Below are 288,358 nucleotides of genomic sequence, written 5' to 3' on the forward strand. Positions count from 1 at the left end.
TCTCCCTTTAGTAAAGGCAGTGTGAGTGATTATTGAGTTAGTAATTCTTCATCTGTCTTTGTGACTGCTTTGGGCTAAGCTGCAAAAACCAAAATGTAGTTTAAATGCTCATAAGCTTGAAACAGTCCAGGATTCTAAATATCTCTGCCCAGCTTTCCAGAGATCTCCCCCTCATCCTGCCCACAGCGCAGAACTCCACGCCAGTCCCTCGGTGCCACCAGCCCCTGCCCCAGGATGCCACAGCAGAGTTGGTCTCCAGCTTCCCACAGCCCAGCCCTGCCCAGCCATGGGCTGTGGGCCTTGCTAAGATGGGCTCAGCCTCTGCCCAGCCTCATCCCCAGGGAAGTGTCCAATATCTGGGGCTGGTGCTGCCTGGTGTCCCTGGCTGCTCTGCTCCCAGCTGGGATGGTGAAACGGGCCTGGCTGCCCATCCCTGCCTCTGCTGATGAGATCTTCAATGACTCCCAAGGGAACTCATGCCATTTCCACACCTGTATGCAGAGACCTGCATTGCAGACAAATAAATGCAGATGTTTTAAACTGAAGCTAACTCTCATTCCTGGAGGTCATTTCAAGAAAATGTCTGGTATGAGGCTTCCTGGACAAAAAATCAGTTTGACTTTGACTAATGTGAAGTTTTTATTGGTGATAAGGAATTTGATATAGCTCAGTACTACTTCATAAAACCCTGCAGTTTTCCTCTGGGTAAAATACCTGGACTTCTGAATCATTCAGCAAGATGAGTAACATGACCCTGTCAATCAGCTCAGTATCTCCTAAAAATCCATAAAATTTTATTAAACTTTTCAAAGACAATAGTTGCTCTCTAATTCTATCAGAGGCTTTGTTTCTCTGAAGTGACCAGCAAGAATACTGGAGCAGAAGGATGTCAGAGGTGCAGCTGAAGTAATAAATGGATAATGATGATTTTTGTAAGATGACCCATGTTTTCTGAAAAGTTGTTCTTTAAGAGCCCAGTATTTCAGGTCTCAATTGTATATTGCTACTGTCTGTATTTCATTGCATGGAATTATTTTCTAAAATAAAAATCTTATCTGGAAACCACAGTCTGCTCTTAAATGCATTGACTCTTGGGCAGAAACGTACCTAACATATATTTTAAAATCTGAATGACAAGAGCTTTACTAGTATTTTATCAAGAATAGGTAAGAAACAGCATTGATCATTTTCAGTCTGACATGTCACATTTTCCTTGTGTAGAAAAATAGCAATTGTACCACTATAATCAACTAGTGAGGAATCATATTCCCAAACAGATACAAACCACAGTTTTATGTCCATGAATAAATGCTGCAGCACCATAATTAAGAGGAGCAAGAGGCAATGCCTTTATGGTCTGGTGAGCAGTGACTTGAACTGATGTATATCTTTCTGATTTCTTCTGAAGATGGTGCTGCTGCTAGCACTTGAATTGTCTCTGCCTGTGTTTCTTTTTTTTTTCCTCAATTACCCTCTGCAGAAGGTCAATAATAGGTTTAGAATGCTAAAGTTTTGTAGCCAGTGAATCACCATTTCAGATTTGTCAGTTAGTGATGTGAAACCAGCTGCTATTTTAAGTGGAACACTCACGCTTCCCCCCCACCTCACTCCACAGATGCTCTTCAGTTGTATGAAGAAATTGATCATTTTGTTTCTTCTGCAAGCCTTCAGAATGTCACTAATTTCTTATTTACCACAAATTTTTCATCTTGTGTAAGTAACACTGTAGAAGCATTACAGTTACCCTATATGCTCTGCACTGTTCTCACAGCTGGATAATGAAAGAATGAATGATATCCAGCGCAGAATTAAAATTCATAAGTATGGAACTTGGTGTAGACATAAAACTGCTTTCTGTCTATAAATATCCCGTAATGATGCTGTGAATTACTATACTTAAGTTATTTCCAGGTTAAAAATTCATTACTCCTGCTATGAAGAACAATTACAAACAGATTAGTGAAACCAAGCTGATTTTACAATTATTATTTTCTTCTGACAGTCATGCTATTTGCATTTTGTATTTCCCTCGACCTAGACAACTTTTATTAGGAAATGTCAGCCTGAAGCAGCTGCAGAGAGTCAACAGCTGAGATTTGCATTGGTTTCTTTATATCTTCTGGAGATTTTCTGCTCCCTGTTGCACATTATAAATATTCACATAAAGGAGCAAGGTGAAGAAGTTTTAGACATTTTGATCAACCTCAGGAGGAGTCACTGTCAACAGGATTTGACCAAAACCCTCTATTTCCAGACCAAAGAGGGAAATGGCTGTAACTACAGAATAGTGACATTTTTAAGCCTGCTTACTCGTCTTTTTTTTCTACCCTGTCATTACAACACTACGTCATATCTGCTCCTCTGATCTCCAGTTTCTCTCTGCTCACAGATCATTCTGATTTCAGCTTTTGATAGGTCATTGCAACAGTGAAGAATATGCACATAGTTCAACAGCTACAGTGTCATTTTTATTGGTAATGGAAACACCACTACTTTAAAATAGCATCGAACTCCACAAAAACATTTTATAATTTAATTGATTAGTTAAGGAAAATATGAAAATATCTTCCTCAAATTATAATTTAAAAATTATGGCTTTTAGTTAGCTTCTTCGTTTTTCAGGAAGAACATTATAACAATTACTCAGCTTGAAATAACTCTCTACATTATATGTGAGAAAAAAAATCTCATAAATTGAGAGATTCATGTACTGTGTTGTCAGTGTTGCCTTATCTTGTAACTCTTATCTTATCTTTCAAACTGTATATCAGTTGCAAGTAATTGAAGCCCATCAACTGAGAGGTTTTAATGTATCCTTCAAAATTCAATCCAGATTTCAAGAACCCATTGTTGATATCCTTCATTCAACAGAAGAGCTAGATAATATACATTATTGTCTTACATCCATGATCATGGTACCTAAAACCATGGATAAAATTTGTCATTCAACCTGAAGACATCCTTGCTAATTCTAAATGCTTAACAATGCCATATGACAGGAAAATGAACTTCTATCCATTCCACATAAAACTGACTATGATAAAGACTAGTTAAAAAATAATCAGAGTAGCATTAACCACTTTCCACTGCATAATTATATGTATTTTTAAATTGTGACTGACACATCTTTGTGATCAGAAAAAAATGTTATTTATACATAATAGCACAAGAATATACATTACCCCAGCAAAAGATCGGTATAGAAATAAATAATAAAGATTGGTATAAAAAGAGTTAAGCTAGTCATTTCATGAAGGTTGAGAATTTCCAAAAAAAATTCTAAATACTTTTTAAGAGTATTTTTGTGACTTTCACATATTTAGAATCACCAGACACATCCAAGTGTTATTTGAACAAAACAAACAAGTATCTGAATTCTCTTTAAACCTGGCATAGATTAATTCAGTACTTGAATCTTTGTCAGTGGTATTGATGAAGAATAGATACCCAAAAGCCATTGGATTGATTCTCCATTTTAGAATTAGCATTTATACTGTTTTTTATCATTTCTTATGCTTTCCAAATTGAATCATTAAGGACGTATTATTAAAAATATACCTTTGGAGAAATTCTTTACCTGTATGAACTTTTTTTCTTTTGCTTTCCATCCTTAAAGTACTGAGGCAGATTAAATAGCCAAGAATAAACTTTTCTGAACCTTAAGAATGTTTTGTCTGGATTTGATTCAAAGTTAGGATTGATTCTTATTTCATAAAAATGAGTTAATTCCTCTCAATATACCATGTCTGGCAATGTAATACACATCCTAATGGAGATACATATCTTAAAAATATTGAAGTTCAAATTAGTAATTGCTTTACGCAAATAGTTGCTGTGGGGAAGAGGAGGGAATATTACCTGTCAGCTTCCAGAAGCAGCTGAGATACAGTTTGAAGAATGTGTGGCTGATCTGCAATGATTTATTAATAGTCTATATTGCCTTGTTGTGGCTGTATTAGCTTGCCAATATGCTTACTATATGCATATGTTGATTTTCTTTTATAAGAGAGTAGTTAGAAAACTGCCAAGAAGGGAAAATAAAGATTCTTAATAAGCATCCTGCTGGTAAACATTTCAAAGGCACTATGAAACAATATCTGAATTATTAAGCTATTCCAGGGAGCAGCCAGGTCATTTCTTTTGCTAACACTAAGAGCAGTAAGATCAGAGGAACAGTAACATAGTAAAGCAGTCATTTTAGAAAAATGATGCTTTATTACGCAAGATTAAACTTTGAGCTTCTGACAGTGATAAAAAGAGGCAAAATCTATACACAAAAAATTTCAACTAAGCATTTTAACTCCAGTGAGGATGCAACTGACCATAATTAGCTTTTCATGGTTAAATTAACAATGTGAAAGGTGCACAATCCTGACCTTATTTGGTAAGACTCTGAAGGAAAAACATCAATTCTAAACTCCCCTTTACAAATCAAAATCTTTAAATGAAGGTCAAACCATCAGTACATGTAGACAGTGGTTTTTGCAAAGCATTTTTTCCCTAACTTAAGTGATTACTAAGATTGATGACCAGTAAAACCAAATTGCACCTCAATATGAAAGGACACATATTTTTACTGGGTTTGCATTGTTGGTTTTTTTCCCTTCCTGCTGTTTTTTTATACTCTCCAAAGCTTATAATGGAAGACTGTTTTTTAAATGTTTTTCTATATTTAAACTTCTCCCTTCATGAAGCAGATTGCCAAACAAAACTACTGCCCTTAAACTTTGAATACGATTGGAATGCATTTCCATTTCCATTTATGAAAGTTAGCTTTCATAAATTTTCTCTCAAAAGACAGAAGTTCTAAAAAGTTTGTGCCACAGTTAAACTACAGGGATAGGAACCTCTCAAAATCATGTAATTAGCAGCCACAGAATCTTTGTAAACAGGTAATGTCAAAGGAATCAGAGGCAAGCTAGCATGAAATAGTAAAAACAAGTGGCTTCAACAGCAAGTAATCAGCATCACAATAGGGAATATTCAAGAAACAAAGAGAATTAATTTTTAAAGCTTTAGTCCTTCAGACTAAAAAAAACAATCCACACACTTATGCATATCCTTCAATTTACATGTGTGAGTAGGAGCAAGTTGAGTAGGAAGTGCAGAAAGTTAAAGAAAACTTGCAAACAATTCCAGTTGCTGCACTTGTTCCAGTGGCAACAAGATCAAATTCTAGGAATAAAACCACGCACAGTTAGGCATAGATACAATTCAAATCAGAAAGAGACTCTACTAAGTGCATGGGGACAGAAAACCAGGATCAGAACACAGTACAGTCAAAACAAAGCAAATTAAAAGGCCTAATACTCTACAGTGACTTTCTGAAGTGCTGCATGGCAGTCTCAGGAGGTAGGCACAGCCCTTTATAAAAGAAGAACAGAAAGACAAAAAAGTTCTAAACCCAAAGTATTGCTCAGTAAAGAAGCTGTACTGGCCAGAGAACAGAAATCAATGCTCTGTGAAGCCAACCAACAAGAAAGTAGCAGATAGGTCATGAGGTGTCAAAATATGTACATTAAATAAACACTTCATAAGCTTGAGAAAAAACTCGGTACAGAAAATATATATCAAAAATCCTTTGGGATTGCAGAGGAGACTGAAGTATTTTGATCTCTGTCAAAATTAGGGATGCTGATTCCAGAAGCAAACAAATAGTAGGAAACTCACCCTGATGGTACCTTCATGAGAGTAGAGTCTCAGCCCTGAGAATGAGAAGGACTTTGCAAAAGCAGAACTATCTGAAAGCATATGAGTAAGGTAATTTAAAACTCAAAGGTATATATGTGATTGAGCAAAGCATACCTAAAAGGTTTAGCTGAGTCTGTCATGCAGTATTTCAGCAGCTTTCTATACTGCATATTGCACTGGCCTGCATTAGCTTTGCTTTTCACTTTTGTCCTGAGTGAATTTTCCCAAGGAAACAAGATACACATACAGAACAAGCAGTTGTTTCTGTAGGAAAAAATGAGCAAGGTCACCCCATACTGTGTAGAAAGAGGCATTAATGGCATCTCAGTATCTTCCAAGAACAAATCCATTTATGTATTCCATCACAGTAAATTCTCAGCAATCAGAGTACTACAGCAAAATTTATCAATATGCAATGTATTTCACTTCAAGCAAAATTTTAGTACTGTTTTTGACAGCACCTTGAGGTATGCTTTGGTAAATGGTAGCTTACTAAAGGTAGCCTAAAACCATAAATACTGGATAAGCACACTTGTTTAATTTTCTTTTCAAAAGACTAAAGTATGAAATGGAAAAACATATATCATGTTTTACCTAAGCAACAATATCCTTTTGTGGTTGACAAAATATATGGAAGAGGTTTCTTAAAATCAAGTTGCCTGCAGTCAAATACACGTAGAAAATGAATTGGCTGCAACTTTCTCACAAAGGGAATAACTTCCATTAGGTCAGACTAATGTGATGCCCCTGTTGACTTACAGGTTATAATTTAAACATAGCTCCTGTTTCCTTAACTGATTTCAGGCTCCTACACATAGTGAAGGCAAGTGTGAGGACACTGAGTAGAGCACGCAGCCCGTTCTTCCAGGGATAACTCATTTTAGTAATACTGAATAGAATCCAAATAGAATATGTGTTCAGGGTAGATTGAGTATCTGATCCCAATTTTACGGTGCATATAAAAATATATCTAGTATATGTAAAAATATACATGATATTAACTTTAAACAAGACACTAATACTTTTGAAACCAATGGAGTTATCAGTGTATCTAATGACTTTACTGTTTGGGACACAGAGTAGGCCTTTTTTCCCCCAAAAGTTGATGTTCTCTTGCTATTTCCTGAAGTCCAAAGGCAGCATGTATAGAGGTACATAAACTGCTTCTACCAGAGGACTTGCTTCATATTTGGCTTTAGCCTACCTCTGGTATGGGTTGCCCATGCTACAAATTTCTTGAAGGAGGCGCAAGAAGTGTTGCACAGTGCAACTTCCTTATGTCCCATCCTCTTTTATCCTAATGCCCAGAGGAATCCTACTGGTTTTCAATAGGTATAGACAAGGATGTCTCAGGATATTCTGTTTCTGCCAGGCATGTCTGTGAAGATTTTCCACGAGCACTGATTATCAAGAAAAGGAGACTAGATCTTTGCTTCAGTTCAAGTCATACAAGTACAATTTACTCATCTATTCACTGACAATTACTGCTTCATGCACTAATAATTACTCTCATGAGTTGTCTGCAGCAATATGCTGTATTCCCATCTTCCTCTTCCCTATTCCTACTCCCAGAAGTTTACCTTGGTTTTCTCATTGTCTATATGATATCTAGAATTCTTCTCCCAGAGCCCCAAGACACCTGTCTAGTTCTGAGGCACAGGAAATGCAGATGGACAAGTATCTCTCCCAGTGTCAGGCTGGAGAGTCAGTTCAGAAGACATCACCCACACAAAATGCAGTTTCAAGGATCTTCCCTAGGACTAGGTAAAGAGGCTCTTCTGTTTAGGACTCTGGCTTCAGTAATTACTACAAATAATACATAAGGTGACACCACTATCAATTAAAAACAAAAAAAAAACAAACAAATAGCATCTGACCCCCTGCAAATCTCTTTGAAAGACTAATGTCAGAGATCTATTGACAAGGTACTGTAGCTGGGGAAAACAACATGTTATTTTCTTGAATGCTGAGAAAGAACGCCAGTGGGAGCCGTGCTTTAGGGAGACACCAACGTGTTGGGGTAGGATTTCAGGGGGCTGCCACCAATGGCTCAGTACTCCCTGCGCACGCACTTGGAGACAGACAGCCTCTGGTGTGCAGGTTCCTTCCAGCAAGCCACAATAGTCTTTGGTTGCTGATGCACTTAGGTCTTTTACTTGATCGATTCTCTAACCCATAGACACTATCATGAAAAATACCCAAAATAGAAAAGCAAATAACTTTTATTTTTTGCACATTAATGTGAAAAAGAGATTTTTTTATCTTCCTTAATTGTAAATCTGAAACAGTAGTTTTTATCCAGACACTTTTTAAGTCATGGACACAGGACACAACACATTTAAATACCTTCAGGGGTCTCTTTGCTGATAAGAAGCATTGCCAAGGCAATCATGATACTCCTCACAATTTAAATTCATTTAAATGTGGAAAATAAAGGTAGGCAAAGAACATGAATGGGAGCAATTACAACAGCAGGCAAACACCAGACGCTGCATGTGGGGATCTGTCAGGCTGCTTCCTCTCCCTTTCTGCACTTTTCTTCCTCCAAGCACTACTGAATTATTATTTAGTCAGCTTCTCTTATTTTGTCAACAAGCTCACTTAGCTCATCAGTGCTTTCTATTCCCTCTTCAGCAAAATAATAAAAGATTGTTACTTAATAAGTTTTCAAGGACTAATAACTTCAGCACAGGTTTTCTTGTTTAAGCAACATAAACTGCTTAATCTGGTAGGGCAGAAACTAGGTCCCCAGCTAAATTTCAAAATCTGACTAATAAAGAGATAAAGGAATTCATCTCTTTCCAGCAAAAGGTTTATTTGACCATGAGGGAATAGGGGGAAAAGTTAACAATCTAAGCTAAAGGTACATGAAAGGAAGAGAGAAGATGGAATAAAAGAGGAGGGAGGTGAGAGAAACAAAACCCTTGCAAAAGTCCCAGGTTCTTTCTGGATCAAACACAGTATAAAGCACTGCATGCATTTAGGCCCCATCAATTTGAATAACCCAGCTGTGATCAAAGCAATTGTTCATCAGAATTAAATCAAAACCACACAGAAGTGTTTGGAGAGTAAGAACTGTTACTGCAACAAGAAGACAGAAAATACAGAGTCAAGAAAAGCAGGGCTTCAGAAGCTGTTTGAATTTTTTAAAGAAAAATTGTACTCCAATAACTAGTGGAGAATCAATATTTTCCTAATTGACTCTTCCCTTTGCAATTTTGAGCCTGTTTTGCCACAAGAATTTCCTTGTAACACAATAAATGAGGCAAGGCTTCAACTGTAATTTTAATATCAGAGGGTCAAATATTAGTTCACACAAGTAATAATAAACTTGCAGCCAAAATCAACAAGACAAACATTGAGGACTGACAAATTCCATGAGGAAAAATTTGATATCCTTGTCTCCTTTAGAGAAAAACTGCACTGGCAAGGTCACTAAAAGGGTCTCCGATTAATTTGAGAATAAGTCAACAATAACTTTTAAATTTCAAATTAAATTTAAAAAGAAAACACTGAATAATCTAGAGAAAAGCAATATTTTTAGGCAATTTGGAATAACTCAATAAATTGTGAAGAAGCATTTGGACTAAGTATGCCCCTAACATCAGCACAAGTACATTCTTTGAGTAATACAGGATTAACATTGTCAATGACTAAAACATCATCACTCCGGCAATAGAATATAAATGCTTTCTCTCCAGCAGGATTCTTTAAGTGATAAACATATCTCTTGTCAGAATATATACATTACTTGGTCTTTATTTTAAAAACATTGATCCAAAAACAATATTGAAATCTTAAGTGCAGAAAGAACACTGGACTATTAAATTACATGGTTGCAGAGGGGCTGTTGCAATCTTTTGCCATGAGATAATTAGTTTTACTTCCATCTTGTTCAAATTCACTTTAAAATTAAGGTGTTCAGTTCTGAATTTCTGCCAAACACTGCGACAAAACATAGGCTGCAGCTGAAGTATCAGGAAACAGAGAGAGGGAGCTGGGAGCCATCAGCAAAGCAAAAGAACATTATATTGTGATTGTGAAAAATTGAAGTAGGAGTCAGCATATAAAGAGAAGAAAATATAATCATTGTTCTGTAGAGCCCTGGGATGGAGCCATGCCACAACAAGCCAAATACAAAGGAAGAGGTGGGAAGTATTTGGTCAACAATTTAATGATGATCTCAAAGACTTTAACATAGTCTTGATAAGGTACAAACAGTTGCCAAAGTGGCAGCAAAATATGGCTAAGCAGCACAGAATAGTAATTATGGAACTGAACAGAAGGTCTGGTTTAAAGGAGAGATGCATATGCCATGACAGATAAGTAAATACAATGAGAAAGAAGAGAAGACATGCAGGAAAGTATAAACAATGTCTCAGCAATTACCCAAAAATGAGAAGAACAGTGGTTTTCTTCTTTTATTGGCATGGAAATGATCCCTTCAATTAACAGATACAGAATGGAACACGAAACAAAGAAGACAGACAGCATATAACATTGCAGAAGCTGGCCTAAAGTGGCAGTAGGTAAGGCTTGTTACTGCTCAGAACCCATTGGAATAGCAGCTATGTTGACACAAAAAAATTCCTAATTGTCACAAGAAAATAGCCCAAAGTCAACAGTGAATAGACTGGGTCAGAAAATAATAAAGACTAAATAGACAGATAAAATGAAGAGCTGGAAAGGGACTTTTTACAAGGACATATATTGCTAGGACAAAGAGAAATGGTTTTAAACTGAAAGAGGTTTTAAACTGATTATATAATAAGAATAGTTAGATAATAGGAAAATATTTTTGCTGTGAGGGTTGTAAGGCACTGGCACAGGTTTCCCAGAGAAGCTGTGAATGCCCCATCCCTGGAAGAGTTGAAGGCCAGGTTGGACAGCTTGATGTAGTGGAATGTGTCCTTGACAGTGGTAGGAGAGTTGGAACAAGGTGATCTTTAAGGTCCCTTCCAACTGAAAACACTAAATGATTCTGTGAACCTCTAACATGGAAAATTGAGCACCTTTTCACTCTTGCAGGCACTATGTGTCAATGGAGAATGCAGCACTTGGACAAAAGCAGTAGGAGGAATTTGTATTCCTGTGACTGCAGAATTTTCACTTGTGCATAATGCAGGATGGATGGTTGAACAAGCATCCTTCCAAATACTGCATTTTGCTTTATTTTGCAAATAAATTTCAAAACTCTTGCAAAGCACTTGATAGTAAAATACTAGCAAATACCTGCTACCAAGACAAGAAATCATCTCATCAGCAAGCAGCTGAAGGATAAGTGCCTCCTCTTGACTAGGAGATGGAGAGCTATGAAGTCCTTGAAAGATATTATATTCAGATGCAACAAAGGACTTGTAGGAAGGCCAGTTAAATATCACACACATCTGTGCTGAGAACAGAACCCAGAGCTAGGAAATGACACACTGACTCAGCCATGCAGCCCACACTGAGCAGGATGCACTTAGCAAAAGAATACTTGGTGGCTCCACATTTCACATAATATAACTGCCCCAAGGTTGGAGTGTTCCTCTGGGGAAGGGAACCCTAAATTCAGTGTCTTCCTTATCTGGCTGTCCTACTCTCTTTCAAAATGATTTATTGCATGTACGTGCTTCTCCAATCTGCGAGAGGAGTCCCATCAAAGGAAAGCCAAAGCAAAACAAGTGTGCACAGTATCACTGTCAGGAATGGTAGGAGGGAGAGAGAGATTCTGTTTCCCAGGGAATGAACTAGAAGATGCAGACTTTTTCCTTTAACTTAGCAGGTTTTTTTCTGGGTTTTAGTTTGGGCTTTTTGGAGTTGGAGTATTCTGTCGGTGGTGGTTGAGTTCGTTTGTTTTTTTCCCAATAACAATTTTTTTCCCAATAACAATTAGAAAAAATCCTGTCATAAGCATCGATGATGAAAATGCAATAAGAAAAAGTTCTACCAGGATGTAGGACATGGATTTAGTGTTATCTTAAAAGCAAGAGAAAATTAATTTTCAAGTTAGTAGGATGGCACACTAACCATGAAATCACTGCTACCCATGCACTGAGAGTGCATGGTACAAAGGCTTTGCAAATGCCAATCAAACCAGCCCGTTGAGCCTGGTTCTGCAATCTGTTCAACCTGACTCTGGATCCTAATCACTCTCAGTCCTGAGGTAGGTGCTGATCTGCTCAGCACAGTGCATGCTGTGCTACACCTGCTCAGATGAGCAGTCCACGCCTAAAGAATTACAGGTACAAGGAACAAACCATTAGGACAGAACACATGGCAAACTTAGCAGGCACTATATCTTACAACAAGAACAAACAAATTAAAAATGCTTAATAACACTCCTTGACTTAATCCAGCAAGAAACAAGTCATCAGCCATTCTTTGTTTTCCTATAAATCACCACAAAAATTTTAATATTAGCCCTTCACAAAAACTACGCATATACAGAAAATTTTGAGTATGGAGTGAAATTAAATAAAATGATCAAGCAAATTATTGTCTTCTGTTAAAAAAACCCTAGAAATAAATATAAATGATATAAATATCTATAAACAAAGCTGATTGCTGTACAAAGGACTGATACCAAGGAGCGAGACACCTGCTTTCATAAGTCATACATTGCAGGGCTCACAAACTAAGACAGAATTTAGAGGGAATGTGTTCTCCAGTTCAGGTGAAGAAACATAATGAAAGCGATTTTCCCTGGGTCAAAAAATGTTTGCACTTTAACATCCAGAGCAACAAGCATCAGAACTCATATGGTGTCAGTTGTCTCTTGAAATAAATTACTTCCATGTTCCTACAGATACAGTTACTATTAGCAAATGGAAGTGTAGGATTTTATAGGCTGCCAAAAGTATATACATACATCTTGTCATCTTGAAGGTCATCTAACCAAACTTTATTCTGCTCTTTTCAGCATATAAAAGTGAGAACAGATTCCAGAATCAGATCTTTTTCTATGGAATAAAATAAAACATTGAAGATTTAGCCTAGTCAATGTTTATTTTAAACACAAATGTTCAAATCTCATTAGTATTAATAATAATAAATCAATATTTTTATATTTTTATTATTATTATCATTTTCAGAAAAGGCACTGGAAAATCCTTTCTCAGAATATTTATATAATTCTGTCCTAAATAATTGCTTGGAGAAACAGGACTAATACATGCATATATTGATACCATATGAAGCATGAGTAATGCACATTCTGCAAGTAGACTGCTTAATCTGACTCAAAACAGTAACCTTAAAAAAAGGATGCTTCAGAGTTACTGAAGGATTTTTTCAAATGTGAAAATTTCTGTTTATTATATGTAGGGGCATAAATAAAAATGAAATAAAATTTTAATTGTATTTAAAAATGCCTTTTGTATAAAAATGCTAACCATAAACTTTGCAGCTGATCTTTGGTTAGAATTTATTTTTCCTAAGTTCAAATAGCTACAGTATGGACATTTACCTCTGAGCTTCTCCCTCTGTCCTTCCCACATAATTGATGTAGAGCAACAGGCATATCCGGGGAGTAATTCAATTGATCTGTGTCCACCGTGTAGGGTAGGATAATACACATCACACCCTGGGGATGTCTATTTCTTTTCAATGACTATAAAGGGAGCTTCAGGTGACTAATTCACAAAGGTACTATAGGTATCTAGATTTGTTCAGATAAAACCCACCCTAAACATGTTCTTGAAGAGAAATGTGATGTATCTTAAGGCAAAGAGAATTACGTAGGATAAAAAGAGCATATTGAAGAAGTAGGTCAGAAAAATAATTTAAATTTCCAGGATCAGTTGCTAAGAAATTACCATAATGAAATCTCCTGTAAGTTCTGAACTAAGTCTCATTATATTACCAAAAATCAACTTTAAACCAGAGTTTATTAGCTTACACAGCCCGCTAAAATGTATGGAGAAAATGTGGAATGGAAAGATACAATCTATGAGGAACAGTTGGAATAAGCATTGCACAACCAAGTATGAGAAATAAAGATCATGTACCAGAGAGGGAAGGGACACTTGCCTCTTGATTTCTATTTGAAAACTGAAGAGAAATGTTTTTACATTGTTAAAGCTATCAAATTCACTCTTTGAATTTCCCTCACTCTGCTAGGCCAGCATAACCAAACCCCGAAACAGTCAATAATGTATGAATTTCACTGAGGTACTCCATGACAATGTAAATAAATGTTTGTCTTGGTTCAAATGGTGCACCTGGTAAAAGGCAGGCAGTGCCTGAATTCCTGCTGGCCAGGACCTCTCCCTCTGCTGGGGGTGGGACTCTCCATCAGCTGGGAAGGCAGGAGGAGCTTTGAGGACAGCCAAGCTGTCAGAGAAATCAACCACAGGAGATGTGCTATCCCTGCTCTTGGAGGTTTTCAAGACCTGATGGGACTAAATGAATTTCCCCAGTCGCTTCCAACCTACATGGTTCCGTGTGCATGTGAGCCTTTCAAATATGCACATATATTAAAAATCAATTATCATTAATTATTGATTGCTATTAAATATTCATTCATATTAATTAGCATAAAAATCTGATTTTCTAGGAACAATGCATAGTACAAATCCTCTAAATGAAATATGGGCAAATATGTAACACCTATGGAAAATTGAATATTAGAACTCTGACATCTTTATTTTTCCTTCTGCCTAGCTCTGAAGGTGATATTGCCTAAACAAAACTAGAAGAAAATGAATGAACATGCTTTTATTACACATCCACACACAAAGTCAAAATATAAGACTTGTTTCAACTGCTTACAAGCTGTGAGTAATCAATTTCTGTTCTTTTTGCAGACAGCGAGATGGTCCTCATGAAACCATTTCATTTACAGCTACTTCTATCAGAACTACCAAAATTTTGTAAAAATTTTCCTGATTAGTTTATTTCTCTTCTTTTGTTTTCTTTTCTTTTTTAATTACTTCTTTTAAGTTATATTTGTTTTCATTTTTTTGAGAGGACAGTTCAGAAATATGCAAAGAAAAATCTATATCTGGTTTATATTCTTCTATATAAATGCTACTTACATTAAAAGTAAAATCTTGAGTTTAGACTATTTAGTCATGTGAAGTCTTTAAAAAAAGATATAAACCACAAATCTTGAACTTAATTGATTAATTAATCAGTAGTTACACTAAAAATCTGAAGTAACTTCATTCTGGTAGAGCAGTATCTTTCATAATGGCTATAGATTTTATGCAGAGACATTCTGTAACACTTGTCCATATTTAATTTAGCAGTTTATGCTTAATAAAACAAAAAATGCTTTTCTTAGTTTGAAAACTTGATGCTGTAGTGTAAATAATGATATGGACTGACAGCAGTGAAATCAAAGTTCTTCTTTAAATACACTTGATGAATTAAGGGGTTTTAAGAGAGCAGTAGTAACAGTATTGAGTTTTGGGGTTTTTTTAAATGTACACAGTTTCATAGGCCATTGCTCTGTACTCACAAATAGTAAGTCATAAACTTCTGTAACCTCAAAGAAAGGAATTTGCATTTTATCATTGCAAGAATTTGCATTTTATCATTGAAGTTGGGAATATTCTCTGTGGGATCTGATTTTGCCTTAATTCTAGCCTCTTTCACTGTAGTTGATCTTCAGTGGTATTGCACTTGATATTTTTCAGTGTGATAACAAATTCAGCCCCCAAACAGTTGCATTCATTATGTAATGGTAGCCCATTCATTAAATCTGAGAGACAGAATCCACTGATCTTTTATTTCAAAGCTGAAAATCTTTCTGATGCAACCAGTTTAACCTCTAAAGATAATTTTGATATTGTGGGTATAATTCATCCCACATTCATTTTCATCTGAAAAGTAATCCAGGTATCTAAACATGGGTATCTGTACCTATTTGAGATTTTCCAGGATGTCTAAGCCACCTACATGGAGTCAGAAGGAATGGCACAGAGCCCATTTAGAAACATGTATTTTTCTTTACAAGAAAGATGGGGATAGGGATTTCTTGAACTCAAGAGGACATTTAACACCTAAGTTAGGTAACAGAAGTCTATCTTGGAACATATTTATTAGTACAAATATTAGCATTAGCTAAGTATTATTTAAGTCTGAACTGTTTTATTAATGTCTTTTTATAGGCAACAGGAAGAAGTAAACAAGAAAACACTTCAGAATATATTGCTTATTAATTATTTTGCATCTCTATATCTAGGTCAAATGACATACCAGAAGCAGTCATTTCTTTGCACCGAATATAAAGGAAACCCAGTAATTGCCTGTCCCTCTGTGCTTTCAATCACTTTTATATCTACTGAGTATATAAATGGACATTATGATATCATATGATTCAAGTAACTTCCTTTCTACTATCTAATCTAAATGGCCTTTCCATTAGTAACTACAGCACTGCATGATGAACACAGAGGAAAAGAGCAGAGAGAGAGCTAAGAGATGTCTGGTTTAGACTGATAGCACACTTGAAGAGAGGGAAGATTCATAACAAGGATGAAGGATGCATTTATTCTGCTTTGCCATGTGTTATGTTATACAGAAGCATAATCACAATGATATTACCAAAAAAAATACATCAACAGTTGCACAGTATCTCCAGGTGTAAAGTAAATGTAAGAGTGTGATACATGAGGCAACTGATTGTCTCAAGTGTACCTCTCAAAAGGGGTTATTTCAGATATTCTGCTCAGAGGTGAGCAGTTAGTGATCACATGCTGGTTTGTAAATGGTTTACATTGAAAGATTTGTGTAGATGACCATTCTAAGACAAGACAATTTTTCCACCAAAGACTTTCATTCAAACCTTTGTTTAAATAAATTGTGTTTGATAGGTCACCCTAACCTTCTGAGGCTACTGATTACAATACATATGCTAAAAAATTGCCACAACTAGCAATCTAACAAGGGAAGTCAAGCTCTGCTGATGAGTCAGGGATGAAGTTCAGTGAGATAAAATGAGCAGTACAGGCTCAGCTCAGGACACTGATTTCATTCTGCCATCAGACGTACAATTATTGATCTCAGCAGTTTAAAAGCATGTATTTGAGGTAGCTGGCAGCAGCTTCCCAGTTAAATTGCTTGTCAGCTGGCAGACTATTCTGTGAGCTTTGTTACAGAGCAGTTCAGTAAATGGACACTGGTTTTGTATTTCTCACTGTACCTAAGAGAGTGAGTAATCTGAACAACTCTTTAAATATTGTCAGTCATAGCCCTAAAGGGGTGTAAATGCAGCCCATTTCCCTAAACAAGTATAAATGCAGCCTGTATGCATGGAACCTGCTGCTTGCCAGCTGCTCAGGAAGAATTCACCGCACCAATGTAGTCTGCTGTTCAGTTCAAAAGATGTGTAAGAGAACAAATAGAGAAAATCAGTGAGTCCATCACAGGTTTGGGCCTACAATGCTTGGGAAGAAAGTCTTTGGGAATAACATACTGTTAACATGTGATAAACTTTGGCTTAGGTGATTCATAAATAGATATACACTGTCAAAGGTGCAGTCTTCCTCCTTTCTTTTTCTCATGTCTCAAAAAAATTCAGGCTAAGAAAAGGGAAAAGACAGGGACAGAAAAGCTTTTCCTAAAAATGTAGAAAAGTAAAATATTGCCAGAAAGGGATAATGAAAGAGGTAGATCTAAACCTTAAAGCTACATCTGTGCAGGTTTGTACCTGATCTTTACAAAAACACTCCCGTATCACATGTTGTTAATATAGTATCTGTAAAGGAATTAAAGCATGGGCTTGTATGAAATTATCTCATTCCCTAAAAGAATTCCCAGCTGAGGTCTGAAGAATGAGAGCACAAACAGCTAGTATCTAAGGGATAGCTGAGAGACGAAAAATACCAGGGCTATGTAGAAAAGGTGTTGTCCAAAGAGAGATGGAGAGGGTGAGAAGAGTCAGAAGAAAAGTTGCAATTTATGAGTAACATCAGAGAAGGAAAAGCCCAAAAGACAAAAGTAGGTCTTAGAGTGGCAGCCCAGCCAAGTGGAGGGATAACACTTGTACAAACTCTCTAATGGGGTATATATCTGGTGTCAATAAGAGATTTTCTTGCAGGAAGAGCTTAATGAATAGAGAAGGAATACACTGGTGGAGAAAAATACAGGTGGTGTCAAGCAAATCAGTCTCCAGGGCATACCACTACCACCCTTCCAGGAACTCCCCTTGAAGTTGTAGGTATATTTATTAACACGGTCCACAGCACAGTGACCATGTTTTATTTTGTGCATATATAACATCTCACACAGAGGCCTTCATTTCTTGAGAGCCCCTTGATATTAACATGATACAAGTGTGTCACAGACATCTTTTGTGAAAATCCTTTTCTTTAGGATTTTTCCTTTTGAGAAGCTGAGGCCTCAGAAACAAAATGTAAGCAATAGTTATTGCTGCTGTGGAATGCAACAGGTGGATCCATCATTGGTCTCGTGTGGATGTTTTGGCTCAGTGACCAGTCACGGCAGAGCTGGCTCTCGCTCTCTGTCCAAGCCAGCTGCTTTTTTTATCATTCTTTTCTATTCTATTCTTAGCTAGCCTTCTGAGGAAACCTTTCCTTCTATTCTTTAGTATAGTTATAATGTAATATATACATATTTCATAAAATAATAAATCAAGCCTTCTGAACAGGGAGTCAACATTCTTGTCTCTTCCCTCACCCAAGAACCCTTGTGACCACTGTCACACTAGTGCTTCCTACAGGTATCAAATGCAGTAAACAACAGAATGGAAGGAGAGAAGGAGGAACTAGATTACCATGCATACTCTTCACCCAAGTACACTCTAACTTAAAAGGACTAAATGTGAGCTGTTTTACTGTCTCCCCTTCCAGCTCCTTCCTGATCCAGGAAAATCACACCTAGATAACAATGAATGTTATTGCAATAGCAGAAGGTTTTTCCCACCTGTTCCACCTGTTAGGTAGGAATTAGCACAGTGACATATATACTGCATGTTTGTAAACGCTCATAAGGTGACTATAAATATAAGTAACTAGCATGATCATGTCATAAATCACTGTACTTTGTAGAAAAGGAAGCTGAACTTAGATATAATTTACATGTATGCTTATCACTACAGTACATTGTGACATGTCTTTCAATTGCTTCTTTGCAGAAGACTGAAATCCTTACAAGCAAAGTCTAAAGTTTGGGTTATTCTGAATATATAATGCCTAAATGTGTCCTGCAGCCACTGCTGTTAAGTGGCTGACAAGATGCACGACCCCACCAGGAAATAATAGCTCAGCATGTTGCAAGAAGCCCACTTGAACTCTTCTGGCAAGAACAAGTGAGTCATTCATTATCCCACCGCTGAATCTATTGAAGACTTATTAACACTAATTCACAAGAAAGGGGCTTGTTTCATTCCCAGTAGGGATGGAAAAGCTGGACTAGACTGTTATTAAAAAGCACCTGATATTAAGGTAGTACCTCACAAAGTAATACAATTTTAAAGTTATATTAGTAAGATTGTCTGAAATATATTTGACCTCTCTATAAATATTACAATTGTACTACTATGTAATTACTGTTCATTGCCAAAACAAACTTGCCTTAACTATAATATTTAGAATAACCTCTAGAGCTCCAAAAATTATCTGAACTTACTCCAGTTATTCATGACCAAAAGCTAAGTCTGCCTGTTAAAATTTCTTCAGTGTTTATTTTAGGAATTCAGACTGATTACCATATAAAAATCTATCATGAACTAATCCAGAAGGAATTAAAGAACATTGCAGTTTTTCAAGGTATAATCAAAAACATTAAAAACTACTAACACTTCCAATTTAAACATGGCTGTCATAGGAAACCAGGAAGTAGAACAAGAATTAGTTATATTGATGAAAATTTTTCTGTCTATGGAAGTCAACAATAAACAAAAGCTCTAGACTGAAACTGGAAACAGAAGCTGGAAATACATTATGTATTCCTTAAGAACTTTAAAAATCCAATAAAACACTTAAGAGTTAGATTTACTTCTGTATTTGCATTAAAAAAGCAGTTTCCATTCTAGTTGCACTGGTTTCCTCTGTTTAAATCCCCATGAAGGCAATATTTTGGGATAAAGCCACTTTGAAATATTTTCTCAATCAATAAAGGTGAACTGACAAGAATGATAGAGCAATTTGGAAATCTATAATGGGCTACATGTTCAATTTTTTAAAAATGTCTTCAGACCATTGGTTAAAAATATATTTTAAAATATTTAGTAATAAAACCATCTTAATTTTACTTTTTAAACTATTCATTGTCTAATCAAACTTTAACCTTCTCTGCCATGATTGTTTAATACAGTCTGATGCCTGCTAGCATGTTTTGAAAAAAGCTGAAATGTCTAAAATAGAGAGAAATTAAAGGTGCACAATGTGGACAATGCACAATCATGAAATTGCAAATGTCTAAAAAAATTGTCAATGCACCTTGCATTTTAATTAACAGTTTCCCAAATTACTTTTCTGAACATCATCTTTGGATTGCATTCAGTCTTAGGAGCAGCCTGGTGCAACACTCAAGACTGACAAGGAACCATTTATTTGCTCATATTCATTAACAAAGTATTCTCAGTGTGTCTTTAAAAGTAGTTTAGGCTCAGAGTATCTGTCTATATGATGTACAGGTTGGTTTTTTCTTTCTCAGAATCTGAAGAAATAACTGGTCCCCAGAAGAGGATGGGATTCAGACAGCTAAACCCTTTTAGTTTCTCATACTTCTTGTGCTCCTTCAGAGCTAGGAGCACTAATCTTCTTGGCACACCACCCTCTGGAATCCTGTTCTGCCATGCCCAGCCCCTGCCCTGCTCAGCTCAGGGAGCCTGACCCACAGCTCTGGCACCCGCTTCAGGGAGCAGCCTGAAAGGCTCTTCAGAGCTCACTGACTGAGTTCTTTTCGTTTTCAAATGAGATCATTTGCCTGACAAAAGAGAAAATATTCCTCGTAGGATGAAAAAAATTTTTAATTTGAGTCACTGGTGTTTTGTATGTGCAGATACAAAAGACTTCATAAGGATCTTTATCACAGCAAAACGTGGCAAACACTGCGGCTGGCGCCAGGTTGACATAGTGCTGTATTATGGTATGTGGAGTCAATACCCTGTAACACTCAAAGCACTATTTATGTTGTAGAAGGCTTTCGTTCTTTAAAAGAGACTTTAAAAGAATGATCACTTTTTAAATGTGAATAAATGGTTAGAGAACAACAAAGCTTTTTCTGAGCTGTTAGGAGAGCCTCATAATAAAGCGATTACTTCTGGTTGTCTATTATAATATCTTCCTGTTAGTAAACCACTTTTAATATCTCATACTGAAATTGCACACTCAGGACCTGCAAGCATTTCCAAAAGTGGCCATGAATTTTCAAACTGATTATAGCAACCTGGCAGAAACATTTTTAAAAGCTTAACCTAGAAAAGTGCTGAGCAGTTTTCTAAAGTTGGACAGCCACAAACCCAATTGTTTTTAGGGAAAGCTGTGGCTACTCACTGAATTTTAGGAATACTCAGCATTTTGCAGGATTTAACTCTGAAGATCCTTATTGAAAGTCAATGAAAGTTAGTTTCCTAAAACTCAGTGTCTCTAAAATATTTTAGTACTTGAAATCAATGTAGTCAGCTCCCTAAATGCATCTGAAACTCAGAGTTTTCTCTCTACAAAGTGCAGTGCCATGATGCCTGACTCCAGTGTAAATGTTCAGAATAACTGAAGGATATACTGATGGATTTGCATGTCTGCCATCTTCTGCAACATATTTATAACTGCCAAGGAAACAATAAGGAGGGGAAAATGCCTTTAGTAATAAGTCCAGACAATTAATTTTTTAATGTGTGCCATTTGTATCAGAGATATCTCAATTTTGCAGTGTTAAAGGAAAGTAGAATGGAGAAAAGGAAATAAAGTTAACACTAGAAGGTAACAATGTAAACTTTATTTATTCATCTAGGTGTGTTTGTGCTCCTTATAAAAGCAATACAGATGCATTCCAGTTATTTCACATGTAAATAGTATGCTACTTTTAAAATTTCAGCATTACTTTGGAAAAATGCATCACTACAGCATTTCTTCACAGGGAATACCAGAACTGGGTATTCAGCAGATCAGAGCATTGCCCCAAAGAGAATAAGCATATGAAACTTGCATGCCATTTGGCAGAATACAAAATTAACCAAAAATATCCTTCTGCTATTGAAGAGCCAGACAACGCCTTCACTGATGGTCTCAGATCTAAGGCCTCATCTTCCATGACTTCCCTCTTCAGCACTTTGCAAAGTCATCAGTGGAGAAAAGAAAGAGGCCACACCAGCACAGTAGCCAAGACATGGAGAAGTTCAAAGTCTCTCCAAAATACTGTCTCTAAGTGTCTGTTTGGCAGGTGGACCAAGCTTTATTCAGAAGTGTCCTCCTCCACCTGCCTCCTCCACACCCCCAGCAGTGTAGGCTATTCCCCACATCTCTGAAGGAAGGAAAAGGAAAGATCACCATCCAAGTATTGGTAACTCCAGCAGAACTGCCCTACAGCAAGGTCATAATTACTCAGAATATGTTACCAAATTTTTGTTAGGATATTATAATAATCCATGGCATACCTGTGCCAAGCCTTAGAGGAACAATTTGGGTGTTGGTCTGATTGTCTCTAATTAACTGATGTGCCCCACCCTGCAGCACCAGGAACACTGGCCTTGCCCTGGCAGAGCCCTCCTCAGCCACCTCCTTGTGCAGACCCTGTGCAAGAACAGGGAGCACAAAGAAAAGACAGCTGATGTTATGAGTTTGCATTGTTTTCTCTATATAAAAACTGAGTTTATCATTATAGATTTTGATTAATTTGGGATAGGCATTTTGTCATGCAATTAAAATGCAATTAGACTACTGTCCTGCAATATTGACTTGATTTATAATCTGCTGCTTAAGTAAATTGTTTTAATATCTCTCTTGAGTCTTTCTCCAGATACTGCTTTTTATTAATACATGCATTTTAGGAGACATTTAATCTCATTTTAAATAAAAGGAAAAAAGAAATTGAGTGCAATACATATAAAAGCAGATGTTAACCATTTATGCAGTAAACCTAATCAAGTTACAATTGGGATGACCTCAGCAATCAAGGGCTTTCTACATGGTTATGTGTGGTTCGTTTCTGTCCCCCGGATCCTAGCAGCTGGGCAAAAATGAACATAGTCTATGCTCTCAGCAAATAAAACCCAGAGCACTCAAAACCAGCAGAAATGCTTGGACACCCCGAGCAAGGAGTGCAGCTCTGGTTCCACCTGCCCTACCTCATCAGCTCGTGGAGCATGCTGCTGGCTGTGAAGGGTTGTGGCAGCTGTCACTGCTCTGCTCTTTCCTTCAGGGACATTGCATTTGATTTTGGATAATTCTTCCATCAGCTGCCACAAGAGCTTCTCTTCACACAATGTGTAGCAATCTGGAAAAGTTGTGAAGTTACGATTTATTGCTAAGTGTGCTATTTGTATTTGTTAGCTTAGGCTTATTCTGAAGATGATGAGTCAAATAATGGGTCAATATTATCCTTAGTAATTTCAACCTATCACCAGTGATATTTAGGTCTGTTGTATATGCTTGGGATTCACCACACAAATCTCACCTGCTAAAGCTACACCTCATCTTGTAGCCTCCTGTGGTTAGAACTGGGCAGGAAAAAATTCAAACCTTCAATCTAATTGTCTGAAATGTAACCTCAGCTAGGTCCGCTTCCCTTTCACTTTTAAAAGCAGGACTAAATATTTTCTAATTTAGAAATACTATTGAGGATTTCCATTCTTTAGTATAAACAATTCATGGTGGAGCACAAAATTCTGTACTGTAGTAATATTTTTAGTATGTCATGTCCACTTCTATTTATTCTTTTCTTGTATGTATGGCTGAACATATTTATATACTTCAAAGACAATTTTAAACCTCCAACTGCATTAATTTCCAGTTTAACACAGTATCATCTAACTGTTAAATAAGTGTATATGCTTGTGTATATACATTGAAGCAAAGCTAAATCTCAAAAGCTTACTGGTTCAGGAAAAAAACCCAGCATAATTCTTATTGCTTTTTTTTTTAATTATTTGAAGAAAACGGTTTTCTTGTTTGTATGTATTTACCAACAGTGCACAAAAGTGTGCTTCAGTTGCCTTTCAATACTTTTATGTATTTTAAAACCAATCTTCTCACCATCACATCCACTGCAGATGACAAATTCTGTACATGTAATAGTGTAATTTCAGAGTAGCTTATCTATATTTTAGAAAAAACCCAGCCATGCTGTATTGTTGCAACCACTTATGTGTTGTCATGTACATAAAGTATTTTAAGGGTGATTTGAATCACATGGGACCAGCAGGCAGTTCATTGAAATGCCTGTGAAAAGACAGTTAACACACATTGATTTTAACTTCTGTAGTAATAAACACAGTGAGAAACTGGCTTGTTAAAAGCCAAGATACTACAGAAAAAAGAATGAAATAAAGTTTAAAAACTAGTTATAGATTTTTTTAGGCTAGAGTTCCTTGCTTCTGGCATCAACTGTATTTCACCATCCAAAGAAGTTTCAATCTTCCTTTACCTGTTAGCAAAAATCACATCTAATGGAGTCTACAGTCCTGGGTAACAAATGAAAGCCTATGAATTTCTAAACAAGCACAGCACTTACATGAAGCAGTAGAGAGTTTTGATATAGCAGTGACTGAGGCAGATGTAGCTGCAGAGAAACAGAAAGGTGAAAAAAAGCAGAAATTCAGAAACAGGAGGGAAAACTCAAGGAAATACCAGGTTCATTCACCCGAGAGCGGAAGTTGATGTCAGATTGGAAGGAAAATATCTTCAGAAATGCCCTTGATAGATGGATTCCCATGCTCTAAATAAAGCCATAATACATATTATGCTGGGAAATGTGTTGAGGGGGCAGCTGAAATAGCAATATATTCCCAGGGTTGCTCTTGAGAAATATATTTTCAGAATTGAACACAGAAGGCTCAAAATATTATATGTACCCTTTTGTATTGGCAAGTGATATCCAGAATTAGATTTACCGTAAAACTGTATGAAATAATTTCACAAGTTTTAGAAAGATTACCTGTTTGATAACAAATTTTGCAAGGACCTAAAAGCACAACACTCCAAAACCAGATCCAATAGAATATATTTATCTCCAGAATAATATGAGGTGTGGAAGCCAATAATCAGGCCATCAAATTAGATGCCAGGTTTAGAGCTGCCGATTCCTTACTGTCAAAGTTTGCAAATATTGGCCTTTGTCTGCAGTACCACCTAGTGTCAAAAACTCTTATCTCTGAGCTGAAAAGAACTGGATTCAATTCCATCTATGCTCCTTTATTTCCTCCATTCAAAACAACCAAACCATACAGGAAAGGTGCCCAGAGGGCATTTTTCATTATATTGAGCCCAAGGAAGAGTGTTTCATACTTTTGTTTGCTTTATAGAAACAGTATTTTGAGCCAAAATAGAGCTTGGGTTTTTGTGACAGCAGAAAAAAAATCCCCAAATATTATGCACAATTTTAATTATGGGTAATTTTTTCCACAGTGTGAAGTAGAAGAAATTCTATAGGGCTTCTCTGCACTGGAAGTGAGAAAAAAGCTATGGTGAGCAAGGCTATGCTGGTGCACTCTGGGCACTGCTTTGCTTTTGTGGGCAAGCCCCAGAGTGGAATCAGAGAATTCACTAAGAGAGGCACTGCCTGTGCACCAGAGAGCCAGCAGCTCCAGCAACAGCCTGAAAATTCATCTTCCCACTCTACACATGTTAATTTGCCCATGTACACTTTTTTTTTTTAAACCAAAATATTCTCCCCAAGATCCCAGGTTCCCAGATTGCCTAGGGAGGTGTCCACGGATGGAGCCTGCCTTCTGTCCGTCCATCTGGCAGGGAAGCCTGCAGGGCAGAGGAGCAGAAGAGCTGGGAGCCCTGGAGCCAGCGCACCTGCCTGCCCGCGGGGCAGGAGAGCTGCCAAGGCAGGCACCTGGCAGCTCCTCGGGAGCAGGGGCTCCAGGCAGCTGGCAAGCTGGGGGAGTGGGACAGCCCTGTGCTCCTGGAGCCCTAGACCTAAGGAGCAGGAAGCAGGAAGCGGGAGAGACTTGATGGCCACCCACTCTGGGGGTTGCCATGGAGCTGGGCAGCTCCCGAGCCTGGCAGCTGGGAAGCAGCCAGGCTGGCACGGTGACAGCTTGCACCTCAGTCAGCCTAAGCAGACCTGGTGGGATCTCTCCCCTCCAGACCTTTCTAGTGCAAAGTGGCGTTGCCCCAGAATTTCTTACCCACTCTGTGACTTTCCAAAAACTCAGTGTGTAGTAGAAGAAAAGTTCCTGAAGTGTCTATAAGTGCAGAAAACTCACACACAACATGAATTCAAATTAAGTTCGAACAGATCCAGCAAATGTGAAAGGATACACAGCAGGTACATTTACTAAACCAGAACAGAATGTTTTGACTGTGAATTCCCCCTTGTACAAAGATGCAGCCAGCCTTTGTACAAGGGCCTCATGTTACTAATGAGTAGATGCCATGGCAGCCCAATGTATAGCTTGTAGGTTTAATGATAAATTTAATACAGGAGCAGGCCAGAGAAACAACATAAAGATTAAATATACAACAAAAATTTGCAGCAACGTCAGTTAATTGCAAAGCTGAGGCAGGAGGTGTTAATTACAATTATAGATGAGCCATTTAGTAATTCACATTAGTGAGCATAGAGCAATTATCAACCTGCTGGTTTTCTTGCTACTTATAATATCCATGTTTTCCTACTTTTTATGAAACATAATAGCTGTATTGAACAATGTAAAATAACAGTAATGGATATAATGCCTACTTAGGTAACCTACAGCTGTGATGCTCAATATTATCACAAAGAATTTCATTTGGAGTAAGACACTATCCAGAAAGCTCAGTGTTGCTAGAGTTAGGTAGAAAATACATAATGGGCATTTCACAGATGGACAGATACACTTTGTTTGTTGAATTAAAATTTACAAATACAAATTAACCTTGACTGGACCTGAGGCAAAAGTACAGTTTAAATTATACACCAGTAAAAAAATGAAGTCCAAGAGTATCAACATCAGTGCATCTGCGCTGGGGAAAAAAAATCACCATCAATTGATTTAAGAAAAGTAGTCTCCAAGCCTGGCAAATATATGATTCCTACAAGATTCCAAGTGACTTGGTTTAACATGGTTTACCAAGGAGAGACCATGCCATCATTGTGTTAGCATCTTTATCATATAACATATCATCGTGTGGGGTGCTAGAACAAAGGGGTTGAAGACAAGTGACCTTCTCAGGAAAGGTCACTTAGTGCTTACAAGTCACAGCCATGTTCTTCACCATGGATTTATTTCAGTGTCAAGGCTCTTGTCACACTGATAGTGCGCAGGCTCCCACAGGAGGATGGAATGCTGGTATAGCCCAAAGGTCCTGGAGACAGAAGACTGGCAAAACTAACCTTTCTCAGTGTACTGAATCACAAAGCTCTGTTTCATGCTACTAAGACCTTGTGCTTTGTCCTGTGTATGCACTGCAATGAAAATCCTTTCCAGTCAAAGCTATGCATCTGTAACCAGGCTTCCTTGGAATGAACTCTGCACATTCAGACTTAGAGGATGCTCCACTGGTATATTCCTGACAGTGCCTTACCCTAGATCAATCAAGCCTTAAGAAATTTTATAAAACCACTATTTGCTTCATACTGAAGCAGAACATGAGCCACATTTTGAAGATGTAACACTGTTGTTTCACATGCTTTTCATATATTTATGCCATTAGTTCAGTCACACTGGAATTCAATACAAGGATATCAAGAAACTACGCAATTTGTCTGAAAAACAGTACCTTTTTTGGCAGATGTTTATCAATTAACAGATATAACTAGGATATTATAACTAATCTACACATTTTCTGCTTGTTTAACAGTAATTGAAGCTGAATTCATTGAACACAAATGACATTCCTCCTTGGTTAATGTACAAAGCAAAACTTCACCCCATTAGCAATATTATTATCTTCTTATTCATGTTTTGAAGTATTTGTAAGTTTCAATGGAAAGAATAATGGTTAGAACTAACTAAACATTTTTAACTAATTCCATTACTGTTTACTCATATTTTAAAATAAATACGAGTTGCATCTGCACCATTTCTGTGTTTCGTTTCTGGATTACATTTAACAAAATCTGCCCAGCAGATTTGTGTATTATATAAGTCAAAGTGGCTGCTATTTTGAGAGCTTAGCAGAAATAGAAAGGAGCATACCCTTCATACCTTCTATGCATCAGTATATATACCTATATCTATGTGTTCTTCTTCCTCCATTACCAAATAGGCTGTCACCCTGTCTTAATCTGGGGTTCTTTGATCAGCTTTTGATCAGATCAAATTTCCAGATGAGACATGACCATTTTCAAGCCTTTGAGTCTGAATGTGTTTCAAAGAATGTTTCCATCCTCCCTAGCCAGAAATTCCCAGTATTTCTGTGATGGCATTTGGACTCATGTGATGCCAGAGCAGAGACCTACAAACAAATTATGATTTTCATCTTTATTTGTTCCTTCTCTAAAACTCAGTCATCAGAGAGAGACATGTAAAAGGCAAGAGAGTCATGTGTGACTTCTCAAAGAATTTCTGAATCATAGCACATCTTTCCCTTGTGAACATCACACAAAAACTCAGAACATTTTTGCAAGGTTCTTGGTGATTAAGAATACATACTTTGTTAAGGATAGGTCAGTGTAATTCTCATGCTGTGATCTAATAGATATCACCAATTTGTGGGACACAGTCATAATTTGTATTTTGTTTGTATAGGCACAGTTGCATTTGGCTTGGCATGATTAAATGCTATAAAAAGAAGTAGTCCAATTACAAGAGGACTGATGTGAGGTAGCTGAAACACTGTGCACAGTCCACTTCCAAACAGGAATTGACTGTGTTGGGGGCTAGATGATCTTTAAGGTTCCTTCCTTTTATGATTCTGCGTCCTAGTTACAAAAACCAGCAAAGAGTTAGCAACCAGACTTTTGGAGCCCTTGGTGTTTGAGGCTGCAAGTGCATCCCTGAGGTGATCTTGCCCTGAACAGCATTGCAACTCATAGAATTATTGATCCAAACAACATTTAACCTGAGTGGGGGCAGGTGTGTGCTCTGCTATTGTGCCTGTAGAGCCTGTCCTTCAGACTGTTGTGCTGCACACATCCTGTGACTGCAGGGTAACCTCATTGTCACAGCAGAGCCCATGTGCGGCTCCCACGGAGCACCAGCATTTACATCACCTCTGTGACCCTCGCTTTAAAAAGTGCAGCAAGATGGTCTCATGTGAACACCCTTTTTTTCCTGACAGTAGAAATTCATACAATTGTTTTCTTTTGAGAACTGTGTGTAAGATCTCAAATGTTCAAAAGGAATGTACTTCCCATGAATAGGATCCACACAGTATGTGCCCTGGTTGGAGAACTGTTTGATGCAGTGCATCTAGGGTTTCCCAGCATTTGAAGGTGCATAAGATTATCTACACCATCCTCTTTTCCTTTATAGTGTTAATACAAAAAAAAAAAAAAGGGATTTTAAATAACGGTTGACAGTCTGTGAGTGCCTTTCATTCTGGGATCATAAGATATCAGCACCTTCTGCTGCAAAACAATACCATGTTTTCTTTCTAAAGCCTGCAATAGGAAAGTAGAATTGTTTTTCATTTCTCTACGTTTATGGGGCTTTATTTTGCTTCATTTTCAAATATCTTAAAATGTATCAGAAGTTAGTTAACAAAATAAATCAGGTATTAAGGAAGACTGATCATGCGTTTTATGAACATCCAAACTTCAGTTTTAGCAGCACTAGGCAATAGAAATGTCATTTTGTTGTAGCTCCTTGGCACTTATGATCACAGCATGTCCAATTGCTGGCAGAAAGACAGGCAGCTGAGAAGCCCTGACACACCATAGTGCAGGCATCCATCATTTTGTCACCTTTCGCTATCGCCTTTTATTAAAAACTAAATTAGAAGAGTGACTTAAATGTTATCAAACTCGGTCAAAAGCTAACCCCTGGCCACCAACCTTGCATGCAAATTTTGAAGCAGAAAGAGCAATTTCTAAAGGTTTCTTAGGATAAAACATGGAAGGTAGGCTTATAATGACAAAGTACTAGACCTTTTCAGTGACAGTGGTGTGAAGCATTATTAGCAGCTCTATTTATACTATGGAGAAAAAATAGACCTGAAAAAAGAAGATGCAGAGAGTTTCAAATAGAAGATAATATGAGTTTTGTACCTAGGATAACTCTCTATTTCACTCCATAATTTTTAAAGTTGAAGTTAAAAGTGGCTGCTAAAATAGGCATTCTTTTGATATAAGACAGGGTGAGAGAAAAGATCTAAAGTACAATTTTTTTCAGCTTTTCTGGAGCTTACCATGGTATCATTTTTTGCTATTAATACCTATTCAAAGATGCACAGCTCAGACACTGAAACCCTAAACACTTGACTGAATGTGCAGAAGAACATAAACACTCTGTCTCCAATTGCTCTCTTTCCTTCTCCCTTAGCTCACGGGGAAAAGAAAATTAGATCTGCTCTGGTAGCTCTTAACTCTTGATATACTTGCTCGCCTCTTCCAGGCAGGACTCTGTGCGCAGAGATAACACTTTGACTTGTAAGACAGAGCCCCTGCCTCTACCACTGATTATAATAGTGACATAAAACTCCAGGACCATTACTGTAAGTCCAATAGTTTGGCCCAGGTATTTTCATAAAACAAGTCTGAAAGAAATACTATTTTATTTGTTTTATTTTATGTATTTCTTTATAGAAAACTGATTGTGACATAAGATACTCAGGTCCAGAAACAGTTTCCATCAATCACTGGTGTCTGATGAGGGTGTTTTTCTATTGCTATTTTTAAAAATAAATAGAAATTTTACTATTTAAAAATAATTAAGAGCATTGGAAACCAAAACACTTGTGCTCCCAAATCTTTTCTGATGCTCTGTAAAACCAGTGAGAGAGACAGTGACAGAATGAATAGCATCACATCTTCCTTGGCTCTGCAACATCTAACAAAGGGAAGAACAAAGGTTCTGCAGACTGGTTATTTTCCTTATTCAAGGTGTATTCATATGGTTACATGTGTGGTTAGCTATTACATTTCACTAACATACTGGTTAGCTAACCACACTTTTACATGCAAAGTTAGCTGTACTTCAAAGTGGACAACTGGACCACAGCCTAAGGTTCTGTGCCTTAAATTAAAGCAGAGTAGGAATCATATGTGCTCTGGAGATGACAGGTCCCAAGTCCCAAGAATTCACTTTAATGTGCTAGCAATAAAAGTTAATAATAAAGAACGAAAAAAAAAAATATTTTCAATGATCTTCTCCTTCTGATAATCAATCCACTTTTTTGGGGGAGGGGGGAGGGAGGGGCAATGGGAGGGGAAACAGACAAAATTCTATCTACAAAAAATAATCAGAATTTAAAGGCATTTAATAGTTTTTCTGAGTCACTGGAAGCACACAAAGTTTAATGATCAGTGAAACATTAGTCAAGATAAAAAGTTGAAAGACAAAACCCATATTGGACTTTGTTACTCTCATCTCTTCAAATGTAATGCACACACTTTACATAATATAATTAATAGTGATTTCTTTTCCAAAGGTCCTAATGACAGCAAGAGAAATGGCATGCCATTGTCAGATCTTATGTTGCTTTGAATAAATGCTTAATCTATAAGCAACTCTAAAAATGGTCTGCTTAAAGGAACTGGTCCCAGAATACTATTTAGTAGCATGTCCTATGTGCAGTGCTATCTGAAGTGCTACAAATCTGATATGAGGCTATAAAATGTAATTTTTCCTTTCTAAATAGAGCACACAAAGCAACCAAAGTCACAGAGAGCAATCTATATTGTCCTAGTGTTATCACAAAGAGCACTTTCAAAATGACCCACTCAGAAAGCTAATGTTCTCTATGATACAGGTAAAATATAATTAACTGGAACCCTATAAAACATTCTGATAAATATCTTATTTGTTAGACTACTTCAGCAGGATTGTTCTAATCAGAAATCAAGTTACTTTCAGAATTGGCTAAAACCGCCTCTACCTGGCCACAAAGCAGTGAGAAACAGAATATGTTCATTTAAGCATGAAGAGTCCACTGGCTCCCTGCATTCACTAGAAACATGACCTGAGCTTCTGGAATGGTCTTCAAACATTGTTTCCCTAAAACAAGAGCAAACTGAAGGGCAGTTCTCATATGGCTGCTGATACCAATGGAGGACCCGTTACATGGCTCACTGCTTGACCTGTAATGTGTTATAAGAAGTTTCTTTTTACAGCTGGAGGGCCTCCAGATCACATTTAAGGATTATTGTATTTTTTTCTTAACGAAGGTTGCTCCATTTCACAGATTCTGTGCCAGTAGTTATTCTGGCGCAACAGGACTGGAAACTAATCCCCTTCCAAAGGAGAAAAAAAAATCTGTCCAAATTAGCAAGACTTTAAGACAAATAGAGGGTCAGTAGAATGAAACAGTCAGTGTTAGAGAGCAAATATCCACGGCTTTTTTATATATTTAATTTGCTTTAATCCCATTGCTCAAATGTTCATTTGCAGGTGGACTTCAGATGCCAGATTTTATTTAATCTAAAATCTAATTTAGGTGTACTAAGGCCAATCTACAGTATGAACTGAAGGAAGCAAGTGGGGGATGTCAGGAAATTTATTTCAAACATTCACTCCTGAACATTATGTCCATATTGTCCATAAATAAAGGAGGAGTTTTCCTGTTGGTCTAAATTTACTTCCTCTTTAAATGGCATAAAGTCCATTGCATTATTCTCTGCTCATTCAAGAGCTGACATTTTTCATGCTCATATTCAAAGCCAACTTGCTTGTACTGGAAAAAGTCTATTTCATAAACTTGGTATACAAGTAACATCAAAGGCAAATCAGAACAAAGTATTTCTTCTTAACATGAGACTGCATGTCCCAAAAAAGATTCCTGCATTTTCATCACTCTTGTAAAGTGATAGACATATTCATCATGCCATAGACAAGAGCTGCTGACACTTAATGCTATTTCTTCATGTTCTGAATTTATTAACATTGTGAAAAATGCAGCATCAACCACTCTATGCATAAAATTTGTACTTGCCGGACATTATCAATAAAGAACACAAAGCCTCTATAGGTATATGTATGTACATGATCCTTTAAACTATGGTTCACACAGCAGTTGTCATTAATTTTAGAAGTCATCCAGTCATATTCTTGGACAAAGCTTTGAGAGTCCAAGAGCAAGCTCACATGTACACAAGAATGATAAATGTATTTCTCACAATTTATATTCACCAGCACCGTGCTCATCATTTTAATGTAATTCATTGTAATGGCTTCTAAGTAAATAAATACTTTAAAATAAAATAAAGCAGGGATCTTCAGACTTGTTAGAATTTTTCAGTGAAACTTCTTTTGTTTGGGAGAGACTATTTATGAAAGGTTTTTGTGGGATTAGCATGAATAACACTTACTAGGAAATGTTTCTAATCTCTAATATGGACATGCTAGACATACAAAAGCAATGCAGGCAACAGAAGCACTCACAATCACGGGAGATCTTTCAAGGTATCAGATGTTTAGGAATGTTTCCTTCTCATGATATTTTTCTTATATCTGCAACTATTTATTAATCCAGAGAGACACTAAAACTGTCACACATGCACTAGAGGGGTGGTCTCCAGACTGGTTTGGTTGTTCACTCCATCAGCTAAGAATTTCTGAACACAGACCCAGTATTTATTTATTTATTTATAAAATTTATACATTTACCCCAGTACTAATATATTACATATATTATAAAACATATATGAAAATAGAAAAAAAGTTTGAGATAAACAAATATTTTAAAATTTATTTTATTAACAGTAAAAAAATCATAGAATCATACAATCATACAAAGATTTGGGTTGGAAGGAACATTAAAGACCACCTAGCCCCAACCCCTCTGCCTTGGGCAGGGATGCCACCCACTGGATTATGTTGCTCAGGGCCCTATCCAAACTGGCCTTGAATACTTTGAGAGATAGGGCACCCACAAAGTCTCTGGGCAACATCAGAAGTGCTTCTCCACCCTTAGAATAAAGAACTTCTTCCTGAAATCTAACTTAGCCATGCCCTCTTTCAGTTTAAAATCTTTGCCTTTTGTTCTGTCACCATCTGCCTATTATAACTCCTTCTTTTTAATCAGCCCTCTTAAGGTACTGGAAGGCCACAATGAGGTGTCTCTGCTGTCTTCTCTCCTCCAGCCTGACCAAGCCCAGCTCTCTCAGCCTGTCTTTGTAGAAGAGGTGCTCCAGCCCTGTAATAATCTTTGTGGCCTCCTACTGACCTGCTCTAACAGCTCCATGTCTTTCCTTTGCTGAGACCCCCGAGCTGGATGCAGCACTGCCGGTGGGGTCTCACCAGAGCAGAGCAGAGCAGAGCAGAGCAGAGGGGAAAACCCCTCTCTCACCCTGCTGGCCAGGCTGGTTTTGACGCATCCCAGTCAGCTGGATTTCTGGGTTGCAAGCACACATTGTTAGCTCATGTCCGGATTTTCATTTTTCCCCCAGGGCCTTTTCAGCAGAGTTGCTCTCAATTAATTCATCTCCCAGTCTGTGATCATATATGAGACTGCCCCAACCCAGGTGTAGCATCTTGCAGTTGAACTTGTTGAACTGCGTGAAGTTCTCAGGGACCCACTTCTCAAGTTTTTCTTTTTTTCCTACACTCCAATGGATTGCTTTGAGCATCCTGATACGTGCACACATCCTACTTTGGAGGCACAGAACAAGAGCACTCAACCCAAAGACATGAGCCTGAATCCTTTATCTGAATCTAAAAGTGCAAGGACTTGGTTTCTCGCAAAAAATTCTCCCAAGTAGTCTTGACATTGCTCTGATAGTTAAGATGGTATATTCCCTTTGTTTGAATTCTTCTCTCTCACCACTAGCAGGAACATGCATTGCCATTTCAGTTATCATAAGCCTTGATCGTGTGAAAGACAGCTCACTAGAATTTCAGTACATTGTAATGACTTCTATATTCAGCAAAACACCTGTTATCCAATAGAATGCTCAAAAAGTTGTCTGCTAGTACTTCTATAAGAGCACTCAAGTTACTCTCAAATTATTCTTATTACCCAGCCACCTTTCATACATACTCAACTCTCAGACACAAATAAACAGTCTTAAAGTTGCACACAAGAATGCTTATTCAGTCTTGTTTAAGCTCTTAACATAATTGCTTAATACTCATTTCTAAGACCCAAATACAAAGCCCCCAAAAGCATACTAGTCTTTCTTTACTGAATACCTGTCTCTGCTTCCCTGATTTCCCAGATGCTCCATTCAAGTCACTAATACATGTGCAGAGTGCCTTTTCCAGAAATATATGAACCTCTCTCTTCCCTAATGGACCGCTGCTAACCAGGTTTAGCATGTGGGAACCAAATCTCTGCCCATGCTGTGGTAAGCCTGAAAAATCTGTTGCAGTCAACAACACAACTAATTTAGTCTGCTGTGATGGTAGGTTGTACACCATTTGTATAATGGCAAGCTCTTAGAGAACTCACATAATGGCTGGAAAATAGAGCTTATCCCAGGAGATGTGGGATTAACCATATGGCTTTCAGTTATTGTGAGGGGCAAGGTATGCCGCCTGCCTTCAAAACTGATCTGCCGAAAGCAGCAAATAGTCTGAAGGTGGGCCAGGCTAGGTCTGGACCCCTAATGACTAGACAAATCAGGGAACAGACACATTTAAAGCTCTGCTTATGGTCTTGAGCCATGACTAAAAGGTTTCTTTTTTAATAAAAAGTATTCTCACTGACACAAACAGACTTATCCCTGCTGGGTCTTCATCTGGTCCTGCGATACTTTTCACTATGTAAGAGTTCAAGATGCAAGAGAAGGCACAAAAAGTTCATTTATTCATATGGAAAAAGAAAATAACATTCTTTTTAGACAGTAAATTTAAAGTCACCTAATACATGAATATGAAAATCTACTGGTAAGACCATAATTACGGCTACCTTTTCAATACATTGTTGTGAAGTCCCAGACATGATGCACAGTCATAATTTAATGATGGCAATAATAACATTACCTTTAATAATCAATGAACACGATGCATTTTACATTGCTGATATGAGATCATTAATATGCCTTGTCATTCCAGTGTATCAGCAAGTAGTTCATTTTGCAACAGAGTCATCCAACTGTACCAGTTAAAAGGAAGCTCACTCCAGGGCTGTATTATTCATACAGAGATCTTTCTCCCAGTGGAGAGACAGGTTCCAGTCAGATCCTGAGTGTTCTGCCTCCCTCTTACGTAGGCAAAATTGTAGAATTTTAATTCAAAATGCAGAAAAATTATGCTATTTAAAAATGAAATTCTGCTTCACAAGGTTCACATTGTGTTTACAACTCCTTTTTCTGGACATTTGAGTAAGAAAAGTTTCATCCATACAAATGCGCACAAAAAGCCATTTCTGAACCTATAAAATGTATGTGTTTTAGTTTGGTTCCAAAACAATAATTGTCTTAAGTGGTAGTGGAGACTGCTTATATGCTTGAGTGAATTGAAAACAGTATGATAGGTTTATAGGTTTTGCCTGACCAGCCACAGCCTGCATATGAGATTGTGTTTATGAATTCCTGAAGGAAGAAGACACTATCCTAGATCTACACAAACTGATCTTAATGCTCTTTGACCATAGCAAAATATTAAGAATCATGTTTCAAACCATTGGCATGTACAATAGATAAGTCATGATTAGGCAAAGTGTGCCCTTCCAATAATAAATAATAAAGAAATCATTCTCTGCCAGAGAATCTTGTTTAAAATATTATCATGCAGAAAAGACTTTTTCAAAATACATTTACCTACGTTCCCTTCTCAGGGCAGGAACTACATTCACTTCACAGTCTGTGAAGCTCAAAGAAATCCTTATTGCTGAGAAAACAAAAGTAACTATTGATGCAGTCATGTCTGGTTGATTTCATGGAATTAGGATGATACTAGGTCTCACTGACTGCAGTTGCAGCCTCTATTGAAGAACTGTTAAGAAATGTAGATGTAACACAAAAGCCTGGTTTGCCAAAAAATGAACATGGAGGGAATAGGGAAAAACAAAGAGAGCTGGACAGAAGAGTCAGATCACCACTTTAGCATTCTTCTGAGCACTGAGAGGCAGCTTCCCAGTACACCTGAAACCTAGACTTGAAACCATCCATGGGGTCTGTGTAGTGTCAGTGCATATAATGCTGACTTTTTTTGAACCTGGTCAGGGATATGTGTCACAATATGGTCTCCTCAAATTTTCATGGTTAAAAGTCAGAATTTGTTACATGTTCTTTCCATTTGCAATGTCACAGACACATAGTAAACTAAAATGGCATTTTTCTGATTAAAATATTTCTCCAGCACCAGCTGCAGACCTGCAACAGTACCTAGCAGTGAGATTTTTTTTTTATATATCCATTTGCAGAAAATTAAATATGTGGTTTATGTCCACTTTTATGGTTAACATTACAGCAGCTATATCAAAAAGTTGGTATAGATCTGGTCCAGGCTTTCATATATTATTCTGCAGATGACAGAATGAACTCCCATAAAAATGTTTTCAAATAAACATAAACATTTATTTAAAGTAGTTGCTCCCAGGACAGGTACTTTTTCGCAGAAATACTACCTGCAGTCTGTTTCTGGAAACATCTTTGCTTTAAGTGGTTTCTGTAGTGTTTGCAAAGCCTCCAGACATACAAGCCACTTAGAATACAGCTAAAACTGAGTTGTCACACCCTACAGCAGTTTGTAGTGCCTGCAAACAAAAGTAAAAGTCAGACCAATTATGCCTTGAACACTGAACACTACCTGTGTGACACTGATAACCAACTAACCTTTTCCATTCCTGTATTTTTGTAATACCTCAAGCATAGGACATGCTTCCCTTTCCAGCTCCACCCACTCCTGACCTAAGTGCCCTCATTCAGGTTAGGGTGACTTTCACCTCCATTTGTTCCATAAGGTCAGACTCACTGTCTATTTACTTCATTTTCTAACAAAATTTTCACCTTGCCCAATGCAAACTCATAGAATACTCGGTAAGCGTTGCAGATTTTCTTTCTCTGCCTTCAAGTCTTTACTGGAACTTTGATTCATAGCTGAGGCCACTGGCAGCCATGCTAACCATTATCTCAGCGTGTCCTCACGCTCATTCATTTTAGGAAACAGTTCTCCTGTCCTGTGCATAGACTGTAAACTGCTTAGGAAAACACAGGCTAGGACCAGTACTCCTATGTGCAAATAGAAAGATAATATAGGATAAAAAATAGCAAGTTTTGTAAGGAACATCAAGATGAGAAGCACTGGTGAAAGAAGAACAGTGCTTCACAATGCGCCACTGAGGCTTTTGATCAGTATCAACCCAAAAAAGTAGAATTACATGCACTAAGCTGGTAATAGAGATGAATTACTAAAAGCATCCTAGACTTGTTTTATAGTAATCATTCAATTTAAGTCAGGTAAACCTACAAGATACAAGGGGAAGGAAAGTTCAAGACATGACAGAAGAAACAGAGGGGTGGGAGGATTTTTAAGAAAGAATTCTTTTGTTTATCTAACATACAATTTCCCCATGAGAAGTTCAATTTTTCCACAATGGTTACTCCACCTTTATACCAAATTACTTGTAACATAAAGAGCTCATTTAATACAGGCATTTTTGTTTACAGTGTTTAAAAATTCCTAAAATTACTGCATAAGCCCACTTGCTGAGATTTATGCTATTCTTCCCTGAAAACGGTGTTATACATGCATAAAAGAAAGTTGGTCATAAAATGGGGGAAAAAAGTTGAAAAAATTATGTGCAGAGCTACTTCAAATATTTAACTGCCTCAATTTACACTGAAGAAAATATGGTAATTAAATAATTATGGAGCTTATCAAAGCAATATATTTTTTAACATTAATTTCCATTAGACATATAGTGGTCCCTAACAAGAAGCAATGATGTGCCACAATGCCTACTTGCCATGAAACCCAGTTTGCATATATCTTATATAGATTTTTCTACGGAAATAAAAAATAGATTGCTTGTTTGGTTGTGGGTTTTTTCCTAAATGGAACATTCAGAAAATCAAGCATTCTTTACAGAAAACAAAAGGAAACTAATATTTGAGGGCAGCATAAGAGAGGAATAATCATGAAAAAAAAAAAGATGTTTTTTCTTTTCTTTATTATGGCAGCATTTGAGGACTTTACATTTGGATCAGAAAACCAGTGTATTTGGAACTGTGCAAGAATATTAAAAAAAAAAGACAGAGAAGAAAACATTCCTGTTCCTACAACCTGAACTTCATCATAACTTGATTCTGATTTTATAAAACTTAGGTACACTGAGCTTTGTACTCCACTTAGAATGCAAAGCAAACATGCACTTTGCAGTCAAGTGCAAATTTTTTGCTTTATTCAAGTTATAATAGGAAAGGTCTGTTTAGGTGTACAAGCACTTACAAAAGCTTTAGATAAAAGCATCTCTCTTAGGTAATTCAGAATATTTTTACATAACAAGATAAAGATGAAAGAAATTTGCTTCCCAAAATTGGGACAGAATATCAAGAAAGCACATAGATATGGTTCTATAAGCTATCTGAACAATTTTCCATCATTAAAAGTCATAAAAATCTTGAAAATTTCTGATACATTGAGAAAAATCAGGCTACATAACCACTTTTTTGGAACATGATATTAGAAGAGTTCCAGATGTGGTCCACCCTTGACTTTGTGATGATATAGAAAAAACTATTGAAAAAATAGTGGTGTGGCATCAGCCTCAATGTGTTATTATCCATGGACATCAAACTTGGTAAGCACAACTTACCAAGCCTGGGGTGTGCATGATGGCAGAAATTTTTAGGAAAAGAATGTAAGCACAAGAAGTTAGTCATTGTGTTAGAATGAAAACATCCTCCAAAAGTGTCATCAGGAATTCTGTTTGCTAAGACATCTGCTAAAAGGAGATCTTCTTGGAGCTTCAAACTTTGCCCATTCTATGCCTGAGTGATTCCAGGAAAACAAGATTCTCTGTTTAATGATCTCAGAAAGCATGAAAAAATATTTTAATTACTACTCAATAAATAAATATTCCATTTTGCTGAGCTTTGCTTCATGCTTGCAATACCCTGATGGCAAATACTGCTCTATCTTGAGTACCAACTGCCTTCTTTTCCTTGTCTGTATGAATATAATTTTCAGTCTGGCCACCAAGAGGAACTGACATTAACTTCTGTAAGTAACTTAGCATCAATAAAATAGATTCTTTTTGGAATTTGGCGCAGCTAAGCATTGAAACCATAATCCTCTGTAGTGGCCATAACCTGAATCAGAAAATCAAGATATAGATATAAACATCCACCATAAACGTATGTATGACAGGTTTATAATTTTATTCCTACACTCAGCATACTAACCCATGCACAGTTATGAAGTTCATCTCTTGTTTGTGATTAAATAAAATTCAAAAAAACTGGATTTGTGATATTACACATTATTTTAATGATGATGCTCAAAGCATTATGAGTAGGACAATATTTAACTCAACAAAATCTGTCCACTTGCCTACTCACTATTTAAGGGAAGACACAAGTAATTGTGGTGAAGAGTATTAACGATGAAAGGAGAATGCAAGGCTGCCTCAAAATCATAGGAGTTGCAACAGTCAGATGTCGTTGCTTCTCAGAGAGTTTTCCAAAAGCAGCTTTTGCAATGCATGATGCTGCAATACCTTCTCTTTATGAGTTAGGAGATTGATAGTTATTTTTCTGGTCAATTCAAAGTTTGCAAAAGGTAAGTCTTCCTTTCTTACTGTTCGTCTCCCTTGTCACCTTATCTTGGCTCATTTCCCTTTCCCTTCCTAGCAAACAACTATTTGCATAACATTCTATTGCAAATGTCAATGAGGGTTATTCTAAAATTTTTCAGAGGTATTTTTTATTTTTCTTTTGCTGGTCAGACAAATTGATTTGCATTTTAAGCAGGATGAGAGAATGAGTGAAAAAAGAAATCCAGTGTCAAAAGTGTTATTATCTCTGATTTCAAGATAAGCCAATTTCTTGCTTCCCACTCTGTGGGACTGATTGGCCATACAAAAGATTTAAAAACTAATATAGTTGTTTTGATCAAGACTCTTCCTTTGGAGTTGGTAATGACACTCACTGATACATTCCCAATTCCACATGGGATGGATCTAAAGGAATCAGCAAACAGATTGTGGCACATTCTCTACTGGCTGCATTCTACTAAAAATGGGGAATATCTGTCACGCAGCTTTCTCCCTAATATGAAACCCAAGTGAAGCTGGGGTAGCAGTGCTTCATAGCAGGGTACTTCTCTGGGATCCCAGAAAAGGCAATTTTCGCCTTACAGATCTGCTGTGGCACAGCCTGAGTTCCTGCTGAGCTCTTCAGGTTTAGTTGAGAATGTTTAGTCTCCACTGTTTAGTTTAGTCTCTACTGTGTATCCACCAGTTCTCCCATAGGTGCCCTAGTCCAAGACAGGAGGAGGAGGAAGATGATGGCACAGCAGATGCCTGTTCACATCTAAAAAGCCATCTCCAATGGCTTTCATGGATAAAGACAGGCAAAATGGCACATGGATAAAGAGAGGCAAATGGCTGGATCACTCATAGTTACACGCTTTGACAAAATTACTCAGTCAATGAAGTTGGAAGAAAGCCTTTAAGAGCTATGTAGACAACAGTGCCAAAGTAAATCTTTTGGGTGAACCAAAGCTGTGTTTCTTCATATGCTTCTCAGTGAATTCAAGCTGAATACAACCTGAATACTCTGTGAATACATCAGTTAGTGAACTGATGTTTCACTGCAAATGTATATTCCTCAACTGATCTATCGATATCAAAAAATATTGTGAAAGTACTGCTTCCTCTTTTGGATTACTTCTCATGCCTGATTTACATCTTTTGTAGCTTCTCCAAATTTTGTCCTGGTTTAGGGCAAATTTGGGAGAAAACCTCCAAAGCGGGCCCCTCCAGAAAGCAAACCCACACAGCCCCTCCCCACCAGCCAGTTTGGGAAGGATTCCTTAGAGAGAAGTGGAGAGAACCTGATTCTCCTTAACTGTCCTTTTGTTGCCTTCAATAGCCCTCTATACTCTTCTAGGGATATGGTTATTCATCATGATTGTGCAAGAATAAAGATTTTACAGGCTAGAACGAATCTATATATAAATAATATACTGAATTCCGTGGAGCAAAATTACACATAAAAGTGCACATAGGCCCCAAAGTGAGAAAAACTCATCATTCAACAAGGTATCACCTCATGTTGGTTCCAGGCAAGTTAATTCTTACACTGGGAACAACAGGTTGCTTAGCAACAGAAAAACACAAGATAGACAAACTGATATATTATATCCCATGCTTCAGAAAGGCTAACTTTACAAAGCCAGGAAAATTTGAACACTGATAGAGTTATTTAAAAGGATTCCAAAGGAAGGTCTCACTGTGTAGTGCACAGTGGCTCGAATACTTTGCTTTCTCTACTGAAAACAGTTACCAGATACATCCTTGTGCTGTCTCCTTTCCACAGACCTGTCCTATTGCCATACCCCGGCTGACCCAGATCATTGTCCTTTGCTGTCATTTCTAAATTATTAGTCCCTAGCTTCTGGAAGGAATTCTTATTATTAGTCCCTAAATGCATTAGCTGGCACTTTCCATTATTAAATGTAACACTATTCTATTACTGTAGTCTTTTAGGTTATCCAATTTCTTCTTCGTATTGATAATACTTCCCAAAATTTTTCATATGTGAATTTCATTACCACATTCCTACTACTTCTGCCAAGATTCTTAATTAAACAATTAATGAGATCAATGAGATCAACCTCCAGAACCAATCCTTGAGGAAATCTACAGACAACCTATTTGTCACCACAATTATTCTTTCAACCAATCTGTTGTCATATTGTCTTTAGCCAGTTCTCCTGTATTTTTTTCTATTTTACTGTTCTTCATTTTAACTAGTATCTTCCCAAATGGGGATGTATTGAATGCTCAGATGAAGATCAGATAGAATGAATGAATTTCCATTACTTTTCATATCATCTGAGACTGATAAAGAGACTTACAATGACATGTGTTATAGTTAGGAGTCTTAAAATGATTAGTTGACAAAGCTTGTGTGATTTACATACATATTAAAAACACTAGGAAGTAGGGAAATTTCAGAATAGATATGTGATCAGCTAAGGAAACATTTTTAAAGAAATAAAAGTTTTCACAACATGAATAACTAGGTTGTGATCATAACCAAGAAAAATTGTGGAGAAACACAAAAACTTAAGACAGGAATACAATTAATGTCAAGAATTTTGCTTTTATAGGAAACAGGCCTTTTCAAACAAAAGTGGTTTCATTCTTTCATAAGACTGATGAATGGAATTGCATACCCTTAATATATAGCCTTGAAAACTATTTGACGTGCACTGCATTGCACTGTGATTAATAAATGAGCATCATATGCTATCAATGAAGCATGTGGTGTACAGTTTAAAAGTTACCAAGGACATTATATACTTGGAATCCTAGATTGACTCCTGGAGTCATCTAAAGGCTGTGCACTATTCTCTCTCATCTCTATTATATACTGTGCCACCCAGCAAAGCCACCCAGGTTATGGGCTAGCAATTATTGCTTTGGTTTTGTTTTTGTATTTCATGAAGTGGAATCAGAGAGAAGAAGTCTTGTGAGAAAATTCCAGGAATCGTTCTTATTTGGAACTTTTTAATACACAAAGCTTGCCTATGCAAGTGAGCTTGAAATACCTTTTGAAAATGTATTAACTTATTAAGCAAGCAAAGTCAGATTCATCCTGAAAATTCAAGGCAGTCTCTGAAAAAGGGACAGGCCATTCCTGTGATCATACTAAAAGACTGACAGACAAGGAAGGCTAAGAACTTGGATGCAATTTGGTTAAGAGTTAGTATTGGATTCTACCTTACTGGAATATACCTTCAAGAACTCTTCTCACTGAAGAGTTTTCTATTGACTGGGCATGTTTTTCAGGCAGTCCCAAAGTCACTGGTTCAAGGCTTGGTTCTATACAAAATTTTCATTAGTGAGCCAGTCAAAAATTATTACATGACTATGCAGTAAGCAGAGTGATAAATAATGATGAGGAAAAGGAATCATGCAGAACAGTTTCTCTCACTTGATAAGTTTGGCTTCTATTTAAACAGCATAGAATTTAGTAATGCAAAATGCAAAGTTCTATTTGCAGAAACCAAGAGAAGAGGTAAAATCCACAAGCATGACGGATTGTATCCTGAAAACTAGTGACTAAAAAGCCTGTAAGAATCCTAGTAGAGTACCAAATAAGCATAAACAGCTGGTGCATGCGACCACTATCCAAGGAGATTGCATCTAGGCCTAGTCTATTCAACAAATTCAGTCACTGGGGAAAATGTGTCGCTTCATTTGGCTTCTCATGTGCTAATCAATTCCTAATTATCTTCAAACATATTGACCTGTTCTCACTGTTTGTGCCATATAGATTAATGAATGACATTCTAAAGAACACAATATTACACTTGGAGAGCAAGGGATTCATGTATTATTCACTCTGTGTAAATATATACTGTTACCTCTTTTTTGATCTAAGCCAGACTTTGGGACTTGCAGATTGTTTGTATGAGGAGATGCTGATAATGCAATCTTGTTTATTTACATCAACATTTAAAATTAGGAAACAGAGAACTAAATAAGTCTCTTGGTTTACAACTCTGCCCTGGAATTCTCAAATAAACACTGAATTTGAAGCACATTGATATATTAAGAATGTAGCCAAGTATTTTGCACAATTTAGAAGGTTAATCCTGAACTATACATATTTTCAGAATTTAATACTTTAAAAAGGAAAACATCCCTTATCAACTGTCGTCTTACTCCAAACCTTGGACTTTGCCAAGGATGGATACCAGACTTTATTTGCAGATACAAGAACAGTGATAGCACAGTTTACAAATCCCTCTCCTAAGAAGAGATTGTATTTCTTACTGTGGATTTTCCAGTATTTTATGTATTCTTAGGTGGTCTGCATAATACAGTTAAACCCTTTAGAAGAATATGTGTATAAAATATTCTTTACAGGAAAATATATAACTGTTGCTGCATCAGGGCCCATATGCTTGCTTTCTTCATAGGAGCACGAATGTGCTATTTTAATTCTCTCTTTACTGCTTTCATCTGAAGAACATTTTCCCCTTCTGGTCCATGACTAAACACATAACTAGAGTTATTACAATATGAAGAGAAGTAAAAGCTGGGCAAGAAGAGAATGTGGCCAGAAGAAAACATGAAGGGGAAGATCCTTGTACTCTACTGCTGTGGGTATCATGAATGGAGGCCTGTAATAAGTGCTTCTATACAATGGATACAAGCGTGAGAAACATAAAGAGAAATTATCAGCTCTAGTTTATCAGTAGAGAAATTATATCAGATAGAGAAATGTGGTGGAACAGCTCCCATGATTAAGTGTTGCAATAGCTTTTCATGCAAGTTTTTTACATCAGAGGACAGATCAACACAGGTGACATCGTGGTATGTATCTGCTACATATCACCTGATCAGAAACACCAAGACAAAAGCTTCTTTAGACACAGCACTTTCGTGTGCCCTGGTAGCATGGGGACTTCAGCCACTCTGCTATTTGCTGGGAAAACACACATCTTGGTGCAAACAATCTGTGAGATTTCTGGGGTGTGTTGTCAAAAAGTTGAGTTGCTCCTAATGAAGGGGACCAGCTAACTAGGGATATGCTCTGCTGGACCTAGTACCCTCTCACAGAGCTAAGAGCCAGCCAAGGATGTGAAGGTCAAGGCCAGCCTTGGCTGCAGTGACTTTAAGATTGTGCAGTTTAAAATTCAGAGAAAAAGTGAGCAAGGCAAATAGTAGACTCATAACCCTAGACCTAAGGAAAGAAAATTCCAGCTTGTCATGAATCTGCTTGGCAAGGTCCCATGAGAAACATTTTCAAATAAAAACTGAAAACTTGAGGAAGTGCATACTTGCTTTTTGAAATACTTATAAGTTCATTACACTTCTACTGTTTAATGTTCATACTTTCACTAAAGTAATAATAGTAGAGAGAAGAGTGAAGATCATTAATCACTATATACTCAGTTCTTCAAAAATGTGACCTAAAATTAGAAGACTGGGCTAGAGTCTAAATATGAAGACTGAGCAATGATTCACATTTGTGTAAGATATGCAAAATGGGCATATTATGCATATACTTCTTATAATTAATATCTAATATTTGTATGATGAGTTTTAAAAAACTGATGTGTCATAATTGGGCCCCAACTGCATATACAAGCATGTATACCAAGGTGGGAAGTCTATCAAGAAAATATCGCACCTGCAAATATTCATCAAAATGAATTTGGGGCTTTCAAAATTTTTGGAAGTCTATCCATTGTAAAGTACAGATTTGGAAACATAATCTCAAATTAACAAGTACAGACAGAGGGTAGGATAGGATATACAGGAGTCAGAAAACTTTAAACAAGAGAGAACATTTTCTCTAGAAGGCAAATGAAACTAGGCTCCTACTCTGAAGCATTTCATAAATGGATCTCTACTAAATACTGAGGAAGTCTAGTGAAATTAACCTCCTGTGCCTGAAGCTAGTCATTGTAAATACCCCTTAATGTCCTCCTTGATACTATGTCTTTATATAAAAGTAGATCAAATAATTGGATGATCATAAAAATATGGCAAAGGTACTTAGGCAGAAAAGAAGGTTTCTTTGATGTAAATTTGAATTTTGAACTTCAAGAGATGCCTGATGACATTATAATAAATCAGATGGAATCCTTATGGCTGAGAAGACAAAGATAAAAGTAGAATATAAATTTATTCTACCTCCATTTCTTTGTCTTTGACCATTAGCTGGAATCCTAAACTAATGAATAAAGGAAAAAGCACTAATGCTAATATTTAAATATTAACATATTTTTTACTTTAAAAGAAGTAGAGTCTTTTTTTCTGACCTTTATTTGCCATTTAATTATTCCATTCTGCAAGAAACATCTAGGATGAACTCATTCTAAGATACTTATGAAGGCAAGAAATGCACATTTAAAATTTGCTCAGGTACAAACCACAGGACCAGATTCTAAGTCAGAATTTAAAGCAGAAAAAAAAAATCTGCTGGATACAAGATAAGTTAGCCAAATGTCTAATGAAGCTTGTTTACACAGGACTATAATAAAAATACAGATGTTATGTGTGAGCATCCTAAGCACATCACACCACCAGTCTAAAACATTTTATATCACCTTGAAGGTCCTTTAGATAACAGTTTGAAGACAATTTTTTGCTTACTCTCTTGGTTTTTTCCTATTTACATTCCTTGAATATGTACAAGGTTAACTTTCAAAGAGCTGATGCATTCCCTCTGTGCTTTCCATATTGGGAAAAGTATTTTGGATATGTATCTGTTTTATCTTTATTTGAAAGGGTTTCACAAATAGATTGTTTTATATTTCTCGTCATGATCAAAAGAGAAAAAGACCTGGATAAGGCATGATCAAAAGAAAGTTAAAAACAATCCCATAATACTTTATTTGAGCATAAATAAATAAATAAATGCAAGTCAGATAAGACTGAAGAAACAGATGGCAAATAAAAATAACATACAAATAACAATTAACTTATGACTCTGCATAAGACCTTTCATGCAGTACAAAGAAGCTACAAAGTCAAAATCAGTAGCAAGTAGTAGGTTTACTCTTACTACATAAAAAAAAATCTGGTTAGAACTGAAAAGATATTTTAGTAAAGATATCTTGTTTCTTCAATTTTGCACGGACTTTTGCATATCTATTACAGTTTGATATGCAGAATGATTTTTACAAAGGTAAAGCCACAGAATAATTAGCATCCATGTGACCGGAATATCTTTGTATTCAAAATAGAAAGGAAAAGAAAAATTTTGAAATGCCAGCCTCATTAGTGCAGTATTTGGTATATTGAAATTAAAATATTAACAATATTCAAGGCTAGAAATTGATTCAATAATGAATACTCCTTCAAAAGCTGTACCTTTGTCTTTAGAAAACTTGGAAAGATTTGGGGATACATTTTTAGTGAGCAATGGTGCAGAATTCCACGCAATTTACAGGACAGAAAAGTATATTCTGCTTATTATGGATGCTTTAAGGCAATTACAGTGCTGTAAACATTCAGTAATTTATCACTGGGGTAAGACAGCAATTAATTAAATCTACAGGGCAAAAAATTCATTGACCAGTATTTGCTTATTCTTTGAAATAATTCTGAATATTCTGTATTATGATAATCTCCATATGATGGCACGGAATTCAGTCAGCATCAAATAGGGGATGTCTTATTCATATAAGAGGTGAGTTTAAAAGCTTTGTGAGAAAAAACTCTATGGATTCTTTCTAAAATCAATGGAGAAAATAAAGTTCTTCAGTGAAAAAATCAGAACAGTTTAATTAGGGTACAACTCTGAACCATCCATAAAAGAAGCCTTTCAATTAGCTATAACAAAAGCTGAGGGAAACCTGGGAAACATAAGCACTGTCAGTATAAAATTGGAACTGTGGCTGCTGAATGGTTATTACACCTTAGGGTTCAAAACTTTAAATTAATTATCATTAAGTCTAAAGGAGAGAGGAGAAAAAAAAATCCCTAAGGTTATATCCAAATGGATTAAAGTAGAATGGAAAATAAATGGTTGCTCACACACCTTCTAGTCCTGAACTTCAAAATAAGGACTATGGAATGTATTTCCCATGATGTCCCTAGTTATTTACAGATTTATCATTAATTTCCTATGTTCATATTACCACTGAACCCTGTGGCCACTGCCAGACTGTCCAAGATAGTATTTAGCAACCTCAAAATTTAAAAAGACAGGTAACATTAGGGTGGGGGGTTGAACACTAAAGGATGCATGCTAAATTACTCATCTACATCAGGCAATTTCTTGCTTTTATATAGATAAGAATAGTGAGTCTACTAATTATTCACTTTGGTTGACATTTTCCTAGCACTCTGCACTTAGCTGCATATAATCTTACAAAATATTACCAGTCCCAACTGAAACTTTTTAATTCAGAGAATAAATTCTTTGGGAAAGCCTTTGTCTAGTTTAATCAGCTTCTCCAGGGGATAAGTTATATTATAAACTCAAGGGAAAAGTATTTTGAGAGGCAGTTGTCCTATGAAGATCTGGTACTCAAAAGCTTTGACTTAAGACATATTTATAAAAGATATCTTATCCAACTTCACACAAATATAGCTTCAGCCAACACAAAGAAACGCTTTCTGATAGTTTGGATGGCTGTGGACCATGAGGAGTCCAGGAGCAAATCCTGCTCATCTGTACACAGAGCATGAGCACTCTCTGCAATCACTGAGAACTGAGGAACTGTAGACATTCAAAATGGGAGAATGGGAGAAGAAACAAGATGAACATAAATGGGCATGAGAGAGTGAACTAGGACTAAAAAACATAGCCCACCTGAGGGAGAGCAGTTCAAAATTGGAACTAGAAGTGCTGTAGGTAATAACAATCACACAATGGTAGAAACTAGAAAGGGAAATCACAACTGGGTTAGAAAACATGGCAAGACAAGGGAAAAAACAAGAGTCAGGGAACAGGATGCAAGTAGAAAGAAAGAAAGTGGTTAGTGTGCAAAATTAGCTGTGAATGCGTTGGAATATTGAGATTGGGAAGGGATCTGGAAAGGGCAAGTGGTGAGGAAGTGGTACAGATCGCAGGAGGAGCTGTGCCACTAGAGGGAACAGGGACAAGGCACAAACTGTGCCACAGCTGCAGGAATGCACACACAGGAAGAACAGGAAGGCTAATGGAGAAGCAAAAACTGTGACTAAGCAAAAAATTGGTGGAAAAGATAGGGTCTGACTGCACAAGAAGATTACATGTGGCAGAATTCTGGAGTGAGGGAAGTAGCTGGATAATGCCCTGGTGCATCCTGTCACTATGGAAAAGGCATAAGAAGTGTTTTGCATAAAGCCTACCTCATCAGCTGGAAAGTCCCCTGATAATTCAATAAATTACTTAATAAAGAAGGAATCAGTAGGTAATACAGTCAAGTGTCCAGAGAAGAATGCCCATTGTTTATGTGCTATTTGCAAAGCTCTAACCTTCTCAATTTGTAAAAAATTTCTGGATCCAAGTACCAAGAGAGGTGTCTACAAAATTGAAGTTCACCTTATTCTCTACATCTGGCAGTGACAAATGACCAGTATGGCTAGAAAAACTTAATGTACTATTTAATCACATACTACTATAAGCCATTATTCTGGGGTCACTAAGGAAAAGATGATATTAATTTGAGTTTGATTGGTTTATGGACATGATTACTTGACATGGTCATCAGTAAAAACATGAAACTGCCTCAGTAGCAGCTTGAAAAATTCACCATCTTCTGCTTTTAGTAAAATTATACAGAGCTAACCTTTTCTGTTGGAAAATAACACACTTCTCAAGTACATGCAGTGATACAGTAGCATTTTGTCATTTTCCTTTTTTATATGGGGGATGTATTTATCTTTCAGCATGATAAATAACAAATTCAACAGAACTGTGCGCATTAAACGATGTCAAAGCATAAAAGTGGCAATGATGCTTCGTATTGCAAGAATATAAGTAGATAAAATGTACAATAGTTAAAAGTATTTTCGGGACCTTTACATTTTATTATTGGTATGTAAATAAGTGCTAAAATATGAAGAAGATAAGGCAATTTTCAGTGCTATAAAATTTATACAACTAAGTTATTTTTTTAGATATGAGGGAGAGGAGATGAGGCAATGCCTCACACACCAAGCACATTACCATGACTTTTACATGCCCTAAGATACCTACACTGACATAGTAAATTTCATTCACTTGTTCAAAATATTTCAGCTTTCTGAAAAAAAAACTGAAAATAACTTTGCAAATTTCTCTTTAAGATTTCCTTCCAAAATACACTATCATCTTCTATTATGCAAAAAAGAAATGGGCAGTTGTTCATTACTAAATAATAACATGAATCTCTGTCCCTTTCTACTGCCTTTCATCAGTCTGTTTTAATATCCTGGCCCATCTGGTTTTCATCTTGACTGTTAATCTTGCCACCAAATATCAGCAAAATCTCCAAAGTCATAATGTGGACTAGACATAATACAAAATCAGGAGCACATAAGAAATGATCAGAAAACAGAAAAAAAACTGTTCTTTCATCTTAGGCTGTCCTAGCACTGTAGGAGATACATAATTTTAAATTGCAGTTGTAATTGTGAAGTTAATGGCATCCCTTTGGATATCATATTTCACTTAAAGATAGTTTAACTTTTGGGCTTCAGATATTCAGATACTGTCATTGTTCTGGGATTTTTTCTCTCTTTGTGGCTGTCATTGCAGCTAGGATTGCTTTTAAAAGGTAATATAACTAATTTGCTAAAAAACCTTAAGAATAAATAATTTAAATTTTCTATTTTATTTTTAAAATGAATGCTATTGTATTGTATTTAAAATAAATGCTATTGTATATATTCTATGTATTATACTTCTGTTACAAAACATATATGTGGATAACTACACTTCAAAGCACTTGATTTATTATAAGAAAAGACTGTAATGTTTTACAAAGCAATTTTTCCATCTTAGCTTAATCATAACCTTAATTGTAAGTCAGCAAATATTTCTAGGCATCTGTAACAAACATTGTGAACAGCATGATTCAGATTACAGTTTTTCCTAGAGACCGTATCTTCCTGCTCTAAATCACCTGTGTTGCAGCCCTACAAATTCAAAAGCTGATGAGCACCATCTAGTTGTTTCTATATCAAAACTGCTGTCCTTTTCTTCAAAAGTATGTACTAGTTCTGATAGTATTCTTTTCATAAACAGAAAGATGTTAAATGATCATAATTGGTTTAGGTGTATTTAAGCATGAACTTCCTTTGTACTGTTTAATATTTATTGCTAAATGAATGCAAGAAGATATTCTAATAAACCAGGAACTTAGCAGATTTCTCTTGCTTGGCTCTATCGTGTGTGTTTGCAGTAGGATTTGTGGCTAGACAGAGGATATTTCAGCATCATGCATCAGCAGGAATGATCCCAGGAATTCCTTTGCACTGTTCTCAGAGGTGGGATTGAGACCTGCTAGTACAGCCAGGCTCTGTCACAGTCCTTAGGAAAGGGGAAAGTAGCAGAGCTATGAGATACAGCTTCCTAATGTGGGATTCACAACCATGGCTCTTCAGTCTTTCCTAAAGAAAATACCTATCAGTCAGGTGGATTTCACTTTCTCTTTTTCAACTGTAGAATGTTTTAAAGTGTTTGGGGAACACAATCAGGATTTTTAGTCCCAATTTCAGCAGCATTCTCCTTGTTGAATACAGCAGAAATATCTCATGCAGACTGCAAGTGCAGAATCGGGATCTTTGTTGTAATCAGCTCACTTGCAGACTAATATGGCAGACTATCTGCTAAAATTTAAAATGGGTTATTTTATGTATGAATTCTTTAGTTTGTCAGCATGCTTTCCTGCAGTATATATACTAGCACCAGAAGAAAAAAGGTATTTGGCAAAAAACTTAATACCTAATGAGACCTATATAAGCCTGCCTATAAAAAAGTCTGGCAGGAGATCTAAGAAGGTCATTGTTTTGTTTTTACGGTTTCCCAAATAAAAATTATCTTCATGCTTTAAAACCTCCTAAGGCTGCATATTCAAAGGCATCTGGAGACCTACACTATATTCCAGACATTAACTAAATAAATCTAGAAAGATAGTCACACACACAGAAGACCCATCCTAAAATATGCCTATTTCTTTCATTTCGGTTGTTAAAAAAATCTCCAAGCTACAAACTAAACAAGTTCAGTCATTGGACTGGGATAAATAAAATTACCTATTCCTAGAGACAACAGAATACAAGTAAACCAAAGCTGAATTGTGTATAGGTCTATAGACTTAATGAGGGATTTCCTATGGGACAGCAAGAAAAAACAAAGCACATTTATATATGTCTTCAGTATCATGGTAGAGTTTGTAAAGAATTATTAATTGGCTGAACAAAAAAGGGACTAACAAGCTGGACAAACAATGATTTAACTCCTTAAAGGTAGAAGTTGGTTTTAACCAGTTATATAATTCACTTTTATTAGTTGGTAGGCTAGGAAACATATAGCTGCTAGAAATTCAATTCTTCAACTGAAAGAAATGTTAGAAGTAGCTTTCCATTACTTTCCATGAGGTCAGATTTAACATGAAATGAGCTAAAGCATGCTAATATTGTAAAACAACATTCAAAGTTAAAATCATCAAAATTTACTTTAATGAACTAGTGCTAATGGCAGCACTTCTTTGGCTTTGTTTCTTCAGGAACCAGTAAGCTAGAGAAATTTCAGAGACAAAAAAATACTTTAAAATTGGGGATGGTATCTCATTTTCTATTTGGATCCTGGAATATTGAACTTTCATAATCTGGAAGAGCTGGTAATTTCACATTTTAAAAAGTTAAAATACCTAACACATTCTATAGACCAATATTAGGACCATTTTGCCAACCAACACCTACTATGTTTCTTAAATCAAAGTGTGGTAATCCTGAATTAGTTTAAGACAGAAAAATAAAGAGAAGAAACAGTTCAATATCTCTATCAATCTGCTACCCCCACTGGAATTTGAATAGTGTGTCAGAATACTAAAACAAAGTCACTGGCAAATTTCCAAGGTAACAGCTGTAACATACCCAGCAAAGTCATAAATCATAACAAACAATGTCTGCAGGAATAGAGACCATCTAAATAAAACCAAAAATGGTTATGATTCTCTGTTTTTCAGGAAGATCTATAATCTTAGCCAATACTTAGCTAGGTTGTCAATTATCAACGAGTCATGGTGCTCCAGATCACTATGTGCTTTCTGCATCCATGAAGCATATCCTTTGAACATCCAATCTAAACCTACAGAGTTGGGTGTGCTTGTAGAAGCAATCTCTTTCACAGATATCTGTAAGATGCCAAAGGCCTTCCTATTGCTTTTTCAACTCCTTTTTTCTATACCTCACAAATTAGTTGATTCACTTTACTGTCAAGATGCTCTTGCCTTTCATCAACCACATTGATGACATTGTGTCGGTATGTGAAAAAAAAGACATAATTTGTGAGTAATTTGTGAGACTGGGGAAAGTCGAGAAATAGTCTGAGCCACAGGAGAGCTCTATCTAGAGAGAAGCAAAATCCAGCCTGGTAACGTCCCATTTTATTCCACTCCCAGTCTTTATTCACAGTGAAAATTTTGAATTGTCCCATGCATCTCCAATGGCAGGTTCAGTCCACATCTACTGCCAAGCTAAGGAATTAATATCAACCTTCTTGCAGACAAGAAAAAACTACAGTATAGACATTTCAAGCCCTCAGAAATGTCACAGATAATTAAAAACACTCAAGTCCACTCTGTGAGCAGCAGTTTCACACCATGGCATCAGGGTTGTATTTGTTTTGAGGAGGAGAGCTGTCACTCCAGATGAACTATGAGAGAACAGAAGGACTCTAGAGCTATGTCTAGAACTACATTTTTCTACCTGAGCTATAGGTACGCTTATCTCAAGCGTCCCACTTTTGGTTCACATGATGTGGACTCCTGCGAGCTGCAGTCTTCTTCCGGATCCAGAGAAGCAGCCCAGGAAAGAAGAATGAATACTGCAGAACTGACGTCCTCACTCACACATCTTCCTCTTTGAATGCCCCAGTCAGCTGCTGGCCAAGAACCAAGGGCCAAGTATCTGCAGACTCTGGCATTTCTGCAGCTGTTGTTCCTGGTCCCAAATTAGGCTGGTTTGGTTTTGTTGGGTTTGGGGTTTTTTTCCATTTGTTTTCAAAAGATAAAAGGCAGGACAATGGCAAGGTCAAAAGAGCAGCAAGGCAGGTGTTATGATAGTGTGTCAAAGGAAACTACACTCAGCATTCTGGCAACAGAGAGTAGTCTTCTCTGTTAGGAACTAACACTAAAATTTTTGGTTGATTTCTGAGCTCGGATGGGGGATTTTTATAGTCCGTACAAATCCCTGTTTACTTATTTACATATGGCTTACTGCTACAATATTCGTCTAAGGACAGATGCCATTTAGACCTCAAGTATACATTGCAGTGAGCAGAGACTGACCTGTTTTCAGGCGGGAGCAAGAGGTGGCATTGCTGGCAGGCAGGAAGCATCAAGGATAACACTGTTGGTGCCAGGCAAAATTAGCACATACAATTTAACACTTTTCATTTCCAGTACTAATGAAAGTCCCATTTTCTCTTTGTGTTATAGAAATTTAAGCCAGGCTGCATTGAGCTCTGAACAACCTGGTCAAGTGAAAGATGTCCCTGCCTACAGCAGGGGGTTTGGAACTGCATGATCTGTAAGTTCCCTTCCAAGCCAAAACATCTTCTGATTCTATAACAACTCACAGTCACTAAGCAGTAGTTTTCCTTTGTAAAACAGTTAACCAATTCAGTAAGCAAACTACATGGCTGATAATTCTCATAACATTTTTTTCTCTGAAGATTTCTTTATGTTTATGAAGAAGTATAGTAGCCAACAGTCATTGCCAAAGATCTGCTTCCTTCCTGACAATCTTACCTGGACCTCAGCCATGTTCCTCCCCTGTTACTCTCTCATTTCCCTGAAACTGTTTTGTTCACTGTACTTCCCTTTGTTTTCAAATGGTGTTAATGAGAGAGTAAAACCCTTTCTTAAAGAACATGTAAAAATCTATTATGTTTACTCCATGCTCTGGTCAAAAGAGCAAAGCTGCACCATTTTATCACAATTGATTACAGCCTTTTGAAAAAATGAAATTTGAGTTGAAATGTTTCTGTTGAGTTTAACAGGACATAAGGGCACCCAGGAAAAAAGCAATGAACAATTGGTAACTAATTAATTCTAATAGCATTCCTTTGCTTCAGGGTAGTAGGAAGGATTAGATCAGACTAAGAAAACAGATGCCCCTCCTGACATGTTGAAAATATATCATTGCTGGTTTCTCACATTAAAAAGTAAAAACATTTACATGAACTCCCCTATGCTGCTTTGTTGGTACCTGCTCATATTCAGAAACTAAACCCTCTGGTCCTTATCTATGAATGACTTTGGTTAGCCTTGAATTTAATAAATAATGTCTGTATCTCTGTTGATCAGAGAGCCTACTTTCAGATGAGGAGAACAAGAACAATGTTCCTATGATGTAAAATAAAACTATTTCAAAAATTGCTAGCTATTTTCCTTTTAGTTCCTAGGTGACTTCTGAAACTGAGGTAATATTGAAAAGTGATACAAGAATTGTTTTAAAAAAATAAGGAACTGCTTTCCCCACAGCATTTTAAGTTTAATCATGGTCCTGATTTTTCCTTTGTAACCAGAAGCATTGATCAGCTTTGATTCAAGTAAAGATCATATTCCAGCATGCTTCTGTCTCGTTGTGTGATGGATACAGCCTACTTTCTTAAATCCAATGTGCTTGTTTATTAGCAAAAGATTCTTTCCTCATTCTTGCTACACCCCAGCCCCTACCCCCCAAATATGTTCATGTCCTGTGTTCAGCAATCAAACATAACTTTTGCAGCAGTACGTGCCAGAGCAATACGTGCCTTCATAGTCAGGGTGTAGTGATCCTGATGTTATGATCACAGACAGGTCTGGGACTTTGACATGATTTTCCTCTTTCTCACTGAGGCCAGATATGAATAAAGTCCTGAATTCATTTCTCATACAGGATAGGGTCACAGTCTGGAAAAAACAAGGATCACCACTGAATAATGCAAAGTAGAGAGGCCATGCATAACAGCACTGTCAAAATTGAGGCCGTAGTTGACAATATGCTGTCTTTAATAATGAAGCACACTTAAGTTCCTCATCCTGAAGAGTTCCTTCTGCCCTCCCCCCCTTTCTCCCTTCCCCCTCCAATTTTTTCTCAAACAGCTTAGTGCCACTAAGAGGGGACAGCAAATAACAATGCTATTACCATTGTGTGTATGAAACGGATAATTTCTTAAGCCTGTTTCACCTTCAAAGATATTTCATCATGGATATACTGTATGAAAATTGTGTGTCCAACTACTTAAGGTCTCTGCATTTACAACAAGAGGAGAGAAATGTTATCCTTGATGTAGTTGTAAAATTCAAAATGCCCTTGACATTTATTACACTAGAATTATGATGAGTCTAATTTGTAGTAGACTTGTCAAACTGTTGGAAAGCATACATCATTCCAGTAATATTTTCTCTAGGCTTCTAATAAGACATCCACATTCTAGATCCAAAGTGCCTCCCTTATAGGAAATAGAAAGGACATAGACCTCTCTCAAAAAGACACAGACCTCACTCATTCTATTGTTTCTCCCAAGATTTGCTGCTCCTGAAGTTTCTTTCTGTAAGAACACCTTGTCTCTTCCTCAGCCCTAAGACACATTAAAATACTTTTTATAACTCAATATACTGCCAGCAAGAACTCCTTGTTCCAACTGGAAGGCAAAGCAGATGAATTCCACATCACTGAGTACATTCCTAGAGCATGAATACTTTTACAATCCCATTTGAGACTCTATATAGTACTTTTTATTTGAGCAAGTCTAGTGATGCAACTTTTTTCTCAGTAATATATTCACTCCCTTATTGCCTGACACATTTTTGCTGCTATCTGCAAGTCCTACATGAGAGTGCCACGAGCTATTTCTTTGCCCTGATGTTCTGCCATTTTTGAGAATTTGGGGTTTAGGCCTCATTTTTACAAATCCTTTAACAGTTTGAGGAGTTTAACATAAACATGTCTTGTTTCAGAGGAAGGCAGATGATATTTTCTAAGACTATAAGCAACTTATCAAGACAACAGTTAACATAGGCCACGAACAGGCAATGAATTTATCATTCAACTGTAACAATTCCTGTATATACATTGCCTCTTGTAAATACTTTTTTTCAAGAGTCAGTGAGAAAGGGTCATTAATCATTCACTTGTTTCTAGGTAAGAGCAGAGTTTTTGGCAGCTATTGAACAATATGCTATGCTACAAATTAACAGATGAATTCCATAGTGACTTCTCTATAAATCCATACCTTGGTAACAAAAATGATCTGTATTTGCCACCCTGAAAGACAGGCAAAATTATCACAAAAAGTCTAGTCATGGGTCTAGTCAAGCCTACTGCTCATGCCCAGTGTTTTTATGGCTATCCATATCTTCATGAGTCTCAGGCCTTAACTTCCAGCCAACAAAAACCAATGTGAACATTTCAACTAGATGAACAGAAATTATGTTTGGAAATGTTATGCAGTGCTGCTGGGCTTTATGAAAGGACAGATTTTTAAGTTTTTCAATAGGCACATGGAAATGTAACATACATGTGGCAAATTAACATAATAAAAAAATGCAGCATGGTAATCTCTTAGTTCACATGATGTCTAGCTTTGTGTTACACTGTATCAGAACTACATGAGGTGAAAGAATGCAGAAATTTAAGTAGTTAGATAACCACTTCAAAACGATCTCAGACTTTGTAAAGCAATTTTTGATCTAAAATTTTGGGATGCCTTATAAAATAACAGTCCTGTTATCTGTCTCTGAGTTTCAGTATCTTTCAGTCTGAGGATCTCTTCAGCTTTTCCAGTAGATCTTTGAGTCACTTTAAATTTTCATATCCACTGGGTTATTGCATAACAAATACTGTTCATATTCCAAATCCCTGCTAAGTGATCTACATATCTGTAGCTCATTCTTAACTGCAGAGCACCCTTTCATCTTGTTTTGCTATGTTTTGAACAGTCTGACAAAGTTGCTGACTCTTCTCATAGGGTTCATTGTATTATGATGATACAAATATTTTATCTCTGCCTTGATGAAAGAGAAATTAGAATCCAACTTCAAACAACTGAAAAGCAAATGGGTTAATCTTTAGCACTCCCAAGTTTCCCACCTGCCATTTAACTTCTTATAATCCATTCCAGAATTTTTTTTCATTTAATATTAGTTGGCCCATAACCATTACTATCTTAACTAGAATTGCATAAAAGATTCATTTGATTCCTCATGACCCAAAATATATGATGAGCAATAGAAACAATCAGAATGGGTTGGCTCTACTTGAACATAAATGGACATTTATCTAACATTTGTCATTTGTTCCTTCGCTTCTTGCCTACAATCTACTTTCACATGTACTGAGAGTTACACTTTGCTCTGCTGCACTTCATCCACCCATTTACTGTGATAATAGGTTAGCTAAGCAGAGCTGGAAGCACGCAAAACCTTTTTGCAGTTCTTAATCTAGATGGTGTTTAAACATATTTGAAAAAGAGGAGAGAGATGGACGAACAGAGTTAAAGCAAAGCAATTTTTAGGATCAATCATTTTATTAGAATGTACAACACCAAAAGGCATTAAATTATGAGAATTTCAGTTGACTCTATCAGTACCTTTTATAAATGCTGCATTAAAAACTAAGTGCTTTGTAGCATTCTGGAGGATAGCATTCCTAGTAGTAAACTATTCACAGAATTCTAGAATACATCAAGTTGGAAGGGACCCATAAAGATCATTATGTTCAACTCCCTGTCCCTCACAGAATTATATAAAATTAACCATATGACTTAGAGCATCAACCAGACACTCCTTGAATTGTGTCAGGCTTAGTGCTGAGACCACTTCCCTCAGGAACCGGTTCCAATAACCAACCACCCACTCAGTGAAGACCCTCTTCCTAATTTGAGTCTGAACTTCCTTTGACACAGCTTCATTCCATTTCCTTGTGACATATTGCTGGTCGCCAGAGAGACATAAACATTTCCCTCTCTGCTGCCTGCCTTGAGAAAGGTTTAGATTGCCAGGAGGTCACCATTCAGCTTTCTCTTTTCAAGGCTGAACAAGTCAAATGATCTCAGCTGCTTCTCCTAAGTCTTGCCCTTGAGAACTTTCAGCATTGTGGTCCCCCTCACCTGGAGACTCTCTAGTACTTGGACGTCCTTCTTATATTGTGATACACAAAACTGTGTACAATCATGTGGAGGCTACAGCAGTGAAGTGCTGAGGACAATCACCTCCCTTGACTGGCTGGCAGTGCAGTTCCTGATGCACTCCAGGACATGGTTCACTCTTTTGGCTGCCAGCACACTGCTGACTCATATTCAATTTGCCATATGTAGCCACAGTCCTCTTCATAGAGAGCAGGCAGGCACAACTTCCCAAGGATACTTCCTGGAAATCACAGCAAGGAATCTCAGAGAAAGAGAAAACAATTCTTATCTCTACTTGTGGTTCCTATTGTTTTGCACATGTGGAATATGTTAGGAAGATTGTTTACCGGAACAGATTTGGTAATGGGATTCTGTTGAATATTGTTTTGATTCCTTGGCCAATCACTCAAAGCTGTGTCCTGGTTGTCTCGAGACAGTCATGAGTTTTCTTTAGTATGTAATTTACTATAGTATAATATAGTGTCTTTTTAATATAGTATAATATAATGTAATATAATATAGTTTAATAAAGCAATTGCTCAGCATTCTGAATCAATGAAGTCAGATGCCAATCATTTCCTGCAGTGGGGGCACCCTAAATTAAAATAGCCATCATCAGTGTTGAAAACAAGCAAAAAAGGCTTTAAACTTCTCTGCTTTGTCTATGTCCTTGCTTAGGAGGTGACTGACCCCAACAGCAACAGACCAATATTACTTCTGATTCTCCTTTTGATATTAACATATTTTTAAAAGCCCTTATTGTTGTCCTTCCCAACTCAAATCATGCTTTGGAAACAGGAATTTTATCCCTACAGTAATGACCAGCATCTCTGTACTTCTCCCATGTTGCCTGTCCTTGTCTCTTATGTCCATATATTTTCCTCCTCTTCCTAAGATCTAGAAGATCCCTGCTCAGCCAGTCTTCAGTCCCTCTTGACTTCTGACATTTTGGAATTGCTTGCCTGTCTGTCCTGAAAAATCTATAACTGTCCATTATAGAGTCCCATCATAGGACTCATCCCATCATTTTTGTCTTATGCCAATGATGTCATCGATATGGGACAGAGCCAAAGCTTCTAGTTCTTATTTTTTATTCCTCATGCTGTGCACATTTTTTATAAGGACATTTCAAATGTACTTCATGTAATGAGCACATTGTGGACCTCACTAGCACATGATCCTTCAAAACTTGGCATACCACCCCCACGCTTATCTCTAGGGAACCTGGTTTTATCCCCTTCCCATTTTAAATGTTTAAAGCTCATTCCATGAGCTCTGCTAGCTGCTATGCAAAGATCCTTTTCCCCTTTGAGACAGGTGTATCCCATCTGCTGCCAGCAGGCTCAGTATCACATAGACAAACCCATGATCAAAAAACCCTATGTTTAACCCAGGTCCCAGGAAGGCAGAAATTCTGTTGTTCTCTACAAGATCGGGTTGCAGGTGGTTTTGTTTCATATTCAGAACACCACAGTCCTGGTCTACAGCACAGGGTGAAAGATGGCATGGACCAGTTCCACAACACCTTACACTGGTCCAAGTCAGATGAGCTTCTGCTCCTCCTTCGATAATGTGTTCCCATCCCTGCTTCTCACTGGCACTGTTGTGTTGCGGCACATGCTGTTGGGTTCGCATTCTGGTTCACTGTTGGGTTTCCTATGTGTTTTAATATCAATCTGGGTTTGTTCCTATTCAGTTCAATGTACTTAAAATGGCGCTGGCCCCAAGATCCCCCTCCCCCATTTCTTCTCCAGTCTGCCCTTGTCTGTCATTTGGTTGCTTAGTTACTCCCGCCTTTTTGTTGCCAATTTTGTGTCACTCCCCAGTCCCCTCCTTAATTTCCATGACTACCTCCCGACCCCTCCTTTGTTGCTATGCCAACCCTCCTGCCAGTCACCCCCCTTCCCCCTCCCAGAGTGCCGGAATCTTCCACCCTGGGCAGAGGGTGATTGGGCAGGAATCGGTAATCCCTCCCATGCTTTGCCCTGGTTTGTTACCTTGTTCTGCTTGTCATGCCGGGCTGTTATGTTACTGGCTAGGGGGCGGGATGTACCACCCCCTAGTCACCTTTTGTAAGTTGCCACAGTCCCCGCCCTCAGGGCCGATTCCTGCAGCTTCCCTCTGGCCGTGTGCACCTTCACCCTTAATAAAACCCCTGCTGCTGAGACCTGCCTTGCATCCTTGCCATCCTTCCTGCGACTCGCTTCATCAGAGCCAGGCATTGCAAAGATCTTCGGGCACGGGCTGAGGCAGCCTTCCCCATTCGCCGGGAAGGGCTCAGTCCAGGCAGCTGTAAGTGCGGCTTGCGCCGGACAGCTACGCAGCTGTCAGAAGAAGCTGCTGGCATGCTGTGGCACTAGCTGGGCAATTTGTTGGCATGCCGACACTGTTGCTCAGAAGTCATGCACTGACTTAATTCAGGGAGGTGATCTAGCTGTAAATTCCTAGTATTAAAGGATAAATCTGGTTGGAAGGGATTTGGGGAATTTGTCTAGTCAGGTACAAAACTAAACTCAGACAATATTTGCTTGGGTCTTTGTGCACTGTGTTCTTGAACACTTCGAGGACCAGATATTCCACAACCCCTCTGGGAAACCTGCTCCATTTCTTGGCCCAGTTACCTCAATCTCTTCTCAAAGACCAAATGTTCCAGTCATCCTGATGGCCCTTCACTGAACTTATTGCAGTTTCTCCATGTCCTCCTCCTATGGAAAGAACCCAAACCCCCTTCATTATTGCCATAAGTCCTTCCTGTCCAGGCGCAGGATTTTGGACATTTGTTGAATTTAACGATATTCCAATCAGCCCATTCAGGTCCCTCTGAATGGCAGTCTTAAACTCAGCAGTACAGATATTACCCATCAGTTGGAGTCACAAACATTCTTACAGCATCAAGGCTCTCAAAACTTGACGCTTTAGAAACAAAAATATGTATTTCAGTCAGAGTTTATCTAACCCAGTAACCTGTCTCAGAGTTTCAACCTATTTATGGTTTCAGAATTTCCTGAACTAGGCATAACTGTGAAATTCTTAGTAACCTGTGGCATTCACATTTTCTGGAAAAATCCCTTCTCCCAGATTTTTCTCCTAGGAAGCTGAGAAGCCTGAGAGAAGAAGGAAAGCAATAATTATCTGAATTGCTTCTCCTGTGTTTTGCTCCTTTGGAATGTGTTTGGAGATTGTTTACCACTTTGGGATTGTTTACCACCTTGTTTACCAAGGTGGTTGTTTCATCGGTTTCTGCTGTGAGTTGTTTTGACTCAATGGCCAATTGGGGCCAAGCTGTGTTGAGACTCTGGAGCCAGGAGTTTTCATTATTATCTTTTTAGCAGTCCGTAAGTATCCTTTCGGTATTCTTTAGTATAGTTTAGTATAGCATTCCTTAATATAATACAGTATCATAAAATAACAAATTTGCCTTCTGAGAACATGGAGTCAGATTCATCGTTCCTTCTGTTGTCTGGGGACAACGCAAATACAATAGTAAGCCACCTGAATTCTGTGACGACTTCTGCCAGCTGCAACACTGAGCTGCTAGGAGTTCTACAGTTTAAGTTCCTCTTGTGTTGAAAAAAACCACATTTTTTTTGTTATGAATATGACTTCTACTGACTTTCTTTGAATGCTTGTACTTTATTGGGAAGAGAGAGCAAGCAGACTCTCCCCAGTATCCTTCTGCAGGTCACTCATCAGTCTGTACATCCCTTTTTACACATCATCTCGTACTTAGCTGTTTTCCAGACAATACTGAGGCCCACTAAACCATTTGGAACCTATCACATACTTCTGCTCACACCAGTCACCCTTCTCTGAGCCTGAACCCTACCATATCCTACTTAACGTGGGAGACAAGCTCTACTGACAGGATGTAGGCAAACTACAGTTAAAAGTAGAGTAATATTCCTTGTTCGCTGCCTATTCCCAAAGAGACAGTAACAGAAAGCTCCTTTCCTGTGTACACCATGCCATCCTTTATACAAGTTGGAAATTTTAGTTGGCAAGTAAAGCACTTCAGATGCTTTCAAATGAGCTTTGATCATTCATGTCAGGGAGATATAAGTTCACACCATTGGTCTCTTTGCTGCGCCCATTGCTTCCAGATGAGTCAGCTACAGCAAATGTGAGTCCTGCTTCAGTTCACAGCCTTAACCCCAAATTTACCCTACCTTCACTTTTTCTGAGACTCGGGTAAGCTGTGGAGCTCACAGTAGGGGATGGAAACCTTAAATTGCTCTCACATGTTCAAGCAAGACCTGCCTGAACCCACACAAGGGGACTGTGTTTTTAAACAGAATCTTTTGGGTAGATTTGCCAAGTGAGAGTAGAATCATGAAGCACTGGAGATATCCATTGTTAATGCTGTCTTCCATAGTCCAGAGCTGCATCTCCACAGAGGTGAAGTACAAAAAGCAAGAAGGCTGTGTTCAGCAGTACAGTTCTACATTGCTTGGGAAATCACAAACCTTCACAACAGAATTTTAGTAGAAGTCAGATAAACTGGCTTTTCAACCCCTTCAGTCTCAGCTTGAACTGCAGGCAGTGAAAACTGCTCAGAGGGGAAAGGCATAAGCCTTCCATGCCATCATGAATGACACAGACACCTGCTTATTAGCATGTTGTTGAGTCATACTCTCAATTACATGATGGGCTGTTATTTTTCAGCATGTTGCTGACTTTTTCTTCCACAATAGGCCTCTGGGGTCACAGTGCATAAAAGACATTGTCTTACTGGGTGAATTAAAATAAGGATAGATCTCTATCCTATTATCACTGTTTCACAAAAGCAAAATAAAGCTGTGCTGTGTCAGCACAGTAGCTGTGTATGTAAAAACAGTGATTTCTTAATCACAGGGTAGAAAAAGAAAATAAAACTGGTCACTGTCTCACTGAAAGTAAAAAGTATTAAATGCTTTTTCATTTCCTGAAAAAGGTCTCATACTTACTTAATGTCATTTTCTTAATCATAAACTTCACATTAGAAATGAACAAAATCGTCTCATTGATGAGAAGATCCAACAATTCTGTAAGACTACACAATCCATAATGTTACGCTTTCTTTATGGCAGGAAATAAATATCCCTCATAATCTTTCCATTTTCCATGAAATACAAATAAGGACTGAGAGTAGCAGTAACATTTTTTGACAATGATGAATACACATACATCTCACAAGCACATGCAACTTTTTTCTCCAGCATTGCTCACAATGGCTATTAAAAAGCTGCTTTTTCTGTTTAGTTTTTTTTTTAACTAATATCTACTAATATTCTACATTATATATACTAAAATAAACAGGAAAAATATGAGATAAGAATTTCCTCTTGTCTGTTTAGAATTAACTATTCTACAAAACAGAAGTGGAAAGTTAAAACATGCCTTTTTAAGCATCAGCCAAAGGAGGAAAACAGGAAAACAAACAAGCCACTGTTTGCAATCTCAGGAGGCATTCTCTTTGTGGAGAAGCAAAGAGACTAGAATGCCTCTGAGGCAACTAAGGTGTGACTCCTCTGTCTTATGATCCTGGTTTAAGAGACAGATGTCTGCCAAGGCAGGCAGGAGCCTTACTGGAACGGAAAACGTGACGCCTTTCCCTCCAAATTCTTACAACTTTGAAATTACAGGGCTCTCAGGCAAAGATATTGGCAAAGGAATAACAGTTCTTTACTAGAATATATATATAACAAGACAAACAAACAACGATAAAGCGGCAACATCAAACAGAACCAGAGACCCAGTCCCAGCCTTCTCTCGGCCACAGCCTTTCCCCTCTGGTGCAGTTCCAGTCACAGCCGGCAGGGGCGCTGCTGGCTCCGGTGGGCAGGGCAGGTGCGGTGATTCCCCCGCGGCTGCAGGGGGCGCTGTGGCTCGAGTTCGGCGTGGATAAAGGCGGGCACAGCGAAAGGGTTTCCTTTATTAATTGCAAACTAATAAACAAACAGTTACAATCCCAACGCTCATGAGGTGGAAATATTAGTTCATCACAGAATAGTTATGTAGTCCTGAGAAAGGATCCCAGGGTGGAGTATGTAAAGTATGTCTGTTAGTCCAGTATTAATGGCAGAGAACACTGCCACCAAAACACTGCATAGTTTTGTATGCTGCTTTAAAAATCAACATTCAAACTGAAACAGACACAGACAAGAACTGTTAGACTTACCTAACAGAGAAAACCAAGAAATTTACCTTCTCAGAGTAGAGAATGACAGTTGATGTGGACAATCAGAGCTGATTTCTGGAGCTTCCTCCATGAAGGCAGAATGCAAGTTTGTACTTGCTCCAGCCACTTCTTCCCACCTCTGCATCTCTAATGGTCAAGTAGCATTGTAGGGATGACAACTCCAATTTTGATACAAGTGTTCAGGTCTTAAATACACAGACTGATTGACTGGGATTTAGAGGAACTAAATTTAGAGGAAACAGCTGTTTATCTGGGACATAACTCACAGTTGGAAGTTTAAGATTAAAAAAACAAATACAAAAAGTTAAAGCTGTTGTTTCCACAAATTGGAAATAAGTTCGTAAATCCACCCAACCAAATAAACAAACAAACACTACCCAATAATCAATACACAAAATCAGACTTTACTTAATAATAGCAAACCTCCTTATTTGTTCTAGGAATCTTTCATATGCTTAATGTCAAGTGCCAGGGAGGAAGACATAGCACACCATCTGAACTCTGTGTCTGAGAACTTATCTCTGTGATAAAGCCCTACAATTACCATCCCAAAGTTCACATCCTATTTACATCAATAAATTAAAGTCTGGCTGAGAAGGAATCTTTTGAATTACCAAAGCAACACTTGAGAATACAGCTCTTTTTTGTTTTTTACCTAAATCTAGAAAATTATAGCATTGATTTTTATTTTTTTTCTTAGTTTTTCAATACTTTTTGGATGGCTGGGAAACATTTAGGTGTTTATAGGGTTTTTACTTTTTTTGAACTATTACCTCTGTTTGATTAGGAGGTCAGCTGAAATGTAACTTTCACAATTCCTTCCTTTCTCAATATAATTAACCTGTAAAACTCTTTCTTCCTAGTACAGCATTCTATAACCTGTATGTCCTATAAGTACTGACTGTAGAGAAATCATGTCAATATAACAGTTAATGCTATATTCCTAGCTTTATAGACACCATGACATTACATATCATCAAGCCAAATTACAAGCTTATTTAGAGGGCATCTATGTTTACTTAATGTTAATACACCCCACTCATTGTCATTTTCAGAAGTTCATTGGGGCATGAGAGTTAAAACACACTGATATACTCAAACTGGCAAAATAGCAGCTGTAAAAATATAGTGTTGCATCCTGTAAGTACTAGAGGATGATGAATTCTGAGGAGTAACTGACAGCAAGACAATATTGGCACAAGAACAGACAACTATTAACTACCAGAAGAATTCTGAATTTTGTCACCATCTGAGAATTAAGTCCTTAAATGAAATCCTAAGGTCAAAACTACAATAGTTTAAGAAAAACCTGTAAATTTGTAGGACAGTTTCAGTATTCTGTGTATTCATTTCTGTGATAAAAAAGGTGGGTGTGTCGGCTGTCACAAGGGTTTTTGGGATGAAGGAAGAGATGTAGATCTGACTCCATGATCAGAAGGCTTGATTTATTATTTTATGATATATACATCTATTTAAGCTATACTAAAAAGAAAAGGAAAGGAGAGTTTCCAGAACCTGCTACCTAACCTAAGAATAGAAAAGTAAAGAATGATAACAAAGGAGCTCTCTCCGACTCTGTTGGAGAGAATTCAGTCCTGGATTGGCCACTAACCATAAACATCCAAGCTGGGCCAATCCAGACAGACCTGTTGCATTCCACAGCAGCAGATAACCTATTGTTTATGAGAGAGGATTTTTCATGAAAGAAATGTCTGTGACAGGTGGGCATCCCAAACCCAGTGTTCTCATGAGTAGTCCTCGTCTGCTGTGATATTGAATTACATCTTGCAATTACTACTTTTCATTGTCTCTACCAGTGTAGAATCAAAACATGCAGGTGTAATTGCACATTTCAGCACATTTGCCTTTAGCATCTATAAAACCTGCTACTACCTTTCAGCTAAAGGCTCAAACATAGTCTGTGGGTTTTTTTACTGAGGATTTTCAATACATGTTTAAATCTCCCCTACCTCTCCTTCTGGACTTGCCTCCAGATCAATGTTTATAGATGCTGCATTAGACAAAACTCCCTTTTTCTTGAGGCACACTTGAGAACCTTGGTAAAAATATTTTATTATTGCCTAACAAAGAACTGTGTAACATACTGACAGAAGTACAAAGGATAGGTAAATAAAAACAAGCATATATACATAGATTGACTGGTTACTTTATGCACATAGTGAATACATAAGTGAAAGGAACACATTCAGCAGAGGAAGCACCCAAGAACTTATGCTCAACACATGCCACAAATCTAGTGCATCACCAATGCCCTGGAAATGAAACAAACTTTATCAATGCCAAAACATTACATACTAGATTAACAGATCTTAAAAAGCATTAATATAGCCATCTGCTCAGTAGACTCCTAGGAGTCAAGATCTGAGTCTGTCCACGAAAGTATGAATGTGCATAATGGACCACATCAAAACCTTTTTAGGTCAGCACTGTCTCTCCAGTGCAAAATGACTGAAAAAAAGGAACAAAAGAAAAACATTAAGTGTTCCCTGTACTTTCTCAGAGTTCAGCAATATACAATTCAAGGCTCTACTAAGGGAAAGGTAGTTTTGTACATTTTTGATAGTCTTAAACTGGTTTTCATTAATTTGCTGGATTTGCTTCAGAAACCATGTGGTTAGCCAGCACTCTGAACACTTCCACAGCCTCATGAAGCACCATATGGAAATATGTCTTCTGAGAAGACCCCATCTGGTAGTCTCTTTTGGTACTAACTAGCTGTTGTTGGGAACATACGTCTCCATGTTCACCTTCTGCACACACTCGTGGTTTTAAGGACCTCTAGCACACTGTTTCTTTTCCAAGCAGACAAGTCCTTGTCTGAATAGCTATTTCTCATATGGAAACCACTTAGTATCCTTGTGTTGCATCTCTTGTCATTTTTCCATGTCAGCTATATTATTTTTCAGATGATGAAATAACCATTAGATATTGAAGATTTCAGAACAGCATCAATTTGTACAACTATACAGTAACTCCCAAGCTCTGTGAGTTGCAAAATAAAGCTATGCAGCATCATTTTCCTCTATGTGCTCCTTCTTTCTCACAGCAGATCTCCTTAAACTCACTAATTCCCTTATTTTATTATACATTTTATCATTTTTCCCTGGGAAAAGTATGACGTTTTCTCTAACTTCCCTCTGGTATCACATTTGCTGCACCCCAGCCTTCGAGCACTACAGCCAGCTCCTGTTAGGGTTCCCTAACTATAGCTGATGGCACAGTTGCTCTCAAGCAGTTTTACATGCTTTGGTAAATACTGTCTCACAGTGCTCTTTACTAACCCCTATTTTGCAGCCTTTTTCTGTTATTTGTTTTTCACTTCAGACACTGCAGTTTGGGATACCAGAGAGTTGAGAGACCAGCAGTTCTCTGATGCTGTACTTTCCTACAAACTAAAATTCTTCAGGAATGCCTCTTTAGGACTCCTTATGGCAAACAGTCACACAGAAAATTCACTCAGAGTTTGTCTTTGTCAAAACTTCATGGCATCCTGGCCTCTGTCAGCAGTAGCATGGCCAGCAGGACCAGGACCAGTGATTGTCCCCCTGTACTGAATACAGTGAGGTCACCAAGCACTGTGTCCAGTTCTGGGCCCCTCAATTCAGAAAGAACTTTGAGGAGCTGGAGCAAGTCCATAGAAGGGCAGCAGAGCTGGCGAAGGGTCTGGAGCACAAGTGCCATGAGGAGCAGCTGAGGGAGCTGGGGGTGTTTAGCCTGGAGGAGGCTCAGGGGGGACCTCATTGCTCTCTTCAACTCCCTCAAACTGTAGTCACAGCCACCTAAGGGTCAGTCTCTTGTCCCAGGAACTAGTGACAGGATGAGAGGACATAGTTTTAAGCTGAAGCAGGGGCGGTTTAGGCTGCATATTAGGAAAAAAAAATTAACGGGAAAGGTGATAGATATTGGAATGGGCTGCCCAGAGAAGTGGTAGAGTCACTGGCCCTGGAGATGTTTACAGAAAGACTGGATGTGGCACTCCGTTTACAGAGTGGTGTTGGGTCATAGGCCGGGCTCGATGATCTCAGAAGTATCTTCCAACCTAGTTAATTCTGTAACACTGTTTCCAGCAGCATGCGGCTGTGCCAAGGCTTCCCCGGCGCCAGAAAGGGCCGGAGCTGGGCCGAGCACACCCCATTTCCGACCAGGCCCGCGGGACCCGCAGCCGCCCCACAGCGACACGGCCGCGGCAGGGCCCTGGTGCGCAGGCGCGGCGGGGCCATGCGCGGGGGCGGGTTTGAACCGTGGCGGGCGCTGCGAGCTGCCGGGCTGTGTTGCCAATGGAGCCCGCACTGAAAGGTACCGGCTCGGCCTCCCTGCGGTGGCTTCTCCCGGCGCGGCTGAGAGGAGCCGGCGGACTGGCGCGGGCTCCGCGCTGCCCCTGTCCCGTTTCTCCTTGCGGCCCTTGGCGCGGCGCTTCCCGGCAGGGCGGGTGGCGGGACGCTGTGGAGGCCCCGTGGGCTGCTCTGACCCGCCGCGATCTTGCCCGATCCCGGCGGCGGGGCCTGAGGGCCGGCCCCGGCGGGAGCGGGCTGTGCCCGGGCGCAGGCCTGGCCGCCTCCCTCCGCTCGTGTGGCACTGCAGGGTGCTCCCCGGTGGGGCACTGCTCGCCGAACCTTCTTTCTGCTCCGGTCAGTCGTGGCTTTCTTCTGCGTATCAAAATTTCTGCCTCGCTAACGTTGCCCTCTCATGGCCGGTTTCCTCTGCGATCACCGCCTTCTCTGAGAACTTCTAAGGCTGGCGTTTACAAGAACCGATCTCTACTCAGAGATCTTCGAGTTTAAAAAGGCGCAAAGCACTTCCTCATTTTCCTTTTCATCCACTGTACAAAAACTGCAAAAAGCTTTGCCGTTTGCTGGAATATATTTGATTAGCTAAAACTGACTAATTATTATGTATGTAAAATACACCTTTGATCCTACTGCAAGCGCATGGAGTTTTAAGTAGCATCCCTTTAAGTTCCTAGTTAGTTCCAGACCTATACTGAAATGTTCCGATGTGTTTTTCCACGAGAATTTTAGCTATGAAAGTTATAAAATATTTGATATAAGAGGAATCTTTTCAAATTCAAGTGCATTTTTTTTCACAACTGAACTATCAAGGAAGAAAGCAACTCTGGCAATATCTGCCCCAGTCTGGTAGCAAAATGAACACAGTTAAAAGCACATTGGAGTAGACTTGTCTTAAATTCCCATTTATATCTGAATTCATAGTACTGATAATAAGATTTTTCCCAGTGCTTTGCATGAGGAAGTGCTTTGTTTCACATTTCTCTTGTATTTCAAAAATATTTCTAGTAATTGTAAAAATACTTTAATCTTTATAAGAGTACTTCTGTTGTTATGAATAACTGGAGCATTATTCTGGTTTTCATTTAGAAAGAAGACAGATGAGACTACATAATAATTAATCAGAAGGACATGCTTAATTATCTTAGTAGCTAAGATAATTAAGCAATATTTGCTAAGGATGACCCTTTCAAAATTAAATTCTTGGTTTTATTCCTGAGTTCTTAGACTTGTCTGGCCTTTGCCTGAAGTTGTTTTTGGTGAACTGCCATTTCTCAAGTTTTTGGAATTTTCCTGATTTGCCATTCGATATGGGAAAGTGGCATGGCCAGCGGAACTGTAGGTGACTTTGGTGCCTGTACTATGTAAAATTAATGAAGGGATTGTTATGAGTTTTATTTGTTTATCCCTACTTTTCAGTAGTTCTGTCTTTGGCTGGTTGCTTGAAGATATTCTCAAGCAAGGCTGACTTGATTCCTTGAAGAGTTTATTAATCTGCTTAATGAAGCAAGTTAATTAAATCTCAATATCTCAAGTTGCATATGGCACCTGATATGAGACTTTATTAGCCTCTGTTATATGTATGTGATTTTGGGTCTTTCAATATAAATAAAATGAAAATTGAAGTAAATTGGAAACTGTTAAGTAATATTTCTGCAAAATTTGCTGGGAGTTTGGGCAAGGAGTAATTCTATTGTGGTGATGACATTTTGTTCTGGAAGTTGTGTTGTATCAACTGGTTTTCAAATTTTTAACTAATCTGAAGATTAAAAGTGATTAAATAATGGTAAGGGTGAGCAGTCATGTAAAGATAATGTATTGCTTGTTAAGCTGGTAGTGTGTTTTAAATAGATGAAGTAGAAAGTTAGCTAATGTCAGACTTCTAAGTTATTTCTATTACAATTAATTTAGGGGACATAAATACACTAAAAAAAATTTGCTGCTAAAGTCTGACACTCAGTTTACTAAAAGCTGTATTTGCAACTGAATGCAATTTGTATAAAATAAATTTCTATTGGAAAGGCAGTTTAACCAGTTTTACCATGGTATATACTTCATTAGTTGTTGTTTTCTGTCTTCTGATCCAGGTGTTTCTGCCTTTGTAGAAGTTTGGTCATCTAACAGAACAGAAAATTACTCAAAAACCTTCGAACAGCAGCTTCTTGATATGGGAGCAAAAGTAAGAGGACTATTTCAAAATAAATGGAATAGGAAAGATCTTAATTATAAATTAGCTTGCTTGTTCTACTTGTCACATATATTTCTTTTTAGTATGAGTTTTTAAAGGGCAAGAAAGCAGGAAATCAGAGACCTGAGAATAGACCAGTGTGCTGTAATGTTCTTGCTACTGACAGATGGGAAATGCATTTAAAGCCTTTCTACATCTACAGACCTCTTTACATATTAATGTGATATCATGCTTCTCGTGAGAAGTATTGGGCTTGCCACAGACTGTGGGCAAAGCAAATCTAAGTCTTGAAAACCTGTGGTTTACAAGTATTTATCTTACTTTGTTTTGTTTTCATCAACTTGTAAACAGCTGCTCTGTTCTTAGTACAATGTTTCCTAACCCAAGTACCATGACATTTTATTCTTCCATTCACTCTCCCCAAATTTGTATCAGTTCCAAAAAGTGCTAGTAAAAATACATCTTAAGAGTTTCGGTATATGTCTCAATGATTTTTTTTCCCGTACCAGATATAGTTGACTTGTAGGTGCAAAAGGTGTTTTATTGCCAGCTGTAACATTTCAACCAGAGACCAAAGTCAAACTGGCATCTTCCCTTGTAGCACATTGTCATTGGTTAATGGAGATTTTTATAGCCCAGATTTTTTTTTATTCTAAAAAAATACTTGTGTGGACTCCCAGTGCTATTTAAAATGGGCATGTGTAGATGTCTACTGTAATTTAGGAAATCTTATTGCTCTCCCCAAATCCTCTCTTTCTGTATGAAGTAAGCTGAGTGAGTGTGACAAAACAGTAAGGGTAACTGGTTTTGTTATTAAAGCAAACACAACTCTCAATAAATAACATGAGTAAAATAAATATTTCTATGATGTACTGTCAGACCTGTGTAATTCTAGTTTTATGATGTGAGACTTTTTTCTCACAGAAAATATGGCAGAAACATAAGGCTTCAAAATTCTTCAATTGGGTCAAAATAACCAAATATGGTGCGCGCAGATGATACAGATGAGTCTATTTAGTATATCCCTATGACTAAATAGGGATGGTCATGCCCCTTCCCTATTCCAGGCACTTCCCTGTTATTGACTGAGCACGTGGTACTAAGCTGGCTTGGTTCACTGTGTCAGGAAATTAAATTCTAAATTAGTTTTTTGCTAGATTGTTGGTTCTGACATCTCAAAGTTCAGCTGAGCAGCAGAAGACACACAGGGCTAGGGGAGGAGGTGGGAAAGGTGAGAGGGAGGTGTAAGGTGGTGCTCCTCCATAATTTGGAGGCAGAGCTACATCAATCACCCTTAGGACATGGGCTGTGAGCCAGATACTGGCAGAAGTGAGTAAGCAATTGCATTTGGAGTAATAATTTATTCTATAAGAGACTAATGGATTGTTTTATACCTAGATACTGAAATATAATGGGGTTTTTTCTTCTTAGAAGTCATAATCAGCTTGCCACCAGCAATGTTTGGAAAAGCTAAATAGTTTTCTTAAAGCTAAATACAGACCCAGCATGTTGTAGGCAAAGTATAATGATGCAACTGAGGGCACAACAGAAAGTTATAGAGCTATTTCTGTTTGGCTGGGGAGATGCTGCAGTAAAATAAGAGTTCTATTGATGTAACCACCTCAGCAATCACAACTGAGCAAGCAGTTCTGTGTGGGGTTTTTGGTCTCCCAAGGAAACCTTGTTTGTGAAAAATGGAGTATCTAGAACTGGAAACATCGCTTGCCAATGGAGGCTGATAATTGAAAATTTGATCACCTGTGCTGACTTAATTTTCTGTATTTCTCATTTTTAAAGCATTCCCATATAAGTTTTGTTTGTAAACAGCCTTTCCCTCAAAACTAAAAGTGATTTTTATTGATAAAAAATTAGTTTAAAAAGTGAGGTTCGCTTTAAGCTTGTGTTCTTTTGCCTGAGATGTTTTGTTATTTCTTTGGATAGTGGCATCTGCTTTCTACCCTGGCTATTGCATAAGAAATTATGTTGCGCTATATAAATTAAAATGTTGCAAAATTAGTGATACATCTAGAGTAGGGAGCTGAAAATGGTAACCTAGAGGAGGCTGAAAAGAAAGGGCTATTCCATCCCTGTAGCCTGCATTAGCTTGCCTAATGAGACTGGAGTTTTGATTGCTTGAGGCTTCTTGTGAAGTTGGGAAAGATCAAAAAGGTCCTTAACCTAATGTTTAGAATAAATTTTTACGCTAGTTGTGTATACACTAGAAATGGGCTACACTAGCTGGTGTCATTAGCATTTTCCAGTTATCAGACTTTAATATGAGCTCTCTGTGTATTTCTGCAGGTTTCAAAAACTTTGAACAAGCATGTCACCCATGTAGTCTTCAAAGATGGACGTTTGACTACATGGAAGAAAGCGCAGAACATGGGTGTAAAAATAGTTTCTGTACTTTGGGTGGAAAAGTGAGTACTTGTGGTTATAATGAATGTGGCCTATTTCAGAGATAATATTTTATTAATAATAATTTTCTAGCATTTTTAAATTGAAAAACTTGAATATAGAAACCATTTTATTAATGTACTTGAAATAGTGATCAATCTGTGAGTAAAAGAAAACTTTTCTGTGACATTATTCCTGTTATAAAGCATGTGATTTACACAAAAAGGTAAAATGTAAACTCTTAAAAAACAAATGTGGTGAAGTAGTTTCCTAGTACATTTGTTAACAGTTCTACTCCTGTGCTCTCAGGTGGCATGTATAGACAGTGAAGGCCATACTTACACTGAATACAATTCTCCCATTTTCATATGTAAAAGCACATTTCATCAAGGGCATTGTACTGTTTCTGTAGTTAAATCCTGTAAACAGAATAAATCCTAGCAAGAAAGAAAAAGATCCATATGTATTCTGGTTTTTAAGATATTTGGCAAGTTCAGAACAAAACTTCATGAAGAGTCTCTTCTACCATATGGAAAAAATTAAATTTATTTTTTAAAAAATTGAAGAAAAATTTCGTCTGTGCAACCAGTCGTTTAGCATTTGCTAGTCCATAGCCGCTTCTCTGAATTTGCAAAGTGCTTATGAGGCCTAAGATTTCAGATGAAGGGTAAAAACACAGTTTATGAATATGCATGTGTCAAAGACTCCAATTGATAAATCAGTGTGATGATGGAAATTAGAATATAAATCAAGTAAAGAGGACCTTACCTGTACCAGTTTTCATATGCATGGAGAGGTAATAGTCCAAGTGCAAATATTTTGGGCTTGTTTTTTTGAAAAAAGGTGGGCACAAGGAGGGAGGGCAAATCTATGCCCTACAGACACCTAAATGTAGGCCAGTACAGCCTGGAAACTTGTGATGCAAGTCCACTAGCCAAAGAAGAAAGTCATGTAGATCTGCAGACACAGGGGTTTTCTTTCTTTTTTTTTTTTAAAGCATGTCAGATAAAGTTACAGTCACACAACCCAGCTGGCTTTAACACCAAAGAAATACCTCAAGTTCCTGAGAATGAGGGTGATGCAAAATTTTATTTATTGAAAATGTCTTTCAAGGACCTGGTGCTATTTGAATATGTGACAGTGGTGATGATTTCAATACTGTTGTAAAATTGAATATGCTGTTCAGGTGATTAAGTGTATAAATACAGATTTTGAAATCTTAGTCACATGAACTATAAATGACTGATGATTTGGATGTGCTGTAGTAAAAAGGATCTCATAAAAGTCCAGATCAGTACCAACAGCAATGGAAGAATGAGAGTGCCTTACAGAGGAGAGTCTAGGACATGTCATACAGAAATATTCTTTCTGTGATAGCAGTTCCATCACAAGAGTCTCCTCTGCACTACTGGAAGGCATTGTGTGGATGAACACTGTGGAAAGCTGAGGCATAGAAATAACTGGATATGTGATACCGTAGGGGACATCATGGGGTTTTGAAATCCAGGTGTAAAAGCCTCGAGAAACATTAACTTTTGTTGGATAACAGCAGCAACGGACGAGGACAAGAGAAAGCATCTAGAGGGAAAACAGGTTGTTTGGTAGAAAAGAGAAGACTAGCATCTTCCTGGTGTCCTTTAAGCTTTCCTGTTATAATTTTCTGACCAAAGCAAGGTCGTGGTACACGACTTAGAAGATGAAGTTTGTTGGAACTTGGGGAGTCATCTAAAATAGATGTATTTTATTGCAGAGGAGGACCCAAGCTGTGAATTATGATTGAACTTCTCTTTAATCTTTTTCTTCTGCTCTTTAGTTTAAAGTAAATGCCAAAGGGTACAGAAGAACATACAGCTTAGATTGGTGTATACTGTAAGCAGAATTCATGAGAATATCATATCCTTGGGCAAAATATAGGTCAAGAGCACTGAAACTTGTATAAGAGATAGTAATGAATATTCCTACTGTTCATGGGGTTATTCAAATGAGGCACAGGCAGTACAAAATTAAAATGAGCCTGTACTAGTATACATACAAAATTTTTGTTTTTGTAATAAGAGAACCAGAGTGCCTGACTACATTACCACATCTAGTACATCTGTGTCTCAGACGCTGGTAGGCAGAAGATAGAAAATAGTTTATTGAACCCTGCAACAATGTAAATAAGAAGGACTGAATAATATGTACCCGTAAAATTATGGTCCTGTGTGAATGGAAACTTAGTTTAAACCTGATAATTTGTGTAAGCAAATCATGCAGAGTTCCGATGAGTTGAAGTTTTAGCATTGCTACAAAAGCTGGTTCAATTAACTAGCTGCTTCATTCAGTAACAAGTGGAATATTCTCAAAATGGTCAGAGAGCTGTGAAATGTTAGCTCAGCAAGGTACTAGTACGTATCAACTTTCTGGCGTAGACTGGGGGTTGGTGACTCTTGTAGGAGTGCAGTGCAAAACCAAGTATGTTTGTTATTGTTTGCTCTTAATTGGTTTATGGATTGCCGTTCAAACTATGTCAGAGAACCTTTTCATAAGTATGTCTATAGTATAAGTGTTCATACTGGAACACCAAACCCAAGAAATTCTATGACAATGGTTAAATTTAAAAAGGAGTCTACTTAAAATGGAAAAAATTCTGTTAAGAAGCTAAGACAGAAGGGAATAAAATTCTTTCTGGTGTCAAGAAGGCTGTTTAAAGCAGTCCTCTTAAGCATATCAGAAAGATGATCATTGCATTTTGGTACTTGCAGTAGACATTTTCATAGTATTGTTACCTCAGCAGTAGTCAAAAATCAAATTGAATAGAACATAAAACTTCATAAAGTGGAATTGACAGCATTTTATCATGGTTATATTTGGAATGTTGCCAGAGGATGGCAATGAGCTTGACTGAAGTTATAAAATCATTTTCTTGCAAGATGTGATTGAAGAGACAGGAATGCTTCAGTCTGGGAAAGGAGTGAGGATGGGAGACTACTGTGAACGCAAAGGTTTGTGTAGAGAGGCTGAATAGGAAATGAATCTATATTTTCCTTTTCAGTAGAAAAGCTGGAAAGCATTACATTAATACACGTGGAGACAGATTCAGAAAAACCAGTAAATTATGGGTTTTAATAACACCAGGTTGGGCTATAGAATTCCTTGTTGCAAAATCATAGTGAGCAAAGATTTACATGGGATAAAAAAATTGCTGAAGCAATTAAACATTTCATTTTATCAAAACCCAAGTATAGTGTTGCCTCTAACCATCTGACAACCAGAAATCTGTGGAACTCAGTAAACTGGGAATGTTTGTCTTTGTTTCTATGTTCTTACATGCTCTTGGGAATCTTTATATTGGAGGGTACTGCAGGGTGCTGCAGTATATGATATTCAATCTGGATGCTACTTTTTTGATATTGGAGCTCTGAAAATACCAGACAAGTAAGCAAGTAATGAACAATTAGTCCAGCATTTCCTGATTCTTCCTCTTTGTGGAAAATACCCTCACATTTAACAGCTGGCAAACCCATACTTCCAGCCTATTAGACTTGTACCCCAGTGTTGCCTTCCCCTGAGCAGTGCTTGAGCCTCTCAGAGGAATATGTCCAATGAGCTGAAAAGTGCTGTAATACTTAGTTTTCTCCATAAAAACCTGAAACATTTGAAGGGTTTGTGCAGTATTTAGTGATCATTGCCTTGTTGAATTCTTACTTGATTTCTATTGCTCTTTCCGATGATTTGCCTCAAACTTTTATTGGAAACTTCTGCTCTATAACATGAGCATCTATTTGAGTTTAGGAAGTAATTTGAGAAGACAACTCTTAAGGATGAAAATTTAAAATCAGGAAGATTTATATTTATAACTGCAGAGTAAAGTTATTTTAAATTTTAAAACTTTTGTTTGCTTTTACTTTTTTTTTCCTTCTAAGAATGATAGATGTGTCTAACTTCAAAAATAGCAAACAAAAGTCATGGACTTGCTGTCATGTAAAAAAATTTAGTGTAATGCAAAATGAGTGACAGCTTTGGGATCACTGAGAAAGTGTTTTTTACTGCTTCTTCAACACAAATACTTAAGTGAGCAGTCTAAAAAAACATCAAAATCCAGGAACAAAACCCCATATAAAATGGAATAGCTACAATCTGCCCAAATTAGGCGCACTTAATTCCTCATCAAATGCGTAATTGTGAAGCTCTTCCTGTGTTTTCTTAGCAGGATAACTCATCCCACAAATAAGTTGTATAAATCATCTACATTAAGATTTGTCTGCAAAGTAAAAGATTCCTAGATTTAATACTAAAATTTTCTTCTGTTTTGCTTCTCTGAATCATTGAAATCTCTGAATTAATGTAACATTTCATGTAGTCTACATCTGTGCTGATTATTATCCAGAATTTAATAACAGTCACTGAAGTCCAGCTGGTGAATCTCTCTCTTTGATGCTCCTGAGAACTGTAAATTCGGTGAGTTTGACAAATACTTGCAGTGGTTTGTCTCTGTCGTCCATTCCAAGCCGAGTAAGGATGAGGCTGTAACTGTGCAGGCTCACACCGTGTAGCGCTTCCATCGCTAGGTGTCACCAGAGCCATACAAGCAGCTGCTGCAAGCACAGTCCTGCAGTTTGGAAAGGTGTGGAAAATAACATCAGTGGGAATCTTGCCCTTCCTGAACAACAATTTGGAAGGCATCATTGGCACAAAAATTTGGATCATATATTTGGCATGTAATAGATGGCAGGGGGGAAGGGGTAATGTTACAGTACTTACCTTAAAGTTACTTACTTAGAAAGGGTTGGTGTTTCATTATTGCAGGGCTTAGACAGCTCTTTTTGCAATAAAGGTTCTCGTTCTTCAAACAAAAACAAGAGAATAAAAACCCACCAAACCTTCTCTAATTTACTGTACAGGTGCCGAGAAACTGGAGCCCATGTTGATGAATCCCTATTTCCTGCAGTAGACACTAATGAAGGATTTCTACTACCAATCAAAAAAGTATGTGTTTTTTTTTAAATGGGCCTAGAATAAAAAACTTTAAAATTTGAACTTGACTTTTTGACCTCAAGCATTTGAACTATTTTCAGAACATTCTGTAAACTCTATCTGTCCATCTGAGTAAGAGTTTAAAGACAGTCTATTGCTGTGATCATGTGAAGAAAGTATACTACAAATCAAGTTTTTGTATTGGTAATTAAAAATATTAAGATCTAAATTCAAATTATATAATGATGACTAATCAAAAAAACACTACTATGTGGCTTATGTTTTACAGATTTGCAACAAATATTTTTTAAAACTACCTTTAAATCTTTAGTGCAAGCAAAAAAAAGGTCTGTTACGTTCTTTCTTACTTAATATTAAAGTTTACTTTGCAAAATGCTAATTTCTGTGATTATTTGTCACTCTAAAGGAGGTGATAAGCAGCATAAGTCCCAATAATGAATACTGTGACAAAGTGGTAGGCAAAATAGGAGATGTCATTATTTTGGCAGTTTTGTACATATACTTAAGAGTTTTGTCTGTCTTGTAGCACAAATGTATGCAGCCAAAAGACTATGTTGAAAAAACTCCACAAAATAATAAAAAGCTTCAAAGAAGACTGAACCAAATGGCTAAAGAGTTAGCTCTACAAAAGACAGCAGTTAATGCTGGTAAGAATATTTTTTGCTAAGATGCAAAGTTTTTTTAAAGCACTTGTTGGGGTTTTGGTGTTTGTTGGTTGGGTTTTTGTGAGCTTTTTGCATCTTACCATGAGAAATTAAGTTGATGTCATTTTTACTGGGTTCTTTGCAGTTCTGTTGTGTTAAGGCATCTGTAATGATCTTGATCTAAGAAAACTTTTTCTTGCCAAGTTTTTTTTTTTTTTTAAGAAAGAAACTAGAAGCTTCATCTCAGACTGTTACAGCATTCAAATACTAATATATAAATACAATTTCTTTGTGCAGATACAGATGTACCAGTTTTATTATTTGAAGACAATGGTTCACTTATATACAGCCCTGTTAATAAGATAAAAGATCAATGCAATGAAATGGAAAGAAGAATAAAGGATATGGAGGAAAAAAGAGAGAATCTTTCTCCTACTGGTAAGAAGCTGAATTTTATTTAGTTATGAGTATGCACAAATGGCTGCTGGTTTTATTGCTGACTTTTTCATGCACCAATGCTCTCACCTTTAGAATTTTTTTCTTGATTGCATGTTTGGAACACAGTGGTTGCCAAATAATTTTTTATCACTAGGCTACTCAAGAGGACTAATGTTTAAGCTAGACTTTCTAGCCATGTAAATTGATATTATCACCTCTTGCTTAAACTTGACAGTGAAACTCTAAATCTTATTTCCTTATCTCCCATATCAACACTTTAAAAAGGACCCCAGAACTGATATCTTCAGGTACTGAAGAACAGAACTTAAAAAATAAACAAATGTGAATAACCTAATCAAATAAATCTAGTCAATTTTGAAATGGATATTCTAATGAATTATATCTAGATTGTAGTTTTCAGATTTTTTTAGTGTTTGCATTGCCTTACTGAGAAAATAGTAAGGTCTAAGTCAGTAGGTTTTGCCAATTACTATAAAAAATGTTGAATGTGGAACATCTTTTGGTGGGGCAGCATCTGTAGTATTTGAAGTTTTAAGATGTGCATGTCACCTATACTGTCAATTTCTAATTTCAAAAACAATTGTGAAAGTAAAGAAACAGTAATACAAATGGATGAAAAATTAAATCTCAGTTTATTTTAGTGAGGCTTGTATTTATTTTCTCTCCAAATTTTAAGGTAAACCTTCAAATATTAAAAGCATTTCTGCTGTATTAAGACATGATTGCCAATTGCAAGACTTCACAGATTCTTTAGTAAAATGCCTCAACAGGCTTTAAAAATATCAGTAATAATTTCTAAATAGTTTTACAATATTCTATACATTCAGAAAAATGTGCTGCTGACTTACCTAGAAAAAATGCTTACAAATATATAATAGTTTTTTTTGTACTCCTAGGTTCACAGATGACTCAAACACTTCCAAGTACCTCACCAGGAGACTGCCCACTTTCTACTTGTATCTTAACTAATTCAGAAGATGAGCTGCTACCTGGTAACTATCACTACTTAATATATTTACAGAAATTAAAAATAAAACATGGCCTTTATATCTTACTTTGGAAAGTATGGTGTACTGAAATGAGAACTGCATCTATTTTCTCAATCTTGTATATTTAAAGTTGAATTATCTTCGTTTTTCCTTACTAAATAAAGTATGTTGTACTAAGAAGTCAAGAAAAATGGAGCATGAGGAATACCACTAGGTGAATGCTCTGTCTTACAGCTATATTGCTTGGCTCACTTCCTCCTCTCTACTCATACCATTCCCTATTAATAACTTTTTGTCCTACACGGTATCAATCTTCTCTGCTCTTAACAGTGATCATATATAGAACACAGAGTGCACACCAAAGAGTGTGATGTGGGAAGCTTAAAAGAGATCTGAATGAGGATAAGACCTCAAAGAACTGAAATGTCTTCCAAATTTTCAGTTGAAAAACATGAATTTGAAAGTTAGTCTAATGTGTTTTTCAGATTAAGTGGTCAAGTTTGAAGAAATAACACAAGTAAAAATAAATCAGCTTTTTTAATGTTTTATGGTTTAAGATGGATTAAAATAATTTGTCAGCAAGGTAAGAACTTCATAAAATTATTCACATAAATTAGGAGTTTGTTCCTGTGTTTTGGTGTATTAGGAGGGCCTAAGAGAGGAGATTGTGAGTCTGTTGAGTTACATCAGTGAACATTTAATAGTATTGATTATGTATGCAACAAGTTTATGCTTCAGACCTCATCTGTCAGCCGCAGGGGCAAAGAGCTCAAGTCAGATGCTGGCCTTGATCTCAGGAGAAAAGTGAGAAGGAAGTCTTGAGAATTTGTAATAAGGGCCACTAGAGCAGTTTGCCTGCTCTCCATTCTCCCTCAATAGTAAGCTATACCACATGCTATTTTGAGGTGTTATATTTTATTGACATGATACAGGAGGTCTGTCACGTTGGTTTACCTAAGAACACAGTGAATATCTTGCAGCCTACGACAGCTTGTTATGTTTTCATGCAATATTAGTGAGAAGTGATAGTTGAATACTGGAAGTAGCATGGCTCTGCCAGCAAACTCTTTTACTTTGGTAGATTAGTTATGTGCTGATGAGGTAGAACATTGTAATTTGAGAGCTTTCCTTGCATATGTCTGTTCAGCTTTGCAACTGCACAATGTAATTTTACATTAAGAGCAGACCACTAATTCCCATTACAGCATTCAGTATAGCTTCCATCTCCAGTGCTCTGTGGCAGTATCCTCTATGTTTGTGTCTAAGAGATATATGAGATTGGTTAATAAAGGTTTAGAAAGTTCAAGAAGCCAGGTTAATTTGAGGATTGAAGCTGACTTTGTCAGTTATCAGTATGAGAGACTGATCATACCATGTGAAATTTATCTATTTTTAGAGATTTATTTTTCTTAATATAGTTAGTTACACTATATGTTTAAAAATATTATCTATATCTAGTAAGCAAATAACATCAAGAACTTAAAGAATGAGTATTCTGTGATGTTGCACTAAACAGATATTTTAGCAAAAACTTCTATTGCAATCATCTTGCAGAACAACAGGATTTTTAAAAATGTATGTTGAGATTAATCATACATTAGCTTGTTTTGTAGGAATTTATTGTGAAGAGTTATGAATAGATTCTGTGCAACACCTAACACAAATTAATTTCATAAGAATAGCTACAACAAATAAGTCTATCCACATTCTTATTATGTTTAATACATGGCTTTAATGCATGCAGCATGATAGTATGGTGTTGTATTTAAATCCATCTTAACTGCAAAATCTTCAAGGTGGTACTAATGATGTGGTAGAAAAATTATTGAGTTGCCACTGTTATTAAAGCTAACTTTATCAGCATATAATCTTGCTTTCTCTACAAATGCAAGAGAAATAACAAGTTGCTCTGTTGCCTTATTTCAAGAAAGCAGAATGGGACTTGTGGGTGCTTATGACCAGGTTAGGGGATACAATAACTAGAACTGTAGGTTTTTGTCAGCCTAGAATGTACTTTGTTTCTAATCCATTTTCTGTTCAGTTTTTGTTGACTTGCCATATAATATCTGGAGAAGTGGCTAATTATTTTTTTTCCAGTTCAGGAATTCCATATATATATCACTAAGAAATTGATACTCTTTCTGGTTTGTTCAATACATTTATATTGCCACTTTTTTTGTTTTGCAGAAGAACAAATGGAAGACTGCTTGAACTCCAGTTGTGGTTATCTTTGGAGAACTGAGCCATTAAAGAGACAGAGAACAGAGATAGCAGAACATGCCTGTGATGCTTGGACTGATATTCATGTGTCCATGAGCACATCAGTGAACTCTCCATCACATGGCAATGAGGAGAAGAGATTAACACCAAAACGACGTACGAGAAGTTTAACAAAGAAACAGATTATACAGCCCACTTTGGATGACAGATTGTCTTTAGGAAAAAAACATTTAAATTTTCCAAAGAAAAATCAAAAGAACAAGAGCAAGACTACTTCAATTGCAAATGAAAGTTCTCTTCTTGAGGGCTTTGGTCATATTACTCCTTCCAAAAAAATAGTCCAGTTAAGTACTGTTCCTGCTTTGACTGACAGTCTCTCTAATTTGCCTATGAATAGTGGAGACTTAAATGAATATTCACTGGATAAAAGCTTCCCTGTTGACAGAAATGATTCTGTTCTTGAAGACAAGAAGAGGAAGAAACTACAAACATTACCAAGTTTGAAGCTGGCTACCTCAGAACTGAGTGCATCAGACTCTATGGGGTTCTTGCAAGCAATTACTACTTACAGCAAGTCTTATTGCACTGAAGACGCTTCTTATGAAGACTTCTTTTCATCATGTAATTCAAATAAAAATGAAGTACAGATACAAGTACCAAAGGAATCACAAAATCCTCCTGAAGTTTGTTGCAAAGACTCTTCTACAAGCATGGACCTACATGATGTGAGTTTCTGTGAGCCGCATAGCCCTACTAAGATAAGTAGGAAGAGGTCTATTTCAGTAAATGATTTTCCAGTAAAGCAAAAAATCAAACCAGCTAAACATCCAGGAAGCATACCATTAAATATATCAGGTGGTGGAAAAGATGACACTGCAGAAGCTCTAGATGCTGATGATGTGAACAGCCTGCCACAGCATGCTCATGAAAAATCCTACAGCAGTGTAAATGACTGTGCTCACACTGCTGGTAAGTTAGTACATGGAGCTGGAAAATCAAAAGATATCATACTGCATTAGACATACTAATGCAACTAAATTGCAAAATGAACTGCCATTCCAAAAGGAAAAATACTTCAGAAACACACCAAAAGAAGAAAATACTGTGATACTGACTTAATTACTGAGTCAAATATATGAGTGCATAGAATCCAAAAGAACACCTGTTTGTTTTCCCATACTTTACAAACACAAAGTCATAGAAGATAAGAAAACTGCTCACTGTACACAAAAAAAGTAATGTTGAGCCTTGTTTCTCTTAGTCTCCCAACTTTCTGTTGCTATTCAAAATCTGTTTAAGAAATCATGGTCTCATCATAGGTTTCCTTGTTCAAACTATTTTTATTTCACAAGTGAAAATTGTTACCAAAATTGCAGTTAGGGTCATAAAATCTCTGGTGGAAAAAAATATTTGAGTTAGCAACGTGTAACTTGTGTGATGAAATAAGACCTGCAAGAGTTTGAATGTAAGCATCTTTTTCAACCACTGCTTTTTTATATGGAACTGATCTTAATTTTTAATTATAATTTTAAGAGTATTTTTTATATTTAAGCATTTTCAAGTTGGTTTAGCATAAAGTATTTTTATGTAAATGATTCTAAAATATTGAATCTGATGAATTTCTCTGAAAGATGCTCCTAACTTGCATTGGAATAATTTTCAGATTTTGAGATTTTGAGCTTTGTCACGCTTTACATGGAGTTGAATATTTGTAACTATAATTGTGTATTTTAGTAATTTATCTTCCCTAGAAAATTCTGTAGTAGTGCATCAATTAATTATATAAAACTAATTATTAACTTAAAGTACTCAACAAAATTGCTATCAGACTTATGAAATCTAGTGGGAATGTTGAACCATGACTGTGCCTATACATGTGAGTAATAAGCTGCTGAACTGTGAGCTGCCATTTTGAGTTCATTACACCTGTATTTTAATATCTGGAGTGCATCATTTCTGACACAGTTTAAAAAAGAGTGGATACCGATGTATGTCATACAGGTATAAATGTACACCCATAAAGGACAACTTTCTGCTCCAAGTGATAGATGAGCCATGAAGTAGAGGTTCTATGTTGGATCTTGTTCTCCCCAAGAAGGAGGTGCTGGTGAGGAAGCTCAAGGACAGCCTAGGCTGCAGTGACCATGAAATGTTGGAGTTCAAGATCTTGGGGCAGCAAGGAGGGCATACAGCAAGTTTACTACTGACATGCTGGATCCGATGAAATGGATTTCCCTAATTTCACCAAAGTATATTATTTCCATAGATTTACACAAAGTGTAGGCAAGTAGGACCTCAAGTTTGACAGCTTGAATGAGCTCACTTAAAAATGGAAGGAATCACTAATGTAAGAGAAGTTGTGTTTTCCCTAATAATGCAAGTTGCGTGGTAGAAAATGAAAATCTTGTATTACACTTACTCCTGTGATTCTCTATGATTGAATGATTGATTTTTATTAATTATGGGTTAAGTATTTCCTCTTTTAATTAAATGTAAGTTGTTTCTTATCCCTATTAGTAAATAAATTGCAAATTGGGGGGTTTTTTCTGTATACTGTACGTTATTTGAAAGCTGGTAAATCCAGTATATTTTAAAAAACTAATGAATTGTCTTCATTCATCATATATATATGGTTACGAGTAATCAAATAGCCATATAAAATGTTATTTCTGTTTTAAATATCAAAAACTTTTCTTGCCCATTTTTTTGTTGTGATTTTATGTCAGTGGCACTTTTACCCAGTACTTTTAATGAAAAGATGATTTGATAAGCTTTCTTTCCATAGACTACTTAGAACATTTCATTTTTAAGTAGAATATGCAGGCTAATCTGAAACCAAATTTTCAAGGCTTAATGCTTATGTGGTAGCAAGCTTCAGTTTCCTTTGTAGGGCACATTCAAGGCTGCCCAGCTGTTCTGCTGAAATAAATTCTGCTACTTATGTTCATCTTACTCATCTACAGGTCATGTGACCCTTCATCTGAAGGCTACAACGATAACTAACAATGCACAAGGAATGCAAGAGTGTACTCCCTAAAGCTTTTATCCTCTAAAATAATTTAGAAATTTGAACTCGGACCTAGCATTACTTCCAGTCTTAAAAATAAACTTCAGGCTTATCTGAGTGAATTTTATATATTTATGCTAATGTGGAAGGCAAATATTATCTTAATTGGCAAAAAGACTTAAACTAAGGCCCATTGTACTGTAGTTAATGTAGTTCAGTGTTAAGTTGGAAAATCTAGGAATGTCATTCTGTTATTTGGTGCAAGAAATCATTGTGTTTAATTTAGATTATTGAGTTTTACCTGAGGTTCTAAGTGTTATGGGTCTTAATGCTGCTAAAGTACTGTTTATGTCTTTAAAAGCACACATGTAAAAACTTCCTTAGGTTTGATGTGCCTTTTGGTTTTTTTCAGCTTTGGAAGAAGATAGGCTCACTAAAAATATTTTATAATGTCCTCTATTCAGATTCTGTTATGTCCTATTAAAAAACGAGGCACGAAGAAAACTATTTCTTCTTTGACTCCTTGCTTTATTTATCATCACAAAAAGTTGACTTTTAACTAATTATTAAAACAAAAGAGGACAAGTATTTCTGAGTAGAGGAACAGGTTGAGAATTATTTTGATGTAGTCAAATTTGCCAAAGACTGATGGCACTTGTCCTAGAGCACATAACAAACTACATACAATTTTTATAAACCATTAACAGGCTCTCTCTGAGGACCTGGGAGGGCACATACTTTTTCAGAAAACTTGAAATTATGTTCTGTATAATAAAAATTTGTTTGCCCATGCTTCAGTAATATCTATAATATAATAACAACATAAGGTATTAAATATTCTGTGTATGTGTACCTGAAGGATTACTAATGATGGCAAATTTGGACTTAATTCCTTCATGTTGGGGTAAATGCTTTTGTGGATAAGATACTACATACCTTGAATGACACTTCGGAAAAATATTTTTAAAGTAGAGAACTGTACTACAGAAAAAAGGTTTTATTAGATAGACATGGTTTATTTGATTGAGCAGAACTAGCTCATTTTGCCTAATCACTGCTTTTCAATTCAATGGAAGTATCAAATGGAATTTTGAAGATAATATTCTGGTTCAAAAGTTCTCATAGGTGTTAAAATTATCATGAATGAGTAGAAGCTTAAACTGCAAAGCAAAATGGCTCTAATTTCTGATAATGCTTCAGAGGGCCCAGTTGTTCATTTTGGTGCCAATCATTGAGCAGTGTTTTGGAACAGAATTTCGGGGATCTAATGGACCACAGTGGCGGGAGTTGCTTGCTTATTTGAACTTAGTTTAGGGAGAACTAACACTGGATGCAATTGCTTCAAAAACTTCTGTCAACTTTAAAGTCCTCTATGAAAAGGTACTAAAGATGAAAGCTCATTATTTATGCCTGACTGCTTTAAAAAGTAATCAGGAAAAAACAGAAAATAGTGAAGCTTGAGACCTATAGGATGGAAAAGCTGGAAAGCGCTTGAGAAGTGCTGCTGGACAGGAATGGAATAGCGAAGAATAGGCCTTATTAATGTAATGCCTAAGATCCATGAGCTGATAATCAGAGATAAGGGACATTATCCTCTCTTCCTGCTTTCCTGTAAATATGAAGAACCCACAGGAGTCAACCCGAACTGGAAAGAAGTCCAAGTGTACAGGTTTTAAGACTTTAAGCACAAGTGCTGTGGAGCATGAGCATTCAGGCCAAGAGTAGTAAAAAGAATATTACACCACTTTTCACTATTAGCCCTCAACCCAAGCTACCCCTCAAAAAAACCCCAAAAAACCTGAAATAACCTAATCGAAATTAACAGAGACTACTTTGGGCATAGCAGTGGAGTACATGATCTCTTTACATCCTATGCAGTCATGTAATTAGTTTGGGTTTCTTTAGGATTTGAAATACATGTTTAAAAGTTCTGGTTTTTATGGAAAAAGAGGTAATTTTTTTCTTTATTGCGTGGCGACACGTTTTCTCCTCTTCTACTTGCCATCAGTCTTCTTCAGATTGAAAAGAGTTGGTTGCAGTGCAATACTAAATAAAATTAACATAGCTATTAGTTATCTCTTTATTACATGATACTATATGCCTAAATATTAAATTTAAACTAACAGTTGTACCTGAAAACCAGGTTTACATTTATTACACAAAAATTGCCGCAATAAATTTTGACTAGTTTAAAGATTATAATTTTAAAGAGAGTAATCATAATGAATTGTAATCTGATGTTTTGTCACCTCAAGGATTAAGAGTGTAAGTAGCTGTCAGAGAAAAACAAACGATTCTTAGTTATATATGCATACTAAATAGGGATAGTACCCTTCAGTATTTTCCAAAACTAATCAAAAAACTTAGTTGGCAGGAGCTAAATTTAGGCCACTTTAATCACTAATTAAACTTTCTTTAACTGATCTCATCAATTTTTTTGAAATTAAAAATGAACAAATGTTCTAAATTAGACTTTATTGAATGACATTTGGGAAAAATACTCTCCCTAAATTTAGAGGAATTAAAGCTTAATTGTTTAAAAGATAGATGAAAATTTTTCATCTTAGGCAGGCAAGCTAATTTTTCAAATGATTCAGAACTTTATTATTTAGTTCTTAGGAAAGTCATCCTGACAGACTTGAAGAATTCATAAAATACGTAATGAAAAATACTGGTTTTTGACAGAGTGCATTCTTATGGATGGTTCCTTTTCATATATAATAGGTCTGATATGCCTTTATGTGCACAGAATCCTTGCCTGCCTATAGTTTGCTAGATTTGCATGCAAAGTGTTTGAAAACAAGTTTCAGACCTTGATGTCATTTTAGATAAGCAAAGTGTGTACCAAAAGCATTGTGTCAATAAGAAAAAGAAAATCTAGCTACTGAAGCTTCGTACCCAAATATCTCTATGCAGAGAAATTGCACATTTTATAATAAATAGCAATTTAGCAGATTCCCTAGTTGTAGTTAATATATAGTTTTCAAAATATGGGAAATTGGAAGCTTTACAACTGGTTTATTTGTAAGAACAGATACTCAAATATTAAATCAGATGGTTGAGTGTCATTCCTTTTCCCTCACTGAAATCCAGTGAAAAAAAAATTGTACTAATTATTAAGAAGTATCTTAAGGGTGTGTAGTGCTGTGCTATGATAAAATAATAGGTTACAGTCTCATTTCATAAGTTTGCATTTTTCATTTTAAGTTTCTAAATCTGGTTTCTAGGTGGTGAAGATGAAGTTTCAGAGTGTCACGTTACTGATGCCGCTTGCAAAATTTTTAATGAGCAGAAGAATAAGCACACTGGAGGCTTCAGAAAAGCTGGAAGACGCCAAAAGGTCAGTTTAACTGACATTTGCTTTGTTAGGCTCTTTCATGGAGGATCGTTGAGTGTCTTTGTATGTACAAAAATTAAATAAATTCTCTTTGCAGTATCAATTTTAAAATTTTCCTGAATCTCACTTTTCTTGGAATATTATGCTAATGTTCTTGGTCTATAATCATAAAACTGAACTATCTAATAACTTCTAGTGGCTGTGTTCATGCCAAGCTGACATCATAAATGAGATTGGTAATCCAGTTCAAACTGAAAAAACCTGAAAAGCCACTAAAGTTACCTGAAAAGATGCCTGTCCCTTTTGGAGGAGATACTAAATGCAGCAGGTTTTTAAAATTTGTTTTATACTGGATCATTGGCAATGGATGTTTCTGCAGAATGAAGATTTATTCAAGATTTTCTTTCAGGTTCTGGTAAAAGCAAATTTCTTAATTTAGTATTTGAGCTTAGTTTGGCTATAAAAAAGGGAAAAAGGATTGAGTCAGTACTGAATCTTTTTTTTAGTGTTTTTCCTTTGTAAAATCTTTAAGTAAATATTAAACTAATAAGGAAAATAAGTATTAGTTCTTTTAATCAAGTAAAGTAGCAAGTCACATTTGAAATGAGTGCTGAGTTCTTTTGAGAATGCAAAGTCCTAAAGCACTTAGAATGTCTGCTGTTGTTAACTATACAAAAGAAGTTAGTTGTTTCATTGGTAGATACTGGTGGAATTTCAAAGAGACTGATACAGATTTTGAAACTTTTTTATGCAAAGGTTTTGTGCAGGTGCAATTACTAAGTTGGTCAACATTTTTAACATCCTGAAGATTGGATATTTATTATATTAATTTCCATGGACCAATGATCTCTGGATTTAAAAGATTATTTGACTTTTCTGCACCTTACTCCTTTTTACTTTTTTAATATTTATTCCCTTTATTTTCCTAAATATATTATGTGTAAAATTAATAACTAGAAGGTATAAATCATCTAGATGCATGTCCTGTAGAAGCATTTAAGATAGTGTACTCTTTAGGCTAAAGTATCTCTCTGGTGTAGTTAAATTTCCTGTCACAGAAAACTGACTAAAGCTGCTCTATGTAAATCCACAAACCATACTCAATGACTCTTTCTAAGGCTATTTGCAGAAAGTGTGCCTGGACATTTGTCAGGTTTGTTGGTACTGATTCCTTCTCTAGTGAAATTTCTCAACAAGAGCATTATACATCAGTGCTAATTCTGACTCATTTGTCTTAAGATCCCAACATAACGACTATGTATTTATGAGAAACAAAAAGCGATATGAAATTCTCTTTTATTGGTCCCCTTTTTCAGATCTGACCTTTCAGTCAGAGGTATCTTTAAATTATTCTACATGATGTCTGCTTGCAAAGCATGCTCTGTGAGGTATTTAACAGTAGCAAAGCTAAGTAAATAAATGCTAGAGAAAATTCCTACTCAGTATTTTGAGATGGCTTCTTTTATCCACCCATTGCAGCTTAGTGATAATACCCTTTCACTCAAATATCAATAAACTAGCAGTACATAGTTTCATTCATGTCATGAATGCTTTTTAAAATTTATTTTAAAGGTTTTCATTGTCATCTTGACTGTGCCGGGTTCATATGGAGACAATTTTGGGGAAGGGCAGGAATTTGACTGAAAAGGAAAAAAAAAAAGAACGTCACAAAAAGGTGCTATGTGATTAACCAGGTGCTATGTCTGGCAATGAGACTGTTGCACTGAAAAGTTTAAATTTTAAGATAATATTTTTCTAAGCAAAATCAGACTATGTAAATTTTTGTAACTAATTATATTGCAAAGACTCTCTCGTACCAATCAAAATATGTTCTTGAAGCTTCACAAAAGCAACCAAACATTATACACCGTTTTTATTTAATACTTTTTTCCAGTGGCTATGGCTTAAACATTGCAACTTTTTGCTGGCTTTTGTCAATGTAAATGTTAAGTTAGAAAATGTAAGGTAGTTTCCTTTGCCTAAAGAAAAAAGTGGGAGAGAAATGGTGCAAATATTTTTTAAAGTAATATTTTCTTGAATCGCAGTATTATAAAGAATTTCCTAACACTTATTTAAATCTTAAAAGAAGTTCTATGCTAAAAATACAACTGTAAAAGAAATGCCATTTCCTAGATAGTTAGAGGTACAAACATTCCCACCAATGTGGCTATGTGACTCTTCAGACAGACCATATTGCTGGGAATCTGTTATAAGCGTGATCTGTTAAATTCATTACTTCGCTTCCCAAAATAAGAGACAGCTATGTAAATTGCAGCTATCTTTTTTTATAGAAAAAGGGTTCGAAATCTAATGCCTCTTTAAAAATATTTTAGATGCTTGCTGAATGTAGTTCCCAGATAATTAGTGTGCTTTAGCTACAACTCATTCCCTGTGGTGTATGCTACAATGAACGCTACTATTCTAATTCATTCAGTACAGTGAATGCGTGTCAGTAGGTCTTTGGAGTTCACTATGTAATGGTAAATATTAAAAAACCCAAGGAAAAATATCTTTTAGGAAACAAAAATATTTAGGTCTAAGTGTTAACATTATTTGCTTCTACAGTTCTTTCAGTTTTTCATTTGTAGTTTCTTTAATAGAAATCAAGCTATAGGTTTTGTGTTCTCTGCTGTGCTATTGTGGTATGGTTTTGTTTTCTTCAAAACCTCATGCAGACTGAGTTTCTTGTATTTTATTTTAACTGAAGTCAAAACTAAGAATCACTTTGTTCAGATACCTGCATATCATAATTTTAGATTAAAGTACTAATAGTTCCTTTATCTATACTCTTTATATAGGCATGCTTATTGTACTGTTAATGTGGGAGATGTCGAATCAAATACATGTAAAATTGTACTGTCAACAAACAAAAGCCATGAAGACAGAACAGTTTATAATGGCAGCTGCATGCACATTTGGGGAAGATAAGATTTTCAGGAACCTTTAATATCTTCAAGAAAAAAGATTTTTGAGTTTAAAAACACATCACCACCACCCCAAGACCAGGACTTTTGGTGTGTTCAAAGGCAGTGCATACAGACAAATTTATAAAATTCACTCTTAGTTTTGAGACAGAGTTGGTAAGGATAAACATTGTCAATGCTTGTGAATGTCGGCAGGTGGCTTCCCTGGTCTAGAAATTTTAAGTTGATGATAGTGGATTGCAGGGATAAAATAAACCCTTTATGCATTGTGATGTGTTTCTCAATTATTCCATGAAATTGGATACATAGTTCTTTGTTGCTTTGCATAGAGAGGACAAAGTGAAATAAATAAAATTCATGTTAAAGCCAAAGATGTATTCAAACAAGTTATTTGCAGTAGTAGTGAAATGTTGAGTGCTCATTTCATTACTTATTGTCTCAAAAAAGTTTACGTTTATCACAACGCCTGTTGCACATCACAAATTAAATATTTTGTACTTTAAAAAGATCAGAGACTAATATTAACCAGTTAACTACCATTTTATTCAAATAAAAATTTGTTTTATCTTTTTAGAGGGATATGAGAGGTGCTGGATATCTTTTAAGGCATCTAAGTGTCTCACATCAAAAGTCTAAAATCACTAGAAATGCAATTGGAATAAATTGTAAAGTAAAAAAAACTTTTAAAATACTGTTTTCTGAGGGAAAACAAGAAACTCTTTAACCATGTGAAAAAACCAGTTAAACTTCATGAGGGATGATTAAAAACATTTTTACAAAGAAGACAGTATGAACTTAACAGAAATTCCTTCAGTTTTGTTTTTAAAGAGATTCGTCTTGGCTCGTATTTCTGTAGTTCTTGGATTTGGGTGAAGGTACATCAACACTGAACTTTAGGAGATTTTTTGAGAGAAGATTTTTACAAGCAATCTAAGCTCATGCTGTGGAACAAATAGCATGAAGCAGGCCGTTGTTAGATCCTGTTATCACAATCCTTTTTTAAATTACTTTATTCCTGGCGAAGCAAATGTTAATTTCCGGAAAAATATGTAACTATAAAACATGAAGCATCTTGCCAGACATTCAGGAAAGTGACTTTATGGTCATATTTTATATGTGCATTCATAGACTTGTCTTAGATTGTATTGGTTTCAGGGACAACATTGTTTTATGTTTTCCTTCCAGTTTTGACTTGTAATTGCTTTGAATAGGTACATATTTTAAATACTGATACTTGAAATGTTACTGACTTGAGACACAATTGAATAGAGAGTGAATTAGACCAGGTGGAAGCATGCAAGCTCCATTACAATTAACAAAGAAAAAACTGGAACTACCTTCCTTTATGGTTTAGGGAAAATGCTTGATGTAATGGAGGTGGTCAGAGAATAGCACCATGAAGGATGCCTATAAATCCCATGGTTTGGGACAATCTTAAAAATCCTTCTATATGATTAATCCCATTTTCACTCAAACTTCACAATGCAATTCTGGTTCTGGACTTTCTCTAGCTAGCGAATTTGTCTCCCACACTTCTCCCACATCAAGTGAAGGGCTTCCAGGACAGAAGCCATACCCTTGGCATCTGCTGCTGTACCTTACATTGCATGCTTTGGGCCATATGCTAATGTCAACAGCTTTGTTATCACCCCTCAGGGGTGGTACCTTTCCTGACAGGATTATCTCCTGTAGATGAACCTAATGGGTTGATTTATGACCTTGGGTCCCTAGAAATCATTCCCTTTGTGACAGGTTTCATACTAGCTATTTGGGACCACCTACTGAAGTCCTGTGGTCAATTGCTTAATTTTAAAACTGTGTATTTTAAAATCAGTGCCTTTCTAGGGCAAAAGGCACATGCTCCTTTCAGCTCAAGCTGTTTCCTGTTGTTCCAGGGACACTTGCAGCTGGTGTTCACACTCTTGTACATGTTGTTGTTTGGAACACTGGAAATGTGCTGTGACAGTGAAACCTGAGGTGGTTGACTGTAGCTTGTCATCTTACAGGATAGGAAAGATCCAGGAACTGAATTTCCCCAATTTTTTATATAAAATTGTCACTAAATTTTTGTTTGCTCAACAAATTAACATATTGATTATTTTTAGAACCTTCTTCTAAAAGACATAGAGGCTTAAGTAGGTGGAGAGTTTTGAAATTTTTTTGTCTCCATAGATTAAGGAAAAAAAAACCCATTTCATTGTTTCTTTTTTTTCCAGCAAGCTGGTAGGTTTGATGAGTTTTGATTAAGAGACTGTTTATGCGGCTTCACATTAATTCAGAGCATCTTTTTGTTACTAATTTTAGGCAAGTAGGAAATTGATCAAGATCTATCTATAGTGAATGGTAGATAAGGATAAGCACCAAGAGTAACATCCTGGAATCTCAAGTTTGAAGTACATTTGTGTCATCTCCCTCCTTTTAAATAAAAGTCTGGGGTGCTCTTGGATTTAATGGTGGAAGGAAGGCTTAGGTGCAAAAAACAAATGCAGCTTTCTGGCTCAGAGCATGAGGGGGAACAGTACAGAGATGTTGTGCAAGAAGTCAGATCATAGAGTCCATGCTTGAAGCATACCTCATTGCTGAAGATATGTATCTATGCTGTTCTTTTCTGATTTTGATATGCACTATGTTCACAACCATCATGCCAGAAAACCACATAATCCACTGGACTGCAGCTGGTTTGGCAGAGAATAACTGTAAAACTGAAACTGGTTTCCCTCTTGGAATCAGCAACTATCAGGAGGAAAAGCAACTGCTGCTTAGATCCTCTTTTTTTTTTTTTTTTTTTTAACTTTCGGAAAAATGAGCAGCCTACATAAACCTATTGGTATCTGGCATAACTCTACTGGAAATCCTTTTGGTAATGGGTCTCCTTTCTAAATTAGTCTTGCAGATCTTGAAAATTGTTGAAAATCAATCTGAACAAAAGATTTCCTAAACTCCTTTTTGTCAGCATTTGATGTTTCCTCATCAAGATTTTTTTTAATAATTTGACAAATTTCCATCCTTTCTCTGGAAATTTCCATTTCCATTCTCCATCTTTTCCTTCATTAAAATTAAACATTTAATAGATTATTGGTGTGATCTTTGTAGAATTGAATTATGACAAACAAGTGTGGAACAGAAATATAAATATGCAATCAGTCAAACAGGAAAAAATCTTGCAACACATTACATATGCACTACAAAAATCTTTTGTGTTTCACATATTTGTCTGCAAGTATAATTAATTCATAATCCTTCAAGATACTAAAAAAATTCTATGTGGGTTTTTTAAAAATTATTATTATACCCTTCCTAATATTGCTGTTGCATTTAAAAGCGTGAAGTAAATTTTGTCCACTTGTTTACCATATGGTCTAGAAGACTGTAAAGCTTTAAGTCAGGTTGTTGATTACCATCAAGTGGGTTACAATCTTGTCAGCAAAGTATGTACCGAAGTTTAAAATCTTTTATTTTAACAGAAAATTAACATAAACCTGGATTGAGTCTTTTGGCCTGCAAATATCTTCACCTCAAATCCCACTCTGCATAGTTGGCAGTCTCCAGAGGACTTCAACTATCCAAATTCACCTTACACTGCTAACAATTGTGCAAACCCACCATGTAACAGTTGGGGTGAAGCAAAATAGTTCTTTCCCTCTTAAAATGGTTCCATGCTTACAGCCTACACAGGAAATGTATCTTTATGCCTAAGTTCTTCTGCCCGATGACTCACAATGGTGAGTCAAAATATCAGTATCAAAGGACTGATAAGAGAAAGGCCAGCCAGAAACTAAATTACAGCTTTGAATAATTGCTGTTTAAAAATACTGAATAGTTATCATTCATTACAATTACCAGTTATTTTCAGCTATGAGCCACAATTACTTGAATAAATTAATGTAGTACTACTTATAAATTGTTTCTATAAACAGCTTTAAAGGTTTGGGTCCTCATTGCAATCTTCTTGAATACAAGCAGAGTGAAATTACCCTGATTTTTTAATATTCCTATGCTACCTACAGCTCTGTCTTTTGGTTCATATACTAATAAGACTGAAAATTATTACTTCTGAAATGCAGTTGGAGAGAACAAAATTGAGTGTAAGGTAGTAAAGCAATTTCAAAACCATCTGATAGACCTACAATAGCCAGAGAAAAAGGGATTTGAAGATTATAAAATAGATAGTATAATATACTCTTCCTTAAACTGTCTTTGCTCACAAGTGTACTGTTTTCTTCCCACCTGCCTCCAAAAGTTCTTTATCCTTTGTATATGGGCCAAACCACTTAGGGTATCTTGTTGAGTCCTGAAGTTGAAGATCTTTTTTCACTCCACTAAAACATGTATCTGAGTTTGAGACTACTCTGAGGCTTATTTCAGAACTTCAGTCAACCCTAAGGCACAAGAGGAGAACTTGGACTAAATAATAGACAATTTAAAAGTCCTTTAGTTGAAATAATTTCTTGAAAAATATTTGAGACCTGGATTCTTGATACAAAGATAAAATAAGATATAATGTACATAGGCTGGAATTTAACCAGTGACAAATCTAAACCTATTCCTGTCAAATTAATTCTTTGCATGAATACACTTCATTCTTCAGAGCTAGTCTGGGAGAACATTTTATGGTCTCATTTTTATTCATTTGTCACTTATGAAAAAGAACTCTTGACATGCTTTACAAAGCAAAGTTTGAGTTCGCCTTCTTGAAAAGCAGGTTGTACAAAACAGGACTTTTTTCATCTTGTCCTTCAGTTCCAAGAAGCACCAGCTCAAATTTAGAAGAGAGAAAGAATACAATTTGAGGTTGGATACCTCTTCTGTGGTGTAGATCAGTTAACAAATAGGAATTATCACTTTTAAGTACTGGGGAGATTTACAAATACTATTTCCTTCTAGCTACTGAAATGAATGTTCTATATTTCAGATGACTTAGAAAAATCTTGTTGTTGGCAGACACTAAAGAAGTACTTAATGCAACAGTGCTTCTAAAGAAATATATAAAGGAAAGCTGAAGCTGTCATTTATAATGAAGTCTGAATTCCAGACCTCAAAAATAATTCAGAAAGAAGCGTGTGCTCTGATTCAGAGTATGGATATGCAACTCTTCAGGATTCAGAGATTAATGGTAAATAAAAGGACCAGTTAACTTAATACCACCTTTTCCAGTGTTTTATTAATAATAATCCTGCTACAAACAAGCATTAGAACTCATAATGATGCTCACCAGATGTCTTTTTGCTGGTCAGAAAAGTAAATGCTAACTCTTTTTTTTTCAATAAAAGCAACATGTAAAATAAAACAGACCCAAAAAGTACAGAAGAAAAATTGCATAGTAGGGGGTGGTGGAGAAAGCAATTAACTTGAAGAATGTAGAACTGAAAATTAGAACATAGTTTGGCTAAGTTTTCTACTTGGTAACTGTAATTAAAGAGTACTGCTTGTCTTATTGAAGCAATAAAACAAAATATTGTCTGCTTAGCAAATGACCTTTAACTTGCAAAAATATGCAGTTCTGAATGCAAATGAAATAGTAGCTTGGAAGAAATTAAATTTATTTCCAATTTCTACATTTTATGTGCACCCTTCTGCATTCTTGAGTCTGTGAACCACTTCGAAGTGCGCCAACAAGACATTTGTTCAGAATTCTCACTACATCATCTTGTACACAATGTGTTGTAACACAAAAGCTACAGGGTAAGGTCAGGACAGGCTGTAGATTTTCTGATTTGTGTGGGTCCACTATTTTTACTTACCTATAGACATGGTATTAAGGAGCTCCTAACAAACATGTCTGCTCTGAAGCTGAAGAAGCAGCTGTAGGATCTCAAGCTGCGCTGGCCTTAGTTTATAGTATTGCTTCTCTTTAAGCCAAGTTTGGCAAAAATAGTGGTATGATTAGTAGTACTTTCATAACATTTATAAAAAATTGCGAGGAAGGATACTTTTCTGTGCATTCTGAACTGACACATCAAGATCTACTTTAGAGCTAATACTAGAGAAACACTCTCAAGAACCTAGTGCAACTTCTGTGTGTGGATTTATCTCCAGACTTTTAGGCAAGAACCTTGATTGTGATAGCAATGAGGCCTGGCTTCGGGTAATAGAGGAGAGTGTCGTGACCATGCTGAAACATACACATTTGATGTAGATGAGTTTTTCCACCCAGAAAGACTGGACAGAGCCAAGCAAAACCTTGTTTTTAAGCCCTGTTTTTTGCCTTACCAAGCTGTTACATCCCAGAGTCCTTTAATGCTCATGAGTTTATGGAGATCCTACAATGTATATTAAGACAGTATGAGGCATATACTCATAATAATGTGGCCTCACATCTGATTTTAATCACCTGACCTAACCTGTGCAGTAATGTGGGGTTCTTTTGCCACAAGAGCCCTTACTCAATGTATTACTAGATGTCTTTTTTAAGTGTTTATTGTCAAATTTTGAGAGCATGTAACTTAATACTAATATATTCATGTTATGATAGATATATTTTACATATATTGTTGCATTGTCATTACTTTTGCTCAGATTCTTTGCATATAAAACTCCAGTGTAGAATTGAGTTGAAACTTTCAAGAGCAATTAAATATGACTGCTTGTTTGGAGTTGGAAGTAATGCAGTAGAAATTCTTTTGGCTAAGAATAGAACCAAATTTGATCAAGATAAGTGCATATTCTTTTTAGCTATCAGACTAGCAGTAGAGTGAGACATCATCAGTAAGTATTGCTGGCAACAAGTTAGAACACTTGTATTTCCAAAAATACTGCATAGAATTTCTTTCAAATATTTCAATGCAAAAGCTTCATCCTTTTTTTTTTTAATTTCTATTTTGTTTTATTGTTATTTGGGTTTATATTTTCACATTGTATTCATGGTCGGTTTGAAGTATTGTAGAGCTTACATAGTGTGGTCTAAGTGCGTGTTAATTATTAATCTTAAAAATTATTGAATATGCTGCATTATGTTACTTCTGAAGACTTAAATAGTATCTGGATTTTGTGGTTTTTAAATGTGCACAACCACAATGAAATTGCCATGTGTATATTGAAATGATTACTACTTGTGTTATCTTTAATCTGCATTGTCAAGGGTATCTAAATTGTGTTCTATTTATGCAAAGAGTGTAAATATAATGAATAGTCATGGTGCACATTATTAGTCTGCATTCTAATAGTTAGTCTAATAATCTACATGGGTATTTCCAGCTCTTTTCTTAAATGTGAGAGATTATTTGGTTTTTCAATAGAGAACTCTTCTGTACTGATAACAGAGGTCAGATGGAATTCCAGCAGATTTCTCTCTTCTGTTCTTTGATTCATTACTGGGTAAAATGAGTTGCCCTGAATTTTTTTTTTTTTTTTTTGCCTGTGCTTCCAATTATTTTTGTACTCTTACCTCAATGCATTACTCAAAATAAACTGTATTTTAGTGGAGACTTTGGGAGCCTACCACTTGTGGTCATGGTAATATACTGGGGGACAGAAGTGGGAGTTAGTATTTCATATGGAGCAGTAGCTATGTGGAGAAGTAATTTAAATTCATATGCTGATTTTGAAAATTAGAAGAAGTTTTTTGAAACCATTGTATAAAATTCAGTCTCCTTTTCCTACAAAATCAAAATGTTTGTGTATAAATATATATTTGTGCATGTTTAGGTAGCTATGAGTAATTCTTAGCTAAGATGATCAAAACCTCTTCTTAAATATGTTTTTAATGACCATGTTCTATGTAGTTATGTATTTCTCTGATGCTGCTAAAATTGATGTTCTGTCCTGCCTTTATGCATACTGGAGGCTTTCATGGTCAGTGGTGATGAACTTCCTCCTCTTCTGACCTCTGTAATAATAATTCTTCCCAAGCTTATTTTAAGTCCGTATGGGGCAAGTATTCCCACTTCTCACATAAGCTATGGGGAGTATTGCAGGAGAAGGGAGGACTGCTGTTTAAGGTGTCTCAGAATTGCTGATATGAAGATTGCTGTATTCTTTGAGTATGTCCTGTTTGTGATATTATTTGGACAACTTTTACTCGCTAGAAAATACTGAAGAGTTGAAAGAATGCTTATTTAACCTTGACATAAAATACTGAAGTTGTTCCAAAACCCCCCAAAAATACAGTATCAAAATAAAACCAAAAACATTAAAATTAGATTTCTTGTTTCTGAAGTGTCCCAGCCAGTTTTTGCCTTTCTTTTGGAAGAAACTGGAATTTTAAATCGCATGTTTTCTTTGTTGTGGGTAAGAGTCCCTTTCCTTTTCCTTTCCATCTGATGAAAACTAAGTAGACCAATACTGTCCTTATTTCTGCGACATCTCAAGCTGGAAATCCTTTGCATTTTGCTTTTACTAAAAAAAGCTTATATTCCTGTCTTCTGCTACATCGTTTGCTTTGTCATAAAACATGATTGAAGGGTGTTTCTTCCTTCCATATCCTCAAAGTTTAGTATTTCTAGTATGTTAATTAATTTCTAGTGTGTTAATTAATACAGACTTTTCCCCAGGTGATAGTATACTTATACAGTAGTTTGCACCTTTTAACATAACATTTTCTAATTTAAGGAGTTTTTTTCAAAGATTTTTTTTTCAGATTTTTTATGTTTTCTCGTTTCTTTCATGTCTCTAGCCAACAAGGACGCTAGTTATGACAAGTATGTCTTCTGAGTAAGTATTAACCATTTTGATTCTTTATTCAGCCTACCATTTAAATTTGAATATTGATAAATTTTTTATGCTTATAGAAAATTAAATTTATTTTTAGGCTCTGCTCTTTATTTTGTTCTGTATCCTTGCTAGAAACTTGTTTGTACATACATATTCTGTTGTTATTTGCACTGTATGTATATGTTTTTGTTGCTCTGGTGGAGACTGAAGTAGTTCCACAGGTGAGATCAACAGTGCTTCCAAGCAATAAAACTAAAATCTTAAGTTTTGAACTTATCTGAAGGAAATGTACATAGTATTTGTATGTAGTAAATGGTTCAGCCCAACACAGCCTTTTCAGCATACATTTTAATTATTTCTAATTAAAAAGTCATAATATGAAACATCAGTTTAAAATGTTTTATTTCATACAAATAGTTGCAGAATAAATATCAGTTGTAGGCTTTCTAGTGACTTCGTTTCAAAACATTAGAAGGAGCTGCCACTGCATATTTTGGGGGAGAGTTAATAATTTTCTGGCATGCTCTTATCATTCTCTTAAAAGTCTTAAAGCATAAGGAACATCCAACAAAAACACAATTCCATATTTTATACTACACTTGCTTACAGTTTTTGAATTCTTTTTCAAAACTCAAGATATTTATACTACCCAAAAATCTGTTTCAGGTTTGCTGTAACTAAATGTTGACAGTTACATAGAAATAAATACTCAGAAACAGCACTTAGTGGCTATGCTTTCAGAAGTTTTTGTAAAAGGTTATCAATAGCTATTAAGAAGTATACTTATATATGTCAGAAACATAAAATAGAATTAATATTTTTCTTCTATTTAATGTGACTGGATCCTAGTAACACCAGGACTATAAAATGAATCTCACAAGTCATGCAATGCAGAATCACTGTGGATCATTACTACAGAGCAGATAATAGGGGAAAACAGAGGCTGTGGTCTGCTTGAAAGAAGAGAACAAATCCTGGCTGAGCTGGGGATTTATTTTTTTAAAACAGGTCATTAACATATTATTTCTTTCATGTTCTTATATGTTGACTTTTCCCACCAGCCAGTTACTATTTCATTAAAATAAATGGGGATAAAAATTGCTTTTCTTCACAACCTTTTCATCGAGACTTCTTTTGGCTGACTACAGTTGTAGGCATTCATCATCTTGTAAATGGTTGAAGGGAAAAGAACTGCGTCTGAAACAACTAAAGAACAGAAAACAGTCCTCCAAAACACAACCCAGTGGTCAAAAGCCAATTCTACTACCCAGTAGCTACAGCCTCAGAAGTGATTCATTAGAATTTGCATTTTAAGATGCATGAGTTCAATGGTTTCATGGCATTGGGTTTTGAGATAATGATAAATGCTGCTCACTGATTCACAACCATACAGCTATCTAATTTTCTGATTTAAAAATTCAGTGAAATTTAGCTGTAAATTTTCATCCACCAGTTTTTGCATGTCTCAAGTATAAACTGGTGAGTTTTCTCTGCAGTTTGTAAGACGTCTTCGATTCAAGACTTGTACAACAAAAATTTTTCATATCCTTGTGAGGAATTTTGTGTAGACACAGGAAGAATTTAGAAAAGGTTCAGGTAAAGCATGGAGCATGCAGTCTGAGCAGGGCCAGCCCCTATGAGTTGCAATGTTGCAGAAACATTCACTTGTAGGCTATATCAAGCTAAAGCTCACAAAATGAAAAGGGAATACTAAAAATTCTAGTAACAATCAAAGCTATATAGCCAAGGCCAGAGAGAGGGTTAGCCATAGGATTTTTTTAAAGTATCTCAACATACAATATCACCTTTTGATTTCATTGTAACATTAATTTGCTGCACTGTTTTCACTATACATTTTTTTTTGTTTTAAACTTCTTGAAAAATGATTGCTCTAGTTTTTGTGAAGAATTTTTTTGCAGTTTTGTTGGGATTCTGTTAAGTAGTGTTTGTTTTAGCTGGGATATTTCGGGAGTTCTACCAGGCTTCCTTTCTGTGCAGTTAAATGTAGTGAGAATGAAGCAACCCCGAAGGCTTCTGGAGGTGCTCTGAGTGCACTTGCATTGTGTCTGTGATCACCTCAGAAGTTTTGCCTTAAAGGATCACCACTGTAATAGTGTGGCTGTGTTCAAGTTTGTGACTAATTGCTTTCTCTTTTGTTGCATGGATATTTGCAAGTTAGTTTGGGGAGTAGAGAGACCACCAGAATTTTGCTTTATTTTACAGATCTTTAAGGATCATTTACAATTGTAAAAATAATCATTAGTAAAAGCAGTAAATTGTTATCATGCAACAGCTTTTCTCTTGTGATACCAAGGTCTTCCTGTTTTCATAATTATATATTTATGTGCTCCTGCATAGCTATGTAGAAAGCTCAAATTAGAATTCCATTTATAGATGGCCATTCTGGAATGTAGATCTAATTTTATGTATTTCATTATAATTGTATTTAAGGATAAGTGAATTTTTAATTGAAACATTAGCATAGATGTGTAGGTTGCAAGCCAGATAGAACTTTAGGACTTTTCTAAATTTAGACACAGCATTATTCAGATGCTGAAAATCTAGGGCTTCTTAATGAAAACCTGTTAAATGTGCTGTGTCTACATGTTTACATTCCTTGGTAATATTTTTTATAGTGCTATAAAAGAAACAAAGAATTAGGCTCTCTTGTGTTGGTCATTGTACACAAACAACATAATGGATAATTCTGGACTCAAAAGCTTTTATTTAAACAGACAAGATAGATGTGGGGGCAAAAGGGCTTTGATGTGCAAGTAGATGTGATTGTGTGATAATGGGAAAGGGTCTGTTAGGACTCTGGAGAGGCTAATGAATTTAGGGCTAGTAAATAGGTAGAGGCTTAGTGAGAAAAGGATAAAAAATGTTTAGTGGGGAAAGATATGAGGTGAATTTGAATTAATTTGCGGTGTATGTATATGCTTTTATAATTCTGCCTTCCTCCATTCAGTGTTGCATGGGCTTTTTTAGCTTTTCTTCTTTTTTAGGAAGCAAAATACAGTAATTCAGGTTGTGAAGAAACTTGGAGACTTTTTGTTCTCAAATGAAGTGTGTGAAACAACAAGTCATGTAGTTACTGGGAGCCCTCGTCGTACCTTGAATGTTATGCTGGGAATTGCTCGTGGGTGTTGGATTGTTTCTTATGAATGGGTAAGAAATATTTCTAACTTTACTACACAATAAATTAAATTTAGTTTGTGTAGCTGAAATATCAACTATGTTTGTGTCCATGCAACTTGCAGTGATGCCAATGTTCAGTTATTCAGGCTTACTTAGAGTTAGTTCAATTAGATGAAATTTGTCTGTGTGAAAATCTGTTAGTTAGTTACAGTTTTTCAGTGCTTAATTTAACCAAAATATTCCTGTGTTGTACCTCATTATCTAGCTTAGAAAGAGGACTTATCTCATAGATGACAAACTCATATCCCATGCATTATTTTTGGACAGATTAATTTCTGCTCAACGTTAGCCAACTCACATTATTCAGATTGAACTTTTTATGTCTTGATATATTTCTGTTATGTTCTGAAACATGTATTGTGTTCAGCATTGGAAAAAATAAAGGGAAATTCTTAGATGTTTCACTGCAAATGGGAAAAAATGTATAATAGGAATAATGGTGACTGGGTGGGGAACTTATCTGTCAGCCCAGCTTAATCCATCTCAATTGCTCACTGTAATAATAGAGATTAACCATTCTGTCTGATGTTGCAGATGACAGCTTCTCAGCTTTCCTCATGTTTCCAGAGCTATAAAACATAGCTGGTGAAATTTATATAGAAATAGCTCTTCATCTTAAACAGAAAAGGGTTTTTGAATAACTAAATTTCATGGTTTCCTCTTTCTTATAAATGCTTTAAAATTTACTTGTTGGGTGGAAAATAAACTGCTGCCTTTTTGTTTTCAAGATGTCTGGCTTTCCAGTATGAAGCTTGTCCTAGATGATATATATGCAGTTACCTGAAGTTGTTGTGGTATACTTCAGGGTTTTCAGAAGTTCTTAGTGATTAATTTCCTTGGAATAGAAGGTTTGCATCTTTGGCCACCTTAAGGATCCAGTAATGTGCCTTTGTGGCAAAAGAAAACTAATAGCATCCTTGGCTGCATTGAGGAGCATATTTCAGCAGGGGTTTTGGAGAACATCTCCACAGACTCATTCCAGCCCACTATATGATTCTTTGCTTCTATTAATTAAATACATTGAATTATCTGTCCCACACTTAGCTTTGTACTGAGCATTAAACAAGTTACAAAGTAATTGTCACAAGTTACTTTTTCATAACAGGGTGCTCAAACATGAAAGTTGTCTTCTTCCTTGAGAAAAAGCTTCAAATAGCTACAAAGATAGCTAGAGATAAGTACTACAAAATAGTTTCCTGTCTTAGTACATAAAGCAGTATGGATAATCAGTATTCCAACAAGTGCTGTCCTGGAATTTCATTGCCCATTTTATGCCCTGGACTTCTGTGGACAAAGACATGGTGAAAATATCTACCTATGCTCTTCACAGAGCAGTATTGATTGGAAATGTTGTCCTCCTGTCTTATGGTCTACCTTGTAGACTTATCATGGGATCATCTATATCCCTCTTATAATACCAATAAGTTGAATGAAATTATTTCAAGGATTAGTTTGTCCCTGTAGATGTTTTTGGATCAAATGCTGATGCTGTTTTCACTCATTTTATTGAGCTGCTATTTAGACAAAGTTCTGAAGTGACTAGGAGAGATGCATGAGAAAGAACTAGAGATGAACTTCAGATCTCCAGATCAGGTTTGATCTTATAGTATCTGCTTATCTGGAAGATTGCTTTTTTAATATTTTTAGAACTGTGCTTATCTCTTTCACAGAGGCCAGGTCCAACTTTGCCCATAAATGCATATTCCCTCAATTTATTTATTTATTTGTTTATTTATTTATTTAAGTGAATTAAAACAGTGCTTTGAACCTTTTTTTAAAAAATGTATCTTCACCTGTTTAAACTATGTAGGTGCTTCATATTCTTATTTCATATTGTGTCAATGGCCATTTGGCCATAAGATGACCAAGTACTTTTGCCATCTTTTTACCCAAATTGGTTAATTAGAGATGAGAAAACTGAAGCCTTACCTAGCCAGAATTGAGGAATTCAGTAGAAAATTAGTCAGTAAATATATTTAACTCTGCCTTTTGACTTGTGGACATAATTTAGGGGAAAGTGGTTTTTTTCTTCTGAGAAATACTTAAAATGTTATTTTTAGAGATGGATGTTAGAGAAATACCAAATTTACCATCAGACATTTAACCTTCATAGCACTCCATTTACATTTTCCAGATGAATTATTCAAGTATAAATACCATATGATCATGCATTGTGCTAGCTGGATAGGTGCGAGACCTTAAATAATAACTAACCAAATAGTGTGTTTTCAGACCCTTTGAGCTAACTCTTTTACAACTGCACATTTGAAAACTTCTAGATAGCTCTTTATTCTCAATAGAAATGTGCATTCTGAAGTATTCAGCTAAGAATAACATAGCAAATCATAGCTTCTTTTTGAATTACATGAATCTGAAGCATTTTTTGGTGTTGCTATGAAAATATAACTGGTTGAAAATTTGCCAAAGTCAGAAACAAACTTTCAGTGACTTGGAATGGAAAGCTCTTGTCTTTGTTTTCATGAAAACTGAATGTTTTAGTGAGTGGTGACCTAATTATTTACTGCAGGACCTGTTCATGAACTCAGTATCCAATTTTCTTTTTATCTAGGAGAGTAGATACGATGCCTTTGTACTCAATTCCAGAACCATGATAGACAAGCATTAATCCATCTTTTGTTAAGACAAACAAATTTAATTTCTAAACAAAATTCTGTAAATACTACAAGGGTTGATAAAGGTCATTGCTGTAGAATTGGCCTGGAAAATGAAATAGGATTACTTAATCATAACTAATCTTTTGGCTTTATATTTTAATCTATTTAGGTTGTTTTCCAGCTACTTTTGATGCAAACATAATTTTGGTACTATAAGGACGTGCTGTATATGTAATACAGCACAGTACATCTGTTCCTGCTCAAGTTTATTTATGAAGAATTTTTTTAATGTAATATGTCTATTTATATCGTGATTAAAAGAGAAATTACATTAACAAGTTTCTTTTATGTTCAATAAATATATACAGCTATAAGTATAAAGCCAAGAGGCTTTGATATTCTTATTGTAAATTGTTAAAAGTAATTATAAAAAATATACACAGGTACCACCCTAAAATTCATAATTTAAAATCCTAAGTTGCAGTCTTAAATGTATTCTTTAAGAAGTTACAATACTTTTCTTAGCTGAACATTGCAATGCATTAGGTTTTGAATATTTTTAAAGGTCATTGATTTATTAATGCGCTTAACTCTTATTTTTATGTTTGGTGTGATATAATGGCTGTAGAAATTATTTTCTCTTTTTGCACAGCTGTTGCATTTACAAATATTTGATTGTGCTTTTTCTAAAAGTAAACGTATTCTTTGAATGTTTTGTAATCAAGTTTAGCAGTAAGTCTAAGGATATGCTGCTTTCTATTGTCAGAAAAAAAAAATCTTTTCCAATAGCCTGCAAAATGGGACACCTCTCCTCACAAGTCAGACATCACTTGTCACATCAAACAAGGAAACAGCTTTTAAAGAAGTTCACATTCGAGGTTGTTGGTTTCCCTGGAAGTCATCAGGCATAAGATACTTTGGACTGAAAACTGTAGAACTTATTTAGAAAATAATTTTGTTATGAAAACTGAATTTGCAATTTACTGCTTTGTAGCAATAGATTTGGGGCAAAAGAGCCCTTTACAGAAACTTACTTTCTTACAAGCAATTGGGCCATTTTATAAGGTTTATATTGCTAGTTTATGATCAATTTGTTCAGCTTAGAATTTCCCATTAGTGAGATGTAACATTGTAAAGGATAACTTTACCATGCTCAGTATATATAATGCCAGTTTTTATCTACAGGGAATATTTCATAGACGCGTTCACAAATTTTAATTGGGAACAATTTATAATTTAAATTTAAACTAATAATATATGCATTTGTATGGCAGAGTATTTCAGTCATTGTGAATCAAGCATGGGAATAATTTCAGACACTGATTAAATTGAGCTTGTTCTAAGATGAATAATGACAACTGTTTAATAGTGCATGGCTGTGCTAATGACTTAATCTATTTGAAATGGCTAGAGAGCTATTTAGGGAAGATATGAGAGAAGCTCAATTATCCTAAAACAGGGATTTGCTTTCTGATAAATTCCATATATCCTCTTTAGGGGGGATATGTCTGCTTCTTATTCAGTTAGCTTCACTTTCTCTAGGAGCAACAGAATGTCTCACTGTTGGTAACAGCACTTTTTTGAACTTAAGGGGTGCCAGGTCAGAGCTCACAAATGATGCACACAAATGATTATGTGTTTTCTGGAGTGTCAGTGTTCTGCAGACTTCTTTTGTGCTCTAGAGTGTGACGCTGACAAAGGAGGTTACTACAGAGCAAGAAACTGAGTTATTCTTCTTTGCAGGATGATTTATATATGTGATGTGGATTCTTTGCAATAGTTGCATAATCCTTGTAGTAGTAGGGGTCCAGTATTGTTTGACATCTTCATTTATGATCTGGATGATGGGGAAAAATGCACCCTCAGCAAGTTTGCAGATGTCAGAAGACTGTGGGGAGTGTTTGATACAGCAGATGGATGTTCCTGTTCAGAAGGACTTTGACAAGCTGGAGAAATGAGCCAACAGGAACCTCATGAAATTCAATGATTATTGAATGAGAGAACAGAACTGGTATATTATGACTCGCTTTTTCAAATTTTTTGCTCTATGTATTGTGATTAAAAAATAGTTGACTTTTTAATATCCTCACAATGTTTTAGAATGTAATATAGCTGTGCCTAGAAGTATGACTGATATTTCAATGGTTTGTTTTAGTTGTAAAAATTGTTTCTTTCTTATTTATTGATTTTTCACCAAATTATTTGGTTTGGGTAAATGAAATAGAAAGCCAGGTGTTGTAACAGCACTGTCACTTCTAATTACACATTCAAAAAGTGATTTTAGAAATTTTAAGATTCTACTTAGCATTTATTTTCTTTTAGGTTCTGTGGTCTTTGGAATTAGGCCATTGGATCTCCGAGGAACCATATGAGCTTTCATCCAGCTTCCCTGCAGCTCCTGTAAGTTTAATGGTCCTTTAAGCTTGTGCACCTTCTTTTGCTTATTTGGAAAATGATTTGCCCTCTAAATAGGTTTTGTGAATAAGGAAGCCTACTGGAAAAATATTTTTTTAAAGCAGATACTGTAAGGAGTTATTTTCTTCTTCATCCAATACTTTTTGAAGTGTGTGCAAAAACTTTGGTACATGTGGAAAATGCAAAATGTTGATTCACCAATTAACACCTGAATAAACCAGCATCTTACTGAAATATGAATGTACTTTAATTTTATTTCTATTTGTACCTGTGTACAAACTGGAGAGGCATGTTTTGCCAAATGGAAAGATTTGCAGGTCAGGGACTCAGTTTTTTTGGCCCAGAAATTACTTGGGCAATGGAAAATTACTGTGGTCTTCTAGAACTGCTAAGTAGGAAAAAATGAAGCATTTTTCCTGCCTCTAATAATCATTCTCAAGTACTGAATTGGGAACTAGTGCACAAGTGGGTATGTGGGGGCATGATGTATCTGTGTAGACCTCAGTGCACTTCATATGTTGTAATTGATGAAACAGGAATTTTATTTTGGTTTTAAAACAAGTAGAAGTCTAGCTGGTTACTAATCAATCATTCCAATAATTTTCCCTCCGCTAAATTAGTGTCTGCAATTTGTTTCTCAAAGTTTCATATCAGCTTTGAAGAAAGTACAGTTAATGGGGTATGAAAATTATTTTTACTGTATTTTTATTATCTGTTAAGAACTTCTATTTAGCATTCTTTCTAAATCTATAACTTATGTAAATTTACATATCCAACATTAATATGTATTATTTATTATATGTATTATTTATTTCATGATTGTAAGGTGTATGTTCTCAAAGTTTAGGGAAACTGTAGCAGTTCATCTCAAATAACCCTTAAAGAAATTAATTATCCATTATAAGTTCACACTTTTTATAAAATAGAAAGTAGATTGTTTTATATAGCAAATACAGTAAGAATGGCAAATCTTAATGTGAAAAATAAATAAGAAGCATGTTCTCTTTTTTCCACCTTTCCTGTATTTCTATGAAAAAATCTACACTGAATTTGTATTAGGTTGCTTTGAGTTTTCTGTTTCTTTTCAGACTACCTTGATTAATAACAAAGTACACTATCAGTAACAATGTACATATCGTTCTTTAGAGGTGATTCCTCCTGGGGTTTTTTTTTGAGATTCCATTTAGAGGTTTTATTCCTGAAGCTGAAGTAAGGAGAATTGGAGAGATGGTGAGAATGTAAAATTAAGGGAGGTTAGGGTTGTGCTAAGAACCTGAATCACTTCTTTTTGCAATGTGCTGTTCTTGCAAAGGAACAAAGTTGAAGTCCAAGGCAATATTTCCACTACCATTCCTTGTTCAGTCACCTCTGATTTCTTACTGTAACAGATACCTTAATTTTTTTTTTGCGGCTGCGATTATTATTTGAGCATAAATTTATTCATGTGGTTTTATTTGTCTTTTTTTTTTTTCTTGTTTCTTTCCTGCTTCCTACAAAGTACTTAGAGAAAATGGAAGTACATTCTAGTTTCACATACTGTTTATTTGATTACAGGCAGGAATTAAAAGTAGGGGTTAACTTGCTGTTATGTTTTTACTTGTTTGTACCAAGTCAGAAATAGTTTTTGCAGCCTTCTGCTTCCTATTATTGCCTTCCTTCTGACATGTCCTCCTGTTGCTTCACTTTGGTCTTTGGTGCTTAAGCCATGCAGTCTTCTTTAGATGAAATGTCATTTAAAGACACATTTCCCCTAACATTTTAGAACAGTCATCAGCCTCAAATTCTATAAGCTTTTTTTCAACAATCAAAACTAGCCATGCAATATTAAATTATTTTAGTCATACAGGGTTTTCCTTACTAAAATAAAGAAAGTTATTGTCAACCAGAAGTTAGCGCTGCTTTTCTTTGCCAGACTGAGCATTCAGATGCCATCATGGTTTTTAAGAACATTTTGGAGGATTTTTGTTTGTTTGTTTGTTTTGTTGGCTTTTTTTCTCTTTCCTTTTATTATTGGTGTGGATATGCTTACTGTCTCAAATATTGGGAGTGTTTTATTTAGTTGTCTGATTAAATGTACCAACACAGGAAATGCAGTAAGTAGACTCAGCATTTCTATTAAATTTCATAGAATCATAAAGTATTTTAGGTTAGCAGGGACTTCTGAAGGTTGTCTAGTTCAACACTGTGCTGCAAGGGACTTGTCCAATCTACCTTTCTGCTAATTAATGAATAAATGAAAAGGAAAATTCACTTTCCCCAATTCCAAATTGTATTTACTGCTTGTTGTCTCTGTCTCTTGTCTCATAGCAGAGAACCTCCAAGAAGGGTCTGGCTTTGTCCTCCCTATACCCTCAATCAGGCACCATTAAGGTCTCCCCTTCCCCTTCTCTGCTCCACGCTGAAAAACAGCTCTTGAGGCTTCTCTTGGTATGCTATGTGCTTGTTGGTGTGTGTGGCCCCTCTACTAGTGTAATGATTCTTCTAGACTTCTCTCTAAGACATTTCTTGAAAATTTGTGAAAGCAATTTTGGGAAGTATTTTTTTTAGTTTGGGATGTGTATACCCTTACAAGTTTTTATTATGAAAAATAATAAAATACTAAACAGCAATTTCAAATACATAGAGATTATTTTATGGAACTCTTCAGACAGTGACTATTAATTCACATTCTTTAGGTTTATATAAAATCACATCATGAAGTAATATTAGAAATGTTTTTTTTTCTCTACGACACTTAGTAATGATGACACATTTTCAGTGAAGAAGAATGGTGGTAGTGTGAGTGGTGGGGTACTCTGATAGCAGCTTTAATGATTGTCAGTTTGAAATGGAGAGATTTCTTCAATCTTTCTCAAAACCACTTACTATTTTCAAGATAGAAACATAGAATCATCAGGTTGGCAGAGACCTACAGGATCATCCAGTCCAACTGTCCACTCAGCACTTCCCCTGTAACCTGTAAACAGCATCACCCACCAGATCCAGATGCCTCTTGAACACCTCTAGGGATAGTGACTCCACGACCTCTCTGGGCAACCTGTTCCAATGCCTGACCACTGTAACACTGAAATTTTTTTTCTAATATCTAATCTGAATCTGCCCTGACTAATCTTAAGGCTGTTTCTTCTGGGCCTGTCACTGCCAGCAGTGTACAAGAGAGATCAGACCCCACCTCAGTGCAACCTCCTTTCAGGTGATTGTAGGGAGTGATGAGGTCCCTGCTGAGCCTCCTCCATCTAAACAACCCCAGATCCCTCACCCCTCCTTGTACAATATTTTTTCTAGGCCTTTCACAAGCCTTGTTGCCCTTAAAACACCTTTTGTTAAGTTATCTTCTGGAAATATGTCTGGGGTTTTTGTTTTGTTTTGGGTTAAGTTCTTGCATTGTAACTAATTCAGTCATCTGCTGAAATCAAAGTTTTATAAAAATATTAGGCAAAGAATAAGCATGAGAACTAAAAACTAAACTTAATTTGGAAAAAACCTCTACTAAATTATTGTGATGTATGAAGAAATATCTTCTCAATCTGATTTGCAATTTTAAAGCATATAGTAATAAAATGAAGGGAAAGAAAAAAAAAGGAAAGATCACCCAGTTGAGTAATTTATTCACATTGTGGTGTACATTGAGGGCCTACTTACAGAGAATTTTTAAGGAGAAGTCTTAACCTTACTGAAAAAAAACCATAGCGTGACCTTAGATAATTTTCAGATTATTTTTCTTCCTGTTCTTAAAATGTAGTAATTTATATCTTAAGTCATAAGCATAAATTTAATTGTATCAAAGAACATGCATATGTTTTTCAGTCAGGTTATTTTTACAAAACATATAGTTATATTACATCACCAGGTGATACATGATTGTCACAGACAACCGGACATCTGGTGTTAATGCCGTTGTCTCAGTTTACAAAATACTGGTCAGTTATTTTACAGGTAAATGACAAGGGAAGGAAAAAAAAGTGCAATCTTCATAAAAATGTATAGGAATACATGCTGTTTTGTAATCCATAGGGATTTTCTATAATTTAAAGACAGTGACTGAAACAGACTGAAAAAATTATGACTTTTGTAAATGGTATTTCCCAAGAATAAATGCACACTATTTAAATGCTATTTGTCCTCTGTTAAACATAGTCATATAGGCTACTGGAAAAAATCCTCAAATAAGAGTAAAAAGTTGTTTAGGAGACTATGGGGGAAAAGAATGTGTTCCCTAACTATAGTATTGAGCTAATTACAGAAAAGATTTTTATTTTTTTTATGTACATATAGGGCACACATGACACAGAACGATAAATAGTTCTAGATCTAGCCAGAACTAAGCTAGAACTAGCTAAGTGTTTTATATTAATGTTTAAAGTTCAGTGGTGAGGCGAAATGCATATTCCTAAAACTATTTTAGGGTTTTTTTCACAGTTCCAGTTATTTACTAACACATACATAACATAAATGATCAGTAAAACAGAGTCCTTGAAGTTGTCTGACGGTTTCTTGGATGTTCTTTTTATTGAGCCAATTGGCCAAATCACTGTTATATCAGGTCGATGCTTTAGACATTGTGTCTGGTTGAATAATATGAGCTTTAGCTGATCAAGACAATTGCAATTCAGGAACTGTACTGTACTGACCCCTTCAGAACACTAGTGCATATTTCTGGGCTTGAAAAAATGAGACAAGTTGCTTGGTAAAATAAGTCTTTGAAGACTATACAATACATAATTCACATAATGACAAAGCATTTAGAAATCTGCTGGTCGAATCATCATCATCGTAGCTTTGAGAGAGTATCCTGAGCCCTTCCAGTAGTACCACTTGATCCCATTAAACTTGTTGTTGTTCTGTCGTAATGGATAATACATTCCATTGAGGTTAGAAGGACCACATGCGTCAAACCACCATCCTGCAAGACAGAAGACAAACATCAGTAGAAGTAATTCTCAAAATAATATTTAAGGTCACTTTTTTGTCTGGAAATGAGAAAGGAATCGAAACCCAGTTTTTTGTTCTTATGATTTGGAAGTGTCGATGTAAAATACTTGACTTGAAGAAAGAAATGTATTTGTGTATCAATTCCGTATTCTTGAATCAATTTATTATCCACATAAACATTTCTGACAGTCTGAGGGCAGAACACACTTGAATTATAATGATACTGAGTTGCCTTTGGTTTTATCTACTCTTTGATAAACTCCTGTTTTTCACAGATTTAATGAGTGAAATTCTTAATTCTTTCTAAAGGAATTATTCCGTTCTCTGGGCTGTTTAGTTCAAAACCTCCTGAAACATCATAAGAAGGAAAAGGAGAAAAAAACAGCCCAAATGTACTTTGTATCCGTATAGTCCTGACTTCTTAGTGGGTCATAAGAAAAAATTATTTTTATTAATAAAATAATATTTTTATATTTCTGTTATGGTGGCGATAGTGTGTGTGTTCTGTTTTGCAGGGCAGTATTCCAACTATCCTTTTGGATAAACTGAAGCTGTCTTTTTTTCTTGGAGCTTGTGCTATAGGAAAATGAACAATTGCTTAAGAGATAACATGAAGAGAAGCCAAATTTACAAAGCACTTGTTTACATTTCAGAATGTGGAATTCTAGATGAACATATTATATGGAATTACTTGTGTAGTTGAAGATAGAACCACCTAGAACTCAAATATAACTAGTGAACAATCATTAGAAAAATGTAGATATATCTGTGGTGTATCTTTACCACTTCATAACTATATTGAAATAAGGAATTAAATTCTTGTACCCTTCTGTGGCACTTGCTGCACGCAGCAGCTCTTGGGGGTTTTACATCTTGGGTAGTTAGGGAAAGGGCTTATGCCTGAAAAACCAGGAGCCATTTCACTGACAGCTGAATCTCTGAAAGAGGTTTTTGGCAGGGAGTTGTATTTTGATCTCTGAATGTACCTCATTCCTTGGAAGAGGAATCTGCTGTGTCTCTGATTAGTTCCACAATTAAAGACTTTCTTGTACCCCAACTTCAGGGACTTATTTTCCCTGCAGTTTTCACTACTCTTGTTTTATTCTAACTAACTTTCATCAAATGGTAAAATACTTCATCTAGAGTCACCATACTAGTATTTCTATCTGTGTTTTGAACTTTTTTAATTATCAAAATTTACTAAGTAAAAATTATTTATCCCATAGAAAATTTCAGTGCCAATAAAAATAGGAAGACTGAGAAACATAAAAACATTCATACCTCCTGTTAGCATTTGTGAACATTTGCAAATACATTTGTCATTGTCTGCATCCTTTGTGCTAAAATCATTTCCTGGTTGGCTTATACTACTTATTTTGCCCGCTGTCCCAGTAAGTCCTTTAAGGTAAATCCTGTAGAAGTGAAAAATGGAAAAACAATTATTACGTGGAAGTTGATGGAAGATGTCTGCAAAATAATGATGGCATAATTTGCAATAAATATCCTGTTCAAATTGTTTAATTCTCTTCTGGCCAATGTGCTGCTGTAAGCTGTTTTTCAGTACAATGTTTTCAAATGAACAGAAACAGTCAGCACAATATTCTAATGAACATGTGTTTGTTCATGTCATATTAGAAGAAAAAGAGAGCAAGTAGGTAGTAACTTCTAGGATTTTTCATGCAGATCATGTATTAATTAATACTGAAAGTGCTTCTGTTTTTCAATGCAACAGTACATGCAATAATTTTTATTACATTCAGAAGTTTAAACCAAAACTTTTTTTATGCCCATTTTGCAGTTAGTACAACACAGCAATTTAGCGCTACAACCCCAGATATATGAGATGACAGCTTTACTAGGAGTATTAATTCTGAGCTAGTAAATGATATTTTAGAAGTTTCTCAATATTTCCCTTTCCATTGTCCTAGTTACTTATCCTTTTCACATCATTCATAAATTTTAGCGTTAGCTCTTCACAATTATTTCAGTTTGCTTCAATTAACTGGCAAGGTAAGCTTTCAGTGAGGCTGCTGCTGTTGGGATCTGCTTGCATGGGTGCCAATGCCCTCTCAGTGAGGAAAGACACAGGGCACTGAACTGGGCAGGACAATTACACAGCTATTCCTGTGTTGCCTTGAATTGGAAGTACTTGAACCCTCTGCTCCCACAATATCTTTTGGGTGATTGTATTTCTGTATCAAATAGCTCATGCTTCTCAGAGGCAGTCTATTTGGTTAAAGAGGAGATCTTATTGTCCGAGGAGAATTAACTTGTCCCCCAATCAGTCTTCATCTTGCATATAATTCTCTGCTTATGACAGAAATTGTCTTTGGTAATTGAACAGATTATTTTAACCCATTTTATATTCCCCATTTTAAAATATAATTAATTAATTTTTATTCATTTGGGTTTCAAAAGATCAGTTCATTACAGATTTTCTTTAAAATATCTTTTAAAAATTTCTGTTTTTTCTTAAATGAGTTCAAAATTATGTAAGCCAATTTCTAACATAAATTATATTAAAGGTTACAAGTATAAGGTATGAGCCTAGGCTGGGTCTTCAAATATCATCCGAAGGCTATTATAAGCATAGTATTATTTATTTGTGATTAACCAGAAATTGTTAAAGGTACAGTTTAGTATAACAGAATATGAGGATGGAAATTGGAATGAGATGTTCTGACTGCATATCAGAAAAGCTTTCTACCATGAGGAAAGACAAGTAGATTGTAACCTTGGGAGGTTATCAAGACCCAAATGAAAAACTCTGAGCAACCTGGTTTGACTTCATAGCTTTGAGATCAGGAAGTCTGATTCAAAAAAAGTCCATTCTGATCTCAGTTTAATATGAAGAAATTTCAGTTTTATGGCCCAAGTCATAATCTTTCCAGCATTCAGAATGTATTAATCTTTTTATGTAATGGATCTATTAATCTTTTAATGTAATGGATCACAGAATCAAAAAATCGTTTGAGTTGGAAAGAACCTTAAAGATTATCTAGATCCAATGCCTTTGCCATGGGCAGGGACACCTTCCACTAGATCAGGTTGCTCAAAGCCCCATTCGGCCTGGCCTTGAACATTGCCAGGAACGGGACAGGGAAGATGTTCTTAACTGAATACTTTCTTTGGATTTTTTTCCTTTTCATAATGTTAAATATATTCTTTAAAACACTCAATTTTATGATGAATTCCTTGATTGGTTGCATATTGTAATAAAATTGCTTTTACCATCTTAGTTTTCAGTAATTATCTTTTAATACTGTAAATGGACAAGGGTAATCACCCCTTTTGGCAAAAGTTGCCTGTCTAAGTATTTTAATGCATTACTTTAAAAAAATCTCTGCTGTAGATTCTGACTGTTTCCAGATGAAAAAATATTTACTTTGGATTTGAGACAACTAAATACTACCAAGGCATTAAGATCTAACATTTTGTGGGGGGCAGATGCTGATAGTTTTGAATTGCTTTGTTTGCATATAAGACCTGAATTGAAATAACAGCATCAGGTCTCTCAGGTATCAGGTTAACTTTATTTACAACAAATAGTTGCTGGAGATCTTGGAGAAAATCATCTAAAAATGTAGACCATTTTTCTGTTCAGTCACCCAAAGCTCCATGAATCTGCAAGATTCTTACAAAGAAACATTTCATGGACCATGTAGTAGGAAAGCATCTGTTATACTGTGAAGTGTTTAGTTTCTTCTATAATAAATCAAACTCTATATTGCATTTACAGAGAGCCTGGTGAATGAACTATGAAATGCCCATATATTTCTGCTGTGGCTGGTACTGTTTCAAAATGTGTAATACTATGATACTATTTAAAGTATATAATACTATTATCATATTTATATTAAATATTTATTTTAAAATTGTATTCTTTCTTATTTTAGCCAAGAATTTAGAAGAAATTGTGAACCTTTAAATTTTACAGGATTAGAGCATAAATAATAGGTCCATTAAAATTTGGTCTTTAAATTGACAAGCTGGTGATGAGTGAAATGCACATTTGCTCCATTTTCACAGATAAGAGAGTTATTGAGAATTTTAGCCAGTGGGTCATGGAAGGATAAGGCCACCTCACTTCTGTGTGCTCTTTATGACAACAGAACAGTTCCTAAAAGCCACTGACAAGGAAAATCCTTGCAGTATAACTCATTTTAGTCATCCACCTTCCAGAAATATATTTATTGCAGGGAATCAGAATTTGATAGCAACTGCAGACAGATTCCTATTGTCCTAGTGACTGTGCACTGTCACCCACTATACTGGCACATGTATCCTATCTTGTTCCATACTATCTCGTCATCTTTGTGTTTTGTGTGTTATACCCACTCAGGATGCACTAGTAAAATACACATTTTCTCCTCTGGAAAAAGAAATTATTTTTTTAGGCAAGAGATGAAAAATGAAGAAAACATTACTTTCTGAGTGAGCTGGAAAATAGTCATGATTTGTATGAAATAAGGCCATGCATCTACACAGTTTAGAAAGATTACTATCAGAACATTTTTTTAATTAGATCTGATTTTTCTGCTTACCTGTATTTTTGTTCTTCACTTGCTAGAGAGAAGTGGTCATACAATGAATATGCCTCATTTCCTTCCCAGTCTTTCAGTTGTATTTTAAGAACATAACGCTTCTGATTAGTCAGTTGAGAAACAAACTCATTTCCCAGCCAGTACTCCCCAGCAGGATCACCAAATCCCTGTAATTCAAATTATATATTTAAATAGTTTTGTTTGGGTGGGTTTTTTTCATTTCAGTTTGAAAAGATCACTTTATCAATTTTTAAGTTTAATAGTTTTCAGCCTGTCAACTAAGAATTTTATTGTGTCCATGGGGATTATTGATCTGTAATGTTTCAAAAAGTTGATTTCAGCAAGGATGTGCTCAGGAATCTGAAACACTGAATCAATATTACTTAGTAGATTTGGAGCAGTTCCTACTGTTGCCATTAGAAACACAAATATAAACAACTCAAAAAATGTAGACATACGATGGAACAGTTGATTAAAAAAAAGTAAGGTTTCTCTTTAAAAACAAACATCACACTTGCAAGTCTGCTTAGGCAAACAACTTACACTATTCTGACATTTTCAAAATGAGCATCTGAGGACAGAGAACTTTTTAAGGTTGCTTACATTCTAAGGATGCTATTAGTATAAATTTAGCATATTAGATTTCAGATAATAATAACAGCTGATATTAAGGCTTCAGTGAACACTGTTTACCATCTTATACTCCTTCCACGTCCGGTGGAAGTCCACACTGCCATCTTCTCGTTTCTGAATAACTGTCCAACCTCCTCCACCAGTTTCCATGTCACAGTAGGCCTACCAAAGTAAGCATATAACAGCCTAAGGGCATGCAGTCACAGCAAAACAAAACCAGAAATCATGTAATTTGCATCCTTCTATATAGTGGCAAGTCATGCGCAAAATATGAGTTAACCTAAAAATGCAAGTTTTCACACCTTTCATACAAATCAGTTGTGGTTGGCCACAAATAAATGGGATTCCTCAGTATATATCACACATAACAGAATACCTTAACAAATGACACCTGTCACTTCTCCATCTTTTTTGTGAGAGATCCATTCAAATTTCCCATGACTTTTCAGAGCATAGATACTTGTTAAGTCCAGGCCATGAACAAACTGAAATATATTTTTATTATCACAGTTGTTGTTCAGTGCCTTTGCAAATGGTCTGACCACAAAGTTAAATGTAGGTGTATTATCTGAAAGTTGCATCTTAAAGCCATGTTATTATACAGACTGCAATGAACATCTATGCTTGAACAAAAAGTAACAACTATAAATTGTTCCCAAATATTCATAAATCACCTTTGAATTTACAAAATTATTGCTAAAAATTTGAAAAGATTGACATGTAATAATCAGTTCACTGAACTCAGTTTTCAAATACCCAATAAGTGCATCCCTGGCACAGTAAAATTCAAGTTTATAGGTGACTTGTTCAATCAGTCTCCCAGATTAAATCACTTCAGCAGCAGAGGTGAAAGGTATTACTGAATGTGCAAATATACTGCAGAGATGCTAATGGGAAAAAAGTCTTTTGAAAATTACTTGGAATTTTTGAGTGATGTTTGGGAGAAGTAGGGGATAAATTAATAATAAAATTTTGTGAATATGAGAATATCTAGTACAATTTTTCCTGAAAGGATTTCAAATTGCTGCATCTAATTCTGCTTTTCCAAAACTAACAGAACTTATAACTAGATGTGTGAAGTCAGTGGAGCTAAGATGGTGTAAGACAGTACAATGAAAGTCAAACTGAAGTCAGTATCTCTTTAAATTGCATGTTGGTACTAATACTATCTTTAAGAAATATATTGAATTTCTTGTACAAGAATTCCTGTTGGAGAATTCTCAGTTAATGTTTTTTCATTTGGAAGTTTCTTCTTTTTTTGACCACTTCCTTCCAAGATATTGAAGTTCAGAGCCTTCTTCAGAACCACATCACATCTTTGAAAATTTTTGAATTCTAGTTTGAGTATTGAATTACATTAACTTCTAATCTGTATTCTAGATCTTTCATCCAATAAGTGAAGTTGTATCTTCCCATTTGTAGTAGTACAGGCAAGACCTGACTTCTTACACTTCAATAGGATATTTCATCTGTAATTAAATAAATGAATTTAAAAGAAACTAGGCAGGTATTTCATTATTAATTTGGATGTTTCCTTCATTGTTTAACAGTTCCCTCAGTAGTCTTACTTCTTGCCTAACTGCTACTTGTCACAATATGCCTATAATTGCCCCAAATCATGACTGCGTGGCACTAAAGCTGTAATGTCTTTTTCAGCCTCTTCTATAGGAGACTGTCTTATCAGTGTTAGCAGTTAGGAGATTTGAGCTCTTTGAACTGTTAGACATCCTGGAAATTCATTGAAAAAGTATGACTGCAGTGAAGCCAGTTTCCTTCTGTGCTGTGGTAGTATTATGTGTGTCATTTGAGGAAGTAGTGTGCTCCTTACTAAGTTTTCAATATTGTTCACTCTTTTAGGGTATGTGCATTGTACGTATGTTATACACTCACATCTATATATTTATATAGATCGGAGTATTTATAGTTCAAGCAGTGTCATATATACTGTTGAAAGGCATCAGACCTTTGAAAGGAAAAAAAATCCTTACAGCTGAAATATCAAATATATTAGTGTTTCAACAGGCTGTGGCACATTGGAAATCCAAAGCAGATACTGTGCTTTAAGCTTGCAGTAGACTCTGTTCAACATCAGAAAATCATACGATGTTCAGTTGGAGATTTTTAGGGAAGATAAAATAAATAAGGAAAAAAGTTGGATAAGTTGGATTAAAATTGGATACCTTTTAAAGTATGTATTGTGAATGGAATTTAATTGAAAAGTCAATTTGTACTGATGTATGCAATTCCTTACACCTCAAAGTCTTTTTTGTTTGGCTTTACTAACATCTGTGTTTAATGACTGGTAATTGTGTGATGATAAAAATGTGTTGATTAATTTAGTTAAAATAAAAATTCCCTTCAAAGGAAAGGCTGAAGATAAGGTATTGTAAGAGAAGATAAATCTGTTTTAGAAGGCTAACTCATGATGTGTAATGTATATGTGAAAACTAATTTCCACGGAGGACTATGAAGAGGGATACTAGGAATGGGCAAAAGCAGATGCAAATACTTTTTTTAAGCATCCATACAAGTTAAAAAGCTGATTTAACAATGATCAAATATCACTGGTTGTAGATAAAGTTGTTGACTCTGAAGCTTCACCCCACTTAAAAGAACAGTATAAGCAGCCAGATGGACAATAGAACTGTTTCACCCTTCTCTGAAATATGTAGCTTTTAACTATGTACAGTGGGAGGCCATGTATTAATTTATTTGAACTGTGGATTCAGTCTGATATTGCTATTGTAGTTGTTAATGATTTTGAATGTTATGTGCAATTTCCTTTATGCCTGTTTTCTAAATTTCTATTTAGTTGGGATTAACACTTTGAAAAAGTCAATACCTTTAAATAGCACTCGATTTTGTTCTAATGAGATTAAAATATAAATAGTGAATGACTGTGAATGTCTATCATAATATATTTCTGTTACAGGTAGTATCCATTTTTTAAGTGAGTAGTAAGACAACTAGCATTAATAGACACTATAGATTCTTTGAGATAAATGCTGGGGTACTGCAAATTAGTTCCCAAATGAAAAAGCAACTTACTAGGAACTGAAAAATATAGTGAGAAATTGAAGAGATGACCATAAAAACCTCAAGTAGATGTTTCTTACCAGTAACAATTTTTAGAAGTTTAAATAAATTTGGGAGTATAATTTTTCCACACCAAAAAAAACTTCATGTTAATCAACTCTAAGTCTTTCTCTTAACACCATTACTAGAAGAGAACTCTGACCTTTCAACCTATTCTAAGTTTTATATTCAAAAGAAAGATATGTAACATTTCATGAAACTAATAAAAATAGATACCAAGATTAGGCAGGCAGCAGGAGTCTTCAAATAGATGCCAAAAAGAATAAAGAGATTAGCCTCTCAAGTTACAACAAATTGGAACAGGGAGTATTTGATTTATCTTGTTAAGTGCTTCAGTACTTGCAGTTCTAGCAGCTGTAGCACTGTAAGAGGGTATTTGGGTTATAAGTATTTTCAGACCTACTTTGGGAATGGTAAGGCTCAGGCTGAGTTATCAGGATGAAGAGCCACTGCAGTTTTTATAGCAAAGCAAGTGCAGTCTCCACATCTTTGCAGTGACCCTTTGCATCACTTTCAGCTGTTGTCTGAACACTTTGGAGTCATTATGTCCAGTGAGTTTTGTATTCTGCTATCTCCTAAAGATGTGACAAGATAAGAACTACAGTCTAATTGGTTCATGAGGTTGCTGTAAGCATAAAACTATTGACTTTTCATAGTTTTGCCTCTGCCATTTCTCCTCGTGTCAGCAGTCTTTTGCTGTTTTCCTCAGTGTTTTTAAAAGGAATTAGCTTTGTCCTGTTGCAGAACAGGAAAGTTTGAAAATATTAATGGAATTAAATAATTGTTTTCCTCTCAGTAGTCATATGCAATTCCTTAGTTTTGGATTATGATGGGAGACAAATTAGTAACGTGGGATCAGTTACAGATTACACAGAAGTTGTTTATAAGCCTGTTGGGTCAGAAGGTGTTACAAGAGGAAAAGACAAAAACATAAACAGCAGTGCAGCACTTTTGGCAAATAAAAAAGGTCACTCTGTTTCCTGGTCTGAGTAGCTATCCACATCATAAACAGTTGAAAATGGTGTAACATGTTGATTGTCCCTAACCTTCACTTCCCTTGACAACTGCTCTTATTCATTTATATTTGTATCAAAAATCAGCATCAGGTTAAAACTTTTTAGTCTCTTATTTTCAATGTCATGCGGTAAGTAAAACCTTCCCTGTCTTTTTCTATCTGAAATGGACAGAATAAGATTTTAATTCTTTAATATTATTAAATGACTGATTTAATTCTAAGTGAAATTTTTATGTTCTAACTACTTTTTTTTAACTTAGTAAATTATCAAAATGGATGTTTGCCTTAAGAATTTAAAGCCTCCATATTCAAATGTAAAGCATTTCATGTTTTATAGTCTAGGAAATTTGTACTTTTGAAAATGCTAAGTCTTAAGTTTTATGACAAATTTTTATTCTGTAATACGTCACGCACCTGTGTCTGCTTTTAGAAAATATGCATGCTCTGTATGTATTTGACAGTAAAATTAAAACCAAAGATTAAAGCTTGAGACAAGTCATAGTAAAAGATCCAAGGAATGTAATTCTTGAGTTGCCTAACAAAGACTGCTGCATTTCATTACTTTGGAGATGCAGTAGCTTTCATCTCCTTTAGCTTTTAAAATTGTGATTGTAGATATCTATGCTATTTAAATGCCATTCATCTTCATGTACAATAAAACATTTCATTGCATCTTATGTAACTCATCTTATCTATCTCATTGCATCTTATCTAGATAAGATGCATATCTCAATGCATCTTATCTAACTCATTTTCCTGTGAAATTGATGTTTTTAGACTAGATTATTCCAAAGGAAAGACAGCTGCTTTTTTTTTTTTTTCTCTCTCAGAGAAGCAGATTGCAAATAATTTCTCTGGATTATATCTACAAAAAATTACAGGTTTTATCTATTGTATTTTGTAGATCTTATCTAAACAAATTGCTTATTTCCTTTAGCTGAGAGCTTTGTAAGTGTAAAGATCACAGTCTGGCTTGGGCAAAATGAAGTTCTGGTGCTTCAAAGTCTAGTCACCAGTGAACTTCATTTCTAAACCTTTGCTTGGGAAAAAAATGCTTTCTCTGTCAGAGCTTTACCAATTTCTTTCCCACATTGCACCTCTTTTTCCACTGCTTTTTTACATTTTGTGTTAGTTTTTTTATGCAATAAAGTAGAGCCTTAGGAGTTCTGTAAAATATTTCAATTTTTGTCTAAAGGAAATATCTACAGTAGAAAATAGAAAATAAAAACATAATATAATTATTTCATGTTTGTCTAAGAAATATATTAAGCATTTTTTTATATTCATGTGTTCCTTAGCCTCCTTAGCCTGCTGTACCTTTATCATGGGAGCCTCACTCCTCTGAATGCTTGCTCCAGGTTTTTGGTTCTTTATCCTCACAATTCACCTGGGACTTTTCTCCCTTTCAGATTCTATTGATTGTTTCAACTAAATTATACTCTCCAATGCTTTATCATTTTATTTACTTCAGTAGATGGAGCATTCTACAGAGGTATGGCATACTGCTTTAACTTAAATTGACATTGAAGTTCATTTCAGTTAAACACATAGGGGAAAAATATCCATAGAGGAATTTAAACTGATCTAGTGAACCCCTGCAAATTCACCTTTTATATGAATCAGTAGTAGTATTTTCCAGGGCAGTATTTCCCAGAAAAGTCCTCTCTGTTAGACAGTGTCTAATTGTTAATCTACTTGTTACACAAATGTCCTTAAAACTCTGTGATACAAGAACTGAAACCCATACATTAGTCCAGTACTACTAGATTGCTTCCATGAGTATAAATCCATGAGATTTCCATGCCCCTGACTTTACCTCCTTTTGCCACCTAAAGACCCCCTTGGGCATATGAAGGAACTAAGAACTTAAAGGAGACAGGAGTCTGCTGATCATGCAGAGCAACTCTGTTGGAGTTACAGATTTTATAAAGAAATTACACCACCTTATTGATTTAATTACATTAATTATGTGGAGAAAAGAATTAAATTCTGGCATGATGAAGCACACAACAAAATGTTATTCATTTCAACTGAGACAAGATTTCACCTGAAGGACTTTTTTCTTCCTGTAAGATACTCAGATCTAGGAGTGATTAAAAGCTTATAAAAACACTTGGTAAGTAGTAAACTTCACTAATAACTAGCCTTTAAAATAGCATATTTGCCAGATCAAATAGCCTTTAACATGCAGTATGGCTAGGTAACTCTTTATAGTCATCCTACCTTCTTCTCTTGTGCAGTGTTTGAAACTGTTAAAGTGTAGATTCCACTTGTTGTCAGTCCAGATTTGAAAGCTTCAGCACAGTCTTTGAAGCTGATTTGCTCTTCTTTGGCTATGAATTTGCTCTTAGCTATTAAAAATACAATAGAAATTGAAGGCATTATGAGGAGATGAATGAAAGTTACAAAGAATCAATTTTTGGTGTAATCAATTTATTGGTGTAATTAAAGCAGTTCCAAAAAATATGTCTGGTCCTCAAAGAAGTTACAGATCAAGGTACTTTTTATGTGTGACGTTACTTTGCATCATTTGAAGACATAATTCTGATGGGATTGTGGTTGTTTGACAGGCTGAAAAGTGCCAACAATTACTAATATGTTGAATGAGAAAACTCAAGATACTGCGTCTCATTCAGTTGAACAGTTTCTGCTTCCACTCATTGCCCTTGCTGGACTCCTACATGCATTACAACCTAGGCATGCATTAACTACTATTATATACATACCTAAGTAGCAAATTATTCAGTTAATAATGACTTTTGGCCAGTACTCTTACATTGTGAAATGAGTTATGAAACCTTTTATAATGCAACAGACTCGTGGAACTACCCTTAAGAGGTTTTAAGCTCTTTTTTTTGCCCCTGTGCTGAGCAGGAACAACTTTGTGTGTACCAAGCTGAAGCTTGGTAGGTCAGCCCAACTCACTAAAGATACATACCTTCTGGAATTCATTTGTGCAAAAACTACATTTTCATATGTCTAAGCCTTCTTATTCAACAGAACAATCTAAGGTTCATCTTTTTGTTCAGTTCTTTATTAACTATGGAGGTTGGAATTTCCTGGCATTTGGCCTGCTGACTGATATTTCATATTTGACCCTTCTGGGGTTGGTTCTGTGTATTTTCCCTTTTAATTTAATCTAACAATCACAGTCAGTTACTACAAAGGTTTAGGTGCCATATAAATATGTGCTTATATTACTGTTGCTTATTATGTTCTTTTTGGCTTGCTTATTCATTATTTACCTGTTTAAGTGCTTTGCCTTAAATAGAAAAATAACACATTCAGTGTTTTAATTGCTTTTCCACACTCTATTGTTTGCATACTGTCTTAGAAGCTTTCCCTGCTAATTTTGTCTTTTTGGCAAACACTCATTATTTTTTCCACTCTGGGTTTAATGGTGCTGTAGCCAACATGACTTTGACTTGTTTACTTATTTGTGCACTAGCATAGCAGATAACATCAGCAGGAACATGTACAGCCTTGGTATTTAAGGGAATAGCGTCAGTTATGAAGACAAAAAAACTTGGAATTTACTTTGTTTAGAAAAACCTATAACCTATGTTATTATCATAACATATAGGACAATACTAAAAGTGAGGAGTTCCAAACACCCTTTTCCTTGTCTGTGATCCACCTCACAGTAATATATCATAGACCACCTATACTGTCTTTTAAATTCTAATGACAACTTCTAACATTTTTCCCAGTATTTAATTTTAAATCCTTCTTTAGGGGTTCTGTATATTTCTGTATTTTCAGCCCTGAGAACTTTACAGGCAACTGTGCCAGACTCTACAGTCTTTTAGAACAGCTTCTTAATCTGTCCAAGTTCCATATCAGACATGAAATTCAAGGCAGGGAATGTTTAAATCCTGTGTAGCCATAACTTTTAGTTTATGGTTTGTGTGGGTTTTTTATGGCACACGTGAATCTGCATAAATCTGAAAGCTTTGCTTGGTGTCTATGATCTGTTGCAGAGTTGTCAGGCATTTAGGGGTGAGATTATTGCCTGTAAGGTTTGCTAGGCTGAGGGATTTTTAGGATGAACAAGGATACCTTGGTGAAGAACTTGGAGTACCTGCTGCCCAGGCCTGGTGCTTTCTGGTTTTGGGGGCTAAAAACTATGCCTGTGCTTATTCCTTTACCTTTGGTAGTCACTATAATTCATCTTTTCTTTGATAAACTCTGTGTAACAAAGCAATGAGAGGTGGCAGAAACAATCTCTGTGAGCCAGGAAGAAAAGTTGCAGACCTACAATATGCAGTCTCACCTAGATATATGGTCAAGAAAGTGTATACTGCCACACATGTGAATGCCATGTGAGATGAATAATACTTGGCTTCTCTGTATTTTGTTGAACCACTGGAGAATTGGTTAAGAAAATAAATCAGAGAAGATAAACAAAATATTGAAAAGAAATCGCATAAATGTTGTTTCTCCCACCCCCTAAAAAGTAGGTTAACTAACTCGGATGCAAAATTTAAGGCAAAAAATACAGACTTTCTGAGAAGCAGAAGTGTGTCAGAACTAGTTATAAGACTATAGGTACCAGTGTACACAAATTAGGAAATAGCACTGAAATGGTATAAGCATGTCTGCTTTGACTTACAGTTTGGTGTCGATATCATAGTAAGCAAGCTATGAACCGTCTCCATCAGATCATGTTGCTGTTTTTGCAGAACTGAGTTGTTTACTGTAGCTGTAACTAACTGTTTTTCTAGTTCTTCTATAATAGAATTCTGTCTGGCTACTAGGACTTGAAGCTGATCTTTTTCATCTTTTATTGACTTCAGCTGAAGCATGTGCTTGTCTTCCATCTCAAGAACTCTTTTTTCTAAAAAGCTAAATAAAAGATCACAATTAGGCCCTCCAAAAACAATTTTGAGCTGATGACAAGAGAATCAAGCATGTTGTATAAGTTTCTTTCTTCATAAACACTCAACTTCATTCTCTAATGCTATACAAGCAGTGGACAACTAAATGAAAGTTTAGTTTGATACATATGCTTTCATTTATTATGTAAGTGCACTGATAAACAACATTATCTACTACAGTGTGTAGTGCAGACTTTAAAAATGTAATAATTGGGAGTTTGATAATTCAACATTATTAAAGGAAAGATAAAGTGACTAAGTTGTCATGGGTTTACCCTATTAAAAGATGGAACTTATTTAAAGATGTAACCATGAACATTTCAAATATCCTATAATAAAACACATACTTAACATAAATGTTATGGCATTAAGACAGGGAAACATGCAAATAGTTACTTGAAGATGGGTTACCCTTCTCCAATTTTAGAGCTGGTATTATTAGGTAACTGGCTGGGAATGTTGTTTCACTGCTAATTGTTCTGATATAGACTCTGAGAATGCTGTGCTTAAAAGATGCATAGCCAGAAGAGAGAAATTCACCAAAAATCCATTGCTGTTACTGAAAAAAAAATCCTGAACCTTATATATAATTTCAAGCAGATTAGTTCAATGCAGATTGTATTTTGTTAGGTGAGAAACATTGATTTTGTGTTTTATCTGGATGTTAGGGTAGTCTAAAGTCTGCTGAGTTCAACACCAAAAAACATGACCTTTTGAAAATCAGTGTTTCCTTTGCTTTCCATTTGATAAGGATGCTTGTTTTTCTTAAGTTGGTAGATAAAACCTTTAGGGAACATACATAAATGTAGTTGAGTAGTGAACAAAAATGTCAAAACATGTCTCCTGGGTTTCTTAAGCTAATTCTTTCAAAGAAAAAGCACTTTGCACATATGGTTCTCATTGAAAGACATTGCTTTGAAGGAGAAAACTTACTGTTATTGCTGCTTTTAGATTCCTCTGTAAACTATTTATTGCCAAATGTAAAAAAAGACCATGGTGATATGGAAACAAAGCTAGCTGAAAAAAGGTATGAGCCTTTGGACCACAGCCGAGTACAGAAAAGGATAAGAGTAATAGTTGGATTTTGGTCAATTTCAAAACATGGACTCTTGAGGAACGTAGAATATGATTAGTGCTTTATTTTTCTCACTACATTAGGTAAAAAAATTGTAGCAATGACCTGGTTAATCATTAGGATAGCTATGTACTACATGGAAATAAAATTTTGGAGATGTGCTTACACTCAATTAGTTTGAATCAGGTTAAATCACATTCATATGGAAAAGTCTAAAGAAGAATATAAATTGGGTACAACGGAAGTACTGCTTCAGTTTTAGCCTTAAGTTCCTCTTATAAAGGAGAACTTCAGATAGTGAAGAACAATATATAAACAGAATATGAGAATAGACCTGCATGGATCTCCTAGGCTTTAAGTAATATATGACCTCTGTAATGAGTGTGGGTAACATTTTGTAATCAGTTTGGAGAGCTTGTGTACAAACCCTTATTATCCTACTTGAGTAGATTTGTTTCTAAAACTATTAGAAGGGCACTTCATGGAATAGCATTTCATTGGGCTGTGCAAACTTACCTGTTTTTTTCTTGTAATTTAGTTATCTCATTGGTCTGATCTGAAATCTGTCTTTCTAGTTTGTTTGTTGAAAGAGAGTGTTCCAAAAGCTGAAGTTCAAGTCGGGTTGTCTGGTTTAATACCTAAAAAAAATTTACAAAAAAAACTTATTTTAAAATATATGTATTTTAAATAAATTGTAATTTTGTTATGTTGTAAAATCATGCCAATCTTGATGTACACCTATGATTTAAAATATTTTTCAATACTTAAAAACACTTAATTTTGGCACAAATGTTCACAGAATGAGAATGAAGAAGAATACACAGAGTTGAACTAATTTTATTATTACACTATATAGTTGGGAATATTTCAGTAGTATGCTATGTTTCTGATGAGAGTTACTGTGTACTTTAGCTTTGTTGTTATACCTTCCCCTCTGTTATGAGAATTCTTATTTCATTACTGGAACTATGACATGTGTGGCTTAAAGAATGAGTTGTTTTCCCCATCTGGTGTTGAAAGTAAGTCTCTTGCTGAAATCTTGGCACAGTCATGAAATCACTTGATAGTTCTCTCCTAGCTATTTTATTCAATCCCAAATTATATTTTGAAGTGTTTATCATGTGAAACACATGACTAATATTTCATTAAACACATGAAACAAATCAACTAAAGTGACCACACTTTAGTAAATTCATTCTTTGCATTTTAATATTACCTTTTTTCTATGCAGTGTTAACAATTTATTTACATATTTAAATGAAGAAATGCAGATACTAGGAAACATGTATGATACTCTACAGTTTGTATTGCATTACTTTAAGGCAAGTTTTCTAGAAATATTTTCTCATTGTTTTAGAACAGCTTTTTTAATTCAACAGAATTTGGCTTTCCTTGGCAGGAAGAATTGATTACTCATGTCCTTCATGTTAAACAGTCATTCAGGACATGATTTCACACTTAAGTGTAATTGAAAATTATTGCCAAAAGTAAGTGTCCTTGAGAGAGCAATTGTTTGGTTAATTTCATTATGTTGCTAATTAAGCCCTTAACCCAGTCACCAGTAATTTCAAGCAGAGAAGGAAAGTTACAGTGATGATTTTCTTCCTCTAAGCAGAAAATAACTGAGTAATTTCCATAAAGACATCACTGTGAATTAATAAATACATTCTCTCAACATGTGCAAAATATTAGGCTTCTGAATAATACAATAAAAGTTCAGCTCAGTATGCCTATAAGCTATGAATTATCAGTTTATCAAAGAGCTCACAAAGTCTTGATTTAGGTTAAAAAATGTAATTTAATTCATTGGATGAATTCTACAGATAGTAAAACATCTAACATGGATTTTATGCTTTGCATACTTTTTATATTATACAAAATATTATGTGCTGCATGATATATCCATTATTTGTTTTGGCAATTAAATATCGGCATCTTCCTACCATATCTGCAAAACTACAAATACATACCACTCTACATGGATTGGACTTGTCCTTCTGCTAATATCTGCATTCTGTTTAACAGAATGTCTTATTGTACTTAATGCTTTTCAATTAAAACCCATTTATTTTGCTTGAAGTTAGCAAATGTACAGTAGACAAGTTTACTTCTGTGTGAATATGCTTTTCTAGCAGCCTCCTTTTTTCTTTATTAATCTCAGATTTATGTGTCCCTTTGTTTACCATAATGCAGTGCATTGTGCTGGAAATGAACTGTTACCCACTTAGAGTTATCTGTGAAAACATTAATTAAAAAGACATAGTTCTTTTGATAAGTTAACAAAAATTAAAAAGGAAAGATTTCATTTAAAAAAGCAATTAAGCTGGTAAATGGAGCAAAGACAGTTTGAAGAGACTCATTTAGCTAAGATTAGTAATGAGAGTAATGTGAGTATAAAGCACACTAGGACCCAGCTGATGCCTGGATATAGTATAGTAGTTTTAAATACATTCTCTTTAAAGATTAATTTAGCAGTTGGCTTTCTAGACTTACTTAAAATGCTACTGTAATGAAAATCACTCCAGTGACAACACTGGGCTTGAGATGGAACTATGTATTACCAAATACTATTGTTTCCTTAAGTTGGGTAGAACTGTGGGTCACAACGATTGACTTCCAATTGTTGAACAGAAGCGTGTAACACTCAACAGTGTTATATGTATGGCTGTAGTGTTTGGGAAGCAGAAGCATTTTGAGGTTGAAATTCATTACTTACTTGTGCTTCAACATCTGTTAATTTGCGGGTCTGTTCAGCTGTTTGATTTAGCAAGTTAGTGCCTATTTCAATCATTACTGCAGTCTGGTTCTGCACTGCAGTTTGCTGGATCTCTACCATTTCTTTCTTCATACTGTCTTGGATGTAATTCTCAAGCTACATGGGAAAGGAAAGAGAGAAGATAGTTGCATTCTTTAAATGTTGGAAAGGGGGTAGTACAGTAAGCCTGCTGGCAGCCTAGCTAAACAAATTTGGTCCTTGTCCTTGTCTGTTATGTATTTATGTTGTTTCCCAACATTAAGCTCTGTGAGAGGAAAACCAAATGTGACAAGGAATGTGTGGCCATTCATTTTCTAAAGGCAGGAACAGAGATTTGCAGGAGGTAGGTAGTAGGTACAGTGATGAAAGTGCTTGTGGGCACTTGGAAGCCTTTCTCCCCTAGTGCTCCCACCACTGTAACCATCAGAGGAGCTTCACCAGCTTTGGCAGTGATGGGAATTTTTTAGAAGATAAAAGTTTAGGAGTTTAGTCATCTTCCTGTATTTACACTTAACTATTTTAAAAGCTATTATTCATCACATGACTAGAATTCAAAGAGGTCAGATGTCATTTAACACTGTTATGTGTGCATTTTTATCAGAGAGAATTTCAAATAAAAACACAAAACAGTAGAAAAACCTATAAATACTTCAAATGCTTAATATGAAGGAATGCAAAAGTTGTTTAAAATACTTGACTCTGAAGTAGTTTCTGTCTAAACTAATATGGCTTTTTTAGTAGATATTTTATAACAAAGTACCCTGCTTTCAAGGAAAGTGAGGAAAAATAAGTAGCAAGGTGAAAATTAAAGTAGCCTTTTGCATAAATCTTTCTTTCTACCTGCCTGGATTATGAAAAAGCAGTCTGGTTTTTCTTCACACTTCCATATTTCTTGTCAGTCATTGCAAATATCTCACATTTCTTTGATGTGTCATTGCATGTGTTTGAATTCATGAAAGTTCAGTCATTTTTTTCCATTGACTGAGGAAATTTCTAGAATCAAACTTCTACTTCACTTCAACACAGTTCTATCAAGAGAACCATAATAAATTTTGAACTTCATGCTCTACTTACAAAGAGGATACTGGCTAATAAAAAATAGCTAGTGTCATTAAGCACAAATGCTAATACATCACCAATTCCTAATCTAAGTGAATAGTAGAACAGGTTGATAACTTGATTTTTTAAAAAATAATATTTTAATAGTTTTATCTTTATATGAATGGTGGCTTGTAGTAATGAGAGACTTTGAACTTTGTTTTATGGCTATTTTCTATACCAGTGGGGAAAAAGCATCTTGTGATTTAATATTCTATAAACCACTGTTCAGATATAACCATTCCACTTCCAACCAGCTAAAGAAGGATGGGCAGATCTATCAGCTTTGAATATTTAAGCTTTTCTCCTTAAATGTTACTTAAGCAAGGACTGGGTTAATTTTTCTTACTTCAGAGCTGTGTTTTAAAAGTGGCAAATGGAGAAAACAGGGTATATTAAGAAATCAAAACCTCTAAAACTGGTAGTATATTCTTACATTTGAAGTGACCACTATTTCTTGATGCCCAGTGTGACCAAACTGTCAGAGCAGTATTTGTTTGTTCACTCCAGTCTCCCCATGCAGCTGGTGAGCTGCAATGCACAACAGGGAGATTTCTGACCTGGCATAAACTTTGACCCACATCTACTGTTCTACTTCTCTTTGTACCACAAAGATTTAAAACCAGTCTTTAGGCAGCCTTTACATGCTCTTCGCGTAATGATCTTTTTGAATACTAGAATTAAGCATACAATCAATTGGGTTTTGGCATAATAATCGAACATGGGTATCTTCAATTGCCATCATACTATGATAATTAGAGTTATTCACTATTCATAGTGTTGATTCTTAAGTGTTACCTTTTGCTCCATGCTATTCCTCATTTTCAAAAGCTTCTCCAACCAGAGACAAATCTTATTTGACCAAACATGTTGGAATTTTTGAATTCTTTTGTGACATCTTTTAGGTCAGCTTCTTCTTTTATGTTGGACAACAATTAGTGCCTTTTAATTGAGTAGTAATATTAAGGTATCTTTAGTCCTTGATCACTACACTGTGAGATGTCAGAATATAGTGATAATTTATTTTAAAAAGCAATGCAAATTGATATTTGCTGCGCCATAGCCAAAGGACATTTGCAAAATTCTGCAGACTTTTATATAGATAAAAATAAGTAATTTTTCACTGAAGTGAGATGACCAAGAGCAACAGTTAATATGTACCCCTCTGAAAAGGCTAGACATCTAGGAATTAAATTATTTATGAGTCCTAATTAACTTTAGCAACTGAATCTGGAAGACTGGACATCATTATAGATAACATTGAAAAAAACTTTGCTCAAATGCTGCTCTGTTAAAAGACTATGAAATGAAATCTCTAGAATGCATTTTATTTGCCTCAATATACAATTAAGTATGGAAATATCTATATCAAGATCAAGGATATGGCTTCACCTGTCAGACTCAGTGCATTGAAAATATTGCATCGTCTTTAACTTAGAAAAAAAAAGCCCAAAATAAAAAGGAAGACAGTAATAAATAGATCAACAAAGAAAGATTGTTCATGAGCTTTGATTCTTTCATGAAATAGTTGTGGATATTTAACCTCATTCTTCAAGGTTCTTTGTTCACCAAAGAGAGAGCAGAATGAGAATCTGAACAAAGTCGTCTCTGCATATAGGATTGCAGAACTGCATGACTTCTTTGAAATTGTTATCACTGAGTTGTTCCAAAACACACTGCTAGAAAAGGAGTTAATTCTGGGCTTAAAGGTAAGGTAAACATTTTATGGTGGGCTTAGGCAATTGCCCAGTTCAAACACACAGATGTAAGGTTGCTCGGAATACAGTATGCAAAACCCATGATTACAATTTAGGGCATCTGGTGGTTCTGGTTGCCAGATTTTTATACCCTTGTCACTGTACTTGTAACCTTGGAAAGCAGTTTTGTTTGGACGCACAGATCTGTATTTTCATAATTTATCTTATTTGTATATCTGTAAGTATAAGCATATCTCCAAGTATCTGATCTCTTTCAGATAATTCCTTATTTATGTGGGGATTTCCAAATCATTGAAGTATTCTCTTGACTCCAGTTTTAAGTTTGTCTTCACATGTTTTTTAACTTAAAAAATATTAAATACATAATTTAGGGAATATGGTATCTGTTCTTACTTGAAAGTATGAAATGTGAATACCAAAAGGGATTTAAGATTTAAAGCCAGTTTTATTATCTTACTCATTTATTCTAATTTGGAGCAACATGAAGCATCAAAATTATAATGACCTATTAAGTGGCTTTGGAGCTTCTTGTGTTTTTTTCCCTAGAAATCCTATACAGCATGACTACATAAAACCCTTCTGGTTTTTTCTTCATATTCACTAATCCTCTCCCACTTTTGTACGTTCTCTGCATGTACACATCATAAAATCTTTTTCCAACCTGAACCAAGATAATGCACTGATCCCTCTCTGCTTTTTTCCCCTCTCTCTTCATCATACAATGCAAAACTGTAGTAAGTAGCACTTTTTACAGCTACAACCCTGCAACTTTTTCTTAGTGGCAGGTGCTTACTTTCAACCTTCTTCAAAAAGTAAAAGAATGACTTTCATCCAAAATGCCCCACCATCTCGCACTGACCTTAGTGACAGCAGAACATGTTCCCACTCATACCCCCGGCAAGCAAAGCCCTTGGGTTTTGCTGACAGGGTGGTGGAAGAACTTTTTTAATAGAGGTCCAGTTCCCACAGCCATGGCTGAGCTACACTGACAACACTGAGGATTAGCAGCCATTTTTGCAGGACTGCTGTTCTTTGTGGCACATTTCTTTGTAGAAACTATTCATCAGCTCCTGCCAAGGAGCCTCCTTTCTTTGTAAGCAGTAGCACACTCAGTTTCTGAAGGGGGAAGAATAGCTTGGGTAAAAAAGAGGTTTAAAAGTGGGAAGGACATGGGAATGAATGCCTCATTCCCCAGCCATCAGTCAGGAGGCTTGGTAGTTTGAACAGCATGTCTGTCTTCTTCAATATTTTGCTCAAATCTGGAAGGTGAAACAGGGATTATTTGCCAGATTTCTCCCTTGCCACAGCACTAGCTATGGTTTAATCTCTTTTTGATTCTGATAATATATGAATATTATAGGTGTGTTAACCATTATAACATTATTATTATTGAACAAAATAAATGTTCAAACCTAATAGCTGACTATTAGTGATGCATTTTCAGAAATTTTGCTTTTGAGGGAGTAAGTCGATCAATGACTAGATCAATGACTATCTTAAAGATAATAAAAGGGAGAGGGAATGTTTGAAAGAAGGGCTATTTAACTGATAGCATTTCAGTGATTCTTCTTGGAATTTTTTATTAAATATTCTAACTTTTGTGTAAGAATTTGGCTGGCATGTATTCTTGAACAAAGTATAAAATTGAAAGCTCAGATGGGAAAAAACATGTCTCAAAATATGCTTAAATTGCAAAAACAGCTGGGAAAATTGAAATACTTTTACAGTTAAGATTTGTTACAAAGTTATAGTGATGCATTTTTAGAGAGAAAAAATTCTCTAAGGTCACCACTTTGGGACTGCATCATGTTTTATTACTTCAAATCATATAAAATCATAAAATTTGGCGAAAATACTCCAGCTAAGTTGCCAAAAAAACAAGGACAGGTCAATAATATTGGAGTACATTCTCACACATTGCTTTTATAGCCAAGGCTTTTTTTTTCAAACAAGCTTTAAATGGGCTAGAAAGGGAAGACAACACTGAGAGTATGCACTAAAAGAAGTGTGTTTTTTAACCATTGGCAGAGATACTATTCATAATCCATTATGAATAGTTATCAATATTCAGTCAAATGAAAAAACTTCCTGATTGTATATTTTGGTCCATACTAAAGAATTTTTCAAAGAATCAGCAACTTATTTGTGCATTTTATAGACATTTGACTTACCATTTTTTCCATTTTAAGTTATGAATGATGTCTTGCATTTGTTCTTTGCTGCCAGATGTTTAATCTATACTAATTAAACAGTCATGTTCCTGGCAGCATTTATGCTCCATAAATACATACATCCTTCCTTTGCCAAACACTACCCCATATTAATAGTACAGATAGTACTGGGTTCTTGTTCTATTTTATAGAATTTGTCAGTTATTGGAGCAGGCTTTCCAAATAAAGTTTGGTGATTTTCTTATCTGATTCTGTCAAGTCTAATATTTATTTTCACCAAGAGGTAATGTTAATAATGAGTTTCTACAGAGTGCTGTGTCCTGTGTGAACAGGTTGTGTTACAATACATATTGCATGCTTGGTCATCTAATGTAGATACAGAGAAAACTGCAGGGCTAATCAGACATATATAATGATTTTCCTCTAACTTTTGTTTTGGATTTAAAAAAGTGGAGTAGATCCAGTAGAAAACCTAGCAACAAAAAATACATTTACAGCTAGGCACCTTTTAAATATCCGTTGAAGCTACAGAGTTTGGCATATTGTAGAAGCCTGGGCAGTAAGGAGTTAATGTGTTGCTCTGCCTCAAATGCTAATGGCTATTCAAGTGGGCAAGTAAGAACAGGATGTGGCTAGAAAGAGGGGCTGTCAGAAAGTTGGGCAGCACCTTTCTGGAACCCACTTCCTACTTCTGGTCTGTGGTGACCAGATGGGCAGAAGTAGGGTCAAGAATTAGGCATGAACTGTCAGCTCAGGGTCAATCCAGTAGAGGGGGATCAAGACTATCAAAAGACCCTCAAAGACCCTCAACCCATTTCCAGAAAGGTCCAGAAGAATGGACTGCACCTGCTCACTTATTTACACAAAGAGTGAGAAACCTAAGTCCCAGGAGAGGGAAATTTACCTATAAAACGGTACCCCTGCAAAGCTTGGGTGGCACCACCAGGACCTTGGACACCCTATTGGCTGGATCAGTGCTGGACCCAAAACTGGTGATCCTCTTTCCTCTCTCCTATCTCATTTCTCTTTATAGGGGCAAACATATTTCCATGCCAAGTGCGTAGTCTGTTAATAAAACTTTGTGAGCAGTTTTCTTTTGGACCCCTTTGGGTTTTGCCACTCTTCTTTGACCAAAGGCATTCAGAAATTTTGGGTACTCCCTTCCACAAAGGAGTGACATGTTACACATATATTAAGCTGTCAAAAACTTTGAGTTATAGTTCTCACATCCCTAATAAAAATGTCATGTGCTTTATTTAGAACTTATCTTTGCAAATTTAAACCATTTGGGTTTAATCAGCTCTTCCAATACCTGTGGTCATCATCCGTGTGCTTTTTTCAACAAGATGTTCATTATCCACACAAAAGCAAGCAAGATGGAAAGTGTACTTAAGCACCCATAATCAGATTTGCTTCGTTTTAGTAGCAGGTCAAAATAAGAAAAGCTGAGTCTCATTAGTTCCTTTGGGAATACTTTTTCAGAGTATAGATGTGACCTTCCTACTTCTCATACTCCAGATATCTTGAGGTATCTTTAACCTAGTAATGCTTGGTCTTAGTTGCCCTGCCCTTTTTTCAGAGTGGCAATGTTCTTTGGATTGTGGCCACATCTGATTTCTTCATGAGTCATCTGAAGAAGAATTTAGCCCATAACTTGGACTGGGTATTTTTTTAATGCTGTGTCAATGTGCAGTTTTCTGATTGTAAAAGGTTATCCTTATATGCCTCAGAATCCTTAAATTTCTCATTCACAGATACATTTTTTTAATATAAAGACAAAAATGTCGTTTTTTTCACAGACTATTTTAACAGACAATTTTCAGTTAAAATACTAAATATTTAAATTGTTTATTTGTAGTATAATTGAAATCTGTACATTAGAAGGGTTTTCTTGGTATGAGCCACCTTGGATCCTATTGGATATGAATAACAGTGAAATGTAATGTACTTTTTAAAAAAGTAGGAAACACTGCCTCAATTTCATCACAGCTGTTCAGGTAGGCAGTATTTTACCAACATATATATGCTACACATGCTCCTTAATGTGCGTGTATGTAACCATATTGACAGGCACTCCATGTGTGCTTGTATTTGTATTTCCACATCACATGAATGCATTGGTGTTATGAAGGCAAAATACTGTCAAAATTTCAATTTTGCAGACAGTTTTATTCTCTTTAAAATAGCTTTTCGTACTTATTTTCAGTCTGTCCCTGTTCCTACTGCTTCAAGTCAGGATGGAAATAGAAGAATCCCTACCCTTTCCAAGAGTCATTTATCTTGACAGACCTAAGGGAACACATTTTTAAGGGCATTGCATCAATCTCCATCCATCAGACCTTAAGCTATTTTAAAGCAACTTTTAAGAAATAATTTATTTCTTCATGTTTTCTGGAACTAAATTATCAATTTTAGGAGCCTGTAACTTTTGGAAAAAATTAGTACACTGCAGAAATAAAACAATCATGTCTGAAAAGAGGCATTTAAAATTTTCCTTTTTTTCCTTTTCTCTAGAGCAGGAAGTCCCAATGGTCCATGAGTTGTTTCTCAAGGGAGGGAAAAAAATCTTTTGGGAATGTATATGGGAATGCTTGAGATGTCTCTATGCCCCATCAAACATGTCTGCCTGTCCAGACCTCCAGCTAAGATTTTTCTCTTATCTCATTTTCCTGTCAGCAAACAAAAGGTGAAAGTAACATCATAAATGAATACTATCTGGAAGTGAGCTGTGATTTACTGGAAAATGTTGAAGCTAAAATTGTGTAATAAAATACTAAAGATTTAAATGCTAACTCTTAAAATAGTAAACACAGGCTTTGAAGTAAATGATATGCAGATGGTTCTGGTAGGGACACTTGTGCACTAAATGAAAGCTTACCAGCCTATTCTCCTGTCTGATTACATTACATTTAGAGGAAACTGTTACACTTTTATAATTTACACTTGCTAGCAGAAGAAAAATATTCTCCCCCCCTCCTTTACTGGCAAAACTCTACTTAAATAAAAACTAAATTTTCATTAATGTAACATGAAATAAAATGTATGAAATGTCTTCATTTTCTATACAAGTTTATATTTATAAAGAATGACTTTCAATCTGTGTTCCTGAATGGAAGTATTCTGTATCTAATTCTAAAAGTTATTACAGGATGGTTGGATTTTCTGCTGTATGTTCTGAACTAACTATGAATGTTACAATCCAAGTGATGATGTTGAAAAGGCAAAGGAGCACATAGGAAAAGGGAAGAGACTTCAACAGCTGAAACACTCCCAAAAGCTGTCATAGAGTTGAGCTCCCACCATTCCAGACACTGATCTTATTTTGTCCATGGAATACTACACTACTGCTTTCTTACCTACACATGTGTGTTGTCATTTGGAGGATGACGTGGGTTCTTTGTACTGTATATGATGCATGTACTTTCTATGGTGCATTTCTGCATTAAATTGCAAATGAAAAATATTCTTTGCAAAAAAGCACTGTTAATGGAAACTAAATAGTCAACTTGACAAACCACTTAACAGTGTCAATTTCTATGTAGGTAGGTAAATAATTTTATAAAAACAAAATTTAACAAGAGTATCTTCAAAATTAAAATCAATTATTTGGTGATTACCCTTGCTCATTAAGAGTTAAGGCTATTCATTAAGGCAATAATTTAAGATTCTGAATCACCATTTTTATGGACCATAGCTGCTATGGTATTTCTCTTAAAAATCAGGGAAGGAATTCATAAAGTTCCCATTAGTCTAAAAATAAAGAATAAATAAATAAATAGTGTGAGTCATGAATGGCATTTTGCCGAAGTTCAGTAGCACTGAAGCCAGGGAGACAAGAAGCCAGTGATGCTTCAGCCATTCACTGAAATGCATAAAATATTTTTCATTATATGCAACAAGCCACCAATACTCAAAATTAGGATTCCATATTTATTAACAGTGTAGGAAATACTGCTAATCAATATTTAAATTTTAAATACTAGATTATGGCATTGGGTTCTATTCTTCCAAATGGAATATTCAAACCTTTTGGAGACAAGCCTATATGTTTTCAATCAGATTTTGGACTTGCATCAGGGAATCAGGATTTTACCAGACCAGTGTAAGGACGAGATTGTGCCCTACAAAGATGAGATCTGAATAAACACTTGCTATCCCAGATCTTATTTCTCATAATCCTTTCTCATTTCTGTGTATTTTTTCCATTCCACTGAGCAACTGAAATAAACTTACTATCAGATATGCTGGTGACATTTTTCATGAAAAACATTGTCTCTGTAGCCTTATAAACTTTACAAAATATTTAGCAAATGTATCAGTCACAGTTAAAGCCATTTATCTTTTTTATCTCAAACAATATCAAGTGGTTTTTTATGAACTCCTCTTTCAACGGGAAAGTCTATTTTAGAGAATAGCTTATGATGTGGTGAAGCAAATCAGAGATCAAGTTTTTGACGAATATGAAGCAAATTCCACTTTTCAAAACATTACTGGGGAAGTGAAAAAGAGCTAGGCATTTACAGTTCATTCTCAGCATTGCTTTCTAGGGAAGCAGTCATCTTGCATTCCATTTCCAACCAGAAGGAAGAATGATTTGGAGTTCAAGGATCAAACTAGTTAGGAAGCTATGGTACACAATTAGTCCCTTTTGTGAGCTATAAAACTGGGTGTCTCCGGTTTCAAAGCTATGTTTACAGAGCATCTTTCAGCATGACAAAAATTAGATTCTTTTTAAAGTTCACAGGTTAAGGAAACTGAAAGTATTTTAGTAGTTCTTAAGCTTTGCAACATACTGGCATCTAATTATAGTTTATTGAGTTTATATGAGATCTTTTTCTTGTAGAAGAAGCCTCAATGATCCTACCAAGTGACAACCAGTCATTTTTGCTGAAGGCCTGACAAATTTTGATTGCTCAAGACTTTGGGGAAGCACAGGTCAGCTGCTGATTTCAGTTTTGAGGGACTGATTTTCTTTACTAAGAGCCCATTCACTGATTTTGGAGGGGAGAAAAGAAAGTAATTTGTGCTCAAGTACTGTAACTCTTTTTTTACTATGTGCTGTATCTTTCTCACTGTCATTTCAATTGATAATGTGCTAGATGGACTGGGGAAGTGGAGTGTCTGGAGAACTGCTACATTTACATCACCAGCTTGAAAATTCCTCACTTGCTGGACCAAACCTGTCAGAGAACTTCCCAAACTTTCCAAAACATTGAGCAGGGAAAGCAGGACCCAAAAAACCAAACCAGCCTTAAATATGGCTACAGAAAGTACTAAAGGCTGCCTTAAAAAAGAGAAGCTCAGGTGGTCACCTCTGCTTAGTTTAAAAAAATTAGCATCCTTATATGTTCTTGTCAAATGCCACTTATTTATTTCTCTGTACTGTACCATTAGCCCAGTTAAGAGTCTTGAGTTGCAAAAGTTTCTGAGGAATTCCGTGCTTGAAAGATAAACCAGGAAGCTACTGTGTTAAAAGTGGACAAACACAAATATTTGGAAGCAAGATCAGAACAAATAAGCAGCATATTGCAGAAACAAAACATAGTGTGTGATGCAGGAAAAAAAATTAAATTATGTAATCCTGATTAAATAATACTTCTTTTTTTTTGTCTCAATATCCATCTAAAAGCAGACAGTTTAGGTTTTTGGAACAGAAACATGAAGACAGGTCTTTTCATCTGTTGCTTTCAAAATTTCCTCTTTGTCTCTGGTACCCCCCTGAGCACTCAGGTGGTGATGCAAAGTCACCTCTTGAGCTGAGCTCCTGTCAGTGCTCCTGGAAACTTGACACAAGGCAGCTGCCAGTATGTGCCCTTCTAGAAAGACCAGAAGCCAGATCCTTTCAAAACAAATGATGCTATTGGCATTAACCATAAGAGAAGAAGAGAAAGTGTCAGAAAAAATGTCTGAGAACCAAAGCTGTACTCATTATAGGATGGGTATTTTATGAGAGGACAGTTCCCTGTCTGTCAAGATCTGACAAGGGCCACTGAAGAGGGAGACTTTTAAATATGCTTTCCAGAGACTCTCTTGGATGTAAAACTCTGCTGTCAAGATGAGTAAGCACATTAGCAGTGGAGAAAGTACAATGACATCAATACTATATGCACCTAGCCAGAAAAGAAAGCTATCTGTCTTACATTTGAGATTTGGGCCCGGGCAAACATCGTAAATTTCCATAAGGCCAAATGCAAGGTCCTGAACCTGGGTCCAGGAAAACATAAGCACAGGCTGAGCAGTGAAGGGATTGATGGCAGCCCTGACAAGAAGAACTTGGAAGAGGTGGATGAGAGGCTGAACATGCCCTGGCAGTGTGTGCTCACAGCCCAGAAAGCCAGTTGTATCCTGGGCTGTACCAAAACAGTGTGGGCAGCAGGGCAAGGGAGGGGATTCTGCCCCTCTGCTCTGCTCTGCTCAGGTGAGACTCCAGCTGGACCAGTGCTGCATCCAGCTCTGGGTCCCACAGCATGAGAAGGGATTTAGGTCGCACAGCATTAGAAGGGTCCAGAGGAAGACCACAAAGATGATCCCATGGTTGAAGTACTTCTTCTATGAAAACAGGTTGAGAGAGTTGGAATTTTTCAGTCTAGGGAAGAGAAGGTTTTCAGAGACCATAGAGCAGATTTCCAGTACCTAAAGGGGGCTTACAAGAAACACGCCTTTTCACACAGGTGTGTAGTGACAGGACAAGAGGGAATGGCTGTAAACTGAAGGAGGGTAGGTTTAAGTTAGATATTAGGAAGAATACAGTGAGGGTGGTGAGGCACTGGCACAGGTTGCCCAGAGAAGTTGTGTACACCCCATCCCTGGAAGTGTTCAAGCCCAGACTGCATGGTGCTCTGAGTAACCTGGTCTAGTGGAAGGTGTCTCTGCCTACAGCAGAGTAGCTGGAACTAGATAACCTTATAGGTCCCTTCCAACCTAAAGCATTCTGTGATTCTGTGAATACACAGGAAAGTATGCACAGAAGGTTAAAAACAAATTTAGCTATAATGACAAAAGAATCCAGAACTGAGAATTCTGAATGAGAAAGGGTGTAGAGGAAAGGGACAGCCAGGAAGCTGCATAACTTTAATAGAAGGAAAGAAATAAGGGAAATGAATCTGTGTGAACAGAATTTTAAAATTGGATATGGATAGGAATAGAGATAGGAATTCTTCATGACAGTAAGCTGCAAAAGGGGACTGGAAGGCTGATCTTAAAGCCAGCTGAGGGAATGAATTCTCTGGTTTGTCTGAAGTTTAAGAAACATTATCAAGTTGGAAGAAAATTCACTGAGGAAAATGGTGAGTGCAAAGGACTTGACTGGATGAGACTCTTGGGAGATGTTACTCCCACAGGGACTAGAGAGGGACAAGAGAAAGACACTGTTTATTTCCTTGTGATGAAAATTATTACTCTTTTTTCTATTACAGTAGCATCCTCACTTAGTTAGAGGTAGTCCACATGAATTAGGCCTTAAAGCACATATCTGATTTACTGGTTACTCCATTATTAACTTCAAATACTTTTTCAATATTGTTTTATTAATACTTCGTTATTGAAACTAAGCATTTTTAGTTTCACTAAGAAGTCAGTGGGAATTTTTCTACTTCTTTGGAGCAGAGCTAGGATTTTTTACACTGTCCTCAGAGCCTTTTTAAAATAATAAAGTTTACCATAACAAAGAAGCTGAACTCAAGACATGGCTAAGTTTTTTCTAGATTCAAGTCAAATAAACTTACATGTCAGGGGAAAAAAATTACGGTATTTTTAACTATATATTTAAACTTTCTTGCCTAGCTGGTAAACTGTAGTTGACAGAATCCTTGCTTGTATGTGCTAAGATTTCAACAGGGTCAGATTGTTTATATTTGTTGCAGTTTATACTCTTTCTAAGGGCTAGGTTATTGGTCTAGGGGCTTACTTTCTAGTTATTTGAACTTTGTTTCATCGTGTCAGAGTAGTTTTCAGAAAACATTCCCAGTAAGGCTCCAGTAGCAGTTACAATAGGGTTTTTTAATTTACTGTTACTTTATAGGCAAACACTATATCTGACAGAAAATCTGGCATCAGGATGACAGTTTAACATAAGTGAAAACACAGGGATAGTTAATACGGTCAAAGTTCAGGCCTCATGCAAGGAAGCTTAGGGAGTTTTTTAAGTCGATTCCTTAGAAGCAGTAAAACACAAGATTTTGGTATTTTTTACTTATTCATTTAAGCTGTCTTTTGCCTGCTTTATCTGTTTTTTAATTTGCACTAAGAAACTGGAAACTAATATTTCATTTGAATAGTTGAATTACCCTGTTTGCAAAAAATAGTTCTGAAAAGAAAAGCAAAAATTAGACAATTTTTTCATTAGATCTTCACTGGGGAGTTTTCTTGAGTAAGAAAACTGTCTGACTGGATAGGGTATCTGTTAATGTAAACTGAAGTATGGCAAGTGTGTTTTCCATTACTACACGTATTTTAGTCTTGATACGCAGCTTTTTCATGTTTGAATGTTAAGACTTTGCACAGCTGAGATTGTCAGTTGACAGCTGATACCCTGGAAAAATGAGGCTATTGCTTCTTGACTGAATGGCATATTCTCCTTAAGGTGCTGGTTTATATTTCATTCTGAAACTGTGGGTTTGAACTAGTATCTTGCAGGTAGTTACACCTTGTAAATGGAAAATGAGGAAATTGTTGCATAGAACATAATGTAGTACATGGGAAAAGACCTAAAACAAATATATAAAGTGTCATGACATGATGTGTACAAGTTCTGTCAAGAAAGACAAAACTAAAATGATTTTTAGGTACCAGGGATCAAAATTAAACCTCTCAGCTTACTCAGGTACCTCCGTGTATGTCTGTACATCAGGTCACACAATGAGCAGAGCCCTGCGGCGCACGGATGTCACATCACGTGCGGGGGAGCTGCTATGGGGGCTATGGCTATTGCCCAGGAAATGTCCTTTCCACTTAGCTGGGAGTCTCCCCATTCCCACACCCTGACAGAATGGAACAAAGAGGCTTTTTCCTTCCAGGATCACGCACATCAGGTGCAGGCCTGAACGAAAAGCAAGCGTAGCGATGAAGCTGATACCGTGAGTGCAGGAGGTGAATGACTCTTAGTGCCTGCAGCGTGAGAATGAACAGGTCTGCAGAGCTGTTGTTTGGACTGGGCTTAAGACACTGCTCAGTCATTTTTATACTAGAGATTTTCAGAAGATCCTACTATTTTTAAATGGATACAATTATTTTCTCCAAAGATGAGAACTTTTAGGTTTTCTCCCTGTCAAAAATTTCTTTTAAATGGAGTGATAAAGATCAAACACTTGCTCAGTGTGTTTTCCTGTGGTTTTGATAAACAGCTTATTCAAAAAACATACTAAAACTTTGCTTCTGAAGTACACAAATTATGGCAGTTTTGTGATTATGCTGTACCACACTGAAATGCTCTAATACAATTGTTTTGCTTTTATAGTGAACTGCTCTGGTCCTCATCAATGATTTAGTACAGATTTTGAAGTTCACATAGCTAGTTTCAATCTCTTGTTATTTATGTTCCTAAAAGGTATTACACAGTCTAACACTTCAATGCCTATTAGAAGAATTTTAGTTGCTAATATTGAGAGAGCAGTAATGAATTAAGCAAGGCTTTTTTCCCCTTTCTGGAAATGATAAGGTCTCATGCTGCATGGTTTTAACAAGAGATCTCCAGAGACAGCTGAATTGGAAAAAACATTGCTGTCATCTAAGAATTCTGAAGTATTTGCTTGTCTAGAGAGGAAAATGTTTCCTTACAGCTTCTGTGAATAGTGAATTCTGTGAAGAATACAAGATTCCCATGCATACTTTTATTAACAGAGAGAGAAGTTAGCAGAAAGAGGGTTGCATATTCTATCAGCCTACTCTTTTTAGTAGTAAGACCTTTTTATGACCTTAGTAGACTCCTGGAAGATTATTAGCTAAACTGATAAAGCTTCATATGGGCAGTATAAAGACAGCAGAAAAGTTCCTGTAGCTTCCTGCTCTCTCTTCAGACTAAGCCATAATGTGCTGGAAGTTGGAAAGAGAATAGATAGATATCATTTAATCATACAAATTGCAAGATACATTTGCTGAGCTTTATAAACAACATCTTAATTTTAGGGTTAACCTGTTCCACAAAGAGATAAGTACTAACAGGATTTTCAGTAATTACTTGAAACACAGTAAGAATTTCTTTTAAAAAAGCTTTTAAGGAGTAGTAATGTCTTTTTCTAGGCGGCTTAAGAACTGACTTAGTGAGTGTTTGCAGAACTACCTAGGTATGGGATTTTTTTTTTATACAAAACATAGATCTGGATTTTGTAACCTGAAGAATTCTTTAACATCTCCTCTGAGCCTGGTTTACTTGGAATAGACATCAGGTTCCCCAAAAAGTATTTCTCTTTGTTCTCTCTAGAGAATAAATTACGCTCATTTTTTCTCTGCCCCATTGCCTAGAAATATGTCTGGTCAAGGAAATGAAATTATCACAGTATTTTTTAGTTGTAAAGCACTTTTTAACTTACTGTATGCATCAGGTTATTTGGTTTAATGCTGTGTAATGTGCCATATCTTTAAAGCATTTCCAGGTATTTAATTACTGTGATATACTTTTTTCTCCCCAAATGCTTTGCCTTTTTTAGTTATCTGACGTTCTTATTTTCCCACCTCTAGTTTATATTTGGCTAGTCTGAGAAGTTCAAATAATTAAATGGCAGATAAAATTGTCAGTGCATATTTCTGAAACTCCTTATTTAGTGCCATAGAAACTCTCCTTTTCTTGAAGGATCTAGTGATACTTACAGTCCACTGACACATTGTTTTCACTGTTACTACCAGTGAGATATTTCATAGGGTGCATTTGGACTACCCAAATATTTCCTGTGCATGACATCCTTGTTTCAGGTACATGATATTTTTTTTATTTTTTTTTCCCCCAAGAGCCATCTCTTCCCATTTTCCCTTATGTGATCTCTACAAGTATCCTTAAGGCTCCCATTAGTATCCTAATATGCTAAATAGATGCAAGAACCATTTCTCTCTGAAATACAACTTGCATCTCCAGTTCCAGGAACTTTGGGGGTTTTTGTTGTTTTGTTTTGTGTTTTGGTTGCTTGGTTGGTTTTGTCATGGTTTTTCTGTTCTGTTTTGGTTTGTGGTTTTCGGGTTTTTTATGGTAAGAGCGGTGACACACTGGAACAGGCTACCTTGAGAAGCTATGGATGCCCCATCCCTGGAAGTGTTCAAGGTTTGGCTGGATAGGTCTTTGAGCAACTTTATCTGGAAGATAGCCCTGCCCACAGCGGAGGGGTTGGAACTAGATGATCACTGAAGATCCCTTCCAAACCAAACCAGAGTCTGTAATTCTGTGATTCTTTGAAGATGTGGCAATAGGAAGACATCAAAGTCTTATGGAAAAGCCATCAGTCCTGATTTGACTCTTGTACTCAAGTTGCTTTCTAACAAGTGGGAAGTATAATGTTTATCTATATATTCATATAATATTTGCATTTTAGTCCACAGTTGTACCATCTACCTATTGTCTCTGAATTTTTAGGCCTACAAACTTCAGTGCTAAAGTAGTATGTTAGGATGAGAGCCATGCAGCATGCTGGCTTTTGTAAGTTCTTCAGCAATGCTGACAAATCTGCCTCATCAAGGGGGATTTCTTTTAAGTTTTCCATTCCTCCATTTGTCTCCTTGAGGCTGAAGAGGCTGATTGAACTTACTCTAGGAGGCTAATTAATATAGACTGAGGGACCTGGTGAAACTCTGGGTTTGCAAAGTTCCAAAGATCCAAGAGTGGCCCCTCTCTGTTGTAGGCACTAATGCAAGATGTAAGACTCTGTCTCCTAAACCAGCTGGCAACATTTTGCCTGTCTAGACCTATAACAATAGTAACAGTGGGGAAGACCATCTTGCTTTGCCCTTTCAGCCAAAGCTGTGTAGAAGGCCATGAAATAACAGGTGCAGCAGGAGGTTCTTGCATTAAAGTATGTAAAAAGTTATTAAAGAAATAATGGTTAACTAAGCTGCTTAATATTATAAATCAAAGAATTTGGTACATTTTCAAAAGCAAATACTGTAGTATGTAAAGGACAGTATTAAACAGTCACTAAAGGTACTACTTGTCATATTTTTAAGGTTGGAAGTGGGTCCAACCCATTTCTGTGGGCTTCAGAATAATTTCCATTCTAAGCAATACATACATGATAGCTTAGGAATCAAGCACATTTTACTTTTTCACTCGGTAAATTTGAGGTGAGATGCAAGTTGTTGCATTTTTTCATAATTAACAAGAAAAAAGGAGCAGGAACAATAATTGTCTGTAAAAGAAGCACCGTCCTCAGCTTCAGTCTCTCTGATAAAGTATCAAAGATGTGTTAAAGGTAATGCTGTTAAATTTTATATATTAAGTGGGTATGCAAATAAAAATATCTGGAAGCTGGCAATTCAGGAATCTTCAAGCTCATTTCCTATAAGTACACTTGAAGAAAGAAAGAAAGAGAAGAAAACAAAAAGAAAAGAAAATAAAAGAAAGAAAGAAAAAAAGGAAATTAAACGCTTGCTGTCGATAATTGATGGAGAAAATCTCCCATTTTGCTGTTTGGACCAGTCAAATGTGACAAGTTTATTGTCATGTTAACTACAAACAAAGCACATAAAAATATATCTTGAATGCTAGCAAGAGTCTGATTCTGTAATCCTCTCTTTATCCCATTTTTTTACTGATGACATCTTGGAGTTGAATTCTCTCTTTCAATTTTGTCTTGTAAATCTGTACAAGAAAATCTCATTTTCTTTGTTGATTTTGTACAATTTCAGACCTGCAGCACCCATTTGGTATTGGTGGAATGATGCAGATATGGTTCCTATAACAGTTTTTAAACACATGCAATAGCATCATTTCAAATCCTTTCACTGAAATTTACCTACAGGAAGTACAACACTAAACTTCATAATTATATCATCCAGAGTAGTGTGGAAACTTCATCTGGTAACATACTAGTCTGAAAGTAAGAAAGTATTTTCTTTTGAGTCCTACCAGTTTTCTTTTGCTTAGCAAATAATCATTGATAGACAGAACCAAGCACTTCTCACAATAAGTAAAAACAGATGCATTACTTAAGAAAGGAATGTAGGATTCAGAGTCAGAATCATTTCTTGAGTACTTCAAAGTCCAACTCTGTTCGATATATTTGTCCTTATTCATTGCGTGCAGATAGTTTTGAATGGCAGCATGTCAAAGTATCTTTTTGTATTTAACAAATGACATTCAGTACAGAAATAATTATAACCTTCCAGGGTATCAATACAAGGGAAAATGAATCTCAGTTAAGTGTATCCAAAGATACTGCATTTCTATCAGCAGTGCATCCCCCTCCTAGTCTGCTGGGATGATTCAGGATGAAGCTCTGGTAATGGGTTTAAATGTTGACTCCTGACACTGATTTTTATTTGCTAGTCTTTTGATCTGCTGATAAACCACAAATAAATTACCTGTATTCCAGATGCTATCATCAATTTGATCATACATTGTTTTCAGCTGTTTCTAACAGGAAAGACTAAGAAAATATGACCTGTTTCTTCTACACTATTCCTATGGACAGTCATATCTCCTGAGTCATAGGATCCAGTCAATATATTAAGAAGCAAATTCAAGTCAGCCTTCAGTTATTTCAGTGTCTTAATATCTGAAAAAAAGTGCAGATCCTTGAGTACAAGTGTTGTGATCCAAATGGTAAAGCTGCCATTTATTCACATAGAAATATTTAAATTGTTGAACCTAAGGGATTGCCTGTCTTTTAGGAATATCTGAAAACCTGGTGTTGTATATTGAAAGTTCCAAGTATAATAGCCAACATTTATGTTTATATTTAAAGTTTTCAGTCTTGTATCTCACTTGCATACCAGCCTGCTATCGTCTCTAGTTAATTAAAAATTTTATTATTGAGAGCGTTATGCTCCCTGCTCACACACACATTAGAAAAAAATCTTACACTTCAGTATACAAATTGATCCCAAGATAGGAAAAGTCAAAGAGGAAAGTTCATTTTAGGTATATTGCAGCACAGCTGATCTAGCATTTTGGCCTTTGCTTCGAAGTATCATTTACTGGCTTACTGCTAAAGCATGGATTAGGTGGAATTGGGATTTGTTCTACCTTGTCATCTGAATGCTTAAACATAATCTGCTTTTTAAAAGACATTCTCCAGTTTTATGTATGGCACAGTAGTAGCATAATGCATTATTAAAGTTCAGATTGAAAAAAGATGTGTTTTCATGAAGAAGCAATTTGTAGTAACTGTAGAAAAAAAATCTTTTGCTTCCTATGCAGGAGCAGATCAGAAAAGAACCTGGACATATCTAACTCATTTTCTTCCCATTGTGTTTGTCCATTAAGCAGATGAAGCACACACTTCCCATGCTGTTCCATTCATACAGCCCAGTGTTCATTCAGAAACAGAACGTTTCCTTTAGTTGATGGATTAAAGGCAGGAGAGGGGGAGGTGTGTAAAAATGTTTGGGGATGTACAATATTTCAGGAACAAAGTTTAAAGGTTAATTCACACTAGAAGTTTGTAATGTATATTTCACACAACTTCAAAACAAAACCAGTTCTGCCTCTTAAATGAACAAAAATAACTTTTAAAGAGAAAGACCCAATGAAGGTTTTTGTGCAATTGCTGAGAAGCTAAATGTCAGGTTATTTTTAAAAGCAATCTTGTATTACACTTTCAATACACTAAAAAAATAAGCAAATACAAATTTTCACCCCATCTTGACTGACCTTGCACTACATTTTGGGAGGTTGAAATATGAACCTAAGAATGTGTATTAGTGACCTTAAAAAAAACAGCAAGTAAACTCTGTAAGCAGCTTTAAAGGTTATTGTTTGCTTTTTATCTTCACTTGCAGACCAGGTGTCTCTAGCAAAGTAAATCTGAGGAAAAGCTACTTTTTGTTGGAAGTTCTTTGTGAACAAAACAGATGACATAGAGAGCAGGTGTTAAAATAGTGAAAAAGGCAAACGGTAGATATTTTACAGGATGTTTAGCTGTGGAAGAGCTAAGAAAAAAAACAACAGTCAGTTCTAAAGCATCTTATTTAGAAGCCTTTGCTCAAATACAAGAAACATTTCTCTGTCTTGTAAATCAGAATCTGTCTTTTGATCCCTCAAAGAATGGGTTAGAGATACTTATCCTATTCCTCTTGGCACTGAGTTCCCAAGGACTGACAGGAAAAAGCATAGTTTTTACTAAATAAGGATGCTTACTGGTTTCTGTTTACCTGATGCCACTTACGATACTGTGTTTGTCTACTTAAGTGGCATTTAAGACTGAAGTGTTGTGTGATTTACTATTTAAGTTAGGAAATTGCTTAGCAGCTGGGTAGCTTAGACTGTTCTACTTTGTGTGGTTTTCATCCTGCATTGCACATCTGTTAAATGTGGTCTTAACATTACAACAGTGAGCATTGTAAATTAATAAGTAGAAAGGTAAGTAAGTGGAGGAAAGTAAGTTTACCTGTTTAAAAAATAAATTTAGAAAAACAAAAAACTACACAGCTGACATTATTTGTGTCTCTAAATTAAGTGTCCTAAACCTATAAAGAGAGATTTGGAATTCCACACTGGAGCCTTCAAGTGTATGCATTTTGGATTTAATCTTCCAAGGCTCATTTCCAGGTTGATGAAAACCCTCTGCTGTTTGTTTTGGAATGGGAAGTTTAACACTAACAAATTCGCCAGCAGGTTTCACTAGTTGTATCACAGGAGTTCTGGAACTTTGTAACTGATGAGAAGAGTGAGTCCTAATGCAAAATTATTTTGTAACTGTGTATGAAACGGCTATTCTTTGTAAAAAACTGAATTCTCTCTATTTGCAACACAGATTTTTTTCTCTATGAAGAAACCATTATGGCATCACTGGAACACTTATTTGGAAATACAGTGCCAAGTCTTTAAAATATTTATTGCTTAGAAGACAGGCATGTTGGTACAAAATATAAAGGCTCATAAATTTACTATGCAATTAGACTATACTATAACACTTTTCCAGGTAGTAGTGAAATAAAGGTTTTTAAAATTAAAGTCTGTTGAACTGCATAGCATTTTGAATCAAAATAATTTCTGTAAAAATGTGAAAAAGTGATCAGGTTTGTTCTCCAATAATAATAAAAATATATGCTGCATTTTTTCCCTGCTCTTTCAGGTACAAATGTTGCCACTTTGGCAATAAACATGTCAATTTTCCCTTAGTTCCAATGGTATTGCATTAAGGGAAGCTCTGTGGTATCTGCAACACCTTTTCCAGACTATTTTTCCCTTGAATCTTGTACATTTCACTGAAAACGTTACAGGATGCAAAGGATATCCACTAAAGAATTTTCTTAAATTCTATCACTTCACAGGGCTGATTTCACTGCAAGTCTGGCTTGCAGCCTTTGCTGGAACTACAGTTCTTTATCAGTGGGATTTAATAGGTTAATTTCTTCATTCAAGTTCTGAAATCACATTTCAGATAACATTTTAGGCATGCCTCAGATAAAGGTACATTCTATATTCTTTAGATAGCTCTAAAATAGCCCTTGCCAGTTAATTATACATTAGTAGCTCCTTCTCTCATGTCAGAAACTTCAGACGTGCCCACAGTCCATCTGTGTATGTAACTTGTCCAAGCAACTCAAATGTAATGACAAACTTTAAGGCACAGTCTCTGCACAACTGTGCAGTTCACTCTTCCTTGCCAGTTAATATTATGTTCCCAGACTTCAAAACAACTTTTTGATTGAAAGGAAATTCAGAAATTTAGCTTAAATAATGCACTCTGTGAATTGAGGCGCGGTTCAAGAAAAAAGAAATCACACTGAAAGAGATGACAGGATGTTAGGTTTTGGGATAGAAATTATATGACCCTACCTTCATTAGCCACTGAGTGTTGTTTTCCATGATGTTCTCAAGTAGCTGCAGTCTTTGAACTGAATCATCATAGTCCAGAGGTGCGTCCCTTTGCACCGCGTTGGACACGTACGGAGCGGAGGAGCGGCAGTTGTCCGCCTCGGGCAGGAGGAAGGTGTAGCTGCACGACCCGTGCTGAACCTGGTACTGCTTCTTGCCTATCGTCTCCATGCTCTTACTGAAGGAGTTGTATCCTGAAGCTAAGAGTATGCCGCAGCCCAAAAAGAAGCAGGCGGCCAGCTGCATTTTAATCCCTGCGGTAGCTCGGCGGACCTAGAGAGCCTGGATGCGCTGGCCAGAGCCCGGCCCTAGCTAACCTGCGGCGCAGCCGAGCGCTCCGCTGCCATGTGCCGTCAGGCGAGGGCTGGCCTTGCCTGCCTGCCCCGGGCGGGCCGGGGAGGTGCGGCCGCTCCCGCCGTGCCCGCAGCTGTCAGGCGCGGGAAGCAGCTGCGGCCGCCCCGCCTGGCCCGCTGCCTTCCTGCGCCGCTCCCCGCCGAGCCCCGCGCCTCGCCAGCCCCGGCACTCGCTCTCCTGCCCTTATAGCAGGAGTGGGTAAGAGCCGGCACACGTGTGGAGCGGAGCCGCGCCTCCCTCCCGGGCTCGCCGGGGCCGGGGGGCAGCGCACAAGCGGCTGGCGGGAGCGGGGCGGCGAGAGGAAACCCCAGGGAGGAGCCGGCAGCGGCAGGACCCCTGCGAATTCCTGCAGCACGGCTCTAATTAAGAGTTTCCTAGACAGAGCAATCAGTTCCGATAGCCTCCAACTATGCTAGTAAATTATTTGCGATGGTAATCATTTTTAAACTCTTTACCCTCGACCACCCCCACTAAGCACACACACAGACACACACACACAGACACGCACACACATGCATATACATACATACATATGTCCCTGGGCTTGTTTGTTCTTTATTTATTTTCTTTAAAATGTGCTGAACCAAGATGTAATTTAGTTGGTGTAATACATTGTGGAATTACGGAGAAAGACGCTGTCCCATGCATACAAAAGCAGGCTTGGGTACATCCTTGCAAAGAGAACACGAGGGGCAGCAATTAGAGGTTTTCAGTTGAACACAGAATTTGTATTTTGCTGAATCTCTGAGATGAACACTCAGTTTTAGGCACGTCTTTCAAGAGTTAAGGGTTTACAAGCTTTTTATTTATTATTTTAAAGGCACTTTTTTTTTCTTTATGTCATGGCTAACTTTGGAAGTGCTAATCTTAATAAAAGAGTTAGAAATCACAAGCTAGCTGGGACTGGAAGAGGAAAAACCATCCAGAGGCAGTGGCAGTAAGGGATAGCTCAGGAAGTGGCATGGCTGAATAGGAATTACCCTGTTAGCTCTCCCTAGCCCAACTCTGTGCCCTTGGGAGTGGGAAATACCCATAAAAGGGGAGAGAAATTCTAATAAAGTCTTTGAAATTTATACGTAAGGGTATAAAGGACTACTTCCCAACTCCCATGGTCTCTGCAATGATCGGTCATTTTGAAAAAGTGGAAAATTACTGGCATTACCAGACCCTGGGAAAGAGTCCATTCCACTGAAATTTTGGAAAAGTTTACCTCTCTGTAAGGAGAAATTGTCTTCTTGAGACCAGCATGCTAGGATACTGATTCCTGAAGACAAACTGCCTGAGATTTTGGCTAGGTCTGGATCTGGAAACTATAGATTTTTCTTAATTAAAACAAACAAAGGGAATGCCATGCTAGTCAAACTAACATGAATCACTGACTAAAGTTTCTCATATTCAAGGAAAATCCCAGCCTATCTCAGGATGTCTTAAGACAGACTCTTACATAACTTGCTTTATCTCATATAGTGAATTAATGTGGCTTTACTTTTTTAGATCATGGAAGTTGTGTTCAGGGATTGTCAAAAGGAGTTGTAGCAGCTAAAATTCATGTCTTAGATTGTTCGAAACTGCTGATATTTCTTTACATAGTTACCTCTGGAAAGGAAAATCTCTAGAATTTAATTCTGGTGAATTCCAAAAAGATTCTGATTATATTTGGATGGTGATGAGTGAAACCAATTTGTTGGATTTTTTCCTGTGGAGTATTCATATGCCACTGTTCATCCTTCTAACCAGAGGAAACAAAGGGATATGTTTGGAACAGTCAAGATTATTTGCAACAAAATTTATGTATTTGGAGGGTTTCGTATATGAAGTATGCATTCTCCATCAAGACAATTTTGTCTTGCAATAGCCAAGCAAATAATGTGACAGCTACTTGCATTGATAACAAAGTTTCAAATGTGTTGTATACTGATTTCTAATTTTCAATTAATTGAAGTCTTTGAAAGAACATTTAATTCCATGTGAATAACAGTCTTTGCAAGATACTTGACCAACCTACTATTATCCAATGAAGACAGAAAATAGCATTAGATTAATGCACTACACTGTGTGAAGCATTTCTGTCTAAGCAGACATTCCAATTCAGTATTTGTTGTTATTTGGGTACTTTAATTAATTTGCTAATTTAAATGAGAATTTCCTATTGCAACTTGTTCTTAAGTTGGTCTGTTCCCTGTTTCCCTTGCACAGCTAGCCCAAAAAAAATTAGGGGTCATATACTAGTCATCCTTCCTTTCACCACCTTGTGTGTATAGTTAACAGAGTAGTGCTAAAAATTCAATTGCTCCAGCCCTGGGAATATCTGTCTCTTAATGAGGAAGAATTGGAGAATAATCTTTGTTTTTCTGATTATATTTTCATGGATTTTTTTTTAATTCTTTAGTTACATATTAAATGAAAATATGAGACTGAGCAGTGTAGTATTTTAGAAGTGTGCATTTTAATTATTAGAAGTCTACTCAAGGGACTGAACGCATATAAAAGACAAGATCCTGTCCAATGAACTCACAGCAGATTCTCTCCTCAAGGGAGAATCTGCTGAGCGTTCATTGGACAGGATCTCCATGAGAGGCTTGATTAAATCAGTAGTTTTTGAATGGCTATAAAGCTTGCCATCTGTATGCCACCCTAATGAGTCACAGCACTGTTGTAATCTGGCAGCTCAGTTTTGCCGGGTTTTGGAGGAGAGATGAGTGTCTCTAAAGGTTTGAACTGGAGTCTGTTGTCCTTTATGAAAGGCCAAAGCATGACCCTGGGAGGCCCTTGTGCTGTAATGAGGCCAGGAGCCAAACTGAATTTGGAGGCTGCCTAGGAAGCCTTGCTGTATCTTGGGCCTCCACTAGGGAGAACTGTGGTTGTAGGAATACTGGAAAGAGAAACAAGTTCACCTTTTACCGTGTTTTAAGCTGGGCTTGGGTTTTGTGTCTTAGTTTTTTGTTGTTGTGAATGAATGAATGAGTAAATGGCCAGTTGCTATGGCAGCTGCAGTTCAGGGAAAAAATAAGGAAAGCACAGGTATTAGTCTGAGAATTGACAACAAACTCCTAATGGAAGACTCTCACCAGCACAGCAGGCACCACCACTTAGCTTCTACTCACTGTGTTTCTCATCTAGGTCTTGGAGTAACACCCTGAGGTGCACCATGGTTAAGTTTTCCCCAAGCTTTCATTGATAATCCCAGGCTGTAGGGGCAGTAACTGAAATACACCCCCCCAAACACACGTAATCAAGAGAGGGTTTTGCTGTTTCCCCACCTGGGTCCAATGGACTCATATTGCTTTAATGAGGTGCTCTTTCCCACTGTCCAGGAAAGTTAGTGATTGTTCACCTTGCCAACGAAATAAATACACATCCATTTAACCCTTCGCTGCAGCTAGTGCCGTATTTGGTGCATCTTTTGGAGCAGTAGATTGTGATCCTTCACCCTTTCTATCCTTTTGGGAGCAGCTTTCCCAGCTGTGGAGGAGGAAGTGGTCTTCTCTGCCTCTCCAGAGAGTCAAAGCCAGTCAGAGTTCAGGGGAAAAGAAAGTAGTAACAGCTAAATTTAGAAAACTGGTGTGAAAAGTAAGGCAAGTTAAATCCATTCTTGTCCTTGAAATCTGAGGAAGAGGAAGGAAGATGCCTGCATGCAGCCTTTTTACTGAGCCTTAGAGGCATTTTAACAAGTCTGCTTGAAAGGGAGGACTTATTCTGAAAACTGAATGACTGAGAGGATCTGTCCCCTGCCAGTTATGAGAACGACCATTTCTTTGTTAGACATGTTGAAGTAGAGAGGAATTTAAATAATTTGGCATGGAGTCTTATAAATGTCAGAAACTGAGTAAAAAGTTATAATTCAGGCTAGTCACATCCTCTCAGTATTTCTTTCATGTTTGTTGTTCTCTTCATCTTTCATTTCTACTGTGGAGTGTTGTATTTACATTCATGATACATTTTTCCTGCAAACTAAAATACAGCTTTCAGCCTGTGAGTTCCTGCTTGCTTTAGAGCTGAGTGTATACAGTATATGCCATAAAATACCAAATACTGGATTGACATATTTAAAGTACAAATTAGATCTTTCCCTTTTTAGAAAGAAGATACCCACTCTACAGAACTCACCTTATAAGCCCAGCTGAAATGTGTATTTTGTCAAAACTAAACATTTAGAACATTTTGCCAGATGTGTGCAGGCAATTTCCTTTCCTGGGAAACAGTAAATTCCCTTACTCAGCCAGTCGTGGGTTTCTTCCATGCAGCAGATGAGTGGGCTGCTCTGAGAGAGATGCCTGAATTCTGCTAACATTATCTTTCCAACTACCATTTTCCTTACAGCTGCACAGCTTCTGTTTGACAGGCAGATACAGAGATCTTTTGAGATCTCTGATAGAAAAGGAAGCATATAAACTTAAGAAATATAAGAAAATGTTGACTTAGCTTTAGTCTGCTGTCTGCAAACTTTGCCACTTTAAAACTTTTAAGGTGTTGATTTGGTAGATAAGTTTTCATTTCAGCAGTTTACTCATTTTAGGAAGGGAAAACTACATCATAAAATATGTGCAAACTAAAGGCAAAACCATGTAAACAAGTAGGTTTATGGTGCCGCATTCTTACAGGGATATTTGATCTACGTATGTAAATGCAAATGCTGTAATGTAATTTCAAAATCAAATCTGAGATGAAAAATCATCTGAAACATGGAATAAATTAATAAAGTATTTTATATATTCCTGGTATTTACATTCCTCACATTTTGACACTCAATGTTAAGTTCCCACCTTTGGGTCCTGGTACTTTAATATTAGTTTATGATAGTTCCATTTTCTGTCTTCAAAATGTTTTCCTTCACTGTAAGTAGTTTAGCATTTTTCTCAGGAACAAATGTCAACAAGGACAAGACTCATGAACTTGTAACTTATAAAACAGGGAACAGGATCTAGGACCCTATTGCATTTTTAGGCTGCTGAAAATCTTGTCTGTTTTTAGATCTTACACTCTTTTTCAAAGAGAAGAGTGATAGGTTATTATGTTTTCCTATAAGCCAAACAATTTCTTTTCATCCAGACCCATAGTTCAGATTTTTAGCACTTTAAAATTAATGATAATATGTTAACAATCATTCCTACTTTCCCCACAATTTGCTCATTTTTATTCCATCTGAGCTTCTGCACCAGTCTCTCATGACTTCTTGAACAAAGTCTCTGGATTCCACTCGCTTTCTCAGCTGCAGTTTATTTCTAATCACTCAGAACATCTGGTGTAACATCTTGTGAATTCATAATCAACTTTATGTTCCATCTCTGACGTTCCATCACGTCTCCTTTGAGTGCCCTTCCTTACAAGGGAGGGCATTTGCCCAGTAGTTCTCATATTGTACTTCTGCTGAAGGGACAAGAGGTCAATAATCTGATCCACTGAAAATATCAGTTACCACTCTGGCTTGGTGACTCCGTCTGTTTTTTCCCATCTTGCCTTGAAACATCCAATCCATCATTTCTGTACACAGTATTTTTTCTAGATGTCACAGGACCAGTGGAAGCATAATGCAGCCAAAACCAGACTTTGTGTATTCCCTTGGAAATTCTTCCATTCTCCCTTCTTCTCTTTAAGAATTGACACTGCCACCATCCTTCAATGTGTTTAAATCTATAGTCTGCAAGTTATGTTTCCTTGATGTCTGTGATGTCTTATTCTCTCCCTTTCTTGATGCTATGCTTTCATGTGTCTAAAACCCCTATCTTGGTCCTTATCATCAACATACTGAATTTTGTAGCATAATCTCTCTGGCTCCTCCATAATATTTGAAACGTGACTTACTTACGAAGCTTATTATATTAGTTCTGCCTCAGTAAATCATGTTCAACTTTGCTGTCATAAGGATAGATGGTTAGACATCCATCAGAGCTTCACACAAGTAGATTATATATTTAATTGCTTTGAATTTGGAAGATCTAAATTACCACCTCTCCTACCAATATGACAACTTCATTGCTTTCTTTGTAGCCACTGGCTGGATTGGCTTTCCTGGACTGTCTTGGGTTAAACTTGGGTTAAGCTTAAATGTCTTTTCTCAGATAATCAGATATTTAATTTGATCATATTTCCAAATTATAGACTAATTTTGGTGTCCCACTTTTTTATAGTAACACTGTATTAACATTAAAAGACATTATATATATAAACATAATTATATCTCTATATATGTATGTTCTTAGTAGGTTGTTGATGCCACTGTACCTAAAATATAATTGGTCATTTTAATTTAGCTTGGGACATCATGATATCACATCCTGAGTAATAACAATAACATGAATTAATGGGTTTTTTTTTGATTCCTGTCATTATCACTTCCACGCTCCAAAACCTTGTTAAATACAGAATGCTCCTTAATTTCTGCTGCTTCATTACTTTTATAGTGATTTCCTTTTTCAGTCCAAATTTTTAAGTGATATCTAAAGTAGAATTCACAAGTATCTACCGAACTGTAGTCTACACAAATAATGTAGGCACATATCTAAGAAGACTCTTACTGTGCATTAATGAAGTTCCTGTTTGTAGGACAGATGGTAGTGTCTTTCACTGTGAGCATTTTCTAATAATGAATGTTATTTTAATCTTTGAAAGATGAGTCATCCACATGCAGAAGTAGGAAGTGAGTCCCAGGATTATGAAGAATGGTTGCTACATGTCCTTCCTCCTTAACATTTTTATGTAGTTTGACTGTAGTGCACAAAGGCTGTGCTTATTCTCTTCAGAGTTATGTGATGACTACAAACTTCAGCTGGTAGCAAGTGTAATTACATCTTAAACTCAAATAGCACGCACGGGTTCAAAACTAACATGGAAATTGCAGCTAATGTTAAGGATCTTACAATTGCACTGCTGAATATCTTACAGTGTTAAGTGCTGTGCCCTGTCTCTCATACTGGGAAAAGCATAATAAAGCACTTGTTTAAACAGGTTATCATTGGTTGAAACTGAATGAAATAACTTATGTGCTAGTGTGTAGTAAAGCCTTTAAAACCTATTTAACCTATTTTGAAAAATTGTTCCCATAGCACTTGTGTATTTACTCTTTAGTGTTGAATTATAAGTTAAAAATTCAACAGATGTCCTTACTCTGCATGCTTATATGCTGTTTCTATGCTTTGAAAAATGTCTGTTAAATTAGTTTTGTGCATGTGGACAATTTAAACCTAAAATCTTTATGTAAGGTTTTGACTTTTGTTATATTATGTGAATGCTGTATTATATTGATGTGAAAAGGCAGCAGACTCTGAAAGAATCCAGAAGGCTTTTGGAAAATGAGAAGTCTGTCTTACTGACATCCTAAAGAAAAATGCATATGCTGTTTGTTTAAAGGAATGTGTTTTTAAAAGTCTAAGCAGCTGACACTAAGACAGCCTTACAAATCACCCCAGTGCCTGTGATTTAAATCCTTCCTCTTGTAAGCAGTCAGTCAGGTTAGCGGAAGGTTCTCTCATCTGGTAATAGCACACTTATTTCATAATAACAGCATGTCACACTTCCCAAGAGCATGTTCAAGTTAAGATCTGAATTCAAAGATAAACTGGTGTCAAAGAGGGAATGAAAAGGAAGTGAAAAACTGTGTAAGAGGAATAAACAACACTTTCAGAGAGGGAGAGGACATTTACGGCAACAGTAAGGTACCTAGTTCCTGACATCTGTTTCCCTCAAGAAAAAAATACAGTACATGCACTAACCTTTTTATGGAGAGTGCAAGAAAAATATTTGCAGCATGTTTTCATATATTCATATTTGTTGAACTGTATTATGGATGTGTAATTTGAAGTGGACAGAGCAACAGCAAACTATTTTTGCACTCTATAAAGATAAATATTTTCTTTTTTTCAGTACTAATAAACATAGTTCGGTAATAGCTCTCAAAAACATTGCCCACCCTCTTGCTAATTCTACCACAAAAACTGGGAATTCTTTTTGTTGCTGGTTTTACTGCTGTACAAGCAAAGGAAGGAATTAAAGTGGAGTTTTTTCTCCCTGGTTAGTGAGATGGGACAGCACAAAGATTAGCTGCATACGGATACCAAAATTAGGGCTTCTGTAAGTTTGGACTCCTTGCCTCTGTACAACTTACTGCTCTGTAAATATTAACGTAAGTACCTCACTGGCTGAGTAATATTCTGTTCTTTATCTCTCCAAATAAATCCTTTGCTGGAAAGGTAATCCTCCATCTCCAGTAGAATATGTAGACACACCAAATCTCTCATAAGTATCCTATCATTAAAGTGGTATATTTTCTTCCCAACACAAACCAATGAGAAAGTCCTTTTACTGGACTTTTATCTAAATCTGAATTATTACTTGAGTAATTTCCCTACACAGAGGATTCAAATCTTTAATCTGTCTCACTAGAAATATATGTACAGAAAATTTGGAGATGACATTGGTGATGTCTATATTGTTTGAATATGCATCCACATTCAGGCTAGCTGCAGCTAAAGTAACTTTTATTTAAAAATCAAATAGTTCAATCTTTGTTTATTAGCTGGAGGCTAAGCTTGATTATAGAACATCTTGCTTGTATTTTTATGCTCTTACATGATTTTTATGTCAATATTTTCAGTCAAATCTGTGATCAAAATCTATTATAAATAACTAATAAAGCTTCATCTTTGGTTTTAAATTATACATTCTGATTTGTTACTGCTTCAGCATTGTGGCCTGAGCCCTAATAGCAATGTCCAGTGAACAGCATTTGTCTTGAACATAAATAACTTTATTTCTAGTTCATCAAATTAGTGATCAGCTGATGTTCTTCTACTAATTTCTGCTTTCCTTTGCCTGCTCACCCACTTGAGTATCATTTTTAGGAAGCAAAATCCATACGTTGAAATATTTACTAGACAATGTTTTGAAACTGAGATGTTCTGACTAGATGATGTTCTGACGTCTCCTAACTGAGTCAGTTTAGAATATTTTCTTTTTGCATTAATGAAGATTGTATCCTTGTGTAGGGTGTTAAGGTGCCCTTCTTTGATTAAGTGCATATAGCAGGTCAACTAAGATTTACTTGTGGAATCAGAGGAATTTCTCTCTGTTGATCACAAGGAGACTCTTGGGTAACAGGTTCAGATGACAGTAGCAGAAGTTAGGTAAAATGAATGTCATGAAACTTATGGAAATAAGTGATGGTTATTCAAGATTTCATATGTGTTTTATTGTCTCATCTTAAAGTGCTGTTGTTAGTATATTATCAGCGTTTTTCATTTCATTACAGTTATCAGACTATTGGATCCAAACTCTGTTGTTTTGCCGTTCTTCTCTTTCAGTAATGGATTCACTTGGACTGTGAATTGATTAAAAAAAACATGTCAGTAAGAAATTGGGTCTAAATACATTGACCATCCTGGAAACATAATTCTTTTACACTGTAGGCACACTTTGCAATGCTAAGAGCACGATACCTTTGGTAAATATCTGTTGAAATGTTTAAGCAGAGACTGTTCAGGACCCCCAATGCAGCCCATGGTGAGGAAGGATGGAGTAGCAAAGGACTGAGTTTTCAGCCAGCTGGGAAGTATTCCAGGCAGGACTACAGCAGGCAGGGAAACTGTAGGGAGTCGTGGCCTAAAATTTGTTTTAATTTCATACAGAGTATAAAGATATATCTTCTGAAGCTAAGATCTGTGAGACTGTAGAAAGCCTCTCATGAGAAGCAATGGAATCCCTGTTGTATGAGTAATACAAATGGCAAAACACTGAAAAATGTGAAGGAAAATCCCATGCTGGCAGCAGTATGAATTAAGTGATTTAATAAGCTTTTTCATCTCTTCATTTCTCTCATCAAACCTCATCACTTTGATGAAAGAAAGAAAAATGTTTATCTTGGACCTCCATGTGAAAAGTGCTTTTAGGAAAAAATACCCCTCTTCAGATGATAAAACTATAATTAATATAGTTGATATAATTCTTGCATTTTCTCACAGACATTAATTTAAACCTATCAGGCACAAGCTAATATTAATGCCTGCAAACTGTTAAGCACAATTATTCCAATATAAGGCAGCAGTGGGTTTAATATTGGAAATGGTTATCGTTTCAGATTTCTTTACAATATTGGGACAGCTTAATTTTATATTATTAATTCCATCAATGACATGCAAAAGAACACAGTTATTCCAATTGCTAAAAGCATGAGAGTGAGACAGTGCTTCATAAACTGTTATTGCCCACACAAAAACCTTCTTGGCTGACAAGTTTGCAACCAGACAAATTATTCTCAATTATCAATGGCTTGATTGCTGCTTTTGCTTTCCGAATTTTTTTTAAAAAGGAAACTTATTTAAACATAATATCTACAGTGAATATTTGTTTTAAAAATGCATTTTATGGACATCATGAACTGAAAGAGCCACAAATTATACATCAAAATCAGATTGCTCTTCATTAACTTGTGATAGCTTAATTTCTCTACTTTCAAAACCTCAATTTTTGAACACTTATTTGATGTGAAGTGGGCTCCTTTGTATTCATATTTGTTTTTTACCTTGCTAGTTCTGCAATGGGGGCAGAAAATCTGTGCTCACTTAGCTCTGACCTAACTCTGCTGGCCCACAGTTTTAGGCTACAGTACAGCCAATAAAGAAAAATAACACATGCTTTTAAGATAGCTATTTCAATAAACTGATAGCCTCAAGGACTAAAAAAAAAAAGATTCTTTAAAGGCAAACTGGGGGCTTCTCATTTAGAAGACTTTTCTAGTATCAATCAGAACCTTTTTGTGATACATCTGTCATGGAAAATGATCAGAAGCTGTTGAAGTAAACAAAATGTGGGTCTGTTCTGCATTATTGTAATTTGCAGATGCCCTGTGCCTGCTTACAGAGGATGGCCCGAGGCTTTTAAAGCTGTTAATGACAGGAACAGTAGCCAAGAACTGTCTATATTTGAAATACAAGTGTATTTTTAAAATAAACCAGAGTGTGTGAATCCTCACACAGTTGCCATTTGCATTAGATTTACACTGTGAGAATTTTTTTAAAAGATGCAGATTTCTCACCAAACATTCTGTGGACTAGTTAAACAATTGGAAGCATTTTCAAGAGGTGTTACCACTAGTTCAAATATTGGCTTTTGTGGCTGGTCCAAATCAGGCTTTATAGTAAGTGAAACTTGGTTCCCTTTCATTGATTTCTCAATGTTCATTAATTCATTAAATGTTCATTCATCAAATTCCATCCCTTTTCTGGCTCTTCCATGTCAGAAGGAGGCACCTGTTTCCAAAAGAATGAACTGGCAGATGGCTTAGTAAGTATTGCACCATATCACAGCTGGTGGATGAAGTAATTTTAATGAACAGAAAACAAACAGATATTAAAATAATCAGAATTGGAAATAAGGGAGAGAGGATTTCTTATCTTGTCCTTTTCTTTTTCTTCTTGGTTTTTTTTTTTTCTAGTTAATATTCTTCTATTAAGGTAGAGTTGTGAAATCTAAATCCTAAATACTAATTGTTGAAATTCAGGACAATTTGGACTGCGTAACAGCTCTGTCCATGAACATCAAATACACTGTAGCTGGTAGTGCATCTGCTGTACATGAAGGTTTTATCCATTTATACATTGTGTCATTTTTCCAGTTTACCAGGCATCTGAAAATCAGCCTGGTTTCAATGAAAATATGTAGAAAGCTGTACTCCATATGCTTTTCATATGAGACATCAGACTTGACTGTGTAATACTGGACATCTCCCATTCTGTGGGACATCTGCCAAGCTCAGCCGAAATAAAAGTTACAGGCAGGAGAATAAAACCAGAGGAATAAGTGATTACTAAATCCTTATTCTGTTTTTAATTTTTATATTCTGCTCGGGTCTCAGAGTCAACTTTTAACAATGTCTCTGAACTGGAATAGCCATGTATTCTGTACTTTAAAATGCTTTGTGGTTAAAACTTTAAAATGTTTAATGTTCATAAATGAATGACAGATTTTCAGAGGTTCTCAATGTAGGCTTAGAGACTTCCAAAAATCCTAGTATGTTTCCCTTTGCATCTTTAGGTAAGAATGTATCTCTGATCTACGAGCTTGGAAAAGCCTAAGAGCCTTTTAATATGTTCTGTGCATGAGTAGTTTAGGTTGTATTTGAAATGTAAACTGCAGCTGTTACAAATTTTCTCAAGAGTTTTGGGGTAAAGGATAAATCTTGCCTTGTTTTTGGGTGTTGCCAGTGATTATGTTACTCTGTCCTTTTAGTCTGTTATGTCCTAGATTATGAACTAATTAGATTAAGAAAGAAATGATAGCTTAAATTTAGGGGAAATTATTCTATTCCTCATGATTACAGAGGCATGAAAATGTTTCTCTGCAAAATGGCAGTAGAAGGCAGCAAGTAAATAAAAAACATCTTTTTTTAGCATGATTTTGAAAGCCAGAATCCCGGTTTCTGAATAGTTCAGTTAGCAGTCCCAGAAATGTAAATTCTAAAGTCCTATTGTAAGACCTTCCTTTCACATTTCCAGAATATGAAAGTAAATACTGATAACATCTGCCTATTTGGCATTGCTTTCAAGATGTTGTTTTCTTGTATCTATTTATAAATCTAATACCGTTCAACTCCTTTTTATTGGCATGTATGTGTTTATTCTACCTTTCAATACCTTGGATGCTGTAGAAAACTTCAAAGTAAATTAGATTTGGGTTCCTGTCTACGATACAATCCACAGTCACATACAGGTTTCACTTGCTAAAACTTACTGTGGTTGCAAGTAGAATTTTTATAATGTTCAGGTTAATGCCTGTGGAAGATTTTTTAAGCATTTCAACTGCCAGTCTAATGGAAAGAACCCTGAGAATATTTATCTTCATTTATCATGCTTTCAGTTTTAGTATTAGCTATATTACAAGAGAGAGCATAAATCATCTATTTGGCACCTCGCTTTTAATCCCAGGTTAAAAAAGGTACTACCAGGCTATTGCTTTCTGCAAGTTACATGCTGCTTTTGTAGTATTCTAGTCCTTCACTGCTGTTTCTTTGTCTGCATTACATCTGTGAAACTCAGAATAATCCCTGTATTCAATACATTGCTAACAGACAAGAAAGGAAATTTTACATATTCAGGATGCATATGTAAATTACTATTTTTATTTAATAAAGATAGATTGTTGAGCCTGGCACTAATTTTATCCGTTATTACCAGTGAAGACATGAGAACTTGAAGTACATCCTGCTTCCATACCAGGGAAATTGGCTCAAAGTGGAAGGAGGAAGACATAGCATCATTTTTTGTGGAATACATCCTTTAAATGTTAGTTCACAAAGAGCTGCTGAGTCAAAAGGCCAATTTTATCTAAAATTTGTTTTTAAAAATGTAGGATACTCAGATATACATAGCATACATGACAAAATAGCCAAGATAAAACAGTTCTAGAAACCTGTTGGACTTTATGGATGCATCTGATTGCTGCTCAGGAGCCCATCCTGGGAAGGATACCCGCCTACTTCTGTGCCTTCTCTGGCTGATATGCTTAATCTATGCACACGACTATAATCTAGGAGCACATGATTATGTTCTGTAATGACTTACAAATAACTTTAACACCCCAATTAGCTCCTAAAAAGAGCTCTGTTTTATCTACATAACTAATTTTCCAGGATAAAAATCAGTTCTGTAATTCTTTTTTACCACTCTGTGGTCCTTGCTTATAGTACAATGACCTCATATATGTATATCTAATAGAATCTTGCTGCCTTGGTACACTTGGGTCACAAAAACTTTTCACTGGTTATTTTGCCTGTAATTGTGATGTATTCTCTAGTTTCCTCTCTGCATTTGACTAGTTTGGACTAACATGGAAATGAAAAATGAGTGAATGTAAATTTTTTGCTAGAAGAAGGTTGTTGACAGCTTGTTCCAGTCCAGAATTTTCTCAGCACATAAACATAGACTACATTTCATAAAACAAAGCTGCAGTTTTGTTTGTTTGCTTTGGGGTTGTTTTCTAAGTTTCTTGAAAAGATCTGATTCTTAAATGAAAAGAAACACTGGGATGTGTTTAGAAGGGCATAACAAAGTACCAGAAGAGCAAGCAAAAACTGCAGTAAAGAAACTGAAACTGGTATACAGGTAATAAGAACAGACCCAGGCCAATATTAACTGCGAGGAAGAGCAGATGTTTCTGTTGCTCTATTGATGTAGATTTGGTAAATTTCCATTTTGCTGCAATAGTAGCACATTATGCATGCATTACACATGCTTTTACATTATCATCTGAACTGTAATCTTGCACTTCTAGAAAACCAACACTTGGGGAAACTGTTATCATTTACAAACACAATCGAAGTTTTACTTTGATCTTTTTTCCATGGTAGAAAAAAACATAGTCAAGTTTATGTGCCTTTGTCTTTTCTCTTCTGGTGATGTTGCACTGTGATTGTGTTTGTCTGTATGATTCATTGCAAGCTCACTGGCAGATGGTCACGTACACTTTGCAAAAGTGCTTGATGCTAATAATCAGCTTTTAGCTTTAATATTCTTTTCCTACTGTAAGTAATGTATATTATCATAATGCCTAGAAATATCATGGTTGTTTTAGTCACTGCCATCTAAATACCTTTATCCTTCAGTAAAAAAGGTTTCTCTGTACATGTTCAGTATTTTATGAGTGAAACCTACCTCATATGGATGGTAGTGATAGAAGAATTGGAGTTCTGTCTTCCATATAAGAACAGAATGGAAGAATGAGAGTTTCATAAGACCAGGATGTACTAGAAAACCTCCTGGCTCCTGCATATAATGATTTTTGTTGGTTAAGTCGTTGGAGCCCCACAGGGGTTATAAAGCTAAAGCTTCAGAAATCCTGCTTTGTCTTACTTGATCCTCACACTTGTTATGGTAGAAGGAAAGTGTTTATGTGTAATTTATTTGTTTATGTGTATTTTATTGCATAACAGTAAATCAGGCTTACATGCAGTGTTTATCTGTAATAGTTAAAATGCTGTCAGTCCAAAATACATTCCATTTATTTAAAAGGTGCACTTATAAAGAACTACTTCTACGTAGCACAGAAGAATGTGTATATCAAGAACTGTTGTTCTATAAGAGGAAAAATGTGTTGAATTATGGGCTTTTATTATTATATTATCATTTATTTAACAGTAGTTCTAGATGGAATAGCTGATGAAGCAAAAATATGGTGGAACTTTGTGGAGACCCTTTATAGCTGTGTTGGGATGGGAAAGTTTCTGGTCTGGCAGTTTTAGTGGAGCTGTTGAGATGCTCTTGTTGGCTTTTTTTTATTATAGTTGTAGTTGTAGTACACTATATCCAGGCAAAACAAATCTTACTCCCTCAAAACACAGTGTCATGCAATGGTTCCAGCAAAAGAGAATCTTATTTATTTAATTAAAATTCCCTTATTTTTAATCAATTCCTTGCTGTTTCTTCATTTAGTCATAAGCAAAAAGTTGTACTGCAACTCTGTTCATGTTCCTGGAAGAGAATATGACACTGAAGTCCATGACAGTGTCTCTACAGGGTAGGATCACAGCCTACAGACCTGGTATTTTTCTGAATGTATTTCTCCATTACATCTTCTGAGAGCTTTAGACTGTACATTTTAGCTGATGTAGCTTGTCTTCTCAGGCACTTTCGTAAGTGTGTCTAAGGTACAATCAACTGCAGAATTCTGTCCTCCAAAATGGAAGCTGAAGTAATTCACAGCTAATATGAAGAAAATACTCCATGGATATGTGCCAGATTTTGTCCTGCTAGTCTTAGTTTCCCTGAAATAAGCATTTTAATAGTCTCCTTTGATTCCTAACTCCCATACCTTTGCTTCAACCACACAAACACCAAAAAAATAAATTTTAAAATATATTCATAAGATGTCAAACTAAATTCTATCATCAGCTGATTTACTTTGAAATGATGATTTTGACTTACTGTGCTTGTGAGTGTATGTTTTTTATATATTAATATATTTCTGTACTTGTTCTTACTGTTTTGTGTTTTATTATGTGCTGATGACACAAGGTCTTCTGTTGTAGACCTTGGAGGTTTTTTCAAAGACAAGAAGTTCCATTGTCATGTTTTTCTTACAATGATTTATGCCTTGTGTATTGAAGTTATTTATCACAAGTATTTAAAAGATCGTTTAAATTAATAATTTTTAAAAAGTATTATTTAATATTTTCCTGAGGTTGGTCCCAGAGGCTGCAATCAAAAAAGAGCCTCTTTGCTAGTCAGCATATTACTTTTACAAAGGTAATATTTCTTCATTATTTTCCACTAAACATGAAAGCAGACTTTGTATTTCATTGTACAAATCCAAAACAAAGGATAGTGTCTGCACCAGGGACCTTTTGATCTTCAGAAGAATACTTCTGTCCCTTTTTTCCCCGATCTGACTGAAAGGTCACACTTTACCCCTGTTTCATTCTACCAGATTTATTTGTGGCCTGGAGGCTTTATCAAATGCATTTCAAGCAGGAAATTCTGGCAGTAATTCACATGAGAGGCTTTTACCTGTGGAGATGAGGCAGCCTGATTCTGCTCACCTTCAATAGTCTTTGCTGCATGTCATGCCTACTTTTAAATCTATTATAGAGAGAGAAATCTAACAGCTGTATGTTTGCCTGAGGGACAGGAATTTTATGGGTAGTCTGAATTGGGTGGAATTTTGTTGGTTCTTTTAACAGTAACTATTAGTATCTATATTTTAAACAAATATGTTTTGAACATATGAGGAATTTTTATACTTTTTCCAGGGAAAAAGTATAAAAATTCTGTTTAGTACTAACTTTCTAAAATCAAAGAAAATACACATTTAAGAATTAGCTTTAGGGTGTCCTCACTATCATGTTAAAACTGAAAAACTTGTCCCAAAACTTTAGTGATCTACCAAAAGTTTTGCCTAGTCTCAGAGATTCCTGCCTGAATCGAGGTACATTTTAAATGCCTTGAAACAGGTGCAGTTTCAATACAAAGCAAGGCCAAACTCTACAGATTTTATTGAGTACTATTACTGAAGTTCTGGGTTTAGTCTAACATGAAGGAGGTAGATAACTATGATATTAATTAAGTTTTGCACAAAACTTTACTATGTGGAACTATATAGTTGAGTTGATTGTGGCTTAGAAGAGAAACTGTAAAATAGGAATGGCACAAATAATTGAAAGATCTGTTTGTACCATCCCATTGGGTTTTTGGTTTGGGTAAGCTCACACTTATGAAACTAAAGATGTGCTTCTTGAAGCAGTACCATAGTGTGATCCCATAATTATTATTATTATTCTCTGTGATGTGGATTGGGCTGGTTCCTGCTTACTCATGTAGGAGATGCTGAAGGACACGTAGTGGTTCATCCGATATTAAAAGCAGACAATATTTTTTCTTGGATTTTTGCTTCAGGTTTGTTTGTTGGTTTTGGGTTTTTGTTTGGTATTTGTTTGGTTGTGGGGGTTTTTTTTGGAAGTTCATAGAATCATAAAATGGTTTGATTGGAAGAGGCCTTAAAGATCATCAAGGTGCAACCCCCTCCACCGTGGACAGGGACACCTTCCACTAGACCAGGCTGCTCAAAGTCCCATCCAGTCTGGCCTTAAACACTTCCAGGGATACATCCACAGCTTTGGGCAACCTGCTCCAGTGCCTGACCACCTCACAGCAAAGAATTTCTTCCTAGTATCTAATCTAAGCCTACTCTCCATCTTAAAGCCATTCTGCTTGTCCTGTCACCACAAACCCTTGTGTAAAGTCTGTCTCCAGCCCTCTTGTAGTCCCTTTAAAGTACTGGAAGGCTGTTCTAGGGTCTCCCAGGAGCTTTCTCTTTTTCCAAGCTGAACAATCCCAACTTTCTCAGCCTGTCTTCATAGGAGAGGCACTTCCAGCCCTCTGGTCACTTTTGTGATCTCCTCTGGACTTGCTCCAGGAGTTCCATGCCCTTCTTATGCTGAGAACCCCAGAGCTGGATGTAGCTCTCCAGGTGGAGTCTCAAGAGGGCAGAGCAGAGGGGCAGAATCCCCTGCCTTGCCCTCCTGGTGACACTGCTTCTGATGCAGCCCGGGGTATGTTTGTCTCTCTGGGCTGTGGGCGCACACTGCCATCCAATCTCCTGTTGTGTGCTTTCCCCAAGAGCATCTCACCACTGCTGTAGGGCTGCTGGCTTCTTCTCAGCAGCACTGCCAAGTCATTCTCCTTTTTGATGAGATCATTCCTCAAACATAGGGTTTTTCCAGGATTAACTGCACTATTTCTATTTTCATGCTGCCCTCAGAGGGTGTTGCAGACATTGTAATGGTTCTTTCTTTCATCAGGAGTTTTCGGCATCCTCCACTGGCTTTAGCCATTTACAGTGGATGTTTTTTCTACTGCATTCCAGATTTGTCTAGAATACAACCCCAAGCAGTTGACTGCTGTTTTAGCTTCATTTCCTGGAAGCCTTTGGTTTGTAAGACAAAGAGGTAGTGCTCTCCACAAAGATGCAATGTGCACATGGACTTATCCAAAATGACATTTGTTTGATTAATTATAACTCCTATTATAGTATCCTTTTAAGTTTGAGCTTCTGCCTGGGTGAATCAGCATTTCCAATTCTGTGGTTAAATAAATTTAGGAAAGAAACCACATATGTTGTAATATATAGGCTGTATTGTACTTAAGCAGACAGTTACATTACGCTGTGTTTGCAGGTCTGGTATTTACCTTTTCATGGGAATTTGTCTTTCTCATGGTTAATTGCAAATGAAGTAGACAGAGGTCAAAATGTGAAAATCATGGAAAGATGACATTGGAAAGTATTCTTATTGCTCTTATCTTATAGATCACGCTGACGACAACACAGGAACATTTCCACTTTAAAAAAGTTCAAATATGTTAAAGAATAGTATATTTAAAGTATTATGGTGTTCTAAAAATATTTTTAATTAGTTTACACAGGTGGTATTACATTTGTATGGCATTAGAGGAATTATTACCTTTAATAGCTTTCACAAGACACTATTAGTGGAAACCCTGCTACCCATGTTTTATCTCAGAGAACTGCATGCCATAATTAAGTGCACTTAAAAAGCCAAATTAAACTGAATGAACAAGTAACCAGTAAGGATGTTCTCTTGAGCATTTGTTCTTACCATGATGAATGATGCTTGTTTTTCTCTTCTCTTTAATTAGAATGTTTCTACATTTGCCAAAGAAAATGTTGGAATGAGGACAAAAACTGAAATTATAGGAACAGGGTTTGATGTAATAGCTTATTTGTAAAGGAAACACAACTTGTTTGGTATTTTATTGAAACAGGAAGTTCAGAACCTCAGTACACACAAGCACAACAAATTCTCAGGTGCTAGTTGAGTCATCTGTTGTTGGAAGTAGCCTCATAGAAGGCTTCCCCTTGATTTAGTTTTAATCTTCAATTAACAAAGGGAAGGAAATTACATACAGATTTAGTTTTAGATTATGTGCAAAGCTCTCTGTTGCTTTTTAGCTGTCACCCTGATGTGCATGCTTTGTGACTGTATCATGCTGGCACTACCAAAGTGTGTCCCAGTGAATATATTCAGCTTTTAATGAACATAAAAAACGTGATGTATTCCTTTTATTTATAAAATAATATAAAACTTGCCTAGTCAAAGTATTTTGATTTTTCCTTCTCTAGCCATCTCATACCTGATTTCAGCTTTATTTCAAACTGGAGAGGTAACAGCTATGATAAAGTTGTAATTGATAAAACTACTGTTTTAAGTTTAGTGTGGAATTGCTTAATTTTTAACTGTCATATTTGTTCGTAATATATAACAGAGGATGTTATATAACATTCTCTGTTCTATAGCAGAGAAGAGCATGACAATGCCATGTAGTTTTGTTTAGCTGTGAAATCATAAAAAACCACTTTGGAGTTTATGTATCTTCTCAGGAGAAGACTTAGCTTTCCCCTCCCTTCTAAGTCTGTAGGACACTGGCCTCTCTTTAATAAGAAGGATTTATTTAATTCCCTCCAAATCACATCATTACTGTTTCTCTGTTTAACCCCAGGAGTATTGCAGTATTGTGCAGTGAGTTCTTGCCTCCATTAACAGTCTGAGCAATGATGGCTTTATGGCTATATCAGTCCACAGCATAAGGACAAATGCATTACACCTTAATCGATAATGTCATTTTAAAAAAAATATTCCATGCATACCATTAGAACTACCATGCTAGCTCCTCAATTTTAAATTTAATAGAATTTTAAAATAAAAATACACGCATGATCCAGTGAGTGTGCAGGACATTTTTTAACTTTTTCCCTTATGCAGGACTAGCTAGATTATATTCTTTTTCTTCATTCTCTTAGTGCATATACTTTAGTATAGTATGTGTGCAAGCAGTTACCTTCATGAGAGTTTGCATTATTATAGGACTAAAGCTGTATTCCTGATAAACCCACCTTATTCCCATGGATTTTGGTGGGAATTATGGATTGGGGCAGAGCCAGATATGATAAATATTTATTTACATACATTTACTAGAAAACTAGTATGCAGGAGAGAAGCATTGAGCATTTGTATTTTATCAAAGCATTGAGCATTATTGAGCATTTTTATTTTATCTAAGATATCCAGATGTGTGACTAGAAACGAACTACTGGTTTTGCTTGAAGACTGTGACTGTTTGTGCTTCAGGGCATTTATCTTGCATTTAAGCTCAAATCCCAGTTGCTCATATTTTATGGACAGTACTTGCTGAGTATCCTTTGGTTTTCAAATTGGAACTGCTTGCATATGCAATGACAGCCTCTTGAAAAGGCTTTCTGATTTCACTAAAGCAAAAGCACTTCAGGTAAAATCCAGATAGACTAGAAGGTGGTAGACTCTCAATCCTGCACCATTCTTAGATGAAGAACAGCAGGAATATAGGAAAGAAACTCAGAAAGGAGGACAGGGTCAGGAGTTTGACCCTACAAACTTTGCCCAGCTAGCATGAGAAGTCACTGAAAGTCCACTGCCATAATAAGTCTGCCTAGTTCTCCATATTTAACTGCATCATAACTGGCAAGCTCAAATTTAAAACAAACTCGAATTCCATATGGAATTTACAAGAATTTTTTTTAAGGTTTTTAGAAGATGACCATTAGATTCTCAGTAAATAGAAGTGGACTTTCTTGTGAATTGGTTTTAGATTGCCACTTCAGATTAGCACTTCAATAGCTTCACCTTTAGTGTCATGCTTTTATTTTAACTTCATTAAGACAGTTCCTGCAAGAGCAAATGCAAATATCAAATAAGTCAAATTAATATTGTTCCATTATCTTTGTCACTGAAAAAAAAGTTAAATCAGAAATAAGTCATAAAAAAAAAGGAAAAAAAGCAGAAATGTTATTACATGTCAAAATCTCAAATGCATCTGAAATCCTAATCAGGAATAAGATTGTATTCCAAATAAGGTTTAAGTTTCAAGCTTCTTATTTGCAGCAACAACATGTTAGACTTCTGTTTTCCTCTGGCGTTTGATCAGGCTACTGAGACAGCGTCTGCTCTGCCTCCTGTAGACTCTTGAGAAGAAAACAGCGGGGTGATCTACTGCAAATGTGTTTGGTGTATTAGCTCACAAGTTCATAAATGTCAATTCCTTAAACAGGTACTGGTATTGGTTACTTTTAGAAGAGCATCATTTGTTACTATGCACAGCTTACAACTGTGGTTTGTGAATTCATTTTTTTCGTTTTATTAAAACAAATCCTTTTCAAATGCTCATCCTTAACTTGAGAAATAAGAGCAAAGACAATAAATTTAGTGTCAGGTACTCAGCCATTACCCTACCAACTATCATAGCTTTAAACTTATTCTGTATTCCAACATAAATATTTCTCCTTCAATTATATAGAAGATAGTCCCGGCTTGCTGTCACAATATAGTCAAAGTTCTTATATTATTGTCATGCTAAAAAGTACAATCATTCATTAAAATAATCTTCAAATAGAAATTGTCTGTCATGTCTTTTGTTTAGCACCTATGAAGAAAGTGGTCCTCTCCAAAAAACATTTCTTGAGTAATGATAATTTTAAAACATAATTGATAAAAACCACCTGGTCAAATATTTGAATACATAGGGGTTTTTTTGCTCTGTGTGTGCTGGCAAGTCCACTTGATGCTTTTGGTGCTGGAGGATTAAATGTCTCTGCTTTCCATTCTTCCTATGGGATCTTCCAATTTGTGACATAGATTAAGTGAAGAGGAGATGTTATTACACATAAAGTATTCCTGCCAAGGAGTACTACTTAGGGAAGTTATAGAGGTAATCATGATAGCAGTTCTTTTGGGAGTTTCTGACAGCAGCCCAAATCAGGTCAAGTTTTGCAATGGGCAGCATTCCACAGCAGTTGCACCATGTGTGATGCCAGGTAATCTCTTTGAGTGGGCTCATTTTTGTGATTCTCAGACAATTTTAAAGATTTTTGCTGTTGGATTTTGATGTAATTTCAACTGACCCTTTAGTTCATATTTTAAAAACCAAGAATTCCCTGATAATTATCATTGTAGTGCATGTGTTTCCCTGTAAGTAGAGAGTTTGCATGGGACTTCTGAATGCAGCTCTCCAGATTTCTGTTGTGCTTAGTCATTATGATGCATCTTTTTTAAACAATTTAAGAAAAAAAATCTTTTAATTATACATCACATTTTTGTTTATATTTTGTTTGGTATGTTGTAATATACTGTGTGCTAAACAGAAATGTTTTGTGGTTGTTTTGATGAGGGAATACTTTAGGCTGCTCTACTTAGTTTTTCCTCTGTTGATGCAAAAAAAATTAAAATAAGAAATCAACTTTCAAAAAGTCTAATTTGCTGATGCTTAAGTTTTTTAAGCCAAGTACTTTTTATTTGTTCCCTGCAGCATATCAAAAAAGATTGAGAAGTCCATCCTCAGAAATGTGAAGGAAAATGAACTCACTGTGTTAAAGCTTTGACATATTTCATAAAGCTGTTGAAAACCTAAACATGAAAGCCAGATTTATGAGGTTTTTTAAAGTTATTTGTAGATTCCCAAGACGATTGTGTTCCCATCACTTACTGTAGCCTCTAAAACTCAAATGACGCTTAAAAATATTCATGTTTGGCACACACTGAGTTACTGCTGGGCGTTGCAATGGCATTCAGCTAAAACTAAATAGCAGAGAGAAGAATGTATTCTGTCTTCCTGAAAAACAATTCAGTCTGCTCAGACACAGCAAAAGGATTCACATTTTCATATTTTAATGATAAAACTAGCAATTAGTTTAAATGTTAAGATTGCATTTATTATGGGTTCATACAACTGTTGGGGGAATGAGCCATTTGGGAACATCTGTGTAACCCTTCACATTTGCCAGGCTTTTCCTTTCAACAAGATTGCTCACTTTGTTATTGCTGGAATAGAAAACTCTTTTATTTATCAAAGTATTATTCATCTGCACATTGCCAGGTATAGAAAATCTGTTGACAGCACTGGATTTATCATTTACTGTTAAAGGCAAGTGGAAGGATTCCCCACTTCACTAAGCCAGCAAAACAAATGTCATTCTTGAAACTCACTGCACAATATCCTGTGCTAATTAAAAAAAAAAAAGTAGACTGTCCAAAATGATCCAATATCTGAAAAGCCTAAGGTAGCTGTAATGAGCTTATAATTTTGAATTTTTTTCTTTAATGCAAATACTGGGCTTCCATGCCTTGTGTCTTCATCATTTGTAGAATTTAACCATGGGGAGTATCAAGTTGCTCTCCATTAAGTGCAGCATGTTATTAGCTCATGGAATTTCTGTTTCAGTGTGGTCTTTCATCACTGAAATATAGTTATCTGGAAATGTATTCTTTCAGTCTGTAAAAATGCAAGTGTTTACTCTCATATGATTAAACATTGCTATTTACTTCATTAATACTTCATTCCTTAAGCTACTCTGCTGAAATTAATAACATACTGGCCTCATGCACTGGTCTTCTTAAAACAAAAACCCAGCAAACAATTTGCCTTATGTGGGTTGGGAGATTTCAGTAAGGAGACCTTATATGAAATATGGGTAAATGGTTGCAATATGAGGGAATAAATGCCAAAATGCAACTAATCTTCCTCCTTCTGTTGCTGTATAAGAATGAACTATGAGATACCAATATGGGCAAGTTGCAGATGTTAAAAGACAGCCTACATTTAGTTGAGGTCATTATTTTTGTGCAGTTAATAAATCCATTTGAAAGAAGTATCCCATACCTATATCACTACCCCATTCCATCTGCCAGAAGTGACTCCATGCTCTCGGGTGCCTGTGTCTAGAAGTCAGTGATCCAGGCAACTGGAAAGGGATCTGCAGAGTGTGTGAGGAGTAAGTGGTGAGAGCACTGTGCACACCACTCACACTTCGGGCTCTGGGCTCATTCCAGCCTGCCCCCTGAACTGAGCCCATCTTCTGAGTGTATTCCATCCAAATGGAGTACAGTGTGCCCTGATGGGTGCTCCACAGTGGGAACTAAAAGTACACTCCATGGGAATGACTAACAGATTCATTTCAAAATTGCATTAAACTAGACCAGTAAAAATATAAGTATCTTTTCACCAAAGGTCCTGTGGGGATAGATCCATCAAGAACAGGTCTTTGTCAGCTGTGAGGAAAAACAGGAACATCTATATATTACATAACTTTTAAAGTCATGGCTGGTTGTCTAAATCAAATTATTTGGAGGTTAGGATTGTCCTGGTTTGCATATGGTCTCAACTGCCTTTGTTCAACTGTCAGTTGAATTAAGGGAAGAAACTTTCTGCTCTTATTTTGCTTGCTTTGTGTTTTTGAGACATATGGACTTCCATGCATCTACAAACTGTGTTAGGTGGAGAGTCCTACCAATAATACCAGATATAAAATGGTAGATTCAACATTGCTCACTTAGATCTCCTGCGCAGAAGATCCATAAATGATCACATGAGTTCTTTGTCATAAACATAATGAAGCCACCACACCAGCACATGTGGGAACCATTGGCATAAAATGTACAACTGTTCCATCCATATACTGTATTTGTTATCTAGGCTTTTCCTAAGCTACCAGGCTATAAAGTCTGATTAATCATAACCTAAAGTTAGTAGAACTGGAGATTCACTCTGTCAGTTCTTTAATTACTAAACTGTCTTCATCTCACCTCATGAGTTTTCTCACTTTCACCCTTGTGAATTTCCTCCCTCCCACCATCCCACAGAACGGGGAAGCAAGTGGCTCTGTGGCGCTTAGCTGCCACCAGGGCTAAGCTACAACAGACTGGAATTAACCTTGACAGATAGAAGAAATGGTCAGAAGTAAGTATGATGGAGTTCAGTAAAGACAACTGCAAAGGCAGAGAAATAATCCCCTGCAGAGTGGCAATGCAATAGTTCTGCCCAAAGAGCAACTCAACATTTTAGAGGATCTGAACCAATATATGTAACCTCTGTCATACTCCGATAAGAGAAGCAGGCATTCAAGGATGTGTTAACAGGAATGCTAAGCATAAAACACGTGAATTGTTTGCAGTGTGCAGAGAGCAGTGGTGGGGCCTGAGCTGGAATACCATGTCTAGTTTTGGGCACTACACTTCAGGAAAGATGTGGGATCCATTGGCAAAAATCCAGGGGAGAGTAACAAAACTATCAGAGGTCTACAAAATATGACCCCAGTGCAAAGACTGAAAGAACTGTGTTTGTTTAGTCTAGAGACAGCTGAGTGGAGACATGATAACTGCCTTCAAATATTTAAAGGTTTTTGCAAAGAGGAAAAGAAGAAATTGTTCTCCATGTTCCTTGGCACTAGGACAAGAAATAAAGGGCTGAAAATACATCAGAGGCAATTTAGGTTATATAATTAAGGAAATCTTTCTAACTGTGCGAGAAGATAAGCATTGGACTAGATTGTATATGGAGGTGGAAGATTTCTGTCTTTAAATTTTACAGGGATTCTTGGGGACTTGTCACATGTAGTACATGTAACCCTCATGGTGTCCCTGTGGTGCAGGGCTCAGAGGTGTGTGTGCCACACTCATACACCACTTTGGCATGGGGCATGGAACAGGGCTGCTTTATTGATATTCTGGTGAGGAAAACCCTTCCCAATTATAATTTGCAGAATTTTGTTATAAATTTCCAATTGCAGTTTGCATTCTTATCACTGCCTTGTAGTCACTTGAATTCTCTTGAAATAAGATGAAGTGGAAGGACAAGTTTTGAGGTATTTTGGAAGAAAGGTTTAAATTTCTAGTCCTGAAAAATCTTTTCTTAGTCAGCAAATTTGTAATTAAAGGACTTTTTAATTTCAAAAATATTTGTTTGTATTGAAACCAAATGCAAATATATTTATTTCAGAATATGTTTGAAGTTCTAAGCAAGTAGTTATAGTAAAGTGACCCTATCCTACAATCTTATCAGAGTGTTTTTAAATCATATGTATATTGGTAATACAGCTCCTTGATTTGCAAGTCATAGTTATTCTCAAAAGGGAAAAGACAATGCTTTACCCTGATTTGTTTTTTATTAATCTATAGTTGATTACATTGAATTATGTAGTTTTTAAAAATAGTTCTATCTCTGGAAAACAAGGAAATTAAACTAAAAATAAGTTATTTTTTCTTTTCCTGCAAAAATTTGATATGCCGGAAAAAAATGGTTCAGACATCTTCCAGTATAATTTTGAATATCCGCCAAACAGTAGATTTATTTGCCAAACATTTTCATACAGTATTCCCAGTGGGACTCAGGCTTTCAGAGTATAAATTGGTGAAATTAACTTTTCTTATCAGTCTGTGGGATTTGAGAGAAGCACGGTTGTCTGCCAAAATGCAATAGAAAGAAACAATATCAGCTGAATTGTCTGGATTCAAGTGTTCTTGCTTTTGCCCTTGCCTTGGCCAGGAAACTTATGCGAAGGAGTCTCAGAGGAGGGGAAGAAAATGTTTTGAATAATTTTTCAGATAATACAGTTTTAACTGTATGCCATTTCTCCTTTTATTTTCCTTTTTATTTTCCAAGACCAGACATTGAAACTTTCTTTTTTCTAGACCAGATATTCTACTCTATCCTCTTCCACCTCTGGCTCCTGGCTCAGAACACTGGGTTTTCTACTGCAGAAGCCTATGGCCTGTTTGCCTGTACACAATCTCCGTGTGTGTGTGGGTGTGCTGGGGGCTAGTGTAGCCTTATCAAGCATTCAAAATGTTCTCACTTCTGACTGTCTGAAGTCTTGACAGACAGTGAGCTTCTGTTTTAGCCGAAGGATATCAACAACCAATGAGGAAGCATTGTTTCAATAAACAGTCAGAGATAAAGACACCATGTTTGTAATTAATTTATATTGCATGAATGTTGCAAGTTGAGTTTTGCTCTGAGAATGAAAAACATCACTAGCAATGTCATGCCCAAGAGTGGAATGAGGTTCTGGGTGCTGATGAGATGAAAGGATGGCAGTACATCCAGAACCAGTTGGGGTCCTGCATCAGTGTTGTGTTCCATTAACTGACACAACATTCTTGAAAGCTGAGGATCTATTTTTTTTTTGTGAAACTGCTTGCTGAAGGAGGTTGTTTCCAGGTCCTAACATGTTTTTTTCATGCCAGACATCACCAATTTATTTATCTAGTGCAGCATTTCAATGTAATTTTTAAAGCTTTTAGTGAATACTATTTGAATTTTAGTATTCCCAACATGTTAAAAAACTCAGCCAAGTGCTAAAATAATTTAAAAAACCCAACAAACTAAAATGATAAGCTTTTAATTTCAGTTAAAAATGTATGGCACATGTTTTTCCTACAAAAATAGAGCTGCTATTTGATTAGTTGCTTCTATCCTATTAAACCCGATATTTAGAAAGATGAAAAAGAAAGCATTTCTTCTTTGTCTTGCAGCAGTACTGCATTGTTAACATGAATCATTCCTTGATCCCTGTAGGGTCCTGCAGATTCTGCAAATTCCTCACTGCAGGATAACTGTACTTTCAGAGGTCTGCATACTGCAATATCTTCCTTTTCATCAGAAGCAGGCTGATGGCTCACTTGTGTGGATGTAAGCCCTTGATCTCTATGTATGTGGGGCTCCACATATGTGCTTTTCTTTTAAATTTTTACTAAATGACACTCTGAAAATGCATATCACCATGCAAGTTTAATGATGCCTAACAGGAATATAATTTTGATTTTGTTCCTCACAAGGGCTTCATAAAGAATTATAGCAACCGAAAATGTAAACATTACTTAGACAGTATATTGATCCATACTGAAATAATGTGAATATAAAAATCTTAGAGCTTAATGTTTCCCCAGCAACATCAGTAAACTATATTAAATTAATATGCTATTTTATTTGTCTCTTATTGTTAAATTTGTACATTATCAAAGCATAAAGCTTGTGGGGTTTGGTGTTCATCCATTTTGTAGGGGTTTTGTCATTTAATATTTGCAGAATAGTAAACTAATCATTAACACTTCAACAGTCAGTTCTCTTTTTACTGAAAAGGAGCAATAAATAAATTTTGATCATCAATTTCAAATGAAATAGTACTTAGTCTTTGGATAGATATAAACCATAAAATATACAATCTTCTCTCTTAAAACTTGCGTCTGCAATTTTATTTTTTGCTGTTTGTATTTAGTAGAATATATTAATTATTTTTGCAAGTAACAATAACCAAGACATTACAGCTTTCCATGTTCTCATAAATACTATATTAATTGCTTGAATATTAATTATAAAATAAATCATAAGGGTTTTTTTTAGATTTATTAATGTTTAGTCAATAATTGAAATTAAGAATGAAGATTAATAATGCATACATTGATTGTACAGTGCATGCACAAATTTTCAGACATGTCTAATCATTAAAGATGGCTACATTATGTATATTTTTAAAGTATACTGTACTTCACATTATCAATTCTAGGCTACAAATACAATTTTTATTAATTTTAATAAATCATAACCATACTATTAATTTCATTTTTTGTGAAATATTATTATTCTAATAGCAATTCAGACTGCACATTTCTTCATGTGCTATTTTCTGAAAATTGGACACTGAAAATTGAGTGCTATATATAGGAAATTATCTGTTTCATTGCTTAAAAATTTCAATGTGCATTCAAAATATTTATTTTCCTACATGTTACAAGAATTCAGGTATTATTCAGAGATAATACCTTTGTAGCACTTGATAGCTGTCTCCTATGGAGTTTTGTGTTGGTTCTGGCACCTTGCCCAGCAGGAGGTATTCTCATACAGTCCTAGACAAAACTACAAAGTTTAGGACTTTTTATATTATATGCTCTTTTGGCTTGGGGGAATTGAAAATGAGTCACAGGTGGGACAATAGTTGGTGAAGGTTTTTGTGATTTTTTTACTTTATAGCAAAGAAAGACTTTATTTATTTGTAATACATTCTCCTTAAGTTTTACCTCTGTCAGCAGTATTTTTTTTTCCATTGAAAACTTAGGTTCAAACAAACAACTACATTAATGGTACATTTGTGAGAAAAGTATTCATATAAAAGGTGTCTTCCTGCCATTCAGCCAGCTAGTGAAAGTATGAGGTTCATGGTTAGAGTCTTTACCAGAAAGATTAAATAGATGGGTCAATAACACTTTGTTTTAGTGTTCATCTGCTAAAGAACACAATTGGAAATGAAAATCAGTGCTAACACAACTGCAACCATAACTACTGACTTATAGATCCACAATTTGTGGAAATAGTTGCTTTTGGGATCTGATATTTTCCCAGGCTTGGTCTCTGCTAAGAAATTATTTCTTTATTTGTAAAAGTTTGCATGAAATGGGTATGGTTTCAAAGGACTGGGAGCACCCCTGGAGTGTTGCAAAGGCTTTGATGTTGCAAAGGCAGCTGAGTCAATTCAGGGCTAAGAGCTTGATTGTGCCCTCTGGTCCCCCTGCCAAAGCCTGTGTGGTCAGCTGGCTGCCCTTCAGCAGCTGGCCAGCAGTGCAGCTTCCAGGCCAGTGGGCCAGCAGGCAAAGTTAACCTTCCAACCTTCCAGACTCCTCTCTGAACTCTGAATGTAAACGCTGGGATTTTTTGCCTCTCTGTGGCCTGTGAGGGGATCCAGCGTGCTTGAGCAAATCCAGGCACAGCTGATTGGGAATGTGGTGGTGCTGCTCCAGACAAAGGAAATGCAGAGGTGACAGTCCATGTTGAACCCTTCCTTTGATGCTGCCACTGGGATGTGCTGTGTTCTTAGCCTGTCCTCCTCTCAAATGCACTGGCAATGAACCCAGATGGAATTGTAAGCACAGTTTAAGAAAAGCCTCTCTATAGCACAGCAACATTTCCTTCCTCTGGGTGATGCTACTATATACTGAATGCATAAATAAAGCATGTTAATTGTGCACATGAGCTGAGGTGAGTGCAGTTAGGTCCTTAAAATTTGGGTTTCCCGATTTTATGATTAGCTATGTACACATTTGCTTTAATATTAATTTCATCCAACAGCTGTTTCTATAGGATGATGTATTATATAAATAAGTTTTCATTACAATGGCAGCAAATAAATCCTTTCAGGGGAAATTTTTTAGGAAGCAGGAATACAATTAGCCCTTTTAAATAATATTCCCTAAAATATGCAGGAAATAGCAGATTGCAACAATTTATATTTGGTGTCTTCTATCTAACACAAGTCCTACTGCCTTCTTAAGATAAAAACTTATCGATTCTAATAATTTTTATCTTTAAAATCTTAGGGTTTCAGGTTGACAAAACCAGTGTGAGTTTTGTCTTTTTTAGTTAAATCTAATCTATTGTAGATAAACTAGCGCTATATCCTCTTTGGAATTGTATTTTTTTCTATCAGTTGCATCTGATTTGTGCCAATAATTCCAAAGAGCTCTGTGTCAGATGAGCTAAGATGGCATTGCATCTGTCATGAGGCCGTTATGAGGTTGATACAGAAAGGTTGTTGTTTTTCACTATAGTGCATACTTGAATTTGTTGAAAGTGCTTACAACAAGCACTTTCATAGTTTCACAAGAGCACATTTTTTAAATGAAGATTAATGATTGCAATCCTAGTAATACCAAAATCACACTGCTCTGTACATCACAGATTGCAAAGTGGCTTTTGTTCCTGACCAATCTCCTTTTAAGACAGGAATCATGTCCTCTAAATCTCACAAGACCCATCACAAATGGTACTCTTAGAGAATCCCAAATCTGATCCCATGTATTAAAACAGTACAATTATTAATTTTCAGGTTTTGTTGACACCAAGATGCCCAGCAGACAGGCACTCCTAGAAGAGTGTTCTGCTCAGATGGAGGTAGGCAATACTCCACTGAGTCCAAATCCAGAGTGCAAGGCATCGGGTGCAGGAAGGGCCATCAGATATATTCAATAAGTTTGGGTCCTCCAAAGTTTGCAATATAACTGCAATGATACTGTGATCAACAAAATTACTTAGCAGCTGTGATACAGGATTAGGTGTGCTATGCCATTCCTAAACCTCAGTTTATGAAGGAATAGAAAATATAGGGTATTTCTTGGGTTCTGATTGAGTCTTCTTTGTCTGCTTCATCCATAGCAGTCACTGTCCTTATACCTTAGTGAATTCAGAAAGCAAAGAATCAACCTAATTTTATTCTCAGGAGAGCAACCAAGGAATTAACAATCTGAGAAAGCTGAATTATTTATTGATGGAGGAGATCTCAAAATTCAGGTTGACATGGATTGACATGTCCCAGAACAGCAGAGGCCAGTGACAGAGCCACTGAGCTGAAGCCTCAAGTTACCATGGGTTTCAGGCTTTGCAGAATCTTCCTCCAGCTCATTGATCAGAAGTGCTAGGGCAATTCGCTTGGACTTTTATCTGTGAACATGCCATGGAACCACTTGGCTTTATAAACCCCTGCAAATCAGGTGGAGATTCTTACAGTGGCTGCACGTTTGCCAAGCACATACATTATCACATTAGATTCTTAAGTGCCTATAGTTTCCCAGCATGTTTGTGTGTTGAGTGGAAGGAATCCACTCAACAGCTAATTTTTCCACTGTTCCAGTTTCACCACCTCACATGCTACAGTTTCATATTCAGATGTCTAACAAACCAGATATATGAAAAACGACCTTTACTCCATGTTCATGTTATCTGTATAAAAAATGCCAAGCATCACATAATATGAAACATTTCTTTTTGTTCTCATCCTGCAATTAACTCCAGTCTCATTATAAATTTTCCAGACTTTGAATAATGATAGAAAATCAGAGCTGTAATCTACATTGCTCTGGCAGGTCAACAGCAGCCTCACACTAAGAAATATGATCTTTTTTTTTTAATTTTGATATGAAAACTTAATTTTGCATACCATGCTGTATCCACTTGCTGTATGCACTGCTTTTATGCATATTACAGCTAAAGGAAATGGCTTTAATTGCTGCAACACTTTTCTGCCTGGTATATACTGAGCATAAAATTTGCCTTATATAGATCAAGCAGGTTTTTGCTATAATGATCAAATGTTACAAGCTGCACAGCATTTACAGAGAACTTATTTTGGTTTTGTGGACACAAAAGGGTTTACACTAATTGTTTCACTCTGAGTGCTGGTACTTTTGTGGTACTTCATACATCTGAGCAAAAATATAGTTTGTTTCTGTGGAGCACAGGAGAGAAAAAGAGGTCCTAAAGTAGTTTAAACTCAGAGTTAGATATGTTTCTAAACTCCTCAATACAAACCAACAAGTATTATATATTATAAAGACTATCACAGTTTGTATTTGTGCTGCAAGACTATAATAATTTATAATATCCTTTTAAGATTTCTGTGTCATAGCAAGTGTTATAAATGTAAGAATGTAAGACTATGGTGAAAAATAATATTGTCAAGTGCTTTAAGAAGTTTCATAGGTAAAATGTCATATAAAAATTAAATAAAATATTTTCATAAATATAAAATAATCTCAAAATCTGGCTTGGGAATTGTATTGATCAAGTAGAGAAAATCCTTTGTATATTTTACCCAATAATTTCTGATACACTAGAAAAAGTAAAGTTCATACTAATATATTTCTTTTTTTTTTCTGAATTATGAAAAACAAGAATTGTATTTTGAGTGGAAATGTAGCACACTGGTTAATTAATTTTCTTGTTTCCTCAAATACAGATCTGCAGGCTTCAGCGTCATCTATCAACAGGAAAATACCAACAGAATCTCTTTTCAAACCAGCCTGTCATGTTTGTATCTCCTACCAGTCAGCCACCCTGCAAAAAGCTAATTGAACTTATACAGCTGGCAGGAGGGAAAATATGTAAAGCCTTACGTCAGGCAAAAATCTGTATAGGAAAAAAACCAGGAAAGAAGTACCAGGAAATAATATCTTTATCAGAAAAATGGATATTAGGTAAGACACCAAATTTCAACTTATAAAAAATATTGCAGAATGTGTATTTTAAAACTTATCAAAAATATTTCACTAAACTGAGGTTATGAAGGGAAGAAAATGGAACCAACTGCTACAGCTAGATTTTCAGGAAAGTTGTCTCTATGATGAGATCTTTCTCTTACAGCTAAGAGGGCTTTATGGTGGTCCTGATACTCACCATTTTAATTTTTCCTAGAACAAATATCATACAAATATTTTCAAGTGTATCTTTTGTATGATATGGTGACTGGCACCCTCTGATAAATTTTCCTGAATGATGTGTTGTATGAAAGACAATTTTTGCAGTCTGCATTTTATTTACAAAAAGTTTCTTTTTAACACCTGCTGTTAAGTTTCTGAGTTCTTAGTCTATCATTTTTCCAACTCATTTGCCACCTATTCTGACAGACTCTATTTTCAGCAAGAGTATTTCCCAAAAAGGGATCTTGTTTAGAAAAAAAAAGCTTTATGTCATATGCTCTGTCGAACTTCTCTAGAAAGTGTCTCGCTCATACCCTAGCAATAAATGTACCACAGGAGTTGATGCTATACGAGAGTAGCCAAGCAAGTCCTAATCTCTTGACCTCAAATACTGTCAGATCATAATGACTTAAAACCTGAATGAAAATACCATTAAAGAAGAAAGGAAAAGTGAGCCATAAGGGAAAAATTATCATCTAAATGCACATTTAATGTCATACTTACTTAAAGTATAAAATTGTGAAGATTGACAAGGGAGACATAAGAAGGTGGCATTGTTTCTTGTACCTTTCTCCAGTTTCTCCAGGAAGACTTAGAGAGCAAAAAAAAAGTGAGCAGGTAATGAAACCAGAGGTTTATGCAGGACTAAAAATAAGAGTAAATTGAACACAAAAGTTTCCAATAGTAGTGCTCCAGATGGATAAATGCAATGATCTAAAGCAGTTTGTGATTCGTGTGTCCCACTCTTCTACTGATTTCATGGGGGTCTGCCTTATCCCAGGTCTCATGAGCTCCCTGCAACTGCACAGGCCACCTTCAGCCCATCAGTAGACTGAAGGAATTGCATAGCCAGCTGCTAACAAAAAAGACTCTACATTTTTTGTGCCATTTACAGATTTCTCAGTTCATTTTTGCAGTCTGATTTCTAATCACTACATCCTGCTCACGAGGCATGGTCACACTCCAGTTAATGGGTTTTAGTTCATTTTGATGAATCATCTAATCTCAGAAAAAAGTATTTCTATATGATGGTTTAAAGGAATTATACAGAGTTTTGAAGCTCTGCCCCATTCTCAGCAACTGTGTACATAATAGTATGAACAGTGTCACCTATAAATTGCTGTCTTAAATAAATAAATCAGATCTGAAGGTGTTTCTAGTCTTTCACACTCAGCTGTTGCAATTCAGTTGGTTTGTGGCTATCTGCTTTCTGCTATTAGTACCAGCTGCCAATTAATTCACTCAAGGTTGACTGGAACAAAAAGAACATAACTAAGTAATGCAGCACCCTTTTAAAACTTAAGTAAATGGTAAGTGCTTGTACTATTACCATTTGACTGTTCACATTTATTTTTCTCTCTCTGGGTTCTTAGCTCCACCAAACTGCTTTATAACAGAAACTGCTCTGAAGCACATTGTTGCTTTATCATCTGTTTCTTTTGTATTTTATTTTTAATAATCCTGTTTTTTTTAATTTATTTTAGATTCAATCACTCAGTATACAATATGTCCTATGGAAAACTACATTTTTCAGATGTGAGCTAACTCAAGAGTTTCCATATGGTTGTAAGGAAACACGCCTAACTCGGATTCAACAAAAAAATAAGCTGTGAAGGAAATTCCAAAGAAAATGCAAGTCACAGACTTATAAATACGGAGGAACAATTTCTATATTTTTAATATTTGTGCAAGTGTTCATCTTGTGAAATTTTTAGGTTTTGAAATAAAGTATTTCCCTAGTAAAAGTCATCTTCCTTTTGTTTATTTCTTGAAGACCTTTGGAACTAAAAGCTGAAGGAATCACTGTTCACTGGGAGGGAGTGGAATTTTCTAGTCTTCAAGCAAGGTTGGTCATGTTGCAGTGAAGTTAAAAGATGTGCACTCAGCGTGGATGAGTGTGCCTGAGCTGGGTCTGGTGCAGTCAGCAGGAGCTGTGATCCCAGCCAGACACAGGAATCCTGTTGGCTTTTCAAGTCCAAGTGCCTCTGCACACACCTGAAGGGCCATGTTGCCACACCTCCATGATCATTGCTAGATATATTTCTTTGGTTAAAGGATAAGGTTGCCCATGGTGCTCAACTCATACCTGCTGGCATAAATTTGCACTTCTAAACTGAGTTTTCAAAAATAAGTGAAACTCAGTAAGTATGCTCAGATGTGTAGTTAAGGTATTGTTTTATTTCAATGCTTTTAATTGAATCTCAAAATGTGTTTACCTTACACCTAGGCTGAAACCACAGTTACAGACTGAGTTAAATGCATTTAGACAGAACATCTTTCAAATGCTAAAATATGTTGAAAAGGGAACATGCTATGAAATCCTTTAGGTATGCTTGCAAAATGCATGCAAATGTCTTACATATTAAATTCCTCTTTAATCTGTAGATTTGTTTTTAGCAGGCACAAAGTGAGGTTTATATGTAAAGCATGTAGCATATCACCTGTTGATCTATAAATGTACAAGCTCCTTTAAAAGATTTCCAAGTACCAAATAAGTACCATACATCAAAATGATGTAGCATGACAGAGAGTAATGTTATCAAGTAATTTAAAGGCAGCTCATAACTCGCACCTTCCAAACTCAGTGTTCCCATCAGAGTTCCATCAGCATAAGAAAATGCAAACTCTGTATAAAAATATTATTTTGAGTTAATATTATGAAAAATCAAAATATAATAATTGATTTTTATGTTATTTTAACATTGCCATTCTATTGCATTGTTCTAATTCTTGGGCTTTGGAAGAGATTTGAATATAAAAGTTCTGTAAACAAGGATTATACAATATTTTTCTTCAAAACAAGTTCAGCAGTATCTGTAGGTGACCGACTGTTTCAGGTACAAATTGCATTTGTATAGTTGATCTGTAAAATGTTAAATATACTTATAATGGAAAAGCTTCACATTGTGATTCTTCTATGGAAAATAAAACTAATTTTATTTTCTGAAATGCTAAGCACCTGTAACTCAAAAGGTTAAGACCTCATTTTCAAGTGTTACATAGCTGGATTTGGTATGTAAACTATAAAATCTAATTTGCTGAGGTCTTTTTCTTGCTTAGTTTTCTGATATGCAAATTTTTAACAGTGGAAATGGAAAAGTAGGAAAAGTATGTTTGATATAAAAACTGTTATGTTTGATACAAAATTTCTAATCATGTCTGTCTACAAATTGAACAGTTTATCATCAAAACTATTTACCTATTCAGTGCAGAGCACTGGTAACATATTATCACTCTTCAGCCTTGACCTTATGAGCCCCCTTATTAAGAAGGCAGTTGCCAATATTATATAGTAAAATAAAAATATTTATATAGGTTGTGGCATGTGAACATATGGTTGCCAGTAAATAACAGAATCATTTGTTTGAATTATACTGCTTAACTCTGACTTTAACAACCTCCTGGTTTTATTTTTTAGTAATTTCCTAAGTGTACTACCCATAAAAATCTGTCACTATTAATTTATAGAATATAGCACTCCAAATCAGCTTTCTCATAAATCTTCTTAAGATTAGTCTCAGCTATTTAAGTTGTAAATTCTTGGATCATCTTGTTGGTCTTTATTAGTCACACATGTAAAGACTTGACAGTGAAAAGTCTAATATCCTTTTTTTCTAAACTAAAAGGTTTCCAACAACACAATCTGCCAATTTAGATAATTCCACCTTAAATTCTATGGTTGATGGAAATCCCTGTCTACCGGCTCTTCCTGCAGAATTTCTAGTAGACAGGCAGATACAACCAGCAAGAAACTGAATTCCAAATTCTGGTCTCACATTCTGGGCAACAGGACTGCTGTCCACCCTGACTGATTGCTTTCTAAGAGTACACCCAGCACCAAGAAGCATCAGTGATTCATGAGTAGCTTTGAGTTCTGAGATCTTTCCAACCTGCAGTGGTCAGTGAACATCCTGCCACAGCATGGCCATGGGCTCTGCAAATAGGTACTGGACCTCCTTCTTGGGAAGATCTACTTAACTTTTATTAATTTCCTCTATTGCGTGCCTTTTTTTTTTTTTTTTAGGAGAAGTTGTCTTAACCTTACCTTTTTCATCCTGCAAGAATACTTTGCCATTCATTTGTTGAAATGACTCAGCATAGCTCCTGTGTCTCCTCAGAGAGCTCCTGCTCCCCTGCTAAAGGCTCTCTAGCTCAATCCCATTAGTACAATTAAAGGTCTTTCTAAGATAGCTTAATTTAATTAAGAATATGTTTAAACCAAAATATATTGGAAAGTCAAAATAAGCATTATTCCTCTGTGAGATTCACATTAGCTAAGCTAATTTGTAAATGTAGTTTAACTCCTGGCACATTTTAACTCATTTTACTTTCATTGGTGCTATAGGTGGTACCAGTTGGGTGCACAGACCGCTGATATCCCTCCAATCCTTCCTCTTCCAGAGATAAGAAGAGCTTTTACCACACTGCATAATTTAGTTGGGACTCACATTGGCAAATACACAAACACTGAGGGCAAACACAGGCATGGCCTTGAAGAATGTGTTGCTTAAGCTGTGTCAGAATGGCAGCAAAATTGGTGTCCTCTTCAAACCATATATCCATTAAAAATAGCTTAGGATCTAAAAAACTTTCTTAGTTTCAGTGACTAATAATGTAAGATTGGCTAAGGATGTATTTGAAGGAAGAATGCCAGTGAGGTAGGTGGATCTTACATATTTTCTCCTTTCTCTGTTTTTGTAATCCGTTTTAGATTGTAACTGCATTTGTGGTAAGTATATCAATACAGTAAAAAAATCTCTAAATATTCACAGTGATCCCAGTATATGAACCATCTGGTATTGACTTACTAAACTACAGGTTTTTTTGAGCTTGTTTTATGTTTCTGGATATCTTCTTGATTCAACTATTGTCAGCTTTTTGGAGATTGTTCCTTTTTAAATAAAAATAAGTAATAAAAACTATTGCATCACTTGATCATCTGTTAATAGTTCCCCTAAAATAAACTTGTGTTATATTAATTGATCTATATAGAATGTAATCTAGGACTCAACTGCATTATGTGCTAAAGTGTTACCAGCACATTCAGTGCTAGGAAGCTGCCAGCACACACACACACTTTTTTTTTTTTTGGTGAAACCTTAGGGACTGTGAGGCAAAGGTGCTCTAAATTAGTCTTTCTGGGCAGTAACTGTGGCTGTGTGGAGCAGTGTTTCTAACACAAAGCTTAAAGTTGAGGTATACCAGTAAGAATATCTAGAAAACTGATTAAGCTAATTATTTTTTCCTCCAAAGAAACCCACAACAACAAAAAAAACCTTAAATATTTGCTCACACTGAAAAGTATTAACAAGCCTCTGTCTGTGCCAGCAGTCATCTTTAATGACAGCTCTCATAAAATAAAACCAAATGTCTGTGGACTTATTGCAATAAACAGGGTCTTATTTCTGATCTCCTTTTATTGCTTTATTTCAAAATTAGCTCTTTGCATGACAGGCTCTGGAGGAGTATCGCCTGTACTACAGCAGCTGATAACAGGGTGGCTAAAAACTGCCAGTGGTAAAAAAATAACCACTGTTATCAGCACAGGTGTGTGCTGAGAGCTTTTGCTGGGACCTCACAAGGCAGGGATTTCCTTCTGTTGATACAGATGTGAACCAACCTCTGATCACCCAGGAGTGGCTCAGGCTGCTGTGCACACTGAGGTGTTAAGTAGCAGCCAGGTGTGATGCCCGACTGCACGTTTCCTTGAACATCCTTCAGAGAGTGATTTGTGGCACAGCCCTCCCAGGCTGCCAGCACGTCCTCACCTTCTTCACTCACCTTCCTCACTCTGGGAACCTCGAGCTCACACTGGCTGAACCTTCCCGCGACCTCTTCCGTGCCGGCTTGTGATGTTTGCCTTGTAGTTTCTGCTGTCTGGAAGGCACCTGAGCTGTGACTAGAGACAAAACTGCCATGGGATGTTTATTTTCCAAGGGGATTTATCGGTGCCCACAATGTCATTCACATTGTTTTAGAGATTTATTTAAAGGGAAAAAAAAAAGGTGCAGCTACATGTGAGTTCGTGAAAGATTGGTACCACCAGTCCAGGCAGGTTTAGGCTTTGCTTGGGATTTGTTTTTCTCTCTTCACCACAGATTTTATGGAACTATACACTCAGGGCTTTTAACAGAGAAATCCAGGTCTTTAGGAGGGAGTGTGTGAGGGCAGGCAGTTTCACAATATTATTGATGTGACATGTGCATGTGACAGTCATGGCAGCTGAAGCTGAAACTTGGAAACTCTTCAGCAAGTGGTTACTGTTTGCAGTATATAGATCTCTCTTAAGACCCAGCTTTTTCAAAACTTCAAATAATTAAAGAAATACACTTTAAAAATCAGAGAAGAAGATAGCTTCATGACTGCGAAGCTATTGAGATGATCTCATCTCTAAATTACATTTTTACTTCTTGGATACAAGTTAGACTTGGATACAAGTTAGACTTGGATACAAGTATGGGGAGAGGTAAAGAAGAAACGTTTTCCAGATTTTCTGCTCTGGAGTGAAGCATTCCAGATCATTCGCTCAAACTGAAATTTGTCCAGGGGAAGTTTTACTAAGTAAGTAGTCCCATGGATCTAGAGATAAGCCTAAATCCAAGATGATTTTTATGCATGCAGTATGGAAATTGTCATGACTTTAAATGTTCTGTGAAACATATTGTGGACAAAACTAAACCAATGTTCAAAATTCTGCATTATACTTTTTAAAGATTAAGTTGAGCAAACCCAAGTTTTTTGATCTTAACATTTGTGGGGAAGGCGAAGGTTTTAGTTCAAGAAATCAACAAATATGGGCCGGCTCTGATTACAGCCTAATGTGTCAATTCGTATGAAAATCAAGACACTTGGGAACCCTGCTAAAAGCTTGCAGATACTTGACCTCTGTGAAGAGCCTGGCTGGTCCCTTTGCCACTTTTAATGTACACTTAAAGAAATCTGGTGCTCCTCCTCCTCCCCACCGATGACTGAATATTTCTGAGTAACCTTAAATTCACACCCACTTCAAATGCTGACTTGGGAATTCACTTTTTTGGACACATGCTTCATCATATTTCAGCTGTACACAAAGATAAGAATTTTAGAAGTTGGAGGAAGAGCATTTCCTCCTACAGAAGAGGATTTATATTTCCCCTGACATTGCCCAGGCAACACAGGCTTGAATAAAAAATTGACGCTAAAAGCAGAGTTCTAGAGTCTGGGAATCAACACTGTTATTTTATTCCCAGCTACACTCAGTATCCTACTTGATGAAGAGAAGAATGTCCTTAAGTGCAGGGATGCTGAACATATTTTGATGACCCATATAGAAGCTATTATAGGACTTAGCTGCAAATAAAAGAATTTGAAGTTATAGAGCTTGAGATTCACTTTGCCCTGATTTTATCCAGCATCTTCTCCTTCTGTGCTTTCTTGTCTTCTCTTTTTCCTTGATGTCAGCGATATTTCATATATATTACATTTTAAGAGTGTTATATAAGAGACAGAAACCCATAGTCTCTAAGCTATACTGTCTTGCACAGTATCACAGCCCTTCTGTTACAGAAACATCTCCTCTTCTGCCTCCCCATTTGGAATCTTTTGCATACCTAGACCAAAGGCAGTGAGATATACACAAACTATGAAGCTACAGCACCCATGGGAGATCTGAGCCTGGATCTGCCCAGGTTAACAAGGGCCTTGTACCCAGGCCTTCAGTTCTCTGTATACCTTTATAAGGGTTACTCATACCACTAAATTTGCTATCTATGCAATATAGAGCATCTGAGTTAAGAGTGTAGGTAGGCACAAAGACAGCAGGAGCACAAAGACTCCTAATAAAGATTGTCTGAATATCCAACGGAAGTTTTCCAGGAGATCACATCATGAATGAAGAGAGGTTTGTATCTCAGGAAGTTTTGTCCCATGCCAAAGTTAGAGAGCTAAAGGCCTAGGTAATCCAAAAGTAATCCAAAACTAGCAGCATCTTCCTTTGCATTTCCGAGCACACAAGTATTCAGTTCTGTTCTCCCTTGTGTCTAAACAGATACAGAACATTTTGAGAAGGTTCAAAAAGCAAAGTCAAACCTACAAAGTGTCCTCTGTGTGAGAAATGATTGCATAAACTGGGGAATCCCCTGCCTTCCAAAGAGATGGCTGAGAGGGCAGTGTTACTCTTCACACCACATAGAATCAAGCTGTGGAACTTAGTGGATCTTAAAAGTTTATATGGATTTAAAAACAACTGAGGTAGGAATTGTTGGAGGCTGGACAATCTTGCTGAATGGCATGGTGACTTGATGGCACCAATTCCAGGTGCTTCCTGGCCTTTTTGCTGCCAGGCAGTAATACAAGACACTCTGTACCTTCCAAAACCAGCTGGAAGAGATGGGTATGATGATCTACAGTGGTTTGCAGTACTGCAGAGAGACAACATCTGACAATGGCCCACGACATCAGTCAGGGCAGCAGAGAAGATGTGTGTTGCATCTGTGGCTGTGACAGTTCAAGGAAACTAATGGCACCAAAGTCTGCTATAGCTCCAGTTGTGGCTGTCATAGTCACAACCTGAAACAGTGTAGGTTGAATCTTAATCTTGCCCATCCTAATTAACCATCAGTTTCCAACCCTACAGGTGGAAGTCTGCATCCAAAAAATCTTAACAATCCGGCTTTGTGGCCCCACCACTACTGCACCAAATAAGGGGTGTCTTCTTTCTTTTTATGTTCTCCCTACACTGCTGAAAGACTATGCTTCCAGTGTCAATAGCACAAACCTGTCTCTTTTCATGGACCAGACTATGAAATGGGTACATAACCATAGGAAATGAGTAGCAAAGTGGTCAGCTCTGCCCACTTTCCTGGCACAGATGCCATTTGTTTGTGGCATGCAGTGAGTGGGAGAGCTTGCTCACTTACAAGGACTCCCAGTACAGCTGCCAATCCTCTGTCTTGTATTCCAGTACTGTTTATATCTAAAATAATATCAGAATTCTTTCCAATGAATTAAAGAATAGTTTAAAAGTGCGAACTTATCAATAAATAACCAAAAGCATACTTGATTTCAACTTGGTAACTTTTTGCTTTTGTATTTTTGACAGAACTAACTACAGTTACTGAGGTAAGAAAATCTTTGCTTTTTTCAAAGTAGGAACAAGTGCTCTGTTGTGTAACTAATTGTAACTAATACAATTTACTCATATCAGTGGTCTTATCTTTCATTTCTGTCTTAGTATCTGGGCTCTGTATAAGCAGCAATTCATTAAGAAAATTGCTACTTTAGTCCCTAGTAAGACAAAATATTCGTAAGATAGATTTCCAGCTCCCAACACAGCGAAAAAAAAGCTGTACAAATGTCCAATCCCAAGTTATACAAGGAAAGTACAAATACAGGGGTCTCTCAGGAAAACTGGATGTTGCAAATCGAGTGTGGGAAAATGCTGAGAGCTTCAGGTCATGGCTGACATTTAAACTCAACACCTCTGCTTCTGCATTGCTATTACTGGTAGTCAGTGACGTAAAACACTGCTTTGCTGTGGGTTTGATATCGAGATAATCTGTACAATGAGCCACCGAATCCAGCCATATTTACAGACCTAATAAACTCTGGGTACCTAGAAGCAATGTTTGTTTTTAACTTGCAGAGCTGTGCTCTTTTGCATGACCTGCACAAGGAAAGTATTAATATCTGCCTCTTCACGAGTGATTTCTGTGCCAGTATCATTGCCCATAATTCAGCTAACTGAATACCTGAAAACTGATAGCTACGTTTTACAAGTTAGGAAATTCAGAGAGAAGCTTTATTTCCATACTTTATTTCTGCTGTACCACAGAGGGTCAGAGGTTCTTCATCACTGCCCTGTGATCTCCTCAATATAAAGGGCTACATTAGAAATGAATCAGCACAGGCCCTGTCTATACACTGCTCCTGCAGAACAGTCTGCTGGTTTATGGACAAATGATGCTATTTATTTTACATCCTGTTTTGGTTTGGGTTTTTTAAAAGATTTTGCTGTAAAACATTTTTTTTTCTTTTAGGGAAAGAAAATGACCTCAGCTCTTGATGAATTTGTGATTTCAAAGAAGGGAGGCACACTGCAATAAGATAAATAAATTTTGAAAATACCCTTTAGAAACATCCAGGATTGTCATAGAAAACTCTTGAGTAATGTACATGTGGCTGCTAACAAGGCTGTAAATGGCTGTACTACTGCCAATAAAGGATGCCATCTGGTAAGTCTGTCTGTTAAAACAGAAGTTTGTTTGCAACCTTTGAAGTCTGGAGGTTTGGTTTGGGTTGACATTTCTTTTTTGGTTTGTTTGGGTTTTTTTTCCTGTGGGATGCTGCTGAACCATTGAGAAAATCATGGCAGTGTTAATAAAATGATTTATGGGGTTATCAAAATGCCAGTTGGGACCAATTAGATCTTCAACTCAACTCACTCCTAAATTGGAGTTTGGCTTTGTCAAACCAATTTTACCTCAGGTTTGGTCATCAGCCCCTCATACCATGAAGGGTAGTAAAGGCATGAGTGCACGAAGTTGAGCTCTAGAGCTTTCTTCTTTCAACAGGGAAGACTGTGGAGTGACCTGGGGGAGTTATTCTGTGTGCTCCTCAGCATGTAATTGCAGTGTCATCTACAAAACCTGTTATACCTGAAGAGGGAGGAGGGGGGAGAAAAGGATACCTTACTCCCAAGGTTATTTTTACGCCAAGAAACCTTTTAGTATGATCCATTGTGGGTCACTACAGAAATCTAGCCAAGCTGGGGAAAGCAGGGTAAGATAACAGAAGAACAAGCAGGTAGTTTGTGCATGTTTGTTTGTACACCCCATGTTTCTATTCACAGAGATTGCAGGCAGAAGGTAGGGCAATCTAGACACCCACAAATGCTTGTCCAAAAGGCTGGAAGGACCAATAAAAGCACTAACAAACAAAAACCCATGTTATGTAAGAAGTTACTGCCTACCTCATTAGTGGCATCACCACACAGCAGCTCTTTGCTGACCCTAAAGTCACGGCAAACAGCAAACAATACAAGCTTTAAAGATACTGGCACAAATTTCAGCATTAGGCAGGGCCGAAGAGAAGCACAGCTTAGAGCAAAAATAATAGAACCCTCTTCTTTGAAATGAGACATTTAAATCCACTATTCAAAGAAAAGTGAGTTTTTTCTGAAGATACTAAAATACTTCTTTCAATACTTGAAATAATCCATCTATCAGTGATACTAATTGAAAGATTCTCTAGTCAGGCAGAGCAAAAAGTGTTGGATGATAGGATAATCTTTAAAATAATAATAATAATAATAATGCTTTATGATGTTTGGTTTGGGGAATTTCAAAACCAAGTGTTGGTTTTGCACACTTCATCAGAGAAGCACAGTAGTGGGGAGCAAACATCATTGGGATTTCATGTCTGACATTATGCAGATTACAGTAAGAAAAGCTTCCCCTTAAATTAGTTACATTAACAGTATTGATATGATATTTCTGTTCTAATGAGCTGCATTTCAGCATTTTTCTCATGTTATACAGGACATTTTTGGTCAGTTTGCATCTGCTAGTTTTGTTCAACTGTCAGTAAAGAGATATTTCTATGGAGTTCTTTAACTGCATTTAGCAAATTCAGGCTTGGTCCAGACAATTCTGACAAAAACAGGAAAAGCTTTAGAGATGGTTTATTTTTTTAATGTTGTCAGTCACAAAGGTGCTGTGAGGCCGGGAAGCCCCAGCCAGCCCAAGGAATCATCCCTGCAGCCCAGCCCACCACCACCATCTGCATGGAGGCAACCCCAGCTGCTGGAGCTGCTGAGGCAGCACGGCCAGAACGTACAAAATAATGCCCCTGATGAAACCTGCTGCCTCCCAATGCCTGAGTGAGCTCACTGAAGAAAAGGCTCATGCACAGACTCCTAGGATTCAAAGCATAATGAGATTGGACACACCAAAGCAGGCAGAGACAGCAGCTCCAAGAGAATTCCCCTAATGCAGGAATTCCCCTACCAGGCAGGATGGGGAAGCCTGTGGCAATGGAAGACTCTAACTTACTGTCAGCAGCCACAGCTAAAGAGTGAGCCTGCATGTCCCTACCACCTGGGCTGAGTCCAGAGGTGCCACAGGGCCCTTCCTGTTTCCACAACATGGGGTGTGTGTTTCTCTGCATTGGTGTTTCCACCTCATCTTTGATTCCTCCTAGTTTTCATCAATCTCAGCCAGCCCCATCCCGCGCTCAGAAGTCTCTTTTAATCTAACTGATGGATAAGAAGCATATGCAACTTTTTCAATAAGATTTCTTATTTCACCCTTTTAACCCAGAGAAGAACTATAAATAGTTTATAATGTCTGGGATTTCCACAGCCTAAGTGCAGCTATAAATAGTTCTAAACATTTTCCCACTTCATGCTTTTGAAAAGAACATTCTCCACTTCCTTTCTTGGAGAACCCCTGGGAATAATGCTAGATCACAGCTCAGAAAGTATGTATATTAGGAGAGTTTAGCAAGACGGAGCTACAGCAGCTCTGGGGCTGATTTCGCGTCAGGGAAGGGTCAGGCGTCCTTCGCCAGGAGCTCATGTCCGTGATGCCCCCGGCGGGGCGAATGTGGTCGGTCCGTGCCCGCTCAGCCCCCGGGACGCGGGGCTGCTGCTCCCGCGCCGCGCACGGAGGGGCTCGGCCGCGCTGACGTGCGGGACGTGCGGGCTCGGCGGGCGCTGCTTTAAAGCCCGGAGCAGGACACGGCCCTTCGCCCCGCATCCCCACGGGCTACAGCGGCCCCCGCTCGGAGCCGCCGGTCCCGGGGCCGGCGGGAATGGGCCGGGAATGCGCCGGGATGGGCCGGGAACGGGCCGGGAATGGCGCCCCCTGCCGCCCACCCGCGGCGGCGGCAGAGAACGGAATTCCCGCTTCGGCCCGGAGCTCGCTCGCTCTGAAACGAGTTCGGTACTGGAAGCCTGATGACAAGAATGGGGGAAAGACTGACCTAAATTATGTTCTGCCATTCAGTTCTTAATTTCCTCTATCTTGCCTTTTTTATTTCACCTGAAACTACCACGCTGCTTTCACTTTAAAAGCTCTAGAATGTCCAATATCTATTTTACCCATGATGTGAAGATATTTGAAGCTGATGATCAGAAAAGACTGGAATTTATCACTACAGAAGATGATAAATTATTTGCTCAGGGGCACTAGATCAGTTACCTCCTAATGAACAGGTATTTGCAAGACACAGCTACAGGGAATGGCTTCACACAGAAATTTAGGAAGTGCCGAGAGTAGGACAGCTCAGTTGACAGACCGAGACCATTTATTCTATGTAGCCCAGAAAAATGTTCATGTGAAAAATATAAAAACAGAAAATTACTTTATGCCATTACATCTTTTTAAGGTACGGAGAAGTTTGATGAGATGATTTTATGCATGGCTTCATGTCTACAGAAAACTAGATGAGCAGTAATGAAAGACCAGTTTCAAAACAAACATTTTTAAATTCAGCCCAGGAACTGGCAGGGATGTTGAGTTCCTAATATTAGATGGCAATGACTTTCTGTAAACAAGGTCCATGAGAAGAGAAAGTCCTAACCTCATAGAACTCCAGGAACTCAGAGAACCTCCACAGTATAAGGTGTATAGTGTGTTATTCCTAATAATAAGGGCACAGTAGCACACATGAAAACATTAGCACACATGAAAACAAACTGAGATGTTTGCAAGAATTCATATTTACTTTCTTTTGACACTTTAAATCAAAATAGCTTTAAATTTGTATCCATGCAGTAGCAAATTTGTGTACAAAATTAATGCAAATTATCCGTGATATATGCAATACCAAAATGCTGATTTCTTTTAAAAAGCCAAAGTTTCCACAAGATTATTATCACAGCCTGTTCACAGATTTGTTACATGGTATGCAAACTCTGCACCCACTTATATTCTTGTACACTAAATGAAGTATGGCTCACTTCAAAAATACCTCCTCTTTAAAGTGACTGAATTTTAGTTGGTCCAGATAAAGAGGCTGTTGAGATAATGGAAAATTCCTCATCACAGAGAAGATCTGACTGTGCACAGGGAAAGAGAGCTCTCTGCACAGCCACCTCTCACAACATCTTCGAAGACTTCGGTAGTTTCACATTGGGGAGGGGACTGGATATTCCTTTTTCTCAAACCCATTGCAGACAGAATGTGGGAATATAGCAAACCTTTGTATCACAGCTGATCAACTAAAAAAAACCCCAAGTCATACAGTCATTCGGTGCTCTATAGTCTACTTAGAAATGCTCTACACATCACAGATTATCTCTATATAAAGACAAGCCTGACCTCTCTATGTAGTGGCCAGCATGTACTCTCGTTCAGGGTATTTTTGAATGAGAATTGAGATGCCTACACCAGCAGACCAGTAAAATGATTCTGCTGTTATGACAGTAGGAACATAAGCCCAAACAAAGGTAAAGAAATAAAGTACAGTGCACTTGAAGTTATGCAGGATAATCCCAGGAGTTTCTGTGAAGTCAAAGGAAAAAAAACTTTTACAGCTTCTATCTTATTGTCACAAAGTATTCTGTAAGCACTCATGCTCCTTGGCCCAGTTTCTTCTCTTTCCAATCTTGTTTTTCAAGTGGAGCTCCTTTACTAGTAAACATTCATTTGAATAGTGATAGTATGAGCCACAGCCTCTGAACTGGCAATTTCATTCCTCTCCCTTCTGTGCAGCGTTTTTCTTCTGCAGGTCCCTATCTATGTAGGATATAATGCAATTCACTCTAATGGATTAAACTCAAAATGCTGCTCCCATTTGGCACAGAGCAAGCTCTTACAGAACCCCAAAGCCAAATGCATATTTTCCAAACAGAAGCAATATGCTACAAGGGCTTGGTTCAAGGTTCAAGCCTTAACACTATTCTAGGTGAGATCTACTACATAGCTGAATGTGGCAGTAAGCTGAGATAGGAAAAAGTTAAATTATCAAGCTGAAATGTTATTTAAATATAATGAATTAACAGCTCCAGCCTAGCTGCAAAGAATTAAAAAGGGCACAAGTTTGGCAATGTTCCTAAGGCAGGAAAAGCAATGTTTAGAGAAAAAGAAATCCTTGTTTGAATGCAAAAAGCAAACTAAAACTGGCAAAAGGGAGCAAAGAAAATGTATCTGGGTGGCTGCAAATTGACAGAATACAAACCTCCCTCAATACAAGGAGAATTTCCATGAATTTCAGCAGGGCCACTGTCAAAAATCTCATCATCTAATATAGTCAAGGTGAAATCCCAGAAATTTCATAGGCTACTTTTAAAACTGAGTTTAATTTGTAGTTGCTTCTGTCACATTTCATTCTCTTCTGTTTCAGACTCCAAGGGACAAAGGTCAGTTGCTTCTTCCATACCCATCTTTGTTGTAAGAAATGCTGAGAACTCAAATCCTCTCCTGTTAGCAGCAACGGGGCTCCTGCTGATAATTTCGGTAAAATGGGAACATGGACATCAGCCTCTGTGGAAAATCCTCAGCAAGTGGGAAGGAACCTGAACTTCTTGCATCTTCAAAGGAAAGCATCAGCCAGAGGAGTGAGACATACCAAGTCGGTGTGATGGCTGACTGCTGCCAAAAAAGGGAGGGCCCACCACCCCCTCTGCAGGGACCCAATCCAGTATGGGCACATGGAGCTAGATCAGCTTGCTGATTTGGGAGAATGATTGACCTTTGTTTCTTGTTTCAACGGGTTAATCTTCTGTGGAATCATCTGCTTGATCGACTTGTGGTCACATCTAAATCCCAGCTCAGGGAAGCAGTGTGTGAGCACAGGGCTGTGGGGAAAGGGCCTGCTCCATACCCAGCTTATATTGTGAAATTGCCCCATAAGAAAAGCATGATCAGAATCCTCAGCATTAGACTGTGAAGGACAAAGATGAGAGTCTCTACACACTGCAATTAATGAGATGAATGAGTATCCATTTTCCTGAATGGCAAGCCTGCCACTGAAAATTAGGTGGGGAAAATCAATACAATTTCTTGGAGGTTTATATTGCTTCAGAGTGCATTAATCCTCACCCTGGCAGTGAGAAAGTCTCCATGAAAGGTTGCGTAGGAGGGAGGTGTGCTGCCCTGGAGCTGCAAAGTCCTTTGAACCTGCTGGATGGGGTAGACAGGACAGGGAGGTGAGGTGAGCCCTGAGGAGAGCAGGCAGCTGACATGGTGATCTCTCAACTCCACAGCCCCTGGAAGGGTTGCTGTGACCTCAGTTCTTCAGTCGGTTTGCTCTGGCCACCATGTCATTGCCAGCCAGCTCACAGTGTCCCTGGCAGGGTAGCACTAATAATAACTGAACTACAGCAAATGCCATCACTTCCCACAGCCCCTTCCCTACTGAGCCAGGCACTCAGAGCTTCAGCCCAACAGGGGAAAAGGGACATTCCTCACCCAGTGTGAATACAATCAAAACATGTCACAGTACTTCTAATTAAACCCTACTTAAAATTATTGCCTCTGTAGAATTGCCTGCAAGGAAAAAGCCCCAGAATAACTCAGTTACCATGTAGTTCAATTCACCATTGTTGTCTGTGACCAATGCCAAACACTTCCGAGAAAAGGCCATCACTGACATAAATTCCTGCAATCCTATGAACAAGCAGAAATGCCTTCCTGACTGCACCTGGGATTTGGCCAATGATACATTAACCATCATTACAATTTTCTTGTAGGTAGTTTAACCACAGAGGCTTTCTGTATCGAAATAATTAGGACTTTGGAGATTCCCTAAACAAGTTCCCATGAGAAAAGATTTTCTGGGTAAGGTTTCTGGTAAATTGCTCAGGCCAGAATTTGATTACAATATCTCTTGCAGTGACAGAAAGTTAAAAATCACAAGGTAATATTGAAAATGTATCCCTTCAGCTGCAAATGGGATATCATGTGATCTGCTAATATTTGCTTCTGTATATTTTCAAAGCCAAGTTATATGAATTTATGAATCTTCTGTGCTGGCACTGACTGATGAAACATTTTGGAAATTATCTGTTCATACACCTATATGCTTATTACAACAGAAGGATGGAAATTTAACTGTATTCATGACTTCCACTGACTTATTTTTTCCTCATGAATCTAACTTTAGTTTTACAGGACTGGATTCTGTGAAACTAAGGAGTACACTTGTGCTGCTGCATGGGAAATGTCTTGTTTTTAATGAGTTGCCAACTTAATGACCTGTGGGATTTCAAAGTTCCTTTTTTGTTTTAAAGGAAATGATTAATATATATTCTGTCTTTAATTATAGTGCTATAATTGTGTGAAAGGAATTCCATTCATTCTTTTCTTCATTTAAATGTCTTACATTTGTGAATGTTAGGCAATATATTCTCCTAAAAGTTCTGTCTGCAAAACAGAGGTATAATATTATTCACTTTCAAATATGAGAGTAATGGGAGTACTGGTACTCCTCAGTTTAGGGCAAAATATTTTGATTCTTACTTTAAAAGGATAGACAAGTTATTTAAATAATTGCTTGACTAAAATAAAATGAATTTATATGGAAATAAATGCATGGCTTCAAGTACCTATTAATGTAATACGGCTCCTTATTTTTTTAACAAAAAGAATGTTACAAAACAGGAAATGTTATGTGTATATTTTTGTTGATTCTGTAAATGGCTAGTATAGCCCACTAGCAAATGTCCTAGGATAAATTTGGATAATTGTTTAGAAAGCAAATCTTAATCCTACTGCTCTGTCTGTATAATCTAAGGACTTTCTACTAACTCCGAAAATTATTCATGACTTCCATCTCCTGTTTTTGCCTCATGTAATTTGGAGATCAGATTTTAGGATTTTCAGGAGCTTTTGTATGTGCTGCATATAAATCCCATCCCTGTGACTCAGACATTTTGATCCTTTGATTATCAGCCAGATATTTTTCAATAACCTGTAAATCTCTGGAAATAAACATTTTTGTCTGATTTTTCCTTATACAAGGAGAGTCCGATTTTGCAAAATTGTGATTTAGAAAAGCCTTTTAGGGTGCACACCACCACTCCACACAGATGCAGAACACCCTTCTCCCACTACCTACTCAGCTTTCGTGCTCCACACCAGACACCACACCAGGTCCTCTGACCAGGTATCACTAATTTGGTTTCCCAGATGGTCTGGCCTAGTATCAAGATCCATTCCTTAATATGGATCACCAGGATGAGACAGACTTATAGTATGTCACCAGAAACCTTTTCTTTCACATATGTCTGAAAACTTTATTTCTTTGGGGTTTTGAGTAGCCCCCAGACCTTTTAAAAAACATGTGAAACCTGGTTCACAGCTCCTTATATGCACCTCTCCATCTTACCAGAAACAATTGGCTCTTCCCCCAGCAACACCACAACCAAAAAGGGAACACAAATTAGGAAAGAACTATCTGGGTCATCAAATCCCAGCCCTCTGCTACCTCAGGACTATGTCATAATCCATTTATAAAGTTAGCAAGCTCCATCTTAAAACTACTTAGTCTTTGTTGTCTCCCTGCACCTGTTAGGAAGACCTCATTCACAAGAGATAAGCTTCTGCCATCTAACAGATTTATCTAGTATTAATCTTCTAGTGCATTGACTTGCATTTTGCACAATTACATTTTATCCCATTTCTCCACTTCTCATCTACCCTGTTAACCTTTAGTGTTTTGCCTTTACAGAGCTGCATTGGGAAGGATGTCATTTTAAGACATTTATTTGATACACAAGAACTGCATTATCATTCTGCTGATAAACAGAAAAGGCTCTACTTTCCTAGCAAGGTTAGAGGTCACTTCCTAGAGTGACCTTGCTTGTTAGCTCAGAAGGGAAAATATGTACACATTCCATAAAGGAGACTGCTGGTGTCTTCTGCTAGAAGTGAAGTGCAATGTTAAATCACAATAATACCTCACCACAGGATTATGAAAGGAATATTGAGGGTAATTTTCACAAATGTTATTGTGTAGCCAAAAAGAATTCCAGTATATTAACAAAAAATTATAACTTAGTATATTAATGTAACAATCAGTATGGTTAGGAAATACTTAGAAAAAGAACTGGTAAAGCAGACAAGATAAAATCATAAGTAAGGCTAATTTTTTGCAACTTTCCCTCAGTTGTGTTTCTGAAAACTCTGCCTCCAGCTGTCAGCCATGTCAAAATGAGCAAGAGAAGCAACTGAACAGGAATGATGGCTTTATTTCTCTGAAAGTAAGCATGGAGCTTTGACAATAATTTCACTGTGTCTACACCTGAGCCAGCACACCCCAGGCACTAGTCCGATGGGCCATTACTGTCAGATGTTTCTACTTCCTCTGTCCTCATCAGCTACCCAGCTTTGTGCCACTGAGGAAGAACAACAGCACACATCTATTTTTTTTTTGCAAAGTTATTAAAGAAACCATTTAAGAGTATCAGGCTCAAGACCAGTCTTTTAGGAACTCTGAATTCACTCTAGTTCACTTTTCTCTTTGGCCAGTTCCTCACCTTGCCTACAGTTCTAATGCTGATCTTCAGGTTCCCCACCTTAACTAACAATTTTCCATTTGGCACTGTATCGAGTCTTCTAGAGAAGATGATAACTTTTATTGCAATTTTTCAGTTACCTTACTAAAGAATATGAAAATGAAATTTGCATTTTATCCTCTTTTACAGCAATTTTAGTTTCTTTAGTAATTTTTTCCAACAAAAATATATTCTTTAAGTCCTGCGAAGTCAGACTGAAAGGCTATCTATAATACTCTTCCTAAATATAGCATGTATTGATATATTGAAGCCTTGCAAGCTGCAGAATCAATGTAATCTGCTTTCTTCATGTACACAGCACATTTTGCCTATTCTCAGTAGACCATGAAAGCACTCCTGGTAGATGAGCAGTAATTTAAAAAGTCAATAAATTCCTCCATTCAGGCATTTCAAGGAGGTTAATGTGAAATTAATACATTTTCTATTGCCCAAGGTAAAACTGGATAATTTGCATTTACTCTGGATTATATTAGCAATTCCTCTTGTGCCAGTGTGACATCTCCCTGCAGGCCCCTTTGGAATAAGAACATCATTTCTGCAGCCTGTGATGTTTCTAACTTCTCCTCTCCAGAACTCTGAACAGGATGATTATGTCTGAGGGGAGGAGCTAGATGTATCTCACAAAGAGTAAGTCTACAGCATATTGTGTCCTCACTTTCACAGTCCTCAGGGTATATGGGAGACTGTCTTTCCTTATGAAACCGCAGCCACCTTTGAAACAATATTGCTCTTTCTTTTCTTTTTTTTTTTTACATACTATGCCTTTTGAAAAGTCTACTCAGGTAAAATACTAATGGTGCTGGGTTTATTGCTTTGATCCAGTGGTTTTTGGGCATTCACACCTGGTTTATAATTTTCATTCTCCCTTTATGGCTACTTGGCTCTTATTTCTCTAAGCAAAAAACATTTGTAAAACATGAAATAACTATTCTGTTCTGCTCTGCTTAGGGGAGTTTTTCAAACTTGATCTTTAACATGAAGCTTACAGAACAGGGAGAGTCAAGAAAAAAGTAATATAAGAAGAGATTTAGAAATTGTGGCATAGAAATAAGAGATTTATGACATTTTAGATTTACTTGCTCCTGGATAAAGACTGAAGAGACTTCAGGGTAGAAGTCCTGTAATAAACTTCATGCAGGATGTAAAAGACTAGCTAGGTGTGAGTCATAGAATATCTTGAGTTCTAAAGGCTCTTCAAGTCCAACTCTGGGCCCTGCACAACACCATCCCCAAGAGTCACACCATGTGCCTGAGGCCACTGTCCAAACACTTTCTGAACTCTGTCAGGCTGGTGCTGTGACCACTGCCCTGGGGAGCTGTTCCAGTGCCCAACCACCCTCTGGGTGAAGAACATTTTTCTGATATCCAGCCTAAATTTCCCCTGGCACAGCTTCAGGGCATTTCCTCAGTTCCTGTCATTGTTCACCACAGAGAAGAGATCAGTGTCTGCCCCTCCTCTTCCCCTCACAAGGAGCTGTAACTGCAGTGAGGTCTCCCCTCAGTCTCCTCCAGGCTGAACAGACCAAGTGCCCTCAGCTGCTCCTCCCATGGCTTCTCCTCAAGGCCCTTCACTGTCTTTGTTGACCCCCTTTGGATGCTCTCAAATTGCTTAATACCCTCTCATATTGTGATCCCCAAAAGTGCACACAGGACTCAGAGGCGAGGTCACACCAGTGTGGAGTGGGACAACCACCTCCCTCAACCTGATTCCTGATGCACACCAGATATTTGAGCTTTTCTTAGTGCAAGGGGCTTGAAGTTGATAATCTTCTGAAATGTGTAATTTTGTATTTCTATGCTTTTGTCTCAAGACAAAGTTATTGCCAAAGTCACCAACAGGCATTTTAGGCCTGGCAATTTCAGCATCAGTGTCTTTGGGCATTGAGATGGTATTTTCATTAATATATTTCCATATTTTATTTTTATTTCCCCTAGTAGTTCTTTGCAGGATACAGTGATAAAATCAGACTATAGCCAAGGAGTGGGAAACCCTCTATCCTGTTACATCTACTCATTCACAAACTAAAGGTGAACATAACATAGAATTGTGATTTTGCATGTGTGTATCTTTTATGATACTGGGTAAGGGTATCACCTAGTCCTTACAGGAAAAAGGAACAGGTAGAGTGAAGATCAGACAACTACTTCTACCTGTGATCTTACATGGATGTCTCATCTGTAGGCAAATGGCTTGAGCACTGTCTCCAGTGCTCTGAGACTGGAAACTGTGACAAAATTATTGTGGGAAACAGCAAAAGGACTAACTAACTGCTGTGTCTCTCTTCATAGTTCTCTCTTTCTACACAGTTTATTGCCTTTTTAGCAGCGGGCTGTACTTCTCTTTGTCCTATGCAATGCACCAGCATTAAAGCAAAAACGGTCCTGCTCTGAAAAGTTCAATAGAGAGGGATAACTTTGTTTTGCAAAAGAATTCTGTTACTTCATAATATAATGTCCTTCTGTTGGGAACAATACCTTATTTTAAAAAAAAGGTGTGAAAGTGCAGCTCCAGGGAACTGGAGGTGGTCTGCCCCAGAGCTGTGAGCAATGGGAGTCCCCGCGCGGCAGGCTGTCCCACAGCTGCGGACACTGAGAGCTCCAGCTACCAAGGAAGAATGAGCCTGGAAGCCCTGAGAGCCACAGCTCCCACCACTTCCCAGATCTCTGCCAAGGATCCAGGTCAGCAAGCTGTCAGGAAGCTGAGGACAGTTCTCATTGAAACATTAGATTTTGATGAGTCAGCAAATGCTCAGTTAAAAACATGTCAGAATTTTTCCAACCAGCTCTACTGACAATCTAAACAAATAAAGGGTGTGGGGAGGAAATATTATCCTTATTTTACATCAAGGGGACTGAGGAACAGACATATAGTGTCAGGTCTGCAGTCCGGAGGCAAACTTAGATTTCATGTCATCCCTTGATCACAAGAGTCTCTTTGCTCTAAACTTAATTTGCCATTACAATGACCTTGTGAGATAAGTATTACTGTAATTTTATAAATGGGAAACCAAAATAACTTGTACAACAGCAGATGGGAAGTCTGTATCTTGAACCCAGTGTTCCTAAAGCTGCAGAAATTCAGTAGCAAGCCTGCTTGTTTCTTTTGTGGACAAGGTACACAGATAAGATACAGTCAGACTCAGACAACCTTGCAGACAACCTCTACAGCAAAATACTCCCATGCCACAGTCTTCTTATACTGGAGCCCTACTGTTCATGCAAAAATGTTGGTTTACTATGACTAAAAGCCTTGTAGGTGGTTGTGGGTAGTATAGAACTAAAACTTTAGATAGAAGGAGGTAACTAATTATTCCCTAAATACTCATAAATACAGTTCAACTGGTATTCCTAGTTCTGCTAAATACAAACAGCTATATCTGTGTCTAGGCACACCACATTAATTCTCTTCCCAGGTCTTTCATGATCCCAGGTTTCTCAGGCTTCTCCATATAAATATTAACTCATCCTTCAGTTGGGTTTACACTGTGAACACAGCCCTAATTGCAGGGAAGAACAGTAGCATTACCTGGTATCAAAGTCTGGTTTTATTAATAGATTTTCATTTCAAATTTTGAAGAGCTTGTCTTTGTTGTCTTGTCCCTGCTTATTTTAAAATTGAGGGTTGAAATTTCCTAAACTGCATTATTTAGGGAATATAGCCATAGAAAATCTGCAATTCTGCAATGACACTTGAAATCCTTTTAACTTTTACTACCTTTGGCCTTAGAGCAGAGATTTGTTTGATAAGGTTATGAGTAGCATTTGAGCTATGGACATAACTTCTCCTCCTACTGTGAAAATTGGCTCAAATTTGGCAAAGCCACAAACCTCTGATAAACCCGTTTGTAATTGCTTAATGCAGAACCCAAGTTTACCAGCTAAAATGCACAAATCCCAGCTCACTGAACAGGCTGTATGGATGCTGTCCTTCCTGAGAGGCAGCATGCTTTGGCCCCTTCAGGCCATCCAAGGACCAGAGGGGGGGCCACAGTACCTTATTTTGGCATTGTCTCACTGCTGTCCCTGCCTGCACCAAGTGCCACAGAGGCAGAGGCCACCCAAGTTACACACAGAGGGGCTGAGAGCTTGACCAAATGAGAGGGGAAAGGCCAAGACAGAACTCCTGGTATAGGATGAAGTTGTGGCTGAGAATTGTTGAGGAAAGACTGGACTGTGACCAAGTAGGCAGGAAGCAAAAATTAGAATTGCTCTGGCAAAGAGAATTTGACATAAAGAAGAATGGATAACAGGATTAGGAGCTCTCAGGGGAAATTAAGAGCAAACCAGGATTCACTAGGAAAAAAAAAAGATATGGACATTGTGTGAGAAATGTGAATGGGATGCACAGAGTCATGGGAGTAGAATTAGCAAGGCTTGCCTGGGAAGACGATTGGAAAAAAATATGTAGAGAAGAACTGAGAACCAAAGGATGTATTTTGGAAGGGAGACTGAGAGTTTGATGGGTGAAGATTGGAAACAGAGGAAAGAGAAAACTTCGAGGCAGATGAAAGATGATAGTGATGCAGCTTGATGCAAAAGAGTGTGTGTTCCTTAAAACTCTGTTTCCTCCACAATCTGCAGAGTCTTGAAAATCACCGTATCTCTGGTGTCAGCTGATGTGTTTTATAACCATTGGAAAAAATGTGCTTCTCCTCATTTACTAGTTTGGTTTATTAAATGGTGACATATTATACTAGACACATATCAGAGATTCTGCAAATTATTTTTATGGATAAATCTTATGAGTGAAAATATCTCTCATGAAGAAAACAGATTGCCTAAAGGGGGTGTTATGGAGATCTTTCAAAATCATGAGTGGAATCATCTCTTTAAAAAGAGAGTGGAAAGGGGGTTTCTGTGTCTTTCAATACAAGCTCTAAGGTACATAAAATGAAATTACGACGAGGCATGTTCAAAACTAAAGGAGATTCTACTGCTTGTCACACAGACTGCAGTGTGGCTAAAAGCCAATACAGGTAAAGGGAAAAATGGGTAGACATATGTAGAATAAATCTGTTGGTGAATTAGATCTGGCTCCAGACCCTGAACCACAAAAGGGGATTTGGAAAAGGCTGGGAGAGCTTGGAAGAAGATTGCCACATCCTTACTTCGTCTGTATCTGCCATTCTTACTGATTTGTAGAGGCAAAAAAAGAATAACCAAATCCATAAGAAGGAATCTCCTGGGAGACAGGAAGAGCTGAAACCTGCCTCAATTAGTGTAAAGCTGAACTTGTTTCCCTATCACTGCAAGCGTAAGACTGTGTAAATCCCACCATAAACACATCCATGCCCAGTTCCACCCAGAAAACATCCTCAAGAACTAGCTCAGAATACAAGCTGGTCCAGTGTGATTCCTCCTTTTCTGGTGGTAAAAGACATCCTTCCTGGGCAGGACCTGAAGGTAAGGAATGGAACAAGTGGAGCACAGGCATGTAGACACGTGTTTGAGGTGGACCAGTCAGATATTGTGCAGCCTTATGTTCTGTGCGAGGGGAGCCAGGGTGTCCAGTGGGGCAGAGGAACCAGAAGGAGCCCTGCAAGGACAGAGTCAGGGATGGAGAGGAACTACTATATTGCTCACCTGAGGTTGGAGAGGATTGCAGGATTCAAGGAAGTCTTCATTTCCTTGAGCAAATGCAGACAGATGCAGAAGGTCACGGCCATTGTTAGAAAAAGGTATGCATCTAGAGGACCTGTAATCTAAACAAGTCCACCAGTCTAATTGTAATCTAGGCTAATTATTTTTTTATACATTAATCAATTACTACAAAAATGCACCTTCAACATGAGAGATGTTCATTACTCTTACCCTGCAGGTCACCCACTTCAGTGATGAGAGGTATGAGTTTGATACCCTCAACAAACTAAATCCATGCCTAATCCAGTCCCTTGAAGTCTGTTAGTATCTTCTCTAGCCACATTTTAAAAAGTGTGTTACCAAACTTTGTAGCACATTGTGTGTCTCAAGTGGACACATGTGCTTCTGAAATAGAGAATGAGAACTTGTAAGACCATACTCAGGCCACTGTGCTCAGTATTTGGGTTTACCTGACCCTACACAAACATATATTGAGTCTGCTAACTGCAATCAACCTTCTGCACAGACTGATGATGGCCATGGATCCTATTATGCCCTGCTTAGCTCTGCACATGACACGTACTTCATGCAAGCCCAAGCTCCCAGTCAAAGTCCTTGACTCTAGGAATTCAGGAATTATTTGGATCTAGAGCTTTGGCCTTAATATCTGCGTCTCTTTTATCAACATTATCTCATTTAACAACAGAACTGATACCAGTACATCATCTTCCAGGATATTGTTGAAGATAAGACCATCTGTAAAGGTTTAAATTTTAAAGCTCAAGGGAGACTGATTTGTATCTGATGTTATCTGTCTTTGCTTAGCCCATTGACAATTGCAGTGAGTAGGTGATGGAATTGTGAAACATGGTTTTATGAGTAGCAAAAGGGGAAACTCCCTTAATGTTCAGGGCTGGCACTTATTGACACAGTTTGTGGTTCCTTCTAGAGGCAGTTACAGATGTTTTTCACTATCAGATTAACGTCTAATTTTTTTCCCAGAGCTTGGTGAGCTTGGCCACTTTAGGTGTGGCAACCACCAGCAGAATAACCTGACACTAGAATAACCAGGTTCATACCAAATAATTATGTTCACACAAAATAGACTGAGCACCTTACAGATGGCTCACCAATGCTTTTCCCCCAAAATTTCAGAGGGGAAACACTGTTTTTTCTTTTAAATATCAAGGTTGTTATACAGAAGAAAATAAAAACAGGTTTGCAGTCTTAATATCTGAACTGGGGAGTACTAATTGCCCTAAATTGGGTGATTTTTCTTCTTCCACCTGAAAGTAAAATGCCCAGAGAGCATTTTGCTTAAAGGAGGTGTAATTGGGGCCTGTGCTTTCATAGGACTAGAAATGACAAAATATAGCAAATATCAGAACATTCTTCTTAATTTCTTCTGACGTCTATAATGTGAAAGACCGGTATTGAAATTCCCATGGCACAATTCAGAGGGATCTGCAACAAAAAGCAACTATGAATGAAGAAAAGCAAGGACTTGATGGCAGCGTCCCAGATCTCATCACTGTGGTATATTTGTTTTTTGAATGGAAAAGTTTGAGTTTCATTCAGTTGCAGACATTACAACCCTATATTACGACATCATACTGATATAATTACACTAGTAAATCAAGCCCTAAGCCCAAGTACATGGACTCTGTACCTTTTATGTAACTAAAATGGTATCTATATGTCAGATAATATATACTTCACAAAGAGAGAAAATACATTAAAAGAACCTGTAGAAAATATCCAGTTAAGAAAAGCAGAAACAAAGTGTGTGAACATGGACATGTGTGTGTGGTATGGGATGGTAAAAGATTAAGAGTGCTGAAAAAGCATAAAGTGGAAGGAAAAAATAAAATTCAAACAGTAACACAAAAGGAAAACTTGTAATGTAAAATACACCATCTTTGTATTATGGAAAATACAGGCCATCTTTGTAATATGGTGAAAAACATACAAAGGAATAAAAATGAAACATTTTAAAATTGGTAAAGACATGTCTTTTTATACCTAAGACTAATGAACTGAAGGATGCCATTTTCAATGCACACTAAAAACCAACCAGCAGGACATAAACAACAGCAAAGGACAAAGCTTGTCCCAGTTAAAACCTGGCAAAGGAAGCAGACCTTTGCAGAACGTCTTGCTCACCCACTTCTTTCAAAACAGTGAGATCTCCATAAGCTTCAGGATAGAACTTATTTTTTAGAGACAAGGAATAAACACTTCACTACAGCCTAGAGCTCAATAAGCAATTTCTTCTGGGAAGGTTATTAGACTGTTTCCTGCAAGACCTCTTGCGTTTTCTTCAAAAGCAGGTGGTGCCTCTGGCTCCTGCTGCCAACAGGGTATTGGGGGGCAGAGACCGAGGGTGAGAGGAGAGAGGCGAGGCAGGCAGCTGCCTGCTAGCGCGGGGCACGTGCAATGCCTGCTAAACCCCGAGCATCGCTGCGCCTGCAGCTGGCAAAGGGAGAGCGGCACTTTACTGCTCCACTTTGGACTCGCAGGCCGAAAGTGCGGGGTAGGGAGGGGGCGGGGGACGGCCAGGGGAAAGGACTAAATTTTCTTCTAACCTATGCTAAGATATAATTAATACAAACTAAGCCCATCAGTTATAAACACGTGTGTCTCGTTTTGCACGGAGCCGAGCAGCCCTGCCCCCACTGCTGCCGGTTCTGGCTGGGGAGCAATGAGGATGCGCCCGGGACGGGGCGGGGGACGCGGACAGAGCCGATGCCCCAGAGCCGGTGCGCCAGGCCGGGGGCTGCTCGTGGGGCCGGGCCCGGGCCCGGCTCGGCGCCAGCGCGGCCCCTCCCGCCCGCCCGGAAGCGCCGGGGCCGGGGCCGCCTTCCTGCGGCGCGGCTCCGCCTCCGCCCGGCAAGATGGTGGCGGCAGCGGCACTGAGGGAGCCGTGAGCCGGTGCCGTCTCACACCGCGCTCTCTTCCCGTCCCTCCCGGCCGCGGTCGCCGCCGCTGCTGCTGCTTCGCGGCCGCCTGGCGGGTGTGCCCGGCGCGGCGGGCGATGCGGGCGGCGGGGCTGCGGGGCTGTGTGTGAGCGCGCCGCCCATGTGGGTGTCCCGGTGAGGCCGGGGGCAGCGGGAAGATGCTGCTGTCGCTGGTGCTGCACACCTACTCCATGCGCTACGTGCTGCCCGCCGCCGTCATGATGGGCACGGCGCCCACCTACATGCTGGCCTGGGGCGCCTGGCGCTTGCTCTCCGCCGTGCTGCCCGCCCGCTTCTACCGCGAGGTGGATGACCGGCTGTACACCATCTACCAGAGCATGGTTCTCTTCTTCTTCGAGAACTACACGGGCGTGCAGGTGAGCCGGCTGGGCCGGGCCGGGCAGGGCAGTGGGGCTCCGGCGGTGGTGCCGGCTCTGGGCTCGTCCCCCGGGCCGGCCGCCGTGGGGCCCGCGGGCAGGTGCGGCCGTGGCCTGGGCCCGGCACCGCAGAGGATCCGCCTCGTTCCGCAGCCGCCGCTGCTCCTCTGGTGATGCTTTTCACGGAGTGTTGGTGTTGTGTTCGTTTTGCAGGTCGGGAAACGGAAGAGATGCGACACCGGTCGTGCTCTATCAGCACTTGAATGGCAGCCGCCTTTGCACACTTTGAACCCCTGTGGCCTGTGCTGCACATCTGTAGCATTAAATTGGCAGCAGATGAGAAAGCTATCATCAGCTATAATTGTACATAATACACGTACGAGTTTTTAATAAATAGATTACTTAATCTCTCCATTACTACAGATTTTTAGTTTTCGTGCAGTCTACCTCATGTCACTTTTTGGCCCTTAAATTTTGAATCAGTCATGAATTGTGATTATTCAGGATCTCGGTTTCAGGTTAATAAGTTGAAATTGGAGGCCTCTCTTGTATGATCAGAGGGGTATTTGCATTCAGATGATAATACCTCACAAAGTGCTCAGTGTTTGCGAGGTTTGTATTTGTCTGTAATTTGGAAAGTAGGCAAGGAGACTTTTAATTCTACATGTAAAAAAATAATAAATGACAGGTGCTTCCTGTGTCTAAACATGACCTTCAAAATTTTTTTAATATACAGAAGGCTGTTTGAGGATAGTGCAGCTTTAGGGGCTTGAGAGCAAGGAATAGCAATATATATTGACAAACGACAGAGCTCGTACAAATAAGGACTTCTCATATTCATGGCTGAGGCCTTTTTCCACTCTGTAATGAAGCATTTCTTTCAGAATCAGGCTGGATCTCCCATAGTTTCCTCTCTTGAGTGCCTTGTAGGCCTTGCTTTCATACTGACTCTTGGGAAACCCACTAAGCCAGCTAAAGATACAAGAGTTGCAGTTCGACATCAGAGTAAATAGAACAGATACAAAACTAAGCAAGATCTTCTTTTGGTGGTAGTTTATGATTCAGCTTGTAATTTATGCAGCTTTGCCTTACCTCTTGTCCAAATAAGCTAACTTGTGTTGTGTTTGATATACTAAAAAAAAAAAAAACCAAAAAAAAACCCCAAAAAGGAAGAAGGAGCAGTAGTTCACAGGTACTTCTTACAGTTTTAGCTGCCTTCTCTTTTATTTAGTGTCTCTAGTGCAGATACTTTAATGTGTAGTAACACACTTTGGTCATTAAGTGGTGAAAGTAGTAGTATAGAAGTTTAACTTGACCTATTCTAAGAATGAGAGCCAAAAATCAGTGTGCAAATTGTAATGGAAAAGCTACTCAAGCTGTCTACAACTGCTGTGCGGACAGTACCAAACACTTAGAATTTTTAAAAAGAACTATTATCCAAAAAATGCCTGTGATATTAAAGAAAGGAAACTGCTAACCAAAAGAAACAGCAAGGCAGCCATCATCTGTTGGCCTCTGTTTTATTGCAGTGATAAACTTCATACAAACAGATGATGGTGATGATCAATTATAGGCCACTAACAGGAGAGCAATTAGGAGAATATTGAAATAGAGATGTTTTGTCACAGTAAACAATAAATAATGATAAGAAATTGTGGAGGAGGAGGCACATGTCATAGGATAAATTAAATAGTATACATGACTGGAAGGTAAATAAAGACTTGGAAAGTACAAAAAATGTGTAGAGAGGTAAGAGCTATAACCTTTGAAATCCATGTGAAATTTGACTGGAAGATAGTCCCCACTTGTTTAAGGGAGAGAAACAGGGTATTAAGGGTGTCCTTTTAGACCTACTCTAGTGAACGCTGCACGTGTTTTAACTTGAAACTCACAGTGGAAAGTTAACCATGTGCCTGAGTGTGTGAGATTGGTGTGGTAACCTGAGACCTACTGTGGATGGGCTGTCTTCAGGCATGAAATTAGATGCAGAAGTGTAGCATCATTAAACTTAATTCCAATAAACCAGCAAAAATAGTAGCTTCATAAAGACAGCTGTAGGGCTCTACCAGCACTAAGGCACCATAAGAGCCATGGGAGGGAGGAATTATGCATCTCTTTCAAATCTATTAATTTGTTCAATTGATTGAAGAGTGTTGGGATGTTTATTTTTGTAACTGAATAAATAGGGGGCAACCTCATCCATCAGAATACTGGAACTTGTAGTTTCACTCAAGTCATTAGGATTCTACACTTGCTTAAGTGACTTTTTGTTAACACTGTTGCTGTCTTACTGTATTTAAAATGCCTTTAATGTTATGTACTTTTTAGCATTCTTTGGTTTTACACTTAAGGTATTTGTGGTTTTTTAATACAAGAACATGCTAAACCAGTTGTGGATATTTGAAGTGTCTGATCTTAAAATAATTTTCCAAAATTCACAGTAATGTGAGTGGATATTAATAGGTTAGAGTTGGTTACAGTCATAAACATGGATGACTATATTTTTGATTCAAATACTAGTCTATTGTGATATTTGTTTTCTGTTTATTTATTTGTCAAGAGGTGATGCTTCTCTCTATCATTTGCTGTTAGTCCATTAAGCATCTAAATCTGTCTCCCCCTAACAGCTGCATGCACAAGTGTATTTTTCTTCTTTTCTTTGTTCTTGACTTGGATGTTCTTAGCCAATTCTTTAAAAACAAAAACTATAGTTCATGCTAGGAAGGCTTTTTATCTTTATAGCAAACTCCTCTGTTTTGAAATGTAACTAAGTAAGGTGATAACCTGATCTGCATGATAGAAAATCTTGAAATACTAGTCTTTCTCTGTCTCTTAAGTATTTGACTTGAGATATAAAATAATTCCAGAGCTATAATTGCTGTGAGCTCTGGATATTTTAGATCCTAGAGAGTGGCTCATGAAGTAACTGTAAAAGTTTTTTACTTGGTAAGTAAAAAAGTATTTAGTTGTAAATACTTTCTCTTTTTAAATTTTGGTCAGACTCTTTTTTTTTTCCATTGAAACAATTTTGTTTTACAAAGCCTGAGAGAACTCAAGCTTCCTTGGCATCAATTTAGGTTTTCCAATAATATTAGAATTCATTAACAAATTGCCAAAAATAGTCCTTTTTGCTGACTGTCATGCAAGAGTTGGCAGTAGAAGACTGAAGAACCAGTACTGAGAGTACAGAAAGCAACAACAACATCCCAGTGCTGTGAGGTAAACTTTACAAAGCCAGTGTGACTATAAAGTGAAATCCTATAACGCTGTGTAAATTTGTCGGTGCAATTACAGTTTAGTGGGCATCCATGAATTCTATTAAGCAGCTGTGAATATATTAAATTAATTAATCTGTAGCATTGTGACAGTGCTCAGTAATCTCTAGGATTATATACTCAAGAGTAATGAAATGTGTAGAAGTGGTATTGGAAAGTAGCACAGAGAGCACGTCCCTGCTTTGGCCCTGTGTTGCTTCTCGCCTATCCTGCCGTAAGATGCAGGTGCCCTACTGTTTTCTAGGAGGAATATTGTATAAAGTTCAAAGAATTCTATGTAAAGAGAGTCTCAGAAAGCAAAGGATGTTAATTTTATCAGTGATGCGCTAGAGCAGTCCCTGGTGCAAGCAGGTACAATTCATGCACTTTGAAGGACTTCAATCTGCAGATGCCAATAGTTGGTTTGGCCCCAGGTTTCTGAATCATCAAGTAGCTGATGAACTGTGGTTTTGTTACTACTTTTGTCTTTACTGTGTCAGGGAAGTCTGGTCTCTTCCATTTCAAACAGGCTATAAACAGTTGAATCTTGCCGTAGAATGTGAAAACGAAGATGGCTGCAAATATGTGTGTGATTAGAACAGTTGAAGGGCTGAAAGGACTGGTAATTCAATATGATGAATGCTCTCATCTCTCTGACCCTGAGCATCTTATCCCAGTTGCTGTCAGGGTTATGAAATTAATGCCTATTGTGTTTGTGCACATGTTTCAGATCAGATGAGGACTAAATGTTCTTCAACTTTTTTTGTTGTAATTGTGTTTGATATTTTGTACTGAATGCTGGTGAAGAAATAATAAAGAAATCATCACTCAGCCTGCTTCCTAAAGGATGATTTTCATCTGAAAGGTTTTGACAATTGAATGAAATCCATAACTGAATTAATGCTCAAGGATTTTGTTCAGCACTTGTGTCTGCTGTGTTCCCTACCCCCACTTCCTGATGAATATTTTTTTTGGAAGCGGTGTTTTTATTAAAGACATTATGAAATTCTGGGTTTTGTTGTCTTTACAGGACTCTGGAAGGGCTGTAAGAATCAGATAATACCTTGGTGTTGTTTACTAGAGCTAAACAGTTATTTTATAAAATACAAGAGATGCTTGTTCAACAGTGTGAAGTGCTTGCTGGATTGATATTGAAGCTTGGACTTGCTATGTCTCAGTAGGGTTGAAAACTACTTAGGTTTAGAGCAAATTGAAACTCTATGGAGCAAATGTACTGCAGAACTCTTGACAATACTTTCCAGTGGTGTAGAACCTGGGATCTTTTTCATACCTTGGCTTCCTAGGAAATGTGTGAGGAGAGCTTGGTGTCTGAGATTTGGATGCATGCTTAGTCTTAGAGCTGTTGACCAATTTGCAGTGCAAGTGAGTGTCTGTGCCTATCTCTGTTCCCAGGTCAGCAACCTTCCCAGGCAAGAGAATCTTTACTTACTTCTTGCTTTTCCTCTTGAAGCTGTTCAGCTGTCCAACAGGTAATTCTTGAGGGCCCAAGGTGGAAGTGGGAAGGCAAGGGGCAGTGCAAGTTTGACAGCCAAGTTGCAGCATACAAGGAGGTGCTTTGGTTGCTGTTGGTGGGGTGGTTTGTCGTCTCTTAGGAACATGGTTCTTCCCTCTCTGCACTGGGGGAAGCATCATAACCAGGCTTCATCATGGCAGGGTGAAGATTTGGTTTCTGACTGCTTCCTGTTGGTAGATGTGAGTGACAGGGTTTGGCTTCTCTTTAGATGAGGACCCATTTCCCAGGCAAATGGCATAACCAGAAAGTCCAAAGGAAACAGAACATTTCACCATTCTTCAGTTGTGTTTGGAAGGAAAGCGCTGGCAGTTGCATTTTGGCATCAGCCTGGGTATATGAACCTGCTCTTGAGTTTCCTGAGCTCTCCTGCCTGTGTGGCAGCTCAGGGGTGGGAGGATTCTGGAATGGTGTGGGAGCTGAGCAGGAATGTGCAGAGCTGCCATCAAGGCAAACCTCTAAGCTCAGGTTGGAGCTGAGCAGCCTCTGAGGGCTCGAACTTTCCTCATTCATGTAGCTTGTGGCAGTAACCTGTTAGTACCTGCTTACATTGCTGCTTTGTGAAACAGTGTTAGCTCTTGTGAGGTGTATTGAGAGGTTAAAATAATCATGCTTGTAACTTAATTGCAATGGTAGAAATAATGAAGTAAAGGTCTTGGGGAAGGGATAGAAATGTGGGGACTTGTCCAATGCAAAGACTGAAAAGAAACTAGGAGAAGCTAGGGAAGTGTATCACATTTGTGTGATAAACTTTTGAAAGAAGCCCAGTGAAATTTTTCTGCTGGGATGAAATTTTTCTGGCTCCATTAAGAAGGTTTACCCTGCTTCATTTCATTAGAGATTTCAGTGTACAGCTGTCTCCAGGCATATATGTCTTTTGTAGTACACAGCTAAGTTCTCTGTGTTATTAGAACAGAAATTAAGTGATACCTGCTAAGCCTGAGGGATGCAGCATTCAAATTGAGATGCATGCCTAATTTTAGACTCTTACGTTCAACTGTGGTATGAGGTAGCAAAAATAGATTAGGTGTGTTAACTTTGTGCTCTTTCTGTTTTAGATATTGCAAACCAAATATTTGCATATTTCTTCCATTTTATTCTGTGCCTTTGACTATAGATCTGAAGGTGAAAGTGGTGTCCTTCAAGACTCTTGTTCAATAATATACCATCTAGAGTTCCAGTCTATTGCAGATCTGGCTTTGGGGCAATCTGGAAGGAATTTAGTATGGAGAGGTTCTGCATTCAATGCTGGTCCTGATCATCCTCCACTTACTACTTGATATATGAAAAATAAAATAAATAAAAACTGAGGTCTAGTTAGCATTTTTAGAAATCAAGTATCAGCTACCTGAACCAAAACTGCTGTTTGGGTTCATAAACCAGTGGCTTTGTGTGGAGATTTGCTAGCATGTGTTTCATAAATGGCAAGTCACAACTGAATCTGAATTTTATATCAACCTTATCTGTCTCAGTCCACAATTTTAAAAATGTGTGTTTACATTTTAAAGTTAGCTGCATGTACTTATGAAAATATTAGAAAGTATGTGTCAGGTAGGAAAAGCTAAGGAGTCAAAGGGCAAGTTTGAATGCTCTTACAAATTCTGATTACAAGTATTTGACCAGTAAGTTTTGCAATCTTATGGTTTGGTTTTAAAATTTTCTATTTAAATATACTTTATTTTAATATCTTAAGATTTTTGGTATGTGTATTTTTCATTACAATTTGTGCTGACGTAGCATAATTTGTGACATTTGAAAATAAAAGTTGTATTTCTTGCTATATTTTTAGCCAGCATTAGTGTTATACACAATACTGTTTTTGTGTTTAACTGTGTTCTGGTAGATGCTGGGCTGTGGAGTTTTACAGTGCTCTTCCATGCCCTTTTCTTCTGCTTGCATAATACGTCCAGGTACTTTATGTAAGGATGATTGTTAATTTAGATGTTTTTTCTCCTGGTACTCTACCATCAGACACTGTTCTTGCTAACAGAAGATTCTGTCCGTAGTTAAACATTTGTGTGCACTTATTTCAAACTTTTTGCCGTAGGCTTGCAGGTGGGGTATTATTTTTTTCAGTTTAATTGTGTTAGATAAAGTAGGCTCAGATGTCAGGCATTTTGACATTACAGTTATGAGGAAACATATCTTCTCAGGGGAAAAATACTCTTTAATCTTTCTTCTGTCAGTTTGAATCCTATGAAGGGATTTGGTATAAAAAGCCAGGGAAATTATTTTCTTTTGTTCATTTCTTTTCTGTCACATACTACTTGTCATCTTCTCTTTACAACTAGATCTTCTGTGGGAGTAGGAAATAGCATTTATGCTAGTTTGATTTTTTAAATGTAAAATAAACTACACACGATTTGGTAAAATTTTGTATTTTAGTTCATGACTAGATATAAAAAAATATTAGTTTGGATTGCTTTGAACTGTATTGTGATAGTTGAAATAATTTTACCTGGTGAACTTATGGGTTGACTAGAAGAGTTACTTCATTCCATTTCATAGGGCTGCATGGGAGTCTGGGGGTATGCATGTTTCTTTTTGAGTTAGCAAACAGTGCATAGTTCTGAGCCAGCTGCAGGTGAACTGGCTCATTCACATGCTGTGCTGGTGAGCAGATAGATGAGAGTGATTTTAATGTGGTGATTTTTGAGGCTGATCAGTTTACTGGGCTCAATTCTGGAGGCAGTATTGTTGCAGATACCTCCCTACATGTTCTTATGCTCTGTAGTGATTTCTTTGCCTTACTGTGAAAGTCCAGAGTGCTGAAATTCTAAATACCTACTGATGATGTGTGGAGAAGCTTTCAGAAATCCTATTCCACAATCACAAGCAGAGACTAGAGAGGTTTCGTAATCATCCTCATTCATGTCAACTCACTGAGAGCTTCCTAGCAGCTTTCAGTCTCTACTTGCTACAAACACTTGTAACAATATTACAAATAGAGATGCAAACAACTCCTCCGTGGAATCCAAGGCATTTTAAGGCCAAGTTCCTGTTACAAAGAGCTCTGGCTGGAGGAAGCACTGCAAACTGCCACAAGGTTTCCTGCTCTTGTGTGGTGGGCAAAGGGTATTTCCAGAGTGAGTTTAAATGGATGTTACATATTTTCCACTACAGAAGGGTAATAAAGTAAACAATGGCTACATTTAGTGTGAGTTGCTTTTGCCCTTCTTTTAAGGAAATTACTGAAATGTGCATGAAGAAGTCTCCAGAGATGCAAAAGGCTTATAAAGGAGACTTTCTCTTATTGAAACAGGTGCAATACTTACTGCCACTCTTGTACTAGAAGACATGTTCAGGTTTTATATAATACCAGAATGCCAAATGTTCAGAAAAACGCTCCTGTTGAAATCTCATCATGCAAATAATTACCTTTCAGATATGTCTGAAGTATATGCAGTTATTATTTTTAAAATTTCATTCCTGGTGATTTATGATGAAATTTAGGTACTCTAATTTTGATTTTTCCGAGATGGTTGCTGATTGTAATGGTGGATTTGTGCCATTGAACTGCACTGTAACCAAAAGCAAGTAATTTGGAGAAAGAACTGTAAATTATTTGGGCACTGAAAATAGGATTTTTTGAGACTTTAGATGTCAGAATCTTAAAATCGTGGCAAATCTTGGGGGCTATCAAGACTGGAACTGTTATCAAGACTGGAACATTTAAGATATACAGATGCTTTTTAAAATTTTTGTTAAGGATTCATCTAAGAGCTGTGGAGTACAGGGGACAATTATCTTTAATTGAGCTCATAATCTGTAAAGCCTTTACAGTCAGCATCAGAACAAAGTGACTTTTATACATGTATCTAGTACATGGAATGAAGTATAACCAAACACTCATAGAAGTTTGTCAATTTAGACCATAAGGCTAAAAACTAGTACGAAAATAAGAATGTACAGGCTTCATATATAACATCTGATGGTATGATTTAGTTCTACTTCATCTAAATAGGTTGTTACTATAGTTTTCTTACAAAAAGGAAATTAAACGACCATAAATGTGTTTTCTAAAGTTCTGTGCTCTCTGGTTGAATCAAGTCACAAATGTATTTTTAAAAAATTGAATTACATTACATATAGGAATCTTTTCAATATTCTTCAGAGATTAATCTCTTAGTAAAGTTTTTTCCCACTGAACCCCAGCAAAATACATAGCTGCAGAATGTTTGAATGAACTCTGCTTCAATGAAATGGATTGCTTTGTGATTTTATGGCTTGCTGCTGAGCTTGCTAGAGCTGTCTGAGCAGCAGACTTCAGACTTGTGCAATTCTGTGTTGAGCAGATAGCCCCTAAAGAGGTTATGACATGTAGCAATAGTATGATCATTACCATAAAGCTATGTGTCCTAAAGGTATTTTTAGAAAATTTATAAACTTTTTTTTCAGATCTAGAGAAAATGCAACTAATAACATCAAAGTCCTTCCTCTTCTGTTCTATTCATATTCCTTATGCTGTAGGCAGTGAAACCTGTATCTGTTAAATGTGAATAAAAGTGCTTCTTTGTCTTCCGTGAAGAAATATAAACATTTAAAATTCTTATAGTAAGACATCTGAAAACCTGAGAAATGTGTCAGCCCCAAGTACAGATTCCCTATCTGTATCCTGTCTTGAGCCTGCTTCTAGTCAAACAGGGTAATTAGATTCTATGGTCTGAGGTGCTTTCTCTGGGAGCTCAAAGGACTTAAGACATGAGGCAGGTTTTTGATGCCTGCAGCAGGGCTGCAGAGGTGAGCTTGCACTGGGTACCTGGTAGTTGTTTTGATGGTTTGTCATGCAAGCTCCACCCTTTCACCAGAAAATTGTATCCAGAGTTTGTAACAAACAGACGAGAAATATGTTTTAGGATATTATTTTAGTAGACATGTTGTATAGTGCCCAGCTAACAGAGATGCTCTTGGCCGAAAGAGTCCCCATGCAATCCCCATTATTAATCATGAAGGAGTAGTGAGGTGGAGAGAGGTGCATTTTGTGACGATAGTACAGCTGAGTAGGAAGTCTGTGTGGTCCTTTTTAAGTGTTGATCTCTTGACTCATTCTGCAGAAGAGGGAAGGAATATTCTTTCCCTGTTATCCTGCTTTTATCCCTCTTCCCAGTTTCTCTTGCCTGTGCTTGAAGCTGATGTTTTTCCTGAACACAGTGCTCTGCTTTCACAAAGTACTCCAGTGAACGTAAGTTTTGTTGAAGTAGCAGCAAAGATGGGAACATCATTCTTTAATTCCCATCTGGTATCTTTGAATAGAGAAGGGAGGAGGGTTAAGAAGTCTGAGGAACCAAGACTGAGTGTGCTGGTGGACTGATAGACGCCAGATGAGTTGGCCCAAGTTTTTACCAGCAATAACCAGTTGTATTGCCTTAATGCTGCTGAAGCAGAAGTCGCACTATCAGATGATCTGCTTGCAGATCAGCTTCTAACTGCTCCCATTATGAGCCACATCCAATTACAATATTAAGTTAATCTCTTTGCTAGGACTTTGATGTGATCACCAGTTGACCTGCAAGCAGATCTTCTGATAGTGTGATTACTTTTACCTACAATTATTTTTGCCATGGCAGTGTTTATTGAGCTGATTCTGCTAGGATGTGATTAAATGATCTATTTAATTTTCTTTGGCATGTAAAGATTTCATAAGCAAGAAATAAAATTCTTAACTCTAAATTAGGAGTGTCCACTTTGTTTCAGTGAAAACGTGTGCATATTATGGGTTATTCAGGTGTGGCTGCCATGCAGAACTGTTCCATATTGCTACGTGAGCTACCACAATTAGTACAGCCATAGTTAAGTATGTTGCACTGGAAAAAGCAGTTTGGTAGGGAAGCTGAAACTGGTGTCACCAGATCACCCAAGAGCTCCCATTTGCATGCGTAGATCAGCCTATCACTGAATTAGTACATTCTCCCAGCAGAACTACCTGTCATTTCCTGCTAATTCATCAAAGCTTCACCTGGACAGGATGCCCTCAGGTGTATCTTGTGGCTGCTGAGCCTGTGAACAGCTTGGTGTGTGGCATCCATGGAAGCTGAGTACCAGCCTTCCCACAGAAGGGATCTAATAGCATCCAGGTTCCTGTATTTGAGACCTCACTGTATTGAGTTTGACAGTGCTGCTGTGTAAACAGATGTGAAAGGCCCACATTAACATTAACTGTATTACCCATTACTGCAAACTGGACTGTTAAGCAACCAAAACCTGGCTAAAAGCACACATTTCAGTGTTGTGTACACAAGTTATGTTTGCAGTGTTAGACTGTACATCTGCATTTTAAACATTTTCCCTCAAATCTCTGCTTACTTTGGCTTGCTGTGTTGCTCTCCCTATTGACTTGTTTTCTTTGCTTGGCTTCATTGTGCCTTTTATTTTAACAGCAGATTCTATTCTAAATGAACAGGTTCCTCACTTGCTTCAGTGTGGCTGACAGGGCACTTTTCAGTTCATTAAACTGATAGATAGGTAGAATGTATGTATACTGTAGTGTCTGGAGAGCCATGCATGAAATATGTGAAACACTATACTAAAATTCAAATTGCCTCCCAAGCATGTCCTGCCTGTCCTGTGTTGCTTCCCTGGCACTGGCTGCAGGGGGCAAGACCAGCCCTGCCGATGCTCTGCACATCCTGGGAGCAGCACTGCTCCTCTGAGGAGGGCTGGGCGTCTTTAAGCCACTATGATGTCTTCAGGTTACATCCAAAGGGGCTTGAATACAGGTGGGCAATGTGGACTCCTGTTTCTGCCCTGCTGTCCCGGGTGAGTCACTCAAGTGCTGCCTTAGAGCACAGTACTAGAGGCACCAAGCTATGGGTTTGATCCCCATATGGGCATTCACTTAAGAGGCGGACTCGAGGATCCTTGTGGGTCCCTTCCAACTCAGAATATCCTGTGATTCTGTAATTCACTGTGGCCCCCAAACATCTGCACCAGCAAAATGAGAAAGAGTTAGAGGCTGCACAGCCTCTACAGCAAGGAATTCTGCAAAGTTAGCTAAGAAAAACAGCAGGGAGTCTGAGGCTTTCTGGAGGCCATGAAGAAGAGTACTGTATTGTTTCCTTTGGCAGCTATAATATACGTTAGGTGCTCTGGTTTACCTAAACACATCAGATGGCCAGAAATTGGAGTCTTGTCCTGAGTAGATTATTCTCCTGCTTATACAGAGGCAGGTTAACTCCTTGGACACCATCTCAAAGGGAAAAGGACATTTCTGTAGGATTCCAAGCTCCTAACTGTTACCCCTCTGTTGTGTATGGTGAATATTTTCAGAAGCCTGATAAAGCAAAAATGCTTTGGTCTCAGAGGGAGAGCTGCGTGGGTGCCCGCAGAGTAGGTGTCTCCTGGGTCTGCAGGCTGGAATTGCCATTCTTAGCTACTTGTAGTAACAGTTGTAAGTTTGTAGCTCAGTTCTTTAACTGAAAGTGTCTAAGGTGAATAGCTGCTTGCTGGCCTTTGATGAACTGTGTAAGCCTTCCCTCGAGATCTGTGAGATGGGCGGTGCTGAAGTGGATGATGCCGCAGATAAAGCTGGTGCATCCTCTTAGGCTGAGCCATCTGAGCAAACAAAATAGAGCTTTCAGATTTTCTTATTCTTACCTTTGCTTTGAAATGAAACATCCAGTTTTCGTGTGTTTAATAAGAACTAATATAAATAAGAGGTTTTTTTTTTTTTTTACATCTGTACAACAGTTTGGCTGTGTGTTTTATCATGAGTAAAAGATTTTGGTCCATTGCATGCAAACACATCTAACCCTTAGGGTAAGCCATAATGTTGTACATAGAAGTTGTTTACAGGAACAGTGAGTGGGTGTTCCTCTGAGGTTAAAAAGTGAACTAGATCCAATCTTACTGAAATAAAAAATTACACAGATTAACTGTTATATTTGGCAGACACCAGCATATATATTTTTTAATGGGAATGATCCTTTATATTTGTTTTTACCCCTGCAATAGTCCAAAGCGAATGCTTTAAATTGTGGGACTGATTGCACTGAGATTTTGACTTGGTACATTAAAGTGGAAATATTTACAAGTTGAAGTTATAAATTGTGTATTTCAAACCCTGTTTCTTGTGTGGAGCAGCTCTTGGGGTCAAGGGCAAGTTTTGTTTTCCCTCTTAGTTTTTCTCTACATTTTAGAAAAGCTCAAATAACATTCAAGACCTTCTGGTTCGATGATTTGTTTTATTGGGCCTTCTCTCTTACTCTAAAATTCTCTTTGCCAGAAACTGCATAGTGGAGTCTTAACTTGAAATTAAAGAAAACAGAATTTATGGACATTGTGCATAACAGTGCTAGGAAAGCGTACACTTGTAAAATGAAGTTTTAACTCTATAAGTAAGAGTAGGAAGATTTATTTCAGAGGAATTTGTGCACCTGAAATATAAGGTCAACCCTTAGACTGCTACCTTGCTCTAAGCTGTGAGTGGTACCTAGTCTCAGCAGTAAGGTTATAAATTCTGGTACTTCAATGAGACGGCTACTCCTATAGCAGAATCTTGTTCAAATTTCTCAGATACTGTTCAGGATATACTTGTCAACTGACTTGTTACAGATATTGTTCAGTTAGAATTTATTCCTTTTTGGAAAAAAAATGAGTCAAGTTATATCCTCTTTTACTCTATGTTGAATGATCTCTTGTTCACATATTAACTGAGTATCTCAGTTCACCAATATCTGGTTTTGGCCTTCAAAACAAAACTTGATCAACAGTGTGGTTGTATTTTCAAAGAAGAAACAGCAGGAATGTGAAACATACAGTGTTTTTGTGGGGTTTTTGCCTAGAGTTAACAATATGAGACATTAGCCATGCAGTATCACAGGTTACCTGAGAGATGGACAGTTTCCAGAGATACTGGTAGACACCTCCTGTAAGGATCAATATGAGACTTGGCATACTAAATTATACCAATTAAAAGATCGATGTTAGTTCTTCCTGATGAAATGCCAGTTTTGCCCAGACTAGGGAAGTGATGAAAATAAGTGGGTAAACCTTCCACATAGCACTTTGCTTTTTTGGTGAATGGAATAATTTCAAAGTAGCATGTATGTCTGATACAGCCAACTTCTAGAGACAAGGAGTATGTCCACTGGCAGAACAATGGTGAAAGCCTACCTAGAATGTACTGGTTAGAAAAACTGTGCTTCATTAAGTAATGAAAATGTTTATTAAAGGTAATTGAATAGCTGAATTGGTTCTTGAGTTCAGAATTTAAGTTATTTTCAAATATAAAATGAGAAATTATTAATTGAATGAACCCATTTTAAAAGGGTGACCAAGATTCTAGCATCAGAATCTTGTTTTGTAGTCATGCTCTCAGAAGATTATTTCTCTAGTAGACCAGTACCTTTCAGGGGTGAGACACTACAAGGTTGAAGTGTGTCTTTAATGTAGCAGAGGAAAAACATATTTAAAAAACCTGCTATTTGGAAGCCATAGACTAATTTAAAGGCACCCCTTAACCTCGTGTTTTTTTCTTCACTCTTGATGGTTAAAATAATGGCAAATGGTTGAGATTTTGTTCTTGATCTAATCCAGGAAAATTTACCGTTTTAGGTTGAATGATAGCAGGTGTCTGGATAAAGCATGTCTTTTTCATTAGATGTATAAATTAAATGGTTATTTTGTACATGTCTGTGATTCCTCATTAACTTCAATTATATTAATGTAGGGAGCTTGTGGCTGAAGGTCACATTCCGTGGATCCGGTTCTGGGGCTATGGCACAAGAACAGAATAAGTTTCTTAAGCCATTATTAGCTAATATTTATAGCTTTGTTGATAAGACAGTTGTCTGTGTGGTAGGTACTGATTTAGTGATAGGGTGTTTGTCTGTTAATGATGCTAGCTTGCTGACAGTTATCGTAGTAAAAAGCCTAGTACTACATTGGATTTCATCACTGCCTAATGCAATGAAAATAAATTATAAAGTAATACTGCATATTTTTTAATTTTTTTTAGGTAATTATCTACGGGGATTTGCCAAAAAATAAAGAAAATGTAATATATTTATCAAATCATCAGTGTACAGGTTTGTATTTCTTTTGCTTAACACTTTTATAGATTTTAAAAATCTACTTGTCTGTTTAATGTGTCTCTTTCCAGGCTTGCCCTAACAAGCAAGAACTTCTAGTTCAGAAACCTTTAATGACATTTATACATACAACATGTACTTTTTGTTTCATCAGTGGCAATTAGGAGGTAATTTAGCTGTTTGCTTTGGGCTTTTGTCGTTGCAGTTGATTGGATTATCGCGGACATGCTGGCGATCAGGCAGAACGCGCTCGGGCACGTCCGCTATGTCCTGAAGGATGGCTTAAAATGGCTTCCACTCTACGGGTGGTACTTTTCACAGGTGAGCCACTTCACTCTTTCCTTGCTGTTTGTGAGTCAAACATGCAAGATGTACTTTCTCCCTGTTTTCCATGCATGCTGTGAAGGTGTAGTTCTAAGTTCTGGCATTCAATTATTTGAACATGAAAGCAAATGGCTTCACTCAGTGTAGTTAGATGTGTATCTAAATTGAGAAACAGTTACTAAAAATTCAGTTTACTATTCTAAATGAATACTTACAATAGAATTTAAAACTGTGGAGTCTATTAGGAGTATTCCAGAATATTCTAAATATTTCAGAATATTGTAAAACTTTGTTCTTTTTACAATCTAAAACTCCAGTTTGTAGTCATGCTCTCAGAAGGTTAGCAGGTGTAAACAGACTCATTTTGCTGTGTAACATGCTACAAATTGGAAGGAAATTGGCATTACTGTTTGATGTACATCTTTGTTTTTCAGTTGTTTAGGTTTTACCACAATATAAAAGAGAAAAATTGGATTTTAGTGTAGTGTGGAGGAAAGGCAGATCCCACATCCATGAAAATGTTGATGGTTATTTTGGACTTCAATTAAGCAAAAACCCGAGTCTAACAGTATTCCTACCTTTTTCTTTCTTCTCTTTCTGCATGATATTCCTTTTGTTCCTTCTAGTCTGAGAGCTCAACCTGATGTGACTCAATTTTATACAATTACTGAGAAACAGTGGGTCATGGTCACTGAGCAACCTACATACTGAGTGGATATGCTATTCAGTCTGAAAATGGTGGAGAGCAGTGTAGATGGCTTACTTCCCTAAAATCCTCCGTGAATTTGTCATGTCTGTACCTTGCTTTTTCTGAAAGCAGAACTATTTCTGTGTGAAACAGAATAAAATGTAGAGGTGGATGGGTTTGGAAGTACTGTCCTTTTTCTAGGCGAGCAGAAATGGCTTCATGGTATTTATCTCAGGGTTTAGATGGGTGCTAAGTTATTAGAATAGAAATGGATAGAGTTTTGGGTAGTGGTTCCAAAGTGCTTATTCAATAAGACTTTTCTCCTTTGTCTTTTGCATTGTCTCTTCATGTGTTCGCTGAATATTAATCTGCTTTCTGTCCCTCACCCCATTGCTCAGGCAAAAAAATTAAGAAAAAAAACCAAACCAACCAAAACAAAACAACAAAACAAACAAACAAACAAAAACCCAAAATCCCAACCAAAACAAAACAAAACCCCCCACATGTTTAGGAAAATATTTCTAATAGAATTAGACAGTTTGATTGAATTGACTGTCAGCCCTGTCCAAGAGGGCAAGAAGGTGGAGAACATTGAGAAAAATATTGTGTTGGGTATGATTGGAGCTATATATTAATTTGTAAAGGAGTGTATGAAGAGTAGGCAACTACAGGTGTATGTCCAAATAGGAGGATTTACTCTTTCCCTCATCTTTGCAGCACATCCAATGTCTTCAGCTTGATGGTTGAAAATCTTCGTTGTCTTTTGAATGAACACTTTAGTGAGTAGGCTACAGATCTAGGCTAGAGCATGGGTGATTGCCATAGTTTCTGCTAAAACTGGTATGTTTAGAGAAGTGTATGCTGCAGAGAAAATGAGAAAACTCTTCACAATTTCTTTTATTGGTAGGTCTGCTGTCCCTGTCCCCTGAATAACTACAAACTGTCAGACCCTGTCATACCTCACTAAGGGTATGCATAAGGAGAAAATGGAATTCTCAATTGTCTAATGCTTGCCCTTAATGCTTCATTACATTTTTTTGTCCTCCAAAGTGACTGATCTGCTGCACGGAAATATTTTGCTCTTTGTCCTTGCCTTTAGTCATTGCAGTGGTGGTGATTTAAGTCTGCTTTAATTAAAATACAAACAGGATATATAGTCTATCCACTATCACTAGATTTCCGGAAATTATTTTTTTCAAGATTTTGGAAAATTACTTTTGCTATGTGGAATATCCGGTGCTCAGTTTCCTGAGCTGTATATTGACTGTTAAAAGGAGGTTCCTGTGGAAATTAATCTGAATGTTACCTACATTTTAAATCAAAACATGTATATATTAACTAAAGTCTATTCAAATTTGGACTCCTCAAAAAATAAAACTTCTGCAAGATTTATTGGGGGGTGATTATATATACATTTATATATATATTTACATCAGTGACACAATTGACAGGCAGTGGTGATGCATATACAGCTAAATGACTGAGACGGGATGCAGAAGGCCTGCAGTGCAAGCTAATAGGTATTTTTATTGTTTTTATCACACCAAACAGTGCAAAAACATAAAACACTTCCTGCCCTTCCTGTTGATGTTCTGTCAGTGATGTCACTTACACTCCACTAAAAGTTTCCAGAGCCACATAATTACGCCATGCTTACGGAATTCATATTCCCTTCCTCAGGTAAACATCCTGTTTGGAAATAAACGTGGTCTGGATGTCCAGGAGAGCAAAATTCAGGCACAAAGGAAGTATATTTGTAAACACAATCCATTGTTGACTGAGAGAGGGGCTTTTAAAGTACAGCGGAAAAAAATTATAACCTTAAAAACAGTACTTCCAGAAATCTGTTTTGAAGAGCGTTCATATATTTGATCTCTTACTGAAAAGGAAATGCAATACAAGTTGGGGAATTTGAGCTATATACAATCACATAACTAGCATTCTTTTTTGAGGCAGCTATCTAATAGCAAGGAAAGAAAAGAAACACTTAAATTAACCTATTATGTTCCAAGTCTGATTTATTAGTAGAACCGTTTTCTTTTCCTAAAGCTGTCTTTATTATTTTTGGGTAGATCTGAAATATTTTTTTGCTCCTATCATTTGCTACCAATGCATCCCATCACTCCTATTTGCTTACACTGTCCAATTTGTTCCTATTTATCTTATACCCCTGATGAGGCTGGGATGTAATTCTGAAAAGTAGTTTTGATGCCCCACAGTTTGCTTGACTTTCTAAGATGGAGAATATGTCTTTATCTTTTCTGTTATCCAACATCAGCTTGTGTACCCTTTCGGTTGTTCCTGAGTTTTAGCCACATATCCTGCCTCTCTTTAGCTTTGTACCCCTGAGCCATGGGGACCTGCCATACTGGTGGAGTTGGAGTGAATGCAGGGAACGCTGATCTTGTGATACTTTGTCTGTTCTTATGTTACGTGACTCTGTGCTCATTTACTTGAGAAGTGCAAATCTATTTCTGAGCATTAAAATGTCTGACATGCAACACCAGATCTATCTTTGGTGTCATGGTATGTGTCCCTGACCAAAAAGTCCAGTAGTAACTTCATTTGTCCAAGCTGACAAATCAAACAAGGAAAAGTTGGTTCAGTATTTTTCCAGTTTACTGCAGCTGATTAGTAATTTGATGTTAGGGGAATGCCTCAATTCCAGGTTTCACTCATTTATCAAAGCTTGACCTAGCTGAGCTCACAGAGAATGATGACCTACCCATTACACGGATGAATTTTTTCTCATACCAAACTGTGTTTGCCCCTTTGGAAGGGGTGGTTGTGTTGGGTCTCAGAATACAGCTGGACTTAAGTCTGCTTCAGCTTCTATTTCCCTTTAATAGTGTCAGATTTTGAAAACAGTCTTCTATGTGGAGTATGGAGATAACATGAGGCTCTCTGTTTGCTACACAGCTGAAGAAACGTTCTTCTGTTCATGCTGCTTTCTGTCTGAAACTGTTAAACTCCTTGTGGGATGGTCCCAACACCATGCCACAGCCAAGCTCAGTGAGCCGGGGAATTCTGTTCATGGTTTTGGTCCCCTGCCAGTCACAGCAGCAGAGCTGAGTGTTAGAGCTGCCTACTTCACCTTGGGAGGGAACCACAGATGATAAAGTTAAGACGGAATATTTAGTATGCAGTTAATGCATCATTGGCTTTCTGTTCCCTGTCACAGCAGTCTTTGAAGAGCAACTCAAAAGTCACATCAAACACCACTAGCTAAGCAGCCATCTCTCCACCCCCTTCTGCCAGCCTCCTCCTAACCCCTCCAGTTTTATTCCTGTCCATGCCAGGGACACAGCTCTGCACACAGCCACCAGCCCTGTTTCTACCATGTGCTGTATCTTTTCATGAGATCAGGTATTTGAGTGAGGCTCAGCTCTTAGTAGTTTTAATCTTGCTGTCATCATTTTGTTAACAGCGTGCAAAACCATAAATGAACAGAAGTTGTCTGACAAATCCTAATACCAACTGTCGTGGTAAACAGAAAAGAGTATTACTAAGTTATGGAGTCAGTCAGAAAACACATGAAAACAATGTACCTTAAACCTGAAATTCTGTTCTTTGGAAGCTAATAGTGCTTTTTCCAGACTTCATTGTATCAGTAGTTCATAGTTGGTGCATGTTTGTTTACATACTCTTTCTCTGTAGATAAAACAACATGATGGAAGAGGGAAATGATAGGGCAAATTTCTCTTTGTGTGTACTTTTACTGAAATTTTGTGATAAATTGTGTGCAACAACTTATAAAATTAATCTCTTCCAGGACATAGTTTTACTTTTTATAATAATTTTCAGTAAAAATACTTCTACAGAATTCTTTGCTTTGTGAAGATTTTGGTTTACTTATTTAATTATTCTCTTGGTATATAACTTCTTTATTAAAAGTCTGGTTCTCTAGTAAAGTGCATGGAGGTTTTCAAAAACTACACTGGTTACTTTTGTGCTATTGATAAATTTTGTACGTAGAAGTATGATACTTGCATTCCCAGCATTTGCATTAGTTACTATTTAAGAGAGGGCACATAGAATGAAAGCATTGACCTGTAAGTACTTGCATGTGAGTAAGTTCCGTTCTGTGATTTTCCCTTGATATACAAATGAAGCTGCATGTCAGCGTTGCCAGGAATAAATACCCTGGGGTCACTTCTAATGCCATCTTCCAATTAATTACTTAGCACTTTTAAACAAGACACTTCAGGCGTCTAATGCATTGGGGGGGTTTTATATCTGATTTTTATTTAAACGGATTTTGTGAGCTGAAGTATATGCAAATGTAAAATTAGTTTCACATGTTTTTGCGATAAGAGAAACTCTTGTAGGCAATTTGCAGCATGAGTCATAAAGATGACTTGTCATTGTCTCTTGTTTGTTCTTCTGTCAGCTATTCTACATTAAACTACTTAAATATTTAATGCTTTCCCTTTTTTTTTCTCTCTGATAGCATGGAGGAGTCTATGTAAAAAGAAGTGCCAAATTCAATGAGAAAGAAATGAGAGAGAAGTTGCGGGCCCAGATGAAAGCTGAGACTCCAGTAAGCTTATACCTTCCTTCTCATTTCTTTGACTTTTTTAATGGCAAAGGCTTGTTGGAGAAAAGAGCCATGCCCGATATCCACAAACTACTAAGATGGTAATCATGGATTTGTTTTCTTTCTGTGTTTTTACAGTTACTTTCTGTGATTAGAGTGATACCTCTAATTAAACTGAGGAAAGTTTGACTGGTTCTTTACGATTGACAGCAGCTTTATGGTCCTCTCTGTAGAGGACAAGGGTGGTCTGGACTTAGAACATGAGCTATAGTACCTTCCTTGAGAAACCTCTGTTTCAAAGGAGAAACCCTCTGTTTCAAAAGACAACATTTTGACTACTGTGGGCTTGTCAGAGACTGATACACTCGACTTCTAAAAGTCAAGAACCTTTCCTACCAAATGTTAATTAGTCATCACAATGATCAATCATTTTTAATGGCAGTGACATCTTAGAATTGAATAACTTTGTCTGCTATGCCTGGAGGAGGGAAAAAAACCCAAAACAAACTCTTGATAATTTTCTATTTGAAGAATGACTGTTACTGCCAAGTGACTTTTCTCATGACTCTCTGTATGGTTTGTGGCTCAGTGGTTAGAATCACTGTGCCTTGCTTCCATTACTTGCTGTGCATTAGATTTTTTTCTTCCTTTTTGGCCAAGCTAAAAGAAAACAACTAAGCAAGCCTTGATATAGAACAGTTAAACTTCCATTTTATTTTAAATTGTGTTATTAGGACTTAGACTCCCCATATTGTCAAAACTTTTATATCCTGAGACTTGGGTAAAAAGAGTTCATGGGCTGTTTTGACATTCATAATAGTTTTTTTTTTCTTATTTGGAGATGGTGAGTTTATGTTTGTGCATGTGTCTCTGTTGAAAAAGTAAATTGACCTTGTGCTTACTGAGGGGCTTAAAGGAGTAAAGTGCCCGTATATCAGACAGCGCTCAAACTCATTTTGTCTTCAGTAAAGATTTAGCATTATTTTTTTGTGTTATAATTAAGAAAAGAAAGTTCCAATTGTTAGCATATAAGTTAGGCCAGAAATACATTACAACAACTAAACAATATCTAATCAATGATGTCCATGGAGAAGATGGTCATGTTCAGTGGCGGCAACCTGCACCCTCATTACCAGGGAGGGTCCTTGGATGTAAAGAGATTGTGTTGCCTTATTATTTTCCATATGTCAGTGGTAAAGATTCTACTAGCTGTAAAACTTGGGGTGTAATGGAATAAGCAAAGGCTGCTTGCAGGGTGTATGAAACGTGCTTGTAGTCATCCCCCTAAGCAACTTTTCCCCCTGCAGAATGCTGGTTAAGTTCATTTTAGCTAGTCTGGATGAAATAAACCAGCAAGGTGTTTTCCTGCATAGACCCATGGCTTTCTTGCTAGCTAAAAAGACAGGTTCTGCTTGAGTCTGGCTTTCTGCCTTCCCTCTGCACCCCTTAAAAAGCAGGAGTTTGTTCTTCTTATAAGGTTTACATTGTGGTAAGAGTCTTAATTTGAAGTATGTGTTGAATTAATCTCCTTTAGAAAAATGTGTATTTTTCTTTTAATACAATCTTGGGAAGATGTGCCTAGAAACTCTTCTGATTATGTCCTTGGAAACCTGTAAATGGTGTTCAGCCTCACTGCAGTGTGTCATTTTAGCACAGTTGTAATGTAAGGAGAGGTTTAAGCATAATGCTTTTCTTTAAAGATAAGAACTGATGTGGGTTCTGCTTTCCATGTGGTTAGTAAGTGAAATAAATCCAGAAGTCTTTGTGGAATCATCTTTCTTCTCCCTCCTGAGCTGTGTATAGATTGAAAGCCTATACCTAACCTATCAATGTTAATGCATAATAAATATGAGACCACGTAGGTATGCTTATTTTTTGCTGCTGTTTAGCTCTCTGGGAGTTTGGTGCTGTTGGAAATGAGCACAGAACCTGGACCTGGATACCAGGCAGTTGTTGCCATTTGCCTCATATTATCAGGTGTTGCGGTAGAGAAGAGAAATAAGTGCTGCAGAAATTAATTGTTTAAAATCTTTCAGTCAAATATATAGGGAGTGACACTTAAATTTACAAAACCAAAGTTGTTAAAAGCCTGTTTACTGAGGCAAATGTTTGCATCTGCAGGGGTAAAAGATACAGACCATTGAGCTGTCATTTGAGGGAAGACTAAACTTCTTTTAGCCCACGTTATCTGAGAATTTAAATGTAGATGCTCTTAAATGGCCTTTAACCTATAGTTACTACTGTGAGAAGAACATGATAACCTGTGTCCTTATTGCATTATTCATGCAGTTCTGAAACTTAGCATGACATTTACAAGCAACCATATTGCTTTTAAAATGAAGACATTTTGATCAAGTGTGCCCTGAACTCATCAGCTTCATACAAAAATAGCTAGTCTATGACTCTGGAATTTTCATGCACTGTATGGTACAGCTTGGGGTGGACTTTCCTCACTTTAGTGGGCAGCTGGTGTAGCTTAGTCATTCTCTGTGTACGTGGTGGAGTTCTTTCTTTAATGTGGTGCTAGAGATGAGCTGGCCTTTCAGCTGCTCAGGGAAGATTTATATACCAATAAAGAAGAGATGGACAGGAATCTATGTTAAGGGTCACGTTGTTATTTACAGTTTCTCTCTGCATACAATTTAAACAAAAGAATCCAGATGATTAATGTTCAGTCTGCCTGGAGCCATCCCTTTTCCCATTAAGAAATTGAAGATGTGTAGGAAAACAGAACCAGTCTTCTATTCTCCTTACCATAGCAAGTTCTTTACTGCTTCTCTGTGGACCTTTTTTTTTTTTTAAGACTGACAGACAAAGTAAGGCTGCCTCTTGGCCTCTTACATACACAGTATAACTTGCTCAGTGCTCTGATATGCCTCCTTTCGTGTAGACAACAGTGGACTGCATGATTCTCCTTGCTCACCTTGTCTTGTGAATTGCACCCACCTGTCTGCTATAAACAGCCCCTTTTCCTGCCCTTAGCTCTGCAGCTGGTCTGCTCCCAGATGCAGCCCAGCAATGTCCGACAGGCACAAAGCTGATAGCAGACTGAAACATTGTTGCACCTGTTTTTCTTAGTGGGCATCTTGAACTAATATATTTTCGTAGTTGTTTCTGGAAGTCACTTTGTTTTTCAAACTCTCATTGAATTATATGCTTAAATGGTTCATTATTGGGACTTTTGTTGATAAAATTCACTCAAGATGTGATTTGGTTTAAAATTCCGTAAAATTTGACTGATTGCTAACAAATTGCAATCATATGTCTTGTGAGAGCAGAGACTGTCACAGTGTTTAAAGAACGCTTTTGTGTTAATGTTGTTTTAATGTAAGCCATAGATGAATGTAAGCCCAATGAATGGGTATCCAGCTGTTACTTGATATGCTTAATCTACTTGATTTATAAAAAAAGTTAACTCTTCTGAACAGCAAACTATTCAATTTGGTGACTGAAAATGTCACTTCTATTTTTTTATCATGCATCCAGAGTAGGAAATCTGCATTCTGAGATGTGGGATTTAACCCTGTACAACCAATATTTAGCTGATTACTATGTGTTTTGGTTTTGTCATTCATTCAGTCATAGAATAATCATTGCCATAGGAAGAAATGCTAATCAAACAATAAAAACATAGAGATTTAATTAATACAACTCTTATGAGGCTTAATGTAATAATTTTGTGATATGTTTACTAATTTGTAAATCCCTGACAACTATATAAATCACGGATGTCCTTGCCTGCTTCTTCCACATCATCTTTTGTATTTTGTTCCAATTATACCAGATAGGCTTGCTCATACCATCTGCTTTTCAGTTACTGATCTGAGTGGTAGTGTTTCTCATCCAATTCACTAGAAGCATACTTTCTAGGCAGTGGTCTAAATGGATGCAGATATGAATCTGTTTAGCTGTCAGGATACAATAGCAGTAATAATAATATTAAAATTAAGCAAGTGCATTGCGTAAGACAATTTTGAATTTTGTAAATTAAAATATTTGTTTTCCCTTTTTCACATGAGAGCAGCACAGTAAATGCAAGATACCTTTAGTCAGTAGTTACTACTTCTTCATGCCCTATGTTCTTCTACAGAGTAGCATATACTCACTCCAGGACGTTCTCCAAAGCCCTTGGCCACCTTTTCTTGCTGTATGCTTATGGTTGTTCTGTATTCCAGGGACTTGTGTGTCACTTTGCTGCTTTCCCGTGCTCCACCCACACCAACTCAATTTGTGGCACTCTGATCTATCTCAGGGACTCCCTCAGCTGCCCTATCCCCTCTCCGGGAGCACAACCCTCCCTTAATGCTATTGCCATTTCTCTTTGCCTGCGAGACCCTGACAGTGCTGGGGAAATGAAGCATTGCTCTTTGGGAGAATGCAGTTACCATCTTCCATTCATTGCATTTGTGGGTTGTGGCAAGTGCACTGACATTGCACTGGGGACTCTTCAGGTAGCCCCTGATTGGCAAAATGCAAAAGACTTACATCTTTATTGATTTTCTGGCTCCAACAAGAATCAGTAGGGTTCTACTAAATTAATCCTGATCCACTCCTTGAAACTTTCAAATTGATGAGAGATACCAAGTTTATTGACACCCACCCGTTCCACAGATGGAATGAAATGCATACCTGAGCATAGGGACCTATTGCTTTGGTTAAAATTGATGTCTCAGTGAATCATGGACTGTGGTAATCCAAAACTGTCTCTGCTGTTTTGAACATGAGCGCTGTATTTTGCAGCAATAAAGTGTGTAACTTTTATGTAGCTAATTGCCCTAACTGAAAAATCTCTATTAAAAATGGCCTAAACTGCAGCTAGTGTTTCTAGGCAATTAAAATTCCTACAAGTTCTTATTTCAAGTTCAGGGGAGCTTATTTAGTTATTAAAATCTTAGAGATTTGTAGTTCTTACAGTGTTTGGAAATAGTGCTTAAGGATTTAACTTCTGCTGCCCATGGTGGGAGAAAAGCCAGTTGTACAAGTGGTTCTGGCACTGGCAGGATGTCTTTGTCTTGTGCAGGACTGTATGTGAGTATAAGTAGGTCATCTATTTACATTCATGAATTCTACTCTTAAAACAGTCCTAATGAGCTATATAGTAGGTTATTATTTGCTGAATTTAATGCAAAGGCCATTTCTCTGTCTTGTTGGTGTGCTTTCAACTCAGAGATATTCAGATTCTGGTCAACAAACCTGTTTGGCTGCTTGTGTTGTAGAGGTTTACTAGTAAGTAAAATACTATTTCAGTCCCTGGTTTGTGTTACACATAGGACTGCAGTAAGTAGATACTGTTCCCTGTTGTGCAACCAACTTTTGGGGCTGATTATCTGCTTTGAAGACCAGTAACAATGTTGCCTGCTTGTAAGTGCTGAGCTATGTACCAAGACTGGTATTCCTGTCCTGTGTGCTTCGTTTCCTTCACTCCGTAACCTGTTACAGTCTCTGTATTACCCTTTAGAGCTGAGCCATGCAGTCTTTAATGGGGGTGGAACTGGAACAGCTCATCTTTGAAGTACCATTTTAAGCGTCCAAATTACAAGTTTTGCACATAAGCACATATATGAAAAGAAAGAAAAATGCATCTGGATTTGAATGTTATGTCCTTTCCAGCTACGTCTTAAAAGTTTTAATTAGTCACTTAAATATTTCATTATACTTCTTATTTGAAATGTATAGATGACTGGGGGAAGTGTGGACTACATCTGGGTCTAAGGATTCCTGTACTTGTCCCTATACTTATGCTACAGTTATATATGAAAAAGTAAGCACCTTGAATCTTAAACCAATTTTCTTTTGTTCCCTCACCACCGGATCTATACACATCTTGGATTTCTGTGGGTCCTTGAACATTCTTGGACTTCACCTGCCTCTGCAGTCTGCCAGTTTCCCCCAAACATACTGTACAGTCTTTCTCCTAACTCTCTTTACTCTAGGACACTGGTTTTGCTATTTTTGATGTTTGTTTCCTTTTTTTTTCCCCTGTCAGGTTCTAGGCTATGTACTCAACTCTCCTTTTTCTTGATCTCCAGCTGGCTTCTCTGGTTGGCACTTTCCCTAGATTTCTTCCCACCTCTGCATTTTAGTGCATCTTTCAACCTTCCTCACTGTGGAGTGATTCTGGAGAGGTCATTTGCTGGGGCCTGTCTTTTGGCATTCAGCCCTTTCTGTAGCTGTTCCACAATCATTAAGTGCAAATACCAGCACACTCTGATGTTTTGTGGGCCAGAAGCACAAAGTTGCATTCCTGTGTGTCTCTTTTTGAGTTTTTATTTAACTTTGCATCTTAACGTGATGTGCACTCCAATTATCAAAGTCTCTGTCTAATCACTGATAATATTCCTTGGACTGTTTTGTAAATACATTATCTTATTTGCTTTCAAATGTTTCTTGAGACTGCTTTCTTCAAAGTTAATAAATTATTTACAGTAAGCATTTTACTATGAATGTGTCGTGTTTAACTCCATAGCAGTTATCATTTGTGGCCATAGTTGCTTCTGCAGATGAGCCCCCAATATGGAATTTTCCCTGTTTAAGTGATGTTTTGCATCAGCTTTGTAGGAGATTATGCATGATGCACACACACACAAAAATCCCAAAACCCCTCTGTTCTGTTTCAAAAGAAAATGGAAAATTGTCAAATTTGACTCCTCCTATTTGAATACATAATTTTACAGTCAGATATGCAGATACTTAGGCAACCTTTATCTGTGTAGTCATTTGAGAACCCATAGATTTGGTGCTGAACAGGCAAGCAAATTAATTTACTGGGGAAATCTAACCTTGCAGACACTCATGCTTAAAGGAATGTGACTTTAAAGTTCAAATTACGCTAAACTATGAGTTTGAGTTCCTAATATATTTAATATCCAATTCAGTGAGAGACATAAAAGGCCCAAAAGATCTATCATTTCAATTTATAATATTTCTAATAGTGAATGAATTATTGTATATAGTATAAGGAAAGACTAGAGGCAAGATCACTATTAAAAAAAATTGGACGCTTTGTGATTTATTTGTCTGTCTTTTCAAAATCTCTTAAAACTGATATTCTTGTTGATATCAGCTGCTCCTGACTTCCTGAATTCTGTTGACACATGCTGTCTCCCTTCCTAAATCACATGGAGTATATTCTATGGTGTATTTTCAAGGGAAATTATTATGAACCTTGAGCAGTAAGTTTCTTAGAGCTAAGAAGTTTTAGCTCAAGTGTTCTCGTTTTCTTTTGATCCTTACAATAGTCAATGGTGTGAGCTAAATACAATATGGACCTATAAAGTGTTGATAATTTCTGTAAAAGCAGTCAGTTTACATTCATTATAAGAACTTATCTGTTTTGTTTCTTTTTTAATTCCGCAGATGTATTTAGTGATTTTTCCAGAGGGGACTCGTTACAATCCAGAAATACCAAAAGTCATTGCGGATAGTCAATCATTTGCTGAAAAGGAAGGTAAGCAAAAAAAAATTTTGAAAGAATTCTTTTGTTACTGTGCTAACATATATTATATAAAATTATTATATAATATGAAAATCATCTCACCTTAACTGGACTTTTAAACCTGCTTGGTATTTAAAGCTTTAGAATAGTATAAACTACTGTTTTGCTTACAGAGTAAGATTAAGGTAGTTCATATACAGACATTTCACACATTTTACAATGTACAATAGTAACAGTACTCCAGAAGGCTCACTGCAGTTTCTACCTATACCTGTGTATTTACTCATCTTCTTGCTCCTTAAGGTTGTAGGAATTGCCTACACTGAATCAGGGCACTGGTCCATCTAAGTTGATATTGTAGCTCCAATTACAGTTGTTAGTCAATATAAAGAATATTTTGCATAAAGCTTGTTGTGCCTTAAAAGAAAGAGTCTTCCATCATTTCACTTTTAATTAGTGTTAGTACTCCTATGGCATTTTGGTTTTCTTCCTCTCTTACCCTCCAGTCTCACTGTTCCGTGGTTGAACTTTATTCTGGAGTTGCTTTGATTGTTGGCATTGTCTCTATAACACAGATGGAATTACTTCATCTTCAGAAAGGCTTGCAGAAAATCCAAGAGTCTCAAGATTTTTCATACTTTCTCACGTCGTATGCACGTAAACTTTAAATCCAACAGTTCAGTGAACATGTTTCCTGATTTTGTTTTTTCCTGTTGACCAAAAGTGAAATAATTCACTCTAAAAGTAAACAAAGAATAACAAATAGGTCTGGTAAATTCATCTCTGTGACACACTGAAATGAATTCACAAGTCTGTGAATCAGCCTGTTGATATAATCAAGCTATTAAGTTTTGTTAGCCCTTGTCCAAAAGGATATATGCTTTTCTTCTCCTTGGGAAGAATGGAATTTGTTTGCGTGTATGAGCAGGAGAGCTGAAGTCATAATGTATTTGTTCATCGCTTCAGTTTCCTGTCGGAAATGAAAGTCAAATGTTTCATTTAGGTTGGTGGTTCTTTGAGAGTTCAGAGGGAGGGGGCTGTCTGATAGGTTTTTTTTTCTCCTCACCGTCTTCAGAGAAAAGGCTCTTACTGTTTTACTATTATTTTATTTCACCTTTTAATTTTATCTCTGCAGTCTGCAAAACAGTAAAACACTGCTTTTGTGCTTTCACAGCACCTGTTTGTTTCTTGTAATGGTTTTCTCTCCAGTACTGGTCTCTTTTTATTTTGCAACAATTACTCCTTTTAAAAACTCTCATGACAAATAATTATTAAACAAGAAGTATCTCCAATTCTGTTGCAGAATCCTCTTGATCTCCTTCTCCCCACCGCTAAATTATTTTGTTGTTGGCCTCTGCCCCACTTTTTAGGTGGGGAGGATGGGAGGCAGTCTGTGCTCCCCTGGGGCCCTGCTCACCTGCATGTCCACACAGATACAGATGCTCACGGGAACTGGAGCATCCCTCGTGCAGGTGTGTTGAGAAGCAGGGGCTGACACTGAGAGCAGAACCAGGCTGTTCTGAGGGCTGAGCCTCGAGCACGTGCCAGTCCAGGGCACATCCCAGTACACTGGGAGCTGCGGGGATGCGGAGCTCCATGTGGCTGCTGGCAGGATGTGATCCCAGCTCCCCAGGGTCCCACCCTGCTGCTGTGCAGTGCTGCTGGCCTTGACCTGTGGCTTGCCCTGAGCAGCCCCAGTGTCCCCACGGTGCTGGCTGGGTGCTGGGGCTGCAGCATGGGAGCCACCATGGCCATGGGCAGGCTGAGCCATGGCCGTGTCCCTGGGGGAACTGCTGAGCTCCAGCAAACACACATTGCCATGCTTGTCCGACACATCCCCGAGACTTCTTACTTCCTATGGCTGTAGGAAGGGTAGTAGCACACAACAGTTCTGCCAGCCAGAGGAACAAGGAGGACATACTGTAACTTACAGTTTAAATAAAATTGCACTTCATTCTTTGTGGGGATATAGTGAAGTCTAATAATTTAGTCTTGTCATCTTAATATATTTGTTACAGAGCACGGTGCTTCAGTGTGGGCCTTACTGCCATGTAGGGGAATTTGTTTCCTTTTTTTTAATTTTGAAATGATTTTTTTTCCCTACTTTTTTGCTCAATTTTATGTTGACAAAATACTGCAAGTCTAATATTGGGAAAAGTGGTTTAATTAAGAAGAATTAAACTAGAAACCGATGTTAGAACCAGAGCTATTACCCCCAAATATAACAAAGCTATTCCTAGAGCACAAGCATAACTCAGTTTTTATGATGCTGTCTGAAATACTGGTTTTGACATTAGTGTGTTTATGTGTTTTAGTAGTTTTGCAGAGAGGAAGTATAAAAAGGCTTTTGTGGGATTTTACTTTTACTCTTTGTGAGCTGCATCCTCTTCTAGAGAAGATTCATTGGTTTAGGCAGAATTCTTGTGCTGAACTTAATTACCTGCTCTTAGTGGGACCAGTTGATGAGCTGCATCTCATATGTTGATGTTCTTTTTAAGTTGTGCATACAGTTACTGGCTCTTTACAGTTGTTCCTAGGACCAATTCAACAAAATGAAATTTCAAATTAATTTTTGAAAAGCTGATATTGACATACAATGAAGTATTGTGACATACCTGATTTCAACTATTGTGTGTTCACTCATTGATATGAATATTTAAATAAATCTTAACTATCTGTGAATAGGATGGAAGGATATCAAGCAGCAAAAAAATTAAAACTCTAAGCCCTTGAAAGAGAGGCAGCATTTAAAAATACCAATAATAATTCATGTTACAGTTTGTTTTACCATAGGGCTTGAGTTCTACACAAAATCTCAATTTCTAGCAAGAAAAGATGGTTTTCTTCTTTATGAAACAAGCAAATCAAACACATAGGGTGGGTCCATTGTAAGTTCTGTACAGTGAATTGAATTTAGCCAGAATTAGCAACAGAAAGTTGGTTACTTCCAGGAATACTGATTTTGTAGTGATGAACTGAGAATGTTGTCATCTAAGGGCAATGCTAGTACCTCCAAAAACTGAAGGATTACTCACACCTTTTACAAGTGGCAGAATATTCCCTCAGATCAGCTTCTTACCTGGGATAGAACGTAAACTCAAAATATGTTTGTTTGATTATATTGGGAAAGAAACTTGTTGACATTTAAAAATGAAAGCAAAAGTCTCTAAAACTAAGTTGTTTGGTTATTTATAGTAGGATTAATGCAGGAGTTAATCATAGAACAAGTTGAATTTTGTAAAGTTAAGATAATTAATCCAGTATTTATATTTTTTGCCCAAAATAATAATATTTACTGGAATTTTACAGCTACAACAAGATACATAAGCCATGTGTTGCCACAATATCAGATGTAGATGTGTGTTAGGTTTTCTCATTTCTGGTGGAGGCTTCCAAGCTAAGGGGCATGTATGCCATGTAGCTGGATTTGAGCCTGATACACCTCGTTGTCCTCTCCTGGCACAAAGTAGGTGCCTGGGTGAGATGACTCCAGGAATTGCTACCAGGATGGGTACTCCCTCCATGTTTCAGTATGGTTAGTGACTCCCATGTTTCTAATGGTACATCTTGCAACATTCCCAAAATCAAATATTTCTTCCTCTGCTCTCTCAAAGAACTAAGAATATGATGGCATGGGTTTTGCCCCTTGTCTTCTGAGCTTTTGCATTCCAATTTCCAGTATTTAAGTATATAGTCAGTAGTCAAGTTTGCTTTTGCTTTCCACTGTGTGGGAGTGGTCAGCCAACATGGTTCCTGTCTTCAAAGTCTGCTGCAGTCAGCTTACAAACTCGTGATGCCTTTCAGGCTCTGTTCCGTGGGTTTAGGCATCTTAAAAGTGCAGGACTTCTTCCCCATTAGTCAGTGAGCTTAAGTTGCTGAGTCCAGTCTTAATGTATAGGTGGGACTCATATTTTTGTAGGGATTTAACTAAGTTTGTAATAATAATAGAAGTGGTAATTTTTATTGGATCTATTTAATTCAAACTGTAAATCTTTTAAGCCTGGATCTTTTTAATGATATTGGACTATAGAGAAAAATGTTTATAAACCCCGTGATACGCATGATGGTTATTTTCTTTTGCGAGCTTCTGGTATAAAATTTATTTCATTTGTATGTAGCCAAAATATCTATGTGTGGATTTCTTATCATAGAAATCATAGTCAGTCATAGAATCACAGAATATGCTGTGTTAGAAGTTACCTGTCAGGATCATTGGGTCTGAATCGTGGCCCTGCACAGAATATCCCAAACACCACAGATTTCTTTGGTTTCCTAGAATAATAATTCTATCAAGATGTTAACATATGGCATTTTAAAATTTTGAAAATAAATAGAAATAATCCAAAGCCCTCCTACTCCTAATATTACTAACTCTGAAAAGTCAAAGCCAAAGGGATGAGAAGCTTCTTAAATTTAGCTTGGCTTGTTTTTGCTGAATGAAGACAAAACAATCTTCCCTGGTGAAAGGCGTTTTTGGAATTTTGTATTAATGTTCAATTTCTTACAAAGGTCATTTCATCAAGCAAATATTTAAGGTATGCATTTATTATCTTCTTTGGTTTTATGCTGAAAAGTTGCTAATGTAAATATTTTTTAATGCTAAGCTTAGCTTGACAAATATGCTTTCTGCTAAGATGTTTGTGTATGCAGGATATGCTTATCTCAAAATTGTTTTACAGATCATGTAAAAAAGAGGTGTTTCAATGGAGCGAATTGGAAATGTTTCCCTTCTAGATCTTGGCATTAGTTTTCAATTGTATTCTAAGGCAATTCAAAGCATTCAGTATCCTTAAAAGTTATTTGGAATTGTCTCTAAAGAAAATAGCTTTTGGTGGTAATTATTTTACACTTTCGTGAAAGCAGGCTTGGTCTAAAAGTGCTTAATGAGATGTGGACAAAGAATATGGTTTTAAAAAAGAGTAGGTTATGGACCTTGAGCAGCAATTGATACCAATCATTAGAATGAAGTAAGGGTCTGTGTTATTAAAAGCCATCCATAGGAAATGAAGATAGGAAAACAAGAAGCTACATTGTATTTCTGTAAGTACCCGTCTTGGAAGAAAGTATACCAATGTGTGGTGTCTCTCATGTCTTGCTGTGAGCCAGTCATGCTCTTCCTGTGGGGATTAGTTGCATTTCCTGTATACTTTTGTACATGGTAACAGAAAAACAATTTTACTAGTGCATGCAGTTTTTTATACTGCTATCAGCTGAGTCCTGTTTCTGTAAGTTGATGGAATACTAGCATACAAATGGATGAGCTCTCCCACCATTTGTTATTTTTTAAGTCTAATTATGGACTCTGGTTTTAATATGTAAAGCTTTGAATCACTGGAGGCATGCCAGAAAGCTGGTGGGAGCTCAGGAGTTGGGTGAGTACTTGGGACACTGCACGTAACTGCAGAGCTGCAGTTTTTCTGTCTAATTAGTATTTCTGTCTAATCTCTTCACTGCACACGCATTCACATGGAAAAGGAAAGATCTAATTGTTCTTGAAATCAATTCATTGGTTTTCACCCTGGTTTTAGTTTTTGTGTACGTGAAAGTTGAGTTTCAATACATGGTTTCATGGGGAGGGGAGAGAGGTGTGGAGACCTCAAACTAATTCTGACATCCACTTTCAGTGAGTAATTAACTTTTGTTGATGAAATGTGGTAATGCTGATGTAATACACATAGAGTATTCTTAAATTAGAGCTGAGAATTTTTACTGTTTACTTTTTCAAATGTGGTGTGTACACATCAAGGGTAGAAATATAACTAACAAAGTCCAACTCTGAAAATGTGGATGGCCTGCCTGTACTGAACAGCTCTTTGAGTTTCTGGCCTTGATCAAGAGGATGGCAATCTTCTACACAGAGTTGTACTTAGCTGCTATTATATGTTACTTCACCCTGATGAAGTTAGAAAAATGATGTTTTGTTTAGTATCTTTTTGTTATTTTGTGTTTAGATGAAAAATTCAGTTCTATAGATGTTAATGATTTGGGCCTTTGTACTTGCCAAAGTAATTATTTTATTTCATTCAGTTTTCTTGCAGACTTTCTGGGGTAATTTTGCATCTTACAATAATGTAGTAAATGAATGATTTTTGAAGTATCACTGCTCATCATATTTTTTCAGATTTTCTTTTTTTTTTAATGTCTATCATTCAAAAGTTAGAAGAGCAAAGCTATGGCTTTTTAAGGTAGAACATTACAATATTACTAGTATCTAGTTCATTTTCTTTGGCATTTAAAATAAAATCTCATGACCTTAAATACTTTGACAGAGGGTCCTAACTGTATTGCACAACATTAAAAACAGTTTAAGCACAGTGTGTTTTGTGAATTGGATGCAGGCAGCTTGCCAAAGTAACTATACTGTAACTACTTAGATTTAAATTCTGTTATGTTGATTTTAGCAAAGATCATAAGTAATTGCAAGAATATGTGATAATGTTTTTATAGAACAGATTCTTTAAAAGGATGTGCTGAGCTGGTGTTGCTGCATGTTTATCATGCACTGTAGTGTTTCTGAATAATGGATTATGGACTTTATTGATTTAGATACATACTCATATTGTACTTAAACTCTCAAGAGCTCACTGAGAGCATGTGGAGTAGGATTAGCTCATTTGCACTTCACAGATTTACACTGACCATCTTCATCATCAGAACTGGACATGGATTAAAAAAAAATTAGCAGTTAATAGTCATAGATACCTAACTTAATAATTTAGATTATTCAGTTCTCACAATTTTCCCTTTTTCTTCCTCACAGTAATAGTTTGGTGAAGGGGAAGAAGAGTTTGGCAGGAAAGGAATGACAGTGTTTTTAGAATATGTTTGGGAATTTGGCTCAGCAAGAGTTTTGTTGAGTGTCATGTCCACACTAATATCATTGCTGACACAGCACAAGAATATTCAGTGCTTCATTTACAGAGTAAACATTTTGAAACATAACATAATTAGCTGTTTGATGTAACAGTTCACAAGCTAAGAAAACACTACCACTATGTTATGCTTCAAAATATTTACGTGATCCATATAACATTTTGCATAGACAGTTATCACTATTGCCGGTAAGGCATGGAACAATGGCTTCAGAAGGAGTGATGATAAAAAGTCTTTTATCTTTGCATTCAGACAAGGAGATTCTTAGCAAATATTAAAAAATCAAGATAGTGATTTATATTGAAATTTTCAGCTCTTAAGAATGTTAAGAGTGGTGTAGAAATGAGCATTATCTTACAATGTTCACTAGATATTTTCATAATGTTAGATTAAAGTATGTTTTACCCAGCAAGGGAGTTCAGTACAAAATCAGGACATAATATAGAATGTTTTGAATTATTTAGCAAGCAGAAAGGTATCAAAGGCAATAGCACAATACTTTGGTTTAGAAAAATTTCCTGTTCACCCACCAGGAACCAGTAGATTCACCAATGGATAGTTCTTTTAAAATGGACTGAAGAGTAAGCCAATGAAAAATAGGCTAGAAATGAAAAGCCACAATTTTATTCTGATACTTCTCTTTGAGAAAGATACACGTAGAAAAATACTGAAAAATTTTACATAGCATGCTTTTTTTTTTCTATAATCCCTTTCAAGTAAATGTGGAAGAGCTGTGTCCAGGTGAAGAAAAGGTTTTGGGTTTGGGCTTATTTGGTTGCTGGTTTTAATTTTGAAAGTCATTGTATATTAAAATTCTGGAAAAAGAACCAGGTTTATACTCTTGAGCCCAATGTGTTTTAATGTTCTTAAGTATGCTCTAAGTGGAAGTGGTCAACTGAAGGAAACATGGGTATGAAATACTGTTGTTAAGATGTGTGATGTGATGTTAAACCTGATATTCTTGTGTCCTTGACATACCAATCTCTGTGGCTTGGCCTGGAAAAGTTAAAAGTTGATTTCTGTCGCTAAGAGTTTGTCAGTAGCCAAGTCAATTGTAACAGATTGTTTGCAGAGAAGCACAGAAGATTTCCTCCTTGGTTTTGGTTCTCAGTGCTGTATTTTGCCCTACTGCTGCTAAGATTCTGCTGGGATAGTGAGTAGGTTAGGATTCAGTACGTTCACTAAATTGCTTTGTCCTTGGGAAGTAAAATGCTGGATGAGCATTAGGTGTGCTTAAAATTCTCTGTGATTATCTGTGAAATCTTTTTCTGATACAGAATTTCAGGAGGTGGTGCTATGTGTGTTTGGTATTTCTCAGATAATTTGCTCTTTTTTTCCACCTCAGCTGGACACACATAAACAGTAAAGAGAAGTGCTGTGTCATCACTCATGAGCCACATTGAAACCATCACTACTTCTAGTGAGCAGTTGTAAAAAAGGGCCCTCTTACTGAGCAGCCTTCCTATTGTTAATGTCCTTTAGGATTTCTATTTCATCTTCTATATATGTTCAGTAGAGCATAAGCAGTGAGTACACATGCACACTCTCTCAACTGAGAATTGAGATTGAAAATAAACCTCTTGTGATTTTGAATGGGGCTGCTGACTTTCCTTGGTGTGGTGTTCCTTCTGTGGATATAGTCCAGTTTAATTTCAAACACTGTAGTTATTTTTTACTTTTTCCCTCTAGGACTTGCTATATTAAAGCATGTGCTGACTCCACGGGTGAAGGCGACTCATGTAGCCATTGACTCCATGAAAGAATATCTGGATGCAGTGTATGATGTGACTGTGGCTTATGAAGGTACTGTGGACCACAAAGGGCAAAGAAAACTGGCACCATCTATGACAGGTGAGTTGAGGCTTATGAGACATGTTGTAGCTGTTGTATGCTTGTTTATATACAGAACCAACTTCAGGTGCTTCGAAATGCTCTGAAGATAAATCTCCACAGAATTTCAGCCATCCTGTAGCCCCCTGGTAGGGCACTGTTTTAATCACTGGGCTTTTACAGGAGTTACCTTTGACATCTCTGCCCTCTGCTTCCCTATTCCAATTCTAAATACAAGTGCCCTTTGCAGTCAAAGAGAACTTGGAGACATACGCAGCAGAGTCCATTTACCTTCATGTTTTCTTCTAGCACTGGGATTTGGCATCATCTTAAATTCTCTCTTGCTTCCTCTGCTGTGCTACATGTGTATACATGTACACATGTACATCTAATTGCTGAAGTGCACATATTTTAAAGGTAAAATGCATAGCAGTAGTATTCTACTGACAAATTTTCAAATTGCTACACACGGCCAATAATCTTACAAACACTCAACAGCATTTTATGCAAGTGGGCTTCACTTGCTTTAGTACATTAAACTGCCTACCTTTAAGGACCTTAAGAAATTCAGATTAGTTTTACATTCCTTGAGTATTCTAACCAGAAAACATATTCTGGAGTTTCTGCTGGGGAAAACTCAGGGACAGAGAGCTTCAGGGTTTGCTGTTTATTATGCTTGGTGGTGGACTGATAATTTATTCCTAAGTAAATAATTTGCCTGCACTGTTACTGGAGTGCCAGATATCATCTTTCTTTCCATTTGTAGTTGCTGTGTTACTCAGCTGTATCTGTGGCTGACTGTCTATTGCTGGTTGGCTCAAAGTGGTGCTTTTGAGTCTTTTGCACTACCAATACCAAGTGGGAAAAAACAGCTCCAGTAGTTCCACAGAGCTCTCCAGAATTTTGGCTAAGGGATCGGTGTAGACTGAGGGACCTACAGGGAACTTATCTAACTCTCTGCTCCTCAGCTCACCCAGTGTCACTGGGACTTGTTCCTTCTGCTGCTAAAAATAGATTGTAGTGCACCTGTTTCCATGTCACTTCATTAGCAGGTGTAACTCCTTGTGTCACATGCACTGCTTCCCAGGTGCTAGTTGATTAGGAGTTCTGCAGTTGTCTATTTTTACATTTTCACCCCGTTTAAAATTCTTCAGGATAGGTGAGAAACAAAACTGTCAACACTGTATATTAACTCAACACTTGTATTTTACTGTCATGTCTTAGGATGGTTTTATTTTATGCACATCTTGTTCCTAATGGGCATTTTTAATATCAAAAGTTCTTTTTATTATTTACAGTTTTTTGTTTTTTAAATGCCTTCTGACCCTTTTATTGTACCTTTGGAGACTGAGCAGCCTCCTTCTTGTTCCATCACCCAACCCTAAGACCCCCTTCAAAACAAATAGGATTGTTTCTCCTTCCCTGCAGCATATCTTGTTTCATGACTTAATTACTAGGCAGTTTCAGCCATTCTCATGCTGAACTTCTCACTGCCTAATGGTTAATTAAACTATTAAAATGTCATTACCTAATGATAAGATGGCAAATGTTCAAATTCCTTACAAGACCTCTTCACCTATTGAACCTTATGGTTTGCATGAAGCATGATATAATTATGGAAGGGGAACCAACAAGCTGAATTTCCCTGGTGTGAAGCAGGAATCGGATGCTTTGGGGTGGCCAGTCCACATCCAGCCTTTTGGAGCCTCCATGGCAGCAGTCCAGGCATATCTTTCAGCCAGGCTTACTGGTAGGGCTGAGGTAATTAGTGGCTCAGCCTTGGGGTAAAAATAAGGCAGTAATACAGAATGAAGTGCAGCCAACCAGCTGTTACCCCTTATAGAGCAGATAAATGATAGATCCATGATAGATCAACATCACATTCCATGCTATTGTGGCAGTCACATGTATTTCATACAATATAAATTATGTAGATTAAGAACACTTTATGAATTACAGGGTGGAACATAGTTGTCATTCTTTTGGGCTCTCCAGACACAAAGTGACAGAAAAACAATTTCTGTTGTAAGAGATCAAGATCATTTCACCATTTGTTATGCAGAAGTCCAGCAACTGGTCTGTCAGGAACATAACAAGAAATGAATTAGGCATACTTATGCATGTGACATTTTTTAGCATTATTTCTCTTTCACAGTGCTAAATTGAGTTATGCACACATGAAAAGGACATCTTATTTCATATGAACATTTCATATTTGTGTCAGGGCTGGTTGAGAATTTTGTTTTTCATTCTCATCGGAATAAAATGGCAGTGCAATCCTGGTAATTTTTAAAAGATGAGGTTGACATGTCTTTTTCAATCCAGCAACACTGATGGAAATTTATTGCATGGAAAACAAACTTCTGATAAACACAACTTTACTTGAGGACTTTATTTCCCATACTATGACATTTCCCATGTGAATGAAATCTGAATTCCACACAGATACAGTGTTTCTTGAAATGCATTTTGCTTTCAGTTCTATAAATCTCAATTCCTCAGAAGAGCCTGTGCCATTTTAGGAAAAACCCATACTTACCTGGGACATCATCAGCTCTTGGCTGTTGTGTTCAGTAGTAAACAAAACGGATTAAAAAGAACTTTTTAGTGACTTTAGTGTGAGGAGTACTAGCACACTTTGTCTGAGAAATTGTTAGCAAAATGTGAACGGGAAAAAATCTGAAGAAAGGGTGAATTGCTTTTTAAATTTTGTAGTATGCAACTTTTAGTCTAAGTAGTCTTTCTTAGCAAAATTCAATTTTTGAAATTTTTTTTTAAGTCCAGCAATCTTAAATATACTGTTGACTTGCTCAATAGGATTAAAACACAGCATAGTATAGGTTTCACCATAAGAACAGTGAATACCAAACATACCTGATATAACATGGTGCCATTTTAGAGCAGGCAAATCGTTGTAATATATACTTCCAAATGTATTGAGCTTTTTGTCACTACTTATGCATGTTAATATTTTTTGGCATTTTTCAGTGGCAAGTTTGTTTTAGAAGACATCAGATGTGATTAGTCCTCGACAGTGACTAAGACTAGATTAGCTTTACACAGGGATGTTGCTTTCTGCTGTTGCTTCACATCCAGTTGTAACCAATGGATGGATTTTTTTTCCTACCATTCGTTCATTCCCTTTATTACAAGTTTGGATCTTGGTACATTTCCGGTGGAAGTTTATCTGGCACATGGCAGCCTTTCCAAAGAATAGCAATTTCCCACAGATTTCTCCCCTCTCTCTACTCCTGAAGATGGCTTGTCCAGATCATTAATGCCAGAACACCATGGTCCTGCCTGGGGAGGACCAGGCTGCTAGGCACTATTTATTTGTGGTCATTAGAATAAGATGCTAATAATCATATGGGCACTGCAGCACAGCTGAAGGACATCCCAAGTACTGAAGTCTGGAAGAACTATTTAGAAGGGAAAAGGAGGACAAGAAACTTCTGAATTTGTTGATATTGTTCTACTACACTGTCATCAAGTGAAAAGCAGAAATAAGTTTGGGAAGAAAGGATGAGAATTTGGTTTTCCCCCCTTCTGAATAAATGTGCGAAACGTTCACATCCAGCTTTGTCTGGTGTTAAAAGGCAGGTCTCGTGGGACGTGGGAACTGTTATCATTCTTGCACCTGAAAGAGCATTATGTACACATCTACATCTTTATTATTCTGCCTGAAGGCTTTAGTGTAACCAGATGGTATTTATCTGACCATTGTAGATGAAAGAGTGTGTGAAATAGCAGCATGTGACAATGATAAACACTGAATAAAAATAGCAAGTATATATAGACTCTGTCTTAAAGAAGTCAGAGGAATTCTTGAGAGTTATTGACTCTGCTGTATATCAGTTCCAGAACAAACACTTTGAAAGCCTGTGTATGTGAGCATTTCTGAAAATCTGTACATCACTTTGATCAGTATAATTTGAGGAGGTCAGACTGGCCTAACTTCCCTCGGGGAAAGTACACTTTTCCAAAAGCTTGTACTTTTGTTAGGACCCAGTTAGACAGGGACTATAGAAAAGACAAGACTATAGAAAAGAAACTGGAGCGATAGAAAACAGTCTTTGTCTGGACTGTGGCCCAAATTTGTTAACATCCATTGTCTCTCCAAGTCCAAAGAAAGATAACAAGCACATGGTTACAGATGTAACCATCAAGGAAAGAATTAAAAAGCTAAATTATTAAGCTGATAAACATTAACAGAAGTATGAAACAGTCCAAAGGAAGTTTTATAGTTATGAAATTACTAACAATCTTTTCAGATCTGTGCTAGCTGTCATCTTCTATTGCATGGAAGAATATTGAAGAGTAAATGTCATTTGTTTTAGAGTAACCAAAGAAAGGATGTAGATTAGACCTTTCATACTGTAAGAATTAAACATTGTACTTCTGGTCAAAAACAACATGTCACCAAAGAGCAGCATCAGTTTATGGGAGTGTTTGAAAGCCTTGATGTAGTTCATCAGAGAAAATGAAGGTCAGTCTGAGCATGAGTAGCACCTCTGCTTCTTTATCCATCTGAAAACAAGGACACAAAGCGGTCAACTGTGTTTGGAATTCCTGTAACTCAATTTCCTGTCTCCACCATCAGCCAATCTTGGATGCCTAATGTGTCTAACTTTTCCCAAATCACAGACACCTGTGGGCACTGTATCTGTGTGCTCACACCCCCTTGGTGGGGGATAATGACCCTCTGCAACTCCTTCTGAGCCCCAGGCATGTGTTCTCTGATTGTAAACCAGATTATTGTGTATCTCAGTTATTCCCAAGCAGCTTTTACTGAAGGTAAGCATCTGTAGCTTCCCTTTGGGAATTTGTGATTTGAAAACAAATGGTCATCAGGAAACCTCTGCTACACAAGAGGCTCTTGAAAGTATTTACACTGGAGATTCATAAAATTACCCTGCACCCTGGACCTCGTGCACATGTGAGAGGAAGCATTCCACTCCCCAAGCAGCCATTTATTTACAAAGGCTCAAGGAACTCCTGATCTTTATGCAAAAGTGTATCTAAACCCTGAGGATAACAAAAACAACTTTAACTTCTTCACACCGTCAGATTTGGCCAAAACTATGTTGCTGCTTTGAGAGTCTGTGTTTATTTTTGGGGGTTTTATGCATCACAATCCTTTCCTTCTACTCTGTGGTGCTGTTCCCTGTTATCAAAACACGCTGAAAGAAAGGCAAAAACATCAATGCAAACAACAAAAAGCACTGGCATAGTTCCTAACAGATCCTGTTTTTTTGCTATAGAGAACATAGTTTTGAACTGGTCCACTTCTTGTATTTTTGTTGCCTTTTTTTCTTAATTGTATAGTTTGAATTTTTTTTTTCACTTCTGAAACTTTGAAAATGTTCCAGGAAAGACACAAATATCTCCTGATTTTGCTCACTTTTAGTTACCAGTGGTGGGATACCCTTTAGATGTAATCCATAGGCCTAACCTGATCCAGGTTCTGTTCCTGGCAGCCTATTGATCAAAACTGTTACACTTTTGTAGGAAGCCTCTTGCTGACTCGGCCAACATACAATATTCACATATTGTTACAGAGTAGTACAAAGGCCAGACTGCATCTGTTAGAATAACAGATTAAAGCCACTCAAAGATTGTTTCAGTGAGCTATAATGTGCAAGTACTGTGGGTCTTCGTCAGAGACCACCTTGGAAGAGCAAGACAACTTACAATGACACTGTGCTGCTCTCCATTGTTAATATCAGTGTAGAAAACTATAGATACCATTTTCTAAGATTCTTTAGATCTCAGCATCTTCAGGAAGATACAGGCAAGTGATTTTTTACCCTTGAATTTTCAGGATTTGTAGATCTATAGTTCTTATCTTCCATCTTCAGGATTTCTTATATATATATGTGTATATCTATATATATATATAAAATTTTTGAGCTGTCATATCCTTTGTTCTGCTTCCCTTCTCCAAACTGAATATTTGCCTTTTTCATGTCTCCTTTTTTGTAATGGAGGTACTTTTCCTCCTTAAATGTTTTAGTTGGTCTTTTCTGTGGCCTTCTCTGAGTCCACTACATCCTCCTTCAGATGCAGGGACCAGAACTACACACCATATTTAAAATGTGGATTCATAATCTTTATCTGTAGAGTGACTCTCTTTGCCTTGTTCTTGATATCCTTCCTCAAGCTGCCCATTATTTGGGGGATTTGGTGTTGCTGCTGAGAGGATGATTTTAGGGAAGGGTCAGCAACTCCCAGATTGTAACCACCAATTCTGAGTTAAGCCTCATGTCATCAGGGTTTCACTTATTTTTTTTCCCCATGATTGTTTACACTGAAGCTTGGCTGCCACATTTTTACCCTGTTTGTTCAGCTTTGAGGGCTTTTTGTAGTTCAGCCAACATTTGACTACCCAGAAGAGCTCAGGGTCTTCTGAAAGAGATGTGAAAAACCGGAGCATTCACAGTTTGCTCCCGTCTTCAACTCATCAGTCATGAGACAGAGTAAAACCAATCCTGGCATTGATCCTGGAGGACCCCAGTGGCCAAGTCCTTTCCATCCCTAAGGCCTTCCATTTGCTTCCTCTCCTTTAAGCAGCTTTTGGTCTTTAAAACATAATTTCCTCTAATCCTGTGGCAGCCTAATTTTTTTAATACCCTTCAATGTGGAACCCTGTCAGAAGCTTTATGAAAATTCAAAAATATCATGACCAGTGAATCCCCTTTATCCACCTAGTCCTTGACACTGTTGTAGAAATCCAGCAAGTTGATGCAACAGGATTTCCCTTTACAGAATCCCCACCAAATCTTTTTCAACAGGCTGTGATTATCTGTGTGCTCAGTGATTTTGTTACAGACCTGTTATCTTACCCAGTGATGTAAGACTCTGGTCTGTATTTCTGTATTTCCCAGCATCATCTCTAAAGTCCTTGTTTGTAGAAGGGAAACTCTGAATTTTTCTGGCACAGTGGCTGTTTGTGATGATAGGTTACACATCTTTGTTTTTAAATTCCACATTTGAGAGCTTCTGGATGAATGCTGTCTGGTCTTGGTGATTTCCTGACATCTGACTTGTTTATTTATATTTAGTCTAATATTTTCTGTCTGTTTACTTATTGATCTAGTTCTTTTGAATGATCTGGTACAAAGAATGCAGTGGGTGTAGGAATCAAACATTTTCAACAGGAAAGAATTATGCAAGCAGATATATGAGCTTCTCTTGCATGGGCTTATACTTGACCATGAACGCTGCTCTTCACACTTTTGTCATCCAGCAGTCCTACCAGTGGCTTATCAAATTTATTGCTTTTAATATACTGAAAAAAGTTAAAATTTCCATTTTTCAAGTTCATTTTTAGTCCTCTTAAGTTTATGTTTGCATTTGGCATGAGCAATTTTGTGTTTTTTCCTTATTTGGACGAGCTTTCCATTTCTCAGAGGGGAGAAGAAGGTATGAGTATCATGGTAGCCTCCTTGATTTTCCCATTAAAGTCATACAGCTGGTTTTCAGACCCACACAGACTTTTCCTTTTGCAGTGTTACACATGTTTTATGCAAGCTTCTATTACAAGTTTTTCTGGGGTTTGGTATTTGGTGAGTTTTTTAATAGCTTCTAGGTTGCCTTCTTTTGGACTGTGTATTTTAGGGTGTTTGACACTTTGCCTTCCCTCCCATTGTGTACTTCCTTTAATTCATAGAATCATTAAAGTTGGAAAAAACTTCTAAGATCATGAAGTTCAACCTTCAACCAAACAGCACCCACACCCTCTAAACCTTATCACAAAGTGCCATATCTGCTTATTTTTTGAACACTTCCAGGGATTACAAGTTCACTGCTTCCCTGGGCAAGCCTGTTCCAATGCATGACCACTCTTTCAGTGAAGAAGGTTTTCCTAATATCCATCCAGCCTGAATTTCCTGTGTTGTGCCTTGAGGCAATTTCCCTTGCCCTGTCACTAGTTGCCTGGGAGAAGAGGCCAACCCCAAAGAATTCTGCATTTCTGTGCTGGATTCTTTCTCTACAGCACTGAAATTAATTGTATTGTGGTTGCAGAGCAAGACCACACCAGGAACGGCATCTTTCCTTGTGGGTTTTCTTACTTACTAGTTCTTCCAGGATTTTTTTTTTTTTCTCTAATGTTTTTGTCCAATTGGTTGGGTCATCTTGGTTTGGGTTTATTTGGGATTTTTCTCCCTGCTTATCCTGCTGAAGTATCAATGCAGTTCAATAAAGGTAGCTGGAATCTCAGCCTCCTGCTATCATTCCTGAACTTGCAGGTCTCAGTCTGCTTTCACAGTTTCTGCTCACTATAATTAAGCTTACTTGGAAGTAATTGTATTATTTATCTTATATATATTCTAGTAGAATCTGGATTTTCCATCCACGAGGACTTTATTGTGCTTTTGTCCCCTTATTATATAAAGCTATTACTCTTCATATAATCTTTCATGCACAGCACCCTACCCTCACTTGTACATCCTCTTCTGTCATTCCTGGTAGCCTGCTGACATTGCCCACTCCTGCAAGCCCACCAGGATGCCTGTGTTACAGGAAGGAGTGATCTCTAGGTGCCAGTAATTCTTGTAATGACCTCATATTTATGCTCCTCACGTTGGTACAGAGGAACTTCTGAATCTGCCCCCACAGTGAATTTGGCTACATCCACCTCATGTTACAACCATCTGAACAGGTTGCTTTTTCTGACTTTCAGTCTTGCCCAACTGCCAGCAGAAACAGACTCTGATTTTTCAGTTTTCGTGGCCAGCACCTTGGCCTCATAATGATGCAGGTGCATCCCATTTCCCACTTAAAAACATCCATGGATGTTTTGGTTTTTTTTCCCTGAGCTTTACCCTCCATACACTGTGCCCCTTGTGCATGCAGGGGCTCACTGATCTCTGTGTGCATGTAAGTCCTTGCACAAGGTACTGGCAGCATTCCTGAGAGCTCTATTCCTCAAGTGCAGGCTTGTTTCCTGGCTGTGAGCTTCAGTCTGGGCTGCACAGCATCCCCTCCACACTTCCTGCATCCTCACTACTCACAGGTACTCGCAGGTGCTGCTCCTCCACTGCTGCCCAGGGCCACTCCTGCGACCAAGCTCCGCTGGCCCAGGATGTTTGCTTTCCTGTCTAGTGCTGCTTTGCTCTACTGCTGCTTTATTTTGTTAGAGCAAGTCATGAAATAGTTTCCTGTCAGCTCAGCTTGGGATGATGGAAAGCATGAAGCCGAGAAACAACGCAGCACTTAAATTTATGTTTGTTTTGCTGTTTGATTGTTAATTTGGTGTACAAAGTAAATGGAAGTGGAGAGATGGGATTTCTTTCTTTGAAGAGGACATAGTTTACAAACTGCTTTGGTAGCTGAATGCTGAAGTCCAGACTAATGCAAGTTTAAGAAGTGGAGAAAGAATCTACAGTTTAGAGGAATGCCTTTGCTGGTTTTGCCTGTAAAACTATACAAACCACAACACACAGTGTTCTCTTACTGAAGAGATGTATTTTTACACATTTGAAATGCTAGTTATTTAGAATAAATATACATTATTCAGATTTCATTTTCCTGTGATATCACTATCAGTTTATCACAAATATTACTGAAATCTATTAAAACAGAGAGATTTGAGGGCTCTCAAAGTGGACAGAAGGCCTCAGTTTGTCCGTTCTTAATTTTGAAGGACTTTGGCAACAATTACATTGCAGTGGAAGAGTCGGTGTAGGAGGTTGAAATCTGAGCTACCTTATTGCTGTCATATTTAAAGTGCATATAAAAATAGACTTCATTAGTAATTGAAAACTTGAATATCTGTTTAAGTGTAACACTGCTGTCACAACTTTCTTAAGGGACAAGGCAAATAATTTGGAGTGGTGGAATGAATTTATGTGGTTCAGAAGGGGAAGGTAGTCTGAGGCCAGTTGTTTGTCCCTTCTCAGTTACAGAAAAATCCGTGCTTCAGAGCTTCTCTCCTTCCTCAGTTTCCCTGGTAATGCTAGTAATTCCAAAGAGAATTAATTGGCTTTTGAAGGTGAGCAGTTGAGAACTGGTAGAATTTTGCAGGAGCCCCAAATATTGGTTTACAATTAAAAATTCCTTGGATTCGATTTCTTTCCTGTAGTCTGTTGCACCTCATTTGTTAATCCCAGTGCCGCAGTGGTCCCCCCTCTGAAGCCTTGTGTTAGTGCGAATCCTGTCTCACCGAAGGAGGGATATACAGTGCAATGTCACAGCTCAATAACAAAAAAATGCTTAATCCACTTTATTACAATTTTCAATTCCTTCCTTCTGCTGTGCTTGGTCACTAGAAGCATTATAAACATTCTGTGCTTGTATCTGTTATTTAGCCAGATAGAAAGTTTTATTAGGAAATTATGTCCCACACGAAAGCCAGTCCATTTGGCTCCCACACAAAAGTTCTTAGTGTTCATTTAACCCAAATTGTACACGGTTCTTGACGAATGCTATCCCCAACATAATGTATGCTTGTAACGTATGATTTGCATTTCTGTTTTGTCTCTTGAAGGAAAGTTCAGGCTTGCTTGTTCCTGCTGTTAATTATAACAAATTCTGGCAAGTTTAGGAATCTGAAAAGCCTGTCAGATGTTGGCCTTAAGGGCTAGTGTCCCTGAAGTTGGATGTAATTTGTGCATAATAAATTGCTTCAATAAGATTTTGTTTCTTAGCTTAATTACATAAGTCTTTTGGGAATTAAGCTAATGTGAAATTAAGGGTCATGGGACCACCGCAAACTTTTGGAGGTTGTGGTGATAAAATCCAGCTGTTTCTTCTCACAATCAACCTCCAATATGTTGTCCCCTTATCCAATGGTGTTCTTATGTGATTGCTGTAACACTGTGGATTGGTTAGTTGCATTAAACACTGACATGAATTGGATACTTAAAGACTAGTCAGATTACCTGACTTGGCTGACTGCATGCATTACAGTGTCATCTGCAGATGTCCTGAATACCCAGGCTTTGGATAAAAGGACTTTGAATCAATGTGTGGGAATCATGACCTTCCCCAGGGTAGCACCTGAAGTAACAGATCACACAGCCCTGAGTGAGGCTGAACTAAGTCAAACTCAAAAGGGAAGGTGAAGTTGTTGGAAAAAGCAGTGGGATTCATAAAAGGTGGGAAATAGTGACAAAGTTTAGGACCTTCACATATGGGGATTCAATTTAGAGTGGTTGAAGAAGACCAGGGTGGGAACTGGTAAGAATCAGCTTGCATTGGAACTTGGGCTGGAGGGGGAAAGCCAGCAGCAACACTCAGGTATTTGAGGAGGGGATTTTGTTCTCTAAGTAGAATTATAGAATTGCTGCACTTCAGCTTTGGTGGGGGAAGATGTTCCTTTTTAAATACTTATGTCTTGAGTTTTGATTGGTTTATCATTTTCCTTAATAATTTATAACAGTTATAAGTAACATCAGTAAGGACTTATTTGTTCCTATGCAGAACAGCCCATGTGCTATGAAGCAAAAGAAACATACACTATACAATGCACAGAATGTTTTCAGTATCTTTTGAAGCTCAATCTTCAGCTCTAACTGAATATGCATACCATAGATGCTTTATATAGGAGCCTATTACTTTTTCTGAAAAGACCAGATCATCTGGCTTCCAAGCATTTGTTTTCTAGATAGTTTTGCATATGGTTAGAATGTTCCACTTAATAGGTAATGCCACTCAAAAGAGGATTTGTACATCATGAACATTATAAGCATTTAAGACATTGATAATACATCTGTCATTTTAAGATATTAATAGAATGCTTTTAGGTGCCCATATAGTCACTGACCTTCATGTAGTGGCCTGGATAGTATCTTTAGAGAAACAGTCCTGCAAAATCCCTTCTTCACATTAAAGCAAGAGAAAAAAATTTCTTTTAGACAATATCGATTTCTTTGTGGTTAGTAAAAGCACTGCACATAAATCTGAAGGAAATGTCTACATGTACCATCATTCCAGACTCCAGGTCCTTAACTTGCCATCTTATATACTTAACTGCCATCTAATAGCTAGGAGAAGGTTCTACCAGAAGCCTCTTGGCAAGAGCTGTGTTTGCTGCTCCATGGCCAAGAGATAGACTCGTGCCTGGATGGAGCCCTCATCCAGCTCCCCAGCTGATGCTGCGGGGCCGTGTTCTCCCTTTACGCTGTGGGCTCTGTGCATGACATCCGGACACAACCACACAGCACCTTACAGATTTCTGCATCCAAGCACCTCAAGACCTTAGGGATCTCTTTATCTCTTCTCCTTCCCTCCCCCTCTGCAAGTACACACACACATTTGCATGAACAGGCTTTTAAAATTCCTTAAAGCAATTTCTAGTATGTGATAAGGACTGTTTTTACAGCAGAGTCCTTACAAATCAATAATCCTGTAAAGATGAAAAACAAATGGGAGATATCTGCTTTGGCAGACAACAATAAAGATGTACATGCTGTAACAATTTATTTGCAGATTCATTCCTCCAGATACCCCTTACAGTTACGGGTCAAAGTCTTCTGTGCATCTGCACTGCTGTCCGAAAAATGTCAACAACTTAAAGGGACCACCCAGTCTGTGTTACATTTGTTGCCTGTATGTATTGTAGGAAGGCACTTCTGGTCTCTTTTCAAAATAGGATTACTATCCAAATTTCTGAGGACTTCTATCCTCACATCATGCAAATCTCTGTCCAGGGATACTGTGGTTACTGCCATACTCCTTGCTACTGATAAATGTGAATGGTTACCAATACACACTGTGCAGGATTTCACATTTACAACATGCAGTTTATTACAGTAATCATGCCCAGTATTTTTACCACTTGTTAGTTGTAAGAAATCCCACAAGGCCATTTGAGTAATGCAGTTTTGTTTGTCCTTAATGCTTGCTTGGTAAGTTTGTCTAGGGATAAATTGAGGAAATGGCATTTGGGAGCAGGGGGGAGGCAGTTTGCAATAGGGCTGTCTCGAGCTCTGTGAGACAGAAAAAAAAAAAAAGGGATACAAAATAGAAAGCAGCATTTTGTTCTAAGTCTTTTATCCTATTACACTTTTTAATTACAGGTTATTGCTTAAAGTGAAGCATATTTTCTCTTGGAGATGCTTTGGGAAATCACTATAGTTCCAATTTTGTCATTCAGCAGCAAACAAAATTTAGATTTTAAACAAGCAAGGAGGATTACTAACTTTAAAGAAAATTGCAGGATTTATGGCATCAAAGTTACTGCATCCGACACTATTGAGTGAGTAGATTGCTGCTAAAGTAGAGGGTAATATTTTCAAGCACAGCCTTTTACAGTTAACAAGGTGCATATTTGGACAATTCCTCCATGTTGTACATAATAGTGGCCCACCATTTCAAGTGTGAGTCCAGATGGTTTCTAAGTTCAGTGAAGTGCTCAGGATCCAAACATAAGGAGGGAAGGTTTTTGAGCACTGAAGTTAGGCTTCCAAGGCACTTACAGTCAGATTTTTTTTGGTGTATTTATAACTCAGTGTTTTTGTAACTCAGTTATGTTGTTTTGCTCTCTTCTTAGAGTTTCTTTGTAAGGAATGCCCAAGAGTTCATATTTTCATTGACCGAATTGATCTGAAGGACATTCCAGAAGAGCAGATGTATATGAGAAGGTGGCTTCATGAGCGTTTTGAAATAAAGGATAAGTGAGTAGAAATACATAGAATTTTCTGTTTCAAGACTCTGTCTTATTGCTTTTATATTAATAAATATACCCATGATTTCTGTGTTCCAAGTGGTGCCTGCTATAGGGCTCTCTGAAAAGGAGTGATGTTGGTACTCCTGTTAATGTATTATAATACAATATAATATGACCTTGTGGTTAAACCTTTTGCTCAGGAGGTTGGGATTCCTCAGATTTTGTCCTTCTTTAGATTGAAGAAGTGTGAGTCCATGTTCCAGGCAAGACTCATTCATCTGAATACTCTCCATTCATCTTCTCGTAGTTAAGTCCTGTGCAGGAATGTAAGATGCCTGTGGTAGGCAAGCAAGAAAAAGCAGTGTGATTCTGTCCTTGTAATCAGTGTTAAGTTGGAGTGATAGAGGGGCAGGTCTTGATCTAATCTCTTCTGCCAAAATTGTTTACAAATCTTTCATCCAGACAGCGACTGGATAAAAACACAGTTAACCCCAAAATTCCTACCTTCACTGGGGAAACAAGGTGAAGTAGAAGTTTCATTTGTCCATTTTTGAATTGTGGCAGAAGTTAAGTGCCTGGCTTCCTCCAGCATCTCCAGATAAGGTCACTAGTGAGTATATGCAGCAGATCCTGGGGGACCTTGTTCTCCAGAAGGACTTAGTGTCTAAATGTAGGATTTAAGTATTCTTTGAGAGATGATGGTTTAATTTGCCAGATCTGAAGTCTTGCTTAAGGGAAGTGAATCTGTTTACTTTCTAAAAGCCTGAATACTTTGAGTGAGACAGAAATTTCCCTCGTTCTTTAATATTGTTCTGCCAGTCTCACACTCCATGGAAGTAAAAAATGAATTCATTTCTCCTGAGAACTTTGAATTCATATAGAAGTTAACATGACTATCTGTAAACATGACATTGTTACTAAAATGTCTTAGACATTTAGGATCACTACTTTTGAAAAATAGAAACTCTGAATTTAATTTAAATAGACAAGGAGCTGATACATAAAATAAAAGGCTGTCCAATGTCTGTCCCTTTAGTTATCTAGTGAAAGTGAACAAAATGGAATCATCCATGTGTCATTGTAAGGTCCTGTTCACTGGAACATCTTTCCTGGGACCAAATAGTCTGTCAGGCAAATTTAGAGATAGTTAAAACAAAACCTCAGAATTTCCAGACCCATTTATTACTGTTTTTTAAAACTAGGAGGAAAAAGGTTACTACTAAGCCAGTAATGCAGCATCTTACTCTTGCATGTTTAGCGTCCAATATATTCAGTGTATTGGGTGTCCTTATTATTTATTAATTTATTTTATGCAGATACTTCTTCTTCCTCCTCCTTTGGTGCTCAGTGTATTGTTTTGTCATACAATATTGTACAGTACTCTGGACTTTTTTGCTAAATGCTGAATGAAATCAATTCTTGTCAACTTTTATATTCACTGTTGCAGTTGGTCCACAAGAAAAATATGGCCTTAATGCTTCCAAGGGTTCAGGTTGAGTATTTTGACATGCATCATATTTGTAAGGTGTACTCATTGGTCAAACTTGTTACAGAGGAGCTGATACATATTATGAGATAATTTACTAAAACTGTTTGGTTGGAAGCAGTTACTGGATGAAAGTAAGTTTGCTTAATATGTCTTACTGTCTGACCATCTCCTTTTTCTCTGCTTATAGGTTACTAATAGAATTTTATGATGCAAAGGATTCTAAAAGAAGAAATAAGTTCCCTGGAAAAAGTGTTCATTCCAAACTAAGCCTCAAGAAAACTTTGCCATCTTTGCTGTTTTTAGGTGGCCTGACTGCTAGTATGCTTCTGACAGAATCAGGAAGGAAACTATATGTAAAAACATGGATATATGGAACTTTAATTGGCTGCCTGTGGGTTAGCATTAAACCATAAGCAGATGTTAGTCTCCAATCAGTGAAATGTGCAGTCTTTTCTTGCACATTACACCAAATTTTTTCCTGACTTTATAGAAAAAAAGTGTAAATAAAGCCTTATTGATCGAATATTGGAAATAATAGATTTTGTGACTTAAGCCTCTGTGTGGTTGGTCTGGGGAAAATAAATGTAGATTTTCAAATTTGCTACTGATTTTTGCTGGAATAATGACAGATAAACCGAGTCATATGATAAATTGCTTTCCCCATGAACTAACATCTATCTCTCTGCAGATTTGAAAAAGTATGAGTTATGCATAAGGGTGTCTTATGTGGACCTGTGAATGTATTTACAGAGATTAATTTAGGGTATATATTTATTCTTCTGATATTCATGTTGAATTTTTGTTACTCTTTGGTGCATTATAGCAGCTCAGTTGCATCTATCCCAGCTGTATCGCAACTAAAATCAAAATTTTCCTTTTTTTTTCTTTACTCTTCAGTTTTCACTAAATACTGTGTTCTTTAAAAGGGACTGTGTAAGCTGGCAAATCATGAGATGTTATCAGAAGCAGAATAAAATGTTCCTGAGAACTACTGTTCATGGGGAAGAAGCTCTGTTTATCTAGTGCATGACTTTTGATTATATTGCAGTATTAGGTGATTATTTTACATATGCAAAACATTAAATGGTACCGAGCAAACAGCTTATTTTGCGCACCTCGCATTTGTGCATAAAAGGAATGTGTGCGGTGTAAGGAAATGTGAAGTTTTTGTTTCTGGCCAGAACCCTTGTAGCCTCCCTTGTGTCTGCATTACCCCTCTCACCTCGAGCATTCAGCTGAGCTCACACTCCTCCTCCACATGTATGTGCCATAAGCAGAAGTTTCCTGTTACCTCACGATTTTCTGGAAGCAAACCTTGTTGTTTGAGAAATGCACGGAATCACTGTAACAAGGAACCTTCAAGTGTTCCTGGTAAATCTGGAGCGTGTGCCTTTCCCACTAACCTGATCTAGCCTGGTGTTCCATAGGCTGGCAGTCATCTCTGTGCTGTAGTATCCCACTAGATTCTTAAGTCATTCTAGGCCATGCAGACTGCACTTAGGTTGAAATTATGGGTTGATATATATGGTTTGCACAGTAGATAATAATCAATGAAATGCATATCCTATCAGTATTTCACCTGCTTGAAAATATACTTTAAAAAGCAAAATCAACAAACTCTATGAAAGTCTGAGATTCCCAAGGCTGGTAACGTTGTTGGGGAAAGCCATTTTCTGATTCTAGGGAACAGTCTATATATACAGCAATGGGGTAGGAAAGAAGATGTATTTTATCTTCTTCCATTAGGGAATTGGACTCCTGTATCAAAATTAAAAAACTAGAGAATATTTTTATATCACACTTGCAAGCTTTAAATGTGCATCTTTTTCTAGCTTCAGTACGATTTGTCTTGCTTTAGAGTCCATTGTGAGTTAAACATCTCTTAAAATTATATCTCAGTTTTTCAGATTCCACCATTGCCAGTTAATTAAAGGTTTTACTGTGTGGGGTTGTTTTTGTTTTTGTTTTCAACAGAGTATTACAGAGGAATTACAGTTCCACCTTAAAATCATTCAGTACAACTTTCAGTTTGCAGTTCTGTGTCCTTCCATAATGGATTTTGTCACTGGAGTTATTTATATCGGTGATTGATTCAGGATATGTTGATGAACCATTTTAAAAACAATGACTGGGAACAATGTTGAAAAACAGTATTGTTATGAGGCTGTGAAACAAAAAAAAAAAAAAAGCCATTTTATGTAACAGCCAAATGTGCTTACATGTAGTTCTTCCTATTCTCAGCTGACTGTTACCAGTGGGTATAATGAGAAGGCAACGTTCCTATGTTAGTGTGAGTTTTTTCAGTCATGGAATGAAATTTTATTCTGACATGGCTAAATTTCTTTGTAACAGCTAAGAATAACATTTAATTATACATCAAAAATAAATGCAAAATGCTTAATTCATTTGTAGGAAAATAACTGCTATTTTGGAGAGCCTAATTACATGAAATATTGGATCTCTCTTGCTGTTTAAGTACCAGGAATATAATTGACACAGTGCAGCAAACAAACAGGATGTTTATTTTGAACCTTATTCTCTATGTTAATCTTTTTTTTCCTTGCCATTAATTTATAAAGTTTTGAAACTGTAATTTGCTGATGTATTTGGCATTGGGAGTATCACATGCTATTTCTAAATATGCACTGATATTAACTTGAAATATTTCTTCATTAAAATAAGAAGAGCCAATGCTCATTCAACTTTTCTGTCCTGTCTGCTTGTTCAATTTTTTCTGCACTTTCATGTTTGTAATTCGGAGCTGTTTAAACAAAGGCTACAAGTGTGGTTTTAAGTCCCCAATGGAAGGACTTGTGTGAGAAGCAGTCAACTGAAAGAAAACAACTTTGTCTTTTTTCCCATGCAGCCAGAAATGTGTTGGAATTGATCTGTGCTTGTTCCAATGCAACACACCACCAGGTCAGTCGAGTGGCAATAGCTTTTTGTCCTTGAGCACGTGCACCATTTGCTGCTCATTAATGATGTTCATTAGTGTGTAGGACCAGCTTCTGCCCAGGAATTGGCCTCAGTGGCAACAGGCCCTGGCCTGACAGCACTGGCAGAGGGTGGACAGACCCAGGGGCAGGGAAGAAGTACTGCAAACAAATACCTGAAGCATATCTTGGTAGCAATGCCACCAAAGTTGTAGTGATGTGTTAAATCTCAGAAGGACCTTTATGTTCAAAAACTGCCTTTGCTAGCTGTATCAGTGGCTCTGATAAGAGCTGTTTCCCTCCCACAAGTACCACTCTGTTCATATGCACAAGCTGTGTGTAAAACTTGCAAGACCACTAAATGTTAGTTCTACAATGGCATCCTTGTGTTTACTTATGGGGAAGGAATTGGGCTGAGCAAGCATTAGCTTATGTGATGGAGAGCACAAAAAGTTAAGTGACAACATTGCATGATACTGGAGTGAAGAAATGACTGAGGGAGGACACGAGGGCTCCACCCAGATGCAGTCCTTTGCTAACTCCTCTGAAGCATTTTGCTGTAATACTTGTTTTTTCTCCTTTCAGTCAAATGTAGCATACCTGTAAAACTTCTTTTAGTACTTAAAAGTTGGCCCTGATTGTTTTGGCATTTTAGCTTGCAGAGAATGTTTATACTTACTTCAAGGGAGAGAGAGGTAACTATTTTGTGTTTGGATAATGAAGAGGACCATGAGAAGGTTTGGGATTTTTGGCTTAGTGTTAAAAGTGAAAAAAGATACTTTTCCCATGCCCACCTCCAAATAAAAAAACATTTAATGACAGAAATTTCAAATATGCAATAGAAAACCAGCTAACAGGTTTAAGATCTTGGCACCTGCTTTATAAATGCTTTTCCATTCTAAATATGGGAACCAGGGTTTGGTCCTAACCTGCAATTCTAGGTCACTTTTTAGCACAGTGGCTCTGGTGGCTGGGCTTGGAGCAAACACAATTGTTGTCATTTTCATGCCTGTCTCATCAGTTTGGAGCTCTGTGGTCCCAGTGACGTGTGCTGCCCAATTTGCTGAGCATAAGACAAAAGAAATTGTTACTTTAGTTTGTATAATAGCAAAAGTCACACAAGCAAAACACAGCATGTTCAGAGAAGGAAAAGCAACAATAATCTGAAACTAATATTAGAAACATCAGCTCTAGTCAGGCATGACCACATCTGACTGATTCCAGGGAAAATTTGTTTCCTGTGTGAGGACCAGTTTCCTTGTCAGCATGGTGAATATTTCTCCCACCTGTCCAGTTTCAGTCCCAGATCTGCAGCCTTACTCTGGGCTGACTGCAGTCCCTTTTTTCTAATGAGTCCTTCAATACTTTTCAGACTGATGCAAATCTTGGGTTTCCTTCATTCTTCTGGAACTGAAGAATTTCCCTATTTGTTTTCAGCCTGATAAACTACTGACTGACCACTGCCACCCACGTCCTTCTAATATGTTGTCCTTTAGAGGACTGGCATGTGGTGGGCAGATGCCAGTGGAAAGGCAGGGGTCTGTTGCTGTTGGGCTGGAAGGAGATGTTGCTGTTGAAAGAGGGCTGTTGAGCTCTGAGCCACTTGGGCTAGTGGAACATGTCCCTGCCCGTGGCAGGTGGCTTGGGACTAGATGGTCTTTAAGGTCCCTTCCAACCAAACTACTCTGTGAAGTCTATACTGGACATCTGAGATGGATCTCCCTCCCTCCTGCCTGTGCCAGAGCCCGCTCCTTCACTGACTGGCACTTGGCTTGGCTTTGAGTAAAAGCAAAGGCCAGGCAATGCCCTGAAAAACAGTGACTTGTTCCTGGGTCATATTTGTGATGTGAAAGCTCCATTAGTTAGGCTTGTACAAACTATTCCATAGCCTTTTATCTTCTGTGGGAACTCTGTTTTCGAAGGACATTTTGATGCCTTTGTTTGTATTCCCTGTGTGACTAATTCGAACCAGAGCCATTTCAACCTGTTTGCCTGACAGGCCCAGAGAACCTAGAGAGGATGCAGATGTTCAGGGGCAGAAGTTGCTGCCAGTTTTCTGGCTGTGCAGTGACAGAGCTGCTCGTCAGAACTGCTGGGCTCCCCACAAAACCTCTGCAGAAAACAGGGCCTCAGATCCCAGTCCCACCATCACAGCCTGTGAGAGGTATCACCATGGGCTGCCAGAACAACCAGTTTCAGAGTGATAGGTCCTAAAACCCACTTGGCTTGTTGGCAAAGCATCCAGGATGTGGTGTTCTCTCTGTAGGGTGGGCTGGGCTTCATTGCTGCTTTGAAGCACGGATGAGCAATGAGTTGCAGAGTTATGCCTACTTTAGGGCATCAAAGCCCAGTCACTGGGATGCGAAATAGGAGATACAGCCTCAACAACTCCTGGCCTGAGAAAGACCAGAGATATTTTACTTTTCCCACCATTCCATGCCCTCAGGGAGTTCCCAGTGCTGCTTTTCATCTGGCTAGGTTGGAAAAGATTTGAAGATTTATAAGACCAGCATGACTGCCTGATGCCAAAGGCATTGGCTGGGTACATGGATGTCTGCACTCAGCTTTGGTCCTAGGGCATTTCTGAACTGCCCTAGGAACAAGGTGGAACCAGAGATGGTCCATGGCTCACACCAGTCTGCAGGCAGAGGTTACAGAGAAAGGAATAGGGGAAGGGTTCCACCCTAAAGTGCCATATTTTTGAAGTGCCTTTCCATGTTAGGAGTGAGTCCAGTGCACCATGGGCACCAGCAGATCTTGTCACCACTACACTTGTTGGGTCCCACGCTCCACACCAAGACCCTCCTCCCCCGTCTTCTTCAGGGACACTCACAAAGGCTGAAATTGCCAAAGCAGTTTTGAATTTCTGGATATAACCAGACCCTGGCTTTATTCAGCTCTGCAACTATTTCATCCAGTTGGGACTACAAGGAAAACAGAATTTAATTTCCAGTTGGCCAAGATGGGAGAGTTGACACTGTAATGATCCCAGAAAGTATCAAATGCTGTACAACATCATTAAGCACAAATAGAAGAACATGCAGATTTCTCAAGGCTGAAACCTGAACTGGAGGTATTAAGTTAAATTGCTTTTCATGCTGTATGCATTACAGTCACTGCTTAAGGCTGTCACGGTTTAGCAGGCATTTGCATCTCCTATAGTGTCCTATTGCACTTTTAGCAGAAACACTATAGATCCAGAAAATGGCATTGTCTTTATGCTAGTTTGCACCCAAGCCTTTTAAAGTCTTTCATGATAAACAGGCTATAAAATTTTTAATCTGTATAATCTATGAGTATTTTTTGGCTTCTATAAACTATGAAGTCTTCACTTTTTGTCTCACGAGGTATAAAAAAAGTTGGTTTGACATCAGGATGCTTTAATAAATTCCTGTTTATCACAAAGGATTGCATTAGTATGGTCACATACTAAGAGATGTTAAAAAGACTTTAAAAACACACACTGTTTTTATAGCCAGGGGAGATAAATCAAAATGCAGAAATACTTCTTTCGAGAATCCCACACTTGTAGCTAGGACATGGTTGTAGTCATAGGTGAATAACCTGGTTCACAGAGCTGTTTAAAGACAGAGAAATAGAAGTTCTCTGGAAGCTGGAGAAATGGTGATTTTATTGTCCAGAAAAGGAAAGGTATTCCAAAGAGCTGACAAATAATAGTAGTTCTGTTGGCACAGGATATGGTATTGTTTTCTAAGTTTAAACAGTAATAAGAGATTGTGCGTACGTATCCTGATACTTTCAATTGTATTCCTGACAAAATCACAAGAGATTCAAGAAGTCTCTCTTAGAACACATCCCCTTTTGCACTGCAGGGTTGGAAATGCCAAGTGGCTGCTGTCACTAACTCATCCTGTGTATCCCTTTGGAATGCTGGCTGCTGCTTTCAGAGCCTGTTTAAAACTAACAATCATTCTTGGCGGCACAAACACGGTATGAAAGCAGAGGTGTGAACTGGGACATGTCCCATCACCAAGGATGGGGCACTGCAATACAGCCCGGGCAGCCCATCAGTTAGCCCTGCAGAAGCCAGGAATGGGAACTCAGGCCAACACGGAGCTGCAGCCACAGTGAGACAAGTACGTGCCTGTTTGAAGAGTGAGTCTCAGCACAAGGGTGGGCACTGGAAACACCACAGGCATTACAGCACATGCCACACCAGGCTCAGCTGAAGTAAACAGAGACTTCATATTCCCTTTTCAATAGTATAACAAATTTGAAGTTTAAGAAAAAAAAGTCCTCTACAAATTATATGACATCCTGGAAAGGAAGGAGTAGTCCTGAACCCTCCAAGTTTGGAGCAATTTTGGGATCAAATGATGCCACAGAATAATGGAATAAAGGTCTGCCAGGCTGCAGGTTCTCATCCCTCTCTTCTTTCTCAGCTCAGGTCGAATCTTTCCACATGCAGTTATAAGCTTCCCTTGTTCCTTAGGTGCCTGACCTACATTAAATTAGTTTGCAGAAGAATTTAGGACTTGCAGCTGCTGGAGAAGGCAACACATAAAGAACATGTACACATCACTATACCTGGTACAATGCACTTCTTGGATTGAATAATCAGAAATACTTCTAGGCTGTGGTTTTCCGTTTGTAATATGATGGCAGTGCTCTTCCTTGCATTCTAGAGGTGTTCAACAAATGCTTTATTTTGTGAAGTTTTGGCACTTTTTTATAATATTCACCATGACAGTATCAGAAAGAAATGCATGATTCTGTCTTCATAGCCAGGTTTATTTACTAAGGAGTCAGTAATGGGTGGGAAGACCATCTGAGTGAGCTCAAGTGTTCTTAAAAGAGCTCAGAATAACATGCAAAGAGGCCAAAGTGAAATCCTTCACATCCTTTTCCCACACACCACTTTCCAGTTGCCTCCATGCTTTGTTGTGCTTTAGTCTCCTCTCCTGATTCCCACCTCAGTGTTCACAGACTTCAGGTTCCTCCAGTTCTCTGCCAGGATTCCCTTTGTCTGTTCCAAGTCTACTTTTCCAAATTATCCCCTCTTGCATGTCTTACCTCCACTGAATGTAGTTCCACTGATGTCCTTCATGTAGACTGGAAACAAACAGTTAAAAAAACCAACCTGAAAATCTGCACTTTCAAGTATCTGTATTTAAAGCTGCTTTGGCTTGAAGCAGTTAGGAATTGAAAGTTCTAGGGAAGTCCCACTCCAAGTCCTGGAGCATGTCCCATGCTCATGAACTCACTAAAGAACAAATCCTGCAATCTCTGGCTGGCCTCTGGCAAGCACATGTGAACTGCAGCTGGCTTGGGTTTTATCCAAATCTCTATGAATTGGCCAAATTTTCACTGAGAGTATAAAAAGTCCATCTCAACAGCAAGGTTAAATTTTGTCCAGTTCCAAGTCCCTCTTCCAATAAGAAAAAAAGCACCACTGCTTTTCAAGGATTTCCAGAGTACTGGGAGGGGAAAGTGGGTTTTTGTTTGGCTTCAATCTGGCCATGATTAGGTTAAGAAAAGAAGGTGCTCTCAGAAACGTGAACTATTTTGGCTGAAACTTTGAAGAAAACACGGCCTTCACCACACACCTGGCAAGCAAAGTGTGGCTAAATATTTGCTAATTGGGCAAAAGTAAGAAATAATAAATATATATATATATAAATGATAAATAATCCCAGGATTGAAAAGGCAACATGCATTGGGCAGTCCAAAACTTGGGTTGCACTATCAGCCATCCATGTAGCTTGCATCTTTCCCTCCCTCAAACTCTGAGAAAATTTGGACTCAAGGATCGATGTGGGATTGGTTGTGGTTTGGATCAGTCTTTGTTTTTAACTTGATGTCTTCAGTGAATCCATTTTATGGCTGCACATATCTCAGATTTGCTTTCCATGTAATGAAGTTTGGCTACTTGAGCCAAACCCAGTAATATGCCTAGGAAGATTGGCTATAAAAATGAGGTTTAACTAAACCAAAGGGCTGAAGCAGAGAGTAGCTAAGTGCTGTGCAGAATATCTAAGTGTTTTGTTTCCTCGTGTAAGCAAATACTGTGTTTTTTTCACTGGGTATCAGTTTCTAACACTGTTCCTGAATGTACCTTTATCATCCAGCACTGATGTGTCTCAAGTGCTTGGAATCAGTCCTGCCACCCAGGTGGGGTCAGTGTTGCTGTAACGAAACTGGCTGGCTGATATTACTAACTTCTGCCTCAAAGAATTTTGACAATTTGATTGTGAAATGCATTAGAAACATGAGATTTGAGGCTGAAGGAAAGAATGCAGGTTTTAATTGAAAAGAGAAGCGATTCCTGTCATGAAGAGTACCCTACAGCACACAGCTCTTCAGTCATACAGTATGCCAGTACTACATGTTAGCAATAGTCACATGCCTTGGATGTCCAGGCTCATGGGGTTCATTCTGGGGAGTTTCAGCATCCTCCTTAGCCCTGCAGACAAGCTGGCCTGCCAGTGCAGCTGGAGTTTGCATCTTCATGCTGTGAGAGTTGGTTGTGAGAAGCAGAGCTGTAAGACCCTAGCACTCTGCCAAGCCTCATATCCTTCTCTGTTCTGGATCCAAGAGTTCCTCTTACACCACCTGCCACCTCAGTGACTCTGTTGAGTTTGCACAGGAACAGAGCCAAGGAGCAGCTTCAGACAAGCAGCAGAGATCTCGGTGAAGAGGCAAGTATGAGCCAAGAGGCTTGTCCAGTGTTTGTTAAGATGTAATTTGTTCACAACAGCAGCAGCTCAGCCAGCATCTTGGATTAAACCCCAGAATTTGGGCCCAGCTGACACATGCAGTGTGGATGCTGTCTTACACATTGTCTGACACAAGCCTCCCCTTGCTCATATCCACTCCAAGGCACTCGGCTACCACAGTCCAGAGGCTCTGTCCTCTGTGTATTTTGCCTTTTTACTTCTGCTGTCATCACTCACCAAACTGGAGCACTGGGGTACCAACTACTTTTTTCCCTGAAAATGACCTCAAATGAACTCAAACTCACCTGTCCTCTCAGCAAGCCACAGTCACGATGGGTGACACTCCATCCCTGCAAGCTCAGTCTCTGTTGGAAGCAGGAGCCTGGGGCTGAATGCCCCATCTTATCCTACTTCCCATCCCCAGTACTCCTGCAGTGACATAGGCTAGCTCAGCCTTTTGAAACATTTCACACCTAATTCCAATCCTGGGAGAAACTCTTATATTGGGCTACACAAGAAGACCAGAGAGCTATGCCAGCTTGTAAACCAGGGGACTAGAGCTGTCAGGGGGCAGGGATTATCTAGCAGCATGCCATGCTGATGCCATGCACGCTCCGGGACTGTGCCCACAGCAAGCACACCAGCACACAGGGAATGCCGGGGTGTTTGGGCATGAGGACTGGTAGCTTTTCCTTTCCCTTATCTAGCGTTTTCCCACATTAAGTTACAAACACAAAAGGGACACGCTGGTTTTCGTGGCAGTGAAGTCAATCCCAGATCCTTCTGTGTGGTTTACAATGAAGTGTCAAACCTGAGCTGCCCTGCACGCACGGCTTTTGTGACACAGTGGCTACTCTAAGGTAGCCCATGCATATTAGGAAGGCACTTTCTGTAGGACAGGTGTTCCCTCAGGAGCCCTGTGCCAGAACGCTGGGGAGCCCGGGCTGTGTCGGACTCATCCCACCTGCCCTTGGCAGATAATCCTGCTTTGCCCAAACAAGCCCCGGGCGCAGCCACTGCCGAGAGCCGGCCCCGCTCCTTCCCTGCGCGCCGTGACCCGCGCGGGGGAAGCTCGGCTGGGAGCGGCCCCTGGAGCCAGGCCTGGCTCCCGCAGCAGGGAGAGCTGGCAGCGCTGGGAATGCGGCCAACAGGGAGGGCAGGTCCCAAGATGCAGGGCAGGCACTGTAACTCCAAAAGGTAAAGAAGGCAGCAAGGGAGACAATTAAGCGCTAATTGAGAGCAGTGTGTGCTGCCGGTATTTGTGGGTGCCCAGAGAGATGGGGTACGGCAGGGAAGGGAAGGGAAGGGAAGGGAAGGGAAGGGAAGGGAAGGGAAGGGAAGGGAAGGGAAGGGAAGGGAAGGGAAGGGAAGGGAAGGGAAGGGAAGGGAAGGGAAGGGAAGGGAAGGGAAGGGAAGGGAAGGGAAGGGAAGGGAAGGGAAGGGAAGGGAAGGGAGACCGGCTCGGGAGGGAAGGGCAGCGAGCGCTCGAAGGCAGCTCCAGCCCAGCGCTTGCCTCTACCACCATCTCGTGGCGAACTAGCAGATCCCAGCGCCGGGCCGTTCTCACCATCGGCAGCAAAGGGAAGGGGCAGGGAGCTGATCCTCGGATTTTACAGTCAGCGCTGCCCTTGTGACAGAGCAGGGCCAGGAGCTCACTGAGCAGGGCGCACCAAGGGCGAGGGAAAGCAGCAGCGGGTTCATGCCCAGGCGATGGGCCCAGCCCAGGACAGATCGTTCCCAGGTGATGTGCAATATGTGCCCAAACCAGGACAGTTCTGAAAAGGTCTGTCTGACAGACCTGAGTTCATCTGCACTCAGCAGGCCCCCAGAACCTCAGTCAGCAACCTGCCTTCCAAGGAGCCTTCAGTCCTGAGGGGTGCTGTAAGAGGACGTGATGCTTCTCCTCCAATGCTGGCATAAATACTGTTTGCAGGGAGAAATAAAAGATTGTGCCTGCTCCTTTTTCTGTGGGATGGTCAAATAAACAAAACCAGCGACAGTAGCAAGACAGGTTCACAGCAGAAACCAAGAAAATCAGTTTAGAAAACAGAATTTCATGGCAGGGCAGAAAAGGAAGAGGAATGCCAAAATGATAGAGAAGATTTATGATTTCGTACTGAAAATATGTGAAGCAGTTCTGAGCTTCAGTTTAGCTGCTTTTAGAAAGCAGCAACAGTAACAAGCCTTAATGCCCCATGCTTTATGTAGGAAACTCCATTAATGCACCATGGACTAATTTCTACATCTGAGATTCTCTCTGGTCTGTAATGAATCAGAAGTGGTCTCGGGGTGTGCGGTGTGGGGTCAGCGAGCTGCAATCAGAGCCAGATCAAAGGGGGCTGAGGACTAAGGCAAGACAAACCCAGTGGTGCTCACTGAGCACCCTCAGAAATCAAAGTATCCAAGCAAGCACGGGCTGTTTCACGTGCGGCTTACCCATGCAGAACCTATCTAGCTGGGCCTCAGGTTCCGTGTATTGACTAACCAGAACATTCTGAGTTGGAAAGGATCCACAAAAATCATTGAGTCCAGCTCTTAAGAGGATGGCCCACACAGGAACTGAACCAACAACCTTGTCATTATTTGCACCAAATATTACCACCAAATCAGCTCTGACCAAATAAGCCAATCTCACAGAACAAAATACTTCCCCCCCATGCCCCCATATCTCCTACTTTGCTGCAAAAACCAAAGAGAAGAGAGATCCCCGTGCTTTAACCTCCTCCAGGAAAAAGGAGTGCTTCCACCTCCTCCAGGAAAAAAAGACTTTCTTGTCTCATTTTTGAGGGATCCCTAGTGTGGACTGTTTTGCCTTTGGATCCCATGCCAAGCCCTCTGCATTCCTTTACTCAATTCTTGGCTGTCCCAGCTAGAAAAAGGGTGTTTGATTTAAATCTGTGGGTGGTGATCAGCAGGTCCCCAAGCTATAGCTGTGCAGACAAAGCATTTGGCATCACACTTGTCTCAGATAACTTGAGACATCCATGATATACAGAGCTCGAGTAGATCTGGACTGCCTTATAGCAGACAGAGGAGTCCAGACCCTTTTACTTCTCTATACTATCACTTGGGAAACAAATGCATGTCCAGTGTTTCCTTCATCTGAACAATTTTAGACATCAATTCCAGGACAAGATGAAACAGAGCCTGGCCTGAATCATTATATTGATTATACGTCTGCAGACTGTAAGGGAGAGCCCAGCCTGATTCATTGTATTGACTATATGTCTATGGAAAGCCCAGCCTGAGCAGCTCAGGCACAGACACCCGTGGTGCAGGTTGGCTGCCTTGAGCCAGGTGGGTGCTGAGCCCTGTCCCTCTGCCTCCACTGGGGCATCAGCACCTGCAGCCCAGGGGGAAGGGCTGCAGGCAGTGCAGTCACCCCTGGGCAGAGGCATCACCTCCTACCATCCTCTGCCCCTGGCCTGGGGGACAGAGGTTGATGTGGGGTGCCAGCCTCTCAGGGATTCTTAAAAACTGAGCTGCCAAAGCAACGTGTGTGTGGTTTGGCTTTTGTGTCCTGAGATCCTCTCATGGAGTATCCCACCCCCCTCCTTTTGAGGATGGGCCTTGGGAGAAATCTGTCCTCTTGTCAGGTCTGCTTTCTCTGCCCCCTTGTTTTCTCGATATCCAGCTGATATGGAGCTACTTGTTTTGTCCTGTGGAGACCAACAGAAGCTGAGTTATATTTAGCAATGTTCCCATACAAAAGATCAGTCTTGTTAGGCAACGTTGGATGTACTGCATCTAGTGAACTACATGGCTAAGTGCCATACTCTGATCCAGAAATTTCTATTGCTCAAGCAAACAGGAAGCCCAGAAAATGCAACTATGTGCCTACTTTTAGAAGGAAAAATCTAAGCCATGGGCAGATCTATTTCTAACTTACTTCAGAAACTTCTAAAATGCGTTTCAAGGTAGTCAGTGGTGCACTTAGAGGATGATAAGAAACAAACCTTGAAGCTTAACACCATTATTGACACTGAAAGCTTGGCACAATGAGATGGCTGGGGCTGTGGGCTCTGCACAGGGATCAGCTGTGACACATCCCCATTGGGTTCAAAGTAAATTACTCCTATCTGGTTTTCAACAAACTTGAATTATAGTCACTGGACTGTTACAAGTTTTATTTCTCCTCTCAGGCAAGATCACTTGCTCTGTGGTGCTAATGATCTTCTAAGCATTCCTGTTGTTTAACTCTCCATGCAGAATGATGCATGGTTAAAGCAGGGCTGTATTTTATTACATTATAATAGTGTTTCTCAAACTCTTGTAATGAAATACCTGCAGCAGAGCCAGAATGTCCAAGGTATCCTGGTGTGTATTCAACAACATACCATGTGCAGATATCTGTGCAGCCCACAGTCAATGAGAACCAAGGAACAGAAAAAGGAGGAGTTGGTCTTGTCTCACATCAGAGGACTGGGCTCTATGAGAGCAGAGCTTTGCAGAGCTCCTTGGGGCCTGTCTTCTTGAGTGAACTGTGGAAGGACAGAAAAACCAGCATCACCTCTCTCTAAACAGGCCATCATTCTAACTTGTGTCCTTGCCAACATACTCACTGCAACCTACAACTTCCCTCACCTCCACAATGTATCCCTCATGGTCAAGATCAAGCACATGCTTTTACTGCTCACAGAGAACATAACTCATTTTGCCAAGAGCTTGGTTTATATTTAGTTGTTATTAAAAGCTGGGGGAATCAAATAAAAGACTATTGGCTCTGAGAAGCTCTGCTCTGCAGGCAGTCAGATGAGATGACCTTGAGAGCTCTCCCATTTCTGGCTGCTGCAGTAATCACTGCTGCTGGGAAAATGAGCCTGAACAGGATGAATTCAGCACACAATTTCATTACATTTCTCTGTGCTTGTGGGTTTTTTAAATGGAAAAGCATTCCACATTCTCAGCTTTTAACTTTATTTCTCTCTTCAGTTGTCCTGTTTCTATCATCCTTATTTCATGCTGTCTTCCCTCTTTGTGTTCCCTTCCTTTTGCTTTATAGGACACTGCTCTCTTAGCCAGACACACGATGTATCTCTTTGTGTGTTGTTTTCTTGTATGTTTGCTACTTCTGTTACTTTATCTTGGCCCTTCCCTCTGTCTTTTACCACTCCTCACTTTGAGATACTCTTTTCTCCACCATGTTTTGCCTTGGGGTTTTTTGTATCCTGAATTACATGCTGTTTCTTGGAGTGGATCTTTATTTTTCATGTAAAACCTGTTGCATTTCTTTAATCTCTAGCACAATCTCACCACCACTTATACTACATTGACTCCATTGACTTCAGGGGAACTGGAATGGATAAGAGGGTAATCCAGTTTGGGAGAGATCAAAAGCCAGATGGCATGAAGTGGTAAAATGAGGAAGAGAAAGCTTATAATAATCTTTAATCTTTAAGGTAGACGTTCCTGGGTTGCAAAGGGAAATCCTGCTAGACCCAGGAGCAGACCTGCTGGCATGACTGCAGTGTGCAGCTGGGCATGCCATAAACTCACCTGAGCTTTCCAGAGCCACGTAATACAGGGTCAGGTCACATGCACCACTTCCCAGCATTCTTACGGAAAAGCAGTGTATTCATCCAATAGACACAGTCCCACATTCCAAATGAATTCTGGCCTACAGCTGTCTGGGGAAACTCACATTATACAACCTGCATTTAATCACCTTTTTCCCTTGTAATTTGATTTCCCTTTTTCTCTGTCAGTGATGGAGAGCTCTTCTTTTTCCCACTATATTTGTCTTGGGCTACGAAGCACAAAGAACATTTCTCCCTTAGTTCAAATAATCTGATATAATTTGTTAAGGACAGAGAAGTAATGGGATTAGGGAGACAGTTATTCAAACAGTGCCATCAGCCCAGTCTCTAGTGTGAGGCAGTTATACAGCTCAGCAGCACTTTCCATTCCTTGGCTTGTACTTGGGTCAGCAGGACAGTGGCTAGAGTGAGCAGGAAAAAACGTGAGACTAGAATTAAAGGACCAGAGCTAACAGCAATGAGTCTGAGCCAGGCTGTCAGTTGTTTCAGTCACCTTCCTGATGACAGAGCTTGCAGGGCTGGTAAAGCTGCCAGCAAGTAGGGTGAGGCTTCTATTCCAGTCTGTTAGTATGCATTCTTAAAAGGTTGTGTTTAATCCAGGCTAATACAGCCACAATGTTTTACCATCTCAAACATGCTTATCCTGTACAATTCCCATGGGTGTGTTCATAGCCCTCTGAATGACATAGATGTCACTACAAGCCCCTTCAAAGTCCCCAGGACATCATGATAAACATTTCCCTTCACTGTTCTGATAGCTCAAGTCAAAGAACAATTTTCTAGTGTTCAAATGCTCTCTCCAACATTATGGTTTAAAAATCAAAATAAAACAAAAACAAAAGAAAAACATAAACTAGGAGGCAGGCCCTGTAAGACTAACTTGGCAAAGCTGACCTGCTGAATAGCCTGTGGTGCCCAGCCCAGCCCAGCCCAGCCCAGTAGATGCTGGCCATGCCATTGGTTTCCATCAGCCTTGGATCACTGCAAATAAAGAGTACAGCCCTCCCCAGTGGTGACAGAAACTATATGGGATCACACTCTGTATTTCACATTGCTGCTAACACAAAATCAGAATGGCTACCAAACTGAAATTGTCATAAAGCTGAAAAGTTGATAAAGTGGATAAAGCTGTGTAAGTGGATAAAATGTAGAAGTATATTAAATATAATGTTTTTTTAATTGCATGGTATTGCTTTATTTCTCAAAATAACTGCACTAAAAGTTGTTTTGACAACATTCCCAGTGAAAATGCAGTAGTTTTGTTTCTTTTACCTAGAGCAGATTATAATGGGGCTATGAAAATACCATCCCTTAAACAGAATTGACAACTTCTTTACCAGAACAGATTTGTCCTTTTCACTTTACAGTGGATATACTTTTCATAGCAATCATGTTTAAGAGTTAATTTTCCTAATGAACACAGACAGCAGCCTGACTTTCCCATGCTGCCCTGGAGATGCAGTCTTGACTTACATTTTGTTGTCTAAAGCTGTCAGGATTGTATGTGCTGACTAAACTGGAATTTTGTTTTCAGCTTTTCACCTGTCCCCATGCATGTCCCCATCATTTCCCATTGTTCCATCAGTTCACATAATTCCTCATGCTGCAGCCCATAGATCCCTACATCTTGCTCCCGCTGCCCAGGAGCAAGGCAGTCACTGGGGGCTGTCCTTGGCCAAGTGCATCAGGGAAGGTTATGTTTTCTCCTGTCTGCTTTCTCTCAAAGAAAAATTGACCAAGGTTTGCAGAGAGGCTTCATTTAGTCACCAAATGTGGTTAAAAACCAGGCTTGGCACTTGGTGGTTCCTTTCAAATTGTACCTCTGTGACTCTCAACAGGGTAGTTAAGTTTCATAATTCCTCTTGCCTCTCATGGAGCCCAGGGCTTACATAATCACAGTAAGGTTGAGGTGGGAAGGGACCTCAGAAAAGTGGCTGACCCAAGTCCAGGGTCATCTAGCAGGGCCCACCTACAGCAGGTTCCCCAGGACCCTGTCCAGTCGGGTTTTTAAAATCTCCAAGGCTGGTGTGGGGTGCTAGGGTTTAGTGTACCACTTTGGTGTGCTTGCTGAGCCCCTGCATGCAGGCCAGCAGCTGACAGACCTCTTTTTTCCTACTCTGCTACTGTGGAGAGAGATAAGATATGGAATTCCAGCTGCTGTAGCAAGAGAGGAAGGTTGGAGTATGTTAGGAATTCCAGAGTAGCAGGTAGGAGACTATCATCCTGGACTGATAGGGGGTTTCTAATAAGAGAGGGGTACATGGGGTTTATGTACTAGTGTTGTGGGATAAGATTATATTAAAGAAAAGGTGAGGTTGGAAGTGTGTCCTCTTTACTGTTTTTGTGCAGCCCATCCAAGGCATACTTGGAGAAAAGGCCATTTTTCTCTTCCCATTGTTCTTTCTCTGAAATCCATGCATGCCAGAGTGACAGGGTCCCTGGGTCAGGACTCTTCTTGTGTTGCCCCACTTTTCCTTCCTGGAATCTGTTTTCTTCTAAGCTTTGTGCTTTCAGGTGTTTCAGGTGCAACAATTTTTATCAGGTTTGTATCACACAGGAAGCCCGATGGCACATCAGCCTTTCAGCTGCAGCCTGTTTGATCAGGTGCAGAGAGGTAGAATTCAAATGACTCTTTATCTATATAATAGCTATTGTTTCCTCTATCTCTCAACTCCAGAGCTAGAAAAGAAAGATGTTGTTTCCCATCTTTGCTTCTAAAAGCCATGGTTTTCAAACAGCCTTTGATCTGACTTTCACTGACTGCCAGGGTAACCAGTTCCTGGCTTGCACACAAAGGGCACTTGCTCTACCTTGCCTACCCAGGGTATTAAACTTGGGGGCCTCTTTCACTGCTCTTGTTCGTTTAAAGCTGGGAAACTGCTACTGCCAGGAAGGTTTGTAATGCTACTGTGCCATCTTTGTAAAGTTTCATGTCTGCTTTCCAAAGTAACATGTAAATCCATAGAGAGGTGTGCCACTAACATTCATTTCTTAGCCAATGAATTGCACCAAGAAAATAATCTCTCAATCATTTCATTGTGACATAAGGTATATCTCAAGAAAACCAAAGCATTGATGGTGAGAGCAAAGGACAATAAGAAAGAGTGGACAGATAAATAGTGTGGCCTTGATGATTTTAAAACTGCATGGAAGTGAGAAGTCTGCATCTGATTAAAGAGATCCATTCTTCACATCTTGTCTCTCCTTGGCTCTGCTTATGGCAAGGGAGAAAATTCATCCCTGCTGTAAGCCAGCTGAAGTCATTCTAATCTCTGTTTTTAATACTTACTGCTGTGCTTTTCGTATTTATATGAAGAAATAGCATAAAGAAAAAAGAGAGAAAAATTAGGCAAAGTTACAATAGCAAGTGAGATACCAAAGATTAAAGCATGAAACAATATGTTAAAACTCAGCATGGAGTCAAACACACAAAAATTCAGCATTATATTTTTCTATCTCCTCTCCTCTTTCTGTCTGTACGTTGTCTTGTTGGAGTGTTATCAGTGGACCATCTCACAAATGCCTGGTATATTTTACATCTTAAAAATTGAACATGCAAAAGGACAAAACTTCAATTTTAAATAAGGATGTATTTCACAAAGGATACACAAATTCTAACTAACCTTAATGTGTTTTGTGTCAAATACAGAAGGAGTTTCTCAAGGAAACTTCTCTTTGGTGCTGCCCACTCCATGCCAAGGAAGGCCATGACAGTCCACACTGGAGGTGAAGGTAAAGGGATCCTCTCTTTCTGTTCTCACTCTTTGAATCAAATGTGATGCTGCTCAAGTTTGTAAATCTCTTTATATAGAGGTATGTGTGTTTCTAGGAACATATATTTATATATAGCTAATGCCTTGAAATTAATACAGCTCAGTTCTGTTGAATCTTCCAAATCTGGGGCAGAGCAAGAGTAATTTTTAGAATTGCAGCTTCACATAGACCCATCTAAATCTTGTATATGTCTTTTTATTTTGTCTTTTTTTTGTCTTTTTTTTTTTTGTCTAGACCCATATCTCTATGATTTAGTACACAAGGTATTTATTTTACTTGGTAATACTGCCTTGGGATAAAGCCCAAGATAAAAGTGAATTATCCCCTCATTGTCCTGACTCTTTCTGTTTAGGTAAGAATAAAATTAAAA

The 288,358-nt window shown here is 37.4% G+C and overlaps 3 protein-coding genes across 4 annotated transcripts; 2 read left to right on the top strand and 1 right to left on the bottom strand.

Moving 5' to 3' along the window:
* Positions 1-70,179: 70,179 nt before the first annotated feature.
* On the top strand, positions 70,180-190,867 carry MCPH1 (microcephalin 1). Its single transcript, XM_030944464.1, has 14 exons — positions 70,180-70,273; positions 72,351-72,442; positions 74,753-74,871; positions 79,732-79,816; positions 80,352-80,472; positions 80,767-80,907; positions 81,825-81,920; positions 84,105-85,106; positions 90,372-90,484; positions 102,017-102,054; positions 105,060-105,222; positions 110,190-110,267; positions 188,595-188,832; positions 190,539-190,867. Exons 1-14 carry the CDS (start codon positions 70,255-70,257, stop codon positions 190,592-190,594), a joined length of 2,361 nt encoding a protein of 786 aa, XP_030800324.1. The 5' UTR covers positions 70,180-70,254; the 3' UTR covers positions 190,595-190,867.
* ANGPT2 (angiopoietin 2) lies at positions 113,035-155,807 on the bottom strand. 2 transcript variants are annotated; one of them, XM_030944465.1, is made up of 9 exons: positions 155,118-155,807; positions 133,171-133,326; positions 130,971-131,092; positions 129,115-129,347; positions 126,726-126,853; positions 120,452-120,553; positions 119,759-119,925; positions 116,496-116,626; positions 113,035-115,185 (listed from the first exon to the last, which is right to left on the bottom strand). In XM_030944465.1, exons 1-9 carry the CDS (start codon positions 155,400-155,402, stop codon positions 115,025-115,027), a joined length of 1,485 nt encoding a protein of 494 aa, XP_030800325.1. In that variant the 5' UTR covers positions 155,403-155,807; the 3' UTR covers positions 113,035-115,024. The 2 variants fall into 2 exon arrangements, with proteins under 2 accessions (XP_030800325.1, XP_030800326.1); XM_030944466.1 differs by lacking the exon at positions 133,171-133,326 and having other exon boundaries at positions 155,118-155,800.
* Positions 190,868-217,002: 26,135 nt separating the features above from the next.
* On the top strand, positions 217,003-271,775 carry AGPAT5 (1-acylglycerol-3-phosphate O-acyltransferase 5). The gene is made up of 8 exons (XM_030944693.1): positions 217,003-217,466; positions 232,207-232,276; positions 232,485-232,600; positions 237,742-237,831; positions 245,185-245,275; positions 253,826-253,987; positions 267,462-267,585; positions 269,255-271,775. Exons 1-8 carry the CDS (start codon positions 217,248-217,250, stop codon positions 269,478-269,480), a joined length of 1,098 nt encoding a protein of 365 aa, XP_030800553.1. The 5' UTR covers positions 217,003-217,247; the 3' UTR covers positions 269,481-271,775.
* Positions 271,776-288,358: the final 16,583 nt, after the last annotated feature.

This window comes from Camarhynchus parvulus, chromosome 3 (genome assembly GCF_901933205.1).
Source record: "Camarhynchus parvulus chromosome 3, STF_HiC, whole genome shotgun sequence".
NCBI lineage: Eukaryota > Metazoa > Chordata > Aves > Passeriformes > Thraupidae > Camarhynchus > Camarhynchus parvulus.

What these genes read in the sequence shown, in the direction of transcription:
- MCPH1 (XM_030944464.1), top strand. An exon ending in CCAGCTTCCCTGCAGCTCCT is followed by an intron (nt 110,268 to 188,594) that starts GTAAGTTTAATG and finishes CCTCAAATACAG; the next exon opens with ATCTGCAGGCTTCAGCGTCA. An exon ending in ATCAGAAAAATGGATATTAG is followed by an intron (nt 188,833 to 190,538) that starts GTAAGACACCAA and finishes AATTTATTTTAG; the next exon opens with ATTCAATCACTCAGTATACA.
- ANGPT2 (XM_030944465.1), bottom strand. Translation starts at nt 155,402, where the DNA reads ATGCAGCTGGCCGCCTGCTTCTTTTTGGGCTGCGGCATACTCTTAGCT. An exon ending in ACACTCAGTGGCTAATGAAG is followed by an intron (nt 133,327 to 155,117) that starts GTAGGGTCATAT and finishes TTTCCCATGTAG; the next exon opens with CTTGAGAATTACATCCAAGA. An exon ending in AAATTACAAGAAAAAAACAG is followed by an intron (nt 129,348 to 130,970) that starts GTAAGTTTGCAC and finishes TCTTTTATTTAG; the next exon opens with CTTTTTAGAAAAAAGAGTTC.
- AGPAT5 (XM_030944693.1), top strand. Translation starts at nt 217,248, where the DNA reads ATGCTGCTGTCGCTGGTGCTGCACACCTACTCCATGCGCTACGTGCTG. An exon ending in ATCAAATCATCAGTGTACAG is followed by an intron (nt 232,277 to 232,484) that starts GTTTGTATTTCT and finishes TTGTCGTTGCAG; the next exon opens with TTGATTGGATTATCGCGGAC. An exon ending in ATCATTTGCTGAAAAGGAAG is followed by an intron (nt 245,276 to 253,825) that starts GTAAGCAAAAAA and finishes TTTTCCCTCTAG; the next exon opens with GACTTGCTATATTAAAGCAT.